Source organism: Tinamus guttatus, unplaced genomic scaffold (genome assembly GCF_059628265.1).
Source record: "Tinamus guttatus ecotype Peru unplaced genomic scaffold, ASM5962826v1 Tinamus_guttatus_pri_ptg000211l, whole genome shotgun sequence".
In the NCBI taxonomy this organism is placed as follows: domain Eukaryota; kingdom Metazoa; phylum Chordata; class Aves; order Tinamiformes; family Tinamidae; genus Tinamus; species Tinamus guttatus.
The window spans coordinates 5,729,455-6,012,033 of record NW_028288745.1 but is presented as its reverse complement, the minus strand read 5'-3'; the positions used below and the strand labels follow the sequence as shown (position 1 = coordinate 6,012,033).

The window sequence follows — 282,579 nt, the reverse complement described above, 5'->3', positions numbered from 1 at the left end:
TAATGCACCACTAGCTGTGGGTTTTTATTTAATCCGCTTTGCTTTAAGATGATAACGGTTGTTACTTTTCAATGCCTGTCTGTCAGCACCCTGGCATTGCAATATTCCTCCGCAGCTTTGCGAGCGGGTTTCATTTATTTTAAAATACCATTTCACACACTGCTGACTTTTAACAGTGTTCCATGTGAGTTTGGGAGATTGAATAGTGACAGAAACAACACTTTTTATGAGAATACAGAATATTAAAAATGGGGCACAATATACAGATGGCAGTTTTCACTACAGCTTGTTTTTTTTCCCCCCAACCTGCTTCTGCTACTCAGCTTCCCACTGAATGCATTTGTAGTAACACCATAAATGTCACTTTCGCTGACTGCCTTGTGGCATTTTATTTAAATGGGAATTCGGCTCTTGCTGCTGCCACTGCCGCGAGCTCGTGTTTTGCAGGAGCGCCGCTGCACCCCGTTCTCCTGCACCTGCTGCATTTGTGGCCACTGTGGGCCAGGGGTGCTCAAATGCAACCTCGAGTGGAGTGTGCGCAGGAATGTGCCCATCTCTGCGGGAAATGGGATGGCTGGTGAAAGCCACCCAAGTGTGGTTTCCACTTAGTGAAATATTCTCCTTCTGCTTTGCTTCCCCAAGACTCTCATCTTGCCGGCAAGAAGCAGCTCATAGCAGCTGGAGGCAGATGATATCTGGAGTTAGTAGCCTTTGGTTTAATTCCTGCACCTCTTTTGGCTGCTTTCAGCCTAAAATCTGGCTGTTTGCTTTAGCCTAGCTGCCAGGTCTGAAGGAGGAGGGCTGTGTTCCCTGCAAGTTTCCTGGTGCAAACAACACTAAGGGCTTCCTGCACATGGGCCACAGCCACACAGCACATCCCTCTGTGTGGCTGGTGCTCCAATATTCTGTGTCCTGGAGGCTAAGGGTCACTTGCCTGACCAGAAATGTTTCTGTTCTCCCCCTTTTCAGCTGACCACCTGAGCCTTTTGAGCCATGATTTGGTCGATGCAGGTGGCCCTGCTTAGTAACACCTGATTTGGTCAGTGCAGGTGGCCCTGCTTAGTAAGACCTTACCCAGTGATGGGCAGCATCCTATCAGCACACAGCTTCTCAGATGTGGGGAGGAAAAGCTGGTGTAATTGTGTCCTTGTAGGACTTGTTTGTGTTCCCACTACTCTCAGCTTTATTAATTGTCTACCCTTTATTGTCTATCCTTTCCAAGTGCTGTTGAAGGATCAGATACACCTTGTTACCTCTTCATGCTGGCTTCAGTTATGTGCCTCTCAACAGGACAGTATCTGACCATTGCACTCTCGGAGTGTCCATCCAGTGCTCACTGAGCTGCAGTGGTCTCCTCTACGTGCCTGCAGAGCTTGGAGGGGACCTTCTTGCATCCTGTCGCTGAGGTGAGTGAGGAGAAAAGCACTGAAATAACTTGGTTATGATCAGAAAGAATAGACGGGAAGCATAACAAGAGAACTCATCTGTCTAGAGGGGTGAGTCCTGGGTGGTCCCCATCATCTTTGATGGTTCAAGACACTAAAATACTTTGGAAGGCATCTAGCTGCCCTGTTCTCCCCGTTCTTGGAATATGCTTGAAAAGGTCTAGGTACGCAGCTGGGCTGAACAAGTTTGCTGAGATTGTCCAAGATGTGAGAAATGGGTACCTGGGATCTCAGTTTGGCACCTCGGCAGAGCAGAGATGCTGTCAGTGAAGTTTGGGGATTAGTCCAATTGAACCTAATTGAAACCTTATGTTCCTGATTATTTTTGTTTAAACAAAAATCACTGGTTCGTTCTACAGAGGAGCTAAGTGGGCCCTTTTTCTCTAGATGACAGAATTTTGCTTTTTAAAGGATCCTTTGAGACTGGAAAAGATGCAATGAAAGGTGAGGAGAGGGAGAGAAGGACAGAAAAATCATTTTATTTGAAAATGAAAATGTTTAATGTAGGAAATAAGGTATTTTCAAAAAAAAAAAATTTGTGCTTATTGAAAACTTTGAGAATTGCAGGGAAGCATTTTGTTCTTCCTACCCATATACCCTGTAGAGGTTTTGGAAATCACCAAATACTTTATAAAGACCTTTTGGTGATTTGAAAAATAATACCTGCAAAATTATTATTTTTACCTCTGTAAAAATCCTTTTGTTTTAACCTGTGAGCTGGAGGTTCATTGCAGAGATGCAGGGATCTGCAGGAATATTATATAAAATATAATGACCTGAAGCAATATTGTTCTCTCCTCCCAGTAATATTTTCGCTGTTACAGATTCTGTTATTGCAGGACTAAGTGCACCTACATATCTTGAACCTTTCTAGTAGGCTGGAAATTTGTCCTTTTCTTTTCCGTTGGGACCAAGCTGCTATTTCTGGCTTGTAGGCTGCAATGGCATCAGACTCGCGAGTGGTGATATTTTAATGTACTAAAAGCTGTTTTCCAGAGCGGGCTGAATCTTCTCCCCTCTCGGCCCCGAGGGAGCGTGTAGCAGGGGGTGGGAGGAGCAGAATGAGCCATTACTGTGCACGCTGACTCTTTAAAGAAACCAAGAGCTGTTTGAAAATGCTCCTGCATGTGCAATGTTCCAGGCAATCCTGGGAGATGGATGAGCAGGGAGAGTGCAGGTGAGGCAGGCAGAAGCACATGAGAAAATGTGGCTTTCCTGCCTCTGTCCTACCAGGAATAATTTTCACATAAATAGCACCTACCTGTTATTTAACACTTGAATCATCAAAGTGTCTATCGTATTGGGGTTCTTTTGTCAGAGATGCTCTAGAAATGCAAAATTGCACGACCATAGAAAAGTGGGGATGGTTTATGGCTTCTGTTTTAGGGCAAGGACATGGAGCAAGTGACTTGTTTAGAGCCCTCACAGTGCTATCATCTATTTACTGTCTGTCATGACTCTTTCCTGCTGTAAAAAGTTTATCATATATTTCAGCATGTAGGAGCTTAGTGCACACAAATCTGATCTATGATCTAGCCGACAAGAGCTAACTTAGGAAAGAGCAAAACTAAACTTTCCTGCTGGGATCTAATTCAAATCCCTCAGCTACACTTTTGTGCATGTTGGCACTGTACAAGGCAATAACAGTGCTCAATAATAGTTTGCATGATCCATCTGGAGAAAAAAAAATAAAAAAGATGTACCTTTAACCTGTTCCCTTCTGGGAGCCCAATGAGGCAAGGTGGGTAACAGCCTTCCTTATAACACTGCCAGCTCTGGATGATGTGACCCTCCTCTGGTGTTTCCTAAGAAGTTTGCTTTCCTGTCTCTTGGAGGCAACGTTTCCATGGTGCAAGTGGTGGCCAGTGTCAATTCAGCAGTTCTCAGCCTTGCCTAGCTTAGCTGTGCCCAGGCAGGTCGCTGAACTCCAATATACCATGTGCTGAGAATGGTGTGTGATCCTCACAGCTCAGCAAAGCATCTCCTTGATAAGAGCAAGCAGAATGGAAATATCAGTGGGCTAATTAATCTGAGATAATGAAAGGAAGTTCCTTAATTTTCCCCTCCTGCTACACATCTCATTTGTCCGCTGTGGGCCAGGGCAGTGACGCTTCACATGAAACAAATGGGGAAATACGCTGGCTAAGAGGATGTTGATAAGGCTGGGTGACCTGGGTGACTTGGTGGTGTGGGAGCACGGGTCACCTCCGTGTCTCAGCCATGCTCCTAAGGAATGTGCATCTTCCCAGTGACGGGCAGCATGCTTCGTGCAGTATGCAAGCCTTCCTCTTAGATCCCAGGGAGACATCCATGGAGCCCTGAGAAAGCGGTGAGGAACACTGGATTTCCTAGGACTGAGCGGAGGTGACGCTAAGGCATCTCTCCCTGTTTGAGGTCTTTCCCTTGGCGTCTTCAGCTAACCTATGGTAAGAAGCAGCCATGGTTATAGTGGCTTCCCTGTGTTTTGCAGGTGACTAGGTTGTATATCCTGCTTTGTTTGCTTGTCGTGTGAGGGCCATGTTTCATCTCTGAGGAAGTGTGTTCTCCTTGTAGCAGCTGTGGCAAACTGTGAAGGGATTTTCTCCCTTTGCCTTATTTCTTCAGCTGGAGACAGTTTTTAGTGCAGAGTTACTGATATTTGAGTGGACACATCAGGATTTCTGAAAGAGGCTCTTGCCATAATTTCTTGCCATGACTGCTGGGTTTGTGGGTGTAGGAGAACCTGGCCAAGTTTCATTAGGCAATTGTGGCACCTACTCAACCAGACCCGTGTGCTTCTCGTAGCACGTTGCCTGCCCGGTGCTGCTGCCTGTCCATCCCAGTCCCTCTGACACTGGGAGAGGAAGGTCCTGTGTGTTGGTACTTTCCATAAATATGGCCCAAGACTGTTAGGAGCTCCCAAGTTGGCTAGTGACAGTTTCTGTCCGGGTGACAACAGCAGGGATGGGCAGCAACCTGTGTGCCCATCACAGCTGCCCTGCGCTGGCATGCAGCAGCCCTGCGGGGCCCCGGCTCCTTGGGAGGACGGTGTTGGGGCCTTGCTCTGCTGTTTCCCTTCGCTCTCCCAGCAGAGGATTTGTTCAAATGCTATGAATGTCAATCCATCATTGCTTCCAAGGCTTTGGGTTTGTTTCTCCACTAGGTGGGAGGAAGGACCCATTTTAAAAATAAAAGCTTTGCATTTTTAGCCTTATTTTATTGTTGTTTTCTTTGCAGCATCTGAGCTGACAGCTAGCTATACCTGTGCTTGTGTTTATCGTCTCCTGGGCAGGTGAGCATGGTGGCTTTTCTATTGCACCACCTAACCAAGACTTTTTTTATTTTGTTCAGAAATATCCCATGTATGCAGCTGATCTGCTGTGTGCTACTTGTTATGGGAGAGTTGCCTGCTCCGCAAGTTCGTTCATATGCTATTTCTGAGAGAAAGCTTCATCCAAAGATCTCCTCAGTCACCATCAGAGTATGGGAGGCCTCAGAAGGAAGCTGAGCAGGTCCCAACTGCTTTTGGGTTGACAAAAATCTGCTTTATTGCCCCTGATCTACTGTGTGGCATAGATGTGAAGGCTTCTCAATGTAGGTAAACTCTGCTCCTGTTAAAGATAATGATGAAATTCTTGTCTGAGGTGATGCAGAGTTAGGATCTCAGGGCAATAGCCTCGAATACAACTGGCCTCCAGGGATTTAGGCGGTGAGGTAACAACTGGGGATCGGTAGAGCGGTGCGTGGAAGAAAGTCCCCCTCCCATGTGCCATAACCAACTTCACACTGTCTGCCACACTAGACTGTGTGAACAACAACAACGGGGCAGAAAAGGGCAGTCGAAGGCCCCTGAGCAGGTCTGGGACATGCATGCGGGAGTAAGAGTGTGTGTGTGTGCAGTGCTAATCACCCTTGGGAGTTTATAGCACTCCTCTCATTGCAATACTATTATTATAGATAGTGATAGAGGGACACAGCAACTTTCCTGGCAGTTACTGTTTCAGAGGCTATTAAGCTTGCAGATGAACCTGTCTTTGTCCACATTAGCACCTAATCTTTCACATGGCAATATCTTTACAGCCTCACCCATATGGAGTTTGAGTCAAAATCAGATTCACTTTCTGTTAAAACCACAGATTTGAAGAATTACACTGAATCAGAGGGGGGGAATTTTTGGTAAGAGGAAGGAGACATGGATTCAAAACGTCAGCATTAAATCTTTGTTACAGAATCTTAAGAAGGATAATATCTTGCTACATTGAAAAAATCCACAAATATTTTATGTGAAACCAAGCAATATGCAATGTTGAATATGCTGGAATCTGTTTAGGTGTAACCTTTTAAGTTTGTTGGCCTTGCTCCACCCTTCTTCTGGTATTTTAATATATATTTTAAGACACTACCTGCATTATATTTCTAATCCTGCATTTGAAAATATTGGCTAGGACAGTTTTAGTTACCTTTGTATTATCTCTTGCTTGAGATCTGAGTATTAATATGATTTGGAGGATGAAATACAGGTTTGCCTATTTTCCATGCTGCTTACTGTAGAGCTAGGAAATTACTAACTTGACACCTTCCGTTTGTCTCTATGTTTTCAGTTATGTGTGATGTTCCCTGCCAGACTGAGGTGAGTTATAGATGCGAACTGTTGGGGTTTTAATCTCTGGTGCTGCATGCCCTAAGCAGAGTTTTCAGAGGACTCCAATTCTGCTCTTCTGATGGGAGTTTTGCTGCTGAAGTGGGGTTGTGCCAGAGAAATACATCCCCCCGGCATTCCCCCACCCCAAACAGCCTACTGGAAATCATAGCAGTGCTGCTGGGTGGAAATGGCTGTGTGTTTGCAGCATCCACATGCAAAATCATGGGGATGCAGAGCAGGGATGGCATGAGGGCGGCATTTATTTTTCTGATTGCGTATTTGTTGTTTACTGTAATTTCTATTAGTACGAAGAACTTCAAAAAGAAAGCACCCTGCTACACTGGTTAATTTCTTACATACTTCTAACTCTATGAAAAGACAATATGCAAAACGCTGTGGGAAGATACCCTAATATTTCCCAGTTATGCTGTATCTGTCTTTCCCTGTGGTGACCCTCTGACCAAATAATATCCTCAGCCACTTAGATATGCTCGTTATAACCATTAGGTTAAGTACAGAGCACAAAATGTATAAAATATGTCTTAAGTTTCTAATCACAGTGGACAGTTCAGATGGGTATTCTCTTTATAATTACCAGCAATTCAGTTTCTTGGATGAGATAGTTAATTCATTCTTTACTGTCTGTTGCTTCAGCAAAGCCTCTCATTTTCCCTTTACTTTTTATGAAAACCTCGTTTCTTCTCTATTTTAGTACTTTTTTTTGTAGGGAAAATGTGAAGAAAGTTACACCATGTGTGCTTTTTGGTAGAGAGTTTGATCTAAAAACTACTTTTCCACTCTGATGAAAAAACACAGTGAAAAATCCTGAACAAATGCAAACAAATTTTGCAGCTCTAATTGATTTCTAAGTCATGGCCCTAAGTCCTAGCGTAAGAAGGGCCATTCCTTCTTGGTCATATAGAAGGATGAAATATAAGTAAAATTTCATGTGAGCATTTATTTGCCTATTGGTTTCAAAGACTTCATAGTGAGCAAGTCTGGGAGCTCATAATCATATAATTCCTTAGTACAATTGTGATTCTCATCAGATCACTTTAGGAGATTTTTCTTTAACTTCTGAAGTATTCTAAGGCAAGGAAATTATGAGGGTTTATCAGCATTGACCTCAGCAGCTGACCTTTCTCTTTTTGGAAGTGCTGGGAAACTCTTATTTCATGGATTTGGCCTGGAGACTGGGTGACTGAGGTGGGGGCTGAGGCATTTGTGTGTATGGAGTAATTACAAGGCAAGCTGCTTCCCACTGAAATCTGAAATGCAAAATGATAGTGGTGGATTAGATGTGGGGCATGGTGTGTTGGCTGTCTAAGAAACACCCTGTAGGCAGAGAAAGCTGCATTTGGAGGACCTGGATGTGCTGATCTGGAGAACTGAAGGCAGGTCTGGTCATGCTGTCTACGCAATGTGATCCCTGGTTTAATCTCTGAATGCCACCCTTATAATTGCGAGTTGCCAGAAATCCCCCAGATATCGTGTTGTGGGGAGGCACGTTCAGCTGTGGAGCGCCCGCCCGCTCGCGAAGGCTGCGCTGGGGCGCCCGTTTGCCGCGGCTGCGGGGCAGGAAATGCCGCGGCTGAACCTTAACCCGTCGGGGCCGGTGGAGCTCCGTTTCCTTTCGAGTCCAACTGAGGCTGCTCACGGTTATTCCGAGCTGTGGGTTTCAGCTTTGAGAAACATATTCCTTGTGGGTCACTAATTACAGCGAGGAGGGAAGGCAGGAATTTCTCTCCTGGGATGTTGAAAGGTCATGCGGAAAACAGGGCTTAAATATATTTATTTGTTTCCTTGGCCAGGCAGTCGTCTGGCATGTGAGCGCTCCTGTGCTCCTTCATGCTCCTTGATGGCAGTAGGCATATATTTACAGGTGACCAGATCTCCAGGCTGCTTACACCTGGGGGGCTTGCACTTGCTCCCTTCATGTGAATCTATCCCTTGGCCCGTCTGTTTTTGTGCTAACTTTCTGGAAAGCGCCAGGTACAGCTTTGCGTTCTTGCAAATACAGAAGCAGCAGTGAAAATACCTCAAAAGAATCCTCAAAAATATTAATCCCCACCCTCAAAAGGATTTAGTTGGTTAAGAATCTAAGCCTTGCTGCCTGTGAAGCATTGAGTCCTCGTTGGGTGCAGAGGAGCCTGAGGCTCCCTCGTGCTGCTGGAGAAGGGTCCCTGAGCAGCCGGAGGCAGATTGAAGCCTTGAGAGCAGCGAGTACTTGCACGAGATGGATCCTCCGGCTCCGACCGCCTCCCGTGCGGTCTGTGCAGCCTCTTTGGGAACTCTGCTTTGCATGTGTAAGCCTGGGGTGGAGAGGCTGGTTTGCAGTCGTTCTTAGCCCCACGGGGAGCTATGCACACTTAGACTAGCTGTGCTTACGGCACGTTATTCCTTAGCTCGGCACTTACACAGCACTGCTAAGCACCTGCTAATGCTCTGGAGTATTTTTAACCATGCATATCTTGATTAAATACAAACTGAGTCAAATATGCAAGGAAAAAGTGGCTGTAGTTGCACAAAATCCATGTGCACATAGTTAGGTGTGGGTGACCACACGTGAGTTTTGTATCCACGTAAGCTCCCAGTGGAAGTATCACGTTTGCTGCCTGTGATTGTCATTACTGGAATCTGACAGGGAAAATGCTGCTTCTGTACTTAAATTTTCTTGCTGCTTTACAGAGATTAAACCCAAGCAAGGGATGTGGATCCTGATTCCAAGCAAATCCGTGTGATTTACTTGGGCCATGTGGGCAAGAGCAGAGCCCCTTGCAAACACTTGGAGAGCAGCTTCGCAGACACCAGAGCTCTATGCATGTTAAGTGCTGAGGAAATGCCCCTGCTGCACTTGAGTGCCCTTTGGGATCTGCCCGTCGCTCCTGCAAGTCAGTACCTGGTGTGAAAATCCTGCTGGCTTCACTGCGCGGCCATTGGTACCCAAAAGACTGATGACCCCAGTGTCCAAGGGAAAGGGGGTGATTCACTGGAAATGCCTGGATTCTGGCTTCAGCTTGCCCCTGGGATATGCTAGGATGAGATGTATTGGTGAGGCTGGGCCGGGCTGTTCTTTCCTGGGAAAAGCATGTCTGAGTTGCACGTGAAGGCCAAGGCAAGAGAAGAGCGTAGCTCTAAGTAAATTGTCAGCAGCCTTTCCGTGTGTCCTCCCCTCGCTCCCGCTTTCTCCTCACCGACATATCAGTGATGTTTATTAAGAGATGACAAGTCTATCAGGCCTCATAAGCAGCCTTTCACAAGGAGGAGATCTTATATCCAGAGAGCATCATCAATCTTGTCTCTGCTCTGCTCTTCTGAGCAGCTGATAGCGAGCAAGGCTCCATCCTCTTCCCCCTCCTTCCCACCCCTTCCCCTCTCCTCCTCTCCTCCAGCCCTCTGCAGCACAGCAGGAGGCTGCGCAAGACGCGTTTCATTTGCATGAAGTCTCTCTGGTAAAGAGAAGCAAGAAGCAGGGAGAAACCTGGCTTCTCTCAATATATAGCAGCACTCTGGGGATGCATCCCGTGCTGCTGGAGCAGGGATGCACAGAGGGACGTGCACCCCGTGCTGTGCCCCAGCAGCAGAGCTGAAGGCCGGTTAACTCAGGGGATCGGCCCTGAGCGTTCAGGGGATAGGCATAGACACTAGAAAATCCTTCTGCCTGGTGGAGGCTGGTGCCTTCCCAGTGTCCAGCTGGGATGGAGCCTCCTCAGTGTAGGAGTGAGGCTGTGGTCCCATTGTACCCATCGCTGCTCAAGGGAGGCCCTCCCGGGCTCTTTAGCCCAGCCCTGCAACTCGGCACTGTGAGAGCGACTGCTATGGGCATGAGCTATGTCCACGTGGAAAGGGTGCAGGCCAGAGCAGGTGTGGACTGTCCTTTAATTTGCAAGAGGAATAGTCAAACTCAAGAAATACCTGTCAAGGGTGCAGAAATTCTACTTCAGAGCAGGAATCAGCACATTAGCTTCTACTTTGCAAAATTAATTATAGAAATATCTCTTTGGCATAGCGTCAGTATTTGGTGTTTAAGGTGAGTATTGAAAAGGCAACTTCTTGTCCCTGAGCAAGTTGCATTTTTAGGAATACGTTTTGTGTCCAGATTCAGTCTAGAAAAGGATTAAGGAAAGCAACCCAGGTCCTCTTCATAATCATCCTTCCATGGCTCTGCTCTGCTGGCAGTATTTAGGCCTCTGGGGAGAAGATGACGATTTGCTTTTGGGAACTTGGTAGCTAGCTTACAGTTTTATGCTCTTTATTCCTTAGTGTTTCCAAGAGTTTTGAGGTGGTGTTTATGGCAGTGAGAGAGGGAGCTGAATGATTTGTGGGTGAGCAGGTTTCATCCCCTGGCAGCTCTGTGTAAAGTGAGTCCTTTTTGCCTCCAGCTACACACGAATCCCCCGTTGCAGGAGATAAGCTGAAATCGCAAGGCAGCAGAGTTGCATTTGACAAAGGTGATTTTACAATACTCAGTCTTGTGAGCATGGGAATAGAAGCTTTGACACATCATGGTTAAAAAATCCTAGTAAAACTTGACTATCTGGTTTGCTTTTCTCTTTAAACTGAGAACTGTAGACAGTGTCCCAGATCTAATCAGGATGCACCTCACCAAGTTCTGCATAGACAGGCAATTTCTGTTTGAAGCTGTATCAGAGAAGCTGGCAATTTCTAAGAGTTCCCATTAAAACTTTACGATGAGAAAATGAACACAAACTTCACGGAATATTCAAAGCATAAAAACTAACCCTGTGTGAAATATCCCACCAATCCCTCGGAAAGGACACACGCTTCCAGAGGAGGAGGCAGGAGTTTATGTTCCTTTTTAAGACTCTCCCATAGCATAGCCTTGACTAGGATGTCACCACAAGCCACCTGATCAATGGATCCTCAGAATGGGTACAGTGGAGAGAAAAACAAGGTTTTCTTGGGAGAGTTTTAGGCCTGATCTTGTTCTTGAACTCAGGGGCAAATCTCCTTTCAGAGTGCATGTGGTGCCAGCCGAAGGGTGCTGGGACATCTCTGACTTGGTGTGGGACCTAAATGCTGGCACTGGGAGCCCAAATTGCCCTGCTGGTGTGGGCTGTGTTGCTCAAATCTCTGAGCGTGGTCAGACTGTGAACACAGATTTCACCAGCCCACCTAAAAATACCTGTCTGTCCTCCTTGCCAGATTTCCAGACTGTCTCTGGGAATGGCCATGAGGTTTTGGGAAGGGTATATGAAGAGGAAGCAAATTTTAATCTTTTGCTCAAAGGTGCAATTTATAAATTGATTTTAGAAAAAGCTGAGATATAGGAACTGGGGGCAGATGAGGAGGAGGCAGAAAATGGATCTTGAATGAAACAAACCTATTAGAAAGGAAATGATTTGCTACATTAGTGAGGTGCAAAGGGATGGGAGAAGGAGTTGAACCAAGAGCTTTCGTCTCAGTCTGGTGTTACTGACAGCTCCAGCACTGAGTGTTTAGTGGAAGGGGAAGGAAATAGTGCAGGAGGTGGCTGTAGGGGAGACTTACTCTCATTCTTATCTCTCTTTCAAAGGTCATTCAAAGCCTGAGGGTATGTGTCCTTTCCAAAATCCTGTAGCATTATGATCCAGTGTCATTAAACTTGCTGCCTATACCATGCCTTCTAATGCGTGTGCTTTTCCTTCTGCTCTCTTTCTTCAGGGCGGCAAACAAAACGTGTCTCTGGCTTTCGGACTTGGATCAGACACATCCTTCCTCTGTGTTGCTCAGTTCTGTGTTCCCTGACTTCAAGGACAGGCCATGCCGCCACTGCAGGCTGAGATTTGCTTGCTGTGTTGGGGAAAACAACCACCACATCTGCATGTTTTGTGTTCTTGAGGGCTGTATTTTCCTAAAAGAAGCTGTTAGCTAGTGGTGGCCATTTCGGAGGTAAATGTGCTTGTTCCCAGCATTTTGGGAAGCGCTGGGCTTCCCACACAGCAGCCTCCCACATCTTGTCACTGAGCAAGGTGTTTGTGTGCTCAGGCTGGTTGCCTCATTGCGTCCTAGCCCAGGCTGCCAGCCTGAAGGGCAATTAGGATGGAGGGAAATGACGTGCCCGAGTTCTCCATCACTGCACCTCCAAGTTTTGGGGTTCAAGTGCCTTCACGTGATTCAAGTCAGTTTGTCCCTTGGAGCACAAGCTTCTGTGCAGGATCTGGTCATCTGTTTATGTGACTGTTCCCCCTCCTTTGCTATTCAAGGCATTTGTCTCTCTGGGCCCAGCCCTTGCTAGGAAGGGGGCGAGGAATAGATGACCTTTCAGTCACTGGTTCTGCAGTTTGTGTCCAGCTGGCCGTTTCTCTGTCAAATGGGCTCAGTGGCTCAGCCCCTCGTGGCAGCCATCCATCACAGGGGTGTTCAGCGCCTCACCATGAAGGCACGGCTGCAAATACAAGCAGCAGCAACTCTGGCTGGAATGAAAATAGGGCCTGAATTACCTTCCTGTCCCCTAGCATGGGCAGATCTGCAGAGGTCACTGTGAGGGGAGGCCATTAGAAGAGCCACACGCAGAAGCCTCTGCTCAGGACTGATGTGTGGATAAAGAAGGGGCTTTAATCACTGGTGCGGCAAGTCCTTCGGTTGCAGACAGCCAAGGTGCTACTTTGCACTCGTGTCTCCCTTGCTGAGATGGGAGGCCTGATGTGTGTAAGGGTTGTCATTTGAAACATGTTGAAGACACCCTGTAATTTTCAGTCCAGTGCAAAACTGGGAAACAGAAAGACAGCACAGCAGGAAACAGGGTGAGAGGGAAAGAAGTGCAATAAGGTTTTTGATCTTGTGGGCTGTACTCTGGACAAACAGGAAGGCTGGGCAGACCCCGAGGGTAGCACTGTAGGGCTGCCTAAGGCAATATGATACGGAGCCTGTCCTTCCAGAAACAGCCCCCTCTAGCCAGCAGGGAGAGGTGGACTTGCACAGGCCGGGAGAAGGATTTCTCTAGCTCGAGCAGCATCAGGCTCATGAGGGTCAGCTCCTGTTCGGAGGAGGGCGTATGACACGCATGTCCTGGGGTGGGAGCTGACCTGCTACTTCCTGTGTTAGACATCCCACTGTGGTAAGCAAGTCAACCTCATCCCTGGCTTTGGCTCCGTCTCTGAAGTTTGAGGGCGGTGTTGGGACTCCAGCTTCGAGCGCTGAGGTGACTGTGGTTCTGCTGAGGGTTGTGGGGCCACACAACCATTAATGAGCTCACAGGAACGCTTCTCTCTCCTCCGAAACATTGTGACTCGCATCCGACCGCAGAGAGGAGCAGCTGCAGCCTCTAGGAGAGCCCGTAATGAGGCCAGGATCTCCAGCACGGGGCCTGCTTCCTGTCAGCTCTTGGAGGAGACCGTGGGTAATTACCTCTCCTGTCTGCTCCTCTCCGCTGCCGGCTTCACTTCAGGTTCAAACGCTCGCTGACAGGGAGAAGGGTTTTTAGATACATAATTTAAAATTCTGATGGCATGCTGTCAGGTCAACATGCTGCAACATGGGAAGAGATTTTACATCATAAGGACTCTGGCATGCACCTTCCTGTTTGAAGGGCATATGGTGGGTACATTTCTGGATTGCTTGTGTTTTCCTGCAGTAGGATTTTAGCTCTGGATCGCTGCTTTTCTCCAGAGGTCTGGTAGCTCCTGTTCTCCCTGGAGACCTCTGTGTAGCAGGTCTCTACTGTGAGTGCCTTGTAATATGACTTGACTGTTAAAAGCCTGGATTTTAGCCATGTCCCTGCTCCATTTTGCACCTTGATGCTACTAGTGGGTAATAGTTGAGGTATTTTGGTTACCTACTGTCTGTGTGTGTGCCCATATACAAAAATGTATATTTAATAGCAAAGAGCTTTTCTTTTTCATCTCCCCATTGTCTGAGACTTTGATAGGTCTCCAGTCTCCAAAAAGCCCAGGGTATGTGGCCCAAGGCAATGGTTCCCTTCCTGACTTGGTGGCATTTGTGTTTTACAGCATGGTAAACTTTGCCTCCTGACACTGGAATAGAGTTTCGCTATTTATTTTTTTCTGTCAGAAACCCGATCTGTTCCTTCTAACTCAGCAGAATAAAAAATCTCTTCCTAAAATTGAGCTAAATTGAGCTAAAACCCTGAGTGCAGGGTTTGTCCTCAGACTGCCAGTGCTCCTGAGGGGCTTACTATAAAAGGACATTTCAGAACATGAAGAGCAAGGGGAGAGAGCAAATGTGTCCCAGTGAACTTAGAAAGCACAGAAACCTGTCTGGAGTTTAGGCTGTTGAGTGTGTACCTGTGCCCTGGCTTAAACAGAGTTAAAGTTGTGCTTTATTTGGTCCCTCTGTCTATCAGCTCTGCTTTCAGAGTTGGGTAACGCACTGTGTGTTCTGCCAAGTGTGGAAGGTGAAGGGCACACAAATGTTCACACAACCGTCCCAGCAAGCAGACCTGGGGCTCTAGGCAGAGGGAAAGATCTGGGCTTAATTTCCTCACCTACCTTTGGTAGAACCAGAGAATTTCTGCTTGGCCAGGATGCTTCTCCGTGTAAACTGCATCTTGGTCCTCAAGTTCAGTTGCTTGGATGATTTGCAGAGTCTTACTGGAAAGCAGGCCTAGTCAAACAATAGGATCTGGCCCTAAAGTGCACTGAGAAATTTTTTCCGCTCTGTGCTCATGGACCAACAGCTTTTCTTTGGCATAAGTTTGTGTTACTTGTCCTTCTGGACCAATTCCCGGCTGTTCCAGTGAGACTTGAGTTAATATGATTCCTGCTGAGCAGATCTTGATAAAGCGATGGCACAGATTGTGTGAGGAAAAGGGAAGAGCCCTGGTGTAATGGGATGCAGGAGTCGCTGAAGCAGGTGAACATTTTAACGAGTGAGAGCAGAGGAGTCTGTGCTCCCATAAGCCAAGTCAAAATGGGAGACAAAGGGAGAAGGTGGGAAAAGGAGATCATCTGCCTTTGAATGCCTAAGCTTCATCTTTATTCTTGTTTTCTTGCCATGCTTAGTGCTTTCCATCTCCCCATGCACGACGCCATGTGCTTGCTGAAGCACCTCTGCCTGCCTGTCTGTGGCTCGAGGCATTCAGATGTGAGTGCAAATGCATGGGATGTGCCTGCCCTGGAAACAGGGTGGAAAGGTGGGAGTTACTCCATCCCATAATTGCTGAAGGCAAAACTGCATCTGACACTGAGATTCCTGCAGCATTTGGGAAAGTGGGAACAGGGGAGGGTCTCTGGACTGACGTGAGGCTTGAAACCTGATAAGGAGGGGTGTCACAGCTGTAAATCAATCGACCAGGGTCCGTGGCTTTGCGTGTTTGTTTGATGTATTCTTTTTTCCTTTTTGTTTTCCTCCAGGACTGTTTCCCTGTCAGCCAGGAGGTGGCTCTGGAGCACGCTGTGGAACTGGGCACAGCTCTGTGCGGTAGCAGAAGCAACAGGGAGAGTCTGTGACCATCACCAGTTAGCTATGGAAAGCAGATGGCCTTTCTTCTAGCTTCCAGACGGGATGCGTGCGTGTCCTCTGACATACATATGCAGAGGCAGCTTGGGTGCATTTCCAAACTCTCCTGACACTGCGCCCTGATGCAATGTTTAGGAAGTGGTGAACACGCTTCTGGTGCTGGCAACCATAAGCTTGGCTCAGATTGTCCTTTGGGAGCTGGAGGCGACTCCAAACACAGCGTCATACCAGATGTAGGCTGTTCTCAAGAGCTCCAGACCTGCAGAGAGCAGAGAAAGTTGTGCGAGGCAGCTGCTTTGAGCCCTGCAAGAAAGGGAGCTGTCTCTGTGCTTGCCACAATCCCCAGGGGCCTGAGGGTAAAGCAAGGACAGCCTTGGTGGAAGGAGCACTAGGAAGAGCATAACTGCTATCTAGAAGATATTAGCAGTTTGGGCTCTGGAGTCTGTGCCAAAATATATGCCCAGGACTAAGTGCCAAGTCTAAGTGACTCACCCTGTATCATCCTTGGGCAGCACCATGCAGAGGACTCTAGGCCTTAGTCCTCCTGTAAGCAGAGAACCGAGGTCCCAGTACGCCTTGGCTCTCCTCATGGTTAATGCTTTGGGTTGCCTTGGAAATAGAATCAGTAATTCCTGTTTTTCCGCTAACAATGTGATATGCGTCCCAGTGGTCTCTGCTTACCTGGACACTTGCCTGGGGATAGCTTGGCTCATAGGATGACTACAAGCACCAGAAATCTAGATGAAGGTCATTAAAATACTTGTAGGTCCAGATGGAAGGAAGAACTGAAAGTGTGGAGCTTGTTCTGAGGGCCTGCCAGACACCCACCCCTGCAAGAAACTTGGACTGAGTTAGCCCTGGAAATGTAACGTGCCCTGCATTTTGCTCATCTGGATGCTGAGAGCTGGAGGGGCCTTTGTTAGCAGAAACCGGAGTTTTCGTTTTGAGGCACAAGAGGGATGTAAACAGCAAGCACACCAGGATTCTTCAAATGATGTCTGAAAGGGGTGTTAGACAAAAAAAAAAAAAAAAAAAAAAAAAAAGGCCCAGAGCTTGTCTGGACCAGAGCAGAAGGGCATTCACTTCAGTTTGCTTCATGGATAACAATCTCAACTCTTCTTGCAAGGCCAGACAGATGATCCAGATAATTTGGTGCTGCTGAAATCAGCTTCCCTTGTTCCATGCAGTGAGAGCTCAGATGAGAAATTGTGTCCCATGAGGAAAAGAAGGGTGCTGAGGAGGACATGGAAGAGACCTCTGAGGAAGCAGAGCAGTCTCAACTGCTGTGTGTTTGCAGCAGAGCTGAGCCTTCAAGGATCTCGAAGCTTCCCCTTCCCAAACCTTTTGATTCCAGTGACCTACAAATGCCAAGGCAATTTTTGGTGCTCCCTTGCACAGCAAACAATTTCCTGTGCTTGTGCTTGGCTGGGCAGGAGAAGATGGGATACTTTGAGGACTTACCCCTGATGCTTGTGCTGTGGCTGTTCTGTCCCTGCGGGCTCCGGCAAACCCGTTCCTCCTGACGTGTGGCATTTGACTCTTGGTTTACTGCAGTCTTGGCTTATGTGTGAGATGCTTTTGGTGCTTTGTGCGGCCAGATTCTGTGCCCTGAAGGCCTTGACTCCCCCAGCAATAGGGCTGGGTGAGGACGGTGCCATGGGGCAGTTGTCTGTGCTGACTGAACAGTTGTTTGCCCAGATGGGGACAAGTTGTGCTCAGCATTGCCGTCAGCTGGTCCAGGGACCCCTGTGGTTGAGCATCAGTGTTCTTGCTAGGAGCAGGGGGAGGCTGCTGCAATTAGCAGCTGATTTGTGTGTGTCCCCTGGTCATAGGAATGGCCAGAAGTCACTGGGTCTGTGTTTAGGTGGCTGTGTCATGGACAAAACACAATGTGATCCCTCAGGCAAGGCATACGGATTCGCCTAGACTTATGCAGGCTGAAGAGACAGCCTTTAGCAAGCAGAGGAGGGCAGACCATGCTCACTTAAACAACACTGCTAAGCAAATATCAAAATGCAGATTCAGTGCTGTTACTGAAGCAACTAGAGCCGTGCACAGCAGTTCAGGGTTTGCTATACTGTGCGCAGAGATCAGCCTGCCCAGGAGAAAGTCTGGCAAAGCTTAGTCTGCTGATCTCCAGGGCCACAGCTGGCAGTGACAGTGCAGGGCAAGCATGGGTCCCCCTGCCAGTGCGTGGCATTAATGGCAGTCTTGTGCTGACGTTGTGGGCTTGGAGATATGTTCCAAATGATTTGCCTGTTGAGCTGCGGTGAAGTCTGTGGTGTGAGCAAGGACTGCAGCTGAACCTCTGCCTTCTCTGCTGGTCACCTGTCTGTAGGCAGCAGTGGCTGTGGGCAGGCCTGGCTGCAAGCTACTGATTGCCTGCTCTCCACATCCTATTTATGGAGGGGAAAGTTGGAGGAAGAGCAAGAGTAAGGATCTTATTTCAACTTTCTAGTCCCTGCTATCTGTAGACCTGAGGCTTGCTACTGCTGTTTAGAGTAGAGAATGAGGGTTGTTTTGCCACTGATGATCATAGTCTTTCAATCTGGAAGAAGACTTCTGAGAGGGCAGGCTTGCCCTAACCCCATGCCCTTGCTTATTAAACAAGATGGATCTAGATTTCTAGCTATTTTGCTTTGCTTTGAGGTCTGTAAGGCCAGATGCCCTGTGCAGTCTGAGACAGCTTGCAGATATTGAGCTGGGAAACCCAGATTTGTGGCTGTATTTCCAAAGGTGCAGTGAAACCTTTTTTTTTCTGGTTGTATGTCGCTTGCCTCTGAGTGAAAGCGAGAGGACCCCTCTTCCCCACGCTCCATGTGAGATGCGGCTGGAATTCAGGCTGGGCAGTGGGATGCAGAGCCCAGGGAGGGCTGGCTGTTGCAGATATGTGAGCTCTGCTAGGGTTAAATGCTTACATGAAATCAATAGAAGTTTTATTGCCATCACATGACTTCAGCTGGAACTCTGCCACTTGTAATAGAAGTTGCATTAGGTCTCCCCCCTCCAACTACAGGACAGATATATTAGTCTAGACAACTGAAAAATAGTGGTATATTGGGAGGCTGCGTTTTCATTATGTAAATGGAGTTCTACAGGAGGATTAATTGATTATTCAGTTACTGTGGATCTTGGCCATCCTGGTGAGATGAGAGAACCTGATGGAAGCTCTCCAGTGATGCTACAGGGTAGTAAAAAGAAGTCCTTGAGCATTTCTTGTCCCCTACAGGCAAGGCACATTGCATGTAGTTGCACATTGCTCTCCCAGACACGGGTTTTGCCTCCCCAGATGATATAAGTGTCTGCAGTATATATGTCTTAATGTTTTGTGACTGGTGACTAACTCCTGATATAGGCAACAAAAATTTGCCTGTAAAAGCCAGAGCCACACAATGCTGTGTGGAGGGTGACTCTTGTCTGTTGACTAGGTCTTGCTCATAACAACTGGAAACTATCACAAAACTTGTGAGAAAATGCATTTCTGCAAGCCCTGGGCATCGAGTGAGATGAATCCACCTCTGGAGATTCACTTCTAGCTGAAATGTGAGTGCAATGTATTGGCTTAGCCTCAGTCTATTGTGTGAATGATACTGCAACAAAGATCAATAGTTTGAGCACAGAAGTTGCGGGGAAAAAGGGACTTCAGTGGGGAAAAGCCTGAAGACAAAGTGCGGAGGTAGACTTGAGGTACTGCTTTGGAGCAGGGATTAACTGCCAACGGAAATGGCTGCTTTGTGAATGCTGCTGTTCTGATCTTCCTCACATTGCATTTGTGCTTGCAACTTTGAGGCAAAGAAAAGACCTTGTTTGCAACAAGAGGTCTTGCTCAAGGGGGAGAGTTTGGGTCCTTCCTTGGCAAGTGAGGGGGTAGCCCTCTCGTACAGACACTGAGGCTCTCCTGTGAGTGGCTGTGTGTTAGTAGGCATGCGTGGAAGACTCAAGCTTAGTGTGCCCAAGGTAACGGCACTAAGCAGAGGCAGAGTCCAGCTGGGGCTGGCTCTGGAGAAGCTCTGCTCCCTGCCAGTGGCCAGGCATGGCATCTCCCTTCTATACGTGAGCAAGCAGCGCTGCCATATCTTTATAACTAGGTATGTCCCTCCTGGCCAGGATATCCCATTGTAACATGGAGAAAATTTTTGGAATTAGAAATACCTGTAGTGCCCTGCACGATGACAGGAAATAGATCTGCACAGTCTGTTGGCTCAGGTTGCTGGAGGAAGAAGTAACAGCTGTAGTGAGATAGATGCATTCACTTTCTGCTGTCCTGTTGCATGGAATATAATTGCTTTATTGTCTGTTCTCCCAAAAACATTTTACTACTTCTGCCCCAGGTCAAGTTTTGTTAAGAACATTTTAAAACACATCTTGGCTGTTGGCCTGAAATTCATCCCCTGTGGAAACTCGAACAAACAATCCCGACATTTGGAGACTGAGTGTGGAAAACTTGTAATGATGGCAAATGGAGATTTAGTTCTTGTCATGCCAGTTAAGTGTGGGTGCTGGAACTCAGAGCAATGTATCGTGTGATTTGGGTGGGGAATAAACTGTTTGGGAGTTGAAAATGTTCTAATGTTGAGGATACAGTTCTTTCAGAAAGAAGGCCAAGGTTTCTCAGCCTTATGCTGACAACAAAGGAAAACTTGCGGTTATTTCCGTGGTTAAAAAAAAATCATTTAGCTATTTCGTTAAAATTAATACACTCTTCCAGAGAAGAAACTTTCTGGAGATCAAAGTAAGGATCACAGGTGATTAGGTTCTCAATTTTCTGTGAGAAGAGAATAATCCATAGTCAACTGCTGTGCTAAAAAGACATCATCATAAAGAACATAAGATGGCTTTTTACATGTTGTGAAGTTAGCAGAGGAGAGAGTTCAACTAATTGCTAGACTGGTAAGTGCTTATATCAAAGTTTTCATTGAAGGTCAAATTTATGTAATTTTTTTCATTTGTATCTGCTGAAGCTTTGTTCAGTACTGACCATCTGAAGGCAGCTCAGAACACGCTCTGTGTTGCTAGCAAACCTTGTGCTTTGCCTTTATTTATCTGAAGTAACCAAACACTGGGGACTTAAGTGCAGTGAAAAACTTTGAAGTCACAAGTTTTGTTTGCAGGACAGAGATACGTTTCCACATCCTGTCTCATGGTTTCCTGAACAAAAAAAAAAAAAAAAAAGTGGTAGCGCTGTATTGGGAAGGGGAGAAACGTAATGTATTCTTCAAAAGTTTATATGTCAGCAAAATGCCTGCAAACCATTCAATAGATTAATCCTGTAGCTAGCCTAAAAGGAATGGATTTCTAGCCATAACTGAGATTGGGAAAAATTGATTTCCATGTTCTTGTTGACTGAATAAGATAAAAACAACTGCCTTGGCAGTCATTACCTGGCTAAGAATTCAGATTTCTGCTGCCTAACTGCAGAGTCTGGTTGAATACTAGGACCAGCCTGGGCAAAGCCTGATACAAAAGGGGCTTTTCAGAACCAAATTTTAAAATTTTCATCTGCTGGAAATAGGACTTGCATCAAGGCACAACTGCTAAAAAATATTGGTGTTTTTCTACAGATATCTGGCTGGATGCTTTGGTCTTTCATCCAGAGCTATGAAAGCACTTTGGTTAACTAAAAAGATGAACATGGGAAAGGATCTCGGGATAATCTCTCTAGAGCAGAGAGCTGCCCTGGCTGCTGCTAGACATGGTGCATGTCTCCATTTCAGCTCTTGAGCAATGCCTCAAACTTCTCTGGGATAGCTGCTCTGATCGTCAGGCCTCAGTGGTCTGTTGTGGTTGGGTTTGAAAGAGTCTGGTCAGTGGTAGAGGTGAAAGCCCTAGAACTTATACCACCCAGTCGACTTCCTCTGAAATTGTTTTCTCTACATCTCTGGATATAAAAGCTTAATTTCAAAACCTTGAAGTGTATTCCTGTCAGCTGCTCTAGCCTGCTCTTGCTCAAGTTCAGCCAGGCTAGATGGGTTGCCTTCTCCTGGTGGGGTGCTCTGTGGAAGAGCTGACCTCTGTGTTTGGTGAAAAGCTCAGAGGAGCTGGGGGCCATGAGGGATGTGGAATCCGTGATGTCGGGATGGCTCTGGCTCAGGGAGACGTAGCTAGGAGTAGCATGACAGGAGGAAACTGCAGTTTTCAGGAGAAGCACCAAATCCCATGGTGTGAGAAATGCCACCTGGGAAATGCTCTGCATCTTCACTTCATTCAAACTGAGTAATGAACAAGGTCTTTTCAGTTACATGTAGCACCCACGATACCTATTTTGCTCATTCAGACTCCAAATGTGAGCAGGAGAAGGACTGTTCAGTTTGGCCTAATCCTTTTTCCACTTCTGTTTTATGTACAGCTGCAGCACTCTATAAATATCAGCCCAGTCTTTGAACACTTGGGACTTAGAGAGATCTTTTAGGCTTCATTATTATACCACTTTGGGAGCCTTCCTTTCCCTCAAGAGCCCTCCCAGCTGGCTCCCCTTGGAGCTTTCTTTTGCAGGGACGTAAGCAATACAAACAGCCTGAGGTCTGGCAAATCCAAGCAAATTCCTCTTACATCTCCAGTCTCATGCTGTGGATTAGGCCCATGTGAAATAGTAAACCCTTGTCCTCCAGTTCCTCAGGCAAACTGGGAATTGTGGCAGTTTTTGACTGACTGCAAACAGATCACTTGATAACTTTCTGTCTTATTGACATAACTCTAAAAATACGCTGCAAAGTGTAAATAACAAATGTGTAGTATCTGCACTGGAGCAAGTAAACACCGCCTGATGTTGTCTGATGTTTCATTGGCAAGGTGTCCTCCGCGATGCTCCAGCAGAATAATTTTCCAAATGAGTGGCTTGCGTGACAGGTGGATGTGGGGAGCGAACGCAGCCGCGCGCGGAGCCGCTGTCGAGGCTGCGAGGGGAGCTGTGCAGGACGCGTGCTGCTCCGTGCTGGAGATGGCAGCACATGGACTGCCACAGATACCCTCCTGCCGGCTCTCAGCAGCACTGCAAGGAGGTGAGAAAGTGCCCAGCGAGCTTGCCTTGGGCTTGCTGACATGAGTGTGTTGCTAAAAGCTTTCTTCTTCCCTATGTGGTGGGGATATATCCGCTTCTGCTGCTGAATGACACGCTGGTTAATAATTCATGCCGGCAGTAGTGACTGGCGGGGGCCAGCGCGAGAACGCCTCGGTGCAGGCCGTGAGCGCGCGCGTCCTGGGCCAGGAGTCCGTCTGCTTGCCCAGGTGCCAGCATCGTGCAGGGAAGTCGGTCCTCCCGGCGAGGTGGTGCTGGTACGCAGCCACATCCTTTCCCGGCATAAACTGGCAGTTATGCCCACTGAGGCTGTGCTCCTCCTCACCCAGAGCATGCTTCCTTTCTCCTGCTTTCTCAGGTGGGCTCTGGTAGCTAGAAACCTAGGCTGATGAAGACTACCTTTTATCATAGTTCAAAACTTGCTGCCGGACTCCTGGGCCAGCCATCCTAGGGATGCTGGGGGGTTTGGTCACCTTGTCACAGAGCTGCCTCTGGAACTGGGTTGGTGGATCCTATGCTGTTGCTATTCTGACATATGGTTGGGTGTAGACACAGCCTGTGACCTGCACAGGGACGCTGTGACATAGGAGAGCAGAGCCAGCCTGGACTTGGCTGGCCGATCTACAGAAGGACCAAGAAGGGCCTGGGTAACTCAGGTAGCAATGTGACTCCAGGGGAGTTGCATCACTGAAGTCCTAGTTTGCATATATATGGATTTTAGAGAAATGCCTGCCTTTGAATGCTGCTGTGACCTTGTGTGGAGGGTGTCACCCCTGTGTTGTGTGTTGTCGCTGGCAGCAGAGTCCACCTTCCTTGGCTTTTTGGATACATCAGAAAGTTTTTGTAGCTCTGAGGGGGACTGAGCACCTTAGGGTTGTACAGTGACAACTGAAGAACCTGTGTTCATGAGTGGTAGACAGAGGAGGTAGGAGTCCTTGGGAAACTACTTTTAGGCAGAGCAGTTGCATAGCCCTCCCACGCAGGATCTGCCTTTCCCCTCTCCTTGGCCTGGTGCATTTCTTTTTTCAAATAAGATGTAAAACTGAGCTGATGGGCTTTTGCAGGCACTAGACCCTGCAGCACTGTTAACAAGCGCAGGGATGTTAACCTTGGATCCTTGCCCAAATTGAAATGGATGTAATCTCTAAATGGCTAATACCGAAATGAAATCCACTTACAAGGGAATGTTTGTTCCTCTCTGTCCTGCAGTGTTGATGTGTTGAGCACAGAGGGGACAGCAAATTGCGGGTGGATAAATTTTGTGTGTCATATGTGGTGGGAAACAAACCAGGCCTGTGTCTTTCTCCTTTCTGAACCAATATTGTTTTGCCTCCAAGAAGCTTTGGCAGAAATGAGCTGAAGTCAAGCAAAAGCCAGAGTAGACCAGATTTTGATTTCATGGCCTGGATTAGTCCTGAGCTGTGCTGTCCATTGGGGGAATACCTTATGCTTTGTACTTCCTGGGATATAATACGGTCCTTGCAATCCCTGAGCCAGGGTTGTGCTGTCATCCCCTGATGGAGGGTGCATCAGGCTAAAGTAAGACTATAGGGCACTTGGCTCAGAGACAATGTTGCTCTATCCAACCCAGCCTGGGGGAAAGTAGCTGGCTTCCTAGGGGCTGTGGTTAAAAGAAACACTGGAAAATATCCAGCAAAACTGGTTTGGTTTGCAAAAACTAGTGATTTACACGCACACAAAGGCATACCTCCTTACGCCACCCTTTCTGGAGAGCTGGGAAGAATTTGAGTCATGGTGTCTACATGAACACCTATCCCTGGTGCATCATCTGTGGTGATGCTGGGGGCTGCAAGAGCAGAAGGGCACAAGCAAAGGCTCTGCACCAGGAGCCCGGGACAGGGAAGTGCCTTGGGCAGCCGATGGGATTTGCTATCTGCTCATGAGCTTGGGACTGCTTGCTTGAGAGGAGCAGGAGATAAGTGGTGGTGGTTTGGAGATGCCCTGGCATGGCTTAATGTCTCTGCTGGAGACGGAGTCTCTGCCTCATGAAACCTTCACGCATGGACCTGTAGCCCTGTGAAAAGGAGCTGAAGGAGGAACAGCACCTGAGGGCGAGAGCAGGATGAGCAGGCAGAGCTCAGGAGGGCGCTGCGCAGTGAGCTGAGGGATGAGCTCTGACCTCTGTACTTGCGCTCAGGCCTCAGTAGGTCAGGAAGGCCACATGCTGAGAGGCCAAGTCAGGACAACAGGTGTTTCTGTGCCACAGTGCAGGAGGCAGAGGCTGGTGAAAACACCCTGTGAAGCCTGTGTGTACGTGTGTGTAGTATGATGGGATAGGCTGGCTCTCCAGAACAGTAACATTGGGCTGAAAGAGCTGCTGGTGTGCTTGAAGCTGGAGCTGAGCTGTAGCAATGCATGATTTTGCTGGGCCTGGCAGTCCAGCCGGGCCAGACCAAGCCTTGGGAAGATGCTTCCAACTGCTTGCTCCGTCTAATGCAAATGTTGCTTTGGAGATGCTGAGAGGGTTCCCCCCCACCCCAGCCCTTAAAAAGAGCATATGTTCTCACTACTAACAAGCAGGTTTGTGAAGAGTCTATTTTTAAGATGATTATAGGGTATCGGTAGCTGTTCCAGTGTCAACTGTCGGTTTTGTTTCCTTGTCGGCAGTAAACTGTTGGCAGGTTTGTGCACCAGAGGTTTACTCCTTCCCAGCAGTAATTGCACAGCACAGAAATTATCACTTGCTCTGTGCCTGCCTCTGCTGGTTTCCCCCTCTGAGCCTGCTGTTTGCAGGCAGCTCCTCCACACTCTTTCTACCCCATAAAGAGCCACATCATGGTGTCTCCTGCTGTCAAAAGGCAAGGCTAGGGTCATGCTCAACAGCATAGGAATGAGAGAAAAATGTGACATTATAACACATGTACTTTGTATTGGTGTGTCCCACCTTATTACACAGAGAAGTAGCCCAGAACTTGGTTTCTCTCTCGTTAAGCCAAGCACAGAGAGCAGTTTTGCAGGCAGCTTTTCCTCTTGTGTGTTATACAAAATCCTACCTATAGCTCTAGCTGGGATCCTCAGGGTGGTGAGCGTGGGTGACCTGGCGGCTGGGTCTCTGGAGAGCTGGTGTCAGCTTGAACATGATATCTGGCAAATTGCTGTGTCTTTCTGCATCTTGCATCCCCGTTTGACTGGCAGGGAGAGCAGCATGGCCAATCTCCACAAGGCGTTTTCCACATGGCCACTGAGAATCTCAAGTCCTCTGTTCCTTTTGTGAAAGAGGATGTGAAGTCCCTCTGTTACAGCAAAGGCTGTGCTTGCTACAGGGCACTGGAGCGTTAACTCATGCCATCTCTTTCAACTTGCTATCACTTTGCTAAACCAGAGGTGACTTATAGAGGAGGAAGCAAATAGGATGCTTTATTGAGAATTAAGGAAATCACAGTGTAAATGGCAGCATCCTTTCTATTTTCCAAGAGTCTAAATAATCCTGTGATCTGTGACCGCACCTCTGCATACAAAGAGGCTCAAGGGAGCACAGTGTAAAGGGTCTGCTAACAGGAGGAGGGCTTGGAAAGGAGTCCCCTTCCTTCCTTACAGGGCAAGTCCGGTAAGGAAGAGACCACTTGGAACAGCCCTGCTCCTTTTCCCTTGACGTGCAGGATGGCTGGCGTCACGACGACGTCTGGGCACAAAGTCTGCTCTCTAGCCTCCAGTGCGAGTCCTTGGTACACCTCTGTGTTCAGACCCGGCCTCCTCTGTCTCCCTCCCTACGCTGAGAGTTTTCAAGTGCCGTCGAACTGATGGAGAGAAGCAGTCATTCCGTTTCCCAGGCTGACACCTCCTGCTGAGCAGCCTTCCCTGCAGGAACGGCAGTCCTCTCGCGTTATTCTGGGGACACGATGCCTCGGTGCTGATGGGACCAGACAGGATCCGTCACTGTGCTGATGTGTCTCTTCCACAAAAAATCCTCAATGACACCAGTGTATGAGAGACAAGGAACAAAGAACAAACAAACAGAAATATCCGTTCCGTTTGCTCCCCTCTGGTCATCTCCGTCATCCACATATGGAGTGGGACTATGGGTTTCATTTGGGAAGGAGGGCTTGGGTTCTCTTCTGCTGGAGGAGGGGATGTGACATGGGTTAGTCCTTCCACAGATGGCCAAGGAGCCCCACTGGCCAACATGCTGCTTCTGCTGGACAGTGTATATGGACCAATCTGTCTTTAACTCACTTAAAAAGTATGGGATCCTCTGACTGCACCACAACTAGTTCCTTGCAGCAGGCCAAAGAGGGAGCAGGTAGGGCCTATGGGCGGCGTTCAACATTTTTTTGCTGGTTATAATATAGGACTGTAGAAGAAGAGAGCTGAGAAGAACCTTTGCCAAAGTCAAGTGAGCCTGTCCCCCTGTCCCAAGGCATAATAAATTCTAAGTAGCTTCTCGTGTAAAATCTTTTTTAGAGACCCTATGGGACAGAGGTTGTTCAACCTCTTCCAAGACTTCCAAAAACCAACCAAACAACAAAAAACATTAGCATGAAAAATGTTGGGTTTTTTTTTCCCCTTTTTTCCCAACATCTGACCTAAATCTTCCTTGCTTCCATTTTAAACTCGTTGCTTATGTTCTCTGTGGTGGACATGGCTGACAAACCATTCCCTTTCTGTTTGCAGAAATCTTTGACCCGCTTGCAGGCTCCTGTGGTGTTTTGCCTTGCTACTATTCTTGGATCAATGAGGAGCACCTAGGTGGCCATGTTCCTGTTAACATGTGTGGATGACTGTGTCACTTCTCTACTCATTCTCACCAAATGGTCCATTTCTTCTTGAAAATAGAACATCAGCCTTCTGATGAAAATCAGCCCTTTACAATGAACACCTGAAATGCTGTTGCTTGAACAAGATGTGTGAAACTTAGCCCTATTGAGGGTCCTGGCAGTAAACCCTCAAGGCACTGTGGCCTATAGCTCTTGAGAACAGCTTGTCTGGTTCGGCCAGGCAAGATTTCCTCCAGATGTGCCTTCTGGTTTTAAAGTGGATGAAGGAGATTTGCCTTCTCTTAAACAGTTGCTACCTTCTAGTTTTGGAAGTGAAGACATTTTAAAGGTGGGTGGATTAATGCTTGTAAAACAGTCTTGGCTGTTCAGCTTCACAGGATTCAAGACTGATGTGTACTTTTTTTTTTTTTTTTAAATCCTAAATCTCATAGGAAAATCCTTTTTATTTTACCTGGAGTCCGTTCTACACCTTGAACAACTCCCATCAGGTAGATGGCTTGAATCTCATTTCAGGTAACTTGTGCCAGTTGAGCTGTGTGTTTTGTGACAGCCTCTCTGTGTGTGGCAGTAACATTTGGAGACATGCCATAATTGTTGTTTCAAGTGGCAGCACTTCTAAGTGTTGTCGTGGTGCCTGTGAGGGGAGAAGACCTACTACAGCTCACTCTGAGTCCTGCTATGACCCACTACTACTCCCTCTAATCCCTCACCCAATAACTTTAACATGTTGATTTAGATACTGTGATTTGAGACTCTGCCGTGTCTGCTTGTTCTGCCAGTGTGGTGCTCTGCACTGTGGCACCTGACTAGAACAGTAACCCAGTGCCATATGCCAGCTGTGCCTACTGCAGGTCATGCTTTGGAAGCAGCTCTGTCCTGTCACCTGATAATGCTGTTCCAATCATGGATAACAGAGTTGAGCCACAACCTAACGATGGGTGTTTTTCTGGAAACAACATGCTATTCTTATTCTTTCATGGCATTTCATGCCAACAACATGCCATTGCTACTTATTCTTTCAGTTTGGCGTTATATCTGCAGGTGCAAAATCTGTAGATGGAAATCAGAACCAAGTTATTTTCTGTGCTGTGTATCTTCAGAAGCCCTACAGTTTCTGTTGTCTCTTTCATTCCGCCATCCCTGGCAATGTTCAAGAAATGTGTAGCTGAGGCACTTAGGGACATGGTTTAGCAGGCATGGTGGTGATGTGTTTACAGCTGGACTTGATGATCTTGAGGATCTTGTCCAACTGTAATGATTCTATGATTCTGGGAAGCCAAGGCAAACCAAAGGGCGTCGCTGCATGAAATTGCAGTGCATCTAACTGAGGTAGAGGGTGCTGCTTAAGAACAGGCCAGTCAGGCTAGCAACATACAAAGTACTTAAGGCTATCTAGACTAAGATTTTTCCAGATAGTCTTCCTGGTCCTGTAGGCCATCTGCAGGTGAGTGATTGTCTGTGGACCTCACAGGCTGTGAAGAGCTGGCTGATCAAAACAAAACATGTGCTTTCAGCAACCTGAGAAAATAAGACCTCTATTAGTTTAAAAAACAAACAAACAAAAAAAAAAAAGAAAAGAAAAAAGAATACTTCAGACTGAGCGGCTGAAGGTCTGGAAAATAGCCATAAAATAACTAACCTGTATCTCTATTTAATTACACAAATGTCTGTCTCGGGGATTGGATGAATAGCTGGGCCTACCAGCTTGCCTTTCACTGGGAGGCAAACCAGGCTGGAAACTAAGGGCACAAGCGTGATGATAGCAAAGCTTGCAATGAAAGCAGTGAGTCTTGTCCCTGGCTGGCCCCAGGTAAGAAAGAAATGTTCACAGGCATCAGGTCCCCTACCTGCCGCACACCGGTGTTGACATTTCAGCTATGTTTCAATAATTGGTGGCTGTTATTAAGTGGTAGCTACTCCACTGGCTTAGATGCATCTCTTTAAATTTAAACAGGATTAGATAAAGTAGAGAGATTATTAAATACCCAAATGAACGTTAAGCAGATGTATTGGAGGCTTAACAACTCTGCAGCAGATTGTTAAATTGCTCTAAATATTTCCTTACTAGTCCGGGGGTATTTAATTAAAACAACCCCTCTAGTCCTCTGCAAAGTGCCTAGCAGGCCTGCAAGCCCTGTGCAGGGCGGGACCCTAATTGGCAGCGTTACCATGAGGCTGAGCTGTGCTTGAGGACAATTAAAAACACAACAGCCCCCCTCTCCACCCCACCCGGGCAAACCACCCCAAGCCCCTCTAATTAGTGTGAGAAATGACGACAAAACAACTCCGAGTGTCTCCAGTGACAGGTGCACAAATAACAAGGCTGATGAAAGATTTTGCAATTAAGATTGTGCTATGAAGATTAATGGGATATTTTCATAAATTGATGTAAGATTGCCTGTAACCCAGTTGTCTCCACATTGCTCTGTCTTCTGCTCACCAACCCTTCTGTATCCTTTTTCAGATTTTTTTTTTCTACCCTTGTTTTTTTTTCCCCTCAGTCTCCATGGGGTTTTGTCCCCAGCACTGCATTCAGGATTCTTGTCTTTCCTGGCATTTTCCCTCTCTTCTCTAGACTGGTGTTGTCTGAACACTGGGTTTTCTGCTCCATTTAAACTTCCTGGCTCTCAGGAAGTTTGTGCGGAATGATTGCACGGCTCCATTCCAGCGCGGGGATTTGCGATTCCTGTCGAGCACAGGGTAGTGAATGACTGCAGATATTTCTGAGGTAGATCAGGCCTGGTGCTGTTTGCACAAGAAGGACCAGGCCATGCCAAAATGTCTTCCTAGCCTGATTTTTGAAGGTGATGATGTTTAAACTATGCAAGGAGCTGCAGCAGTCAATCCTTGCTTCCCTAATTATTTATTTGTGGTTTTGAAGCTGTTGGATTGGTTTCCTTGGCACTGATGCGCCATGATCTCAGAGGGATCAGGTTCCTGCTAGTTGCATGGAAACGTGTGACTGGGTGGCAGAGGGAGACTCTCTAACACCCCAAAGAGGAGGGACATGCACACATGCTCAGACTTCATTACCTCCCAGAGGATCTAGCTGCAGAGCACACATCTAGCACTAGAAACACACATTTGTGAGCATTTTGGAGGCCCGTGGGCCATGCTGCCCACACCACTTTCCCAGCAGTGTCTCCCTTGAATGTGCCAGGAAACCTGTGAACCCAGATCAAATGTGATATGCCACTGTTTGATAGGAAGCACTAGGCTGGCAAAAAGCATGCCAAGAGCAGGGCCAGACAACCTGGCTCTTGGGAGTGGGAGAAGGCAGAGAGATTTGCACCTACCACTCAAACCCCTCAATGCTTCTCAATGCTGTCACTGCTACTTCATTATTCCTAATTGCCTGTTACTCTTGATATCTCCATGCCAAGCTATTACATAGAGAATTTACCTTTTTAATTTAGTGGAAGTAGTGATTGGACACAGCCCCCAGCCCTGCTTTTCCTCCTCTCTTGATTGCTATGATGCAGCAGGTTTGAGGTCTGGCCTTCTAGTTCACCTGGGCTTACTGGCTGCCCTGGCTCTTACTTGCTTTCCTGACCTTGTCCTTGGCTCAGCTGGTGGCTTTTTGCTGTGACATTCCTGTGTGATTTTGGAGGGCTTTATTAGGAGAGTGGGTCACAGGCATTAGATAGGGGTGTTAGTTCTGCCCAGCCAGAGCAGTGTATTCTCTTTCTCGCTGCTTGCTTTTTCTATTGCCATGTGTCTGTGTAATGATGTGCTAGAAGATATGACTGGCTTCTCCCACAGCCATCTCACCAGCTGTGGGCCCTGAGACTGTCCTGAACCCGCAGAGATGTGGATGTAAAATCCCATGTTTAAGGATTTTGGAACGGTTACCCCCAGGACCCTGAAACCAGTACAACCATTCCCACATGATGCTGGTTGTTACCTCTGTTGGAGAGGTCTGTAACGGAGATCGCAGTAAGTTGCTCTTAACCTCCTGATTCAAGAGCTTTTTCTGTGTTTCTCCATATGCCTGCATTCCTGAAGAAGTCGCTGTATGTTCTCTTCTCTGCTATGACTTGTTAACACTCCTTAAATGAGAGTTTGTGCTGTACAAAGAACTTGCTTTAACCATTTTTCCTCTCTGCGCAGAGGGACCTGTACGCTTCAGGCTTTGTCACACTTTTTTTTTTCTTTTGGTCTGTTTAAAAAAAAATGGTCTAGGAAGAGGCTGGAGAATCCTATTTTCTCAAGGAAGAGGCACTAATTGGTGATGACTTAAAAATACCAATTTTCCTGAGCATAGTGACTGTCTGACAGTATTCCACTCATGAAAGCAAATGAGCAAAAATTAGGTCCCTCTGTCTCTTGTCCATGTGCCTTTTTGACCTGTTATCTTATTGTCTTTACTTTTAATTGCTCAGCTGTTGCCCTATTAGTGTCACCACTTGGCACAACGCAGAGGTTGTAGCTGAAATGCTCTGGCTGATGTTATGTGGGGTGTCAGACTGGATAAATATAGTGGTTCTTCCTGTTCTCACAAATCTCCTTTCCCTCCCCCTACTCATCACGGAGAAGCTGAAAGCAGTCAGCAGAAAGTTAGTGCAGCCCGAGACTTAATGGACTTTCTTGCTGGCTCCGCTGTGTTCTGCAAAGCCCCCTCATGTGTCAGCTCCTGACAGCAAGCTCGCTACTCAGCTCTGTAATGAGTCTGGGTCTGTGGGTCAGAGCTTCCCAAACACCTCCTATTCCTGAGCTTTGGGAAAATCCCCCACCACGGAATGCTACCTCCTGGGCAGACACGTGCTGTAGCTGACACGTTGCGCAGTGCTGCCCTGCACTGCAGGTCTAGGAGCTCATCCTCCCAGGGCCTGGGCTTGCTCTCCCTGTAATGCCCTGCTGTGTCTTCCCAGTGTGACAGCTCTTTAAAGTGCTGTCATTGCTGCTAGGTGAATTCCTCAGCTGAGGTTATGATAGAGGTCAGAGTGCTGAGGTGGCTGTGGGGAAATGATGCTCTTTGGTTTAGTATAATGAGGGTCTCCAGGTCTATTATTGTTCCAGCTATGGCTTCTAGGGCTAGGCGTGAAGGGCCTGTGTTATCCTTCCCTCCAGCTTTGAGGCCTCAAACTTGTAGTTCACTTGCAGAGTGAGAATATTCTGCAATCTCCCTGTGGTCATGGTCTACAAATCCATGTGGCTTCCTGCACTGTCTCCTGTGCCTGATACATGTGTCACCAACCATAGTTGCTGCTGAACTGCAGCTCTTTGTCCTCCCTTTGCAGAAGGAGGGTTGCTAATGCTTCTGCAACACATCGCGCAGAAAGCACCATGAGGAAGAAGAGGGCTCAGCATGTGCGTGGACCTCGTGGCCAGCTCTGGACCAGAAGGTGGGAAATGACTCTGTGCCAAAGTGTGTGTTAAGATGCTTTTCTGTGCCCTGCCAGAAGAAGCGCAGACAGTGCCAAGCTGAGCCTGCCAGGGAGCACGTCCTGTTGTCTTAGTCACTCCTAGCTTTGCTGTGACCTCCGTGACTGACTCCCTCTTTGCACTGGAGAACTTACACACAACCACACACCCGTATCTGCTCTGTGCAATGCCAGTGGTATCCAAGTGCAGACATACTGATGCAGCGGATGGCTCCCAGTACTGGCCTGGCCTGAGTGGAAACTGGGGAGCAATGTGGTAGCGTGTTGGCAGCTGTATCCGAGGAGGCTCAGCCATCCTCAATTCCTGCTGCATGTGCAGCCTGAGGGAGATCGAGGTCCTGAGGGCAAAGCAGGATGTGGCCTTGTCATTAAAGGAATGGGGGTAGGAAGCAAATTTGTGTTGCAAGGCAGATTTAATTGTTGGTATTTTATAACCAGAGTGCCTGACTTTTGCAGATGTGGTTTTATTATCCCCTCTCTTCTTAATAGCTATTTTATAAATATTATTATGGAGAAGTCTTGGTGGTAATATTTAAAGGAAAGCTCAGCTTTGTTTTATCTCAAAAGTGCTTGCTTCCAGCTCAGAATAAGGACTGTAATGCTACAGAAAGAAGCTGAGCTGGAACAAAAGGAAATCTATTCATTAACTCAAATCGTAGTAATTTTAGCATGACCCAAAAGGAGCCTGGTGAATCTAACCCTCTATTTTTCCCACATCCTTCCTAGCATGTGCCTTTCTTTATACCTGAGGTTTGAAAGCTGACTCACTTCTAGATTAGGGCAAAATCTGGGGTGGATTTTTTCTTAGAGTCAATGCTTTTTCAAAAATTTCAGTGGAGAGAGAAATGATTGTCGTTATTGATTTTAATGTGTAAAAGTTGAAGTTAAGCAGCCCGCTTTCCAGATTCCTAGTCCTTGGATTTATTTTTAATATGTGCTTAGTGACCGAGAGGTCAAACAAGGCTCCTTTGGACCTAAGGAGCTGCTCTGAGTCAATTTGTCTGGCTTGTGCTAGTGTTCAGAGATGCCCTGTTTGTGGTGAAGGGGATCTGCTACTGCTAAGGCAAATAAGGAGACTGGGCCACTGACCTCCCACAGTTTGACTGGGATTACTAAAGGACTCGAGACCTGTCCACCCGCAACCATGGGGCTAAGCCAGAGTTCAACTTTTCCTGGAGGATTTTTACTGCTATAGCTTGTATTTTATCTAAAAAGGGGGGCTTTCTGTACTGATGCAGCCAGAGTTTGAGAGGAGGAGCAGAAGAAAGCAATGTCTCAGAGGGAGAAGAGAGATTCAGGGATGCAGAGGACCAAAGCAGGGACCCAGCAGACCTCTTTTGATTTTTGTCCTTTTTCTGTGTCTCATTTTTCCAGTCTGTAAAACTTGGGGGAAAAAGGGGGTTGATTACTTACATAGGAGCTACTGGCACGCAGTATTTTGTAAAGGCTCTGAAAAGTCTTGTAGATGGCAGAGCACAATGGGAACACAGACAGCCTCATCACTCAGACAGCAAACTCCTACGTGTGAAAACGTGAGCTGAGAGTTTGACGTATCTGCTACCCAAACGCTAGCAGGTGATGAGCAGATGGGGCTGCCGGGCGCTTGTCTGAGGTCTGCCTGAGCAGAAGGTGGAGGGGAGTGGGGTTCTGAGCACCGGGCTGGGTTTTTTTGTGTTGTCGGTAGCTGACACGTGGTTCTCACCAAACATGTAAAAATAGAAGCCGTTGACTTATTGCAGGGCTGTGGCACAGCACCACTTTATCTGGGTGTACAGATGTCATGCTCTCACAGTTATTTATAGGCAGTAGGCAAACCCTTGAAAGAAAGATGAGAGGTAAAAAATGTGGAAAATGTCATGGCAGTGCCTGCAGGCCTGTGGAAACCTGGAGATGGGCAGGACAGATCCGCCTTGTCTCACTCCTGACCAAGTTCCACCAATTTAAATGTTCTCCAGTGTAGCAGAGGGAAGCTCTAACCTACCTGGGAGATGTGCATTTGGGACTACCATGCCTCCCTGAGTGGCTGGTGGTGGCTCTGCCGTGAACTCGTGTTACCTCATCCGGAGGCAAATGTCAGCCTGGAGGTAACATCTCTGATCTCAGGAGAGAGCTGTTGCCTTGCTGCTTAATGTTTGTTTTCATGGCAGTTGTTACTTTGTCTTAATTCCGTGTTGGCTGGTGTTGGGAATTGACTCTGTGGGGTGGAAAAATGCAGTTTCTTACTAACCTCTGCAACACTCGGTTGATAGCAGGGAGCAGAAACAGGGAGAACGCTTTTAGCTGATCAGACATTCCTTTGCTGAGAGCTGTGTCATCAGCGGGGAAGGTTTGCCTCAAATTCCAGCCTTCACTCTGCCTGGTGTGCTTGTGAGAGACCACACATGGTACCAGCATGAGTCCAGGCACTTCTTCCATCACCTTCAAAGATGGCCCAAATCTTTACTTCCAGAGAAAAAACACTGTAATCTTTGCCATCTGATCCATGTGTGACCTGTCTTGGTCCGCAATGTGGATTTAAGCACAGGGAGGGAGATGGAGGTATGTTAAAGGATTTTAGAAAAAGCTCTGCGAAGGACAGAACCAAGGAACAGCTGAATTGATATGTTGTATTTTGAGAACGGAGATGTGCTCTTCTCAGGGGTAAGCCAGCAGAGCTGTGTGCATCCCAAAGAGGTTTGTCTTGGTGCTGTCTGCAGTCCTTTATCTGACAGCCTCTTGCTGTAGCCCACTGTGCATCCAGTCTTGCATGCTGTGACCTCCCATTCTACTTTCATTCTTGAAATCCTGCCTGTATGTCTGGAAGAGATGTATGGAAAGGAACTGCCTGGAGACATGCAACCCCAAATCCCACCACAGGCTCCTCTCTACTCATGAGGCTTTGAAGCTCCATGTGTGTCTGTGTTTCTGTCTCTTTGTCCTGGTGCAATTTCAGGAGGAGCTGGCTGGAACTGGTGTCCTCTGAGAGAAGCAGAGCCCGGGTGCCATGGGGGCTGTATGGGGTGTGGGTGGCTGGCCTGTTTTGCTGAGGGCGGTGCAGGGCCAGACAGGTGAGTGGATGCTTGTGGAGAGAGCCAGGGTGCGCATGTCCTGCTTCAAGAGAAGGGCAAGTGTAAAGCTTGAGACGTTTACCTAGAAATCTGGAGTGACCCCCTGCTCTGCCTGGGAGGTATCGAGCTCTCCCCTGCCCATCTAAAGCTGGGGATAAAAGGAGCAGAGTCCCCTCCAGCTTTGAGTGGGAGAGCGACCTCTTCCCTTGCCCTTCGGCTGGTGCCCAGCGGGATTGGATGCCCGTGGGTGCTCAGCTGCTGGTGTTAATCTCGCGGGGAGGGAGGACAGCACACCTGATGGCAGCGCAGAATAGGAGGCAAATGATTACAGTTGAACAGGTCGTATGCCACTGTAATCCCGAAAAGAAACATTATGATTCATCATTCCTGATGTAATGTCATCTATTTAATAAAGCCGTATTTCACTCTGTGCTCATTTTTAATGGGGCTATTTAAGTAATGGCGTTGGGTTTTCTCTTCCTCAACCTCCCCCCGCTCCCATACTAAGTAACGTTTGGACGGAGCACTTGAAAAGAGCTATTGGAGCTGAAGACTTTTTTTTATATTTACAATATCTTTCAGGCCGTAGCTGAATGGGGTATTATTTATGTCAAATCACTACTTACCCTGAAATATGGGGAGAAGGAAAGCCAACAGCTGGATATGGTAATGAGTAAATAAACCATGTGTCTCTTTAATGATAGGGACATGAATTTGTGCCGCATGGGGAAAAGGACGGTGATAAGATGTCTTTGACTGGAGCTGACCACAGAGCAAGGGCACCCCCAAATTTATGTTACGGGAGGGCTCCCTTGACAGCTTGCTAGGAAGAACGATAGTGTGATGCTTCGGGGGTGGAACAGAGCCGGGTTCAGGGTTGGATTTGCTGCTTGTTCTCTGTGGGGTGCTGGCCACGTACAGACACAGCAGTGCTCTCTACCTCCTGCTTGATACTACAGCACAAAACTTCCTGTGAAAATCTGGATACTGAAGTTACAGTTTCTGTGGCTTAGATGCTCAAGGCTTTTGAATAAAGCTTGTTTAAGAGGAAAATCCAAAGGGGTCATTTTGGAAGGAGGTGTTGGGGATGGGAGTGTTTGTGTCATGAGGTATATGAAAACTGAACTGCTCTGTGCATTCAGTCTCCTGTCCAAAGGAGAAACTAATATTATTTCCTTTTCTGGCAAGTCAGAGTTTGTGCAAAGTAGGTGTAGGGCTTGGGGTTGCTGTTGGCTTGGGGCTTCAGTACTAATTTAAGTTACATATACTGTCACTTATTTAGAGCTTTAGGGGATTTTTTATTTATTTTGTGGCTTATCATATCTCTATGCTATGTTGTGCCAACATAGGACAGAGGGACTGTCCCTCTCCCAAGCTGCTGACACACTGTGTCTCAGAGCAAACCCGACTATACCCGACTAAGTGGGCCCTTTTCTCTTGAAACTATTCTTATGTCTGTCTCTGCATGCCTGTGAGAGAAAGAGGACCTGCCAAACTGGCTGGATCAGTCTAAAACAGTAGATTCTTCCTGACAGTGGCCAAGAACAGATGCTTTGGGAGTGTATGAGAGCAGGGCATTTATAGAAAGATCCCTCCTGCTATATCTACCTGTCTTTTGGCAGCCCTTGATTTAGGGACTTCTCTAAATAAAGGAGTCTCTTAATGTCAAAAAGAGAGTGGACTTTCTGCACTGGAATTGTTTAACCTTTTGAAATTCATTTGTATGTGTTCCCTGAGCCTCTGGTTTATCCAAAACAAAGTTATTCCTGCCATTGTTCTACTGAGAGAGGACCAAAACTGTTACTTGTTATAGCTTCTCGTAAGATGCTTTGGTTTAAGTTGAAAGGATCATTAAAAAAAATCACCTTGCAATGCACAGACTGTTTTGCTAGGAGCCATATATGAAACCTAAAAATATTTTATTGTATATATGGACATACTATTTTGTCCAGATTGTTTCTACTGACTTCAGAAAGTGAAGTCTTTGGTTTTCAAGAAGGCACAAAATAAAAATAACCCCAAGACCTCCAGTCTCAATAACTCCTGTTATCACACCAGGAGCAAGAAAGGAAACAAATAAGGAAATCCTTTTTTTAAAAAAAAAAAAAAAAAAATCTTAAAATACCTCATTCTCAAAACAATTTCTATTTTTGTCCCACCCAATTGTAATTTATCACAGTGGAATTAGAAGGATGCGGAAGCCAGTTCTCTGGAGGCAGCCAGGAAATGTTGAGTGGCTAAAGGCGGGTCTCGTTTCGGGGAGAGCAGCGTTGTGTGTTAGGGGTGTTATGGGGGTTGCCGTGCTTCCTGCAGACCCTTTCACCTTGCTGTACTGACTGGTCTCCCATGTGGATCCTGATGAAGCTGTATCCTGTTTGGACCACAGGCTTTGGTTCTGTTAGGACCTGAAAGAGGAGGGTCAGTGGATGTCACATGAGGACATTTGGACTCTTGCCTGATCTCTGGATATGAGAGGATGTTGGTGATGAAGTAGTGAGGTATCACATACTGTGGCTGGGGAAATTCGAGTTTGGGTCAGGTCCTAGCTTTGGTATCCCTCCTTCTTCCTTCTTTCCTCTGGCCCTCACCTACAGAGTCGGAGTGACAGCACTCAGCTGCCTTTAAGCAGTTTTTGATGTGAGATGGCATGTTGGTAGAGATGGTAGACATATTGCTGCCAGTTTTCCTATAGAAATCCCAAATGTTCTTTACTCTTGGTACGATGTAGTATAACTTGGTTCCTAACACCTGTGCCCATGTGAAATGCCACTTAGTTCCACCTGTGGTCTTGGTTTGGCCTTGCTGGAGCAAAAGGCTATGGCCTTCATTGCAGTGGGCCTATATAACCAGCTGCTAAATCTGAATACCTTTTGTTTAGCGAGAAGAAATTGTTTCTGTCTGCCTTCTACATCTGTACTGTCACCTGAAGGAGCCCTCACTTTAAGCTTCCAGGATTGTGCACACAGAAAGCAACCCTGGTGGGAACTGGAACCAGAAGGTCTCTCCTAAAACAAATCCCAAACATCACATCTAATGAATGTTGTCAGGAATGTAAGATCTGTGGGTAAATCATAACATTGGCCAAGGGGTCAGCAGAGAAGGATAAACCTGCCACTTACAGATGTTCAAGACAATAAAGAAGGAAACTTGTTACACTGTTTGCAGGGCCTATAAGAAAGGCCCCTTGTTGCCTGGCAAACCCACAAGTGCAGAATTGTTCTGTGCCTGCGACCTCCCGCTCTCCCAGGAGGCAGGGAATGGGTTAAGTCTGGAGGCGAGCTCTCGGCTTGCTCTGTATTATGTCCAGGTGGCGTGACGTGTGAACAGACGAAAGATAAAAATCGCAGCGGATAAAATCACAGAGGAAATGGCTCTGTCTGAGCCCGGATCACGACGCCTTGCGCTGACCCCACAACCTGAGCTCCATCAGTCAAGTTGTCCTTCCCTTGACTTCTCACCCCATGCTCTGCTGCTGCTGCTACTCCATAAAAGAGGAGGGTGGTGGGAGGAGGGGAGAAATGGCTCAGCCTGATGACTAAGGAGGGTCTAAGGACACAGGTCAAGTTCTTTATGCTGGAGTCTGGAACAGCAAGCTGAGTAATCTACCAGGCCTTTATATACAACTATTTTCCCCATAAAAGGACTGAACAAGTAAGCGGCTGTCTGGTGGAGCGAGTGCAGTTGTTGTCTTACCTTGGCTGGAGAACGAGTAGTGGATCACAGCTGGGCTATCTAGGCCTTCAGAGATCTTTGCTGGTTGGTAGTAAGGGCAGTAGCAATGTGAGGGCCTCCAGATCCACAACTTGTCCATCAGGAGGGTCTCTCAGCCCACCAGGACAACACGGGGAGGTGGCTGCTTAGAGGTGTGAGGCAAGAGGCCAAGCTCTTTTCTGTAACTATGCTGTTGTGCCCTTGGTGTCTGATCACCTTTGAGAGGTGAAGTCTTAGAGGGCCTCGCACCTCTTTGCGTGGGCATTTCTGGGAGGAATGAAACCTTCGGTCTCCTCGTTCATCTGAGACAGGTGGCACTTGTGACAGAAACCAAGTGTGTCACTGTCCCTGAGCCAGGCAACCACAGCTGTGGGGAGAGGCGCTCTCCAAGCTGGATTGCACCTTGTTCTCACAGGAGCAATGTTCGCTGCAAGGGGTGGAAAATACTGGAATTTGCTCCATTTGTCTGATCCAAAAGAGCCTAATTTGGGGGAAAGCCTTCTGGGCACGCTGTATAAGACATCTGTTTTACAGAGTTTTTAGGACAGGGCTCAGCTCAGTCTTCCCAGAACTGGGAAGGGCTCAAAAGAGGTTCCCAGTGGTAGCTGGCTGAGTTCCCCTGCCATAATTATCTTTTACAGCCCTGGGATTTGAGTATATTACCAATGACACTGTGCTAGGACAATGAGTGGTGGAAGGGATATTTTTTGGTAATTAGATTCTAAACTGCTCCATGCACTTAAAAACAGTATAAAAATAGACTTTGCCTTTACTTTGATATTAAGATGTAAAGGACTATAGCACTGGTAGCTTGTGACTTGCTGTCATTAAAGGGAACTTGTCTTTTCGATATTGCTTTAACTATTTCTCCATTTCAATTTAGTTTGATTTAAATGGAATTTACACACCAGAATAATCTACCTGGTTTAGAGCTGGCACCCCATGAGCTGCAGGTGATATTTGTTTTCAGAGAAGCCTGTAGAAGTACAGGACCCTAACACTGTCTCCTGCTTAGTAGGCACAGAGCTGCAGCAGTAATGGTCTGGACATCTGCAGATGCAGCTTTTGAGGGGCCTTCGGTCCAATGGAGGAGTGTAACTTAGGTTAGACATCTTCTGAATTAGCCACCCACTGTGTGTGCATATGGGGTCTGTGGGATCAGAAGGAACTAATGCTCTGAAGTCAGCATATACCCCTTGCCAACCTGTCCGAGGGATGGATGCATCTGTGGTGGTTCCTGGGACTTGTGATGGAAGATGAAAGCCCTGTCTTCCCTGGAGCTTTGCTCATCTGAGTCTTGTGAGGGATGTTGGCTACTACCTGTTTTATGCTACCTGCGCTGGTGTATGTGCAGTGATAATGACAGGGCCTGCATCTCCCAAGTAAGGCATAGCCTGGCAATAGAAGGATGCATGTGTCCTTTAAAATGATTTAGAGCTTTTTGAGCATTGCTTCTCTGCTTTTCTTTGCAATGAAGAAGGGCGCAGCACAGTGAGTAGGTCCTGTGGGCATGCAAAGATGGGTCTTGATTAGAGAGCTGTGGTCTTTGACAGCAAAACTAGCAAGAGAGCTCAGAAAATGCAAGCACTGGTTGAGAAGGTAGAGAAACCACTTCTGTGTCCTGACCAAGAAGGAAACAGAAGGGAAAGAGTAATCTAGAGGCACATACTCAAGTAGGAACATGGGGAAGTCCCCAGACACGGACACGAGTGTCTGGGATAAGTTGCTTGTCTGTGAACAAAGCCGCCACCAGCACCCTCCTGAAGTAGAGGACTGGATAGCTGCATGCAGGTCAGACTCTGCAGATTGCCTCCTGCTCAGCAAGCAGACAAGGGAAGCCTGTCCGTGCATGTCTCCGCTCCTCAAGAGCCGAAGAGGCTGGAAAGAGTTGCCATTTCTCCCCAGGGAAGGCGGCTCCACGGCATGACCTCCCACCTGGGGAAATGAGATCAGCAAATGACTCCTAAGTAGCGTGTCCATCACTGTCAAATTGACCATGGATGTCAAGCGTGAATCAGCTGTCCCCGCAGTGCGGCCAGAGCCAGCCCCTTAGCTGGCTGAGTCAAGCTGTGCTGACTCCCTGTGATAGCATTTTAATGTGAGGGATGACAGAGGCCTCCAAGTTAATGTGTGCAAAGAGGTGACAGTTTTGAATGTCAGCCAAAGTGGAAGGCCTGCCTGGAATTTTGTGGGGAATGAAGAGGATGGGCATGCAATTAGCCCAGGCAACAGCGTCTGCCAGCAGCCTCCTGTTGCTGATGGCTTTTGCTCCCGTGAGCCGGCTGCCCAAGTGGGCCTTCCGATTAGACGTTAGAGAATGACCCGGAGAGGCCCGTGTGTCTCCAGATATTGCTGTTCTCCAGAGTTTCTCAACGTCTGCAGGAAGAGCTCGAACCTGGAGTTTGAGGTTGCCCTCTTTGGAGGACCTCTGGGACATGGAAATGCTGATGGGAACACTCTGCTCTCTGGGCCATGCAACAATAGGAGGTGGAGATAAGATCGGAGCCGAGCTGGTGTCTGCCTGCCGTTATTAAGAATAATCAGTGTGTGTATTTAGATGAGGCCTGGCTCTCAGGAACTTGGCTTGCTGCCTAAACAGCCCCATGGAGTCCCACAAGGAAGGCACTCCTGGTGATTAAAATCTGATGGTAAAGAGCATCTGAGTAATTCCTAAACAGCTTATTCATAGAGGGAGCAAAAGCCCCCCTGATGCTCATAGTGCAGATAAGGAAATAGCTGGTACAAATCAGCTCAGTCCAGCTGAGTGTATATTCTGTCTCCCTCCTTTCTGCAAACTTGGACCAGGTTACTCACTTCGCCATGCCTCTATTTCCTCCCATTTCATGGGAGAACAAGACTGGAAAAATTGCTAGGAAAATAAATAGCTCCAGGTCTGCAAAGGGCCCGAAGTCTGCAGGTGGGAGGCATTCCTGAAAGGGAATGAAAGCTATGACAAGATACTGAACATAGCCAAGAGCTAGGCTGAATTTATTAAAGAAAAAATGAGGAAGACATCTATGGTCAGCTTGATAAATCTTCTAACCCTCGAAGCTGCATTTCTGTGTTATTGTTTGCCTGCAATGGGATCGTGACAAACTCCCTGGGCTTAGGAGCTAATTGCTGAGTTCACAGAGTTGCCGAAGTTCTTCCGTGCTGTCCTCTGAACTGGGGCTGGCTGAACTGGTTCTGGACTGGCTCCCCAAAAGCCAGTAATGGGACTCTGCATTGCAGGGTATAAGAACTTCCTTTCACTCTGATAGCATTCAAACACATTTAAAGAGGAATTTTGCTAACTAATAATCTTCAAGAGAGAGGTCTTTAATGTGCAAAAGGATTTTCAGATATCTAGGTTAGGGAACAAGATTCTCTGCCTCTTCTATAAGGGGCATTTTTGTCACTGCTGCGAAAGGAAGGGATGGTTGGTTTAACTCTGCTCTCAGTTCACAACAAAGCCATGGCTTGGGACCTTTCTGTCCTTTTGCAACTCTGAACATGTGTGCTTTACCTCAGATATCTGGGAAGTCCCAGCCTTGGTGCAGGGAGGTATGAGAAAGCTTTGTGAGAGAGATTCCCTCAGTCCCAAGCAATATTTCTGCTGGGAGCTGCTTAAATAAAATCTGTTGTTTTACATATAGATGATGCAGTGTAAGGGATGACAACAGCTATTGTCTGAAGGCTGCTGGGTCATCAGTCAGATTATTATGGCCTTTAATTATGGGTCAATCCCATGAGAAGATGTCTGCTGGCTTTGGGGAGGTCCTCAAGAGTCCAGGAGCCGTACCAGGATCTCTGTGTTGCTAGGATGGCACTATAGGCCTGAGTGAAATGGTGTTGACAGAGTAGGATGGGAATCGTGGCTCCTCAGCTCTCCAGGGATTTACCATTTGCTATGCCTGGGGGCATGTGGAAATGAAGTTGTTGAAGGCTTTGCCCACCCCTTGCTTGAACACACAGTCGCACTTTTGCCATCACCGTGACATTGAGAGCTGCAGGATGGCAATAGGCCACAAAACACTGGGGAGGTTATGCATAACAAGATCAACACTGCTTGTAGAGTTATCTGATTTGCCTTATATGTGTGTGTGTGTTTTTTTTTTTTTTTTTTTTTAAAAAAAAACCTTCCAAAGGAAAACCAAAACCCAACTGTGGACCACTTATTTCTCAGCATCTTGAAGATTTAGGTTAGCATTGCCTGTTTTTCTGACTGTGGAAAGCCGCATGGTAGATTTTAGCTCGATTCTGAAGTTAGGTAGTATTTGTACTGGGAAAAGCTTGCTTAAGATAAGGTGGGGAAAAATATCTAAGATGTATTTCAAATTTCTTATTTTTAATCTAATGCTATCTTTAGAAGGCTGGAGAAATCCTGAGTTTGGTTTAGCTCTTTTTCTTGGCACCACTTTGATCTTTAGGTCTCTCCTGGTCTTGGTTATTTTTTAGTGACCTGGTCTTGGAGGAATGCTGGAATTTTAAAGCTTTTAATCTCATTACATCAAATACCAGTCCTGCCTGTGTTGAGGTGCTAACCTGTGTTGTCCAAAATTATAACTATATTGCTCTTTAGTTTCAAGTGTTGCTTTCTCTGATAGCCAAGAATGTTCCTTGCAAGACTCCATGTAGAGAGAGGATCTGCTATGGTTGGTTAGTATGATAGGACTTGCCTCATATTCTTCTTGCTTGTTTCCAGCACAAGACAAGAGCTTAGAGTGGATTTGATAGTATTTCTTTCATCCTTGAGGAAATCCAGTGGTTTTTGTCATGACAGTTGCAAACAGGAGCAGAGGGTGGTGTAAGTGCTGCTCAGGGTGTTTCTTCTTGAAGGGATGTTTTGGAGGCAGCGCCATATCTTATAAATGTGAAGAAAGCCTTGAGAAAGGGCTACAGAAGGAAGGGAACTAAAAGCTATTTGAAGCAGTGACAAACAGGAGGAATCTACAGGTGAAAAGGAAGGAATACTTCCTTAGAAGGAGAGAATGCCTGTGCACAGGTTAGGCCGATGTTACTGTAGCTGTGTTCCCTCTTCGCTGTCAGAAGTGTCTCTCCCTCCTGTTCCCCTCACAAACATCCCCCTCTGGCCCTCCTGTGCCGGAGGTCTGAGGATGCAGGGGAGTTCAGCTCGTCCTTGCTGGATGTGGTGTTTGGCCTCTTGTCCAGGCCCTGCGTCCAGGCAGCTCTAACCAGTCTCTCAGGTGGCAAGACAGGAGCTGGCCCAATGTGGCCCCTCAAGATCCACCATGAAGGCGCTTTTCACCACCTTGTGATGTTCAATAGAGGGGAGTGTCTCATCAGTCCCTGTTATACAAAATAGGCATTTTCCTTCCCACCAGCTCATTTTGCACCTCATTTTGAGTCCGTATTAGATCCCAGGTCTAATGTTAGGTCAGTACTGGCAAGAGCCACTGTGGGCCAGGCAACCTACATAGATTAAACTCTCCGTTGCTGTCATCCCTGCTTCCTCCACCCAAAGGCAGGAGCTGGGAGTGCTCCTTTTCCTCAAACTCAAGGCTAAGAGCTAATGCAGAGGAAAGATGCGTGCAATCGTTTATCCTTCTCATCGACAGATGGGATCCGACAGCTTTTTCCCTTATGCAGTCACAGACTCCACAGCTTGCATCTTTTCCCCTTTACTGCCAGGAATAACTTTGGGGGGGGGTGGTGGGCTTTAAAAATGGTTCATTAATACTTCTAGAAATGTTATTTTGTGTGTGAATTGCAAGAACTGTTTACAGTATCTTTTTACATGAACCTTGTGAAACAAGAGTAATTTTGTACTGTGCAACTTTCAGAGCCTTTTACTGTTCTGTGGTGAGTTTCTTGTGTTCTTTTTTTTTTTTTTTTTTTCTCCTGTCCTTTTTTTTGGACTGGTTCTGCATTTTAAAGTTATAGCCTCAGGCCTAAGAAACTGAGGGCCTTTTTGGGACAGGTGAATTATGAATCAGCCTTGAACTCCCTTCATAGCACTGATTATTAATGTGTCCATATTGCAGGGGAGCAGTGACTTAACCAGCAGGTTGAGCAGGGAGCAAAGAGGGGACCTGAGGTCTCCAAGTGTTTATGGCAGGGCACTATATTCTTTCTCTGCCAGACGGATGGGAGACAGTGAGTCCCATGGACCTTGGAGAAATTAATGGGGCCCTCTGAAAAAACATCCTGCTTGGAAATGAAATGTTAGCTGTACAGTCGTGTGCTCTGTGTGTCTTCTTTTATTTTTATTGGTCCCCCTCATCCATTAAAGTTGTTGCCTGCCATCATCCCAACTCCCTGTGCTGGGAGAGTTTTTGGGAAGAGCTCTTTCTGGAGCACTGGGGTACCAACCAGTGTATCTTGTTCAGTGGGGACCATAACCTTTTCCAGGCAATTTGCAGGCCTCCTGCAGCACTGTTTGCATTGCCTGGGGCTCGTGAGGAAACTGGACATGTCTGGGTGATCCCAAGGGTTGTGATGAATGAGGAGATGTGGAGATGGCATTTGCTCTGGTCTTTCTACCTTGCAGCCCATGCAATTGCATTGCAATGTATTGCAGCCAGAGCCCATGCTCGTCCTGTATGAACCCTACCTGCCTCTGTTATCTCTGGGTGCTTGCAGGTATTCACACTGGCTATGGTGTTTGCATTTCCATGGACTATGTTTACTGCAAAAAGGTTTTGTTTTGTTGCTTCCGAGCAGGGCTAGCTTTGGAATGACAAGGCTTTGAAGGGACCTTGTGCAGGCGCCTCCCTTTCCATACTCAGCCCTTCCCTGGGCTCTGCCAGCTCCAGGACTGCAGTTGCTGCCCTGGCTTTTAGGCTTCTTTTACTTCCACTGTTATAAAACAAACTATTCAAGGTGTTTGGAAGATGATGAGGATTGAGACTATCACTGAAATGTCTGTTTTGAAATATAATTTTAATCGAATTTGTAGCAAAAGTCATTTCAAGATGAGGAAAAGTGAACTGTTATCTCAGAGAAATATTGCAACGTTTTGATTTTTCAGAATGAGAAGATGTCAATATGAAGAACCTTCAATGTGAAGGAGTCGGTAATGATTCGTAGGGTGTTTTGATATTGCAAAGTCTGTTTATAGATTGTGTGTGTATGTATTAGGGGAGCATTTTTACTTCCTTGCACCAGCAAATGAATAGATAGGACCGTAATTGGAGGAAAATCTTAGAATTTAAATAGATGAATTGGCAAGTTATTTCATCTCTGGATACTTTTGCCTGCCAGCAAAAGAACAATTTTTCACTTGCCCAATTCAGTCTTTGGCCAAGCCAAAAATTGAAGCTGGGTCTTTGGAGTTCTTGTCCAGTGTCCCATGACAAGATCCCTGCCTTTTCTCTTTGTTTGTGGTTTGTGATTAATCGTCTCAGTCTCTTGATATTATTTCTGCTCTGCTCCCCGAGTGCATGATTCGTAACTTTATAAACAGGCCATAGTAAATGCATGTTACATACAAAAATATGGGTATTCATCAAAGTAGCACAGCTGCTCCGGGAACAATAGTGCTAAGGAAGCCCATTCATACTAATTACAGTAGCACAAAGAATTGTGTGGTGAAATTTGCTGGCAGTTCCAAAAAGTGGTTTGGCTTGACCTGAAACATTCTCTTTTAGGGAAGAAGTTTTTGCCTAGTAGAACATTTCAGTTCAAATACAGCATTTTCTTTCAGATTCTATGGATTTGCTTTAAATTTAAATGAAAAATTAGGAAATAGAAATGTTTCATTTTAGGGTAAAGCAGAATGCTGTTTCGTATATGTGTGTGGCTGGATGGTTTGTTTCCGGATTTCAGATTTTGGATTATTTTAGAAGGTGCTTGGCAAAAAGGAGCAAAACTGTTAATAGAAGTAAAATGGTCTTTTGGGAAACTTCCCAAATCTAAGCTCTTTAGTTGTAGAAAGATTGCTCAATTCCTCTGCAATTGCTCAGGAAAAACACCCAGTCAGTGGGTCTGAAGCTTCAAGCTGTCACCACTCTGCTTTTCTTCAAGCCCAATGCACTGTACAGGTAATCTTGGTTAGGCCTGATGACTCCCCTCGTCCTGCTGCCTACTATGGTAAGAGAATGGGGGAAATTCCTCCTCTAAGTGTTGCTAAGCCCAAAGGAAACAAGTTGTACCCTCTGCATACTGGTATTTCTGAGCAATCTTCTGATGGCATTCCAACCATAAAATAATATTTTCCTTTCTGAAAATACCTATTTTGAAAAATGTTTAGAAAGTCTGGAAATGCATAATTAAGGTATCTAGCCAATTCCTGATTTTTGCCTTGTAATTATTGTTTGTTTATTGTCACCCCAAATGACTTCCGCCACCCACTCAAGCTTAACTTTGCCCCGCAAATCTGTCAAAATAGAGACACGTATCAACACTGCAAATTACTATTACAACAGAAGGAACAAACTTCCTTTTTCTCTCAGATGAATCAATTTTCAACATAATTTCACAATCGTGCAGTAGGTTGAATGATTTACTGCTGCACAATCTCTGCCTTCCTTCCTCCTTCATTACCTGCTCAAACCTCCAGGTCCCTCGTTGTGTCATGGGTACCCCTAAGAACTTTTGTCATTTATAGCATAAAACATCATATCAGACAAGACCATTCCCTGAAACTGCCTGGGTGCTGGGACAGTACAAGGAAAGTCTGCCACAGATACCTCAGTTTAAGCAGAGAAGCAGAATGTTTCCTGCCAACAGCCACTTTCCTGTCTTCACCAGGAGCTGCTTTTCTATTAGCCTGTGGGATTCCGTGTGTCAGTGGATGGAGAGTCCAGGAGAAGAGATGCATGAGCTGATGCTTCAAGATTTGCTCCTCTATGTGAGTCAATGGGAAAATATGGTTTTGTATTGTTTCAAACGCTGATTTTATTGAACAGCCATTCCGATGACATTCTTGGTATATCGAAATTATTATGTGCAGACAAGTCCTGTATATCTGTGATGTCAATTATAAAGCCACTTTTACTCTAATTTTTGTACTAATCCTCCTAAGACTTACCAACAGGTGCTAACTCTTCTCCAGCAGCAGCAACAAACCTGAACTTGTCTTCAGGAGACTCTTACAACATAGGAAGATATTTGACAAAATGACCCTTTCAGTTTGCTCTGTTCCTCCTCTTATCTCAAGTTTTCTGTCCTTCTTGCCAGCATCCTGCTGATTCCTTTGGTCTGAGCATCCTGGGACTTGGCAAATGCTTGGAACTGCTTAGGTTTTGGCAAGCACCAGCAGATGTGTGGCTGAAATGTTCCCATGCAAATCTGTGTGGGACTGTCCCTGTAGTGGCCATGTCAAAATCTGGAAAGATGATGCTTGCGCATGCCCTGCACATTGGTCCACGTACGTTTGTTTCCAGTTTCTCGACTGCATGTGCCTACTCACAGCAAGAAGATTTCTTGAGTATAGCAGCTAACTAGCAGAACCTCTTTTTTTTATTTTAAGAAGTATTCCCTTTCACTCCTTTATTGCATAGGGAAGCCATAAAGACTGGGCTAACAGTGGATATCAGGGCTGGGCCACAGAAATTGCTGATGGAGATGCAAACACACAGCAGAAATCTCCAGGATTGATTCCTTGAGGAGCTTTTGCAGAAAAGCCAGAGGCAGTGAGCCAAGATCTCATGGGATGGCTCCCATCTGGGGTGTTATTACAGGTTCCTGTTCATGAAACCCTTGTTCTAACCCACTGGAGTATTTTGCATGCTGCAGGATCTCTTCAGGATGATCTGTACCATGCTCCAGGCAGGGCCTCCCAGAGGACTGGCATGTCACAATAATGTAAGGTCACAGCTTGATTCAGCTGGTAGGTAAGTGGAGACAGGGAAGGATCTATCTGTTCAGCTGGGGCTTTCTGTTGGGATGCCAAACTTGCCCTGGCTCAGATAATACAGGGGAAGGGCCCCCATTTATGGCACTTGAGCTATTTTTTCTCTGGTATTTTCTGCTTTTCCACTGCATCTTTAGGCCTCTGTTGGGCAGCTGCTATACCTGTGACGTGATGCAGTAGGATGGTCGGATGCTCGAGCAGCCTAAGGCCTGCTCTTTGCAATGCAGTCCAGCTCTGGGACACTCAAACCCATGTCCCTTGTCCTTGGCCTGGCGTGGAGCAGGGCCCACATTTTTTTCTGAGACTAAGTAGTAAAATTGTTTCATCTCCTGGGCAATGGCAATTCCTTGGTGACATGTACTCAGAAAAACGTGTTTGCCTTGTTCTGTGGCTGTGCTGTGGGCAGCTCCACTGGCCAGGATGTGATTATTATTATCTTGCACTTCTGCACTGCAGTGTAGTGATGACTGCAATTTATCAGGCTATTCCCTGGTGGACTGGATTTGACCTGAACGCTAGAGTGTCTCAGTGCTTCCAACCCGCTCCAGTCACGTGAAGCTCACGCCAGCCTTCCTGGAAGGCAGTCTGATCTGGCGGGAACTGCCTGACACATCGCCATCAATGCATAATAACCTTTACTTAAAAAAAAAAAAAAAAAAAAAAAAAAAAAAGGGAAGAAGAAAGAAAGAAAAAAGAAAAAAAAGAAAGAAAAGAAAAACAACTTTCTGCACACGATCCCACGGTAGCCCTAGCAATATGGGCATTAACATCCAGAGAGCTTTCTCCTCTGGAAGGGGAGAGTTAATGGGTTTAGATTATTTGTGGTTATCTGGATTTCAGATTGACACCATAAATATTCAAACTCTGAACCTGGCTGGATGCAGCCGCTGTTGACTTTTGTATGACCTAGCTGGAAACTTTAAATCAGCTGTCGACTTGACTTTCAAGGGAATGAAATGCTCCAAATCCACTAGATAGCATCTCCTTGGTGTTTTATTACCTCCTGAGAACCTCACTTTGGTAGGGACCCAAATCCAGCCTCCTTTCAGAAAGAGGAGCTTTGTTAGCCTTGTGAAGTCGTTAAACCTGCCATGTGGGAGTAAGAGTGTCTTACCTTGTGGCAATACACAGGGCTTATTATATAAAATGCACATGATTAATACACAAGTGAAATGAGTCCAGATGCAAGCCTACCATCATGTTATTAACAGGCCGAGGTAGATCTGCATCAATGGTTCCCTCTGTCTGCTAGATCTTCATTTTTTTTTTTTTTTTGAAGTATTCCTTTGTCTCTTGAGGTGTAGCCATTATTGGACTTCTGTGCAGGTACTAGAGATATTTTTCTTGTCATGCATAGTGCAATGCCATTGTGGTCAAGAACACGTGACCAGTTTGCCCAAAGCTGTATAAATCAGAGGTTAAATGCTGTGAGCTCCCCCAAACATGGATAGGGCCAGCAGTGCTGTGCCAGCAGCTGTGGATCCCACGCTGGTGAAAGGGGTTCTTTTGCCCAGTGACCAAGAGCAGAGCAGCACTATGATACCAGCTTCATCACAACAGTCAGCCTGTGTTGAGGGCCACTGTCAGATTAATGGATATCACAGCAGCCACAATGTCAATAAAGGTTGTGGTCTGCTCTGAAGCAAGAGACCCAAATATCATTTAAGTAATTGCATGGTAGCGGTGGGGGAGATAGCAATAACATATCTGGCTACTCAGCATGTACCTCCTACTCTAATGAGCTGAACGCAGCATCCAGGGACGATGCTGTGAAGAAGTCACAGAGTGGAAAGAGTTCAGGGTCAAACATACTGTTGGAGTAGAGCTGGGGACTCCTTGCTGAGGAGAGACCTGCACTGAGAGATCAAGACCTCTGTAACTCCAGGGCAGATTTTGAAGGGCTGCCTGCCTTTCCTCCCCAAGCCTCTTCCTTTAATCCTCTTGGCCTACCTTTCCAAAGAAGTTACTGAATTTGATTACCCAGGTTTGAAGCAGGCATGGTTTTGCAGCAGGACTGAGAACTCCAAGCTGACTGTCACGTGGTATGGAAGAGTCTCAAGTCCTCACAACATGGCTGAGGTGAGCCAAGATAAGAGCTGTTATTGAAAACGCAAGGATTGGCAGATCTGTACTGACAGCTTTTAGACTAATTAGTTTGATGTTCTAGTCCTCCAATGTAGTATTAGGTCCAACGGATTTCTGTTCAAAATTCCCTAGGGAGATCTCTAAAATAACTGTTTAGTGAAGAGTCCTTGCGGGAAGCTAAGTGTGAGAGGTGCTGGCAATAGACTTTTGGCAAATGGTCCCAACAAAGACTTGGAAGGGCTCTCTCTCCAACCTTACGGATTATCCTACATCTTCTCCATTCATTTGTCTGGCAGTGAAACCTAACCACAGGCAGATGCTTGGATCTTCTAGTGGCTGGGGATGCTGCCTCTAGGTCTTCATTTCAACTCTACTTCCTTTGCAGGGCTTTTTCCTTCTGTGGTCTTGAGCTATTCTTAATGCATCAAAATCTCGCTCTGCTGGGGATGAGGCTCAGGGATCTGGAGGTCTCAGCATAGCTGAGCCATCTTTCCAAGTCTCCTGCCTAGACAGGCTCCTGTCTGTCAGCCTGTGGGACAGGCCGTGGACTTTTGTAGAGATGTCATTCTCCAAGCTTCCTCCTGGTTATGAAGATGTCTAGCCTTCTTAATACAAATTCTCATGCCTTATACTTTCAATATCATGTATGAATTGCTATCTGATGCCTAAGATTAATTGAGTATGTAAAACAATAGGTGCTAAGAATTAATACAAGGCTTTGTAATACAAGATGACTTTTATTCTAGTTTGAACACTTCATACAAAGGCTATAAGTACATTAGTTTTATTGATCTATATTCATAGAATTATTTAAATGTACCCTCTGGTGCTGAGTGTCAGGGATTTTCCAATGCTTGCTGCTATGCATTTTTCATTAGAGGCTAGCAAAGGCAGATCCAAACTTTGACTGCCCAGGCAAGATCAATTGCATCTTGACAGCCATGGCCAGACACAACTGTAGTGCGTGCTGATAGCTGACCACTAACCACTGGCTTAAACCATGTATCCCAAAGCGGCGGTTTTATGGGGTCCCTCATCCGGGCTCTCCTGCCCCATGAGCATTTCAGCCCTGCTTTAGCATGCTGACTATCAACATGCTGCCTTTACTGAGGTTTTTCTTCTGCATTTTGTTTTAAAGAATGAAAATGGATCGTTCCTATATATAGATGAAACTCATATATTAAAATCCTGTCTGTACTGTGCATACTAAACCTGGCCTGATCTTTCAAGGTCAGATGTGTGGCAGCTGCCAAGTGTCTGTAGCTGGCTGAATGTTTTTTTGCATCCAAATATGGCAGAATTTTTTTTATACTTTTTTTTTTCAATTTTATCTCAAAATGCTTGTCTCATTTTTTTTTGTTTGTTTTTGTTTTTTTTCTCAGAGAGAAAAGGAAATGTCAGTAACTTTCATTGCTAGTGAAAATTGTTCTTAATTTTTTTTCTCTTAATGGTGCTAGTTTGTAATCAGTGGCTGAAGGAAAGTTGAACCATTTTGGGGGAACTCAGGATGAAAGTAACTAAATTTCTCAGAGAAAAAATGAAATGTGAAGTGTGTTTTAGAGTTGGTAAGTGAGATGGGTGGTTAGATGAACTATGGAGGCAAGGAAGCTTAGGTTTCCCACAGACTTGCCTTGAAGTTGGGTGTGAGCTGAAAGCTCTTACAAGCTCATGTTCCTCCAGCTGGGTCACTTGGTAAACTATGGGGAGTCTCCAGCGTCTCATGAGGTGCTGAGCTTGCACTGCTGCCATTACCTGAGAGAGGACACCAAGAAGGGGTCTGTCCTGTAGCTGACAGTCTAGTGAAGCAAAAACTGTCCGAGTTTTCTGTGCCTCTGCTACATTGAGTTAAAATTAGCTTGCAGGTTCCAAAGTGATGAGAACATACAAGCCTACAGTGTAATTGCGTTAGACTCTTTCCTTGGGAACCAAGCTAAAAAGCAGCAGCATGTTTTACAAAGCTTATTAAGATAATCATTTTGCATCTCATTCAGTGTTCACAGCCCTCTTAACGTTACATAAGGCTTACGTTAGCATTTTTAAAGTTCACGTTTTAACGTGAGCTCTAGAAATGATGTTGGGGACATGCAGCTGATGGGCCTCTATGGAGAGAGCATTTGTGGTGTGTGTGCGCCACGGGTCAGAAACCTCTGCGGTCTGAGGGGTGTTCAGGTCACTCCTGCTGATGCGGATGCATTTGTTGCTGCCTAAAGACTCCTCTAAATTTGGCTTCAGTTATCAGATGGTACCGTTGTCCACCCAGCACTAAGGCTGCCCATTCCCCCGGGAAGGCTATGGCTTCAGCTTTCTCTCTCTCTCTCTCTTTTTTTTTTTTTTTTCCTTCTTTTTTTTGCTTTAGATGGAGGCAGCAGGTAGGAAGCTGGCCCTGGTCACCTCTCTCCTCCTCTCTGTGCTGTGGAGAGCGGAACTGGGGCTCAAGCTGCACCCATCATCTGCACCATGGCCTGCTCTGCTTCTCGGGCTGCTGCAGCCTGGTGTGGGGCTGCTCTCCCAGGATATCCCTCTCCCAGCACTTCCCACTCTGCCCGGAGCTGCAAGATGAGTATTTTGGTAGTGGGTTCGTGAACTTTGCTATGTTTTATAGCCACTAGAGGGGGGTCAGAGACTGCTGGCGTGGGCTACATATGCGCCCAACTGCCCAGGGCTAGCGCAGGGCTACCTGGGCTGGCCCCGGGATGAACGCTGTGCTGGGAAGCATCCAGCTGCCTTGCCCAGAGCAAGTCTGTGACATCTGTCCTGGCCATTGCAGGGAGGCCAGGCTGTGCTGTCTGCATCCATGCTGCTCCCTGCGCACTGGGACACAGGATGGCAGAGAGCCTGGGGTCACCAGGGAGCCCTGGTGGGAACTCCATCTGCCCAGTCTGCGCTTACCAGTTTGGGCCCAGTAGCGCTTTGAAGCTTGAGAGCCAAGTGGTGTCACCCAAGACAGCCATCTCTCTCATGCACCATCCTAAAGCCAGATGAGCCACCTCTGTGCAGCAGTCCCTCCCACTCAGGACTTCTAGGTGGAAGTGTCCCCCTTCACACTGTCCTCCCACATGGGCTAGCAGGGACCATGCCTTTCGGTTCACGCAAGGTGGCTGTAAACTGGTGGTGTGGGAACACTTTCTGTACCTCCAGCCTGAGGCCTGTATGTTGTTGGCCTAGGGAGGAAGAGGCAGCGAGAACTGAGAAATGTCAAGCTGTAGGGATTGCTGGAGCTGCAGCAGCTTCAGCTGGCCAGGAGCAAGTCTGTTTATTGATACTGCAACCAGGCACTTGAGGTGCTGAATTTCCTTTGCTAGCAAAGCACAGAACAATGTTTTGTGCCAAACCGAGCAGAAGTTTTTAAGACAGTTTTCTAGTTCAACATTTTCCTTCATGGAATCTTTTATCTGATTGTCTTTAATGGGGTTAAAGGGCTATGTTTTCCATTCCTAGGTGCTGCGCTCCAAACCCTGAACAACAACATGAGCTGTAACAGTTGCTCCCTTCTCACAGACCCTTGGCGAGCCTCAGTCAACTTGTGAAGAGTGGAAGAGGGGAGAAGAGAGTCTGCAATTGCTCTTGACAGAGCCCAGCACAGCACTGAGTGGGTTTCTTCTTCCTGTGACCAACACATTTCTTCTGCTGTGTTGGTGGTGGATGATCCTGGTGAGGCTGGAGCAGGCTTCAAAAGAAGGTATTAGCTGTCATCAAACCAGTTCCCTAAGGTACTGAGAGCACCCAGACCCTAACAAACCATGGCAATAGCCTACTCTCCATGTCGCTGGGGAAGGGATGGGGGTAGTTGTGTTAATGAATGTGAAGGATTTGCCCTCCCCACCCCTTGACACAGATCCGAGAATGTTATAAGTGAGGGACTGTTGATTATAAATTATACAGCATTTACAGTCAGGAAAACATCTGCTGGATGCTCTTTCCAGTGGACAGGGCCAGCCGAAGGCTCCAGGACACGATGTGTAGGGGTTGCACCAATCACCACCTGTCTGCTCCTATAATCGAGTTGATTTTTTATGATCTTGACATCAGCTTTCAAGACGCATGATCTATGTGTTTATTTAGCTGTCTTTCCTGGCGTCCCTTAGTTTTGAACTCCTGTAAATCCTCCCACTGTTGGATTTCTGCACTTTTCAGAGATTACATTTTCTGACAGTACATTTCTCCTACCCCCTCACTTCAGTGACAGCTTAGGCTAGACTCCAGGGACCAAAGTGTTCAAACCTGGCTCCTTAAAACGGAGGTCTGACATAGAGGGGGCCTAACTTTCAGGTGGCCAAGCAACTGCAGATAGTGGCACTGTAAGTGAGAGAATGGGTCCCAAACATGCTGCTTGGTGTTGAAGCTCTCTTCCAGAATCAGGAATCTGCCTTGAGGGATCTGGGGCTGTTCTTCGAGATATGGAGGTTGGACCATGAGGGGGTTTTCCTTTCGTGACCATGCAGGACTGTTTCAGATTGAAGATGATGAAGTGATTTGTCCTGGCACAGCTGGGTCTAGAGGATGCACTCAGCTGTTTGTGTACAAAGGTTTTTCTTTTGCCCAAATTTCCTGGTTTCTGCTCCGTCTCTGAGAGGAACAAATTCACTTCCTTCTAGGATCCTGTTTCCACACCAGGAAGGTGAGTGGAGTGAGTGTGAGCAGCACAGCACCTTCATGTTAGAAAGCCCAAATTCTTGATGCTGGGGAACATGATCTTTGCTTCTCTGTTCTTTCACTTTGTAGGGGCCCCTGCCCACTGACACACTCTGCTCAAGGAGTTAACTCTTGCAAGGGTTTCCCAAGGAATGCAAGTCACACAGAATCACAAAATCGCAGAATGGTCGAGATTGGAAGGGACCTCTAGAGATCATCTAGTCCAACCCCACACACAAGCAAGGACAGCTAGAGCACGTGGCACAGGGTGGCATCCAGGCAGGTTTGAAAGATGTGCAGAGAAGGAGGCTCCACAACCTCTCTGGGCAACCTGTTCCAGGGCTCAGTCGCTTGCTTCCTAGAAAGTTCACATTATAAAAATCCTCATTTTTCACCAAACCACATTATTTTCTTTTGGGGAGGTACAGCTGATGCTGACTTTGACCAGTTCCAAAATGTGTGTAGATGGATGAATCCTTGTGTGCTTCCTGGAAAAAGTATGCCACAGTCTTTGCTGTTTGTGCCTGGTTCTTGCTGCTTCTGCTACCTATCTTGGTCCCTTCTTTCTCTTAGTCAATGTGCAGGGAGAATGCCAGGATTATGAGCCATTCTATATTTGTCTAATAAACTGCCCAGGCCCCTTGATTCCTGCCTCTCTCCAAACTTCCCAGACACCAGTGCCCCATATTTACAGGAGTCACTTTTTCCTCCCTTGATCCTCTTCTGAGGCTTTGACACTGTGATTTGGGGTCCCTGATACAAATTCACTTTTGAACTCCTCACATTTGTGCTTAGCCCAAGTCTGTTGCATTCCCATGCATCCCAACAGCTTCCATTTTCCAGCGTCCAGATAAAATAGATTTAGAGCACTCTTAAACATGTCTCAGGACATAGCTTTCCAGATGTGCTGTCAATGCCATTCCCACCATTGGGAGCCTGGTGGTACCCACTGCCATTTCACTTATCTCACAGTGCATTGGTCCCCTCTCAGGGGTGCAATTTTAAACCTTCAAGAGCAGAAAGACTTCAAATGAGGGTCCAGTTCTCCACATATTTGTGCTAAAACCTTCCTTTTTTTACTACCTAAGAATCTGGCTGGGGGCCAGATCAGGTAGATGGGTGCCACATGATGACCACATGCATTAACCATCCATGATCACAGGACCTCAAAAGAGGACCCTCTTCCTGTAGCCTTGTGCTGCGACCTGGCTGCAGCCTCGCAGGCCCTTGACCATGTGTCTTGGGCTCTGAGAAACCCTCAGGCATCACGAAGGAGGTGGAGGGTCAGCAGCCTGGTGTCGTCTCAGTGCTCCCTTCTTTTCCCCATCCTTTCCTACGCAAGTCTCTGCTGGGTCTTCACAAGCAGCCTTGTCTAGTTCATTAGGCAAAAGTGATTTAGCACAGTGATTTACTCATCTATGTAATGCTTGCTTTTATGGGCATCTCAAAGCCTTGGTATTCAATGGAAACCTGTCTCCTGCTTGCAGAAGATTGGATACACCTCATCATTGCTGTTCATACTTTTGCCTGCCAGATAATCACAGGAAAAGAGATGAAGAAACATTGACCAGTAGATCTTAGTTTTATGGGTTGGAGTGGAATCCACCTCCATCAATTTGCCAAAGTCAGTTAAAAGAGCCAATGTCCTTATCATTCCCCTTATCTTGTCTGGGAATCATTTGCCAAATAAGCTATCCCTTTATAAGGGTGTTATGTAGAAAAGTGGAATTGCACATCCGTGGGCTCTGTGGTATTTATATAAGCAGTCACATCTAGCTGAAGCTGTCATGGCCTGCCTTCTTGGGGAGGGAGAGCACGATCTACCTCTACAGAGGTGCTTTTTGTGGGATTGTAAATGAAGAGACCTGCCAGCAAACAGGGTTTCAGGGCTGATACACAGGGCTCCTGACTGTGGGTAGTTGCTATCCCCTCCGTGCTGGGCTGCCTCTCTGCTCTGGGTTAGGAGCTCTGTCTCTGTTGCCCGCAGTGCTCAGAGAAGAAGCTGAACTTGGTCTAACCTGCAGGAGAAGCAGGTTAGAACTGTGAAAATAAGAGTTGTTTTTGTCTGTGCATGGGATGAACTTGGTTGTCCTCTTCCTTGTGCTTCTAGAAAGCTTCCCACAGAAAACTTCTTGGATCCTAGATGATGATGGCTGAGGTTCCCAGCTGTGGTGGAAACCTACACAGAAAGCCAGATCAGCCTGGCTTTTGGGTTTAACCTGCATGTGTAACCTGTATATTCCTTCCCCATAGTTTGGGAGGACAGGAAAGAACTTTTCGCCACCACTGGTGGTATCATAGCCACCCTTTCCATCTCAAGGTCTCATCTTTAGAGACAGTACCCCCATTAGAATTACAATCTCTCTCTCTCTCTCTCTCTCTCCTCATTTTTTTCTTTTCTTTTTTAATTGTGTCCCAGAAAATCAAGGCACAGAGAAATGTAACAGTTTGCCCAAGGTCACTTATCAGCTGCTGAGTCTGGAATAAATGTGCCCTGATTTCCTGGCTCTGTGTTGTGAGTGTAAACGGCTCCTTGCTCTGATGACAGTGAGAGCTTTACAGTAAAAGGGGAGGAAAAAAAAAAAACAAGTCATATTTCACCATGCTTCTTGCTCTGTCCCCAAGTGCATCCCAGAGGGTGAGAGTGAAGTCAAGAGGCTGCTGTGAAAGGGTTATAACAGACCTCTGATCACAACCGATTAATGACAGCCCAAGGGAGCAAGAGCCCTTGAGCTGACAGGAAGGAGGTGTATACAGAAAAGCGACAAAGTTTTAAATGCAGCAGCCACAGTCTGACACAGAACAACAGCAGGGGAAAAAAACTGTGCTGAAATCCATGGTGGCAGTGCAGAAAGGGGAGGGGTTTTCACCATCCATTCCCAGCAGTCTGTGTTTGGACCTTCAACCGCCAAAAGTCGCTCTGGTGAGACTTGTTGCTCTCAATCAGCTGGTTGGGGTTCTGTTTTTCATTTGGTCGAAATAAGCAAAAATAGTTGGGAGATGTATCACTGCTCCTTGGGAGAGTAGGGAGCATGGTGTCAAGTCGGGGAAATGGAGGCAGCAGGTTGGAGCTGACCACCATGGCAGGCAACAGGGACAGAGCCAGGAGATGTCTCCAGGTCTTCCCCAGCCATGGTCCTGCGCTGCCTTGTGTCTAGCGTTGTGCTGGGCTCAGCAGAAATCTTCCCTTAACGCAATTAAAGAGCGAGCGGAGACGCCTGGGAGAGGCAGCGGCCGTTTCCGAGCGTGGAAGCGGCCCTGCCGGGGCGCTGAGCCATCCCCGTGCGCGAAGCGCGGCCTCCGCGTGAGGAGTGCGGGGCAGTCGGGTGCTCTGCGCTGAGGGCAAGTTGGCTGTTGGTATGGGCAGAGGCAGACTTGGCTCGCAGCATTGCACCCTACAAGCGGCCTCTGAGGTGGATGAGGAAACCTGTGCTCCTCCTGGTAACGGGTCCGAGCCCACTTGTTAGGCTTGGTCAGTATTTTGTTGTTGAAAGTGATTCTCTGTCAAAAATATGTTGTTTTTTTCTTTTTTTGTCTTCTGTCAGAACAGAATTTTTCTCAGAACATGTCAATTTTCCAGCCAAATTTTTCACTTTTGTTGCCTTTTTTTTTTCCCTCAAAAAATAGCAACACTTGAAGCAACATGATTGTCAGCTACTGAAATCTGAATCTGAGGGCTCAAACCAACAAGGTCTTGAAGTGTATTTTATGTAACAGCAATAAAAAAAGTTTGGAGCAGAAGAAGGTTTTCAAGGGCTGATTGTCAGCAGGGAAAAATTAAGACACTTTTCTCTTTTGAAGTCTTTTTGGAAGTCAGAAAACTTCTTGGAGGCTTTTCTAGTTGGTAGCTGTGGGTCTGTGCATGGTTGAGCAGGATGTTCACTTGCAGACCAGGATGACCACGGCCCAGCGCTGCTGGCATCTAGAGATCCTGCTGCTTCTGGTCTTTGGGGCACAGTGGCTCTTCCTCTCTTAGCTTGATTTCTAATGTTCTTATTCACCATTAAGTGTGAGAGCTCCTCTATATCGTGGAAAGCAGCTAGTCTGGAGAACCCGCTTTCTGCTAGGAAAGCTTTCAGCACAGTCTGTGCTCCATCCCACAGGGCTTGGAGCACTCAGCATGACCAGGGATCCTGAGATGTTGCTGGTCGGGTCTGAGGCTCAGCCTCCGTTATAAACATCTCTCAGTGTCTCTGGTAACCTTATGGTTTTAAGCATTGATATCTTGACTCGCTGACTGGGAGCCATGAATGGAGATGTAGCTAAGGCCCATGTGAGGGAGGGAATAGCACCAGGGTTCACGGTCTAGAGGGTGTCTCCAGTCCTGGGCAGTGAGGATGCAACAAGGCAGAGCGGGAGCTGGTGGTTGACTGTCTAGGGAGGCCCTACAGCCCCAAATCCCACAAGCAGGTTGGCTCGGCAGGATGTTGGGTGTTGCCAGAGTTAATGCAAGGAGCGTGAGTGTGTGTGTGTTTGTGCGCGCCTCTCGTGTGTGTTTATGCATGCAAAGAAGTGCCTGCTGGGGAAGGAGTGGAAGGCTTGTGATTTATCATTGCTCTGTAATGGGTGCCTTGCTTCTAGTGAAAGAGGTCAACCTCCCTGAGAGATACCAAACCCCCTCCTTATTAACGTCCTGTTACAGCTAATGGCTTGGGGTAGGGCAAGCAGGTCTTACAAGGAAGAGCAGCACTACTTGGAAGGGAAGCCAAAGAATTTACAGCAATATTTACACAGAGGCTCTCCCCAGAGATAAGGAGGTACATGGTTGGCTCAGCAGATAAGCAGAGCAGTGGGACAAGGCAAAGAAGGCACTGTTATTCGTGCATCCTGAAGTTTGACAGGAGCAATCCAGAGCTGTGTGGCATGGGAGACACAGATGTGTCGGGACCATGTGTAGCAGACCCAGAGTCCAGGGAAGAAATTCTGCTGGGGTGCAGAAGGTTAGTGCCTCAGAGTGAGGAACGGGCCTAGCAGAACACCCATGTGCTCCTAGGCCTGATGCTCAAGGGTGAAGATGAGGATTAATACAAACTAATGGGCACAATTGCTGGTCCTGGCAAAGGTGTGAAATGGGGATTTGCTCCAGATTTGGCAGGTCCTCTAGCAACCATCTCTGCCGTGTGTGCCAGGCACTTTGCAGTTGCAGGTGAAGTCATGGTTAAGTTGCAGCGCTAGACTCGCTTGTTCGTACACCTTCCCAGCTAGCTGTTAGGTGTGCAGGGCCCCTGCTCTCGATCATCCCTAATCGTATCTATTTCCTATGGAGGCTTTAAGATCCCACAAATCGTTCTCTACCTCCTCCATCCATTTCCTGCCAGACAGACCAATACCTCATGTCTACCTGCCTCATCCAGCAAAACTTCCTGATCCAAAACCTGCTGTAGGCAGCAGGTTTTGAAGCTGACTGCACCACGCTTTGGATCTAGCCATGCCTGTGATAGAGGAGCCAAATAATCCCCCGCTCAGCAATTCATAATGAGACAGCCCAATCTGCTCTGTACCCCTTCCATGCACAAACCAGAAACCTCACTGCGCTTCTTGTCTCATTCTCAACTTCTCTTTATGTCCCTGCACAACCCACGGCTGCCACCTCATGTGAGCACCTCATCCTGAGTTAGACCACATCTCCACTTCAGCGACCTCCCAGCCTCTAATAGCACTCGGCCACCGATCTCCGAGCACACCATCCATCATTTGACTAGCACATTATTTATTTACCATGGGGGAGAGAAGGGAGTTGGGTTGTCTGGAGAATGTATTAAATTTTCATTTGTTCTCATTGATTCCTGAAAGGAAATTGCTGAGTTATGCCATCAGGGTGGACTAGTTATGCTATGGAGAATATGTACTATAAAGGATGGCTGGGTAGGAGTATGGAGACAGAGTTAAGGTTATTTTTAATATGCAAAGTAAAATTACTGTGGCCGTTTAGCTATGCAACCATGTGAAATACGTCTGAGCAGTTTTGTCTGCTTTCTCTAGTGTCTCCCATAGCTCCTTGCCCACGTAAGTGCAAGACACTTGCTGTTTCTTCTCCCCGTATGCAACATGTACGATGTTGCCTCCTCTTCCTCGGCGTGGGATAAGTACCTATTGCTCACAGGTTTCTCTACCAGCTCCCAAGTGCAGTGTGTGACATATGGGCATGGTTGCCATGCCTCATTCCACACAGACTGCAGTTCCATTTGGGTGTTGTTGCAAGTCAGTATTTCTTTTCCATTCGTGTCTCCTTCTCTTCCATGAATTACAGCTGTGGTAGTTAGCACATTATTTTTTGCCAATTTTGCTTATTTGTTTATACATACTGATGTTATAAGCCCCACAGAAATACTGACTTTTGCAAAGGATTCTTTGCCATCCAAAAGCTACTTGTCTTCCTTTGCTTTCTGGAGCTGCCATCCCAGCCAAAACGGACTCTTACAGCTGAAGTTTTCCTTGCTTTGAAGCCCAGCAAAGACTGATTCAAAGTCTTGGCTAATGGCTGGCTTATTTTACCTAACTTGGTTAGGAATATAGTCTAAAATAAAGCTGTAAGTGTGGTTTAAACTCTGATCAAACACAAGGGTTGGAATAACCTGCTTTGAGAGCATGTCTTTGGAGGAAATGGTGCAACATGTTCCTGTGAACAAGACAAGGAAGCCATTGCCCCTGCGGAAAGTTCTAGTTGCTGGGGCAGATGCTGTTCTCTGGATTAGAATGGATTCTGGTGGCTCAAGATCTTTGAGCTGTGTAGCCAGGAAAGGTCTCTGCATATTCCCTGAACCTCCTGCCTATGCCTCTGCCCCCTTCTAGCTGCTGCCCACTGCCTCCTGGCATAGCGAAGCCCTGAATTCAGGGAACAGTGGGGCAAGAGTGGAATGTTTTTACTGGGGTTTAATTTGTGTAGTCTGGAGGATAAGCAGGGGGTCTTTGAGTTTCTCTGGGAGTTGAAAGAAAGGACAGAGCAAACTGGCACTGCTCCCAGTCCCAAAATGTTTTTACTAATTGCATGCAACCTTCCTTACAAGAGACAGAGACTGCAAATACCACAGGCAGTTTAATTACCACTGCTGGTTTCACATTGATCTTATTTATGCTGCTCCCAGGGCTGTGTGTGTGTGCAGGGAATGTGCACAGGGTAGGAACAGGTTGTCTAAGGAAGTGGCTGTCAATGTGGTGGGACGGAGTGGCATCTTTCCCTGGAGCTGCCTGCTCTCGTCCTGGGTGGGCAGCTGGGCTCCGGATACCCCAGTGGTGCTGGTGCAGGGCACAAGCAGGAGTGGGAAAGGGGCGAAGTGCAGGTGAACCTGGTGCAGGGCCTGTGTGCCAGGGTGCGTTTGGCCACCAGTTTAATTTACGGGCCAGTTCCTGTAGCCTGCCTGGCTCGGCCATCGCTGTGTTAGCGGTTTAGCTCTACGGCCCTGCAGCGATCGCTTCCCCTTTGCTAACCTTCCCCTCCTTGCAAGCAGTGAGTTTCTTCCCCATCCCAAAGGGGGGGAGAAAGTAGCATGGGAGGAATCCGACACGAGCAGGCTGATGGCTGCCGTCCCAGTGCAGCCTCAGCAAATGGGGCTCGTGATGGATGAATGTGCAGGGCAAGAAGTAATAAAATGGGCCCCAGTCATGTAATCTTCCATTAAAATGAAATGCATACCAGAAATGAGGCATTTCTGCAGCTTGTACCATCTCCCACGGAAGATCATGAATAAAAGAGGCAAGTGTACTGTTGACAGATGCCGGCATGCATAAAGGACAGTTCCTATAAAGGCAAAGCCCCGGCTAACAGATGGACTAAAGATGTGAGATGCAGGAAGATTTACCAGTCTAAATAATTCAAGGGAATGTCGTATGGGGAGGCAGTGCTCTGAGAAGGGAGCCAGCAGAAGGTACAGATGGAAAGGCAGGCCAGGCCTTTCCCACAAACCCATTAAGAACGTCGCTTGTCTGAGTGACAGTATGTTGCGCGAGGCACCAGCAGAGATGGGTGGATTTGCCTCCAGCGCTCCTTCTGCAAGGTCAGGAGAAGAGTTAATTTCAAAGGTTGCAACTTTTCGAGGGCATGCTTTGTCTGTTGTGAGGCTGGTTTCCCAGACCTTCCTCCTCTCCCCTGCTCTTCCTCACCAGCCCTCCTCTTGCCTTTGAGGAAAACGAGAGCATGGAATTGCTACAGAAGCGATGAGTGGAGGGTGGGGATAGTAAAGCCTCAGGGCTCCCTTTGCCTTCCCTGCCCTGCTCAGGCCAGCCATGGGTGGTCCGTGGGGCCCTTGGAAAGGTTGATCATTCCTCCTCCTAGGCTAGTTTTGATGCGAGGCTCGAGTCCCACATGGCAGGCCCTTTGAATTCCACCCAACTGCGGGAGGGTCTGCAGTGGCACTGAGCAGAGGTGAGCAAGGGAAAGTCCGGTGAGACTTGGGCAGATGGCAGTGTTTGTGCGGGCAGAGAGATGCCTTTGTGCCCAGGTGCTCTGCAGAGGAGAGAGGCATACGAAGGACTGCACAAAGAGGAGCAGTCAGGATGGCACACAGGAGGGAACTGCCTCAGCTACTGTCACAGGCTGGATTGATGTTCAGGAGTGAAACAGCACCCAAAGAGTGCCCTGCGAGCATCCCAATGGCTCTATGTATGAGATACAACACCTCAAGACCAGACCCTGATAAACCTGGGCTCCCTTTGGAGCTCTCCTTGGCCTTGCAGGAGTGCCTTGGGTGAGCATCAGCACTGGTGGAAGGCACCGTGCCTGAGTACAGTCCTGTGCTTGAGTGCAGTCCTCTGGGGGCCCTTTTTGGAGCCTTGGCACTTTTTGCCTTTCCAGAGAGGGGCTGTAGCTCTCATCAGTGCTGGGTGGCTGGGCTGGAGCAGAGTGTGTCTGCGGATGTGGCCCGGTGCTGTCCCACCTTAGTGGTTCATGCACACAGGGACATTTGCTGTGCAGGAACGTTGCACCTCAAGCTTTTACAGCTGGCAAGTGGGATGCATTTTACTCCACCATGAAGCACCGCTGGAGCTTAGTGTGTTATTTATGGCCTCAGCAGGCTCCAAGATGCCAAGAGGTCCCAGCTGTGGTGAGGTGAATGTAGCCCTGATGCCAGGGCAAACACTGACACCTGGGATGCTCTTGCTTTGCCCTAAGGGAGTTTTGCACCCACCACATTGCAGGGGCCAGCATCTCTTGGAGCAAGCAAGGTCTGACAAGTGCTTCATACCCACTGCTTATGGACGTGACCCAAATTTGGTTTTTGAAGAGCTGGTTCTTTCATTTCAGAGATTCTCTGCCTGTCTGGGACCCTTGCGCATCAGGGCTCCCTGAAGTTCTTGTAAGGCATTTGGAGAGGAAGGCTGGTGCCTAAATGGGCACTGGTCACCTGGCAGTTCTGGCCTGTCTAGCACTATGATTCCTCAGGCTAACCTCAGATGTTGGTGCTTGGAGGACTGAATCCTGTCCTAAGCTTACCCATGTGCAGACCTTGCCACGTTTCCTGTGTCAAGCATGAAGTCTAAGTTTGCATTTCCTTCTCTCTCTCCCCTTCCTTCCTCTCAGCCCCCAGAGACCTGTCTCTCATCTACACAGAGCAGTGGCACCTCCTGTCCCCTGTCCAGGGTCCCCACACATTGGGGTTGCTGATGACCCATGCTTGAGTTCCTCCTGTGTGATCCTGCATGCTGGTGGTAGCAGAAAGTTGAGGGCTTGACCTCAAGCGCTCTGAACACGGCTGCCATGGCCCTGCCCTGCTCGGAGCTCCGTCCACGGGCTCAGACACTCGTGGGGCATTGGCTGGCTTTGTGGCAGCTTGATTAGCAGAGGTGGCTGCACTGAGCCGCCTTGACAGAGATCCTACAGCGCCTTGTTGCGTGGGAGCTGGAGAAATTGTGCAAAACCCCCAACTTACCAAGTTTAAGCCTGAGAAGAACTGTCTGAGCTGTTGAAGCATGTTGGGGTGGTCTTGGCAGTGCAAGGCATGGGGGCTGAGCTGACATATGAAACTGAGGCAGATTTTTGCGGCTCCAGGGATGGGATCTCAGCTTCAGCTCTCTTGGGACAGAGTGGCAGTGGTTGAGCGCAGAACTGGTCATCACCTCTGGAGATGCCCAGTTCCCACTCAGTCCCCGAGTTGGCTCAGTGAATGCGAAGCATTTGGGCAGAAGGAAGATAAAGGGCAAGATGCAGAGGGTTAGATATAAGTCAGCGGCAGCTGCTTGGCAGAGATTGTGCGCGCGCTCCACTCGGAGAGGACGCCTTCCCCGGGCTCGTCAGCCGTCTGCAGCATGGCGATTAATCATTGGTGTCAGAATCCCTAATCCTATTCAATGGAAAACAAACAGCACGGCATCCAGCCCTGTGCTGAGCCCAAGCAATTAGCATGTTTACATGGGCTGGGAAGGCTCCACAAAGAGTGGCCAACGGGGGCCACGGGAAATGAACCCTTGTCAGCCCTTGATGTTCCAAGTGCTCCAGGATCCCTGGGCTCTGACCCAGGCCCAGGCTTAGAAATTCAGCTTGCGCACATTGAATGCAGCTACCAAAAACAATTTTTATTGTTTAGGGCTCAGAGCTGTGAGTGTGGGCAACTGTCAAAGTGGGCGACTGTGTCTGATCCCCTCTGGGGAAATGGAGGTGTGGGGAGGGTAAGGGATTTGTTCTTGCTTCAGCATAGAGTCAGTGGCAGAAATAGCTAATCCTTGCAGCCAGCCCCTCATGGTCTTTTCTCCTGTCCCTCTCCCGCTCATACTCCGCTCATACTGGTGGAGCTATGTCTCCCTGCTTGACGTTAGCTTTGTGTTTTGTGTTTCTCCCTCAAAGTTGTGCTTTGGATATCTGCTAAGCAGTGCTAGACTCAGCTCCTTCTGAAGGGAGGTCTCTGAACCACGTTGAGTCTCAGCCCCCTTGACCAGATCTTAATGAGATTAGAGTTGGGTCGTATGGATAGGTGCAGGACTAAATAGATGCATGTTATAGGGCAAACCACTGGGCTGTCCCAGCCTATCTCAAACATTTCTCAAAAGGAGACTAATGCAATGCTTCGTCAGAAGCTACCTTGGTGATTCCCTAAGGAAAAGGAGCTCAAAACTTGCCTGTGACCACTGCCTCCAGTATACACAGGTGAACCTGCTTTAATCTTGCAAGCTCAACACATTGGCAAGACCTGCCCAGGTGAGGTGAGTTGTCTCTGTGATAGAGGCCTTGTGCTGCTGCAGGGCAAAAGGGACTGCAGAGCCTGAGCAGGTTTGCAGGGACTCCTGAGCCATGGCCCGTGTGGGGTGGCCCTGCTTGGATACCTTCTACCTGGTGTAATGGCTCCTGCTCTGGCCATCCTTTTTCCTAGAGGTTCAAGCTGATCATGGCCACCACCATGTAGTCTTCTTTTCTGCCTGATACAGGATATGGGGCTTCTCTGGAAAATCTGCATCTGCAGTATCTCCCCATGCCAGTATCTCCACAAAGGGCCGGATGAGCTACCAGCACCCAGGACGCTCTGCAGTGCACGATGAGGAATCCTCTGCACACACATCCCCGCGCAGCGGCGATGGCTGGGGCATGCCAAGAGCTGCTGTTCCTGCCCTCCAGCACCGCTAAGGGTAAGGGGCTGGCTGGGAGCTGGGAGGGCTGTTTGGGTTGTGCTCTGCGTTTGGCCTGCACTGCAGGAAACCACAGTGCAGAGACACGTGCAAGAGGAGTTTGCTTAGCTCTGCAGGCAATTCCTTAGAGTAACAGATAAAAGCAGCAAACAAGGAGTGAGACATAAGCTCTGTTTTTGTAAGACCTACCAGAGGCTGAGTGACGGTTTAGGGATGTTGGCAGAGGGAGGAGCGGAGTTTGGTTTGGTTTGACTCTTAAGCCTCAAGTGGCCTGTGCCACCTCTGGGTTTGGGAGGGTGGTAGTGAGACAGTCCTCACAGGTGCTTGATTTCTCTCAAAATGAAGGTGCACTCCTAGGTATGCAGTTTCCCCACTTCTTTTCTATAGATGTAACTGATTTTGGGGGGAGGTGGTGAGGAAAAAAAAAAATTGATTCAAATAAAAATGTGTTTGTATGAGAAAAAAATTATTTCCTTCCATGAGAAAACACATAGTTTGAGGCAAATTTATGGCTTTGGTCTGGTCATTAATATCTGGTTGTCAAAAAGTATTGGTTTGAACAAAAATATGTTGTAATAAAAATGCATTGTTTTGAAGAAATTTATTGTCCCCATGAAAACCTATTCAATTCAGAAAGATATGTTGATTTCAATGAAAATCTATTTGTTTTAAGAGACATAGCAAAAGAAGTCTGCACTCAGCTGAGTGTCAGGGGTTCTCGCTGTACAAATCCCTCAGCAATCCTGTGGTAATTAGGACGGGGAAACCTGGAAAATCAACAACCAGCTGGCAAAGGAAGTCCCATAGATGCTACCTAGGGAAGAAAGGAAGCGGGTGACCTGCAGAGGAAGCATGGAGGGTCATAGGAGCCAGCGCTCTGGATCAAAGGAGGGATGAAGCGTTAGCTGGAGGAGCAGGAGCAGCTCCAGACACATGTTGCTACATGGTTATCATGCCTGGTGCCCAAGTTTCCGACATGTGGATGAGCTGGCCCCGCTCGTGTGTGTTGCCGCTTTATCCCTGTCCCGGGGCCTCCCTGGGTGACCGCAGCCTGTGCTCAACGCCGCCCTTGTGCCCTTTAAAATGGGACCCTCTCTGGGAATGGGAGTAGGGCTGTGTCTGTACACAGGGTGAAGGCTCCTTGCAGGCTTCCTGCCTGGAAAATGCTCAGGGCTCCTCTGAGGCTAAAACAAAGCAAGTGCTTTAATTTTTATTTTGATGAGAAACTGGAAGAATTCCTGGGAAAGGAATATTTTTCCCAAAGAGAGGTTTCTCTCCTTCAAAATGCCCTTTCCCACTGGGAAGCTTTTCCCTGTTGCCCCAGCAGATTTTGTTCCTCTGTAAACAGGGACAGAGGGCAGGGTCAGCAGAGCCTCTGCACCTGACACTGAGCCCCAGGCAAAAGGGCCGCCGTCATGCAGAGCCCTTGCCCAGCTCCCACAGCTTGGCCATCCGTGCAGGACAGACAATTTTGTGATGTTTGGTCTCTGAATGCCCAGGAGGGCCTTCGTAAAGGCTTGGGGAACCAACGTGTTGGCCCTGCTTGGGGCAGAGCACATGCTGGCTGCTCTTGCCTGCACTAAATGGTCACCTTTCCCAGCAGGAGACCCTCTTCCCTCATCTTTACCCTGGAGGAACATGCTCCTTGAGGTAAGAGGGCCTTTCCTTACAAATTAGTTAGGTCCTTAAAAGTACAGTCAGGCTCTCTCTTTATCCTGCAGAGCTTACATTTATTTACCTGATGCACATCCCCTGAGAGGGATGCATGTGTGAATCCAGCTCCAACTACTGTGTAGGGCTGGAAGGTGGAAATCTTGCAATGGATCTTAAGATTTGCTTTGTGGTAGGCTGAGCCTGTACTCTTTATGTCTCTCAGCTCAAGCCAAACGGTATGAGCAGGGGGCAGAGTAACTAAAGCTTTCCCAAACCGCAGTATGAGATGAATGTGTTCATGCTGCTACTCGAGTTATCTCTGTTTTGATGTTGCTGTATGGCAGGTTGAGAAAAGGGCGCCTTGCATGAGGCAAGTGCGGATACAGAGGATGAGTCTCTGTCCTAGAAGGTTTATCATTCAAGTAGGACAGGAAAAAGGGGAGGGGAAGGCAAGGCAGATGCACAGAGGACTGAGCTGAAGCAATCAGCAAGGCATTTACTGGGCAAGGACTACAAATGGGCATTTGGATTGCCACGAAAGCAACCCATCATCAGCGTTTCTCTTCTCTCAGGCTGGCAATCCTTTCTCTGAAGGGCTCTCCTTGCATTTATTATAAGGGTAAAAAAGCAGACAAGCACACTCACGTGGAAGAAATAGAGCAGTAGCGTGCGGGTGTGTGTTTTACAGTGTGGCCGTGAGCAGCCAGAGCCCGCGCGGGTGCACTAGGCACTGCTGTGCACCATGCAGTAATGTTTTTGTGCTGTTTGTGTGGGCCTGTACAGTGCCTCCTGGAAGGTCAGGAGGGCAGGTGAGACAGGGACTAGACCGGGGAAAAAGGCAGGTGAGAGGCTTGAGTTGGGGTGGCCCCTCAACCCAGCGCCTTGGGCAACGTGCTCACGTCTGGTGCGGGATCCCAGCCTGGCCCTCACCAGCCTTTCAGCTGAGGAGACTTTTCAGCCTGGCTTTCCTTCTTTCAGCCCTGCTCTGGTATTAGTCCAAGCTGGTGAGATGAGAGGGAGGAGGGTATGAGCTTTGCTGTTCTGCCTAAGCCTCTTTCCCTGCCAGCAGGGACCAGATGAAATTCGTCCTGAGCTTGAAAGCAGTAATGCTGCCTTAGCTGGGATTATGAGACGAGCCATTGCGGTATCACCTGAAATCCACCTTCCTGTGCCTCCTGTTTAAAACAATCAGCACATGTTTGCAGTGGGCTTTTTCTTTCATTATGCTCTATCCCTGCTATTTAATCAGCCTCTTCTTTTCTCTGTTTGTACAAGGCATCACTAACCCATATTAGAGGGGGAAGGGAAGGTACAAGATAAAAAGGAGAGGAAAAAAAAAAAAAACACTACTCAAGAAATGTCATTCCTGCAGTATTATCCCCTCCTTGCCAACGCACACGCAGGTTCTGGTGTCAATGGAAAGGTTGCCTCTGATTAATATTAATAAAGAATTAGAGCTGTGTTTGTCATGATCAGCTCATTTGGTATTGCTGTGTGTGGCAGGTGAAAGCTGAAGAGGGAAGGAAAGAAGTCTCCATGTTGTTCATTAATCATTTCATCAGGAAGGAGGGCAAAGCAGAGCCCTGCCTTAGCAAGGGCTGCAGGCAGCGATGGTGCCCTGTTTATTCAGATGTTCCTACTTCTGTCTCCAACCTGCTGCCCGCTCTGCTGGGGTGTCCAGCATTAAGGAGCTGTTCTAGGATCCGGGGCACTTGGATCCCCACATGACCCCCAAATATGGGCTTGGTTTTGAATAGGCCAAAATGGTGACATGTGAAAGGCAGACATAGATTCAGTGCTTACAGGTCAGTTAAAAATATGATGCTGAATCCTAGGAGAGCATCTGTGGTTCTCCTTCCATTCAAGAAGTTTCAGAAAGATGAGACTGTTGTTTGGAAATCTAGGTTTACTTCCCCCTTTTTTCTTTTTTTTCCTTCTCAAAATAACCCTTATTCCTCAAACTGAGATGAGGAACTCCTGAGGAGAGGGAGTTCTATTTACTGTATAGGTCAGCAGCAGCCAGGAGTTGCTAGATACTTGCAAGACACTGTCCTAAGTGCAAACTGCTGGAGTAAGCCCCGTGAAAGCATGTTCCATCTCTCAGATAAGCACCGTGGGGACAGGACTGAACTTAAATTAGGTATTCAGTCCAAGAGGGGCTCCTTGACAGCTCTTGCTGTAGGAGACTTCCAAAAGATGATTCCTCCCATCAAATGTGCCCTCTGTTGTCTGGAACAAGCCCGTAGGTGACCATGCTTAAACAGTTGTTAGATGGCTCAAGTTTGGTACGTTGTGTGGTCAGGAGCCCAGACATGAATGTTGCAAGAGCTCATGTTATCCGTTTATGCAGGTTTCCATAATAAAAGCAAGTGACTCTGAGGACAGCCCGTTGCTTTGGGGTAACAATGCACAAGTCAACCTCATCTGACAGTAGTGTAAAGCATTCCCCTTAGGCCTAATATAGGCAACTTATCTAGACTTCTAGTAGTGTGTGTGTGTGTATATTATATATGTATATATATGGAATGCCCATAAACCTGGGTCAGTTGAACGCATCTGTATGTGGCCAAAACTGCCTGTGCTTTTTCTCCTCCTCGTATTTTCTGGGCACAAAAACGGAGAGAGAGAGATATGCACACATATATATGGGAAAAGCTCCTTGCATTACAAATTTACAGCTCAACCTTTTTTTTTTTTTGGATACTATTTATTATTCAAATGTGGGGAGAGTTGAGCCAAGTGGTACATTGCTGTCATTAATTATTCTCTGGGATTAAGGAATCAGTTAAAACCATATCTCCCTTAATCCTGTTTTATTAATTTTGTATTCTTGGCAAAAAAAAAGAGGAGAAACAACAACCCCTCACCCTCTTTATAAAGGGATCATGCAGCTTTCTGTTGGGACCCTGAGAACAGGAGGTCTCTGGTGATCACTGGATGCTCTCCCTTTTAATTTGATAAAATAAATTAGTACAGGATTAGAGCCTTTCTGCATGGGCCTGCAGCGTAGCTCTGCGGTGGTTGCCACCTTAAGGGAGGCATTAAGCATCATTTTGGTTGCATGGAGGTGAAATATGAGCGTGTCTGTCCCTTTGTTCCTTTTAAAGAAGGAGCTTCCATCTGTGTAACGGAATAATTCTTGGCCTGTTCCCCATAGGGCCACCATTAATTTTTGTCATCAACAAGTTTGTGTTGGATGAGGTGAATGCTGCCTGTTGGGATGTGTGCATGAGCCCATCAGCTGGTTTCATATAGCAACCAGTGGTGATAACAGTAATTATTCTCTTCCTTTTTGGATAATGCCAAGAAATGAGCTGTTTTTTCTGAAAACCACAGAGACCTGATTCCTGAGACTGAAGATTTGGTTTGGGAGATGGCAGAGAGAGAACGGGAAAACAGCAGTGGAGATTTTGCAAGCTTTGTCTCATCTGCCAAGCTGAGATGCTGCAGCTGAGGGTGTCATCAAGACTTCTCTGATTCTTCTGGCCAGGTCGCAAGGCAGCTGCCCGTGGCTGCAGTGCAGCCTTAGCAGCCTCCAAGCTGCTTCGTGCCTGTGGCTGCCAGGTAGGAGAGAAAGGCCAGTGTTTGTGTGTCACCATATACCACATCCCTGTGTCACAAGGCTGCCATCCTGGTGTTGGACTTGGAGGAGCAAGGTGGAACCAGCTGCAGAAGGGGTTGAGGCTCACGAGGCACAGAATTTCTCTCTTTTGACCCAAGCCTGGGTCTTGTCTTGAGGGTGCAGGCACATAGGACAGCCTCTGCGTGTCTTAAACTGTCTAAGCATGTCAGAGAGCTGGACTGTGAGTGTTGAGCTCAGCTTCCCAAGGCTTGCCCTGAGCAGCGTGATTCACAAGCAGCTGGTCCCCTAGACAGATGAAATTTCGTGGCTGGCTTTTGGGAAATTCTTCCTATCAAGGCATTTAAATTGGAATGGGTAAAACAGTTCACGGAACTTTGCAGTGAAAAATACAGGCCTGGTGAATAGTGTGCAATAAAGAAGAGGTCATGATCCCTGCATGCCCAATGTGTTCTGGTCCTGATCTTGCCCTGGAGCTGAAGAAGGGCTGGACTCTGGGGATGCATTATTGCTTACCTTTAATCTGTGATTAAGGAAGACCTTTAAAGCACAGTTGTGCCTGAAGTATTGCTAGGTGTTTTCTCCTTGGAGAAGGTGACTTGTTTACTAATAATGATAGTGAGTTAGAAATTGGTCTGCAATGAGATCACCCAGGCAGGGCTGCAATGGTGAGAGGTTTGTTCTATGGCAGGGGAGCAGGTCTTCTGTCAGCCTCCTGCTTTCTTGGGAAGGGCTGTGTGGATTGACAGGTATTGGCAAATAAATGTCCCAGTCTCTTCTGTCAGCATCTGGGTCGCTTTTAAAAGTTGTCCTGTCTTTTGAGAGAGTCTTTGTCTGACTCGCAAGGTCTCTTTTGGTCTCCCTTGACCTCATCTGAACACCTTTGCTGCAGAACTGAGGGTCACTTAGCCTTGTGAATCCAATTCCTGCTGCACCATGAATACCCATGGAAAAATACCATAGTGATAATACAAGGAATATTGGAAAATATGAGCTGCTGAGTTTCCAGCTGGTGGTCAGAACATGGAGAAGAAGAATGTCTTCACAGCTTTGTCACCTTTTCGCTTCTTCCTAATGTGGCAGACTGAAAAAGAAAGGGAAAAAGATGTTTTTTACTGGGGAAATATTTTTTGCCATTTTTTCTTTTCTTTGTTTAAGCATATAAACACATGCAACTGTGAAAAGGGAGGGGGTACAGCTAAAACTGAGGTTGTTTTCAAGGGTTTTGTTAGGAAAATCCATGCAATTTTGCTCATTGGATGAGCATAGATCTTTTTGCAAGAGAGAAATTCGATCTTATTAGCACAACAGAGCTGTCATTGGATGTTGTGCAGACCCTACAATAATACAAATAGCTGCAAAACATCTTCAGGACTGTGTTCATCAAAGACCCCAAATTAAGTCATTCTTATTTCCTCTGTCTTTTCTATACCACCCAGGGATTTCTTTTCTCCTGCAACATATCTGTTTTGCTCCCTTGTTTGTGCAAATTCACTAGATAACAGGGAAGTTGATTCTTTATAAAAAATATGTGTTTCCTTTGTAGGAAAAGTATAAAGTAAATGGCCTCATTTGTTTTAATCAGCCTAGGAACAGCTTCATAACTCGTTGTCTTAGAAATAGCCAGTTCTTGCTTGTTCTTCTGTTAGCAGAGTAGGTGATGAGTGAAATGATACCCCATTCCCAATCGTCAGGCATCCCCTTTCGATACAGCTGGTGCAAATCTAGTCTCCTACAGGTAGTATGATACAAATAAGATCCAGGCAGGATTTCATGGTTTGGTGACTCCATGCGCCTCATGGAAAATCACTGGGGTCCAGAAAGGTACCATTTGTTGTCTTCTGTACTAGGCTGTCCCTGGACAAGTCCTGTGTTATCTTGGCCTTAGGGTCTCAAAACCAGACAGGTGGTGCGGTGAGGTGCATGGAGCTGCTATGAGTTGAGCAGTGCTCTGGTCCAAGGGAAATCTGGAGGAATCTTCCTACAGATTCCAATGGAAAGCTGAATTAGGCTCTATCCTACCCTTTAAATGCTCAGCTGGGATATAACTCGCAAAGATGAGCTTTTCGCTGATGGTTGGGCAAGAAAATCTCATCTGTGCTGATGCCTGGTAGGCTTTTCCTGGTGGATTGAAAGGGCCTTCCCTATTCTCAGGGACACAATGACCTCCTGTAGCTTGGCTGGGTTGGCCTCTCCTTCGGAGGACAGTGAGCCAACGAAGAGTGTGAATGCTATTGGGACTGGCTTCGGCAGCTATTGCTTTGGAAACAGCTGAGGAAAAGCCAAAAAGACATTAATAAAGATTTTACTCAGCCTTCTGCTGGTGCCCCAGCAGTGGCTTGATCTTATTCCCGATCTTTTGGGTGACAGAGCTATTTTAAGTTAATTTGCATTGTGAGAAGCGTTGCTGATGCTCTGATGAAGGAGACCTCGCACAGCCGTGCACAGGGCAAGCCAAAAAAACAAAGGCGTGTATTTCAGATTTGAGGTAGGAATTATATACACTTAGAGTCATGAACTCTGGGTAATAATTGAAAGGTCAGATTGATGAGAGCAGCCTCCGAGATACGATTTCTATGACAGCTTGATGGATGCCCCACTATCAAGGTGTGCTTTTAATCATAATCTCATTACTCTACTTCTTATGGTTCGACTCACCTAAACTCATGGGAGGAATCGGGGGCCACCTCTAAAATGTGAATCGGCTTTTATTTGGAGGAAGAACAGTTGAATGGTTGGGAGAACAAAAAGGAAAGAAAGAGCCAAAAAAAAAAAAAAAAAAAAGAGAGACTTCCTTGCCTGAGATATGAGTCAAGAGCAGTCATGAGCATAACACTCTCACTGCTCTAAAGCCATCCTTTGAATAGCTCTTTGCTGGTTAGAAATGGGACAAATACAGGTGATCTGAAGCAAGGAAAGGACAGTTTGATCCTCTAATAGTGTGTATTGTTGCTGAGCATCTTACTGCATTGCTGTCTCGAGAGTCTGGGAATGGGGACCTCTGAAGAGCTCTCCCCAGGCATGAGTCTGGGGAGATATTCAGTGCTAGCTCTTCATAAGCTCTGATTTCATCATCCAAAACTCATGCTGAGGTTTCCCAGTCATCAGCAACCATAAAATACTTATTCATCAAGGGAGAGCAGCAGCTTTGTTTTCCTGCTAGTGTGGGGTTGGAGAAGATGGGAGCATGTTTTGAGTGCGAGGATGGTAAAAGAGAGGAGAGAAGGTGAAGTTTTATCTGTTCCCCACTGGGACCTCATGGCAGGTAGTGAGGGAGACGCCACCTCTTCTCTCTGAAGTACATGCTGAGTCCTCTGTGCTCCACCACCTCCGACAACCCAACTCTGATGTGGCCATGTGGGACTTGCATCATGCGCCATGTTGCCCTTCACCTTCTCCAGTGATGTGCATGGCTGTTTCAGCACCTCAGTATGCTCCAAAAAAGCATCCTCCTGGTCTCACCTGTGAGAACATGGGACATCTGGGCAGGGTCTTGATGGCGATCCAAGGTGAGGCCTTGTCTGCAGGAGGCCACAGCATTCCCCACTGCCTGCCATGGGCCCCACGGCCTCTCAGCCAGTTCTGCAGTTCATCCTTGCCTCCATTGAACCTCCTGGAAGAGTTAGTATGGAAATTTCAACCTATTTTTAAGGGTTATTTTCACTCAAGTGAAATCTATCAAAGAAGGAGGGTTATTTTTACAGCGCGCAGCAACTGCCGGTTGCCATGGCAGCGGGCTGGGTGAAATGCAATAAAGCATCCCTCTGTTATCGTAAACACAAAGGGAACCACTGGCACCGCAAAGAAAGGCAATTGTTCCGGGGGGGAGGAAGACAAATACCACGGCATGCTCGCCAAGCTCCAGCCCCCAGCTGGGCTCGGGAAGCCACATCCGGGGAGGCTTCACAGGCTCTGTTGTGTCCACGTGGGATCCAGGGGGCAGAGAGGAGCGTGCCTCTCTGAGCTCTTTGCATGTATTGAGGGTACTAGTATGTCAGGCTAAGCTGAACTATTCCCTCTTATTTGCAAAAACTTACAAGAAGTTTAGAAAATGTGTCTCTTAAAGAAAAAGTTGGGCAGGGGTGTATAAAATCCTATATATCTTTGGTTTGACTTACAGGGCAAGAAGTCCCCCTTAGGTACAGGATGTCTTTAAGTTCTTGCAAACTGTGCAATGACTTTTTCTTCTTCTTCAGGTGCTGTGGTCTTGTCAAGCACAGACAGGAGCAGCTCCTTGAGAGGTGGAGCACCTGGGCTGGAGCAGGTGAAGCACCTGCACTTTTTCCTTGCATGTTGTAGCTGGCTCTGCACAGGAGCCCTTGGGCATGAGCCATCTCCCAGCTGCACTGGGGACACAACTGGAAAATGCACCAGCCTCTTGAGGTATGCTCTCTATCCCTGACCTCCGAGCTGATGTCTTTAGTGCAGCCGTTGTGGGTATGTGAGCCACGTGGCTACCTCCCATTGCTCTTCCTTGTGGATATGTAGGTAGCATGAAGGTGGGATGTCTTGTGTTCACAAGGACTTGTGGGGCACAGGGAGGCCAGGCATGGCTGCCTCTCTGTGCTGAAGCTCTTCCTAACTACCATGTGGGTATTTTCAGCTTCATCTCTGGCCTAGGTGATGATAATGTGGATGGAAAACAATCAGGCAGAGGACTTGGCTACCTTGCCATACAGAAATCTTTTCTAGCAATTGAGTTTTCTAGGAAGTTCTGGGCATTCAGAGCACTTTTGATTAAAAGTGTCTTGAACTGGGTACCAAAAAATAGAGCATCCACACTGCCTTGCCATTTACCCTAGAGATACCACTGAGGTATTGGAATTATTGCTTAGCCCTGTCATTGAACAAATCCAGTGGTTTTTAATTTCAAGAAGGTCTTCCAGGGCAAAAAAAATAAAATCCCAGGAGGCATGAGCTTGGTAGGTTAAAGCAAGTGGAAATGAAAAAGAGAAAGTCTTTTCATCCTTTCCATGAAGAAGCTGAATTATTCCTAGCCTACTGTTGCAAAATAAGCAATTTGAATATAGCATCTCCCAAACCAGCCTATGATCATCCCCTACCCCGATAGCATTGCAAGACCAGATCCTCAAAGATACAAAAGCAGGGCGAGTGTCCTCTTGGCGTTGAATGCCAGGGGGTCAGGTGGGTGTGTGATTCCCCATATCAACCAAAAATCATCTCCTGTCTTAAGATGAAAATCTCTCTCTGTGGCTGACCAAACTAAGATTTTTGCTGTATGGCTCCAGGGCAGTGGTTTTTAGAGAGCAACTGGAGTATTTTTGTCCTGCTTCCCGTTGTGAGACATAGAGGGAAAAGAAACAAAAGCAAAAAATGCTGTGCAGCAGCATGTGTATAAATAGATCCCTGAGAGGGTGAGACCAGCAGGAGGGATGAGATCAAGATGATTTCTATTTCCAAAAGAACAGTTGTGAAACCATTTACCTCCATAGTCTAGCACTGTAGTGTTAGGTCACTGCTCCCAGTACCCCATGCTCATTTATCTCAGAAAAAAAAGTGTAAAGCCCCTGCTACTTGCCATGTGAAGAGGGTTTGCTCCATTTATTTTTAAAGGTTAATTTTATTTATTTTTAATAGTACAGAAAAAAAATATGATAACGCTCAAGTAGAGATGCAGCTTATCTAAAAAGGGTTTTTCGTAAGTGGTTTTATACTGGATTAGTAAAAAGTCAATAACCAGCATATGTGGCAACCTTGCAGTCTCTTTAAGGAAGGGCTTGAAATAGTGGTGCCTTAGGGTCCCTGATCCTGTGGGCATGTGTGGCCTCTCTCCTGAGAATCTCCTCCCTGCCTGGTCAGGGCTGCACATCCTTGGAATCCCTCTCTGGTTATCCAGGCTGGAGAGACTCAGCTGCAACAGCTCCACTCTTAGCTCCTGAGCTAAAGGTTGGCAGCTTTTCCGTGTTCAGCTTTGTTTCTTCTGGCACCTGCTGGTGCCTTCCAGCCTGGCCACTGCCACTTCATCCTATGCTGTGCCACCTCCCACCTGAAATACCACGTTAGACCTACGTGGCAATCTGCATGACTGAGTTGCCAAATCTCCAGGGATATTGAGTCAAACTCTTGCTGGGGGTGTGGGAGTGGGCATTTTGAGCAAGACCTTCTCTAAAACGAAGTCAAAGAGCCCTCTCTTAAGCAGCTGGGGTCCTAGCTCTCCTGCTGCATTGTGCCAGCAGAGTGCTCCATGATCTTTTTGAGATTAAGCTTAATTCACAACTCTTTAACCTAAGGTTCCCGTTCATAAGTGTTTCATTATTAAGGGGTGAGTACCTGGCAGCTTCATTCTTTAATAGCATATATAGCATGTTACACTTTACAATACATTAGCAATAAATGCTTAATGGAAGAGGCTATATCAAGCTGTTAGATAGAAAGCCTATTATAAAATGTGGGCTCCCACTAAAACAATGCGTGCGTCTGTTTAACACCTGATGTTAACTCAGAAAGTGTGTTAGAAAGCGCAGCTCTTTAGAAGAGAGAAAATAAGGAGCACTTTATGTATTAAAGTGTCACCAAAATTTCCTCGCTTGTTTAAAGCAATCTTGCGAAAATGTTGTCTAAAAGGTAGCTGGCTGAGATGGGAAGTCTGGAATAATCCCCAGAGAGCAGGGGCTGGTGGGTCCTGGGGGTAGGGAGAGCGATGTGCAGCAAGGCTAGATCATGCCCACCCAGGCCAGCATGAAGGTGAGCTGCTTTTAAGATAGACGGAGACTCATAGAAATACTCCTTGGAAGGGATCCCTGGAGGTCTCTAGTCCAACCTCTCCTTCAAAGTGAACTGCTAGATTAGGTTGGCCATTGCCTTGTCCAGATGGGTATTAAAAACTCCCAGGGATCTGGAGTTCACAGCCACTCAGGGCAAACTGTTCCAGCTGCATCAGCTGCCTGGTGTGAAACATGCCCACCTGAACCTCCAGGCCCCTGTGAAGAGATTCTCTTTGTTGAACTGCCCTGGAGGATAAGGCCCAAAGCTTTCTAATCATTTCTGCACAAACTCAAGCTGTCATTTGTGGAAGTTGGATGCATCTGGCCCTGGCTGAGCTACATGCTCAACAGCCCAATCCACCAGTGAAGTTCAGCCCTTCCTATGCACGGTGTGGATGCCCTGAGCCCAGCTCCATTGACGCTGGGAACCTGAGCCGCTGGTAGGAGAGCATAGGTTTGCGCATTTGGGGGCATGTAAACCACCTCATAATTTCTCAGTTCAGGTTCCACCCTGCAAAACCTGGGATGACTTTGGTACTAGTATAATTGAGCAGGGCTCCTTTGATTGCCAAGGAAGATCTGCTGTTCCCCATCATGACTGTTCAGTCCTGACCCTTCTGTCTTATTCCAGTGCTTCAGCAGTTAAATGGAAAATGGTGTTTCAGAAGACTAGAATTAAGTTATTAAAGCATCTGGACACTTTTAAGAGGATTGCTGAGCGTCGTAGTACTCAAGATTGACTTGAGAATTTGGGGGTGGATTTGCAGCTGGAAGAAATTCCTCATGTACTGTATACCTGCCCCCTGTGTATATGTTAGCATACTTGGCACAGATGTCTCTTTGTTTCTGTACAGGAAACTAATTGCCTTTCTTGTTTCAGTCTGAAGTTTTCTTGTGTCATTCTGTAAATAATGAGAGGCATTTCTCCAAGTTTGCCAGCCGCCTTTGTCTCTCCTGACGGCACTTCAGCTGCTTGCCCTGCCCTAGGAAGATCATCCCCTCGCTGGAAACCTGGTGTCATCTCTGCAAGGTCTGCTCCAGCCTTGAAGCCTGTCAGCTGGGAAGCATGCTGCATGGCAGCAGGGAAATGAAAGTGGGAAGGAGAAGATTTTATGTGAGTGCAATACTCTTTGCCTTTCAGGTCCCACACCTCTCCCACTTCTTATGTGATTTCCGATGCTGGATGCTCAGGCATCCTGAGCCTGTTCAACCCAGCAGAGTCCCGTGGAGGATTTGGCCTGGACTTTTATTACCTGTCCTTCTCTCTCATCCCCCGCTTTCTTTTGGGCAAGAGAATCAAGGATGTGGGGAGGGGGGATGCGGTTACCTTGGCCCTGTCACACATGTTGCAGGGGGGACGGTGCCGCCTGCGATGAGCTGGTGTCATTAGCACGCGCCTCAGAGGTTGCTGTCAGTCAGGATTTACCGGGCGCCTCCCCGAGATGTGACAGGAGGTGACACAGCCGCGGCCACGCTCGCTGTCGAGGCAGCCATCCGCCGGAGCCGTGCTGCCCCTCATCCAGCGGCGCGGATCCTGCCCCGCGCCGCATCCCGCCGACCGGCCGAGGGGAGGGCTGCCGCCTCGTCCCCTTCCTCGCGCTGCGGGGAGACTCGCTGAGCGTCGAGGGCATCCGAGCCTCTCGCACGGCCTCCCGTTGCTCCCACGTGTCCCCGCTCGCTCTGCCTGTTGCTTCGGAGCAGGGAAGCGGCAGCGATGTCCCTGCCTTGGCGTCCAACGCTTCTGCATCTGACACGTCAGTTTGCTCTGACACCAGCCCACGCGTAGGATCATAGTCTGGAGCTGCTGCCATAAGACTGTGTTTCCTGCTGGAGTTGGTGGCAGGATGGCCTTTAATTTGGGAAGGGATGCTTGTGTCCCTGCCAAGTGTGTTTGGAGTAAGGACTAAGTTATTGCCAAGAGCTTATGTTTGATATAGGTGACAGCAGCAGAAGCAATACTGCAGCTCTGGGTGCTCTTGAATGCACACTGCTGGTGTAGCCCACCTCTCTCGTCTTTTCCTCAGTGCCTCTTGTTCCTTTGTTAGTTTCCTCTAATTCTGCCACTCTCTAAGGCCCGTTGTGTAAAGCCCCTGTCGGTGTTGAGGCTGCCCGGGGAGGTGGGGGACATTGTCTCCTCTACTGGCTGCACTTGGACTCTTTTCATCTTTCCACCTCTTCTCCTGGGAGACCACACATGATCCCTGTCTCGTGTTCATGTGGGCTGCTGCTGCTTGCTCCAGATCAGCTGCTTGCATGGTGTCAGGAGTGATGTGTCCCATTGACAGCATATCTGCTATTACTAGATGTTTTGCTTGTCATACTGCTGTATTTTCAGTAACTGCAACTTCACCTTGGGTGATATATCCAAACCCTTGCAACTGGGGACCTAAACAGCTATTGTAGCTTTGAACCTGAGTATCAAGAAAAAGCGTCAAGGTTTGGTCAGCTTTTTTCCTGTTTCTTGCTCTGTTTGTCCATATTTTTGTCTTGTTGCCACACTTCTCTGTAGCCAACACTGCAAGCTGAAGCTACCTTAGTCCTGGCACGTGGGATTGTCAGTGGCTCAAGATCAGTGTGAAGCCTCATGCGCTTTATCCGCGGAGCCCAGCAGAGCCTGAGCTGCTGTGTTGCTGCTTGGCAGGGATGTTTTCCCCATCGTTTTCCCACCAGCAGAAACCCATTCTCCTGTGAGGCCTCCTAGCATCTGGAGTGCTCCCCATGCTCAGGCTGCTTCCATGAGGCAGCTCCATGAGCGAGAGCAGACGACAAATGGTGCATTTAAAAGTGCAAATCTTAGAGCTTTTGGGGTCCCAGGAGTCTACCAAAACCCTGCTGATGCATCTGCTCTGCTGAAAAAAATTTGGCTCCTGCCATCACAGCAGACATTTCCCACCTCCCTGAGCAAGTGGAAGTGCTACCTTTGCAAACCGGGTTGCCTCTCCTTGGGACTGAGGCTGTCATGGCTCAGCTCTGCTCCTCGTGCCCGGCTCTCCGCCTGCAGGAATCGGGCGCCTTTGGAGCTGAGCGGTTTCCCTGCCGCTGTTCTTCTGCCCTCCTGGCAGCCTCCTCCTCACTAGCAGTAGCAAGAGCAGAGGCGGGGGAGAGCAGGGCACATCCCTGCAGCCTGGCAGGGGAGAGCAGGGCACATCCCTGCAGCCTGGCAGGGGAGAGCAGGGCACATCGCTGCAGCCTGGCAAGCCAGCGTGGCTCCCCGGCTAGCTGAGGCACCAGGATTCCCACTCGCCCTAGAGTCCCTCCTTGTCCTTACCCTCTCCATGGCACAGACTCACACAATCAGTCCCTCATCGCCCTCTCGCTATCACCTATTGCTTCATTATCTTTTACCATATTCCCTGTTGAATGCTGTTATTTAGCTGACACAAAATAACCCGGGAAAGCAGCATTAGATCTTTGGCTGTGTTCGGTCTTTACTGCTGTAAGCTGATACCCACAAAAGCCTGGGCACCTCCATAGAAAGTGTAGCGTTGCCTTGGTATTTTGTGGCATCGCCTGGTTTCTGATGGAGTTTAAACCCTTAAAGCGTAGTGCTGAGGCCTAACCTTATTGTTTGCATTCCCAGTCTTCTGCAGGAGCCCTTCTCCTGCATGCCTGGTCTGTACGAGCCCTGACCTGAGCTTGCCAAAAAGGACAACACCACCATGACCTGCAAGGAGGTCTGAGGCAGCGCTGAGACATCTACTGGTATGATAATTTATTACAAAAAAGCTACATTGAATAGGAAAGCTGACACACCTATGGCCTTTGAGGCCTTAGAAGGGATTCATCCTACTCTTGACTTCAGTAGTCAAGGTGTCAAGAGCAACGTGCAACAGTCTGAGGTCCAGTGTTGCCTTTCTGCTGCTGGGCTGCTCCCATGTGTAAGGTGATGATGTCTGCAGGTAGCAGCTGGTCTGCAGTTTGTTCTCAGGCTGCACCTGTGAGGAGAATCTGCCTGGAGATCAGCCTTTGCATTGCAGGGTGCTAGGAGGCACTTGTCCATCTGCCAGTAAATGTAATCCCTTAACGAGATCCAAATGTAGGAATGGCCAGTCTGGATAAACTGGCCCACAGACAAAAAAACAAAAAAACAAAAAACAAACAAACAAACAAAAAAAACAAAAAAAAAACTAATCGTGGAAAGCTAGGAAATTAATAAACAGCTTTAGCAGCAACTGAGTTGTTAGCTGCAGCCCTTTCTTTGCCCAAGCAAAGCAGAAGAAAGCAGAAGTGGTTTCAGTAACCACAGGTCACTCAGGAGTGGAGCTTAGAGACAAAACAGACAGGGAAAGATCAGGTAAAACTTGAAACCATGCAGCCTTTGCAACATTAATGCTTGAACTTTTCTGGTTTTGTGTTTCTGCAGGTGGGGGCAGAAATCCTGGCAGTGCAGGTGTCTGCATTTCCCTGGCCTGGGGCTATGGACTGCTACAAGCAGGGAAGGAGGATGTCCTGGTGCTAACCTTGTTCTGTGCCTCTGCACCATGGGCAGTTGAGTCCCTGCACAGTGCTCCTGCCTTAGTGCACCTGCAAAACATCATCAGCCTGTGCTCCTATTCAACTGAGATCTGCCAGGTACCAGCTAATGCACATTGCTCTTGGAGGTTTGCTTCTCACTAGCTTTCCTAAAATCTTTCTAGCAAGTCAGGGTTTGCGGACATAGAAATGAGGAGGTGGAGCTGATGATTCCCTTTGCACAGGCTTGTAGAAGTAGGGACATCATCTTGGTGAAGTCTTCAAAAATCCTCAGAAATGACTTCCTTGAGAATATCCTTTCTACTTCAGTCTATGAGTATTTGTGGTTTTCCAAGCATTTTTGGCCACATTAATGATTACAGTGAAACGAGATTCCTACTGGCAGCACAAATCACTTTTTCAAGATGACACCAGCACTTACAGTCTTATTACCATCATTAACAAGATTATTATTATGACATTGTCATGCTTCCCCCCCTTTTAAAGAAGCAATTGAAATCCAAGTAGTCCAGCTTAAAAATATCACATTCTCATTTTTTTCTAATCAAAAAGAAAAGAGGTCATGCCAGCCCTTCTGGGTATGAGAAGAGTGTCTTTTTACAGAGGTGCTCATGTTGTGTTGCAGGTGTGTCAGGCATGCTTCATAGGCCTGCATTTTCCTGGTTGCACATCTGCTGAATTCAAACATAGCTCTAAGAGCAGCAGCAATCTCCAGTTCAGCCTCCCTTCCCCAGCCTGGGAGCTTCAGTTGCCTGAGGAGCTGCACGCGGGTTGCCTGGGGGAGGTCTGATGCTCCTCAAGCCAGTGGTCCTGGTGCCAGATGGGGCCAGGTGCATGTCACCCTGCTTGCCTAGGGGACGGGGGACGTGGCTTGCTGAGGGGACTTGGTGTGTGGCCCATCTCCTGCCTTGACTTGCGCCGTATCCCTTTCCCTGGCCAAGTATGGAGTCAGGGTCTGCAGCTGTGGGTAGCAGCACGTCTAAATTACCATCACTCTCTGGAAAGGCAACACTCAGATGTTGTCAAATTATCACCCTAAGTGACTTGGCCAAAGGATCTGAAGGTGGTCCAAGGAATTGAACCCAATGCCTAATGTAAAATCCCAACCAAAAGAGCATCTCTCCTTTTTACCCTAGCTTTGGAGTGCCAACAGGCCCATCCGTCTAACAGGCGACACTTTTGGCTACCCTGAAATTAGATGCCATCCAGTAAACAGGGAATTGACAGGGCGTTTTTCACAGCTGGGCCTGTCCTCGCCAGCCTGAAGGTAGCTGGATGATAGGATACACAGGAGAGGACACATTGTTCCTCTTCTTGGCCGTTACGGCTTTACAAATGACTATTCCAAGCTTAGTTCCAAAATGGTGTCATGGCTTTCGCTGCTGTCATCAATTGCCATCAACACTGCATTTAGCTGACATAATTACTTATTGTTACAATCAGTGCCCATTAGGTTAAAGCTAAATTACAGTCTCAGTCCTTGGGAACTGCCTATTACATCCATATGAATACGCAAAGTTCATCACTCATGATTAACGTTGCTACAGTGAATACAAAAGGAATTAGTGAGGACCTGTCACTTATTGTAAAGTGCTGCCAGATTATGGTATCAGAAATGATGTGTCAACTGTTAAAACTTAATAATCCATGCTGGAGTGCTGTATCTGATTATAACACTGATCAAAGGAGAGGCCTGATTGGCAGTTAGAAACCTAGGCTGGGTGATTATGAGACCAATAACCTACATGGGTCAGGAGTCGTTGACCAAACCAAGAGCTCTGTGGCCTGGGAGCCGAGGAGAGGACGGGCACACATGCCAAAGGCAACCCCAGGAGCAGCAAGGGGCTGGTGGGTGGCCCAGGGGCGCGTGCCTGGGAGTGCTGTGGTCGGAGAGGCCAGTCCCTGGCCTGGAGGGACACGTGAGCCAGGAGGGTGGACGTGGCTTCCGAGGCCTTGGTTGGGCAGGAGGGAGACAGGCGAGAGCCCGGGCTGGGCAGCAGAGCCCCCCAGGACTCAGGGAGCTCCTGGTTTGACTCTAGCGCTGCAGTGTTTCTTTCTCTTGTTAACTTTCAGTTTGGGCACAGAAATTGCATCTTACTCACCTGCGGCAGTACAATGGACTTGGTGCTCTGTCTTTTTCAGTCTCAAGTCAAAGAGGTTAATTCAAACTAGATTAAGTTAGTACAGATTATTTTTATAAACCTTCTTCCTCTGTGTGCACACTACAAGTGAACATAAAGACCTGTTACTGAACACTGCTGATTAAGTCCTCTGGGGAAGAGGATTTCAGCCAGCTTGGAGCGCATGAGTTGGGTAGGTGCTGGATAGCTGTACATCTGCTCTAGCCCATGTTAACTCGCAGACACAAACTGTGGCTGAGCCGAGGGGCAGTGTGGGCACATACCTCTGTGAGCTGCAAGCCAAGAATCTCTACGTGTTCAGTTCCTCCCCGACCTGTGTTTTGGCTGGTGAGTTTTGGTTGTAGAAGTTTGCTAATGATCATGACCAGGTTTTCGACAGAATTCTTGCTGTATCATACTGGCATATTTGCACTAGTTTAAGCTTCCTGACAGTTTCGCTTCTCAAGCAGATGTGAATCTTTGGTCAAAGATTTCTGGATTCCCTGTGCAGTTTCTGACAAGCGTATTGCTTTCTGTAGCTGATAGGATTGTCATGCACTAATAGATGGGACAGATTTTGTTTTCCTTTTGATACTGGATACCCCTTGCTACTGGATAGTCCATGTTATGTGGACAGCGTACAGTAGAGGTCTGAACCTCTGTTGGCAGCTGGATTAACCGATGTGCAAGAGCTGCAGGTTGCCCTTGTGCCTCTGTTGGGTTTAAATCTGCGATCTCTGGTATGGGGAAGGACTTGTTACTGTGTAGCTCCTATATCTTTGCAGGACCTTTTAGAAGTGAGCTGTAAAACCTGCTATTTTACAGGTCGTTTCTGGAGAGAAAGCACAAGCCTGTTGGCAGGGCAGTGTTTCACCTTGGAGCTTCTCTAGGAAGCCAAGTTACCTCGTTCACCTTTTATTTACTCTCTAATTTATCAGTAGACTCAAGCACCATCTTTGGTCTCTGAGAAGGGTTCATCTTTATTCACTTCAGCAGATATCTCCCTAACACCCTCTCTGCTGAAACCTGATGCAACATAATCACTTAGTCTCACCAGTGCTTCTCTAGAGAAAGAAATAGCAGGTCCATTGGGTTCCAGGGGAAGCTAAACAATTTTGTAGGGATAACAATATAATTTATCATGAATCGCCACAAATCTACCCTGAGTAACAGAGTAACTTGCTGTTGGTTTTCAGGCTAATTGTTCAGTTCTGTCCTTTTAGGCCCTGACTGCTCAGAAGTAGCAGTACCGAAATATTCTTAACTGAAATACTTCGCTGTTCTCTAAAAATCCCTGGCCCCAGAGGGGACAGGGGTAAATTCATTGGCTAGCAATTGCAATGTCCTTCCTTAAGACATCTCTGCCATGATATCTGATAGAAAATAAGCTTGGCTGCTAGTGAGTGGTGCCAATACTTATCATAGCCGTACACTCGTAGGGCTGGAGAAGCCATCAAGGGGTGTACTGGTCCGTTCGATTTTCTTTACCCAGAGTCTGCACATCCCCTGTAAAGCCATGGGGGTTCACAAATAAGAAGAGACCATGATAGTCGTATTGGTGCTGCCAGCTGGGTGTTTGACATGCTTGCAAATCCTGCAGGCCGTGTGTGCCCCAGGCTGCCTCTCACTGCCTTGCTGTGCCCACCACCAGCAACTTTTTCCTGCAAGTTAATTTGAGATTTCCCGGCGGTAGTTTGAGCTGTGACTTTTTATGCCTTCTGCTGCTGGCAGGGAGGAAAGCCTGTGGCGTGTTTGAAGGCTGTCTCATGTCTCCCTCGCTCTTTCATAGTTGCCCAGATCTCCAGACAGCCTCAGCTCTCTCCTCCACACTGCACCTCGTCTGATGCTCACTGTCCATGCGCTCCAGCCAGCGCGGGGCAGAGGACAGATTATTCCTGAGCCTTAGCTGCTGTCGGCTCACCCACCTCTGGGCACTGTTGGCCTTTTCTGTACTCAACTGAATCACCTTTGGCCCGTGGTTCAGTGCAGCTGTTGCTGCTCTTATCCCACATCCTATCTTTTATGCTCTGGCCACGGCTCATACTGTGGAGCCTGTGGCCTGCCAAGGGAGGAAATTTTACCCTCTCTCTCTTGAATAGCACCTTAGGTTTTGGTGACAATGTCTTCACTTCTGTTCCCTACTCTGCCTCCTGCTAGGTACAATATGCATCGTGCAGATTGTCTTCTACAATGTAGCAGTTTAGAAGGCCTTATAGCAGTACTACGGACCAAAAAAATAGTCTGCAAAACTGAAGGGTTCAGACAAACTTTACATAGTTTTTCCACAGGATGTTTCACTTTCACTGACTCTAGTTTAATATTCTTTGGCTGTCTAACTGATGACTGGCAAAGTTGTTCTTTTTTTCTTTTTTTCCTTCCTTTTCCACCACAACTCTAACAAAGCCAAAAACATTTGTTAGAACCAAAACATCTCTTAAAGCATCTTTGGTGTAGACCTGTAAACAAGACTTTCCAAGTCCAGCTGTATTCTAGTTCTGCTGATATATTCAGTCTCTGGGAAAAGTAATGAAACATTTACTTGAGCCAAACAAAACACTTTCAAGGGCCCAAAATGCAACACGTCGTTTCTGTTGCGAGTTACTTTAAACCTCTTTATAATTTTAACCGTGAAATGAAAGGTATAACTGACCAGTCACTGCAAATGGAAATGTTTCTTTCTAAAACATTCAATGAAATGTTTCATTTTTCTTGAGTGTTTCCTGTTTGCTGGCAGGTTTGGAAGTGAGCAATTCATTGAGATGAAGTTGTGCGAAGTTGGCTTCTGCTGAATTTGCATTTTTTTTCCAGAGGAGAGAGATTTAGAGTGAAAAATGATGCCGTGTCTCATCATTGGGAGCTTCTTCCCCCCTGCCAGTCCCTCACGTTGCATGAGGAAGCGCAGGTCTGCCATGCCTCAGCTCCTCCATGCAGCCAAGCGCTCAGGTGGCAGCTCCCCTTGTCCTCGCTCTGGACACAGGTTTATAGCTCCAGCTCCTCTTCCCAGTGCATCATCAACATGTTGTTTCCAGGGTCATAAATTTGCACTGTGATGAGACACAACCAGATGTTACAATACGTGAAGTGACTGGCGAAGCAGGCTGCCTGGCTCAGCCCTCACCTCACGAGCCAGCCGCCCGCTAATGAGAAGCAGGTCTCTCGCGTCAAGCTGGGCCAGGACAGACGGAGAACGTCCCCAGGAACAACTGCAGAGCTGCCATCTTGACCCTGTTCCCACTCTCGGTGCCCAGGGAGCATCCCAGGGGCTGGATTCGGTCACTTTGGTGGCTATCAGCTTCTGGCGACCATCTGGAAAGCTAGTTTGGCCTGGTGCAGGAGGTATGCCCAAGGCTGCAGCCCCTCCTGGTAGCCTGGAAGCCAGTTGCTCACCGTGTGATGCTCTCTTGTAAAAACTATTCTGAGATGCATGTTTTGGATGGTATGTGTGGCTGAAGAGGCTATTTTTAATGGAGCTTTCCATGGAAAAGTGAGGTTTTGGCTAAACTTGCTGAACTTGTACCCTGTGCTGGGAGTTAGTGTTGACTTTGGCTGGCCACAACAGACAGGTGGCTCTAGCCCACGTGTCCCAATAGGCCTCAGGTGCCTAAGTCCCCTGGGTCCTACCTCCGTTCTCTGCGCTGCTCCCATGGGCCTTGCTGGTGTAGGTAGCTAGGTTGTGAGGATGATGCAGGAGAGCTGCTCGGTCGATGCCGCGTGGTGACAGTGGACCCTGCTGGAAAGACTCCGAGAGGGAAGGGAGCTCAAGCTGGGGAAGGCCGTGGTGAAAATCAGGTCAAATGCAGCTCATGGGGAACATGTCCCTCATGGGGGTGCTGGGGCCTCCAGACAGCTGCAGATTCCAGCCGATGTGCTCCAGACAAGCTCCTGCTGCATCCTGAGACCACATATCCCATGGCACGTGCTCACTGGGTGATTTTTTTAGAGCACACACTAAGCGTAAAGGGATATTGACCCTCGGTGTGGTCACTGTGGGCACTGCTGTGCTATGATTATTTCCTTGCCTTGGTCTCTTCCTTCCACTGCTGTCTTGGAAATCCCTGGGCCTCCCTGCTCTCCTTAGGTAAAACTGATCCCTGCACAGGGCTGGCATGGCTTGGTCAGCTCTACTGTGGCATCAGGTCAGTCTACGCTGGTTCTAGACTGAAAGATTATCCAACCTGGGGTCTGCTTCTATTCTCCTTTGCTCTTTTCCTGTCCAGGTGGGCTCTGGTGGAACCTCCCCACAGATCTGCATACGCTCTCCCATCACTGGGGGATATACCGAGTGAGCACCCAGTTTAAGGCCCTGGGCGTAGCTGGAGTCCTGCCACCGTTTTCTCAGGGTCTCAGAAGGACAGGGCCCTTAGTGTGTGCATCCGTGTAGCTCAGGCCATGCCCACCCAAAGGCCTGGAGAAAAGAGGTGTTGATTGTGGGTCAGACAATGAGTCAAAACCCTGTTCCAGGTGAGATACATGTAATGTGAAAGACAACGGTGTCTGTTTCCTCTCTCCTTTTAGCCTGAAGCTAAACACATTGACAGAGAAAAAGTATTTGAACTGAAGGAGCATGTTGATACCAGATCTGAGGGCTACATATTGGCTAGGACATCTGGAGGAGCATTTCTTGCCCAGAGGTTTGGGAATATCCGCCAAACCGGAAAAGGAGGAGATGGAGTTTGGTAAGTTCTTGAGGGAGAAAAATACTGTGTTTCCCACAGGTGCAAGCATCCCTTCCAGCACAGGGTCCCATAGATGGAAATCTAGCCATCCCAAAGAACTTGGCCACGGACCCTAAGTGGTTTTTCCAAGAGCACACAGGAGATGTGGCATCAAGCGGTTCTTGGGCACCTTCTCACTGCTCCTTTCCAGTGACTTCAGAGGGAGAAGGAGCACTTGTGCTCTGCTTGGGCTCCCTGCAACGACATCCCATGTCCTGCCCATGTGCTGCAGAGCCCTTGGCCCACTTGCCCTCTGGCCATGGGGCTTCTCCCCACTGTTTGGGAGAGCTGCTCCCCTTCCTGGTGGAAGTCCAGGTGAAATGGGACCACCTGCCAGCTGTGCTTGTCTGGTGCCCACGGCGACTTTCCCATGCAGCTCCTTGGGCTCTACCTCGCGGCCCCAGACATGTCAGGGGGAGCCGGGGCTGCACCATTACAGGGGGTGAGGAGACCTCTGCGTCCTCACTGCGCTGCCAAGCGTCCGCTCCATCGTGCACTGGCACGTTGGAGGGAGTTTGGGTTAAAAGGGGTTAACAGCGCTCTGCTGTAACACATGATTGGTCTTTATGAGGTTGAAACTCTTGTCTGTTTGAGGCCTACAGATGATGCTAAAGAGCACAATAATGACAGCAATTCAAAGCAATCTAATTATGCAAACGGGAGGCTAAACAATTTCATCATCCTTAAATTAGATTGTCCTAATGAGATAAAGACACCAATTAATCCTGAATTAATTTCAATAGCCTATTTCAGGCAAACACTTTAATATGCAAATGTAAATGAGAAACAAAGCCTACTGTAGAATGCCAGAGTTCAGAACCTCTCTCTGCACAGCTGCAGCGGGTGTAAATAGTGTCTAATGAGTTTGCATGGAAAGACACAACCAGTTGAAAATTTTAGACTTCATAAAGCACAGCCGGTGCCTCAGGTACATTGCGGAGCAGGGGAAGAGGGAGGAATCAATCCGCTGACGCCAGGAAGCCGATCAGCCGCTCTCCGCAGACACGCGCAGGATGGGCCCAGCCGACTCCGCTGCGGGATGAAGAGCTTTAACAAGATGCTGCTCCACAAAGCCAAACGGTTCATGCTGAGTACCTGGCCAGTCGCCTTTCTAGGACACAGAGATGATTTTAATTAGCTGTTGCATAATTGTTTTAAATTAGCCATTTTCTTCTGTGCTGAAAAAAAAAAAAATCCACTCCCAGTTTTTTCTCCTAGGCGCTTGGCCGGGGAAAGGGCAGAGTCTGAGATTTAGGTTACAAGTAAAACAAGTAGCCTTCCTAGTTTCTCCCGTTTTGTTCCTGCTCTATAACAAAGTGCCCCAAGCATTTGCTTTGAGCCATCTTGGAAATGAGCCCTGGTTCCAAGGGTCTGGCTGGGGTCTGGCTTCAGACTTGCACCTTTGTTGAATTATGGATACTGGTCGCGGGCCTTGCAAAGGCAGCTGAGGGAAAAGATGGCACTGATGGTCAGGCTCAGGTGCAAGTTACTCCTGCTACTATGTCTCCTTTCATCAGGTCCCAGGAATATGCCCCAGAGGAAGACACTGACAAAAAAGGCAGGAACAGCCCCTCCACAGAGTGAACATCTTGTGGATCATTTATCCCTTTCCTCTTGTTAACTCTGTCCTGGGCTTCTCTTAGGGGGTGAAATAAGTCCAGAGAAGGTTTATGCCCTTCCGGAAATATTTCTTAGTTTTGACAATCTTAGGTATTCTTCCCCTTATCAATGTCTGTTTAGTCTTTTAATTTTTCCGAAGTTTCCTCTTCAGAGCTATGCTGTGGCACACTATTGGGGCAGACTGGGAGCAGGCTCTCATTTTGAACTGTCTTCAGTGGAGACATGGCCTCTCTTGGCCTGCTGCATTCCTCATCAACCTTTCCGTCTTCCAGGTGAGCCACCAACACAGTTGGAAAATGAACACATTTCTTCTCATCTTCACCCATTGACTTTTATGAAATGCACGAAGCTGGAGGATGTGATGGTGCTTCCAGGGCTGCCAGTCCTGGGAGGCACCCAGGGCGGCAAATCTGTCATGCTGAGGCTGTCTCCATGAGCGGAGTGCGAGGCTAAGGTAAGTCTAGAGGTGTTGTGGAAGTTTGGGGACATAGCAGAGCATAAGGGATTGACCTCCACCAAGAGGACACTTGGTTTCCTCCCTCCCTGTGCTCTGAAGGAAATTAGCTCTTTGTTTTGACCCAGAGCTGTTTTCACACTGAGCTGTTTCAGGGAGCAACAAGAAGTGTGAATTCCCAGCCAATGGCAAAGTCCTGCACTCTTCATATCGCTTCTTGCAGGGGCTTTGTGGCACTAAAAGCGTTGCTGCTGTTTATTGCTTTTCTTTCTGTTTTGCTTAGGAGGGGATTGTGAATCACCATCAGGAATTTAGGCACTTCCAGTGGGAAATCTTGGGTAACCATCTTTTGTGCAACAAGGCATTTAATCCTTGCTGGGTGGACCACTAACATCCTTTTCCATTTCTCTGGCCTTAATGGGCATAGTGGTTTATTGACAGATGAATTGAGACAGTGAAAGGGCTGATGGCCCAGAGCTCACAGCATGCCAGCAGATCTGGAGATCTTCTATCACACATGTTTGTCCTTGGAAAAAAGACAATTGACTCAGTAAATCGCTTTATCTCTGGCATGCTGGGTACAAACACCGCCTTTTCTGCCGGAGCCCTGGAGATTTTTCAAAAGCATTCAAGCTCTCCCTGGGCTCTGCTCTCCCTGCCCTCAGCGGGCAGTGCTGACTCTAACTCCTCTGGAGGTGCCAAGCTGGGGACAAGCATCTGGGGTGTAGCTTGCAGCCAACTTCAGGCCAGACCAGCAAATCTCTCTGATCAAACCCTGACCTGGCACGCTGGCCTGGCAGCAGGTCCGGGCCCCGGGGCCAGCACAGGGATTCAAAGACTCTCAGAGAGGGGTCGCTGATCCCTCCTCATGGCACCGCACTGCGGGTAAGGGGGCCTGGGCGACCAGCGGTACCTGCGCTTGAGCGAAGGAGGCAGCACGGGGCAAGCCCGGGGTGGCCAAGTCTTCAGTGCTCACGAGCTGCGTCCAAAGGAGGATGCCAGATCACTTCCTGCAACTGCAGTTTCCTCTTAGTTAATCTGCTCCCTACCTGGTCACCCCACGGGATGAATTGGGTCTGAATAGGGGGTGAGCGCATGATCACATTTTTGCCAAATTATCTAGCTCATAAAATATGGTGTGCGACTGGCTTCCTGCCAGTGGTGGGAAGGCAAAACAATACCTGATTCAGCAGAAACATCTCCCTGGCCCCTTTGGAGTTCTTGTGGAGCAGGAGAAAGAGTTTATATGTGTTCAGTGCCTTGCATTGTTTTCAGACTTGAACTTGGTGCCATAAAAATGGGATTTACTGTCTGGGGGAAGCATGGCCAGAAGAGCACAGCCCCTCATGCCAGTGCAGTTCAAAACTAGACATGGGGAGGAGGCCAAATGCAAGTCCTCCCAACTTCAGAGCCAGGCATGAGCTTAGTTGCTTGGATCCATCTTTTGTTTAAAGCTGGGGATCCCTGGAGAAGCTAAGCATGCTTCTGAGATCCGTAAATGGGGACTCTAAGTCATGTTCTATTTAAAGGGCTCTAACAGTCAGTCAGGGGACTTGTAAAAATGTTACCACAGGGTCTCCTATTTATTCTCGTGCACTCCGTACTCTACTCGCACATTACAAGATGGTATTTTTTTTAGCTGCCAGTGCTTGGTGTCTGACGAATGCAGCTGTTTTCTTTCCCCCTCTGAAATCATGACATTTATAATCAGCACTTAGTGGAAAGCCATGAGTGCTCTGCGCTGGTATTTGGGGAGGCAGGGTGGGCTGGCGGGCAGGGCCGCGGCATCTGCATCCTCCCTCCTCTCGCTGCGAATTCGGACTCGGCCCACAGGGCTGCTACTGGGTCTTGATCCCTGAGGATGTCCTGATAGCAGTGAGGAAGTCTGACCAGAGCATCCTCAAAATCCTCCCGGAAAGGCCACGGAGGAAGAACGTGCCCAGCTAGCCTGGGAGCTGCTGCAAGCATTGGGGCAGGGGCAGAGGAAGGCAGCGAGGATGCGCAAGGTGGGCTTGGGGAAGCAGCGCGGCAGCAGGTTGGTTACTGATGAGCCGTCCAAGGCGCATCGGAGAATCTGCATAAAATATTCCTTGTGGAGCTCGGTAGCCAGTTCCAGCCCAGATAACAGTCTGACAGGCGCCGAGGAAAGATGCCTTTAACCTTCACAAAACAGAGAGGACAGGAGAGAAATGAGCCAGGCAGTGGTGTCATGAAAATTACAGCCTCAGCGATTTGGATGCATTTCATTCTGCAGCATAGTTTTGTGCAGCGAAGGGAAAATGAACAAAATGTGGGGAGGAAGCTGCCTGGAGGTCTGGGGCATGTATTTCTGTTGGAGCAATGGAAGTAGCCCATGGTCACTGCAGAGAACTTTGCACAAGTTTGTTCCTGGTGAGACTGGAGAGCTGGTTGAGAGCAATCTTGTGGGCTGCTCACTAGTGTGAGACGTAACCATTTTGTGACACAATCTCTGTTGTGGAGGTGCAGAAGGGGCCAAGTGTCGGCTCATGTGCTTATGGTTCAACTTCTGCCTGGAGATGTCCATCAAACCTGGTCTACAAAGGGACTGCCTGGCTCCTGGCAGCCCTCCTGAGTGCGTTTGTCACTTGAGATGGTTACAGGACCTCCGGGGGCCTCCATGGGTGGGAGAGTTGCCTGTTTGCATGGAGATGTAGTGCAAGGAGGCTGAAGGGACCGGGGGAGCAGTACCACATCTCACCTTCTCATCGCACCCCACACTGTCCTCCATCCTGGGTCCCTGTTGCTCCACCTTGTAGTCGTCTTCAGCATCTGACTGTTTTCTACCCATCCCCAATGTGACCATTTTCTTACTGGGAGACAAACTTTGAAATCCCATGTGGCTTTTTGAAGGCTGCTTTTTTTCTTTTTGTGTAGCTGTGGAGAGCAATGCTGAGCTGGAGAGAGGAGAGCAAAATATTTTATAGCCAAATTGACTGTGTTTGGATGATAATGGCTGGGGATGTGAGGGGATGGTCTTTCCTAATCTGGATTTGGTGGAATGGGGAACTGATGACAGTATATGGGAATCCTCAGTTTCTTAAAATTTTTAGCGCGAACAAAAAGTTTCCTTGAAGCAAAAGCCTTTGCTGGGTTCATCATGTCAAGGTAACTTGGCAGCCAGTATGGGAGATGCCCTTAATGTGCTCCCAAAGGCGAAGGGCTGTTTCAGCCCTCACGTTTTGTTTTGGTTGCCAAACCATGTATTTGATCCATATCACAGAGGAAAAAAAAAAAATCTGTTGGTGGTACCCTTTACAACTCTCACAGTGTCATCGTGAACTATTTGGCAGGGAAAATGGGAATATTTCTAATCACGACTTTTAAGCTGGGCTTTTTCTGAAGGGCCTTGAAAAGAGCATGTCTGATTGTGCCCAGGTGAGTACTTCCCACCAATGCTGGTGGAAGTCAGTGCTTCAGAGACCATCTTGTGGCACTTGGAGCCACCAAAAAAAGAAATAGATAAATAAAAAGAGGCAAGAATCAGCTCTTCAGCTGGAATGGAAATAAAGCTGGTGAAAGGACAAATGTTTTCTCTTTTGCCTTGAGGTTAGAAAACAACAGGAAATCGTTGCTTGAAGAAAAGGCACATGGCCAGCAGCATGACTTGTGCAGTCCTTGCTGCCTTGAAGTAAGTCTGGAAACAGAGTGTTGTGGTGGATAAAATTTCATGGACTTTCCATGGTTTCTCACTGCTGCTTTTCTCTTGCCTGCCTTGCAGCACAGGCTGCATTTTTGCCATATTTGCACTAACTTGAAAGACTGTGTTGATGCAGTTGATACCATGAGCCTTCATGAAGCAAGCAGTGGTTTGTCTTGCCAGTTCTTATGCAGTTGTGCCACTTTCTGCAGGTGTTAAGTGCTTGGGGAAAAGATCTATGTGGCAGGAAGGAGAGCTGAAGCCGCTGTTTTCTTCTGGGCAGTGTCCTGGCCTGTAGGGCTGTGCCCAAATGAACCTAGCAGTGGGGATTGTCATGCCCACCCTTGACTCCCACAGGCCACAGAGACATTTCCAAGTGATCTGCAGTTCTCAAATCCGGGCATACGGCAGCAGCAGAGTGAGGAGCTGTTCTTCAACTCCATCCTGCACAACAGGTAATTGGGCACTGAAATCACTGCATGGTACTCTGTGCCATAATCATTCCAATGAAGCGTTTTCCCACTTTTTACTTAGAATTTTCCCCCACTTGGTTGTTCCTTGTCCTGAGCTAGTTGCCTGCCCACCACTGCAGTTTACAGATGAGGAATGTATTTGGCACCAATAGTGCCTTCCTAGTTCAGCTGTTCCAGTCCCTGCTCTGGTCTCTTTAGACAACTGATAAATGGTAAAAAGGTTGGAGGCAGAGCAAGTCCTCGTCTCATTTTCCTCTTGATACCGTTCACGATGCTGGCACCCAGGTACTGCCAAATGGCATTTGGCAAGTCTCAGGCATCCAACCCCACAAAGTCTTTGCAAAGTAAATGATCCCCCAACTGCTGACCCCACAGCCTGCAAAACTAACTTTGCCTTTCTAGCTTATTAATAAGCATCTTTCCTGAGTAACCAAGATGTATTGAGTTGGGACTCCCCAAGTGCGAGCAGCCAGAGATAGCTTTGACTTTTCCTTTTTTTAATTTACCTTGTGGGGCTGTGGGAAATGAGCAATCCTTCTGGCTGTCAATATTGCCAGCAGTGGTACCATCGCCATGACAAGAAAGGGGAGGGCAGGTGGGGGGCTGGAGAAATGAGGCACCCCGGGACTGGCATCTCAGCCTCACACCCAACTAGAGCTGACATGTCTGTCGTGACAGGACTAGAGTCAACAGGATTCTTTCAAATCTCAGAAAATAAGCCTTTTGCTTCAGTTCTTTCCCCTTCCCAACTTTCCCAAACAGATTCCTTCTTTTCTTTATTTTTTCTGAGCATTTATCTTTGCTTTCCATGCCTTATGTGCTCAGCTACTTTGCAGAGACATTTCTTTTTGCATCTTGCAAAAAGTTGCAGAGGAGACCCAGGTTCTGGTAACCAGAGCAGCATTCACAAAATGTCCAAAGTAGTGGGGAGCTGAGTGCTGGCAGACAGAGCAATGGGTCCTTGTGCAGCACCAGGTCCTCTCTCCTTGGCCCAAGAGCCTGAGGGATGACCAGAGCACGCTCAGCATCCCGAGCAGCAGTGCTGGAGCTGTGCTGGTGGGAGCCTCCACTGGGCTGAGCCTATCACAACTTGGGACAGGAGCAAAGGCCTGGAGCGGCATGGCCGTTAGACCCTGTTGGGAGGACTTTCGTGGTCATGGAACACAACTATGAGTGGGACATCGTGGAGGACAGGGGTCTTGCCATGGGCCGCTGCTCAGTTGGTAGAGACTGCATTTAGGAGGTGCTGCCCAGGTCCTTGTTGCTTCAGTGTGTGGTGCTGTGGCTCATGGTTCATCCCATGTTTTCCAAGAGAGCGAGCTTCTCCTTGCCTGTGTTAAACTGATGGACTTATTACTTGAACGTGGGCTAGGGGCTGGTGCAAAGACACCTAGAGCCTACCCTGGGACAGGGCAGATGGGGACAAAACCAATGGAGAGAGGGGAGGGAACTCCTCGAGGTGGTGCCACAGGCTGTTCATGGATTTGGGAAGCAGAGCAAGGGGAGACCTCCTGGCACTAAACAGCCTGCAAGGCAAAGCCAGGGCGCTCCCTTCTCCTTCCCAGGGCCATTTGTCTTCCATCCATTCCATTTATCTCTGGCAAAAAGCTTCAGACCCCAACGATCTCAAATGATCTAAAAAAGACAGTGATAAGTACCTTCCCCCGTCATTACGGCTCCGTTTTATCGCGGCGGTGATAGCAATAATGGCGGTTGTAACCCCCATCAAGTCCACTTAACGTGGTTCATTTTCCAAAGTCACTCAATGCCTCCTGACAGTCAGACTGGGCGCTATGGAAAGATCATTTAACCCCAGTGATCTGAGGGGGCCGTCGAGCGGGAGCAGAAGCCCCACACGGCCGGAGAGGAGCCAGAACAGGGTGGGCTGGGAAAGACCATTGATTTTATGACAAGGGGTAGAGCCGCTGTCAGAGCGGGGCGGCGTGGAGCAGGTCACGGCGACGTCTCAATTAGCGGCTGGTGGGAAGAATTCAGGCGAGGCTGGAGAGTGGCGGTCATGTCGCCTATTATTGTTATTATATATGTATTTCTTTAAACAGTGAAAAATGAACCCCAAATTAGAGTCCCCGTTAACAATTAACACAATTAAAGGAGACATGCTATAATTTCTGCAGAAGGGCGCTGAGGTGGCGGCCTGAGGTAATGGCGGCGGCTCTGTGGCTGAGGCAAGGAGGGGCTGGACGGAGGGGCGGCCGCCCTGCTGTTGGCCTGCACGTCGCTGCTCCAGCAGTGCCTTGCTACTGAAAGCAAGGCAGTCTCCTCCACCTCCGATTCCTTTGATACTGCTTCAAGCCTCACTTGGATTTCAGGCAGGGGCAAAAGGTGCTGGGGTCTCAGGGGATCTCGCATGCAGCAGCATGAGGCACCTCGTCCTGTCGATGATGACATCCAGGCCTGAACGCTGCTGGGAAATGAAACTGATATCCAGGCGTCCCTTGGGATGGCTGGCAAGGTCCCACTGCCCTTCGGGACAGCTGGGGACACCCCAGCCCCCTGGCTGGGCAGCTTGTTTGCTGCGGGAAGTGCCCGACACCGCTTTGAAAGTGAAGTAGCTTGTGCCTGGCAAGTGAGCAGGGCACGTTCCTGCTTTCAGGTTAGCTTATCTGAATAATTACATGAGTGAAGCTATCCCAGAGTGTCTTGGAATATGCAGAAATATATTCCATCTGTGTACTCCATGGCATCAAAGCCAGAGAGCTTTCTGAAGAGAGGTCGGTTTCTCTAATATTTAAATGTGGGGGGAGAAGGAATCACTAAGAATTAGAATCATGCCCTGCCAGAATGACCCATTTGATTTTCACACCACAAGCGTGAATTTGGGGATTTAAGATTGCTTTGTTTTGGATCCCAGTTTACATAAGACAATGCAAACCTTGAAAGCATTCAGCTGGAAGCAGAGCTGTCAGTGCTGTGGCAAAGCAGCGCTTTGATCAACGGGGAGGCAGATTTTTGAGTTTTTCTGTGCTGAGAATCTAGAACTTGCTGCGGAGGTTTCGTTCAAATTTGGAATGGAGTCAGGAGAGCTGCTAATTTTGCAGCCCCCGTGCTGCCAGTTTGCTCTCCCTAGTTTGCAGAAGGATGAATAAAGGAGCCAGGCACTGGGCAGGGGCTGCTGGGCTACCTTGGGTTGCTTCTTTGGGACCGGTGGAGAAGTGGTGGCTCTGCTGTCAGCGGCTGGGCTGAAGGATAAGTTCATAGGTCAGCATCTGTACAGATGGGCCTGCAAATGGGATAAGGCTGAAAACCAGGAGCTATTTGCCGTTTTACACAGTGAGATCTTTTCATGGAGGGTGGATTTTGCCACCTCCTGGTGTGAACTCGGGATGCTGCAGCGCCAAGGCGAGGGCACGCGCCTGCAATGAGGCTTATGACCGGGGCCAAGGTGTGGAGCGCGATTTCAAAGGGGACTTGCGATGCTTTTGCTAGAGCAGCTTGTTCCCAGTGGAAGGCAGTTACTGGCAATTTACAACATGTTCGAGGAAGTCCCCCGGAAGAGGGTTTAAGAGTCGTTGAGTCAACATGAAACTATATATCAGTTAATGAAGTTTAATAGCACCGAATAAGAACTGCACTGTGGCTCTGGGATCCCCTTGCAAATGCAGTTATGGTCTAAAAAGAGAGGCTGGAAAAGCAGTCCCTTGCTTCTGTCCATATGTTGCTCCCTCCGTGCTTTGCAACTCAGATGCCTTTAATCGCAAATCAGTCCCACAGAGGTGATAATGGGAGCTGGCTGGCATCAGTGCTGCTCCTGCATCAGCAGCACCAAGATGAGTCCTGGGCATTTCAGAAGTGTGAGTCAGGCCTTTCCCAAATTAGCTCCAAAAACAGCTTTTCAACCGCAAGACCTAGGGTAAAGTTCTGTTCTCTGCTGTTTAATTTCTGTGAAGGTCTTTGAACTGTGAAGGAAAGGAATTTCGCTAAAATCACGTTGTCCCCCAATATACGCGCTTGGAAGTGAAGATCCCTTCATTTTTCTGGATGTGGATTTTTTTTTAAGGAGGATTCAGGGAATGACATATCCTTTTCCTCACCTGGTGTGCTGAGAACCATACTCCATAGCCCCATCAGGTGCCACTGTGGGCTGAAGTGATCCCAAAGGGATGGGAGTTGCTGGGATTGCCTGGACGAGCAGAGGTGAGACAGTTTCCCAATTGTTTTTAATTTTTATTAAAAGAAAGGGAGGGTGGACCCTGAAGCAATTTGCAGGGCATGGTCCATCTCACCAGCCCTGACCCGGTGGTGGCCACTGTGGTGGAGCAGTGTGTGACAGCTCCTCTCCTGCGGCTCTTCCAGGAGGCCAGGCCCTGTGCTTGCTTCCCGCTCCGCTGAGAGGCTATTTACTGTAACGGAGGAGGCGAACATCAAGCGTCGGGTTTGGAAAAATCTTGACCCAGTTTTCTCCCGAGCACTCCAAGGCAATGCGCTTAATGAGTGCTGTGCCTCTGCCAAGTTTCCCGTTGCCACTCTGCCAGTTTTAGCATCCGACTGGTTCAAGAAAGTGCTGGGAGGATCTGTGTGTCCCGGCAAGCACGGCGCCTCTCTCAGCCTGGCCTTGACTTGGGGAGGACCGAGCTGTTTGTACAGAAATGCAGCCAAAAATACCACCGTTAGGTGGTTTTTCAGGGAAGGGGGGAGTAATGGCAAATATTCCCTGTGGCTCTGGTGAGGAAACCTCTGTGACTTGAGTGTGTGCAGGTGCAGTGTTGTTTCCACGAGCCTGCAGACCAGCCCCGGCTCTGGTGCTTCCATGAGCTCCAGTATCCTCGAAGTTGAGATATTTAGAATAAATAGCGCCTGACCCTTTTCCTCTCCTCCTCCTTCTCCCTCTTTCCCATTGCCAGCTTCCAGTAACCCAGGTCCAGTAATTTGGTCATAATAAAATGTGACTGCTGGGGCTATTTTTACGGAGCTGGCATTCATTTGCATGCTGGCTCTGTGTGGGGCCCCAGGCAATCTTTTTTTCCCCCCCCTTTTTCTCTCCCCCCTTCCCCACTGCCACTTCCTCCTCCCCCGCTGGCATTGCTCTGATCAGAAGTGACAACAGAAGCACAGCCGTATTTCCTGGAGATTTACGGAGCCGGATGATGAAAGCTCGGAGCAGCAGCCACAATGGAAGAGGGGGCTCGGAGGGAAGAGGCAGGGAAGGGGGGAGAAGTTCCTAAACTGATCTTTTCCAAATGTCATCTCATGTCCTGGGGGCTCTGGAGCAAGCCCGCTGCTCCAGAGCTGCTTGTGGAAATGCCAGGAGGCAGTTGAGGCGGAGACATGCCCGAGGAGGAGGCTGGATCGGTCCCGGCTCTCCGCCGCTCCCATCGGGTTTCGTCAAAACCAGCCGAGCGGGGGTGCTGCACACTCATGGCTGTGATGGCACCAGGCACACTCATGGCCATGATGGCACTGCTCTGCTGTGCTTGCAGCTGGGACAGGCTCGGCCCTGGTGTTCAGGGACACTTAGTCACCTCTGTCCTCGCTCTCCACCCACTTTCTCTCTCTCCTTCTCTCTGTTTCTCTCTTCAACACCACTGTCAAGCAACTTGATCACCTGCCAGCCCGTATTGATTTTTGCTTCCCAATCTCCAGGCTGGATGGAAGGAAAAGATTAAAAACAGTTTGTCAGTTTGAAGTTGAATAAGAATTCAGCACAAGGGACATGGGCTCATGGTGGGGGGGAGAAGGGGTCAAGACCAAAGACATTGCTGCAGGGGAGATTCAGCCTTCCGCACCATCTGCTTTGGGGGTGCCCCTCAATAGCCCCATTGAGCACGTCGCTGTAGACCCTGCAGAGCAGCCAGGAGGCTGCTTCATCCCTTGCCCTTGGCTTCCCACGTGTGCTGCACTGGTAAGTCCTGATGTGCCCAGCGTCCCACCAGCCTCCTCGGCCGCCAGCATCTCCGACAGCAGTGCCCAGCCCCAGCGCTCCCAATTCCACGTGTCCCAGCTGCCTGCTGCCATTAGTATTCATGTGATGGGTCTCCTGCTGTCCTTGTCAAGACTGAGTGGGCAGACTAAGGGAATTTGCCCTTCAAAAAATGAGAACCATTTGAGTCAGGGAAACTCCTCCTTCGTGCATGCAGTTTCTTGCCAGCCCAAGGGATGACAAATGGTTTACAATGATCCCCATGCAGCAAAGAAGGACTGTTTGGTTGAGATTTGGCAGCTTGTGCAGGGTGCAAGGCAGAGTACAAGCTCTACATTTGGTCTGTGAGCATGGCATTGGCCGCACTGACTTGGGGCTGTGCAAGGAGGATGGCCAGCCTTGCCCGGGTTGTGCATCCCGCAAGACGGGGCCTTGCAGGTTGGTTCCTCCGTGCACTGAGGCACTGGCACAGGGGGACCAGCCACCAAATCCCCCAACAGAGCCCTGGTGGGGGGATCTTAGTGGGTTGGAGAGGACAGCAGCTGAGACATAGCTCGGTCCCTGTCTGACATCCGCAGAGTTGCAGGGCTGTGCTGCTGCTGGAGGTGAATTGTTTTGTGACATTGCTGCTACTTCCCTGCTGCCTCCCTGTTCCTGTAAGGGAGGACAACAGAGCTGGAGGTTAAGGACTCTTCTTCCTTGCTCTTGTCATGTTTGGCAAGTATCCAGTAAGAATCCACAAAGATATATTTGCCTACATAAAAAGTAGGGTGGATTAACTTCCATTTATATCTGCAGGTGTATTTCCTTATCTAAATAATAGATGGTTATGTCCTCAGCCGGTGTAAGCTGGCAGAGTTCCTCCAAGGTCAGCAGAGCTGCACTGGCTTATATCCAGAAAGGAGATGACCTGGTTTTTCCAAGAAATACCAATGCAGTAGGTGAATATGTGGCTGTATGTGGGTATGGATGGAAAGTGAGGTAAGGACCCTGTTTACAGAGAATTTGGGAATCCTGGGTTGCGGTCACTGCGTCTCCTCTTGGGGCATTATTCCCAGGACAAGTCATCTCAACTCCAAATGGCATCTGTGCTGCTAGTGGAGGGTGTCTGGAGGGGGGGACATAATTAACAACCTGCTGGTAGAGCACCATAGCTTCCCAGATAAGGGGGAGAGACTGAGGGCTCTTCAGCCGGTCCACAGTGGTGTTGGTACCTGGTCAGCTGCTAGATGCACTGCCCTCTGCTCCTGGATTGCAGAGGGGAGACAGGACGGAGCCTCTCCTGATAGCATTGCCTTGAATAGGTGCAAGGGACTGGGGACTTGTTTTTTTGGTACTCTGCTTTGCTCTCTAGCAAAGTGGAGGAAGTCCTTGAGGAGCATGGGACAGTGGTGCTGAGGACGAGCTGACCCCTGTTCCGGTCTTCCTACAGTCTCTAGATTTAGGTTCCCGTCTTCCTTGGGCACTAGGTGCCCGGAGGAGCTGGTTTGCTGCTGGCGGGCGCTGAGCTGGTTGCTCTGCTGAGGGCAGTGCTGGTGCTGTCAGAGGAGCGGCAGGCAGGGCAGCGCTGTCCTCTTCGCAGGCGTGCACGCTTTCTCTTCCCATCTCAGGGCTTTCAGAAGGACATGAGCATTCTCATTCCTCGCTGAGCAAACGAGACAAGAAAGGTGCCAGCTGATGCTGGTGAGCGGTCAGACTTGACTGCAGACTCCAGGGCATCAGCAGCTTCAGCTCCAAGCGCTTATTTTCCCTCTGTGGGTGAATGTCCAGGGCCTCGTGCAGCAAGGCTCTCGGCCTCGGCTGCAGTGCCGTCCTCCTGCTGAGCGGCTGCAAGCTGAGGTTCCCCGGTCTCAGCAATGTGCTTGACCAGAGGCAGAGCTCAGGGGTGTGTGCGCTGCCTCTGCTGCTGCTGTGAGGCCAGAAAGGCTGATTTACCTTCTCAGAGTGGAAGGTCTTCCTCCCCTGGCCCCAGACCTTCCCAATGAGGGCCTGCTGCAGAAGCGGAGCTGGCTCTGCTCTCTTCGGGCACCAGCCGATGCTCTCGGTGTGGCTGTCCAGGTCCCACGTGAGCATGTTAACTAATATACGCTGACAGGTGGAGGGATCAGGGATCCTGCATCTGAGGAGCTCCTCGGCATCGTTAATTTGCTAATAGCATTCCAGGGAAGAGGACAGTAAAGATGGGGACTCCTAATGGAGGCTTCCCACTGGCCTCAGCCAACCTGCACCCCTTCACGTGCCACCCAGAGAGCCAGGGTGAGTCAGTCACATGCCAGGAACTGCTGGGTGCTGCTGGCTGGGGTTGGGATGAGCTTGGAAAGCCAGGGAGCAGGGAGCCTTGCTGCTGAGCGCGGCTCTGCTTGGCGCCGTGCACGTGCTCGAGGCTGCTGGTGCTGGGGAGGAGAGTGACACAGTGCAGCGCTGCGTCGGGCAGGGACGGCCGTGCAGGGCACCGCAGCCCGCGGTGCGGGGAGCGAGGGGGAAAGGCAGCCGCGGAGCAGCCAACCTGCCCTCTGCGGAGGCAGGAGCCTGCGCCGCCCGCACGTGCTGCCGCCTCCTCTGCAGGATAAGAGCAAGGTGCTCTCGGAGGGCAGTGGGGGGGAAACGACAGAACAAGTGAAGCACAAGAGGCTCACATGGAAAGGTCACGGTGAGTTTTAAGTAGAAATGTCATTGTTATTCTGTCAAAAAAATAACAGAGCCAAAGCACGCGTGGCAGAGAGGTGGCTGCTCCCCCAGAGGAGGGCAAACTCGGCAGAGCCCACAGCCTGCTGCCATTGGGTTTGCCCTCCAGCTTGGGGAAGGGGTCATGCCCCTCCAGCCATCACTTCTCTGGCTTTGCTTTCTGTCTTTCTCTCCTCTTTCTTTTTTTTTTTTTCTTTCACCCGGTGCCTCTGCAGCTCTCCCTTTCCAGCACTGTCCTCTACAGTGAATTCCCAGGGGGGCTCAGACTGCAGGCTCTCTGTGGAGGAGATATGGACCCAGCTAGAAACTGTGCTTGGCCATGAGAGTCCTGTTTTCCCCCTGTTTAAAACACAGCCACATCACCACTTTCTTCCATGTGTGTTGCCCATCCTGCAACAACGTCCCTTTATTCACCTGCTGACTATGGCCTTGGAGAGCAGTGAGACCTGGTGGAGCTTGGTTCCAGTGGACCATGACCTGCTCTCCTATCTGCTAGGAGGTGCCTCGCCATGCTCTATCCAGAGCAGGTAGCATTACTAAGAGGTCGGGGCTGTTATTTAACTGAGCAAATTTAAAGATCTGTAGCTTTTGAGCTGCCTGCCTCTTGTCTCCCACAGAAGGTCATGGCTTTGCTGCCTGGTGATCGATGACTTGAAGGCCCTGTGGGTTGTGTATCCTGAGCAAGCACAGGTGGCACCAACCAACAGTGAGCAATGAAGCTTGAGCAACAAGCCCTTGGCCCTGAGCAGGGGCAGGTAAGTACAACAGAGAGCCATTGGGAGCCAACAGAGCCATTGGGAGCCCTCATCTTGCAGCGATGGGAGCTTATCCCTTTGCCTCTCCCTTGCTGGCTGAAGGCAAACCTAAGCACAGGCCCAGGCCTACCCTACTCCCCTTGGTTGTCCTACCACCTCCTGGCACAGGATGGGTTAGAGGCCTGTGGATCAGCCACCCAGCAAGGCTACGTTGCCTGCACCAGCTCTGGAGCCTGCCTGTGATTTTCTGCAAGCCTTAATTACAGAATTTCCATATCATCAATTCACTGCGAGTCAGCACTTGACAGGGAAGGCTGTGGCTACTGTCCTTGCTGCTGCCATCAGAGAGTACCCACTCTGTCCAGGGGACAGCTCTCAAAACGTTATTTTTATCTCTGTCTCGTAAAGCCTGTTCTGTATAAATATATTTTAATTAATTAATAAATGGGATGTAATGAGTTCTGGCAGGGTGACATTTGAGCATAAAGCGAGGCTTAAACAGATCCTGACATGTGTTAGCTGGGAAAACACAACATACCCGCACGTGCAGCACACACACACTCACACACACACGGCTTCGCTGCCTGGGACTGTTACGTAACGCAGAGGGGGACGGGTTGTGGGGAGCGGAGCGGGGAGGTCGATGCGGGAAGGCGGAGGTGAGCCGCACACAGCGAGCTTGAGCGGCGCGAAGGAGGAACCACGTAGTCAGTCCCCTGGGCTGCCTCCATCTTGAGACAAAAGGAGCATTGAATAGATCGCTTTCTTTCACAGAAATTGATGAAACGTCCCCAAAGACTGGGGATTGCTGGAAACGTGTTATCTAAGCCAACCTGCAGCATCAGCTCCAGAAGGTCTGTGGTGAACCTGCAGATCTGCTGTAGGTTGGAGCAGGGCAAATTGAATTCTGGCATGAGAGTTTTGACAGTTAATGATCAGTCACCAGCTCAAACATAGTCCAAAACAGACAAAAAATAAAGCTCTCTTGTGCTATATTTGCCTGGATGGGAAAATACTGTAATGTATGATGCTGTTTGTTTCTCTAAGATTATTTGTAAAATAATACGTGTAAAATATTTTTTTACCTCTTTACAAACCAGTCCTGGGGTGTCCAGAACAGCAGTGAGGACAGTAGTGAGCCCACCTTTCTGGCTGAGGTAGCTGCTAAATTAACCCAATGACATTTCTTGGGGTGACCCGCGGCGCTGCAGAGGTCTGGTGCTGTTGGGTGGCTTCCAGGCCGTTGGTGGCTCTGGTCCTTGCTCTCCCGCAAATGGGACCAGGCAGGGGTGTGCTGGGGCTGCCTCCCAGCTCTTGTGCCATGGGTACCTTCCTGCAGGGCCAAGGGGATGGAGATGGCATCACAGAGGTAAGCACCACTCAAGTACCTCACAAGAGGTCCTGTCCTCACAGGAAGGGTGTGCAAAAACTGGAACCCAGTGAGGCATGCTGGAATAGCAACAATCTTCACTGATTTCCTTTCTGTATCTTTGTGCATCTCAAGAGCTGCTGCTTGCGCGCAAAAGCAGTAGCAGACCTGCTGCTGTGTAGCTGAGACCTTGGTTCTCATCTAGGTTTGGACTCTGTTTCCCAAAGCCCGTCATTACTGGCGCTTTAGAGTTGCAGTACAGCCCACTAGAGGAAGAACAGCATCTGAGGGTGAACACTTTCCTATCGTACCTCTTAAATATGAATCTTTCCCCTTTCTGAGTCTTGTAATGTCAGTTTAGGAGTGTTCTGCCCTCTCTCAAGAATTAGTCACCAACGTGTGTTAATACCAATAACTTGTGTACTTAGTGAAAAAGTTGCACCTACATAGTTTAGACTGTGTGTGTGACAATATATGTCAATATACGGATGACTCAATCAATAACTTGGAAGTTGTTGCCCAAAGACTTGCAAGGCTGATAGCCTTCCTCTACTCTACAAACAGCTTTGTCTGCAAATGTGTGTCAGGCCACCCTCTCCATGCAGGTGTCCTTGTTTACTGCCCGTGGCTCCAGCTTGCCTTTCCTTCCTCTTCCTTCCCTTCCTGGGCTGCTGGGAGACCCCGAGGCATCCACTGAGCTCTCTGCCTTAGGTTTACCAGTGACAGGGTCACTCCTTCATCCCATGTCATCTCAGCATCACACCTGGCTCCTGACCTGCCTTCAGGACATTTGGAGACAATGAGGGAAGAAGGGACAGGGGCAGGATACTGACCTCCTGTAATTGCATACACATGTATCTTTTTTGCTTTTAAGATTTGGTCAAACAGGAGGAAAGTGCTGTTTGCTGTTCGGCTTTCTTTATGAGCTTTGGCTGCTGAAGACATCTTGTGGAAGCAGATTTCCAGTGAGTAGTGTATGAAGCAGATTTGAGTCTGGTCCCTACATGGGAGGGGGTGGGTGGGCAGACTGGGGATTTGAGCTTTTCCCTCTATGAAATGGGTCAATATTCCTTGCCTGTCCCTTGAGTAGCTAATAATATAGCGGTTGCCTCTTCTTCGCCCAGCAGGGTTATTGTCATCCTTGCTAAAGTTTGACATTTTACACTTTAACTAAGCACAGCCTTAGGCAAGAAGCTGCTAAGAGACAGATTTCCTTATTAAAAGAAGATGTCACCAAAAGAGCAAGTCAACAAATATGCCACTGCCCAGAAACAGCCATGAGACAGGGAGAAAACAGGGAGCAAGAGAGAAGGGAGGGCAGAGCTGCAGTGAGCGGACATGCGTGGAGGGCCACCCTGGAGAGCAGGTTTGGGGACACGAGGCGCTGCCGGGCCGCCCTACCAGGAGCTCCCAGGGTCCTGGCACTGCCCTGTGCTGCTGCAGGAGATCAGGTGGTGGAGCCTGACCTGGGGCCGTGCATCATCCTGGGGTTATTTGCAGCGTGTCCTGGGCTCACCTTCACATTATTCACGTACCCGTGCCAGAGCAGGTGCCCTATGTGGAGCCCCTATTACAGGGTGGCTTTGGGGAGCTCGTGCAGTATGAACCGTCCTGCCTGTCGTCTGTTCATTACAGGGTAAGAGCATGGGGTTGTGCATGTGGAGGATTTTTTGAGTCTGAAAACATTTTCCAGGATTTTTCTCAGTATTGCAATCGCAAAATGCCAGACGCACAGAAAGCTGCAGGCAACTGCTCTTTTTTTTTTCTTTTTCTCTTTTTTTTTTTAAATCTGAGCACGCCTGATAACATGCCTTTTCCCTGCACTGCTGACAATGTTTTTTTTTGCTCCCCTTGATGGAGTTTAAGTATAATACACTTAATAGCAGGTAGTGATGTCACTGCTCTTTGGTATAGCAAATCTCTGGCGTGAGATAATCTTAGTTAATGATCAGCATAAACCAGATAGAGGTCAGTATTTTAGCGTCGCTATAAATTCTGCGTTCACTGTGATAGAGCTGGAAGGCGGCGATCCCATTAACCTTTCCCGTGTATGGATAGGGGCTCCGCCGCCCGCCGCGGCCGGCCCCGCCGCCCTCCTTGCCGCGCTCGCGCCCGCCGCTCGCCGCGCTTCTCCCCTCCCCTCCCCGGGGAGCGCTCGTCTCCGCCGGAGCGACTGTCCCCGTCTCCAGCCGCAGCCTAACGCAGGGTGACACCGTGTAACGGAAGAGCAGCACTTGCCGGGCCCAGGAGGAGACAGAAAGCTCCTGGCAGCTTTTGCCCCCGCAGGTCCGGTGTTGGAAAGGGCAGCGTGATGCACATGCGAGCCAGGCACGGGGGGTAGCCCTGTGTGTGCCAAAACCGCCGGGACGGCTCTGGGTTGCGGGCCAGATCTTTAGCCCCCGTGGATTTCAGCGAGGCGACGCTGATTCGCACCAGCCGCGAATCAGCCCCAATAGAGCAGTTGCTCATGATCTAATAATGTAGAGATATAGGCAGGGTGGAGGGAAAAAAAATAAGATAAAAAAGTCAATGAAGCATTATGGTTAAGAATCAAATTGCATAAAAGTCAGGAAATAAAACACTTAAAGCTCCTACAGGAACATTAAATCGGCAAAGACTCTACTTACGTAGCATCAGCCCTGACTGTTTTCCCTCGATGTCTGTGCTGCTCCTTTCACATCTGTGTGATGGGCAGTGCCTGGGGGTGAGCTCTGCTGCTTTCTCCACTGGTGTAAGGCTGGAGCAGGTCCGGGTGTGCTCCGCGGAGCCGGGAGCAAAGGCTGGCCTCCAGCCTCGCTGCGGAAGCGCTGGCTTTCCCATTACTTGTCAAGTCCCTGCTGCGTGTTCTTCACGTGTCAGAGCAGTTGTGTTGCAGCCATGATAATTTAAGGACAGAGAAGGCTTGTCAGTAGTGGTTTTACCCACACACCTTATTTCTATTTACAAGGCAGCTTTTCCTACTCAGAAGCTGTCTGGAGCTCACGGTTGTATTTTGTAGACTGTTTGCGAGTGTGGCATGTGTGGCTTCCCTGAAGGGCAGAGCAAGGGTTGCTTGGTTTTACAAATCATCTTGCCAAATTTCAGCTTGCTGGGGCAAGTCTTCTTGGGGCAGTTATTTTCCTCTGCTGGGTTTTTAACCCCTGAATGCCTGTTGCACTCTCAAAAGCACCTTCAGTAGCACAGTGGCCCTGGGACTGCAAAGAAGGGCTCATTAGAGGACTTCTGAGCAGGAGCATTTGGGAAGAGAAGGGAATCCTCGAGCCTCAGGGAACAAACTATTTTCTGGCTAATGAAGGTCAGTAAAAAGCACCCCTTGGAGATAAGTGGCCTGGTGGTTTGGCTATGCTGATAATATCCCAGTTTTCCCAGACTTTTCCCAGCTATTGAGGAGCAGGGCCCTTGGTAGTGCTAGCAACTTTTGGCGCAAGATTTGCCATGCAGGCTGGCAGGCTCAAAATCATTTGGGGTGTGGGGTTATGCCTAGCAAGTTTTGAGGATAAGAAGAAGAAAAAAATGGGCAGAAATATGCAAAAAGCTGTCAGTACTTCTGTGAGAAAGTGTGGTAGCTGCAGGGCCTGGGGCTCTGACATTTCACAGAGCTTCTGACCTCAAGGAAGGTCCTTTCCTTCTTTGAAGGAGGAAGGGTCCTTGAAGATCCTCCAAGCTGTGGTCCAAAAAGGCTAACACGTGCCTTCTCCAAATCATTTTGGCACCTAGCTTTAAAAGGAAAGGCATCTTGGAGCAGTCTGCACCCCTTGAACATGCTTAACCCACCAGGCAGCACTGCCGAGTCCAGACGGTCAGAAAACTTCAAGATCTTCAGCTGTCAGGACAGAAAGGCAGTAAATCAACATGGGTGATGGTGGACGGTGCACAGAGGCTCCCGATCTCTGTGCACTTCAAACTGCCCCTTCCCCAAGGCCCTTGATTAGTTGCCTTGGTCGTAGCGTAGCACTAACGCGACCGATGTTAGAAATCAGTGTGTTGCTAGAACCCTTTTTCCTGTCTTTCAACTGAATGGATAGAGAGGGCAGAAATAAAGGCTCCCTCGGGTTCTGGTTCATATGTCGCCATGAAGTGCATTAATGAATCACGGCTCCCAGAGCACATTTGTGGCTTGTTACCAGCAGATAATCCTGCACTGTGACCCAATTGCTACTTGACTGCCCAAGAGCAAACCTCCTTTCTCCATGGCCCCAAGGAGCAAGGATGGTCTCTGGGTGTCTTTGGAGCTGAAACGGATGCATTCATTAAGGAGGGATTTTTTTTTTCCTGGCTAGTGCTTAGGGTTTTGTCTTTTTTTTTTTTTTTTAATGGAGAAAGCTTGGGAAAATAGCTTGAATTCCCCTTGCTACCACCTATCGCTGTCAATAGAAGCAGTCATTAGAGAAATGCAAGAAGCTAGCTTAAACTATCCCTAAAGGGCAAGAGAAGTGGAACAGAAGTGGGAGGAAGACTAGGATACCAGGAGGAGTGATGATGCAGGGACAGAGCCGTGGAGAGCCTAAATTTTCTACCAGACCGGAGGTAGTCTTGTAAGTGATTGTTAGGGAGGAGTGACAAGTGGTCAGTGCTGAGATTTCATGCTCTCCACCATGCAGCAGACACCCTGCTTTACTTATGGGTCTGCTGGATAGGCCTTCTGTTTCCACAACCCTTGTTGCAGTGTCGGCAAGTAGTGACCCACCATGAAATGCTGGAGAATGTCTTCTGCATTGCATGACTCTGTAATACAGCTTTGCTGGATGTCTTGTGCCTTTGATCTACCACAGAAAAGTTCCCTGTAAATAGAAATGTTTTCCGTTGCTTCAGGCCTCCAGGGTGCACAGACATGTTGGCAGAGAGTTGGCAGAACTGGAGTCTGGGAAGGCAGAAGGGACTCCTGGAAGGGAGAGGGGAAGGAGAAAGCTGGCAGCAGTGCTGGTGAGGAGAAACCACAGGGCAGACCAGCTGCAGAGATGCCATGGGGACATCGGCAATTGCAGCCCAGCTCTGCTTGTCTCACTTGAGTAGTCTTGAGGATATCTTGGTTGGGAAGCAAAGCTTGGTTGGGAAGCAAAAATGAAAAGTAAAAGAGCATGACCTATAACTAGCAGGATAAACAGGGGGAAAGGTGGATGCCCCTCATTGCAGGGGAGAGAAAAATGATGGAAAATGTTGTCCTTCTTCCTTGGGAACAGCCCTGGGATGTTCTGCCCACGCTTTCTGGGTCTGGATCTGTTGCTCACCCAAGACTGTTATCTGTTATTCTTCTACTGAGCTGTCATTGAGCATGTTCTTGAGGGCCAATATGCTCCCCATCTGCTTGCAGATGAGCTAGAGGAGGAGCTGCCGTGTGTTGCACTGAGAGGTTGGTGGGCTTTGGCCCAGACGACTGCTCTTCGCCTCCAGCAAGCCAGCAGATAATCCTGGGCACCCTTTAGTACTTTTCCTCTTCCCCTCTCTCCAAAAAATAGCCACAGAAACAGTAGAAGGAATGAAAAGAGTGAGGGGAAAAAAAAAAAAAAAAGCCAAAGCATATCTTTTCCTCTACTTAGATGTTTTTATCTAGTTCCTTGTTTTGCGAGAAGGGATGATGTTATCTGCAACCCTAACGGGAGATCTGGGTTCACCTCCCACATCTAGGGCTTGTTCTCGGACTCAGAGCAAGGCACTTTGGCGCTTTTTCTCCCAGTTCTCCACCTGAGGAAAGGGGCTGAGGTCGCTTTATTTCAGCGACCATGTGAGCTGGGCAGGGACAGCCCATGGACGGGGTCGGAGGCGTCCGAGCCGCGGTGCCCCCGGCTGCGCACGGAGGCTCCTCAGGCCCCACGACCTTTCCCTGGCAGCGCGCGGCAGGCCGGAGCAGGAGGGTAAGCACTCTCCCAGCCTCCGGGGAGGCAGTGTGTCTAACGAGACTTTCACTCCACTAAAAACAGAGGAACCCTGAGGAGATGAGAGCGGGTGATGTCAAGATCCAGTAGTTGGCAGATAAATTAATAATTTTTTTTTCTAAGAAGTGTCTTTATGAGCATTTTCTCCATGCGTAACAGCTCCATGGAAATGACTGTGCAGGTCGGAAAGTCATTAGGAGTCAGCAAATACAAGAGCCACTTATTTATTGGGAGGTTTATCTCTGCATTAAATTTCCACTGAAGAGGGTTTCATTAGGCCCGCAAGACTGGTATAAACAGGGAACTGGAAAGGTGTCTTTCACAGCTCCTCAGCTAATTTCTTGCTCTGTTTTTTTTTTTTTTTTCCTGTTATTCACACAGGGGGGCTGCCAAATGCATTGTGAGAGAAGCCTGTATTCAAGTCAGATTTTTTTTTTTATTTCCTGCATTTGAGCAGGCCAGAATTTATATTGCTCAGGTCTCCTTAAATTAGTCCGAGAGGATTTCATTTTACAGGCCTGCTTGACTGGGATCCTTTTGGCACGATGGGCTCAGCTTTGTATACAACTGAGATTCATATTTTATGTGTGTATAAAAATCCCAGCCATGAATCTAGCGGCTTAAAACTTCACCTTCATTCTTTACAGCTCAATTCAAAGCACTCTGCACATTTCCAGCCACTTGGTCTTGCAGGCAGCTGAGTTAAAGGAAAATGGCAGGAGATGGGGGAGATGGCTCAGGACTTCGCTCTCCTTGTTCGCCAAAGGTTGTTTGAAAGCCTGTGACTACCGAGGTTCCTGGTTCCGAATAGAGCCCTCTGCAACTGGGGGCTCTATTCCAAATTTTACGTGAGACCTAGAAGTTATTTTGGGGAATTAGGGTTGCAGTGGTAGACTGTGACTCTTGAAAGCTGTGCTTCATCTGTTTCCCTGCCCTGGGTTCCTCATGTTGCCTATGGGCAAATCCCACAAGTGAGTAAAAAGCAGGTTAAAATATCGTTGGGAAGAGGAGAGTCCTTTTCAGAAAGGGCTGCTGGGCCTTTTCCGCTTCCAGCGCTGTTGCCTGCTGCTGTAGACTCTGGTCTTGTGTCATCGGTGTGTAGGCTGGCCCTGTGCTCGTCTAGAGGACACTTGGGGACTTTTGCCTCCTTATATGCACCCTGGTCCCCTCCAAAATGCCATGACTGCTATGGAGGAGTTACTTCTGCCTTCCTTTGTCCCATTAGGGAATGCCTGGAGAACATCTGGAGCTGTTGTTCTCCACTGATGCTTGTAGCAAATCTGGTTGCCTGTAACCCATCAAGTTAGTCCCAGCAGGACTTGTTGTTTTGGGGACAACAGGACTGTCACTGTGCTGTGACCAGCTAATACCCCCTTCCACAATCCAAAGCCCTTGAGAAAACGGTGCCAAAGCTAACACAACAGCTGGACTGTTGCCAGTCGCATCTGGTGTCGCGTGGGTCTGTTTCCTGCATTCCCGTTCTTGGATCCATGCCAATGGTGTCTCTGGCTTTTCCTTGCCCCAGCGCAGTGGTGCTGCTGGACCAGGCTGGCCGTACTAGCTTGCTTCTGGGCTTTCATGGCACAGCCAACTGAATGGGAAGCACCAATATGTTTGTGGGAGAGACACCAAAAGTGCTTGTGTGCAATCAGCAAGGATCTAGGAGGGCCAGCTGTGACAGTGATCCTGTGACCCCCAAACCTGCCCCCCTGTTTTGGATAATAGAAGGCTATGGGACTGCACCATGGCTTGTGCTGCCTGGGCAAGCAGAGGTGTTGTCTGGTCGTCGGTGCTTTTCTTAGATATTTTTCTCTGGCCTGGAACTGGCAGCCGAGTTCAGTGGAATTTAAAATTGAATAAGATAAGAATACAAATATTAAAACACTGGCTTTTACTTCAGACTCCTTGGGAATGCCAGGGCTGCATCTAGTTTGGCTAGCTCTGCCTGTAATCCAGGTTCTTCTTCCACGGTTAGCACAGCGTGATTTGGCACATATGACCCCATGAGCTTTAACAGATTCATCCCGGTTCTGAGGTAACCACGAAGGAAACGTGGACAAGAGTGGAACAGTGACGGGCAGTGAGCGTGGGCTTGGCACAGCTGGTGCAGCGTGGCCCTCCGTCGTCGGCGTGGCGCCAGCGGCAGCCGCCCAGCAAGGCCGCAGGCTGCTCCCTCGCGGCAGCCCCTCGCGGAGGCGTCGCGCCGCACACGGCAGGAGCTGCAGGTGACTCACGGTCCTGCTCTGGTTGTGGATCACACCCAGCACCGCGCGCTCCCGCCCCAGCTCATGTTTGGCTTTCCAGTGGTTGGGTTTTATCGAGCAGTTCTTTATTGGATTTATCATGCCAGTTGTTAAAGCTTCCAGCTGCTTAAATTTACTTTCTTGTTTTCTCATTTTCTCATCTGTCTTTTCTGTGTTCTTTACAACAAAATCCACACGGCCCTCTATATCATTAACTCCACGGGCGAGTTAATCAAATTTACTGTCAGGCACAGCTATAGCTGTTGGAATGTTTCTAATTTCTTTGGGGGGGAATATTGGACTCACAAAGAATCAGCCAGTACCTCCATTTCTGTCTGTTTTCTTGATAACAGGCCCTGGAGTCCCTGCGATTCCCAAATGAGGTAGGATGCTCCACTTGCCACCTCCTCACCTGTCTCTGCTGCAGCTTGGAGCCACAGTGTTGGTGGCAGCTCCATCCAGGACAAGGGCAGCTGCCCCCTTGAGATGGGACCCATGCTGTAGCTGTGACTGGGTTCTTGAGTGAGTCACATCAGGTCCCTGTGCTGTGACTTTGTCTTCTCTTTGGGCTGAGCGTTGTGTGATGCTCTGCTCCAGGTGATGCTCCCTCCCAGAGCTCTTAGCTTGCTTGGGGCTCTTGGGGATGATCCAGTCGACCTTTCAAACTAAAGACTAACTCTTATGTAGTGCAGGGACTGCGCTTACCAAGCGCAGGGACGTCCTTCAGTGGTTGGAAAGATCAAGGGCCATCATGGGCCATCACCTCAAGCTAGCACTTGTCATGCTCAGGTTGCTTTGGGAGTATCATAGGAAAATCTCCATGGTGTCTTGTCTTTGTGCACACACTGTAGTGTAGAAGTTTCAGGTGCTCCAGCCACATTATAAGTCACAGTAGGATCCAAAGGTGCAGCAGAGATGTGCGTCATGAACTCTGGAATACTGTATGATTGCTTGCCATATTCCTGCCCTTAGCCTACAAATTCCCATTCTGGAGCAAGTGCTAGTTTGGATGGTGCCCTGGCACCACGGCAAGACGTGACACTGCTTTTGGTAGTGTGGCTGTGCAGGCACAGTGCTTATGCTGCTGTTACAAACAAGGCTTACAAACGCTTTCCTGGAAGGCCAGGAAAAGAAAGGTTGCAGTTAATCCCCATTTGCGAGTCCTCTCCACCTTGGGAGCAGCATCCAGGGACTGTGATGGGCCAGGGCCGGGGCAGTTTGAGCTGAGCCTAGTTGCAGGCGCCCGGCAGTGGCCGGTGCCCCCGCGCTGAAGGTGCGAGCCGGCCCGCGCGCGCGTGCCAGCCGTGACGCGCAGGGCTCCGCTGCCAAATCCCTGCGTGCAGGTGCGCGAGGGAGGTCCCGGGGAAGGGAGGAGCAGAGGCAGCGGATGAAAGCAGGTGAGAGCATGAAAGGAAAGGAGAAGGAGGGGGAGCAAGCGAGAGAGGGCAAGGGGAGGAGGGAAGGGGAGAGAAGTAAACAGGGATGAAATTGCAGGTAAAAATAAAGCCGAAGAAGCCCAGGTGGAATTCATGCAAAGTCTCCTCATCAACACTGCGACTCCCTCCTGTCACAGGAACTGTCATCCGGGCTCGGCTCGTAATGAAAGGGAAAATATTTTATTCAGATTTATTAATTTGAAAATGAAGCCCGCCTGTCGAGAGGGGGACAGTTCTTCTCAATCTGTCATCGTTGAACCACACGCTCCTGACACCGGGATTCATTTGTCTTGTCGGCTCTGACAGTCGGATTCTCCCAGAGCTGTTCCTGGTGGATCGCCCTGGGATTTTAAACCGGATGAAACACATTCCGACAAGGAACAGCCTCTTTATTAATGCAAATTACACGAGGAGGAAAGAGCGCGAGGGAGGGAGAAAGGGAGGGAGGGTGACGCCAGCAGACGCTCTGGTTCCTCTCCCTGTATCAGTCATTTGTTATTTACATTTATACGCATTTTTCAGGTTTAATAAAAGGAGAACGGGATTTTCAGTGACATTTATGGACAGTTTGTTTTTTTAAAAAAAAAGAAAAAAAAGAAATGATGCCATCACTGCAAGTATATTCAAAAAGAAAAAAAAAAAAAAGTATGTTTGTATACATCCGAGGAAGCCCCCATGTCCCCTACACAGAGCAGGCTTTGGCCAGGCAGACGTGAGGAGCAGAGCGAGGGCAGGCGGGGGACAGGAGTCCCGTGGGGACGGTGCTGGCGAGCAGCGAGGCGGTGGGGCAGGCGGGACGCAGGGCAGCGCAGGGCGTTTTGTGCCCAGCTCCTGCGGAGATGGAAGGGGAGATGGGACCTGTCCAGTGCCGCTGCGTGGGGAGTGTGGCTCCTAGGACTTCGCGTGGCTTCGTGGCGCAGCTGCGAGCACCTGTCCCTGCAAAATTCTGCCGTCCTTCCTTCCTTCCCAGAGAATAGGTGTTTTGAGCCAAGAACTGCAGCCTGAACACTGGAATGTTGTGCCCCTGTGCCCGGTTCTCGGGGCAGCGCGGCCGGAGGAGGCTGCGGCTGGGGGAGGGCTGCGGGGCGCAGGCAGTTTCGCAGGAGAGGGCTAGCGAGGGCTGCGCTTTCCTTGCCGGCCGTGGTTGCCCCTGCGGAGCGGGAGGCTGGCTCTGGAACGAGGGGCTGCTTGTCAGCCCCCCAAGGTCCCCTTAGCTCCTCGATGCTGTGTAAAACAAATGCCAGAGCCAGGCGTACGGAGAGAGCCTGAACGTATGTGTCTAATGATGTCTCCGCAGTCTATAGAATGAATATTTAATAGCGCTTGTCAGCAAGATCTTATAGAGGGATTTCTTTCCTAAAATGCTCATTAACTCTTGTGATTTCCACAGCAGCTTTGGCTTTAATGCGGGTGTTGCTGGTTGCCCTGTGCTGGGTTGCCCCACGGTGGGGGTCACCTCCCTGGGGGCCACTGCTGCCCTTGATCCCCGACGGCACCAGCAAGGACAGGGACGTGGCAGTGGATGTGTCATGGGGCTGATGGGCCCTCATCCCAAAGGAGAATTGAATTTCATGCTGGAAGTTGGTGGGGAGTTCCTTGTGGTTGTTATCAGGTGTTTGTAGTGTATGAGAAGACCCTACCTACCTTTTTTCCCCTTTTTTCTCTTTTCTTTTTTGTTATCACCACCATTCCCAGCCACTTCGGCTTGTCCCCAGTGGCAGGTGGGATTCCTCTGTCTGGGTGTCATCAAGTCTTTGAGGTCAATGTCCTTCAGCATAGTAAGGGTCGGACACCCCCGCGCTGAAACTCCCACACCTGCCAAAAGCTCTTTCGGAAAGATGTTTGGGCTTGACTTGAAGGCTGCAAGTGATAGAGAATCTACCATGTCATTAGGCAAATCGTTCCTCCCTTTAATTAGCTTCACTTTTAATGTGCTTGGAGCGATGAGAACAGTCATTCACTTTAGGAACAGGGACACGCAGCAAGGGTCTGGAGCGGTGTCGAAGAGGAGGATGGAAAGTCGTGGAAAAGAGCTCAATCAGAGCAGAGGCATTTCTCAGCCAACCTTTAATTTGTGACAAGCAGAACAATAGAAAGAAACTAGAAGAGAACAAAAGAGAAGGAAGGGAAAAAAAGCGTTTCAGAGAGACCGTTGTTCTTTATGAATTTGGGTTGAGTTTTGTGGATACTGTTTTATGATAGAAAGCTAAAAGATGGCAAAATGCCATTTGGTGGTATCCTTGAAGTACACTTTTCAATCTTTGATTTCTAAAAAGCAGTATTTGAAATTTGGTCTAAGACCCTAAAAAAGGGGCTTGAGTGAAATGAGCCAGGTTGAAGGGAGTGCTTGACTTCAGATTTTTTTTATATTATTCTATTGAAAAAAAAAAAAACGATCTGGAGACCACAATCCAGTTTCCCACTGCTTTCCCGGTGGCCTGGGTGTGATTGCCATGAGCCCTGGGACAGAGGGAGCTTGGCCAACAGTGGTGACACATCTGGAGCCCAGCGCATGCTGCAGTAGTGGCCTTGGAGCACCTTGAGAAACTACCTGGAGAGCTGGCCCAAACCCCCAGCAGTCCTGGTGTGCCTCTAGTTTCAAAGATCTTCCCGCCAGGTCTACAGGGACTATGTGAAAAATCACTTCTGTCCTTGAATTCCTATTTCCTTGCAAACCCTGTGGCTGGGGCTCAGCCCTGGTGTAATAGACATCTGCCTGTAGTAATCTCAACACCCCTCCCCAAACCTACTTATAAAATAATGTACCTTGCACCAATTTTATCTGCGACATTGCATTAAAAAAAAAATCCATTAAAAGAAATAAAAGCAGGTGCAGCTTGGTGCTGCAAACACTCCTTCACTTTCATTCTCTCCTGTTCGTTCTCTCTCTATCCTTCACTCCCAGTGTTTGCTAGTTTGTATGATTAATTTTATCAATTTTCCTGACCTGCTTTGCCACTGAAATAAATATGACAGCTGCAGTGCTGCCTCAATTCGTTCTCTTGCCAAGTGAGCTGCTGAGATGTGTTTTCTTGTTGATCGCAGACTTTGGTAAATATCAAGTAAATAGACTGAAGAGGATTCATTTCAGCAGCTTGGGTTGTCAGGACTTCAGACCAAGAGCACATCCTTCAATGGGGAGACAAAGAAAGAAGGAGGGCTCCCGTCCCTCCCCAAAAAAGCAATCAGGAGATTCCTCTGATGCACCAAGCGCTGTCAGCTCAGCCACTAATTAGTGACACCATCGGATGTCTTGGTGGAGACTTCTAAGTCTGGGTCACAAAAAAATGAGCCCCACAGCCAAGCCAGCACACAGCGCTGTCCATGAGGCACCAGGCAGAATTTAGGCATGTTGTGCTCTGCACTCCCGCACAAGGGACTTTGGAGGTTTTCAAAGATTGGTTTTAACTCACAAGGACACCAAGGAGATAGCTGGGCATCTTCTTGTGTCTTTTTAGTCTTTTGGATGCAACCATTTGACTTTTTTCACAGTTTTTTTTTGTTTCCAACAGCTATATGAGCTATAGGTTTATTTCCATAAAGAAAAGCTATTTGTCAATTTACAGCGGAGCTTCGTATCTTAAAAGACTCCGTGCATGAGTGGGAGATGGTGTCTCAAGTTCTTCCACTCTACCCAAAAGTAAACATAGCTGATGTTCATGTTCCAGTTAACTGGCACACAGTAATTACCAGTGTGAGCCCGTGGCTGGGCGCTCTGTGCACTCCTGGTCTTAGCAAAGTTGTCTGCGTTCAGGCCTTCAGCTGGCACGTGAAAGCAAAACGGGATAGGAAAAAATAGAAACTTCTAGCCTGTAAAACTGAAAAGAGAATTTGTAAATGTGACCCAGATAAACATGACGCAGGATGGCTTTCTTGAGTCAGCACAGAGCCTAAAATATCGTCTCATGCAACCTCCTCCACTTCAGTGTGTTTGAGAAGCCCCAAAATGCCACGTCAAGGGCTGGGTGGCTGCTTCCTTGCTGACAGTCCCTGCAGATGCATCCGGCTGCCAGGTGACCCACAGCTTCAGATCCCACGTGCCCTCCAGAACTGCCACGCGCTCCCGTTCCTGCAAAATGCTCCGAAGTGGTTGCACATCCCTGAGTCAAAGCTCAGCAGTTTCAAAATGGGAGCGGTGGGGGAGAAACTATAAAATACATACAAGTGAATATAAAGTTGAAGACATAGGGCTCCCCTGCTGTCCCTGCTCCAATTTCATGTAGATTGACTGTGCACCCGTGCACCTTTTAGAATTATTGTGTTATTATGATTATTAAGACAATATTTTTCATTAACGACTTGCTGCTGGAGGCTGTGGTTGCCTGGGACTTTTCATCAGAGTGTTGTTGCAGCTGGCAGCAGGGTCCCACTAGGGCTATGCAGAGACTCCTCTCTTCTCATGCTTGAAGTCTGGTAGCCTAAACTGACCAGGTGATGCCTTCTTTACCCTGTGCAGGGAAACTTAAACATCCATAAGCCCATTCAAGCCATGAAACTTGGGTCTATGACCTTAGGATAAGCTGGCAGCCCTCTGCTTGGGTCAGACTCCACCAGTCATGGAAGAATCAGAGACTGCCAGGACAGCCAATATACAGTATCTAGAGACAGTCAGGGGGACTTGACTGACTCCTGCTGGCCGCGGAGCCTCAGGAGAACTTAGGAACCAGTGGGAAGTGAGAAGCACGTGGCTAAGGCAGCCTTCCTTGGATAGGTTTATAATTACATGAGGGTGGGCAGAGTGCTGTGGTCATACTGCTGTAACTCCTTGCATGGACATGCACTGCGGCAGAAAGGTTAAACAAGAGGGCAGCTGCACGCCTGGCTTTGGACAACCACTGTGCAAGGCTCTCCTTGGAGAAGTCACTTGGCGTAGGTGTGTTTTGTGGGGAGGAGAGACTGCCTGTTGCTATTTGGAGTGGTTGGACTTTGGTGGCCACCTTGATTTGTGAGTTGCGTGACTGTTTTTGCTGACTGTGCTTTTATTCCCACAAGCTTGGTGTTGCCAAGTGCATGGCCACGCAGCCAAGGATGCATCCCAGGTCTGCCCACGGGAGCTGGCGGTGGAGCTCACACTGCTCACCGCTGCACCAGAGGTCTCTGGCCAGGCCCCAGCTCAGTGCACCTTCTCCCTGGCAAAGCCATGGGTCACCCTGTGCCCATCCCACCGCAGAGCCAACGTGCTGCTGGTACTGGAGCAGGCTGCGGCCTCGGGCAAGCAGGTATGAGACCCTGAGCGCCTGGGGAGCAAAAATGACCCCCAGGGAAAGGAAAAGGAGCAGCGCTTGCCTCCTGCCTGCCAAGATGGTCACAAGTCTGGTGGTGTTGACTGGGCGTATTTTTTACAGAGGCAGCTCACCTTGGTCTAGGAAAGAGCGCACGCGGCAGCAGATTGCCATCAATTCAGATACCCCCCTCCCCTCTTTTCAAGGACTTCTGAGAGCAAAAGGCTTGTGGCTACAGAGATTTACACCCCCTCGGCAAGGGTTAACCTCATCTCGCAGCCACTATTGTCTCAGGACAACTTGTCAGTCTATGAGAACGTGCCGTAATGGATTTGAAGTGGATTGCTCAGCCCACGGAGAGGGTGATGCTGTATTTATTGAATAGACATTAAAAAGAACATTTCTCAATTTCTCAGCACTGAACTCGAGGTCAATGGATCTTTTTGGCACTGACATGCTGAGTCAACTCCTAGCTAAAGCTTTTAGAAGGACCAGGGTTAGATGGAAGGATTAGACTCTGTCTTTAACGTTTCCCTGGCAAAATGGTTGGGTCCTAAATCATTTATGTTGCTTTGCGGTGCTTTGCTTGGCCTCTCCCTGTTACCTTGGGGAAAAAGGAAAAAAAAGAAACAACAACCTTCCCTTATTTTGTAATTGAAATGACACAGGTTGATTATTTGTGCTGTACTGGGCCATGATGAGGTTGATAAAAAGTGAGTTGGGCTCCCAAAATCTCTGGACTGTTGGGTCTGGGCACAGTTGCAGAGAGGGTTGCAAAGCCTATTCCTATGAGAGAAAAAATAAATAAATAAAAAGGCTTTGCAAAGAGGTGAGGCATCCCTGCACCAGCCACAGATGCCCATTGAGAGCATGCGGCTCACTGCATGCTAGCGAATTCCTCCTGCCCCAGTGCTCGTCATCACCCTCATCATGCTGAGCAGCGCGCTGGTGACACCAGTCCTCATGGAGGCTGCTGCCTTGGTGGTCACTCGGGAGCTCACTAGTGTGTAGGAGCCTGGATTTGACCCCGTCCCTGTCTGTTACGCAGGCTCCAGGCCACATCATTGAGCATCGGTGGGAGTCTTGCCCGTATGGTGGGTACCGGGTAGGAGCTGGGTCTGTTCAGCACACAGGGGCTGGAGTCATTTGTTGGGAGGCCAGGATGTTTATTCTGCTGCGCCAGGGCAGGTCTGGAGGAATCCACCGAACGCGATAGACATCTTCCTAGATAAGGCTGGATTCTGACCTCCTTGTTATCACACTAATTGCATTCATTTCCCAGTGATTTTGTTGAGGCAATGAGCATTATGCTAAGGGCAGCCCTGGGCCTTGCTGGAGCTGCTGAAGTTTTATTCCCTGCAGAGGCCGGCCCTGGCTGCACATACAGAGGGGTGTCCAGGGGGGCTGCAGGCACATCTGGGCATGCTTGTCCAGCCTTCCCATGGCAGAAAGCCTGCGGAAAGGGGGATTTTGCACAGGATAAGGAGGCTGGAAGCAGTGGGCGATGCTTGTGCTGTGTATTCCTTGTCAATCAAGCTCTCTTCATCAGTGAGTGGCCTGGCTCCAGCATCGATCCCTTTCCCTCCTGGGGAGAACCAGGAGGAGCACGGAGAGTGGTGAAGGAGAGCGCAGGTTCTCCTCCAGCACGGGAGGAACATTGGGCCCCTGTTGCCCACCCCGGGTGCCCTTCCCCTGCCAGCAGCCAGCCTCGTGCTCCCCGGGAGCTCGCAGGTGGCCCCAGCGCCGCAGGCGCTGCCACCAGCGTGGCACACTTTGCCCCGGCCCCTTCTCACGCCAAACCCCCACGGTAGCCAACATTTACCTGGGAAAGGCCTACGTTTTGGGGCCTTCTGGTAGCAGTGTAACAAATAAAATGCAATCCTCCTGTATCATAAAGTCCAATAAAAATGAAACTGAACATCCACTTTGCAGACAGCAAGTATACTGTAAATTTATGAGATCATATCTCGTGGAGGACAGGGTAGTTAAGGGGGGAAGGAAGGGGCTGGCAAAAATGGGAGAGAGCGGCCAAGGGGTAGTAAATATGTTTTCAATAATGAAGAGGCCCGATTACCCTCTTTGCAATAAAAATGTGCGCAAGGCAGAGGCTGCCGTAAAAATTACTCCTGAGCAGCCGGGTGTATTTGCACCTTGTCATCTTGTCAGCTCCACGCAAACCCGCCAGGCCGGCGTGGGCTGCTCCGTGGCGCGCTGGCCCAGGTGGCCAGGCTGCCCTTGTGCAGCGGCCACTCCGGTTACTGCCCCCTCTTCCCCTCACCCTGGTCCCATCCTCTGTCCTCTGCTGCCCTGCCAAAATGCCCGTAACCATGGCAACCAGCGTGGCGGCAGAGCGCAGGGATGCGGGGACGGAGCGGGGCGCTGGGCCCGGGGGGCCGAGCGAGGGCACGCGGCACCGCAGGCGGCTCTTGGCTTTCTGCAGAGCAGCCCTGGACGCGGCCTGGCGCCCCAGGCCCATCCTTAGGTGGCATTTCTCCGTTTTGGAGGGGAAAGCTGTGTGTGCCGTGTGGTGTCCAGGGCATGTCTACAGCACACGGTGCTCTTGGGTCTTGTGTATTTAAAGCAAGAAGTGTTTTATTGCATGTCAGCACCAAACAGAACAAGGCCCGAGGCCTCACTTCTATGAAAGTGCTTTATCAAAAGGTGTGGATTTAAACTGATTTAAATGAGGGGATGTAAACAGCAGAAGAGCAGCTGCAAGTCGTTTGAGCATCAGTTTGAGCTATCCTCAAATAAACCAGCGTTGGGCCCAGAAGAAAGCAATTACACAGGGGCTTAACTAAGCTGATTTAACAAAGCTGCAGTAATTAAACCTCATACACTTAAGGCTGGGGATTCAGTTCTGAGTGCTATCAAGAGCCTCTCTTTAAAGGTAAATCTTCCTGGTATAAGCACTGGTTTTTAGATCAGTGTCATTAGATGATGATTCTCCTTTTCCTGTCTCTTGGCTTAGGTATCCTTGTCCCTGCAGGGACTGGCGAAGCTAGCAAGGATTTTATTTTCTTTATTTATTTATCTATTTATTTATTTTTCAGAGCAAATCTAGAACAGCATAAAACCCCCTGGTCTGGGTGCTTTCTGCCTTAGGGTGTGGACCCTAATCCACGTTAACAGAGGAATCAGTGGGTACTTTATTGCTACGAGCAGTCTCCCAAGTTGATCTAGCAGCCTTGACAGTGCACAACCTCGATGCAGAGCCTGCTGAAACTCAGGGAGCAATTTTTTGTGCCTTCAGGGGCTGCCGAGGCAGGGGGTAAGCTGGGTGCAGCCCTGTTCAGCGTGGAGGCAGCCAGGGATGGGTGCTCCCCTGCCGAGACAGACCGTTCTCCAGACCACTGCCTCTGAGTCATCATTGCAAGAATCATGGATCTTAAGATTGAAAGAAAGAAGTGTAACTTGACCTCTTCTACTCAAAACAAGGGGAAGGGTGGCCTAAGAAAGAGCAGAGGAGGCTGTTGCATCAGATAGTTAAATGTAAGATGAATGGGAGGGGAATGGGGAATCTGGGGCTTTGGCTTCTAACAAAGTAACAGAATTCAACTAGCGCAATAAGTCATATTCTAAAGCATTAAAGGGATATAGCTGCAACGGGGAAGTTAGACACAGGTAAGATTCCCTTCTGCCCCTGGGAAGCTGAATTCAGGGAGAAGATGCTAAAGACAGCCAGGCAAAAGTTATTTGCAAGTACAGTTCAACTACAGTGGGCTTTGACAAAGATAGAAAGGGAGTGTGGATCTAAGACCTGAGAAAGAAGGCTAGAGGAAAGGAAGAAGTAGGTCAGGTCATTAAAATCAAGTAAAAAAGTACAGCACGTGCATGCAGAGACAAGATCAGAAAAGCCAAGGTGCATGGGGAGATGCAATTAGCAAGGGATGTCAAGTGTAACAAGAGATGGCTCTAGAAGCACGCGCCAGCAGTAGCACCACAACTGCCAAAGTGGTGGTTTGGCGCTTTGGGAGCAGCAAAGGAAGCGGCACGCCATGTCAAGGAAGTGCTTGGTGCCTTCGGCATCTTTGTCTTCCCTTAAGAAGGTCGGTTGGGATCCTGGTTAATGGTGGTGACAAAGGATGAGACTCAGCAGTGGAAGACAGAGTTCACATGTGACTTAGGTGCATTATTTTCCACATGCAGGTCCTGGAAAGACACTGGCACTATTAGTCAAGCCTCTGGATACCGGGGAGAAAACAAGCGAATGAGAACAGCATATACGGGTAACTCCAAACAAATTGTGTCCATGGGGTAGGATCTCCTTCTGCTATGGTGCAGCAGGCCTTGGAGTGGGAAGGGAAACACCGGAGGCTGCAGGCCCTGAGCTGACTGAAGAGTTAGAGGGGTAGGAGACAGTGGTCTAGATGCCAGTGGCTTTGAAAACAACAAGAAATCCAAACTTAAAGAGTATTTTTCAGTGGCTTGCTGTGACACTCAAAGGCTGTGTTGAGTAAGCATCCACCATCCAGGAATCTCCCTGCTATACCAGGGTTTTTTTTTTTTTTTTCCCCCCTATATTCTTATTAATGACCCAGGGTTGGAAAGGAGAACTAAGATTATATTTCCAGAGACCACCTACCTAGGAGAGACAGGTAGTAGTTTGGAGACAATTGGAATCCAAAATAACCCAAATAAAGTGGAGGTGGTCTTGGAGAAAAAGCTTTGCCTGGGGCAAGTGTTTGCCAGAAGGTGCTGCTGTCATCTAGATGGGCAGAATGAGATGGTAGTGGACTTAAGAAGGGATAATTCCTAGAGGGAGGCTGGCTAAAAGAGAAAGGCATTAAGGGAAAGGCATGTGAGAACAGATGTGATAGGTCTGCTCAGTGAGCAAACAGGATATAGAGGGTGAATCAGATATTCCCATTTGCGCATTCTTCATTTGACAAATGTTGGCCACTACAACTTGCACAAAAGGTGAAATGTCTTCTGCTTGTACAAGGAAATATTCTTAATATTCCGTACACAATGTTCTTGAACTATGAAAACTTGCTGCAAGGTCACATAGAAATATGGAAGGTTATGTTTCTTTTAAGATTGCAAAAACTTGAGGGGAAAGAAAAATCTGGCTCTTACACATCCTCTTTCATGGTCATGTAAAACAGGAGCAAGTCCACTGAAGCTGATGGAAATGTTGCTATATAAATTCAGGTTTGGTAAAAGGAGTGAGCGTCCCTTTGGAGAAATCCCAACAGCAAGCTTGTGGAGGCTAGGGGATGTATCCTCAATTGGTAAGTCATTCAAAAACTGCACATGGTAAGTTTCTGCTTTCCTCTGGAGTTCATACAGGCTTCACAAAACATCCCCACTAGGTGCTGGGCATGGTGTCTGTGTGCTTGTTTTGGCCCCACTGGAGGAAAAAATAAAATCTTATGAAAATACCTGTTTGGTGCAATACTGAGGCTGGTTAACTTTTGGAGGTGCAACCTCTGGGATGATAATTTGAAGAGAGAAAAAAAAAATCCTCCTGACCCTTCTGAAGCATGCTGAGCTATGGAGGATATCTGTGCCAAATGTGTTCGCGCAAATGCAGTTTTCGGAGGGAAGGAGGGGTTTGGTTAGTAACTGACCCCTTTACCTGGCTCCACCCCTCCTGTCGCTCACATGGATGCAGCAGGGCTGCAGCTTCTGGTTGCAGCGGGAGCTTGGGGTGTTTGCATGGGCCTGTGTGTGGGGGCCCTCCCTTCTCGTGGTGCACCAGGCCTGGAGAGGCCTTGGCCACTGCTGGGGCTTCTGGTGTATTCTGGTGGACTGAAGGAGACTCCGGCCCCTGCCGGAGAGCAGGGGGCTGTGTGGCCGAGCCCAGAGAAGCCATTTTCACCAGGACCCAATTATGCCTGTTGCTGGGAGAACATTTAGTTCCCAAGCTCAATAAATCAAGTGCAGCTGGGGGGTGGAGCTGTGTCTTATCTCGCGCCGTGTGCAGAAGTTTGAACAGCAGAACAAATGATTTGATCGTGTTTTTATGGTGCTTCTCCCCCTCCCTCCTATCAGGGAACTATAAAACAGAGCTAATCTGCACTTCTCCCCCATTTTAATGGCGCTTCCCGGCCACCTGAATGCTCTCGCCTTGTGGAGAAAATGCCCTCCACGCTCGGGGCGCGGGGAGGCGGCGCGCGCACCGGCTGCCTGCGCAGCTGCCTGCCGTCCCCGCCGCTGCCTTCCCCGAGGTAATAATTTACTCGGATGCTAATTGGGCCATCCGCAGAGTGAATTAAAAGGACGTTCTCCGCCGGCTCGGGAGCTGTGGGAATCCTGTGGCTGTGCCCAAAGGGTAATGAGGAATTGCGTGGAAAACTAACCCTCCCCCTGTTTGCGGGGAAGTTAAATGGCAAGTGCTGAGGAAAAGTGGCCGTCGTGTTTCATGTTTCAGGCCTGGAGTGGGAGCCCAAGGCTCTGAGAAGCTCTTTGTTGGAGGCAGAAACAGGAACAGTGTCAGGCTGCAGAATCTTACTTTCATTAAGAAGATTGGTTATTTCTTTTCCTTTCTTTTTTCTTTTTTTTTCCTCTCCTCTTCATTATAGCAAAATTAAACAACTGTTTGCAACTGGCTCAGTTCAACCCACAAAAAAGCCAACTGCAGATGTTCAGTGCTGGGGAAAGGCTTTATCCCCATGTTCCTCTTATTTCCCCATTTTCTTAAAAAAGCCATTACCTACTGCTGGTTTAAGCCAGGGCTTCTGATTTTGCTGTGAGGGAGTGAGTGTGGGGGGAGACCTTTAAAATCCAGTATTTTCATGTTGCTTGGAGTGCTTTTTTTTTTTTTAAGGCTCCACACTTTTTGATTAAAAAGACATCAAGGGGCCCTGGCTGTCAGGGGAAGCTCCCTCTACGGGTGATGGTGAGGTAGCGTTGCTGTGGCTTGGCATGAGCATCCCACACTTCTGCACTGTGAAACTAGAGGGAAACTCCTAAATGAACTTTTTTCCCTTCCCTCCCCCTGAAAGGAATGGAAAATGGAAAGGAATGGAAAAGCAGTCACAGGAGTCTCCATTTCAGCAGCTGCAGATGCAGTGTGATCACCTTGGTGTAGCAGGTGAGCGTGCCCAGCGTGGCCTGGGATGTGGTCCGCACAAATGCGGAGCACAAGGACAGCCTGTGTCACGCAGAGTTCTCCCCTCATTGCTGCTTTTGACCAGCTGTTTTCTTCTCTTGAAACCAAAGCTGGCTCTGGGATGGTCTTCACGGTCAGTGCGTCCTCCTGACCAGTTGCATCTGAATGGAAATCTGCATTTTTTTTTAAGGCTAAAAGCAGCAAGCTGACCCATCTGACAGCTTAAGCTGACCTTTAATAATAATAATAAGGTTTCTGTGCTGTAACACTTGGAAAAGGTTGAGTTTTGGTGCTTCCCAGGAAAAAAACCTAAAGCTGTTTGCATGTTTTCCTCTTCCACTTCCACGATGTCAGCTCTGTCCCGCTGGCTGACAAGCTCTGGAAAGGGCTCCTGTTGCTTGGATCCACTGGTGACTGCTGCCATGTGCTTGTTTTGACTCTTTAGACAAAATTTAACAAATGCACCTGGAAGATTCAGACTTTCCTGCTTCCAGTGCTAAGGTAAGCTCTCTGCAGGGGTAGTTATTTGCTAGGTGATAAGGGAAAATGTTAAATATTGATCTCATTGGTATGCTTTTTGCTTGAAGTTGATATGAAAAGTTGAAATTTTACAACAGCTGAACAGAATAGGTCTAAAATGTTGGAGAGAGATTTTGGTTCTGAAATACTGGCTTATCCTTAGAGCAGGTTCAGTGTGAAGGAGGGAAGGTTTTTCTTGCAGCTCTGGAACTTTGCTGTGAAAATTCTCTGCTTTCCTGTCCCAGAGGGAAGGTGGCCTCTTGAGTCTCAACTCTGCATCTGCAAAACCCCGCAATGAGTTGAAGTAAAAGACTTGGTGAGGTGTGTTTGTTTTGTGTTGTTGCTGTTTGTTTGTTTTTTCCTTTTTGGATTTGATCCCTTAAAGAAGTTACAGGTTTATAGGCTTGTCTGTACTAGAGAGAAAAGTTGATCAGGAGAATATACCAACTGTTTTCCTTCTCTGAGGCAGGTTTCCTCTACATAAGTCAGCAACACTGTGGACTGAATTGATGCTCGCTGGGATAGGGCATGTCATTGAGTAGAGGCTGCTTGGGAGGCTCAAATATGTAACCGACAGCTCAATTTTTCCAAGTTAGTGAGATGTTGGACAAATAACACCAAAAAGTAGAAGGAATAGTTAGATCCCAATTCACTCCCAATTCCCCTGCCTGGCTAGAGTGAAAGGTGGCTTCTTCCCTTGATATTTCACCCTAGTGCTTCAGGGTCGGTTAGAGAGTTGAGCGACCTGAGGAAATAGTGAACTGAGTGACCCAAGTGATTACGGAGCGTGGTGGCCCTGGGTGCAAGTCTCTGCTGTCCTGGCTCCTGCGTTCCTGCCCCAGAGAGAAAGTGATGGGAGGAACGGGCTGGCATGAGGTGCCTGAGCTTGAAAATGTCCCTGACAGCTTTGCAAAGCTGAGTTATGTGGAGAAGTCACGTTAATGTACAGTCAGCAAGAAAGGAGAAATATCGTCGTAGGGAGATCTGTATTTTTCTCCATTGAGTAAAATATTGTGTAATTTTATCTAGTTACTATAAAACAGCTTATACTCCCTGTTTATAAAAGAAAGGGAGGGGGAAAAGAGAAACATATTTCAGTTCCTCTACTGACAGGTTATGGAGGAAAAATAGGTGTTTCTTCTGCATTTAATATTTCAAATCAAGTAGACCCCAAAGAAAAAGGAGCAATTAGCTACAAGTACCAACAACATGTTCCTTGCATCTTTCTTTGTGGATTCAGCTACCACGAATCAATTTCAGGTAGTCAGTTGTGTTACATCTTTTAGTAATAACTTCCCAGATTAAATAAGAGCAATGCAATCGCCATGTTCATCTTTCAAACTGTGAACCTTTGAGACAGGACATGTTAAGTTGTCCATGTGTGGAGCTGCATTTTTTTTCTTAATTCTGTGCAAGACTTGATCTTCCTCTCCAGGTGATGACAGATAACCTGAGCATCTTCCACCTCACATCTCCTGCATCTCCTTGCCATCGTGGCTTGGGCTCTTGCTGTCTAAATAACCCAGCCTGTAAAACAAGAGGAGTTATTCGAATCCTAACTAGGACACAGGGCTCCTCGCTCGCTGCCTCTCTAAATAGCCAGCACCCCAGCTGACAAGCATCCTGTGACTAACTCTTCTAGACTGGATTTCTCCAAGGGAGGACCAGCGCTTAATTCGGCTGACTCTGCGCTCTGCGGGAGTCCTCATCCATGCCAGCTTGAGTCCTAGCAAAAACCCATCATCATTAGTCCTAGAAAGGAACAGCTCGAGTATTCTCCACCCCCCATTTACAGAGGCTGGATGTACTGCGTGTTCCCACAGACCAAATTTCCCCTGGTAGGCTCAATTACAGCAATCGGCCTTCACGCTCTTTTCAGTGGTGTTTTTGCCACTGACTTTCTTGGGCCAGCGTGTTGTGCTTGGGAAAGCAGCTTTCCTGTGGGTGCTGGTGTGAGGATGCTGCTGCTTGTTCAGCTGTGTGTGCCCTGGGGTCAGCCCGTGACTCAGCTGCTGCAGGGGGCAATTTGGGCTCTCTGTGGGCACAGGGGCACGTGCATGGGTGTGATCTGAGACCTGGCAGTAGCGTCAGCCCTAGGTGTCCACCACAGCCAGCTCCCTTGCTGACTGCCTGGGAGGCCTTGGGCACTTGCTTTCCCCCTTGCCTATTTAAGTCCCTCTGGAGCAGGGGTTGTCTTTGCTGGTTGATGTTGAGGACCAGTGCAAATGCACTAGTTTGGCTGCTTCAAGCTGGGCTGCGAATGTCCCACTCTTAGTGCGTCTTGAATCCTCCGAGATGGGTGAGTGTGGTGGACAGCAGGTGTCTTTGGGCTGAGTGTGCAAACAGGCTGGGGGACCTGCTCAAGGGATGGCTGCAACCTCCGCTCCAGACATATCCGCATTGCCCTGGATGCTTCCTTTGACAGTGTGATTGCAGCAAAATGCCAAGCGTATGCCCCGATTCGGCAGGGTCTCAGCTCCAGCTTGCAGCAGCCCTGCTCTGCTGCAAGCCAAGGCTGTGGCCGGCAAGGATCAGGCCAGTGTGCATTTCTCTTTGCTCACACATTGGCAGCCTCTCAATGAATAAGCCACTAGAAAACAAATCTGGAGCAGCCCTCGGCTGCGGTGGCCAGACCTCGTCTGTTAACTGGGCTGAAGAGTACCAGCTGCTCTGCTTCTGCCCTGGGGAAGAGAGGCCCTTCTGCTGCAGTCTGGGGACTAGAAATGAGCCTGAACCAGCCCGCTTCAGACCGTGGAGGGCTTTGGACTCCAGCTTTGGATCCAAATCCAAATTTCATGGCTGTACACGCTGTCTGCTCTGGGCCTGAACCAATGTCTCAGTTCCAAATACCACCCTGCTCGGAGAAGACGAGGAACGTTGTGGCGCCAAACTTGTTTCCGTCCGTGGGGAGACCTGGCTGTATACGGTGCAGCTCGGAGGTGCTCTCACGTGGGTGTCCCTGGGTGCCTTGCTGCAGGATAAGGTCTTGGGAAAGGACATGCTGTCTTAGATCCTTTGGGGCATTAACCATGACCCATCCCTGGAAAGGGCCAGACCCCTGAAAACATCTTGCTCTCTGTTTTCTGGTGGTGTCTGTGCAGTACCAGTGTAATGCTGCTACGTAAACCGTGGCTGTGGTCAAGGCAGGCTGACTTCTGCTGCTTAAAAAGAAAGAGATCTTGATCGTAACAGGGAAAGCCTTGGTAGAAATAATTTATTTTCCAATTTTATCAAAATCTCACCAGGTTTGCCTCTTCAAAAAGTGTCCTGCCTTGCTAGAGGTCAAAAATACCACGGAGAAAGCTATACTTGTGCCACCAGGAACTCTCTCTACGCTTCTCTATGGGGAAGCTTTGGGCTCAATGTTTGCAGTGACTTTGTCATGGGTTGTGGCTTTCTTGCCCTTTTCTGCAGTGGCTGCAGTGGTCCCCAGCCTTCACTGGCTAGTGGGCAGTGATGAGCAGCAGGAAATCGTGGCTGTATTGCAACATCCCCGTCTTTCCCTCGCAGCCTGAGGACTTGGTAGCCCCTGGACAGAGTGGGAGCAGTGAGCCCTGGATGAATGTGCTGCTGATGTAGTGCAGAATCTTGGGATTGTGACAGGGGATGAATTGACCAGGAGCCCGAGGGATCCCCAGTGCCACGTGACCCCAGCAGAACCATGGAAGATGACTCTGTCCCATGAGGGAGGTGGCCCCATCAGAGGAGTCCTGCCCCTACCAGAGGGGCTGAGCTGCCCGATTTGTGCTGCATGCAGCAAGCCTGTGAAACTGTCCACATCCAGCTGCTGTTGGGTGAGGCTTTTGAGCCCACAACTTGGGCTCTCTGGAAGGGGAGGAAAAGTCTGCTTGGGACTCTGTGTTTCTAGGCAGGTTGTAGCTGGGCACAACCGTGGCCACAGGTGGACTGACATCTGATGGGCTGTCACCTAAGACCTCCTCAGAGCCGCTGTGGCTCTCTGCAAAACAAGAGCAGCAGGATAAATGCCCTGTACCCTGGCTCAGGGCTGTAAGTGACTAAGAGCTTGAGATGCCCAAGAGGTGTCAATGTGGGTTTATTCTGCCCATAGCACTGTCCCGGTGCGCCAGCAGTGAGGAGAACAGACAAGCACAAGGCTAGTAGCATCCTTGAAAAGTAGGAGCCCGTGTTCCCTGGATAAATCAGTGCTCAGCTCTAACCCTGTTGCTGTCTCCTACCTCTTCTCGCTTCCTAGGATTCCCCTCCTGAAGCCGCCTCAACCTGCTGTGGCACCTTCTGTCAAATGCTTCACACGTTTGTCACCAAAATGTTTTGGCAGCAGCAGCATCTCTAGGTTTTGACATAATCCCGACAGGAGACTTTCTCAATTATTACTAATGGAACATTATGCTCCTCTTTGGGAACTCCTGCATGAATAAAAAGGGTCATTAATGACATCTGCGCCGAGCCCGGAAATTATTAGTCAATGCTGATACAGTTTTATTTTATTATTTTTTTTAATTTTTACATATATATTTTAGCTCTTGGTAATTTCCCACCTTGCCTCCCACCCCCTTCTCCAAAGTCTTCTGTGCAAGCTGGAGCTGAGCTGGGTTATTGTCAGCGTTCTCACTCTTGTGCAGGTAAATGCTACTCCCCTCCTACCTTTCCTTCCCTTTTATTCCCTCCTGACTTCTTTAAATACCGCAGCTCCTGTTTTGGTCCCAAAGGATCCTGTCGCACCTTTTCCTGTGCTTCATTGTATTGCTGTTGAAACTCAAATTCTTCTTAGACTTGGAGACGCTGCTCTTGCCATGGTCCTGCCAAGGCAGTGCTGGAAGGGAAGCTATAGGTGTCCTGCCCATGACCATGAGTGTGGCATGTCCCCCGGTGCAGGAGCTGGTGACACAAGGGAAGCAGCAGCATTGGCTTCATTTGGGGCCTTGGTGTTTCAATAAACTGTATTTTCTTTTTGTTCTTCTGCAGATACTCAGTTCCATCAGCTCAATACTCCTAAAAATGGCCTGAAGTAGGTTCCCCTCTGTCCCAAAAAAATGATGTAGTGATCGGAGAAACTGCTATTTTCCAAGACACTGGCCCCAGGCAGTGAGCCCTTATCCTGCTGGGAAAGGGAATACTTCGGACTGGGAGTGCAAGGGACTGACCGTGAGCGCTTCTCCGGCAGTCTCCGAGACCGGATGCCTCCCCTTCCCTCCTCAGAAGGGCTGGATGCCATGGAAAAGTCTTTCTCTAAAGAGAGAAGGTTCAGAGGAAGGGAAGGATTTACTTTCAGGCCAGCTCTCCTCCTTCCTGGCAAATGTTTCCTATCAAATGAGTCATTTTCTGATCTGGCTGCCCTTTGATTTCCCAACCCAGCTTCCACTAGTTAGGAACACTGGAACCCCTGGATTTGAAGCCTCATTGCACCAGGTTTCCTACAGAGACATGACAAAAAGAATTTCTCTCCTGAACCATACCCAAGGAGTCTGGAAGTCATGGCCTCTGAGGAGGTGACTCTTGCAGGATTCCTCATGGAAGGAGCAGGCTGGAAGCTGCATCTACCCATGGGCTGGGCAATTTCCCTGTGTCTTCATTGCAGTACAAAAACCTTGGCATAAGCTGCCAATGGCAGTAGCATGTGTGGTAGAACAAAACCAGTGCCAGCAGATGTGACTTTTTTTTTTTTTTTTTTTTTTTTTTAAGAAGGAAGGGAGAGGACTGAGTTGTGTTAGGCTTTCTGAGGTTCTTTCAGGGCCTGTGAAACAGCACTAAGCTTATTTTTATCTTCTGGACAGTCAATTGGCTGCAGAGGAAGTGAAAATGGTGCGAGTATGACCTGTCTGGAAACTGTCTGATTAAACAAAGCTTCAGTGGAGCTTGGTTCTTGGGTACCAAAGATGATGGTGACCAGCATCTTGGCTGCGTCGTCACCAACAGGCAGAGCACTGAACCCCACCATCCACGTGAACAGCAGCATGGAGGCTGCTGTGTTAGCAGGAAAATCCAGCAGCCAGGATCTTGGTTTTATAACTTGCCTCAAAGGTGGTGCCTTCAGCCGCAGAGGGACCCTGGCCCAGTGGCACCCCAGCTCTGAACATCCCACCTCCACGGTGAGTGTCTCTAACGCTGTTACGTCCAAGAACCTGCCCCAGGACACAGTGGTGTTGGGCTGGCTCAGGAAGGCACCCACAAGACAAAAGCCCCCCCTGGCACCCGGAGGGGACATGTGAATGTCCCCTCCATGTGATACCAGGAGCCCAGACTTGTCGCTGAGTCCCTGTGTGTCCCTGGGGAAGGCTGAGCAGGGATCGCCAGCCCTGTTTTGAACCTGGCACTTGGGGGTAAAAGGTCCATGCAGTAACTCTAAAAAGAAAACTGCAACAAGAAATAGACTCCTTTAAAAAAAAGTCCCTTGGAGAAAAGATATTTCAACCCCTTTTTGATTTATGAGCTACTATAGGATATTGAGACATTATTTACAATCGATATATGCTCCTGCAAGACTCCCGCTGGAGCCATAGCCCGTGCCTGTTAGAGTGGAGACTGGTCAGCGTGCTCCAGTGGAAGTGCCAGCCATGTCCTCCTGGAACAGGCTATAAAGCCGGACGCAGCTGTATATCTTTCAGAAAATGGACCTGGTTACACATGTCTTTGGGCAGCTGACACGGGGATATAGTTTAGGGCTAAGACAGCAGTTCAGTAGCAGAAATCAGCATTCCTCAACCTTGCCAATAACAAAATCTCTTGCGCAACGTACTGAGATCTGTGGCCTTAAAGGTGTAAAATGGAGTTGTTCAGTTGACTTATAATGGAACTGGGCCAATTTTGAAGCAAGGGTTGGATTTTATTCTGGGATTTTTATCTTTAAAGGGGGATTTGCAAACACTTTAAGGGGGGGAAAAATTCATTCAGCGTAAAATTGTGTCCTGGCCAAATTCCAGTTTGGGTAATTACATTCTCTTTCTTTAGTGGCTGCAGGACAAAGGGCCATTCATCACGCTCTAAACTGCTGCAAAGAGCTCCCGTGTTCCACCAAGAAGTGGCTGCATTTGAATCGAAGCGAGAAAGTTTTTTCCCTGTGAGCTAGGCTGCTCCGAAGAGTAATGGAGCTTGCTGCTATTTTAGGATCCTTTTGGGTGAGATGTAGGGGCAAGAACATTGTCATGTGCCAGTCGGTCTCCAGCAAATTTGGGCAAGCAGTACATTCAGCAAAATAGATTCCTTCCAGCCTCTCGTGGCTTTTCTTTCACCTCAAGGACATGCTTTGCTTTGCAAAATGCCATTGGAGCTCAGAGGATCTTGCTAGAGCAGAGGGAGCCAGATTCTCCTTGCTGCAAATTTTCCATTTTGGCAAAACCTACAGGCAAGTGAGGGGGTTGCGTACTGCTGAGCAGGACTTAAGGACTTTGGGCTTCATGCCCCAAAGGGCAGGAGCACTCTGCTTTCCTCCGCCCAGGCCTCCAGCCCTGGATCTCCCCTGGGCAGCCAGGGAAGAAACATTTGCACCCTTTCCTGCCCTTCCTAACTCAGGGAAGGGGTGCACCTATCTAGTGCACCACAGTGTTTAGGAAAAGTAATCAAGCCATAAAGCAATAGAGCATCCCTTATCTACCTGATGTCACTCTTTGCAACAACTCTCTGTCTTTTAAAGCAGAGCAAGGCCTCCTAAGTCCCGGTAATTGCAGCCTCAAGGATCAGTACAGGCTGTATGAGGAGAGAACAGAGACATGGGGTGAGGGGACAGGCTGGCAGGAGCGTGTCTGCTTGCCACCCATGAGCTGACCTGTTGGGGAGCATCTTTGGCCTATGTGCCTGGAGAGTGCCCCTTTAAAGCAATTTGTAGACTGTTATCCTTTATCATTAACCTAATTAGTGTAATTGCCGCCATTTATGTAATGAGTATAAATACTGGAGGAATCCCATAATTAGAAGATGTAATTAGGTAATTAATAGATGACATGGTAACAAAAATCCAGGGGAAATTTTGCAAGGTGGACACTGTGTGTGTGTTTGTGTCTGTGTGGACACGACTATTCACACGTGTTGGTCCTGCCAAGTTTGTGGCAGATGTGCTCTAGAGTTGGGTCAGTTATGCTTGATCTTCTTTATATTACACTAGCAACATAAAGGGACCTTCAGGTGACAAGGAAGGCCTGTGAGATGTGTATAATCTTGCAGAGGGGCTGTGGAGAGCCCTGCCTCGCGTTGCGTACAGGGGATAGCAGAGGTATCGCTCTTGCTTTGCCGTATAGGCGCTCTGTGCCTTCAGATCCTGCAAGGAGCTGAATATGCCAGAGCTCTGAGACCTTCCCAGGCCTGACCTGGAAGGTGGCTTGAAGTTGTGTTTCTGTGATGCTTCTTTAGGTGTCCTGATAGCCTGAAAGTCAGTCGTAGACATGTATCCTGCCTGACAGCAGGAAAGAAGAGGATGCCCGGGTTTGTGCTCAGCTGCATTATGGAGTCTTGTTTTAGATCTCTTATTTGTCTGGCTTAGAAAAGTGGTGCTGGTTGAAGGGATCATCAGGCTGAGATTTACGGACATTTTTCCCCAAATGAGGCTCCGAACATGCAAGGAGGATGTTGACTTTGAAATGTCAGTGCACCAGCCAGGTCATCTGTGACCTTTCAGCTGCCAGATTGCACTCGTCTAAACCAAGGCCCATCTAATTCTTCAAAAAGTAAATAAATAAAGAAAGAAATAAATAAAAATCCCACAGAAGATGAGTTTGCTGCTGCTCCTCGCAGAGTGGCGGGGCGCCGGGATCGGGGCAGGCGGGAGGTCTCGTGGCCTGGGCCTGCCCCGTGGCACCGAGAGGTGCTGGGGCAGGTTGTGCCTCCGCGAGCTCCGCGTGACGTGAGCGCTGCCGCGCGCCGAGCGGGGAGCTTGGCCTGAAGGGAGCCGGGGGGCTCTGGTGGGGCTGCTAGGAAGGGGAATAACTGCCCCGTGTCTTGGCTGTGTGATTTCTCCTTTGGAGAGAGCCCTGGGCTCTCTACACGCTCTCTCCATGATGATTAATCAACACTGGCTTATTGTAAAAAGGCATCAACCTTGTGGCTTTTACTCTTGGCCTCTTCTCCTCCCTTTTGACATGTGTCCTCTGCAGGGCTTGAGCCCTCTTGGGCTCTTCAGAGGCTCATGGCAGCCGGCGAGAAGTCACCCCAGGGCCTTCAGCACTAAAAACACCGGCCTGTGCGCGAGGCCGGAGGGGAGTTTGCGCAGGCACCGGGTGGTCAAAGGCTGCAGAGTCCCCAGGACCAGCAGCTAGAGGGAGATATGCCCTCACACTCAGGGCCACTCGTGTCTTTGCCATTGGTTTCCTTCGCAACACCCCAGAAGCTTCCCCGTGCTTAGGGTCCCTGTAACGACCTGCCTTAATGCGGGCTTCATTGCGTGGCATAAGTCATTCCTGGGATCAAAGGCTTCTCAAATGGCTCCTGCTGGATTTTTTGCCAAACAATTTCTTAGTCCATGTCTACATGGGAAGTTGTACCAGGAAGGCGCTGTCTAGACATTTTAATTCCAGTATGAAAAGGACCTTTTTCCCTTTAGCTTAAATTCTCTTGCAAGCAGCATTCACAAATGCAAGGCTTGTTTTAGCGGTAAAGAGCATCCCTGTAGCAGCATGTTTGGATCTGTTTGAATTTCCAGCCTGGACTGCATCAAAACCTGCTTTGCCCTGAGGCCGGGGTTTCTGCTCGTGCTGTGGCCCTGTCTCATGGTGTCAGAAGTGGGTTGGGGTTGGGCAGCTGCTGGGCCGGGGCTGGTGCTTGGGTACCAGAAGGAAGCGAAGGGAGATACTTCTGCATCGGGAGATGCTTTTGCCTCCTCTGCCTGATGCTGCTGTTTCTCTGCATCGGGAGCCCTCGGGAGACCCCTTCTCAGGAAGGTGCTGCCTCCCTTGGGACTGTCCCTCTGTCGGCCTGCACAGCTGGACCCTGTTGGCCCGGGGCATGGGCAGAGCTCCCCTGCAGGGCGTTTCTGCAGTTCTTCTCCTTCACCCTGCTCTGCCTCTCTCTCTTTCTTGATTCGTGGTGCCAGCCTTGTTCTAACCACCACAATGGGATGTTTCCCATGGGAGCACTGTTCAGAAAAGCCTTCTCCAGCTGAACCTCTTGTGATTCATCTAGGAAGTTGGTCTGGGAATTTATCCACTGGAATCTAAATTTGCTAGAACCATGTTGCATCTTGGTTCATTTTCCATGCAATAACTTCAGAGTCCTAAATTATCAGATCTTCAAATTTTGTTGAATTTTCTTCTTGACATTGCCTTCCAGGCTTGCAGAGCTGGGAAGAGGTGCTGTTTTCTTACCCTACAATCAAGGAGCAGGACTCCCCAAAACTGTTTGAGTGCTTGCTGATGAGGAGTAGCTGCCTTCCTCCCTTCTGGAGCACCCACGCAGGCAAGGATCATTGCCATATCTACAGGCTCATTCCTTGCCTTTGTGCTCACCAAGCACTGGAACCACAGGCAAAACATGGATTTTTTTTTTTAATTATTTTTTGGTGCTGGGTCCAAACGTCTGCCATCAGTGTAGGGTAGCTGTGCTTTGTCCCTTGCTTTTTTATGGTGAAAATGCATTTTGCGTGTACTTCTGTATCCTCTGCCTGAGTCTTGCCAAGTTTCATCTCCTTTCTGCATTTCTTGATTTCCGGGTGTATCTTCCTTTGCTGATGTCTCCCTCATCCCATCTATTTTGCTTTTACAATCTTGATGCTTAGGGTGAAAAATCCTTTTTGCTTGCGTGGTTCCAGGCTTGAATCATTTCACCTGCTTCTTGCATTCTATCTAGAGAAAAAAAAAAATCTCCCTTGTTCAAGCATTTATGTTCTCCAGTGATGTTGGGCATGTTAATAATGTCTTAGTTCTGGTCTGATTTTGTGTATGTTTCCACTGAGTTCAGGTTTCTCTATCCAGGGTGGACCTGAAGTTATTTTCTGGAGTAGCTGGCTGTTTGCCCGAGCTGGTGTCAGAGGTGGGTTCCCAAGAGCGGGCGAAGGACTGGGCACCATGAGGGCCTCATCCCGTTGGGCTCTTCCCACGGTCCCCGGGTAGCGGCGCTTGGTGTCCCACAGGGAGCAGAGCTGGGGCTGCGAGGTGGTGGGTGCCTCTGCTCCAAGGAGGGCAGCCCCGGAGGAGGAAGAGGGTGGGAAGCTTTCCCTGGGAGTTGCTCGTTACCTTCCTCTCTAAGTTTTGTCCTGATTCAAAGAAAAATGTATTTGAGGAAGTCATGTGGCTTGTGCTAGACAAGAGCATCACAACGTCGGATGATTTTTTTTCCTCCTAACTATCTCCATCTGCATATTTATTGTAAGTCAGATTGCCTGGAGTGCGTTGCTCACCCATTACCCTGTGCTACCTTGCGGTAACCTCTGCAAGAAAGTGTTTAGATAATGAAACTGCATGAACTAGTCATTAATATCTTATAGGTCAGAGTTAAGGATGTTGCATTGTGATGAAATATGTATTTCTTCCTATTTCTTAGGAAAATGGGCTTGCGAGACAGAGTAAGATTTATGATGTTCTTAATTAGTTATTTCCTAGCTTTCAAAATGTTTGGGTTTCAGAGATGATATGATAGATAATTAACTTGTTGTCACAGAGCGGCTTTTCAAGTGAAATGCTGGCTTTCAAAATATTATTTATCCCGACGTATGCGACCGTATACACGCCGCGATCCGCGCACACGTCTAGGCATGGGCGGGCGCGCGGGCGCTCCGCTCCGCGGCGTTCCCACGGGAGAGCCGCGCGGGCCTCTGCCCGGCCGCGCCGGTGCCCTGCGAAGGGGAGCGCGGCCGCCGGCGGCTGCTATTCTTGCCGTGTGTTTGTCCTTACTCTCCTGCTGGAAAGGAGACCTATAAAGGGGAAGGGAGTTGGCATTCTGCCCTACCTTTTTTTTTTTTTTTTCTCTCTACTGGTTTATGATTTAACCCCAGAGTTTCTTTTCACTTGTTTCTTTTATTAACCAGGGGTTTTGGTTACAATCAGCAGGCGCTAAATGCCTGTGTTGGCTTTATGTGCTGTGGGACTAGCCGTGCTCTCCTCCAGGCGGCCCAGCATTGAGGAGGCAGCTTTATGGGATATTGTTTTTTCTCTATTTTGTCCTAATAGCAGGAGGGGACAGAAGCCCAAGTCTGCCAAGGTCTTCTGGTAACAGCCTTTGGAAAGTCCTCCAGACCAGGCATCGTCATGACCTCCTGCTAGTAAGACGATGCTGCTGAAAGGTGGACTTTTGTGTCCTTTTTTCTCTACAACAGTAAGCCTAAACAAAGCAACTGCATCCCTCAGTGCTACATCCCTTGGGAGCACTGGAAGAGGTTAGAGGGAAACTCCAGGGAAGGCAAAGGGCAACTGTCCACTGAGTCCAATGGTCTTTGGAGGTGGTCCCTGAACCTGGGGCCATCCTGATGTCTTGCTGCTGCTGGCAGCAGGACCACTGCAGAGGGGCAAGAGGGGGCACCTGGAAGTTGAAATGATTTTTTTTTTTTAACCTTCAATTTTCATCAAAGCTTTATAAATAACAGACAAAGCCCCTGAGGAAAAACCTCCCAACCAGCTGCCTATTACAAGTACTCCAGGAAATGGGAGGCAGGGGGAGGAGGGAAGGAAGGCTAAACTGAGCGGACTTTATTTTTAACAAGGGCTATTTCAATCTGTTTTAACCTGTGTGTGGAGGGAGGGGGAGGAAAAAGCCCAGGTCATGAGAAACTCTTGCCAGTGCTGCAAGCCTCTGTGGAGCGGAGCTGCGAGGCTGCTCGGGCAGCGCGGCCCCTGCCCAGGAGGTGACGGCGGTGACGCTGCCGAGGCCCTGGCACCGATGAGGAGCTCGGGGACACGGGCGGAGTGACGTGTTCAAGGTATCCCAAGATTTGCCTGGCAAAGCGGAGAGATAAGCGTTGGTCCCTCTAATCCCTGGCCTGAAAGTGCAAGATCTTTCATCATCTGTGCACTAGCAAAAAAAAGTTTAAATCAAATAAAAACGAGGAAGAAAAGTCCATGGTGTGAAGTTTTGGAGGATGCTCTGGAAATGAAATGCACATCAGTGAGAGCCCTAATGTAGCCTTGCAGGCCTGGGTAAATGCTTTCAGCCTCGCTGTACGTTCACCCCTGGTCCTGCTTCTTCAGTTTGATCCTGTTGAGCTGCTTCAAAGCCAAATGCAGAGTGAGTGACCTTGCCCTTCGTGGTGTTGCTGGTGCCCCGAAGAGGCTGGAAATTTTCCAGAGAAGCTGGAGCAGGCAGCAGGGAGCCATCGCTTTTCTGCAGGGCTCTCGTGTGTTCCTGGCTGTTGTGCTTGGTCCCTGGTGCAGCGTGGCAAAGTTTAAGTTTAAAAAACAAACAAAGACATAGAAGGCAACCCCCTGTTTTTATTTTGCTTTGAAAAAATTCCATGACAACATTTTTCCTCCCAACTGGCCCTTGCTAAAGCTCGCTGTTTGCGGTACCTGAACTTGAGGCATTTAAAATGACTTGGCAGCGTCCCTCTAATGTTCCCCTGGCACTCTTCTAAGAGCGAGGGTGTTAACCTTGGTGTCCTGGCCACAGTCCAGGGTAAGTAATTACATTCGGCCTCTGCAAATTAGCCCCGTGATCCTCGCTGGGAACCGCAGCCGTCCCTTCCTACAGGGCTGTGGGGCAGCGTGGGGTGCCCGCGCGCTCCCTCCCGGCTCCGCTGCCCTGCGGTGTGGGGTGGCGTGAGGGGGGACACGAGGAGCCATGTGCGTTTGCTCACCCGAACGCCCGGTGCTCACATTGCTTTGGGTTTTCCTGAAATGGCATGAAGAGGATTGCTGAAATCTCCATGAGGCTGATATCAGCTGAGGTGCACGATTGGGAAAAGTGAGGAGTATAGATGGTAGAGCAGACACGGTTAGAAGGTCTGAGCAGGAGGTGGTGGCAGGACGTGGTAGCCCATTCCAGGCTATCTTGTTCCTGTCTCTGTCAGGGTGCTGGTTTGATCTTTAATTTCTGAAGCGCAGTGGGAGATACTATTGCATTGACACACAGTCGGTAGGGTAAAACTGTCCTGAGAAGCAGTGGGATAAGTGATAGCACTCGGTGCTCTAGGAGGACAAATATTCGGTTGCTCTTTTGGTGGCCTTTGCCCTCGTTCTCACCTGAGCTTTTTTTCTTGTAAGCTTTTTCTTTATGTTTCTGCCCAGCACAGGAACTCGGACAGTGGCCACCAAAGCTGCCCGCTGCGTGATGTGAGAGCAGAGACCCCCTCGTTTTCCCGCTGCGGATTGGCGTGGCTTGCTGGAGAGCAATGGGGCAGCCCCCCGGGGTGCAGGAGGGCCGTTCCACCCTGCAGGACTTGCCTCCTAAGCGGGAGTTTTTCCTCCCTGACTCGGGAGCCCTTCCCTGCTGGGCCGAGCGGGCCCGGCTCCCCACTGCGCAGGGGCTCCGGGGATTTTCCAGCCGCCGAGCGCTTCCGCCTTTGCATCGCCAGTCTGTGTGTGGGAAAGGATTTCAAGAAACAATTGACCAAATGAAACCTCTGTAATGCTTCTAAATACTCAAACACATTAGCCATGCCTGCCCAGCTCAGAGATAAATTAGAGCTATTATCACTAGAGCACAGACAAACAAACGGAGGGCTCTCTCCAAACAAGCCGTTCACTCAAGAGACAGGATTTACAAGGGTCAGGGAAGCAGCATGAGCTGCAGGCACCTGCTTTCTTCTGAAACCTCTTTAAATTGGCCATATTGACTGGGGCAGAGGGAAGGGAGCGAATGCAGCTCTGCCTGTTGGAGCTGGTGAGTCATTTCCACGCTGGAGTACGATGCTGTGACGTGCTTGCTGGCATTTTGCTCTGCTTGTCCATGGTCAAAGCTGGAAATTGGCCTGTTTCCTTTCCTTCTGCATGTGGGGGCTGGAGTGTATCTAGGATGCCAAGGATATTTTTATTATTATTATTTTGTCTCCGTTTTCAAGGAGGGGTGAGGGAGCTAGTGGCACAGTGGTGTTAGGAGAGGCCAGCTCAAATCAGCATTGTGGCCATGAGCAAAACTGCCTGAAAAAGCAACCAGAGCAAGCATTTTGAGTTTGGTTTTGCATGGCAGCTTAGAGGAAGGAAGGAGCAGAGCCAGAGACTAAAAAGAAGAAAGAAGACCTTGTTATTCTGCTCGGGCTGCTCTGGCTGCTGGTGCTTGGGTGCAAGCGTGGGCAGCGATGGGAGGGCAAGGAGCCCCTGGGCCAAGGCCTGAGCGGGGCTGGGGCTGGGCATGGCCCTGGTAGCACATCTGGAGAAGGGCCACGGTCAGAGCAGGGCGTCTGGGCTCGGCCAGCGGGTCCTGGTGCCACACGGGGACTCTGCGGTGGCACAAACTCACCCTGCTCACCACACAGCGGGTGTCCCGCACGGCCCCAGGCACTGCCACCTTGGTGGCAGGGATGGAGGGTGTTATTCTCCTGCAAGAGATGCCCTTGAACCTTCTGGCTTGGTCCTGACCCAGAATGTCGCTTTTCGAAAGGTGTCTGGGCTCCATGCCTGACCTCTGAGCGAAGATGAATTTGCCGTTTTCCCTTGTTAACTCTACCTGGAGATTAACTACCCTCACTGTATAAAATGTTTTTTATTTCTCATTCAAGGTTCCCTCATTCAGTGTTGTCAACCCTCACTATTTATTTGGGCTTTCACTGCTTATTGTGCCTTTTACCTGGGAGCCCAGTGAATGTGCCAGTCTCAGCCATTTTCGCTCTGGTCTGGGTCAAGTCACGGGGAGGATTTGCTTTGGCGGCTGAGCAGAAGGAGCCCTTGGCCTCTTGCGGGGCTGAGGGACAAGCAGAGTAAAAGCCGTGCTGTTACAAGTGTGTTTTTCAAAGCTTCTCACTGTCTCGAGCACGTGAGGTTCACCCACACCACCCCAACAAGGGCTTTTATTTAACAGGCTGGAAGTCACGCCACTACAGGCACCTTTTCCACTTTACCAGAGCAGATGTGATGGGCACCTTTTCTGCTTCAGAAGGAGTCCGAAGGGCGCAGGCCGCCTCACCATCAGCAGGGCCCGTGGGGCGAGCACCAGAGTTTGTTTTCCATCACGCTCGATGGTTTCCCTAGGGGGTCGGAGGCCTGGTGGGTTGTGCTGACCTCCGCAGGCCGAGCCAACGTGCCTGGGAGCCCCTGGCCTGGGCTGTGTTTGCCTTGTGCCACCGCTGTCGTTCCGGACGTGTCTCCTGGCGGCGCGGCAGGACAGAGTCCTGCTGTGTCTGCGCGCGAGCTCACGAGCCTCTTCAGAGGCAAATTATAAACCCCAAGTTTCTAATGAAACAACAAAATCCATTGTCTTAAAATATTGAAATTGTTTCCCCTTTATTCCTTTCTCAATGTCTTTATATTTCTAACAAAAAGCTATCTGTGAAGTTGGACCTAAAGCAAGGCTAGCTTTGGTGAATGAACCCCAGCTGGTTTTCTGGTGATTAAAAACTTCGGCAAACTCTGCTAATTGCAGCCTGCCTCCCTAAGTCTCTTCAGCCCTTTCAGTGAGGCCTCATGGCGTTCATCATTCCCAGGCTCCACGTTGTGAGGACTGTTGCCCACCACATCTGCTTCTAAAAGGACTTGTGAGGTTTCCTTAATGGGAGCATATTTCTAAGTCCTGTGGCTGTTGCGGATGCGTGCGCATGCGCCCGCTCCTTTCCCTTCCACAAAGGAATCAACCAGGTGGTCATGCCCTGAGATCCTTAGGTATTTATACTTAAAAAAATATGCAGCTATAGTGGTTGATTTCTTTGGGGCTGGGAGAAGAGGAGGGAAGGTTCTGTGTGTGCAGGCATGTGTTGAACATGCACAAGTTCTCCTGGATCCTTCAGCAGGAGATCCTGGATCGCATGTTTATGTAAGTCCAGGCCATTGGCCTGGTCTACTTCGCCCCACTACCAAAGCTGTTCATCTGGTGTCACTGAGAAGCACTTTCTGAGGCAAGAGAAGCAGCGTGCTATTTTATTTTCAAGGCTACAGCACATTTTCTGTGCAGTATGGCACCCTGTCTTCTTCATGTGTTTAGTTTGTGCCTACCTCCATTCTTCACCGGTGCAGCGCCCCGCACAGCAATATCCCAGTCTTGTCTGGGGAGCTGAAACAGTGTAAATTTCCCTCATCTGTGGCTTCTTTGGGTTTGAACCTGAGCACTGTATTCGACTGTAGTCGTGTGTCCAAACGAGGGGAGCTAATGAGCTGAAACCGTGGAGATGTATGGACACAGGCTGCAGCTTTGTCCCTCGGTGATGCACTTCTCAAAGGATTAGGAGAAGCTTCCCTGGCAAACTGGGAAGGAGTCCAGCCTGGGCGAGGTGGTGTGATAGGAAGTGACAGGGCTGGAAATTTGATTTCTGACTCTTTGGGTGTGTGTTTCTTGTGAAAGAAGAAGAGGGAGAGGGAGCCAGGAGTAGTTTGAATCCTGCAATCATTAAAACCAATTCCCCTTTTTCCTGCCTCTGCCCACCTCCTGATATGTGTGTGAAACAATCTTTACAGCTACACAGCCATCAGATGGTATCGACCCAGCGGTGGAAATTGCTATTGACTGCTGCTGGTGCTGCTCTCTGCACTTCCGTGGCTTTTAAAGCGACACTCTGCAGGTGCTTGGGCTTTGCACAGGGCACAGCTTGGCAAGCCGTGCCTCCAGCGGGCCGGGAAGAGCCGGTGTGGCTTGTGTGCGCCCCAGCTCACTGCTGCCCAGCGGAGGGGAGGGTGTTGGAGCAGGCAGGTGTACGGGCACCAGAAACACCTAATAGGAAGATTTAGAAATTTGTTTTTGTATTTTGTCTGCCATGAAATCTCTTGTATGCCACTACAGATCCTCTGCAATTGCCGCATCAGAACAAGAGCAGCCTGCTACCCTTGTGAGGGTGAAAGCCATGTTCCCAGATGGACTGTGGGACTAGGTGTGTTGGATCCTCATTTTCAGGGACACCTCTAACACTGCATTATCAATTCCTGCTCATCTCTATTGGGTTCCAGAGAAAAAAAAGCAGGACGCAAGGCAAATATTGATATTCTCCTTTTTAATGTAAGTGCTTTGTGCAGACTAAAGAACTCCTTTCATCATGAAGCATGAGAACAGGGCTCTGGCTTAACTGTAAAAATGCATGTTTGGTTTCCTCCGAGGCAATTTATTTGATGGTGTTTGGGTATTCCAGCACTTGGGTTTGGTGCTAAGCAAAGGGGGGATGATAAAAGAGCTCTGCAAGACCTGGGGTTAGATGTGAGATGGGGTTAGCAGGGCTTGGCAGACCGAGATCATTTAAGATATCAAATACTGCCCTGGACACTGGGGGCAGTTTTCCTCTGAGCAGAAGGCATAGGTCAAGCTTGCATGAGCACAGGTTCCCTTGCTGCCTTTGTGTCTGCTGCCAACCTCTGGGATGGTGATTTCAGTTGGTGGCGGAAGGCAACAGTTTAAAAACAAACAAACAAATAAAACAACACTGCACTCTCATCCCTTCAAAACCAAAAGCCTGCAGCTTGCTTTGCCTCACCTCCCTTTCTCCTCTGCTTTGGAAGATCTGTATTTCCAGGATGTAGCTCTCCTTCTGTCCCATCCCCACCCAGCTGCTTGGAGCCCGTCACTGCCTTTGCGAGGGGACAGTTGGGACCTGGAAGGGCACTTCCCCTCCCTACTCCTCCTTGGGTTCTGGCAGCGTCTTTCTCTCTGTCCTAATTCTTGTATTGTTCCAGAAATAGACTATTCAAGTGGGGAAAGAGCAATTAGCTGGAGGAAGGGGCCGAGCAGCCTGGAACGCAGGAGGAGTTTCAGCTGTTTTATTCGAGGCCAGGGAAATGCAGGCCTAGTGGGGTCTTCCCAGGCTGGGCCTTGAAATTCAGGCTTCACTGAAACACCCACCTGGGGCCTCTAAAATCAGAAAGCCAGATCTTCACTGTGGGTAAATTGGTACTGCTTCGAAGGAGGTTTTATTGATTTGCGTCCTTTGGGGATCGTCTCCAGCCTGAGACCGGGGGAAAGGCAGCGCATTAAGGCCGTCAGTAGCCTTCTGAGTTTTATGCGCCCTCCTTTCATTTTCCTTCTCGCTACGACCATGGTTCCTTCATTCTGTCTCTAACCAGTCGCAAGTTTTTTCAGGCCTTCTCCCACAGGGCCGTATCCCTTGGGCACCTTGACATTTATCCTCGTTAGGCGGAGGGTGGGAAGGTGGAAGCTGTGCTGGGCTGTGGCCTGCCCTGCAGGACAGCTGCTGGATCTGAACACTTGCTGTTTTGCAGGCTCTCCTCTCCTTCGGCGATAGCCGCAGCCCGTCCTTTCTGGCCTTTCCTCTCAAAGAGAACATGCTCCTTCCTAGAGAAGGTAACTGGATCCCCCCGCCCCTTCCAGCTCCTCAGAGCCACGGCTGCTGGACACTGCTGGAATACAGAGGTACCCTTGCTGAACAAGCAGCCTTGGGTAGGTTCTCTTTGTTCTGGGCTTAACTTTCCTAAATCTTGGCTTTGACGCCTCTGTATAACCTGGGAGTTGCAGGGAAGGAGAGTTTCTTGAAAAGTTGCTTGGAAAGACACAAGTAAGGTCAGGTTAGTATTGTCATTTGGGCTGACTGAACAAGAATGCAAACAATGAGGAGGACTAAATAGTAATTGAAGAGAACATCCCGGTTTTATGTGGTTGTCTATTTGAAACTGGTGCTTTTCCAGGTGGTCCAAAATATAGGGACGTTACTGGGGAAGACAGTGCTGAGAGCAATAGACAGGATGTCCTGGAGTGAAACCTATCTGTCCTACAACCTTCAGTGTCTGCTGGGGGATGTGTTTCCTGGCCTGTGAAGAACCAATATGGGATGCAATCATATATCAGTGATTATATCGATCACTGTCGCAGGTCTGTACAGTCAAGGACAGCGGTGCCTTTGGAAAGGAAGTGTTGTTACTGCTCCGGGAGTCTGGGGAGGGCGTTGAATGAGATGGGAAGTGTCTCAGTTTTAGGGGATGCTAGGGCCACGCTCAAACCAATTAGTCGAATGGAGCTGAGTAAAGTACAGGCGGGCCCAGACTGATAATAAGCAAAGTGCTGAAATGTGGGAAGTTGGGGAAGAAGCCAAATGAAAATGAAATGAAAGGCTATAGTCCAACTCTGGTAGTATGTAGAAAGGATGGGATAGCTGACAAGAGGAAACCCTGCAGGAACACCGGGTCAAAGCCCCAGCTAGAGAGATTGGAGGAATCTGTATGCAGACACGCCAAGGGGGTAAATTTTATCGGAAAGAGAGTCAGCAAGTTTGAGCTGTTGGCTTGCTTTCAGTAGAGACCAGCATTTGTTTCTCTGACCTCTTTTTGCTGGAAGCTGTGCTTTGTGGTGATGGCCAGCTTGAGGGATGCATGGGATGGTAGGGCTGTAGCTCAAGAGTAGCAACAGTCTCCTTGGTGTGAGGTCTGTGCTTAGGAGAACACTTCCCTTCAACTTCAGTCTTCATATCTGGGGTGGGCAGAAGGGCTTTGCTCTATCCATTGATTAAGAGGAGTCTATCCTGGACATTAGAAGTTGTTTTCTGGGTAGCCCTATCCCCTCTTCTGTGCAGATAAAATCTAAAGCCCAATTTTGAGCCTCTTTATTGCAGCCCTCCTGAGCCTTGGACTCAGCTGTGGAAAGCTCCTGAATGAGAAACCACCTTCTGCCTGCACATGAATTCCATAAGGACCACTTGGAGGGAGCCGCTGTGGGAGAAAACAGCCCCAAATCATGAGTGTCCACCTGAGGCAGGAAAAAAAAAAAAAAGTCATTCTAGGTACCTATATCTCACATGGGGCAGCAGGGGCTTCTTTCAGAGACACGATGTGCAAGGCAGCCACTGCATGAGCACATCTAGGTGCTGATTTCTGTGCTGGCTGGTGCTTCACAGAAGTAAGGCCTTTCCTTTCCTTATGCCTCCGCTCCCCCTCAGAACAAGAACCTAGGGACACCTTCTTTGTAAAGCATCTGGAAACAGGCTTTTTGCTAAAGAGAGCCCATACAGACAGTGGTGACGGGAAGGTCTCATTTGCCCTGACTTGTGAGAACTCGTGGAGAAGCTGTGGAGTGTGGTCATGTGCTTGTCCCTCTAATGTGGCTTTCCCCTGTAAAGAGTGCTGTGCAGAGTGGGAGACATACTGAATAAGAGTGGATTTAATGGCTATTTTGTTACCCTCTAAGGAACAGCCATATGTTAGTTGAAAGAGAGAGAAAGACTTTTTTTGTTCTTGGGTCCAGAATGGTCCTGCTTTTATTGTAGGACTCTGCTTCTGTTGATACTTCCTCTGATAGCTTTTACCTGACTTGTTTTGAAGAGCCATGGTGAAATTTTTCAGTCTTCAAAACCAGTGTATCTCTGCTGAAATTCAAGTCTCGGGTCTGGCAATATGTCCAAAATGATTTTGTAAGTGGCTTGCTACAATGTAAAAGATGCAGAAATCAGATATTCTTTAAGGGTCACCACTTTTTTTATTTCTGCGAGGGTAGAGAATTTACTTTAAACAATGGTGTTTTCAATTATAGACTTTTTTTTGTGGGGGAAAAAAGTGCAGGAGCCTTTAAGAAAGAACATGTGATCATGATTAAAAGATGTATTGTGCTGTATCAGGAGGTAGCATTTAAACTGAGAAAAGACTGGATATTGACTATAACTCATTGTAATTACACCATCTATTTCAAATATGTAAATATGTTTGGTAGCACTTACATGTTTATGTCAGCTATTGGGAAAAGCCGTTTTCCTTTTTGGTAAACTTCTGATGATAAGAATTTTGCTACTTGCATTTGAATAAGCAACAACCATCACGTTTAGACACAAGAAGCTGATCCTCTGTCTTATGATTCTAGCACTTTATCCCTATTAAGGTTGTTTTGAATAATATTTGTGAGAACGGTGCCAAAATATGCATCTCTTAACCAAATACACCCTTTACCCTACCAAGGCAGTAGAGGACTGAACATGAGACTGGAAATTTGTTTGAGGCTCTCCCACTGAGGGGCTAAACGTGCACTAGCAAATCACTTCTCGTGCTTCTTTCCTCCTCCATTAATGGGAATAATGATATTTAGCTCCTTCTGAAAGGGCTTTGAGATCTTCAGATTAGAGCACCCAGGTACTTTGCTAAGGTCTAACACACAAACCCTGCAAAAACTTGAACACTGATTTAACCTGACAACACGAGTGAAGTCATGTCTTTCCTAAAATTGATGAGAAAAATCTTTAAGCTTCCAGGGATTGGGGTCCTCTGCCAGGGGAAATTATTCTGAGCCTATTTCCCTTCCCTTCAACGCTTTCTTTTGGCTGGTGATAAAAGAGAGTAAGAAAGAAGGCTAATAACTAAATTGACAAATAAACATTCGGTTCAAAAAAGCTACACAACATTTCCAGGAATATTTAAGAATCTCCCTGAAAACCAATTAGGAATTTTAACTCTGCTGCATTTCCACCCAAGAGAGACCATCCATACGGAGCTTGTTGCGTTGTTACGGCAGCGCTGGCTGGGAAACAGGAAGGGTGATCTTTTTTTTTTTTTTCCCATGGAATATATAAAGAGAAAAACGCAGCACGTGAAGGCAGATGAGCTCTCTGTTCTGGAAGGGAGGAGGGTATCGCCGTGGAGGAGGTTGGGGTGCATTCCCTCATGATAGGGACGAGAGGGTCTGTGGTGGGATGCGCCACCCCGCAGGCAGGGATGCTCTCTCGCAGCGGTGCCTGGTCCTCGCACAAGACACCTATATATATTGCACAAGGCACCTATTATATATTGCAGGATGCAATCTAGGCACCCTCCGTCTCCAGGTCTTCAAATTCTGGATAGCAGAGCAAGACATTCTGCAGGACGCAGACCCCGCTCACTGAGAAGCACATGAGCAGCGAGGTGCAGGCCAGGGGGCTGACCCCATCCTGGTGTGACACGAGCGCTGAGGGAGCAGTCAGTGCACTTGGGGTGACTGCCACAAGCCCCCGAGAAGATGCTCTGCTCGTGGGTGTTCAGAGAAACAGGCTGTCTTTGGCCTTCGTTTTAGAGGGCTTCCCTTTGCCACAGTCACGGTGCATTAACAACAGCTTGATTTACATTTAATAAATAATAGGAATAATGCTAACGAGCCAAGATTTTAAACAAGGGGCTCCTGTAAACATTTTCTTTGGGAATCTGTGATAAACCAAAGATAGCATTAGATGTACTTACAGAGAGCGGGAAAGACAGGCTTGGAATCCGTCCATCTGCTTCACCATTGAAACAAAACCACTTTATAACAACCACAGAGGAAAGGAAGCGATGCAGCTTGGCGTATACACTTATACTACGTGTGGTGGAAATGTTTATTCTTTATTTCAGAAAGATTTAGTGGGTGTAGAGATAATAGAGCAGAGTGCTTGCTTGTATCGTGGGGAAGGAGGGATGGCAGTATTTGGGTTTTAAGGGAGTCCAGTGTCGGCTCCCATGGGGAATATTTTCGGTAATACCTATTGCAATCTCAGGCGCTTGGGAGGCAGGAGGAGGCAGAGGAAACGTGGCTTTCAGGAGAGGTGTTGTAAAGGCCCCAGGATTAGTTATACCTGACAAGAAGGATTTCACAGACTCCAGCAGATGGCAAAGCCATTGCTGCCCTGCCCAGCTGCTCCCGCAAAGGTCCTGTGCTGGAAAGCTTCCCTGGTGGCAGGACCCGCAGCCTCCTGGGTCGTTTTTCCTTCCCCATGGCAAGGAAAACCCACGCACCCACACGTAGCTCATCTCTAGCACGTACCCCCTTGCGTGCACCATACCCACTGCCACGTGCTGACCTCCAGCATCTTCCTGCTCCCATCTTCTCGCAGCACCTGGATGGTCTGCGGCATCTCAGTGTGGGAAAGGGGGAAAGACTCGTCCACGGGGGTCAGCCAGACACCCTGTCCCGAGGGTTCTGCTGTCCCTGCGGCAGCTTGGAGCTGCTCAGGATCAGATAGGAGAGATCCTGTTCTGACCTCTGGAGATGGGACCGTTCCTGCCAGATTTTTACACAATGCAGGTCTAGAGTTGGGGCATGAGCAAGCGTGTGAATAGATGACCAAGTGTCTGAAAATCTGGAGCTTTGGAGAGGAGTCCCTTGGCTGGTGCGTTTTTCTTAGATTAAGTTCCATATTCAGTGAAGCCATGTAGATAATGGATTTTTTTCCCTTTTCTGGCCCTTTTAAAAAAGTAAAAATATATAGATATATTTTGGGTGAGAAAACATAAAACTTTGAAAAAAATGGCAAATTGAGGAAAAAAAAGAATGTGTTGAGTGAAACATTTCACAGTGACAAAAATCAAAACATCTCACTTTGGCTTCAACCACTTTAAAACGTTTTAATGGTTTGCAAGAAAATTTCAAAATGAGAAGTCATATTTTGCCTAAAACACTGGAAAGTGTTTCATTAAAAAAAGAGAAGAGTGGAAACAAAGCTACTTTTTTTTTCCTCCTTTCTAATGAACTGGGTGGATCTTTTCCCACTCTCTGCTGTAGCCAGGAACAGGGCATGGCCTGTCTTCACTTGTGTTATAACGGACCTCAAACTTAGCAGCCTTCAGATCCATGAAAGGGACAACGTGAAGAAATCATCCTCCAGGTAAGAAATTCTTTTAATTTGAGATCTGAATAGCATTTGCCGAGGCCTTAGGACCTCTACTAACTTCTCCTGCCCAGAGGGCAGGCCGGCTGGGCTGGCTACAAAACAGGCTTGGAACTGTTGCCGGTTGCGTGGGTCTTCCTGGTGCTCAAGGGCAAGGGACGCACAGAGCAACGGGCTTGCTGCCGGGGGACATGGACTTTCCTGGCCTTCCTCCTTCGCCCAGACAGCCCTCGTGCCAAACATCTGCTCCTCCACCATCGCAGGGAACAAGATGCCTGTGCGCGGCGTGGGGAAACACCCGACACCACCATCTTCTCAGGTAGCCAAGCCCCTTCCTTTCTGGGACTGCTCTTGCTTGTCAACCTCATCCCTCCCCATCTTTCCTTGGAAGGTCTTGCAGGAACTCAGTGGCATGTGAGCACTTCCAAACAAACCCTGTCTCTTTCCACCGAGATGGGCAAATCACAACCCAGTGTCATCTTGCAGCAGGACAGCAAAGGGATCCACCACAACACAGCGCCCCAGCTGCCCCTCCATTGAGGGCAGCCCCCATCGCTCCCCACAGGACGGGGCAATGGGCCTGTGCTGTGCGGGAGTGTTCCGGCTCCCTGCAAAGGCCCCGCTCCTGGATGGGGAGGACGAGAGGGAGCGGGCACAGCGGGGAGACGCAGATGCCTGAGGCGCGTGGAAGGTGCCCGGCGGCGCCGTGGGGCTGATGGTGCTCGGGGCCGTGGGGCTGGTGGCGCTCGGGGCGGCGCCGTGGGGCTGATGGTGCTCGGGGCCGTGGGGCTGGTGGCGCTCGGGGCGGCGCCGTGGGGCTGATGGTGCTCGGGGCCGTGGGGCTGATGGTGCTCGGGGCCGTGAGGCTGATGGCCCTTGGGGACGGCGGTGCTGTGGGGCTGATGGTGCTCGGGGCCGTGGGGCTGGTGACGCTCGGGGCAGCGCCGTGGGGCTGATGGTGCTCGGGGCCGTGGGGCTGATGGTGCTCGGGGCCGTGAGGCTGATGGCCCTTGGGGACGGCGGTGCCGTGGGGCTGATGGTGCTCGGGGCCGTGGGGCTGGTGACGCTCGGGGCAGCGCCGTGGGGCTGATGGTGCTCGGGGCCGTGGGGCTGATGGTGCTCGGGGCCGTGGGGCTGGTGGCGCTCGGGGCGGCGCCGTGGGGCTGATGGTGCTCGGGGCCGTGGGGCTGATGGTGCTCGGGGCCGTGGGGCTGGTGGTGCTCGGCGCCGTGGGGCTGATGGTGCTCGGGGCCGTGAGGCTGATGGCCCTTGGGGACGGCGGTGCCGTGGGGCTGGTGGCGCCCGGCGATGGCGGCGCCGCGCTGAGGGGCCGCCCCGGGCCGGGGCAGCCGCGGGGGCGGCGGCGGCTCCGCGGGCGCTTTAAGGCGCGGGCGGGGCGCGGCCCCGGCCCACCTCTGAACCCGGAGATTGACGGGCGCGCGGGGGCGGGCGCGGGCGCGGCCTTCCCGCCGCCGCGCCAATGGCGCCGGGGGGGCGGGCAGCAGCGCGGCCGCGGCCTCCTCCCCTGCGCGCTCCCCCTTCCTGCCGCGCGGGCTCCGCGGAGCCGCTCGCGGGGGTCCGGCGCGGAACAAAAGCGGCGGCGGGCGCCGGGGCGGGGGGCGGCGGCGGCGGCGGGGCCCGAGCGCGCAGGCCCGCGGCGGGGGCGGCCTCGCGCGGGGGCGCCGAGCGGAGCCGAGGCGAAAGTTTGGGGCCCTCCCCCGGCGCGGCCGAGCCCCGGCCCCGGCGCTGCCATCGCGGCGGCCGCTCCGCTCCGCTCCGCCCCGCGGCCCGGCGGCGGCAGCGGCCCCTGCGCCGCCCTCGCCCGCTCCCGCCCCGGCGCTGCCGGGCTGCGCCGCTTTCGGAGTCGCCGCCGTTTCCCCTCCCTTCCCCGGAACCCCCTCCCTCCCCCTCCTCCTCCCTCCATCCCTCCTTCCCTCCTCCTCCTCCTCCTCCAGCAGCCAAAGGGATTTTTCCCCCCTTTCTTTTCTCTCTCTCGCTCGCTTTTTTTTTTTTCGTTTTTCCCTCCTCCTTTTTTTTTTTTTTTTTTTTCCCTCCTCTTCCTCCCCGCCGCGGAGCTGGAAGCCAGCGTGAAGGATAAATAATAAAGAGAGAGAGAGGGAGAGAGGAGGAAAAAAAAAAAAAAAGAAAAAGGGAGAGAGCGCGAGCGAAGCAGAGGAGGAAGAGGCAGGGAGGGGGGAAGGAAAGAAGAAGAAGAAAGCGAGCAAGAAGCGCGCGAGCGCGCGCGGCGCCGAGCCCCGCCGAGGCCGGCAGGCAGCGGCGATGGACGAGCAGCCGCGGCTCATGCACACGCACGGCGGCGTGGCCATGCCGGGCCACCCGGGCCTGTCCCAGCACATGCAGGACGGCCCCGGCGGGGCGGAGGGGGAGGCCGGCAGGAAGCAGGACATCGGGGACATCTTACAGCAGATCATGACCATCACGGACCAGAGTTTGGACGAGGCGCAGGCCAGGTGAGCGCGGCGGGGCGGCGCGGGCGGCTCCGCTCCGCTCCGCGCCGCAGCGGGGGCAGGTGCCGCGGCCGGGAAGTTTCCCGGGGCCGCCGGGGCCGCCGCCGCCTTTTGTGCGACCCGCGCTCTTTGTTCCGCGGGGAGCCGCGGGACGGGCGCCGGGGCCGGCACCGCCAAACGGCGCTGCCCTTCGTTCGCTTTTTATTTCCTTTTTTTTCCTCTTTTCTCTTTTTAAAATCTTTTTTTTTCTTTTCCCGTCTTCTTTTTTTTTTTTTTCTTCTTTTCCCCCGCTTCTTCCTCGTTTCGCACCCCCAACTTCGGGGCAGTTGCCTGCGCCGGGGAGCGCTGCCCCTTGGAGCCCGCTCTGCCTGGCTGTGCGCTGGGAACGCGGCTGGACTTGGCATCCCGCCTCCCCCCAAAATGCCTCCAGTGCTGGGCCGTTTAGGACGCACTTTCTTATTTTATTTTGTTTCCTCGTGCGGGGGCCTCTGCTATTATTTTCAAGGCCCTATTACTTATTTTTTTTTCTCTTTTTTTTTTTTTTAATGCTTGGGGGACGTACGAAGAAGCTTTGAAAGAAAAATGCGGGGGTATTTAAAAAAGGCAGAGAAGGCTGCAAAAGCCAGTTACTGAACCCGCATTAGCTTCTTGGAGCTCAGCGCTCACACACACCTCCCAAGGAGCTAGCAAAAGTTGGGGGGGTGGAATCCAAAAAAGGAGAGCATAGATTTCTTTTTTTTTAGTTAAAAAAGAAAAAAAAATGCACCACAGACCCTTTAGGCCAGTTCAGGGGTTTGTCTCCCCACCGCCAGCCTACGCGATGTCTTGCAGGGCCGAGGTGGTCTCGGCAGAAGGGAAGGCTGCGCTTTCTCCCCGGTCAGCCCCAGGGAAGCCGGGGCTCTTTTCTCCTGCAAATGCCAGGGATTTTCCGTGCCCCTGCACGGGTAATTCGGTGCAGTTAATCAAATCAATAAAACCGAGCCAGGGCAGACCTAGAAGGTTTTATGATGTTGCTTTGCCAGACTAGTTCAGCTGCTTCCTTTTAATACTTTTTTTTTTTTTAAGCTACTAAATGCAGTGTTTATTGGTGATGTTTGGCTTTGCATTTCTTGCATCCATCCCTCTGTTGCATGGTTGTTTTTTCAGCTTTTTTTTTTTTTTTTTTTTTTTTTTTTTGCGGGTGTTTTAAGTTCTGGAGAGGTGCAAAGCGCCAGTAGGGATGGTAAGAGGCTGCCTGCAGCCCAGGTGTGCGATTTGTTTATACCCGAATGCCTGGGCGCGCTGCTAACGGGCCGCTGCGCCTCGGCAAGGGTGTCTGTATACATACGTACATATATATATATACACACACACACCTTTGAGAGGCTTTGGCATACATATAAATCTCTTTAACATGTTGTGGGTGGTGGGGTAAGGAGTGTGAATGTTTGCCAGATGTTCACATCGTCTTCGCGTGTAATTTCGGTTGGTAAACAGAATTCCCGTAACTGGCGCCTGATAGGAACAGCCCTGCGGTGCAACTAGAGCCCCTGCAAAAATGCTCGTGTGGCTCCAAAAATGAGATGCTGCTTTGCCTCAGCGGGCACATGGAGGGTTTCAAGGCAGCTGGATCAAAACCCTCCCCTTTCCCCCCACCCCTGCAGCTCCCTGCTCCCTCCAAACCTGCCAAAGGACGGCCAGCTCCTCCATAAGGATCTCTGCCGAAAGCGGAGCCGCTGGATGGGACTGTCCCCATGAGCGCTCGACTGTGTGTGTGGCTTTTTTTTGTTGGTTTTTTTTTTTTTCTTTCCTCCCAACATGCTGGTTGTCCCCATTGCAAAGAACTAAATTTTCCCACCCGTGGATAAGGCGGGTGCCCACGTGGGGAATTGCCCTTCTCCGTCCGTACAAGCGTGTGCCCCTGGCTGCGCCTTGCCCTGCTCCGAGCTGGGCACTGAGATCCCCCGGTTGATGGCTCTAATCAGGGGTGTTTCCAACACTGTGAGAAGGGAAAAGGTCTTTTTTTATTTTTTGAGAATTTTTTATTCTTTACCTTTCCTCCCCCTTTTGCAGGGTGAGCTGAAGGAAGCACACGGTTGAATTTCAGAGCAGAGGTGGGAGTCGGAAGGATCCCTCTCCCCGGGGAGAACGGCAGCCAAAGCAGCTCGGCTTCCCGCGGCCCCGGGCTGGGGCTCCGTGCGGAGCCCGGCTCGGAGCCCGGCGCTTTGCGAGCCTCGTGGTGGCCGACATCCCAGCGCTTCCCGAATTGTCCTCGTGCGTCTCCCCCTCTGCGCTAGGCAGGCGGCGGCCCTGCTGCTCACAGGACCCCCCCGGGCCCCATCCGCTTCGGGTTCGGAAACTTCTTCCCGGCTGCTGGGATATCCTCCCCTCACCCTCCCCTCCTTCTTTTTTCTCTCCAGGAAACACGCTTTGAACTGCCATAGGATGAAGCCAGCCCTTTTCAATGTCTTGTGTGAAATCAAAGAGAAAACAGGTAGGAAATCCAAGCTCTCCGTTCTGGATTATTTTTCTTTCTTCTGCTCTCTAAAGGTCTTTATCGTGCCACAAAAGTTCGTGCCTCCCCCCTGCAGCCCCTCCGTGCCTGTAGTGTTATTTAAGTGTTGGGGGGGGAAACAGTTACCCAGTGTTTAATGCCTCTGGTATTGGACTTGCATAATGTGGTTTGTGTCCGCAAGGGAAAACATCGTGGTTTAATTTCTATTGTATAACTTCTTTTTATTTGTTGCTTTTTGGGGGGAGGAAAAGAAAAAAAGCCAAAAAAAAAAAATACCCTGACATTTCTCTCTTGCTTTACTTTAGTTCCTTCTTTAAAACTTGGAACTCTTAGTTTTTCCTTTAAAAAAAAAAAAGGCAGAATTAAAAAGGCAACAAAATTAACTTGTTTGGTTTTGTTGCTTTTACTAGTTACGTAAATCTGCAGGTCTCTCTTTTTTCTTTTTTGCTTAAGAAAGGGTTAAAATGCTTATGTCTGCCAATCATCCCGGCTAGCTCACCTAAGTGCAAGTTGTCGGCTGGCTTTAGTGAAAGCAATATATTAGATTGTTAGTTACTTTAGGGGGCTGTTGTTTTATGACATGGGGTGTTCTCGGGCTTCTAAAGAAGCTAATGACATGAGAGCGTTGGTTCTGCTGTTTCCCACTTTCCAGACCTCCTACCATGTACTAACACACTTATAACACATCCCAGGGGGGCATTTAAATTTTAAAAGCAACAATTAAAAAATAGCAGTCATCAATCAAGGGTGATCTTAAACAACAGATGCTCGGGGAAGGACATTTAGCAACATGCACCACTTATTTATTTATTTGTTGGAATCTCTTTTGGAAAAAAAAAACAGGGAGAATGGGGGGAAATTTGGGAAGCAGGGGGGAGGAGAGGTTTTGTGTCTGCTGTTGCCTTCCCGAGCCGATCGGAGGCGATCGGCAGGTCCTCTGTGCAGATGCAGCTGCCTTGTTTGAGCAGGCTGCGAGGTACTTGGCTTTCCCCCCCTTCCCCTTTTACAACAAGGACTGTAACAGTCAATAATTCATATCTAAACCGTATAAGCAAGGGCATGACATGAATGAAAGTGACAATAAATATGATTGCGCACCCAGTTGATATACATTGATAGTTACACATAAAGGGGAACAGCTTTCGGAAACCTGAATCTGGGTCTTTATTTTTTATTTTTTTTCCTTAAATATATATAAAACTACGCGGTGTGAGCAGCTGATTGAAAATGCAATTACTTGACTCTTGCAATATATATAAAATGACTAAGGGGGCCTTTGCTAAATGCTGTTTGTGCAGCCGGTAGCCTAGACAAAGCGCCTACCGATGGCACCCGGCGCTCGGGAGCGCTTGGGGCTGCGCTGCTGGCTCTGACCTGACTGAGAAGTCCTTCGTGAGGCGCTTCCCATCGTGTAACGTGACGGGCTCTGTGCGGGAGCCTGCGGAGAGTTCATGGGATGTGATGGAAGGGAGGCTGCATAGGGAGAAATTCTACGGGTGGTTTTAAAGTCTTAAAAAAAAAAAAAAAAAAAAAAAAAAAGGGGGGGGGGCAATACAAAAAAGAGAGGGGGAAATGGACCATTCCGTTCTCTTCCCTTCTCCCTCTTCCTTCTTTTATTTTATGCTAGCCAAGGAAACTGTCCATCTTCCCCTTTCATCTCCCTCTTCCCGGGGCGTTTGTGATGCAGTGTACATTCCTTCCCGGCCTGGCTCTGCCATGGAGCCCGTCACAAAGTTACGGGATGGGGCGTCAGCCGGCTTGGAGATGCTGATGGAGGAGCTATGTGTCCTCCTGGCCGGAGATGCTTCGGGATTGTGGGGAGCCGGGGAGCGCGGGGAGGCCCCCACAGTGGCTGGGTGTGCAGATTCCCATCTCCTGGGTAAAAGTTGGAGAGATGGTGACTTGAGGTGTGAAAGTAAAGGATACCAAGGTGTGGATTTGGGGCTGCCTTATTTATTTATTTATTTTTAATAATAATAATATTTGTCTGGCCTGGGTTGTTTGGGTTCAAGGCTGCCGCAAACAGCTCTCTGACCAAGTTCAGTGGAGAGGGCTTTCGGAGCGCTGTTTATGATATGTTTACAGTGAATTGTTTTGCTTTGCAAATTCAAGGCCCTCCTCCCTCTCCTTTCCCCTCTATCTGTGTGCCCAAAAGTCGCGCTCCATAAGCAAGCAAAGGGCCAAATGGTGTTTCTTTTTATTTTCAAGCGGTGCTTTGTGAGTCCGAGCCTAGGAAGAAGGTGGCCCTGGTGTATTTATTTATATATATATATTTTTTTTTTCTGGGGATGAGGTGTTGCTTTCTCTGCTGGGTGTGCTCCTTGCAGGTGGTCTCGGGAGGGTCTGCCTGGGGGTGCCGTGGTGAAAGTTGAGGGAACTTCTCCCCGCTTTTCCCTGGGATTCCGGTGTTTTTGGGTGCGCCGCGGGGCGCGCGTCGTGCGTGCTCCGACACCCTGGCCGCTCGCTTGTGGTCGCGGGGGCAGTTTGGAAGTGCCCGCGCGCGTCCCCCCTCCTCCTGCGCAGCGCTGCGACGCGCGGAAATGTGCGCGCAGTTACCCGCGGCCTGATTTAAGTGACTCCAGAGCCTTATGGAGACTTTACCACCGTCTCCTGCAACATTATGGCTAATATTTCATAGCGTTCACGTTGCCAGAGCAAACCCAAAGTGTCCATAAAGTTGTTAGAAAGAGAGGTCGTCTTTACTGGCCAAAAGAGTTCCCCTTTGCATGCAGGCTCTTCAATTATTATAAAGGATTTATAGGTGCTTCATTTTAAAGCTCTGGATTTGGGAGTCTGTCGGTTGCCTTTTTGTCTGCAGCTTGGAGGCCGTCTCTTCTGGGGCGATGTGTGCTTAAAAATAATAAAAGTTGAGAGATTTGATCCAAGCGGGAGCACATCGGGGGGGGGAAAAATTGCCGCTTAAATATACATCTAAGTTGTCTGCGTTGGTTTGGTGCGTTCTCCACTTGCTGTCGGCCGCTTTGTTGCGAGCGGAGGGGCAGGACTGCCTTCAAATGGCTGGCTGGCTTTTTGGAATAATAATTATGGAAATCGGCGGCATTGTTGTCCTGAATACAATTGATTCCTCTGCTGATGGCTTTGGAAATTGGGTGTCTGATTTATGTATATACACATATTGAAGAAAAAAAAAGTTTGATAGTGGGGGTAGTGGCTCTTTTTATCCTTTTTTCCCTTTTTTTTCCTTCTTTCTTTCTTGCTCCCTTTTTCTGTGTGTCTTTTTTTTTTCTTTTTTTTTCCTCCTCTGTTCTCTGCCTGAGCGGAATAGCTAAGCAGCGGCATCGGGCACGGCGTCGGCAGGCGCGGGGTCCTTGGATGGCAAACTGGAAAATATCTGCTGTCAAAACGCAGCAGCGTCTCTCGCTGCGAGCCCTTCCCGAGCCCCGGCTCCGCGCAGGATGTGTGACCGGTTAATCTGATTCCTCCTCCTTAAGAGGCTCTCGGTGCTGTTTCACTTTCGAGGAGAGCGAGGGCTCTCTGACGAATTCTCTACTTCTTTAAAAAGCCCCCCTCTCTCCTTTTTTTTTTTTTTTTTCCTTTTTTTTTCCTTTTATTTCAAATGCCCTGATTCTTTTTTTTTTGTTTTTTTTGTTTTTTTTTTTTTTTTCCTTAGCCCCCCCCCCCCCACCTTCCAAGCAATTTGGGTTTGGAAGAAAAATGTGCATACCACCAATGGGATAAAATTCACTAAGTGGAATATTTATAGACAGCAGTGATTAGCTGTGCAATTGTTGTTGAATAATGGGTTTGTGTTTTATTTATTTTATTTTTTTTAAATCTTAGAACATAATGGCTATATATGGTGCCTCTTAGCTACCTTTCCTTGTGCATTATCTCCACCAAACTTAACTCAAATCAGATCTTTGGAGGAGGTAGGGTTTTTTTCTTCCCCCCCCCCCCCCTTCTATTTTCTCCCTTAACACCCCTTTGTTCTCTGCAGCTCTGTGTTCAATTAACACCCCCATGGCAGAACTGTAGTCGTCTTTTTTTTTTTTTTTTTTTTTTTTTTTTTAATGTCTGTTACTGTATTTCACTTCTGACACCTCTCTTATTATTCTTGCCTGCCACTTCTTTTTAATATAGCAATTACGCTGGGGGGGGTTCGTTCTTTCCTCCTCCCTCCCTTCTCCCCTGTTCCCGCCGCCACCGAGAGGCAGCGGGGGGCAGAGGGGCAGCCGGGCTGGATGCAGAGCAGGGTGTTTGCGGGGGCTGTGGGAGCGGGGCCCCTCGTGCTGCTCCCGGCCCAGCTCGTGAAGTTTTTTCCCCGCAGGACAGGCTAGGGCACAGCTCCTTTTCCTTCTCTTTCCTGGTATCCTTTAAAACCCCTGCTCTCCCCCCTTGGGTTTCTTTTTTATTCCGCCTTTCCGCCGAGGTGTGCGAAGGTGCTGAGGAGAGAAACGCCCCCGTGTGCATTTCGATGCAGTGCTGCACCCAGGGCTTAATTCTGCGTTTGCAGAAGCTCCTAATGAGCGAACGAACCGGTAACGAACCCGGTCGCGCCGCAGCCTGGGGCCGGGGCGGCCGCGCTGTGCCCAGCTGTGCGCGGGGTCCCTCCGCTGTCCCCTGCCCTCGGTGGCAGAGGAGGTGTCGAGCTGCCCTCCTGGCCCGGCTCGGGGTCCCTCGCGTGGCTGCGCTCGCAGGGACAGCGGAAAATCCCCGCGGGCCGAGCGTGGGAGCCTCTCTGCAGCCGCCGTTAAATCGCTTCCAGATACCTGGCGTCTTCCCGGGGAGCTTTCCTTTCCCTGTATTATTTTTTAACTTTTTATTTTATATTTTCTCCCTCTCTCCTGACAGCGTGTGGTTGCAGCTCTTTGAACAGAGCAGCTTAAGGAGTTTAATCAAAACTGGCCTCACCAAGTGTGCGAGGAGCAGGCCCCGCGCTGCAGCTCGTGGCGAGGCCGGGCCTGCCTCACACACGGTACCCGCTCCGGCGGCAGAGCCGACCCCTCCGCTCCCTTCCTCCCTGCTTCGGGTTTCGGGGTATCTGATGGTGCCGGTTCGGCCGGGCGCACCCTGGCTCTGTGCGCTGGCGTGTGCCCCGGCTTGTGCCTCGTCCCTCGGGACGGCCTTGGAGAGCAGAGCTCTCCCGCGCGGCCGCCGCCGCGGGCTTCGTCCCTGCGCGCAGGCCCCGTGTCCGAGGGCAGCCCTCGCGAGCAGAAAGCGGGAGAAACTCTGAGACGGTTTCATCATGTTGGCGCTTCCTCCTCGCAAGGAAATTACTGCATGCAGCAATTCTGGAGGGGAGCAGGGTGCTGTTTTAAATGTAAATGGTTTTATTTGCAGCGAGCTCCGCTAGACTGCGCCGCTGCTGACGCTCCTGCTAAACCGGAGCTTCGGAGGGGGGGAATGGAGAAACCCGGGATGCCTTCCCGGTTCCTGCTTCCATGCAGGAGCTCCATGCTCTCTCAACAAAGCTCTACATTAGGGTTTCACGACCTGCAAATGTACTGTAAAGCATTATACTTGTTTTATTATAGGGCTTTTCCTTTTCAGCCTTCTCCTTAGGAGTCCGGGCTCTTCGGAATGCAGGAAGACATCAAGGGCGATGTTTGCAACCAGTGCAAAATATGGCTCTTCCCCTAGAGCCCAGTGGGAACAGGGGGGGGTGTATATCTATATATCTATAATATATATATATATATGAATAGCAGTAATATATATGTGTGTGTGTGTATATATAAAAATATATGTGTATATTTTTTTCTTAATCTGTTTTGGTCTTCTACAACCTTGCGTTCCCAAGGTGGTTTTTGGTGCTGCACGTGCTCGGTCTCCGCCGTGGCGGTGGCGGCAGGTGACACGTGCAGCCCCCCTGCTATAGGGGCTATAGGGTGCACAGACCCCGCTGCCGAGACGTGTGGGATCCCTGCGCTCCGGGCGGGAGAGGCGGCGCTGCCCGGTGCAGCGGGGTTGTCCTGCGCGTAGCGACCGGCGTGGCCGGGGGCTCGGGGTTTTGAAGGAGCTAATGTGATTTGCAGCAGTGGGACTGGTTAATAATCTATACAGCTTCTGTATACTCGGGGGCTGCTTTTATTCCCAGCCAGGTGTTTGTAGACCAAATCAATATGGACCTATTTGCATGGGGCTGTCCATAATCTAATAAAGGCAGGAGGCCCTTCCCAGACCCAGGCCTCAGTTTTCCCCAGACGTATCTGCAGGAGCTCCCGCCGGCGGCGGGTGAAGCCCCTCATGAGCCTTGTCTGGCCTCCCGACACGGCCCGTCCGCGCGAGGTGCCGGTGTCATCGCCCTTCTTGGAGCCTGGCTCGCAGGAACCTGTGCCTTGTGGGCCAGTTAGGTGATTGTGGGTAACCAGGCGAGTGCCAAAACTGTCACAAACAGGCTCCAGCGTCAGAGAGAGCGGAGGTTTTTTCAGTACAATCCCTCCTTTGCCTGTGTTGCAGTTAGGAAGGGGGAGCCTTTGAAGCCCAAAAGGGTGGTTTGAAGGGCCGAGCAGGCGGCTTGTGCCGAATCCCGCGCTATATCCCCGGGTACTGCAGTCAGCAATCTGCTGCCTTAAATAATACAAGGTGGCGGGCGGTATAGGGATAAATTACAGCAAGCCATGGCCCGAGGAGGCTGTAGGCTGGATACATTAATGCGTGGCAGTGCGGGGCTGGGAGCAGGGCCGGGAAGGAGTCCGGGCGCTGAGATGTGTGGGGCGGAGGAGACACCGAGTCGCTTTCCCTTGGTGCCGTGGGTTGGTTTGGGCTGGAAGCAGCTCACGCTGGTGTCGGTTAAAAAAGGTGCTGAAGAATTAATCTTCTGGTCTTGTGCTCCTGAACATTGCCCCTGGATTTGTGTTTTTTGTGGTTTTTTCTTTTTTTTTTTTTTTTTTTTTTTTTCCTTTTTTCTTCAAGCCGGCACAACGGGATCCCGAGCCAGGCATCCTGCAGGGATTGCAGCCTCCGGAGGGGATGTGCCCGTTTCCACGCTGGGCCTTGGTCCCTGCCCTTCTCAGGCTGCATGAACGGGCCTGCGCGTTTCCTGCTCGCCCTACAAACCCGGCGCGGCCCAGGCCGTTGCTGCCCAGCTCTCGGGGCAGCCCTGCTGCGGAGGGGTTCTGTGCTCCCCGCGTGCTGGCAGCTTTGAGGAGCTCTCTCGAGGCCAGCGGGCCCGTGCAGATGGGGTCCTGCAGCTTCCCGGGGCGCCCCTCAGCTCTTGAGCAGGTTTTGAAATCTGGGTCGGTCTCTTTCCTCCCTGTTGTCGCCTCGTTTACCCCACTTGCTCTCCCGTCTGCAGTCGCTAATCTCTCTTGTCCAGCCCTTGGGAGCTTTCCAGGGCTGGTGAACAGAGTGAGGGAAGAATCCAGGCAATCCGTTTGCTGGGGAAAAAATATCCTCTGAATACAGATTTTTGCTTTGCCTGTTCCTTTTCTTTTACAGGAGTAGGCTTACCCAGAATATCTTTAAGCAGATATCCCTAAGCAGTAGGGCTGCCCCTGCCCCCTCTTTAAAAACAATATATCCTAATAAATCGAAAGTTCCTGCTCAGCAATGCTGTGAGGAACCACAGTGACTTTATAATGATCACAGTGCCGTTTCCGTTCAGCATCGATGCAGAATAAACCCAGCTGGGTTTGCGTGGGGACCCGGCTGCCTTCACCGCTCTTGGCCGCGCTTGGTGTCTTGTCCGAGCCCAAACTCGGACTCTCAGCTCATGGCTTCTACGTCCCCTTTCTGAGTGGTTTCACACACGGCGTTTTGCCTGGCTACAGCATTAGCAGAGGGAAATCGAGTTTCTTTCCTGGTTGGATAGCATTTTCAAATTCCACAGTGATGTCGATTAGCAAAATTAGCAGTGGCAGGTTAACCGGCAAAAATACCGTCCCTGTTGCTCGGTGTTCGCTGTTCTTCGCCGGGTTCCTGACTTCAGCAGGCCCAATACTGTGTGTGTTTATGTGGGGCTGGGTTTTTGTTTCTCTTTTTTTTCCCCTCTTAATTCAGTGTGACCATTTCCTTTTGACATTTGATATCCACAAGGCTGGAGCCAAAGCGAAAGCGAATCTGCCTGGCCGTCTCCGGAATGTGCCTTTCTAATTTCGACATTGATGTTTCACAACCTGAGCTGCCTGTGGGTGTAGGGTTGCTTGTTTACACACATCCCTCTCCTCTCGTGCGCAGAGATTCTGTGGTGAGACGTCAAGAGCGATGCAAGACCTAGAGCCTCGCTGGGGCTGCCTCTGCTCTCTGGGGTTGAGCTGTGAGGGCAGCTTTTGGCTTGAGTAGCATCTAGCTGTCAAAAGTTGCAAGTGTGTTAACACAGTCCTTAAAAGAAGAGGAAGAAAAAAGTAAATGGTACATATGAAAATCTCTAGGCAAAAGGTTCAGTGTCCATGGGTTAAAAGAACCGAGTTGGGAGATACTACAGGAATCGATTCTGTCTTCCTAGCACTGGGGACCCGACACCGCCAGCACTTTTGGTTTGAAGCTTTTGGGATTTCTACTTAATGGCGGTGGGAAATGCACCGCCATCCCGGAGGTGGCGTTTTGAAGGGTTTGAACACCCTTTCCTTTGCAAAAGGCCACGTTTTGCTTCTGATCTGAATTTGTTGAGCTTTGTCTTCCGGCTGCTGTGTCCCGCCGCGTTGCTGCTCCCAGCAAAGTTGTGCGTGTTGTGAGGGAGCAGGTGGCAGGAATGGTGTTTTCCGTGAATGTGTTATTCCCCCAGAAAGTCCTGGCTGTTAGATCTGGTCAGCAGCTGTGAAGTGTTGATCAGCATCGGTGGTGGGAAGAGGAGTTACAGCATTGTGTGTTAATGGAGGAAAAACCCGAGGAGCGAGGCCATGATTTACGCGTTCGCTTATGTGAAATGAAGCGGTCTGAAGCGCTTTGCTCAGCAAGCTCTTGGCGGGCGGCTTCTTCCCTCGCCCTTAGTGCAGGATTTTCCGAAGTGGCTGTTTTTCAACTTGGTGACATGGCTGCGGGCGCTCCCCCTGCACACGCCGGTAAGGAGACGCGGAGCCTCCGCGTTGCTCCGGGCCGTTGCCTGTGCAATTCTGTCCCCAGGTGGCTCAAAAGGTCACCTCGCGCGATAGCAAATGCTTCTTTTTTCTTTTCTTTTCTTTCTTTTTTTTTTTTTTTTTTTTTTTTTTTGGTGCTCTCCTCCAAATAGTCAAATAAACATCCTTCCCGTGTTAGGAGAGCTTTTGGTGGAAGCATCCCAAGAAGGATTAGCAGCAGGCGCGTCTGGGCCTGGGCTGCTCCTCTCCCGAAGGTCTCCAGCTGCTATTTGCACTTGCTGGGGTCTGACCGCAGTTGGCATTTCCCGAGTTGGGTGGAATTTACTTTCTGCCTGGCAAGGGCATTCGGTAACATTTGCTCACCTGGGCTCCTTAAGCTTTGCAGGGGCTGGGGGATGTGGCAGAGAAGGTCATGGGGTAAAACTGATCATTTGTCTCTGCTCTCCTTATTGGCAGGAGGCGGGTAGTTAAATACTTTGTGTTGTGCCTGGGCATTAAGCAGAATAAGGGAGGAAGATGTTTTATGTTGCCTAAAGGTACCCGTGCAAGCATCCAGGTGCTACGTGGTTTGATGTTGGCCCCTGCTGTGCAGGGCTCAGACCCTGCTTGGTTTCCTCTGCGTTGGGATGGCTCAGATGGACACCTGGGCTTGGGTGGTGGCTGCTTGGAAGGTGCTTTCTGATGCAGGAAGGGGTCCCGTGTTTCCGTCTGGATCGTCCCGCAGTGCGTGTTTGGGAAGGGCGCCTCCAGCCCGAGGGGCTGTCCTCGCTGGAAGCAGCGGTTCTGCCCCGAGCGAGGGGAGCAGGAGCCTCAGGTGCCACCTTGTCTCAGCCCAGCTCCGCTGCCCCTGGCCGGGGGGGCCCTGGCAGGCGCTCTGCTCTTTCTGGCCTATGCGTCAGGTTGATATTTTTGCTGGTGGGAGAACGAGCTTGTTTTTTTCTTTTTCTGCAGTGTTTGACTAGGCCTTGGGAAGGTCCTGTGGCGGAGGGAGCGTAGCCAGCCCGCGTGGGCACTTTCGGGGCCGGGAGCGGTAGCCGGCGATCAGGGCAGAAGGCAGGTGCTGGAAGGGCTGTGGCACTGTGAGTTTGGAGACTTGGTGCCCACCAGTTAGAAAGGGTCGGTGTGGGGAGTGCTGGCTCCAGGGGCTTGGGAAGTGAGTCCTGAACTGCCTCGTGTTGGAAGGGGAGATACGGATCTGGAATGAGCTGCCACGGGCCTCTTGGAGATACCACGGCAAAGTGCTAATGGAAAGCAGGCCCGGGCTCCCTCCTGCTCGCCGTGCGGCTGGGCCGGGAGCCGTTCCCTGCTCCGTGGAGCCCGCTCCGCCCGGAATAGCGCGTGGCTGCAGGCAAGGGCGTTGGACAGACCTGCTTTATTGTATGTAGGCTGTGATTGAGAAAGGAACTGCACAATTAGGAGAGGTCCCTGTGGTTTGTGTTTGAAAGGAGCTCTATTAGAATAATTTTTAAGCTCCTGTTTAATGAGAAGCCTGTTGGCTGATTAAAATGGAAACCGCTTGCGTGGGCTCCGAGAGTCGCCAGCGCACGCGGCCGCTCTGCCCTTACTCTCGGGCACTTCTTCGTGTCCCGCTCACTTTCTCTTTTGCTTTTTCTGCTCTGTGCTCCAGGGCTGCAGAAATCCTGTTCAGCCTTTCCCCTTGACCAGGAATCTTTCCTCTGTGTGAGGATGGATCCTGTCTGATACACGTCCCTCTTCCCACTTTTCAGCTGCTGCTGTCATCCTTTTCTCTCATCCCGAAAAAACGGGACCAGGCAGGAGCCACAAAGCACTACGGTAACTACGGACCTATGGTAAAGCTGAGGTGCCAGGTCTTGGTTTTGTGTCCCAGAGGCCTCATGTCTTTGAGGCACTGCCTCGCCTGGACGGGACCGCGGCGCGGGCAGGAGGGATCCGTGTTGGTAACGTGGCTCCGGGGAGAGCCTGGCCCCGCTGCCCTCCATCGCACAGCGCTTTGGAAAGCAGAACCTCTCCTGGGTTCAGTGGGGAGCATGGAGGAGACCTAAATGAAGAACAAATGAGAACCATATAAAGACAAATGGGAATCAGATTTAGGAAGCAGACGAGACAATCCTTGGGAAGGGGAAGGGGCAGGGGGACTGTTTGCTTTAATGAGTCTCTTTGGATTTCAAGCAATAACATAGCAGGGTTTTTTTAACCCTCTTTTCCCCCTCTTTCCCAGTCCCCCTTCTTTTCTTCCGTTCCTTTTATTTGCTGTTTTCATAACATCTCTTGATCCGACGGCGACAGCATCTCTTTGGGCTCCCACTCTCTGCGATGGGGTTACGGGCCGATCCAGCTGACCTGTTGTCCGGTGTCCCCTTCTTCTGTCCCATTATCCCCGTCTGGAGCTTATTCTCCCTGACCAGAGCCGTCTTGAGCCAGGCCCTTGGCAGCGCTGCTGCCACCAGCCAGAGGAGCTTTTCAGCTGCCTTGGGGTGAGCAGCAGACCAGGCTTTTCCAGCCCCAGTGATGTTTTCTCTGTGGAGCTGATCTGTCCTGGCACGCTCTGCTGTATAATTTAGAGGCAGCCTCTTGGGACAGGCTGTGCATGGGGGAGATCAAAGTCTCCTCTGTCAGAGGTCCGGGCAGTGCCCCCGAGATGCTTGTGTTACCCGCCGTGTTCCCAGCCTCCAGGGCCGCGCAGCGTCTCGGCCCGTTCCCCTTTCCAGAAACGTGCCCTTCTTCCCATTCCTGCACGTAGCACTGGACGCACTGGAGTGGAACCTTTGACCCCTCCTGCAGACCTCCAGGAGCCTTGGTGCTCCCTGCCCCTGTGAGAAGCATCCTCAGCAGCAGAGGTGAGAGGGGCGCTGGAAGCGGCGGTGCTGGAAGGTGCCTGCGCTGGGCCCGGTGGCCGCTTTGCCGGGGCTCCGTGCGGGAGGAGGTTTGTGGTGGCCCTGCTGCCGTCGCTGCCAGCCCGGGAGGGACCGAGCTCGTTGCTATCCGCAGGGATGCGGCAGGGCTCTCCAGCTGGGGAGTGCTGGGGCTGCGCTCCGAGGAACGCAGAGGAAAGCAGGCATGTTTTGCAATAGCTTTTCCCGGTCCTCGAGGATGTCAAAGGGGGGAGCTGCACCCATGGCAGCGCAGGGACGGCTTCCTCCCCCGCTCAGCGCGGGGCTGCGGTGGCAGAAGCGCTTACAAACCTCCACGATGGGTATTCGGGTGGGATGCCTGAGGCTCTTTGCCTGTGCTCGCTGTGGACTCTCGTCTCCCCTGGGTGAGCTTCACTTTAACCATGCCCTGGCAGAGCATGGGTTTGCCCCACATTTTATTTATTTTTCTTTATTATTATTATTAGGAAATTCCCATTTGGTTGGTTTAAAAAGCCAGCCCTTGTGGCTGGCCCCTGGCCCGCCGCTAACAGATTTGTTTGAGAAAAGGCTGCGCTGGCATCCTGCTTTATTGAACATGCCTCCTGGGAAGGCGGCTTGAATATCCTTCTGTCTCCGCGGAGCAGGGAGCTCTCGGGACTGCTTGCCGCCATGGGGATGGGGAATGTTCTCCTCTCCTCTCCCTTTCCCTCCCACCCCTTTCCCTTGTTCAAGCCTCCCTTTTTTGTCTTTGGGAGGAGAGAGCGAGCCATGCGCGGTGCGTTCCACTCCATGCGGCTTTTCTCTTTCCCCACGGAGTTCATCCAAAGTTCGTATCCAGAGGATGAACAAAGTCGCTCAGACCTTTTCCTGACTCCTCACCCTTTGTCCTCGTCACTTAGTGACAGACAGGAATCAAATGCCACGGGCGGGCAGACGGGACGGGACCTGTGTGAAAATCCTCCCTGCAGAGGAGCGGATGGGTCCCCCCAGCCCCAGGCGGCACTGGCTTTAAAGGGCAGCGAGGATCCTTAGGGAATGCGGATCAGGCAGAAGGCTCTCGTCCCTTGGGAAGGAAAGAGCCTGATCTAGGCACAACGTGTGCTCAGGTACAGCCGGTTGGAGGATCAGGGCATAAATCTTTTGGCTTCCCATGCTCCGAGATGATGGTTCCCCCTTCCATTTGTCAAGGGCAAAGCAATCATTCTTTTTCCACGTGGTGATTTCTAGAAGTGTCCTGGTGTTGCAGATGTTGCTGTTTATCCCTGATGCAGACAAGTAGCTGCAGTCTCCTGTAACGTGCTCCCTGTTCAGCTCTTTGGGGAGAGTTTAGGGATGTTCTTCAAGGTAGGGCTGGGGGCTCCGAGGCCGCCCCAGGGGGAAGGAAGATGTTGCAAATGTCCCTGGCAGAGACAAACTCCATGCCCTGCTGTGAAAGACATTGACATGAGAATTGGTAGGGAGAGGAGGCAATGCTGGCCGAAATGGAATCAGTTCGGAGAGCTTTTGTGCTCCCTGAATCCTGGGAAGCGCCCAGGATGCGGTGCCGTGGATACGGTGAGAATCTCTGCTCCGGAGACGCAGCCTCCTGCACCAGAGGATGAACCAAGTCGTGTAGCAGGTTGCGGGCTGAACCCCGGCGGGACCCGCTCGCTCTAAGGCCCGTCGGGCCGGGTCCCCGGCCCTGCCTGCTGCCAGCTCCCGCTCCTGGTGCGGCCACCGCGGACGCAGCTTACGGGGTCACCTCGGAGGCAGCAGGAAGGGGCTGGGGAGCGCCGGGTTGTGCCCTGTTTTGTTAGCAGATTTTGCAGCGCTCGCTGCTCTGGCCCCCGGCCAGCTCTTGTGACTCACAGGAATCTTCTCGTGAGTCTCTCCCGCCCTCCATTACCTGCCGGAGCGGCGGCCCCGGCGCAGGCTGCGCGTTGGCCCCGCGCTGGCGGGGAGCGCGCCCGGCGCGCACAGAGCCCCTCTGCAGGGCACGCTGCCCTGGGGACCGGCGCTCCTGGCGCTGCTGCCATCTGCAGCCCGGCTCTCTTCAGGGGCATGTGCGCGGGTTACGAGGCCAAGTGGAGACTGTGCTTGTTGTGAGGAACAAGTTTAGTGGCTTCTCTGGTGAACCTGGTGGGTAAACACGAGGTGACTGGAGTCACAAGTCAGCTCCCAGCTCCATGTGTTGATGCTGCAAGCGCTGAAGTCCTCTTGGAGCAAAGGCAGGTGTGAGACATGCTTGGAAATCCCTATGTTCCAAACTGGGAAGTCTCCTTGTGGTCTTGGCTTGCCATTTGTGCCTTGAATTTTTTGCACGCGGCTTTCCCTCCTCACCCCCGAAGGGAAGCATCTGGGGTGTGTTCCCATCCGCACCTCGTGGCCCTGCGAGGTGCTTGGTTTGGCAAGCGCCGCTGGTGCGTCAGGCTGGGCTGCACCCAGGGGAAGGCGCCGAGGGAAGGGCTCCACGGTCCCTGCCAGCCCGGAGTGCTGGGTGCCTCCTGCCAGCGCTCCGTGGGGCAGGATCCCGCTCTCTGCGGCGCTGGAACGACGCGTGGGAGCTGATGCCTGCTGGGGTGTGCGTGGAGTCGGGGCGTCCTGCTGGCTGTGCCACCGCTTCCTGCCTTGGCAAACACGTGTCTGCTGCTTTCCTCCTGCTCCCAGGCTCCTCCTGCTCTTTGCGGCTCCTCCAGACCGGGATCTGTCCCTGCTTATGGGATCTTGGAGCAGGAGAGAGATGTAGCACTGTGCTTATAGCAGGAGCATTGGTCAGAAGCAGTTCAATATTGTGGACCCTCAGGGAACTTGGAGGAATGTTTTTTGCTGCACGACTCCATGCGTAATGCAAATTTGACTCTTGTGGGTGCCAGTAATTGATGAGATCTGGGTGTTCTGGTGGCTCTTCCTGATCCGGGTCCACTGAGCTGAGTGACATTGTGCCAATGATTGACATTGTGCATTAAATAATTTGCAAGTATCTTGTAGAAGACCCTGATGTGGAAGGGCAGGGGCCGTTGCTTGCCTTCCTGTCGCTGCCCTTGGGCAGGAAGCGTTGAGCAAGCGCAGGGGGATGCCCTGCGCCGGGATGGGGGCACAGATTTAAGTAACCTATAGCCCGAGGTTCCCGTTTGCAGCCTGTTGTAGGGGGAAAGGAGTGGGGGAAAGAGCTGTGCTGAGACTGGACTCCAAAGCAACTTAGGCACTGATGTTTTACTGCCTTTTCAGTGGAGACAGAGCCCTGGGGCTCTTAAAAATTAACCCCTTGTTTGCAGGTGCCAGCTCCCCTGTCGGGAGCCGGGTGCAGGAGGGATTTGGGGTGCTGGGGAGCGTGGCTGCGGCTCGGCCGCGTTCCCTGCCGGCCCCGTGGAGCGCGCCGGCGGCTCCTTGGCGAGCCGGCCTTTCCCGCGGCGGCGCTGCCAAGCCGGCCCCGGGGACGGGCTCTCCTCCTGCCTCCTCCGTGTCTGGCTCTTTGTGAGCCAGCGCGGGCCCGTGCCAGCAGCCCTCGGGTTTTCGGCGCAGCAAACGTCTCCGAAGTGTCGGTGTGTAGCCCTCGGGTCCCGGCCCCCCTCCCCGCCTCTGCCCCAACATTTATCAACAACCTCCCTTCCCTCCAAGTCGCCGGATTCTTTCGCTGTGCCGTCATCCTCCGGCCAGAAGCCACCCCGGCCCCGCGCTCCCTTCCTCCACAGCGAGCCCAGAATTGCTGGGCAAACATTTCGCCTGTTGTTATTACAGTATTCCCATCTGCATACTTAGTCATAAACCACCGCCCCCCCCTCTTTAATTCCAGCCTTTTCTGGGGCGGGGTTAAGAGTTCAAACCCATCATTTTTCTTTTGGGGCTGGAGGCTTTACAAAAGCTGCCTGCAGCGAGATTGTTCGGGAGGGCGCCGGGCCGCGCGCGGGGGACGCGGAGGGGCCGTGCGCGGGGCCGCGGCGTCGCGGGGAGCCCCTCGCGCACACGGGAGCAGCTCCGCGCCGGCCCTTGGCCTCGCGCCGTCCCGGGATGCACCGGGCTGGCCCTGGCTCCGAGGGGAGGTGCCGAGCGGGGTCCTGGGCTCCCGCTTGCCGGGTTCCTGGGATGCATTGGCACTGGAACCCGGCGGGAAGCGTTTCTGGATGGGGACAGGAGGGGAGCAGCCCTCACGACTGCGGAGGCCCTCGGTTCAAAAGGTGGTGCCAAGGGGAGGCCGCATCACCGATGCTGCTGGTGTTTTAAAGTTGAAACATGCATTGCTTTCTCCTTTCCTCCCAGCTCGCGGTGTTCCTGCTTTATGCCGATGCCTTCTGCCAGCTGGGAGCGAGGAGGGTCTTGCCGCGGCACTGCTGCCGATGTGGCTCTGCCATCCTCGACTCGCCTCCTGCTCTGCAGTTGTGCTCAGGGCCAGAGAAGCCCTGCAATCCGTGTGCCCTTGGAAAACGCGGGATGGGGTCGTCACGAGCCCATCTGCGCCCTGTCCGAGAGCTGCCTGCCTGAGAGCTGCATGGGGACGATGGTGGCGCGAGGGCCACCAGCAGCGCCCGCCACCCGCGGGCTGGCGGGACCTCCCCTTTACCGGGCGCCGGGGGCTCCTCTGCCGGCCCCAGGAGCCCGCAGGGTTCCTGCCGTCCGCGTGGGGACAGGGAACGCGGCCAGGGAGCTCCGTGAGGGACCCTCGTCCTGGACGTGCTGGGGGGCCGCTCCGCTCGTGCAGCCCGCGGTGTGGATCAGCTGCCGCTTCTGGGCTTGAGAGGTACTGCCAGCTGCTGTGTTTCTTTTGGCAAAAAGGAGGGCCTTTTCTCCCCCTTTTCCCCCCCAGATTAAAAGGTCTTGAGGAGGAAAATAAATAGTAATGTGTATTTGGGTTGACAGAAATGTTCGAATTTGTGCAGCTCAATTTCCCAACATGCTTCTGCAAAGGCGACTATCTTTTGGCTTGCTTTTGGGAAACAAGAAAAAGATGGAAATGTCTCTGATTTGCATTTTTTGAAATTAAGCTCTTGCATATTTTAGTATTTTTCTGAAGTTTGACTTCAGTGTTATATTACAAAAAAATCTTGGTCCTAAGTACAGCCTTATACTTACAAGAAAGCAATTTAAAGTTCAGGGAATGGTTATTTGAAAGTTATGAACATGAATTTGCTTTTGCAGGGCTTCGGAATATTTTGATTTTGCTCTTTTTTTCTGGCAATTTATTTAAAAGATTGGTGAAAATGGAAAAGCTCAATTCAATAAGAGCTCAGCGAACCCACAACCTGCTAAAGGGAGACCAAGGCTCCAGAGCTGCACATTCAAAGGCAGGAAATGCCAAAGTGAAGTTTTTATGAACAACCTCCACTTTTCCTCTCTGTGCATATCCTGCCATTCAATCTTTAATTGTATGATCGCGCAGTATTACCCAATTTGGACTACACGATAGCTTATCATAAGCGGTTCTTTCCCCAGTTTTCTTAGATGCACTGATTGAGCACTTTGTGGCACTGTGGATGCTGAACAGCCGAAGGAAAATAATCTTACCAGCTTGCTAAGATTATTGCAAAACACATCTTGCTCTGTGTTTTAGCAGAGCACATAGAGCTTTTCTTAAAAGTCTGCTGGCATACCTACGTGTATATGTATATAGGAACCATCATCTTGCAGCTGCATGGGTGGAGTTGTGGGGTTACCCCAGGCAGGATTAGTGCTTTGAATTTGCATCTGAATCAGCTTTCCACCTGATCCCCTGAATCACCCAGAGAGCTGCCCTTCTAGGTGAAGACTTTTATTTTTTTTTTAAACATGGGAGCTCCATGGCTGTTAGGTAGAGGGAAAGGAGCTTGTCACATGAGAAATTTGTCACATAAAAAAAAAAAAAGAAAAATGAATATTAATGTAAGCTTTAAAAAAACAATAGCTTTTACAGCTGTTCTTCTGTATCTTAGTGTGGTAGAAAGAAGCGCATGGGCAGCGGCGTCGTGGCTCTGAGTTTTCAATTCCCAATGAAACTCAAGCTGTCATCCCTCTGGCCTGAAGACTTTGGTCTTGGCCTGCAGCTAGCGTGATAAAGAGCCTTTGCATGTCAGCAATGCACTTTTTTGTTTGCAAACGCAAGGGTGGAAGGGGAAAGGCCCTGCCGTGAGCACAAGGCCCTGGGGATCCTTTCCGAGCCGCCTTGGCGCTGGGAGCAGCAGGGTGGGAAGGAGCCGGGCGGGAGGCTGGAGCCGGGGCGGCTCTCCAGGCGCGAGCGTGCCCGGGTGCGCGCGGCGAGCGCGGGGCCGGGCCTGCCCTCCGCGAGCCCCGGCTTGTAGGCAGCGGCGGGCCGAGGATGGGCCGCGCGGAGCGGCGCGCATCTTTGGGACGTCCCTCTCCTGGCTTACCGGGAGCTGGAGGAGTTGGGGCCATCCACCAGCTTCACTTGTGGTGTTTTGTTAGTTATTATTATTATTATTTTTAGAGCTACTGGTTGATGTTGCGAGCAGTTTTGCTGTTCAGCTGATCGGCTTTGCTGATCTTGGCCGTAACGTCGAGAGCCGCTCGTTCTGCCACGGCGTGGAGCTTTGGAAAGGAGTTTTCCCCTCTGCTGATCAAAGGCAGGAGGTGCTTTGCCAGGCTCTGCTGGATGCTTGGGAATGCCCAGCTGGAGCCTTTGCAGGGCACACGCAGTTTCTCTCTCAGACCTGTTTTGCAGGAAGCTTGCATGGCAGAGCCGGCTGGCTGAGCTCCGCGGCGTGGGGCAGGGAGCAGGCTCAGCCGTCGCCGGTGACCGGGAGGTGTAGGTTTGGTTTCTGGGCATGGTGCTTCGCGTGATGCTGGTCAGGTCGGCTTGCTTCCTTGTTTTGCTGCTCTACAGCAGGAGTGTTGTGTGGCATTTGCAGATCTTGCGGCTCTTTCGTCAGTTAAAGCATCTTGGGTTGTTGAAGAGAGTGGAGAGGAGAAGAGAACCTGCCCGTGGTCCTCTTCTTTGTAGCTTGTGTCATGCATAAAGAGGGGTTTTGGTGCCAGATGTTGAGTAATTGCAGTCATCTTTTGTGCTGAGTGGCAAGGCTGTGGCTTGCACCATCTCCTAATGCCTGTGCAGAGCTGGGGAACATGTGCCTGAAGAGGGATGAGAGCTACATGGCCCGGTGAAGCAGTCAGGCCATTTCATTAAATCAGGGAGAGCTTTGGCTCTTGTCTGTGCATGTGATTTCCCCTGTTCTCCTGCCATGAAGGCCCTGCTTGACAGGCCCAGGGGCTGGGAACATGGAATATGCACATTCCTTCTCTTCCTGCCTTTATCTTTTTTTTATTTACTTTTTTTTTTTTTTCTTAAGAGAGCCTCTGAGATTTCTCCTCTCCTGAGCTCACCTGAGCCTCTCACCTTTCTGCTGCCTGATGTGTTAATTATGGCTTATGAAACGGTGTGTGCCAGTAAATCTTGGGAGAGGTCGCCCCTGTCTCTCTAAGCCACATGCATCGCATTCCAGCTCCAGGAATGTCCGGGATAGGGAATGCTCTATCCCTGCTCCGACTCCCTCCTTCCCACCCCATGATCCAAGGGCATGTTTTCATCTCTCCTGCTTTACACTCTCTCCCTCTCTTCTTTACGTGTTGCTGGTGTAATGGTTGGCTGTTTGTCCGCTAATGATTATAAATTAGCGGCCGAGTGTATAAAAAGTTAATGAAGTTCTGTTAGTGGAACCATTACGAGTTCCCAGGCTGGCACGTACAGGTCGGCTGAGCCGGTAAGAAAAGCCAGACACCAAGTCCAGCGTTTCAGGGTATCAGGTTTCAGCTTGCTCACTCTTTCCTGCTGTGGGTTTGTTATTTTTTTCTTTCTGGATGGAGCTGGGAACGGCAAAAAGGTGGCAGGTGATATTTTCTCTGCTACTGAGTGAAAAAAAAATCACCAAAATGATCTTGTTTCTCTCCCCTTTCACTTATTTCCAGCCTGCTCATTCCATCTTACCAAGGCGCGTGCCCTGGACTGGTCCCCTCTCCCCTGCCTCCATCCTGGCTATTCCAGGCTGGGTCTCCCATGTATGCGGACTCCCTGTGGCCCTCGGTTCTGCCCTGTACTAGCTCTGCCTCTGCATTTGGGCTTCTTGGATAGAAATCAAACGTTTTGGATCCCTTCTGCTGCTCTGCGACCCTTGGGTGTCAGGCTGTATCGCTGAGAGAACAGCTTCCATCACAGCACCCGTGAGCTAAGTTTAGGAAGGGATGTTGGAAGAGAGTGTGCTGATGAGAGATCCTGCAGGTTAAAAAGCTTCCCACTATAAGCCTCCCACCCCCTTAATTTTTTTGTTACTCAGAACTTGGCAGGACTTAAACTGTGTGGCCGGGAATTTCCCCAGGTGGAGGTAGATTTGGTAGTGTTTGCTACAAGGAACTGATGGTTGCAGAAAAGTGAGATGACTAAAAGAAGATTTTACTTTTTGTTCTTGCTTTGTGCAAGAGAGAGGTTTTGGAGGTGCCTTGGAGACTTCCCGACACCCCTCTCCCCTGGAAGCCCTGTGGGGATCTGGCAGTGGAATTGTCTCGTGTCACCATTGCAAATTCAGTGGAATCCGGAGCGGTCGCCCATGTGTTCAGCTGGTCTCTGTAGAGCCACAGTGCAGCATTTTAGCAGCTAGACCCCTGAGAGCTCCTGCCACCCCAGGTGTGCTCCCATCCAAGCGTTCAGAGGCGGCTCTTCCCCTTCACTTGTTCCTTGGTGATGCCTTTGGGAACAGCCAGCCTCCTGCACGTCCCCATCGCTGATCAGCGTCTGCAGCTCGGCTGGGAAAAGGACATGAGGAAAGCCCTGACCATGTTCCTGGGAGACATGGCAAGTTGTGCTGGAACAGAGAGATCTTGGGACGTGTCTGCTGGAGCCTCGTGTGGGGTGACCCACGACAGGTCAGTTGGTGCTGAGCTGCCAGCTCAGTGCCTTGGCAAAGGGGCCATCTTTTCCCCTGTTTTTTCCAAGCTTAAGGGTGCTCCCGTAAGTCTCCTGGCCCCATTTCAGACTGAGTGATTGCTTTTAGCATCCCTTATTTTCCCCCCGATGCTTTCACTTGGGGTCGGAGCTGAGCTTCACTCTGCAAAGGCCCTGCTTACCTGCGCCTGGGCTGTTCAGGAGCTGGTGGCTCCATCCCAGGACTGGCTCCATCCCAGTAGAAATCATGCTCTGTTGAGTAATGTGTTTGCATGGTTACTCAAAAGGATGGCAGGAAGAGTGTGAGTGTTGCTGGACTTGAGATGTGTTTCGGGGTGGGCTCGAGTTGTGAGCCAACTCGACTGTCTGGTCAGAGGATGAAGGGGGGTGGCGAGGCTGTGGGCTCCACACAGGCTGCCTGAAGCCAGCAGGAGCTTCCCCTTTGATTTGGGCTTTGTGGTAGCCCTGGCTTTGGGAAAGGTGAAGCGAGGCCTGGAGGAGCAGCCCTGCGTGCAGCTGCAGGCGCGGGGATTAGTGCTGGGAGGCGTGGGTGAGAACCGGAGCTGAGAGCGGGCTTGCTGGGAAGCCTGGTGGCATCTGGCATGTGGCAGGGATTACGGGCGAGTGTCCTGCTCTCCTCCTGCCTCCCTGGTGCCAGCGGTGCCCCGCGGATGGCCCCGTGTGCCTCAGGCGCTCGCGGCCTCCTTTTGCTCTCCACCATCCATGCCAGCCCTTGCGCGTGGAGAGGCAGGAGGAGATGTGGGGTCTGTCCAACCCTCCCTACGTACGGGAGGTGGTGGAAGGGCCAGGGCTCGTGGCGCCTTGGCCCTGGCGGTGCAGGAGGAGGGGGCGAAGCGTTGAAGCGGCGGATCTCGCGTTCTGGGCGCGTGCTGCGCGCTGGCAACCCAGCGAGGAGACGACAGGCGGGAGCTGATGTTCTCTGCAGGCAGCCTGGAGACGACCCTGCTCACGGGCTGGGCTGGGCCTTGGCCCTTCACCCCCCGGCCCTTCTCCACGAACCTCGTGCTCTCTCCCCGCAGCTAATTTTCGGCCTGGCGCAGGCATTCCAGGAATTTGTAAGGAATTATCGGGCGGGTGGCGACGGGAACGGGAGGAGGGGAAGAGCGGGAAGACTCCTGCAATATGAACCATCTGGTCTCGGTCTCTCGGAGCGGCAGTGTCTGGGATAAAGGAACTGATCGAAAGCAGACATTGTTTGAGACAATAAAACCGTATTACACGTTAATGAGAAAATACATGGGAGAGCCGAAGGCCTGGGGCGAGCTGGGTGTTCTCCTCCATTTCCTCTCGACCCTGGTGCTTTGCCCGGGGGGTGGTGCCGGGAGCTCCTTTTTCCCCGCCACTCCTGCCGCCCGGGGTCAGGACGGATCCTGGAGCTCCGTGGAGCCAACTGGGCTTTGGCGCTGCCCGGCGTGCTGGCCTTTCCAGCAGGGCCGACCTTTGCTGCGGGGAGGGAGCGGTGAATAAACTCCTATTATTAGCAGAACCTTCCTGTCTTGCCCCCCTCCTGTCCCTGCCTGTTTTTAAGCCAGGGAGAGGCAGGGATTTCAAAGGTGGGGATGGAGAAGAAAGGGAAGGGGGAGAGAGGCTGGCGGCTGCCGCCTCCCGTCTAACATTTTCCGCGCTCTTTCCTCACCTCGGGCAGGAGTCGGAGCTGACAGTCCGCAACAATGGCCCCTTTTCTTCTCCGCGCTCGTGTTTTCATAGTGTTGGGTTACATCCCCCTCGCTCTGGGGGAGGGACGGGGGCATTTATGGAGCCTGACACCGGCTCCATGATGTAATGTTATTTTTCAGTGCCGAAATGAGGCAATTTTTCACTCAAGGTCAGCAGAATTTATGTCGAGGCCTGCCGGAGGGAGAGGAGGCTGGGGCGGGGGTACGGGATGGGGTCTCCAACCAGTCCCTACAAGCCCCTGGCACCCCTCCGGCTCTGCCACAAATCATGATTCCCGAGCAGAGGTAACACACGTGTAACCCCAGAGCCTTCCCTGCCCCCCTGCCTTCACCTCATGCTTGAACTTAAATATTTTAATTAAAATAGATTTGGTCGGGAGCGGGGAGCCAGGGAAGCCCATTGCAGCCCCTGCCTTCGGTACCTCGGCCCTCAACATCTGTTTCCCATTGAAAGCTCTTTGGAAAGGAGACCTCACCCCTCCTCCCACCCTGAGCCTCCGTCCCTTTGGGGACCCGTGCACAGGCCTGTCTTTCCAATGGTCTGTCCTCCCTCTCGGCCTCCCCCACTCAGCCTAGCTAAAGTTTTGTTGAAATAAAAATAAACACACGAAGGTGATTGCAGCGAGGGCGGGCAGCAGGAAGCCTCGCTTCTTGCCACATGCAAGAGGCTCTACTGGAGTTCTCCCCCACCAGCACCATGCAGCCGGGGACGAGGTCTCTGCACTCATCAAGCAAGGAGTGGGCTCTTAAAAACAAGTGGCATTGCTTTGTGGGGATGTGCAAGAGTAGGGACTTGCTACTGTTGCTGTGTGTGTGTGTGTGAAAACCTCCTGGCACCCTGTAAAAGGTGGATCTGCCTCCCTCTGACTTGGGAGAAAAGACAGGCGCGTGTCCCCGCTGTGAGTGTTCCTGCATGTTGAACCCCGTGCCTGTCCCTGGGCACGGTTGGCCTCCTGGAAGTGGTAGGAAATGGGCCATGCCCCGAAGACCAGTGGCCGGGTGCTCTGAGGAGAAGGGGGCTGTATCCCGCTGTTCCCACATCTCCCGCTCGCACGCTGCCACCAGCAAGGTGGTCACTCCACAGCCCTTCCTCATGCGCACTGTCTAGCGTGGATGGTCTGAGGGGCAGGCAGCTCTGGCCTGCCCTGAGCTGCCGTGGCCTCTGTGGAAGGCTCCTTGGAAGCAGCTTTGCGCGGGGATGGGGGTTCAGTGTGGTTTGCTGTGCTGCAGGAGCATTGCGGGGGTCTTCCAGCACCGTGTCAATGTGTGAAAGCTGCCAGTGTTCTGGGGGGCAGCCCTTTGCATCTGCTGTCTGATTCAGAGCCTCCCTGATACCGTTTGAAAGCCTGAGTGAGGACAAATAATAGCAAATGTGTGTCAGCAGGAGAAGTTCCTTGATGCTCCTTCCAGACTTGCGTGTTCTCTTGTGATGAACCTTAAGGCTGCTTTCCTAAGGAAAAATGGTAGAACTAAAGTCTGAGCCTTTCAATTTCTCCCCAGTTCTCCAGGTTTCAAAGAAATTTCTACAAAACAGGACGGCACTTTCTTGTTCTCCCAAGGAGGAGCGTGGCAGTGTGACACATGGGAGCCCTGGGGTGTGCAGAGGGGGGATCGTGCTGGCAGCCCCGCGGAGGGCAGGCTGTGCCGCCGCTGTCCTGGAACCAGGCTCTGCTGGCTTTACCCTGTGCCCACAGCACGGTGACATCTGGCAGACTCGCATGGTTCGAGGAAGGAGAAGACCCACCGAGGCTATTTCAGTGTGCCAGTAAAGATAACAGGTCCCTAAACACTCCTGTAAGCCCTCCTGGCACGTTGTAGTTGTGCTAGGGTGCAAAATAAGGCCCACAGGGCAGTGTGAAACATCAGATCTTGATGGGTGAAGAGAATGGACTAGAAACTTCTGAACTCAAAAGTTGGGTCAAATCCCAGCAAAAACTGCAGTAGGGTTCCCTGCAGCTGTTGGCTCTCTGCTTGCAGGACTCGTCTCTGTCCTGGTCGCACAGTAGATGCCCTGGATGATCGTGGTCTCTGTGGTGAAATTGTTTTCCAGGTGATCAAAAAGAAACAGCTTCAGGATTTGAATGGGTTTGTTGCTCTTGAGGTTATTTATTTAGTTGAAATTGAATAGTTTCGTTGGTTAAGCCATGCTGGGGGGAGCTGCTTCTTTGCTTGTGCAGAGGTGACAGGCTGTGCGTCTTGAACCCTGGCCCTTCAGAGAGAAGCCAGTTTAAAGCATCTCTTTGAGCAATGTTTTTGTAGCGAAGCCTTCTATGTCTCACCTATGTAATATGGCAAAGTCCGGGGGAATGTGCCTCCCGCTTCCCTTGATCTGTTTTTTGTGTGCGTTTGTTTTGTTTTTAACTAAACCATGTGTCTTTGCAGTGTGGAGTCCCTTCCTCGTCCCTCTAACTCGCCTCCCAGCAGCCAAGCGTTTAGAAGCCAGCTCTCCGTGCGTGAGCTCCGGAGCTCCGTCCGCAGGAGCCGTGGGCCTGGCGGGAGCGGTGTCTCCGCGGCCAGGGTAGAGGGCCCGCGGGCTCCGGCGGGTGGGTGGCGCAGCGGGGCAGGCGGCCGCCGTTCCGGAGGGTCCCTGCGCCGCGCGCCTGCCTGTGCAGCTGCAGGGACGTCCAGGCGGAAGGGTCGGTGCCGCCCGCTCCTGCGCGGAGCGGGGAGAGGAGCCGGGGCCGTGGGAGGAGGGAGCGCGGCGGGAGGGAGGAGAGAGGGTTGCAAAACTACCGGAAAGTCAATCCGTAGCACGTGAGGGCTGGTTCTTGCTGCGCTGAAGGGTTTGAAACGAGGTTGTTTCTCTTCCCTTTCCTGCAACTTTTTCCTGACCTCTCTCAATTCTTCAAATCTGAAAGCATTATCTAATGTTAGTGGCTTTTTCTTTCCTTTTTTTTTTTTTTCTTTTTTTTGGCGGTTGTTGCTTTTGGCTTGAAAGGCAGGAACCAAACAAAAGCAGTATGTGCTGTGCTGACTGTGGTAACCCCCCTCTCCCCAAAACAATGGATGTCTTCCAGTGTCCGTATTTCAATGAGATGTTATGGTTGGGGCAGCAGGGAAGGAAGGGAGATGGCTTTAATGTGAACGAATACATCTGCTCGCTTAGCAAGACCTCGCGTCCTTCTCTGGCTGCCCGAGGGCCCTGGGGCGTTGCTGACCTCCTTGCAGAATGCCTGGGTGAGGGGGGTACGTAGCTGGGAGGTGGTGTAAGAAGGGAGACTTGGCTAAAATGATGATACGTTCAGCTAGTTTTGATTCCCTTGGTCCCCTCGGGGTCTCCGGACCCCTTGGCACAGGTGAGGCCCCCGGCACGGCTGCACGGCTGGGACCGCAGAAGGGAGGCCCGGGACTCGTCCGGGGTCTCTCCCGAATGGGAGTGTAGAGGATTGCACCCCTTCGCCTGGGCTGCGGTTCCCGTAGGCTGCCAACCGGTCCCCCTGTCTCCTGCCCCGTATTTTATCTTGCTGGTGATAGTTTCCTGGCTGTGATGCTCCTCTGGTATTGGGACCAGCTGCTGCAGGAAAGCGCGCGCATGTGCGGCCACAAAGGTTCTGCCTGTGAATGAGTAAAAGCTCGGAAAGTCTAGCGCCACATTTATCTCATAGGAGAGGAATTTTTTTGGTGAAGACTCGCAAAAGCATTAATCTTCTCTGTGTTATTTTGCTGGTGTTTTGTCGCCCACAGAGATGTGTCCTACCTCTGTTTTGGGCCCGTGGGGGGCTTCTCTTCAGATGTGCGTGCAGAAAGCCCCTGGGCTGCCTTGGCTGTGCGTGTTCTGCTTTGTGTTTTTTACTTTTAACAAAATGCTGTGTGTTGCTTCACATCTCCGAGCTGCCGCGGCGGTGGTGGCGGCTCTGCGGCTGAAGAAGAAGCTCCTGGTTGTTTCCTTCTCCTCGCAGCCTCCTCCCCATCTTTGCATTAACATCTGGACAAAGATAAATGCAGCGTGGGCTGTTTTCGCTCACTCCGGCTTCTTCATGGCATTAATAAAAAGCCCGTTTCTAGTTGGGAGGATGTGGCCTGAACTGGGGTTCGCTCCCCAGCTCTCCCCCGACGGCAGCGTGGAGAACAAACTCTGCAAACTTGGCGCAGGCAGGGGGAGCGTAAGTGAAAGCTAATTGGAAGCAGCCCTAACTTGCACTCGGCTGGAGCTATTTACAATATCTTTCATGCAGTGACTTATTGAGTTATTCACTCAAAGGAAAAAAAAAAAAACCTGCTTATTTATAGCAACAGTGGTAACCACTGATACATGAGCTGGCTTGGACATGGAAGCATCTGTCCTGGTCAAACCTTTGGCTATTAATTCATACCCTTCACCCCGCAGCCCGGGATGCTTGGAAACACGAAGGTGTCTCTGGCAAATGCTGCTGTTCGGGGAGCTGCGTTTGGGGGGCGCTGGCCTCTCTGGTGTTCACCGAGGGCCTGCGTCCTTGCACCATCCTGGCCTGTTGTTTCTAACCCCTCGATCTGACGCTGTTTAATGCCTGGTGGGCGGTGGTTTTTCATCGTCAGTTTAACTGGGTTTATTGCTCGATTTTTGCTTAGGCTGAGCTGGCTGGATGAGGGTTTTTTCTGGCATTGCACCGGGCCGTTTTTGTCTTGGGGCTGGGAGGGGGAGTGCTCAGCTTTGGTTCTGAGGGAGGGAAGAACATGTGCAAGCCTTGCTCTGGATACTGCGTCCGGGACATCTCTGTGTGGGACAGGGCTTTGCCAAGTAGGTTGTCCTGAGGACAGGCAAATGGGAAGAGTTCAGCTTGGGGCTGCAGTTTGTCCTGGAGGCCCTTAGCCAAGCGCTGTCACTGCACTCACCAAGTTATTTTATGTGCTGGTTGGTGCATGGGAATCTCTCAGCCAACACCTTGCTTGAAATCAGCTTGCCTGGGTGCTGTACGTGGCCTCGATGTTCAGAGCAGGGCTGGAGGATCCCAGCGGGGCAGTCGTATGGTCCTCATCTGCAGTGTGTGCTCAGCATCATGCCATGGTCTGGCATGCTGGTTGCTCTGCTTGCCCCAAGGGGCATGATGAGGTCCGGGTGGCCCTGGGGGGTTAAGAGGGGAGGCTGAGGGTGGCTGCAGAGGACAGTCATTTGCACGTGAAGGGTGTCCTGGGTCTGCGCTGGGGTTCAGAGCTGGAGTCCTGACCACGACTTCCATTTTATCCCAACCCTGGTGATGGTGGTTTGAGATTTGTCATCCTGGTTCGTCCCTGCCCTGTATCGCACCCAGAAGAGTTGCGGCCGGGGGAAACGTGCTGCACGCGGGAAGCCTCTGCCTGCCTGGAGACGTGGATTGTACCTTCCACGTCACCCTGCTTCTCCAGCACTGGGCTTCTGCCCCTGCCTCTCACCAATTTTGTTATTATTTTAAGCTTAGTGCTGATGCTTTTGATGTTCCCAGCCTCCTATCTCTGCACAACTCCTGCAGTACCAGCCCCGTGCTTTTCATTAGTGCGTTAACAAACTCGAGTCGTGCCTAACGAGGACGCCTCATACGTTATGCTAATGATCAAGAGACATGTTAATGATATTTTAGAAGCCTAATTAGTGGAATATATAACTATATGCAATTTGGTAATGGACTGTGACAAGGAGTTGTTAAAAGGGGGCTTGACAAATCCGGTTGTATGTGGCCTCAGACAAACAGTTGCTGAGCACAGATGAGCAGAAACAGGGTCTCGGTGTGTGCTTGTGCTTGCGCCTGTGGTGTGGTCATGCTAAGGGGTGTGTTTTTGGCACATGCGCTCATCAGCCTGGCTGATACAAGCTGTTTTTTGGCTCTAAATTTCCTATTTTGCTTCTTGAACTGACGTGACCAAAGCTTCAATTTATGGGCGCAGTAATTTTCTCTCTCCATCTGTCGATATCTGCACGCATATGTATAAAATACAGGCAGTCTGTGGTGGGGAGGCTGCTCTGCATATGGCCAGTACTGTGCCAGAGGTGAGACCCTCCTCCGCCTGGGAGGGAGGGAGGGAGTTAGGACAGGCCCAAGGCTCTCGCATGCCGAATGCGTCCCAGGAGCAGCCCGCTCCATCGCGGCCATCCGGCACGTCCGCGCTCCGGCACGCGCGGCCTCTGCCTCGGCTGCTCACGTGGGCTCCACGGTACCAGCCTCTCCTCCCTGAGTAGCAAAGGGAGCAACCTGGCCACAGATACCTCCACGCGGGCAACTGCAGCTGTTCCTCAGAATTTTTTTTTCGTCATTTGACCAGGGCAGATGTGCTTTGCACAAGACTTGAAACTTGGGTGCTTGGTTTGAAGCCAGGGCTGAGCGTTTGGAAACTTGACCTCCTCTCTTGGCCAGGGCAGAGAATAGCAGGGCCCTGGACAAGTGGCCTCGATGTGGGTCTGAGGACGTGCCAGCTGCAGGATGTGGTGCGGTGGCCGGGCTGTTGGTGGCTGGAGTGCCTGGCCTGCCTGGGGGACACTGGCAGAAGATAAATCTCTCATCTATCTGCATCCCAGCCGCTGCTCTGAGTAGTCCGAGCAGAGACCTGCTCACAGCAGTGAGGCTGCGGGGGGTTATCCTGCCTGCTTCAGACTCCCTGGGGTTGACCACTGCTTCTTGGTGCATCTGGCATCCCTTTGGCAGAAGGAAAGTTGTCTTCTGTAGCCGGCAGGAGAGGAGAAGCCGACTCTCCTGCCTGTGTCCTGCTGCATCGTTGCTGTGCGGCCCGGGGCGACTGAACATAAGACTGGAGACAAATGGTTAAAGATATTAATTATTGTTGCCGGTGAAGCTGTACCAATTATTAGATCGTGTTTCTTGATAGCAAGACTATTTTTTGTCCTTTTTTTTAATGATTTCTCAGTTTTCCCAGCTGTATCCTGAGAGCTGCCCTGTTTCATTACTTTGTGCTTCTTCATAGGCATGACTTACGCACCTGCCCTAAAATCAAGACTTTAATGACCTTAAACTCACATTTAAGCTCTCGTCATCATATATAAACAAACGACACATCTTTATGGGAAGGTGACACTTGGGTTGAAGGGACAAGGAAAGATGGGGATAGCCTTTCCTTGGCTTTCCTGTGTCTTGAGAAAGCTTTTCTGGTTTTGTTTTAATCTGGTGTGGGTATGGCCTGCAGAGCATCTGGACCTCAGCCCCCAGGTGCGTTGTGCTCCTGGGGCTCCGGGGGAGAGGCAGCTCTGTGGCTGCCTCCTTGGCATCTCCTGCAGAGCTGCTGAGGGGTCTTGCTGCTGCTCCCCGCTGCTGATGAGGCCAGTGATCCCCTAATGACACCTGTGTCTCCCTGGGACCCTTTTTTTGGGGCGAGGGGGGAAGGCTTCAATGTGGTCTCTGATGGGGAGCGAGCCCCAAGAGCAGCTCCTTGCCATTGGATCTGCCTGAAATACTCCAGTCGGGGGGAATTTGCAACTGCTTTGAGGTTTGTATAATGTCTTTCCTATTGATTTCTTTTACTCCTACCCTTAAATATATATATTTTTAAAGTCGAAAATCTTTTACTTGCTTTTTTTTTTTTTTCTTTGTATCCCTTGCTAATAACTAAATTATAATGATGCTCCCAGCGGGATTTAAAAAATACTCCCCCCTCTCCTTTCAGTGGCTGCATTCTGCACAGCAGCCCTTTGTGTGGCAGGTAGGCAGGGGCTGCTCCGGGCCGGCCGCGCTCGCCCGCCGGCCGCGCGTTTCAAACAGCTGTTCCTGCCCACAGGCTCCTCCTGGGGCTAAACCCTCCGGCCTCGAGCTGCTGTGAGGGAAAACGGGTTTTTTATTGTTATTGTTCCCCCACCCCCCCAAAATTCAAAAATAGTGTCCAAGCTCCTGCCTGTTCGATGCTGGGTCTAAGAGAAAGCCCTGACCTCCCCTTGCCCCAGCCTCCCCACCGTTAGACAGGTGCAATAAAGCAGGGGAATCTTTACCCTCCGTGATTTTATTCCATGGATCAAAGATCAAAGCAGAAGAATACACAGTGGCCATAAAATTAACTGCTTTTTCAATTTTACAATGCTTTCAGTGATAAAGAATCGTATAAATTTAATATTAATTAAATACTTAGCTTTTAACCTCCTCCTGCATCTACTTTTGGCTGCTTGTTGGGGAAAAATTAATTGGGCATCTTAAATCTTGCGCTACTAAATGCTTTGACAGGGGGTTTCAAAAGCACTTAGAACTTGAGCAAAATGTATTTGCACCATTCGTCCTTCCACTCACCTAATTGAAAAATCCTTGAGTGGAAGGGGAGGGGGCTGGGAATTGGAAAAAAAAGTACTGTTTTATAGGTTTGTTTCTTAAAGTATAAAAAGAGAAAAAGGGGGGGGAGAAGGCATAACTTATAGCTGCTCTTATGGTCTCTGCTTTAATTCAATCCGCCGTCACACTTAACACCTCGCAAAATGGAAGCGATTGATCTTCTATTACACATGGCCTATCGATCCGGAGCTGCATTGCTAGCCATGCATTACTGGTTACTTTTGTGGTTTTATCATGTCGTGCATTTCTCTATTTATTTTTTTTCCCCCTAATGCTGCTCAGAAAAATTGTGTTGTGCCTTCTTTGTGTGTGGAAGATATAAACATGAGTGTGTGTCTCTCCCTGCCTAGCAGCATGGTAATGTATATTATTAGCTTCCCGACCATTGAAATGCAGCTGCCTTTGGGGTAGAACCCAGCAAGTGGCTTTTTAGTGGCAAACAGCAACACTTCATAAATGTGTGAGGAAGGAATTGCAAAATACTACCATCGCGATCCAAACCGGAAAGCTTCAGTGGGAGGAAAGCACTTGGAAATCAGCAATGTTGCAAAAGACTTAAGGAGCACCGTGGAGAGCAAATGAGATGTGTTATTTGCAGAGTGGTTTGGCAAAAAAAGAGTGTAGCAGTGGGCTTTCTGGGCTGCAGAGGCCACACTTGATAGAGCAGGAGAGATCTTAGTTCCTTCTCCTAACTGGGTATGGCAGGTGTCTCTGGACATCTTATTAATGGAATAGTGCCTGTAAAATAAAGGGGACCTAAGGAGCTCCAGAGCATGGTGTTGAATATAGGGAGTTACCAAGAGAAATTCTGCCTTGGTGGTAGAACTTCATTATTTCCACATCTGACTGAGAGATCCAGTAGCAGATGTTGTCCGAATCGGTATTGCAGTGTTAGGACTTGGTATGAAACACCTCGATTGGGAATTACGGAGGCTCAAGGAAATACCTGAACGAGCAGCTCCGGGGTGGTGACTTGGAGCATGTCTTCATGCTCACTGAACAAATGACACTTTATCTGTTTGTGCTGTTTCGTGAGGATCCGTGGCGTCTTCTGCAAAAGAGCGGCAGGAATGGGAGGTGTTTTTGCAGGTGCGCGTCCTGCAGTCCTGGCCGTGCTTTAAGGAGAACGGATCTGGAGTAGTGTTGCAGTAAGGGTTGCTTCACTGAGAGCCCCGCACATCAGAGGCACCCCTGAAGCAGTTTTATGGGTGGCTGGACATTTTCAGGGCTTTTTTTTCTTCCAGAAAGCAGTTCTTTCTTGCTAGATTCAGGGAACGTGTTGCCACATTGCTGCTCTCTGGGTGAGCTGATGAGGGATACGGGTGTCAGGTGGTGAGTAATTATTTAATGCATAACACAGAGCTGTCCTCCGGATAGGAACTGAGGGGTGAAATTCAGGACAGGTACAAATTGAAAACCCAGTCTGGAAGCAGGGCCCAAATAATTGCGGGGAATTATATTGCAGGGGGCAGAAGCGATAAGCCGTGGGAGGTGAAGGGATTTTGCAGCATCCTATGTGTTTGGTGTGATCATGTGTGTCTCCTCCATCGCAAGCTCCCAGTTACTTGCCGATCCATGTGAAACTGGGGGAGTTAGGGGGAAGCAGAATACCATGGTGCACATCATCGTGGACAAAAACCAGGAGACTGTTTTTACTCTGTTCTTCATTCTTTTCTTTTCTCCAAGGTTTCTGGGCTGGTTCAGCGCTAATATTTTTAAGGGGGTTCCCATGCTTGATGCCATCTCTGAGAAGGATACTGAGAATCATCTAGTCCAGTAGACCTGTTTAAGGACTGGTCACATCAGGGGCCCTTGTCACAGGGTTCCCAAAGGCGACCAGGTGCTGTGCTGATGCATCCTCCAGACACCGTAACGTTCAGATGCAGCCCTGGCCCAATGAGGCCTCTCCTCCACTGTTTTGTGCTGCTGGAAAAACACCCAGGTCCCGGGGCCTCTGCAGGCGAGGAGCGTCCCGATTTCTCACTCCCAGGCACTGCTACTTTTCCCGTGCTGACCCCAAATCCCTCAATTCAGCCCTGGGAAAATGAGCTGTGACATCCGTGCGTGCTTTGCCTGCCAGGGTCTCACTCTATCCTTGTGAACCAAGGGGCTGCCACTCAGACTTAGTGTGTTGATTGATCGATTTATTCTTAAATAAATCTCTTTGGGGTGGATGGGAGGCGTTAGTGAAGGGCTGAGCAGCACAGATTCCACATGGGCTCTCGCTCTTGGTGCTTGGGGGCCACAAAGAGCATTCCTCTGACCTAGCTTCAGGCATCTAGATGAACCCCAACCTCTGCACGTTCAGGATTTGGGACTTGGCCCTCGTTTGCAGACCTGTTGCTAGTGTGTTTAAAAAAACTGTTGCATGTCTGGATGTGTTTTGAACAGGACTAAGTGGAGAACGTAGCAAAGTCATCTTTGAGGCTCCCTACTGAGTATCCCATGTCTCCAGTGCCACAAATGCTGCTTGCTTGCATCTTCCTCCTAGGTACTAGAGATGCTGGGCTAGGGACTGGCAACTGCTTAAAAGGCTTAGGTTATGCCTGGTTTTCTCTAGGCAGCAATGGAAGTGACTTGATGTGGTTTATCCCATAGGCTCTGTGAGAGGAGTCCATGAGAAACAGCGTTGCACCATTGAGAGTTTCTGAAGTAGCTCTTGGTGCCTGAGCGGGTAGGATAATGCGAATGGGCAAACGCTACCCAGCGCCTCTACCCATGTCCCCAGCCATAGCTGACCAGTGACTCCAGGTGCCCTGGAGCCCCTCCGTGCTTTGGGCTCTGCCCCAGGCCCGCCCCTGCCGGGTTCCATTTTCTTGGCATTGCCGGCAGGAGCAGAAGGGCTGGGGCTGCCCCCAAGGTGTGGGTCAGGACCTGCCGCTGCAGGGGAAACAGAGGGCTCTGGCACAGCTGGCATGTGGGCCTTGCACGTGCAGAGAAGGCGCTGTGGTTTTGCAGAGATCTCAAGTGATGCCCTGACTTAAACCAGGGTAAACCGTTGCCCTGTTGGTAGGGGAGCCTGACCGATTTATGTTGATTCTCCATTAGGATCTTAATTTGCAAATGGAGGTTTTGTTCGCTGCATGCCTGCCCCGTATATGTGCCTGTGCTAATTGTGGTACTGCATAACTAAAACTTGGGGAAATGCTTTCATACTTTAACGGAACTTTAAAAAATTTAGGCTGGTTACAAAAGGAATCAGGAAACGTGTCAGCTCCGGTGCGTGAAGCAAGGCGGCCTGTGGCTGAGGCGGGTTGGACGAGGTGGGGATGGCAGCGATTGCCATGCTGCTGGCCGAAGAGGAAGCCAACGGCGAGGACCGTGCCCTGCTCAGGGCAGCTGTGTAGGAACAGGAGACCCCGCAGCAGAAGGAAGGCAGAGGATCGGTGCTGTCGCATCGCACGGGTGTGTGCTGGCCACGCGGGACCCTCTCGGTGAGTGTGCGGGGGACGTGCAGCGGCGCCAGGCCTGTCACCCGCGTGCCACGCGCGGCCTCGCAGGGGCCTGCTCCGGAGCCGCCGCTCCCTCTGCGCTCGTGGGACGAGCCTGGGCACCAGAGGGTTGGAGATGCTGCTGCGGATGGAAGGGAGCTGTTTCTGCAAGCCTCTGCCTGGGCTCTTTGTCCTCGTAGCTTGTGATCTCCCAGTTGGCTCCGTCACGGCTTCGACCACTGAGCCTGGCTCAGCGTATCCCCGACCCCTTCTTGGGGGCTACTATAATTAATCCTCATTTGCTGAGTGTCTCCCTGATTTATTCAGGCTTTAAGTGGTGCTGGGAAGCGAAGGCCTGGCGGTGGCTGCAGCTTGTCCTGGCGGGAGGAAAGCGGCCTCCTTGAATTTGGGTCAGTCGCTCACCGGCGGCTCCGCGCGGAGGCCCTGGCTCCGTGTTCATAGCTCTGCGGAGCGGCGGGTGGCCCGGTGGCCTTCAGAAAGGCTCCCTGGCCTGGCGAAACGTGCAGGAGTCCTCGTTACCTGCTCCAGCCATGGAAAATTAACTCGGAGCTTACAGTTTGCTCCAGGGAACTTTTCAGTCTCTTGCCTCTAATTCAAAGCATTTTTCCCTAGCTTCTCCCTTTATCCCATTTCCATAAAAGCAAGTGAAAAGAAAAAGAAAGAAGGCAGCAGGGAGAGGCTAGAGAGGCTGTGGATGGGCTGATGTGCCAGCAAGGGCAATAGATCTCCTCGTAAAGCAGTTGATCCCACCGCGAGCAGGAGCTGAACATACTTGAGCCGGGGTTGGCAGGCCTGCCTGGGTGCAACGTAGGTGTCAGAGAGCAAAAACCTGGTTTAGTGTTTTGGGCTGAAACCCTTCTCTGGACTGTTTGAAAAAGAGGTGGGAAGTGAGTTTGATGTGTCTCGTAGTTAACGCTCTGGTTTTTGGGATCGTAACTGAGCCCTGTTTATTTTTACCCTCCTTCCCGCAGCAGCGGATGGCGGCGGCTGCTCGAGCCCTTCTCCGGCCCCTCTGGCTAAGCAGGAAGCTCCATGCTGCGGCCGGCCGGGAAGGAGCCCCGCGACCCCGCTCGGACGGAGCGCGCGGGGCAGCGGTGCCTGCCCCTGCCCGGCCTCCCTCCCGCCCTCGGAAGGAGGGAAAGAAAAGGAGGAACCACTACGTGAAAAAAAAAATGTTAATTTATTAATCACGGAATATATAGCAGTTCATCTGAAATGCTGTTGCTATGCCAACACCCTGGGAGTTTATTTTCTTAATCCAGGAGCGAAGCGTTTGGTCCCCCGCTCTCCTGCTGAGCTATTTGAATATGTTGCTGCCGCTGCCGTATCTGTTTTAAAAGGGGGAAGGAGGGGAAAAAAGGGGGGGGAAATAAAGTAGGCTAAACCACCAAAGCAGTCAGATGCAAAGCAGTAAGAAGCCTTTCTCAGTACGACTTAGTAAAAATGACACAAATTAATATACTCTACTTAAACCAGACCAAGATTAATGCTTCTCTTTCAGAGCAGCTTAGTCCAACTGTCACTCGACAAGCGTTGGTCGGACAAAATCAACACTAATCAACATTTATTCCTCTCTTGCCCTTGGGTCTGAGGAGCGTAGAGCGGGCTGTGCCATTCTCCGGCTCGTCTCGCCACGCTTTTCACCCTCCATCCAGCTTCGCCATATATCACCCTTCCTCTCTGTGCTTCTGCTTGTACGGATCCACACGCTCAGCTATCAGGCTACATTAGAGGCATGATAGATTTTCTGTTTTAATTTACATCTATTATATTACAACATAACAGATCTTGATTCAGCGGCGACCAGTGTCTCCTCTAGCCAGACTCTTTGGGAGGATTTCTGCATTAACTTATTAAGGCTGGTTAGGAGGCGGCTTCAAGCGGGCTCTCGCCTCTGCCGTCTCGCTCCCCGTCACCAGCGCGTGCCGCGCCGGGGCGTCCCAGCCAGCTCAGCTCCCGCTCACGAGTTGGCCGCAGGGCTCGCACACGAGGCCCTCGGGAGGCTGCGTCCAGCCGTGGTGTGGACAGGCCCTTCAACGCTGCCTGGTGCTACTGCTGCTAGTCGACACCAGGCTGGACTTGGCCAAAGCCCGGAGAGAGCTGGCCCGCCTTCAGAGGCTCCCCTGTGCCCTGCACCGCGTCAGGGGAGAGGGGAAGAAACGGCCGGTTTGTTGTCTCCTTGTTGCACGCTGACAGGCCCTTGTGGCGGAGGTGACCTGTCCAAGAGTTGCTGTGGAGAGGAGTGCGGACCTTGGCGCCAGTGGCTCCTTTGAACTCAGGAGGTCAAGGACCCAGGGTGCTGAAATCACGAGTGCCTGACACACACACAGGGTGGAGGTGGTTGGTTAAATTCATGGTTCCTTTCTTATGACTGAGGTTCCAGCTCCTCATGGTAGAGATCCATTGGGATACACCTGATCTAACTGTGTGGTTAGGAGGTTTCTTAAGATCTTTCCAGACCCTGCCCTGGCTGACCTTGCCTTTGAGGTCTGTCTTGTTTGGTTGTCCAGAGAGTCTGTGGGGAACAGAAAAAGGGATAGGAGGGGAAGAAACTGGAGAAGATTGTGCTTGTTCTCTCTCTAATTAGTGGAAAACCAGCAAAGGTCATGATGCTGTTGAACCCATTTTGGCATAGTTTGAGGAGCTCTTCCTGTTCGTGTAACCTTGAGCTAATAAAATGGATGAGAGGAGGATTCCTTCCTCCACCTTCCAATTTCTGCATTTTGTGTTTAACTTTTTTTTTTTTTTTTTTTTTTTTTTTTTTGTGGCTAATTTACCAGGTAGGACGTTAGGACACTCGCTTGGGGCTTAGATGATGTGTCTAAGTGTGTTTTTTTTTTTTTCTCCTTTTTTCCCCTCCAGTGACACAGATGCACTGCATAATTTTGAAAGGGACACACACAGCTTCTAAGCAGACTCTGCTACAGGTTTTGGGTGCAAGTGCAGATCTCGCTGTGAAGGTGGTAGACTTGCCTTTACAGTGAACCTAACCAAGAACAGGTTAGAAGAAGGTAGTCACAGACATGCTGGTGCTCTTGTTCTGGTGTTGGTGAAGGTGTTGGTTTACCCTGTCTTCCCAGCTTGCTGATTTGGGGTGTGAGGTGCCAGCTTGGTGTTCCCACTGGATCTCCCAGCACAAGGTGGGTGCCGATGCAGTTGGATTCTGTTCTAGTGTTCTGAATGGTGTCCATCAAGCTGAGGTTGTCCTGTATTTGGACTTAGGTGTTAGGCAGAGCCCAAAGTCTAGTGATGACCCCTATGGGACACTATGCCTTTCCCCAGAGGCTGGGGGGAAACTGTGATTTCTGAGCTGCTGCTGCCAAGCGTGTCTGCCTGGCACACTGGTTTTGATGGTGAGTGTCCCAGCACAGGATCCGGTTAAGAAAACTGAGGTTGTTCTCTCAGATCAAAGGAGAGCTTTGGTGTTTGTGCCTGTGACCTGCTTCTGCTGTAGGTGCTTTTTGTCCACGTTGCTAAATCTAGTTTAAAAAGTCGTAATTTCTCCCAGTTATGGAAGAGGAAGGGCCTCTTCCAGCCCAGGCTCTTCCTTGGGCGAAGCCAGAGGCTGGGGCTCGGGGCGTGGGGGTGTCTCTGCCTCCCCCTGTGCCGGTGCGAGGGGAGGTGTGAGCAACGCGGGCGCCTAACGGGACTGCGGCAGCGTCGGCGCGCGGCCTCTTTGGGGCTGGGGCATGCGCCGGCCTCCCGCTTAACTCTCTTATTACTCAGCACTGGAGTAAATGGCGCTTGGCATGGTGGTGGGAGGAGAGCCTTGGACTGTGCTGCTGGGCTGGTTACAGACAGTGTGGAGGGGGGAGCCGTGGCCGCTTCGACGACTCCCGAATTCTCCCGGCTTCCTCTCGCGCTGGAGCGGCCGCGGGGTCGCCGCGTGCTCGCGGGCGGCTCTGCTCGCGGGCTCGCCAGCCCGCATGGGCACCCATGGCTGGGGCCTTGGCAGCTCCGGAGGGAGATTTTTGGGAAAGAGACACTGCGTAGGGGAATTAATGCTGTTTGTACAGCCCTTGGACAGTGGAAAGAGCTATAGAAGGGCTGTAATTAATAGAGGCTGGTTAATTTAATGCTCTGCCTGGACATCATCTTTGCTGATATATATGTAAGGCAAAGTACCTCCATTAGCTCTAGGGAAAATTGTCCATCCTTCCCTCCCTCCCCAAAGTAGCCAGATTTATTTCTGTTAATTGCCTCCAGGAACTAAAGTAGAAATGCCTCTGAATCCTGCAAGGGGGCTTGTCTGCGAGATAGCGAAGCTTTGCCCTGGATCTGTTCTTTTCATAGATGCCTGACTGCAAAAAGAAAAAAAAAACAAAAAAACACCCCAAACGCAAACAAACCAACCCCCTTGTTTTCGAAACAGATGTCGGCAGTGAGTGAGAGCTGTGCCACCTGAGGAGATGCAGAGGCGACCTGTGTGCAGTGAACACGAGGGGAGCTCTCGTGTGCTCCTCGGGGCTTGGGATTGCTGGGGCATCCTTGCAAGGCTCCAAGGTTCACATGCTTCGTGTTTTCCCACCCGAGTGTCAAGTCCCGAGCCAGCTGTGCTGCTTTGAACTGGTGCTGTTGCAGTGCTGGTGCCGAGGGCTGTGCTTTTGAGCGGGGTATTTATCCTGGAGAAAGGCTTGCTTATGTTGCCCCCCCCCCAGCAAAGTGTTTTGGTTTTGTTTCAGGATCCAGGGGAAGCTGCGGGTATTTAAAGCCATACTCTCCTTTACCTCACGGCCGCGTGAAGGGCACGAGCCATTTTGACAAGTTGGAGACATCCCCGTTTTGCCTTTCTGTTTGTAAATCCTTTAGTTTTATTAACTCATTTTTGTACCCCGTACCCAAAGTGCTGGTCAGTGCAGCTGTGCTTGCCTTTTCTCCTGATGCAAAGCACATGCCGGGCTCCAAAATCCATATATAGTTCCCTCAGAGAGGCTCTCCGAGGCGCTGGCTCGGCGCAGCCACGGCTGGTTTCTGTCCAGGTTTGGATGTGCGTGGCTTGCTGGGAAGCTGGGCTTTTCCCTGCGCCTGAATATGGTGTTGGGGACTGCCCAAGGCTGAAGGCGTTGGCCTTATATGCATAGGAGCAGGCAGTTTCTGTATAAATGTTTTTATTAGGGCTATAAACAGCGGTGCTGTGGAGCGCGAGCCCGGCCGTGCTCGCCCTGCGCGGGGCGCGTTGGGCTGGAGCCCGCAAGGCCCCAGCGAGCGGAGCAGGCCCCGCAGCGGCCGAGGGAGCGGGACCCGCAGCGGCTTCCCCAGGAAAGAGCAAAGGAGAGATCCCGCAGGAGGAGGCGGGGAGCCGGTGGGAGCCGCGGCAGAGCTGGCCACCGCAGGCGAGCGGCCTTCCCCGCTCCCGCCGGCTTCGCTTGGAGCTGGCCTGGAGGAGAGGGAGGAGCTGGGGCGGTGGTGGCAGCCATTGCGCCCTCGCGCTTCAGCCCTGCTGCGTCTCCTGAGCCTCTTGCCCTGCCTCAGTTTCCCCTGCCGCAGGGCTGGTGAGCGGTTGCTCGCAGGCCGTCTCTCTTTGCAAAGTGCCCTGGAGCCTGCGGGCTGGAAAGCCCCTCAGGAGGCCTCAGCCAACGCGTGCGCTGGGCCTGTGGGCCCAGGCAGCCTGGTAGCCGCGGCCGTTTCCTTCCTCCGCGGGGCTCCTGGTGCAGCAGGGCTCCCGGCAGGAGGCAGCGCAGCCGGGCTGTGCTGAACGGGGACCACACAAAACGGCAGCTGGCCCCGGGCCCAGAGATATTCTTGTAACTTAATAGCGCCCTGCAGAGAGAAGCACTGCTGTTTAGGGGGTGCTGGTTTTTAAAAGGTATTTAGGAACTCGGCACTGTGCAGAGGTCTCTTGCAGGATGCTTAGAAGTGCTTGCTGCCTACCTTTGATTGCATGTCCTTATGGATTCCCAAGTTACGGGTGCTGAATTCTCCAAAACGGCACTGGCGTAGGGCCACAGAGATAACAGGTGCCCTGCTCCCCTTGGGGCCTCTCCTCCAGGGCCTTGAATAAGGCAGCTTGGAAAGGTCTCCACAATCTGGGCCAAAGGGACTTGGAAGTTTGCGCTGGCACTGACGCCCCGAGTCACACAGGGCAGGTCTGCTGATGTTATCCAAGGTGCTCATGAGACCCTCTTACCAGGAAGGATGCTATGTCTGCCCTTGGAAAAGTCTGGTGGTCTTAAGATGGTCTGTTAGAAATGGCGCAAAAGGCCACGTATTTCTCCATTTCGATAAAACAGGCAGGAGGACAAGCCTTACTTTGCAGAGAAGCTCCATGGAGAGAGGCTGATGGAGAAGGGGACGGCTCTCAGGAGAGATGGGAGGAACCATTTGTGGCCCAGCTCGTTGAGGCGGACACGGGCAGCACTGCGGCCGGCTGTGAGCACAGGGACATCCGTCCATGCCCTGCCCAACTGGCTCCTGCAGAGGTGTCAGGAGGTGACAGCTTGCAGTCGCTTTTGGCCTGGGCTGGACTTGAACTTGTGACCTGGAGACAAAAGCCCTTGCCCTCCCTTGCCAGTTCCAACGTCCTTTGCCACGAGTTGTCCAGGGTTTCACACTTGCATCCAGCCCAGCGCACAATGGATGGGGGTGGTTTATTGTGGTGGCCTCCCATTTGCATCCCCTCCTGGTTCGCACCTTACCCGCCATCTGGCCTCACCAAAAGCTCTCCTGCTGCCTCCCCGGCTTCCCCCTGCTCGCTGCTCCTCGTGGAGGCACAGAGGAAGGCTGGAGTTAGCAGAAGCTGTTGGAGCTCCCTAACCAACGCTGGGCTTTGCCTTCAGCAGCCCTCCGCAGTACACAGGTAATGTCCCCAGCTCCTCGCAGAGGATGTTGGCGGAGCGGCTCGGGCCTGGGAGATGTTTCTGCACGCTTCCCCTCCCTCCCCACCTGGGAAGGGAGCCGTAGAGCTGGAGAGAGGGAGAAGATGGGTCTGCGCAAATGCACGTTACATCTGCTGTTAATTTTGTGATTGGAAATGAAGTAACAAAGGGAGGTGGTGCAGCGCGAGGATGGTTTAACCTTGATAAAACAGTGATTTCACCAAGGATGATGTTCTCCCATCTATCTTCATCCATCAAGGCGCCGCTGAAATATGCTGATGAAGCCTGTGGATAGGAGTACAGTGCAGTTAAATGGGGCGTTGCAAACGCTCCCGGTCCCCCCGTGACAAGGTGGCGTTACTTGCTGTCCAAATTTAGTAGAGAACAGTGTGAACGCTGCCTTTTGCTCTGGGGGCTGGGGCAGAATGCAAGCAGGGAGGTATCTCCTCCACCGAGGTGGTAGTGGCGTCGCAGCGTGATCCCTTTGCCCTCTCCCCTTTGCAGTGCTCCTGAGAGTCGCAAGGGCAGAAGCTTTGGGCTAGCACTAAATACATTTGCCTGGGCTGTGCAAATGCCCCCCCGCTCCCATCGGAGGGAGACACTTGCTTGTGAAGGTTTTGCCAGGTTTTGCAGGTAAGTTGACGCTTCTCTTGACTTCAGTTGAATACAGCTGGAGGGTCTGGTCTCCGAAGCCAGGAGGAAATCCCAGGGCTTTGCTGTTTGCTTGGCTACCATGTGTTTTGCCCGTATGTGCTGTGTTGGAGTAGCAGTAATTAAGCTTTATTTATCTGGGGTTTCCCAGCTCGCAGGGTGGGAAGTGGCTGCGCGTGGGTGTGAGCGCCGCGTGTGAACTTCTCCTCAAGTTTGGGGATTAGCAGCACGGGCCCGAGCGCTGCAGTCTTTTTTGGTCAGGTATCTAAAGCGGGTTTATTGGCTGCATGAGGAGATCTGAGTGTAAATGTAGATAGGTCAATGGTAAACCGAGCCCTGTAACCCAAGCTGCTGTTTCAGCCGGCTCCACTGCGACCAGCAGCATTTTGCTGAGGTTATGGCTGTTGCACAAGGCTCCAGCATTTCCAGGCCTGACTTTCAGCAGTTGCATCCCCAGGTTCTGAGGAGCACCAGGGTCTCCTCACCCCAGGAGGGCGCGAGGCAGGGCTGGCAGGGAGGGTTGCTCCGTTCCTGCTGTGTCAGGAGAGCAGTGAGGAAAGGGGCAGCGAGGAGCCCTGTCCTCTCTGCCCCAGGGTCTCTGCGATACTGTCCCCTTTGCTGTGCAGGGCTGAGGGAAGTCCTGTAGCTGGATGCTGTCTCTGCAGTCCCTGCGGACACAGGGACGTGTCTCTCCCTCGGGCTGTGCCAGCGCTGCGTTACCCGTCTCCGTCACGTCCGCCTGATGTCCTGAGGCAGGCCATGGTGCACGTGGGTCTTGCCACCCACGTGTGTGCTACAGTACGAGACGGGGCGTCTCCACTGTCCCCCAGTGCGTGCGAGTGTGGTGGAGCTGTTACGGGACAGGAAGGGTGCGTGATGGGGTCTGAGGATGAGTGGCACTCGGTAACATGGGGCATCCCTGACACCCAGAGAACCGAGGACTCGGCTTTTGCTCAGAGAGCCTCCATCTCTAGCCAGCTATTCCTGTTGCAGTGTGTTTTCCGAGGCCATCCTTCCAAGAGCTGACCATGTTCACCTGCAGGCCTCCTTCAACACTGTGCTTACAGCAAAGTTAAGTTATCTGAAAAGACTCTGTGGTCACCAGGGCTCTGACCCAGCTCCAGAGCTCCTTTCCATAAATAACTCAGACAAGCAGATGCCTCCTTACAGGCACGACATACGTTGAGGGCTGGGTAGCTCTCTGTGGACCAGGACAGGGCAGCTCTGGAACGACATGTCCATGCAGTGGAGCGAAAGGCTGCGTAACCTGCAGTGGGGAGGCAGGCAGGACTGGCCAGAGCGTGAGCAGCAGCAGGTGCAGGACACCCGCCGAAGGCCTGCGGGGCTCTGGGGAGAGAGCAATGGCAGAGTGTGGAGCTCCGAGCACGCAGAATGTCCTCGGCACAGCCCTGCCTTCGGACGGAGAGCGCAGGGTCTCTCGTCTGGTGGGGCACCACTAGAAAGGCTGGCAAGTTTAAGAGCAGAAGGCCAAGGAGGCTGAAGATGGGCATGCCCCTTTGCTTCAGGCACCCGCCAGCTCCCCACAGTGACGTGATTTCCCATGCCCAGAGCTCCCTCTGTATTTGGTCTCCTAGGTATTCTGCTGCCGCTGCTCCATGCCAGCCCTGGGCCACACCTGGGGCTTTCAGCTGCCGCTGGAGATGATGCTCTGCTGCCCTGACCTCACCCTCAGCCTGGTTACCGTAGCACAAAGCTCAGCCCACGGGGCTTCTCCGCCCTACCTGCAGCCTCCCTGTTCGGTGACAGTCGAACGTTGTGATGCCTCCTTCTTCCTCAGCTCTCCCTTGGGAGCCGGGTGGCAGAGGGGCAGGGTGGTTCAGGCCACGGGCTAGTCAGCTTGTAATGCAGCCCATTCTTCTCCTTCTCAGCTCTTGTGTTCCCGGTTTCCCATTGCTGCTTCTACTCCTGATGCATTTGGGAGCATTTTGAAAAAAAAAAAAAAAAGTTGACAAAAGAAATGAATTATGCATAAGGAATTAATTTCCTTGATGAATAGGGACTTACAAACTCAATTGCCATTCGCTTTCAAGGGATGCTTGGGGGAAGTAGGGAGAGGGAATAAAAGCAGAAGATGGAACGGAGGGTGAGTGGTTGAGTCTGGAAGTGTTCCTGGCCTTTGAGTGGACTTCTGGAAAAAGCCCTGGGTCATTTAAACCATATGATGGATCCCATGTTTCCATCATTGTGTGGGGTTCTTTGCTGGTGTGAAGATTGCAGTGGTAAAGATCCAGCAAATCCATCAATGTGCCTGACCATAAGTCCCATCCTTTGCTTGGAGGAAGAGGGAGAAAGGGCCAGATGAAGGTTTCGCTTCTGTTTTTATATGTGGGGAAACTGAGGGGGCTGTTTGACTTGTTCAGGTCAGGTACAGGTCAGGAGCAGCATTGCTGGCTCTTGGGCTCCAGAAGTTTGTGTCTCTTTCACCCATGTGTCCTTGATGCAGAAAGCGGCTGTGTGAGCATGCTGGAAAAGCCTTCTGGAAACTTTGCCCAGCTGCAAAAGAATGCCTACAAACCTCAGGCAGAAAACTCCAGCTCCTGAACAGAAATACCTGGCAACCCAGGTATCTGCCTCGCAGTTGATCTCTTGTGCTCTGCTCTTGGGTGGGACAGGTCTTTGGAGGGAAGGAAAAGTCTGCTTTTGCTGGCAGTTGCTCTTGGGATGGGAAATATTTCCCCTGTGAAGCACCATGGCAGTTAAAGGAAGCTGTGTTCTGGCTGTCGCAGAGGATGGGGAATTTGAGAAGTGGTGAGCGGAGCGAGGCGCGCGGTGGAGCTGTGCTTCACCCTCGAGTCAGCACGAGACCCAGCAGAACGAATGCTTCCAAGGTCAGTGGCCCTGTCCTCCCCAAGATCTGGTTTCTGACCGTCTGTGTGGCTGTTCTGATGCGCTGCAAATAGCGCCTGCTTCCCCACCCAACCTGCTGTCAGCCGGGTGGTTTGGAGCAGGGAGATGTGTGCTCCTGAGGGCTGTATCTCAGGGGAGAACTGTTTTCTCCTATTTGTCTCCCAGAGTCATCTTTCCTGTCTGTAGCTCCTGACCTGGCCTAAGCAGGCACCTCTCCTCCACAGTTCTCATCCCCTGGTCTCTGATTTGATGCGGGCCCTTCAGGGTCTTAGGTTAGTTTCAAAGATCTTGAGGGGATGCAGGCTATCTGAGGCACAAGTTACTCATGTGAAGAAGTTACAGCCTGCTCCATCATGGGATGCTCCATGGGCAGAGTTTTAAAACCTGTTATAATTCCATGATTTTCAGCTCTGCAGTTGTCCTGCCTTACGCAGTCTGTTGACTGCTCTTCAGATGTTGCCATCTTAGAAGCACCAATGTATCTGAGTACTCTTGTCGAGGGACAAGGATTTGAAAGTGAGCAAAATAAGGCATAGCCAGAGACTGGTGGGCTGGTGACTGTTTGCAAAAGTTGTGCCTGTGATTGCTCGCGGGTGCAGTGATGCTGCAGGAACCCCACGTGTCAGGAGCAGTATTTGTGCCTGCATACGTGCCCGTGTGCTGTCAACCCTGTGCTACCCTGGCGTGGCCACCCTGCATTCCCGGTTCCCCGCTCGCTCCATGAGCACGGTACCTGCCTCACCTTGCCGTCCCCCTCCCTGTCTGCAATTGGGACATACAGCAGAGAGAGACTGTGGATGGTGCAAAAATAGCGACCCTGGAGAGCCAAACGGCAGAGCAGGCGCTCCCGCCTGGCCCACAGGAAGGAGGCCCGAGTCGGCTGCGAGAGCCCGCCAGGGGAAAGGGCGCGCTGGAGGACGGGCAGCTGAGCGGCTGTTACTCTCCCTCTTCTCTCCCGTGCCGTGGCTTTCCTGAGCGCACAGGGCAAAGGGGATCGGCGCAAAAGGGGGCTTTGGAAGCTGTCGCTTTGCATTGTGCGGATGGGGAAAGGTCTCTCTACCTGCCTTATTTTGTCCCTTTTGCTTAGGCTGTCAGCGCTGACAGTGCTCATGTTTATTTCATCCGGCGTGGCGGCTGTCTCGTTTCCCTATCCTCCGATGTCATTAGCGTGCCGAGAGCGGGCCCGGCAGTGCTCAGCCTAATGAATTCCGCTGTGGCTCTTCCTCTCCCCACCTCGTTACCAAAGCTCAAGGTGTCAAATTAAAGCCGGGCCAGAGCAAGGGGAGTGAGGAGGAGGAGTGAGGAGGAGGAGGGGAGGTGGCCACCCACCCCACTCACTGTCACAGGGTGGGGGGACCGTCCAAGGCAGATTCCCAGGGTTGGTCAGATTCTAGGGTTTTCCCAGTGATTTTTCTTTTTAAGGCATTCTCTTTGTCGTGGGGGTTTCTCGGGATGCCTGGACATGCTGCAGTACCAATGGGTAGTGAGGCTGTCCTTGCCCCATGGTGTTATTCCTTACCTTGGTCCTCCTCTGGTGGATGTCCCCATCCCTTCCCCCTCACCCCTAACCCAACCTCCGTCTTGGCTCTCATGGATTTGAAATAGTTTTCTAACGTAATTATCTCCTCGTGGATAGTGTTTTTCATTACGTCGGCTGCTTCAGCTGTGGTGAGCATATTAATGTGGGATTAGTACCATGGCGGCTCGCGCTGGCGGCGGCGGGGAGACAGGAGCAGCCCCCGAGGCAGCGCGTGGCCCTCCGCTCTCCCGCCGGCTGCCTCGGGCTCTTCACGTGGAGCCGTCACCTGAGGATGGGGACTGGTGAGCGGCTTCGCCATCTCGGAGACCCTTTCTGGCAAAGCCTGGAGAATTTGGCTTGAGAAGCGCCAGCCTGTTGTGAAGCAGCCCCTGGTCCCACTGTCTCCTCCAGCAGGGACTGATGAACGAGCTGTCCTGCGGCACAGACTTTTTCTTCTTGGGTGAAGGATTTTGCGGTTCTCTCTTTGGTCTGTGTCTCCTTGCTGGAGATGTAAGGCCTCCTTCAGCCTTGCTAAGCTTCTCTGTAGCAGGGTGGCCTCGTCCCTTCTCCCTTTTGTCCTGGGAGGCATCAGTGCAGCTTGGGAAGGCCAGGGCAGCATTGCCTGTGTATGGGACCTGCTCCCTATCCCCTGCCCGGAGAGCAGAGCGCAATCCTAGAGTTCAAACCAGGCCTCTCCCTGCTCGAGGCTTGTGGCAAATCCAGGGTGAAAGGAAGAAGATGGGGAGGAAGGAGGAACTTTTCTCTACTTTCCTTCATGTAGCTGGTCATGAGAGCTGGTGCAGGACATCAGAGTGGACACGCTCGGATTTATTGGCTGGCAGGTGAGGCCAGCGGGGCTGTGTGGAGCTGTGATCAGGGACGTGCTCTCTTGTGCTGTCCCTCGGGTACCGGCCTTGAGGAGCCATTGACTCTACTGACTCCTTGAGATACTGTCACTTCTGGCAGTGCCTTTTAACCCCATGTGGGCGGCCAGGGCACAGCTGGGTGCGACAGGAGGTGAGGAGCAATTTCACGTGCAATTGGAACTGCAAAGGGAGGGTGGAGGGAGGCGTGATTTAATCACCTCAACTGGCTGCAGGCCAAGACCACCAAGGTTAAAACACCTCTCTGTTGCAAGAGATGCCAGGGGAGTACTAATTGTCATAATTCGTCAGCTGTTTGGCACCTCGTGAGGTGCTGTCCGGGCAGTGTCCGGGTGCTAGGGGTTGGGTTCAGGCTTGGGGAGGATTTGAACAGCCTTGAGGCTTTTCTAGAAAGAAGGTTAAATCCACTGGCCTGAGTGACTCCAGGGGCCTTGGATCTGACTCTGGGGGAAGGGTGGGAGGACGTCAAAAGTTGTCTGCTGGAAGGTGAGGAAGAGACGTCTGGCAGGATTTGGTCTCTGGATTCTTGGGCCGCCTCCTTGGCAGGTCGACTCGCAGATGGAACAGTGTTTCAAACCCAGTTCAAGCGCCCAACATGGTGCAGCCACATGTGGCTCTTGAAAAGGGCTCAGGGCCAAAGGTGCTGCAGAGGTAGGATGGCCCTCTTCTGTCGCAGCGCGTGGCTTCCTAGCTAAGACATTTGGCATGGCCCCACTGAGCATCCCAGGCATCGCAGTGTGGACTACCATGGCATGGAGGATCTCAAAGAGGAGTTGAGTGATGTGAGAACCTGTTAAAGCAATGCACTGTCACAAAGCAGAAATGTGTTCCCTGCACTAGTCTGGATAAAGGTGAGAGAGAAGGAAATGCAAATTTCCTCTCTTCATTCGACCCTCTTGTTTTCATACGACTCTGCCTTGCAGAAAGAAAGAGCAATTCCCTGTGCAGCAAAAGGGTGAGTACAGCCTAAAATGGGCTTAGTCTGTTGCGTGGAGGTACTGCCGCTCTTCCCAACCGTTAGAGCCAAGACCCCTAGTTTTAAGGTGCTCGTATCGTGTTTTTTCAGGTTGCTGGAAGTAGCGTGCTTCTGTTGTCCCTGAAGACCTAGGGAGTCCATGGTTTGGGTGCCCAAACAGCTCCTGTTGCACGGAAGGCCTCTGGGCTGTCTGTGAACGGGCACCTCGAGATGTTTCAGGGTGGCTGTGCCAGGTCAGCTGGAGGTGCAGCCAGCCGGGATGCGCTCGGCAGTGCCAGGGCAAGGAGCACAGGCCGCAGTCGGCAGGGAGGTCGCCCTGCCCGAGCAGCCGGCGGGGCAGGCAGAGCCGAGCAGTGCTCAGGGGCCTGGGCTCCTGGAGCGCCGCACGCGTCCGCCTGCTCCGTTGGGTTGCTTCCCTTTCGCGTTGGCTTACAGGAGGGAGGCCTGTGTTTGATAACTCTTAGCGAGGAGTTTGCTGTTGCCCCTGCGATTCCTGTTAATACTGGAAGATTATAGGGAGATTCTCCTCATTATCCCTGTGGCACTCAGCAACCCCGCTACCTGTCCTGGCAAACGCATGGGCAAGGCAGGAAGGAAAAGTGGGGGCAGCAGTTTAAAGCAGCTTATGTGGAAGGGAACAAGTCACCTGTATCCACTCCTCGGTTTCCTTGCCTCTGCAGAGGCTGCTGTGCGTTTGCTTCCACTCTGGAAGCGCCGTGGCGACAAATTCCTTCAAGCACTTTGAAGTCCTCTGAAGAAAAGTGCTGGAGAAGGACAGAGGCTTATTAATTGTTGTTGAGAATATCTGTCAATCCAACATAAGGAGTTGCTTGCTGAATTTCTACCGTCTACTTCTGTCGAGAAGATGATAGTGACAGTATTAAGACAATCAGAACAGGGCTGTCATTCTTAGAAAATCAGTCCTGCTGGTTAAAAACCCTCCTGGTTCTTAGGAGCTGTATATCAAAGTCGTGATGGAGAATAAATCCCTGCCCTGGTGCTTTTCTGTCGCGGCTCGGCCAACCAGCAGGACCTGGTGGAGCCACGAACACGTAGACATTATCTCTTTTGTGATGGTCTTCCTCTTCCAGGAGCCTTCAGCACTTCTGCCTTCTGCTTTCTGAGAGCAAAGGATGGATGAGCTGCTGGCCAGGATGGGGGTTCTTCATCTTCTGTGGGGACACCAACCCATGTTTGACTCATAACTTCCTATAATGCTGCAGGCTGGTTAGAAAAATAATGTGCAGCTGTCATCATGTGTGCAAAACTCATGGTTTTTAGGGGTGATGTGTTCATGTGTGACAACCACCTCGCTTCAGTTACCTGGAAGATTTGCATTTCGGCAGTCCGGGGAGGTTTCTGTGCAGTTATTCTGCACGGCAAGCAGCCCGCCGCAGTCCTTTTCGATGCGGTGTGCCTGGGCTCCCGAGCAGTCTCGCTCTCCAGCATGTGCACCCCTGTGCCCTGCTGATGCGGAGCTGCTGGGTCCCTGCCGGCCCAGATGGTCTGCGGGCCGGATTTCCTCGGCTGGTCAGCTATCAGCAGAGCGCACGGTGACGGCTTGTATGTCCTACAGCAACTCCATCTGGCAGAGCGGAGCAGCACCCCAGCTGTCTCGGTGCTGACATCGCCCGCCGAGCCGCTCTGCAGGGCTGTGTCTTTGGGACTCGCTCTGTGCGTCGTCACTATTCCTCTGGCAAAGCAATCAGCAGGAGTGGGCTCCCCAGCCTGGCCTGCTATGAGCCAGCATGAAGATCTCCTTATTTTGCAGGTGGAAAAGGTTCTGACACAAGAGCTGTACAGGTCCCCAACCTTCTGCCTTCCCGAATAGGTCCAATATTGGGACTTGTAGTGCTTCTTAGTAATGCCCCTTGTCCCTTCCCAGCCAGCGTTGGCAGCGCTGCACCGCTTTGGAGGGCGTGTGAGCCTTCAGCTGGCACAGCTGGCTGGTGCTGTTGGTCCCCAATGCTGAGTGACATTCCGTGGTCTAATCCAATGGCTGCCACCTCTGGCCAGCATTTGGGGTGTGCCACTGCCCTCCTGTGACCTCCATGCAGGTCTGTGTACCCTGCCTGGACTAGCGGGAAAAGCTTTTCCCTCCACCTTCTCCAGCTCCCAGCACCTGAGGTGGGACGCTAGGGAAATAGAAGGTGACCTGAAGAGCCTAACCCCTGCTGTGCTGCGAGCACCTCACCATCCTGCTAATTGGCCGTGTGCTAGAGAAGTGATTAACCTCTCAGCTATCTTGTGTTTTGCCTTGCTTCATGAGTATCTCGGGGTTCGTTGCTCTGCACACAGCTCTGCTGAAGGGGCGGTCGAGGTAGGAATTGCTAAAGCAGAGTTTGCTACTGAATATGACCATGTCCTGGCTTGTGATGCTAACCAAAAGAGCCTTTCGCTTGTAATTTGAGGAAGGTGCTGTGGACCCCGTCCTAGAGGACTGTGTACTTGGTAGTAATGGAAGAGAAAGTCACTGCGGGGACCGAAATCTCCTTTCGTGGAGCCAGCTCATTGCTTCCTCTGTGCTTTCACCCTGCGAAGGGCTGCAGCGGTGACTCGTCATGTAGGGTCTGACCTCTTGTCATCTTGGTAATTTTGCTTTGCTGAATGTAAGGGAGACCAGGGTGAATCTGATACGGCAAACAGAGCATCGCTGATGGTGTGTCTCATAGTTGGGAAGCAGATCTCCATGAGGTCTTGTTGGGGACAGCATAAAAGACCACTGCTCCAGGCAGGCTCTGTGGTGTCCTTCTGCAGCGGCCTGGTCCCACCGGGACCCCCCAGGCTCACCTGGCTGCAACCCGAGCTAGCCAGGAAAGCAGCCGCCTCCTCCCCAGCTCCAGCCACCCCTGCCTTGACACTTAACATCTTCCTAGCGGATGGATTTGGCAGTGCCAGGATGGGCTTCCTTGCCAGTGTGGCAACAGCCACAGCTCCCAGCTTGTTAGACTGAAAGAATGTGCCGTTTTAATTAATGATATGTAAATATCCTTGAATGGGCCGCATTTGCATATTAAGAGAGATTTGCGGAATCTGCGGAGTAATATATTTTAATTAAGGATTAATTAAAAATAATGGGAATTTCATTTCGCCTGGCAGAATCCGTTTAGATCTTAGCACACGGCTGCTCGGGAGCGCGGGGCGAACGCGCCGCGGCGGCGGCTCGCAGCTGCAGCCGGGGCGCCCGAACGGCCGGCGAGGGGCAGGGTGGCCGGTCCCCCGCGTGGTGCAGCCCGGCCGCGAGTCTTTCCGGGCTGCTTTTTGATATTCTTTATGGCAAAATAAGCAAATGGCTCTGAGACACGGAACACTAGTTGTGTTGGCAATTATGTTAATAGCATGCTATTAGGCTATGATTCTATATGAGCAATTGGGGAGAAGAAATGCCTTACCAAGAGCGCGCGGTACAACAGACGTCTGTCTTATTGATATAGCTCCGGAGGAGCTTTCTGCGTAATTACACTCGGCCACTTTTCGGAGGCGAGGGACGGGCTGCGGCCATGGCGCGGAGGGGAGAGCAGGCCCTTGCGCAGGCCCGGCTCTGCGTCCCGCTGCCGTGGCTTGTGGTCCATACGTGATGGGTCACACCAACGGGGAAGCCTGGTGGCTTCTTTGGGAAGCAGGGGCAAGCAGGTGGCCGGGTGGGTGGGAGAGGAGAGGAGGGGAGCAGGGCTGGGTGCCGTGGCCGCACCGCGCTCCCCCGGCCCACCCGTGGCTGGCTGTGGCGCGCCACATGCAAATGGCGAGGGTGCCATTTGTGGGAAGTGTCCGCTAATAAATAACCCCGGAGCCTTCTCCCTATCAGGCAGCGACATCCTGCACTTCTCCCGGCTGCCGCGCCAAGCCCAAGACGTTTAATGATGTGGTGCTCCTCACCGGCGGCGTGCGCTGCCCATGCTAAACATCTCCCGCCTCACAAAATGGTGGCAAGAGCGCCCGGGCCGCCGCCGCCCCCCTCGCCGGCCCAAAGGGCGGCTCGGCGCCCTCCCCGCGCCGGCGCCTCGCGCCGCCCCGGCCGCCGCTCCAGCTCGCCGCAGGATTTCATTAGCCGAACGAAGTGAAAAAAAAGAAAAAAAAAAGAATCAATTTCAGATGTTCCCTGTGTTTGTGGTAATGGTCTCCCTAACCGTTCTGATTAGCCCAGTGAAATGGAATTTTTCTTTTAAATTACAGCGCCTTGACATTAAATATAGGCAAACTTTGTGTGTGCAGGGTGGGGGGGGAGGAGGAGGGGACAGGCTTTTTACATTCATCCTTGTCCTTTTCCCTCCCTCTCCATCCTTTGGGATTATCTTTCCATCGTCCCCCCCGCCCCCGCCAACTGAAATCTCCTATGACTTCTTTCTGCCACCTGGAAGACTCATTTTTTTTTCCTCAGCTTTTGCAACGTTCCTCAAGGTTTGGGGGTGGTGGGTGGTGCAGGTGGGTTTGGTTTGGTTTTGTGTTTTATCCCCCCTGCAGTGTTTTAAGGGCCAGTCTGGCTTGGAGGACGGGCACCGCAGTGATGCTCTCCTCCTCTTCCTCCTCTTCCTCCCAGCTCTGCGGTTTTGCTTTGTTTGTGCTGGGCTATCCCTTTCCGATTTGCGGTTTCCTTTCGGTATTTTGACCGGAGAGAAATCTGCATGGAAATCGATAGGCGGGAGCCCGCGGGCACCCGAGCAGGTTGGCTTTGCTCCGCCAGCGCCCCCCCTTCTCCCGCCTGCTCCAGCCTCCCTGCCCTCCGCTGCTGCCGGAGCGGGCTGTGCCCAGCCGGATTCCCAGCGCGCTAGGGAAGCTCTCCGGCATGCGCCCGCCTTGTCCGTATGCCCCGTCCCTTCCCTTTCCTCCCTAGACCCCTTTCCCTTTCCGAAGGATGAATTTGTTAGGCTCGGAGGACCCCGCAGTGGGCTTTTTCCATTATTAATATATGTATTTTTCTTTTTATTTATTTTTCATGCGTTCTTCCCCTACCTTCCTTTATTCTTTCCCTCTCTAGGAGGGTGCGTGCGAGCGCGGCTGTGCTCGCTCTAGGTGTGTGTGTGTGTGTGTGTGCGCCTGTTCGGCCGGGAGAGAGCCCTCGGTTGGTACTTTTCCTTTTGATAAGCTGTCATCCCCCGGCCCCGCGCGGGGATTTGATCAGAGCGCTCTCTCGACCCCGTGGAAGACATTAAACACCCTCCCAGACCCTTTTCTCTCTCTCCATCTCTGAACCTTTCACTCTCCTTTAATGAGAATTTCTCCTAATTATTTCAGTGGCTGCAGCACAGGGACCGCAGTGTAGTTAGATCTTGATACCGGGACGTGACTGTTATGCTGATAAAGGCAAAAGATCAATAATTTAGGCCCCAGCGTTAATGGCAGAGCTGAGAGCTTAAGTGTCTGTATTCAGCTTTAGTCCTGAAGGTTCCTGGAGTATTAATGATTTCAGGAGGAATTTCTCCCCTTTTCTTGTGCTGCCATTGCCTTTTTTTTTTTTTTTTTTCCCTGAGTCCTGTATCTTTTAAAAGCCCTCTTTGCTTGTGTTTTATTTTATTTTTTGTGCTTTCTTCTTGGTTTCCCCAGTGCAGTGCTTTGCAGGCAGCCTGCCTCGCTTTAGTGTTGCCCCTGAATTGCCCTTATAAAATTTATCTGCCCTAGGCTGCTGTGTGGCAGGAAGCAAATGTGTGTGTATGGTTGGCGGGGGGAAACGTGGGGAGGGGGAGAAAGGATTGAAGGGAGAACATGGAGGGATTAAAAGCATCTTCTCCTGCCTCGCTCCAGAGACAGGGCAGCCAGCGCTGCATCCGGGTTGTCACTTAGGTTCTGGTGCGTTTTTGCAGAGACAAGGTGTCTTTATGGTGACTTTGGAGGGGTCACGCAATGGGAGGCGCGAGGAAAACCCTCCAAAGGGGCAGGTGGAGTTTGCCTGAACCCCCAGGGCTTCACGTGCCATCTGCCCCGTGGGAACGCGGTACTTCTGAGAGGGAACGGAAAAATCTGAGCTCTTCTCTCTCCCCAGCCCTGGGCCAGGTTTGCCTTTTCCAGCAAGCTGCTGCCGCCACATTTTTTCCCCACCCCAGTCTGTAGCTGTTCCTTGGCCTTTTGGGCTATTTGGGAAGTGTTTTGAGGCCCAGGGTAGAAAGGAGGATGGTAGAGGGTGGGAAATGTTAACCAGGTTTCAAGTGAGTCATAAGTACTTCCCTCCTTGTTTTTTTATATTCCTTTTTTCTTTTTTTTCTTTTTAGCCTGTTAGTACTTGAGGATTCAGGAAATACTGAGTTGATTTGAAAGAAGATGACAAATGATGAAGGGAAATTGGGGGATAAAGACTGTTATTTAGCCACTAGGAGCCATGGCTGGAAAACACCATTATATGCATTAGCTGGTTAATGGGAATTTTGCCTGGGTTATCTCCATCCTGGTTGTGGGGGAGAGGGCGGGGATGTGCAGATTCTGTTGCATTGCCGGCTGCTTCGCGTCCCTTGGTGGCAAGGGGAGGCGGAGGGGTTTGTTCAGAGCTGCACCGTGGGTGCGCAGCACCCCGCTCCTTGCACGTGGGGTACCGGCTCCTCCGCCTGGGCTCGGTGCACGGGCTCCTTCCAGAGGCTCTTCCACGTGCCGGGCCCTGGCGGCTCAGCCCAGCTCAACCGAGCAGCGCTTATCCCTCGCAGCATCGGGAAGCCCAGCCGTATCCCGCCGAAGCGGAACTTGGCAGTGCCGCAAACACCAGCGAGCTCTTTGTTCCCAGCGGGAAAGGCGACGTGGCTTCTGGTTCTTCCTTGCTCTTTGCTGGTGGCTGAAGAGCCCTCTTGGCATCGAGGGCAGTGAGCTACCTGTGTCTTGGCCGGTGTCGGGCAGGCAGAGGAGACTGCAGCTTAGTAAACAGGCCTGTAGCTCCCCGGTCCAGCTGGCTTCTCCTGGCGGCCTCGGCTTGGCAGGGCTAGCCAGGATATAAATTGGTTTTAACTTATTGTAGTCACTGAAGTATACAAATATAGCTGAGGACATGCAGGGAAAACATCTGGCCAGTGCAAAAGTGCTTGTTGGCTTTTATGCGACGACCTTATGTGAGGTTGGCAGTGGAGAAACTTAAAAGTGGCGTTTTTTCAAAGAGGGAAAATGCTGCCCAGTTCCAGTCTGTTTTCCAAAATACACACTTGTTTATGTATATATGTGTGTGTGTGTGTATATATATATATATATATATATGATATAATGTGTATAAAACCTTATTTATAGGAGTGCAAATGTGTGATGCTACAAGTCTAAACTGGTGGCCTGGTAGATGCGGGTTCTCTGGTAGAGATGTGCTCCAGGGGGTGAAGAAACCCCAACATCACATTTCTTTCTGCAAGGTGCAGTCGGTGTGACCTGGTCCCCAAATCCTGCCTCTTCTGCTATAGGATAGAAAAGGAGAGCGACTTTGCTGGAAGTGTGGTAGGGGAAACCAGGGGAGTGTAGGGCCAGTCTGTGCTGCAGCGGGATGGGATGTGATGGTGCCTCCTGACCCAAATGTTTCTCATGCTGTCACTCACTCTCTTCAGGATCTTGTGGTCCAGGTAGCAGGGAGACCTTTAACCCATAGGAGCATGGACTTGCACCTTCCCCAAAGGTACTCAGGTTCCTGGTGTTGCAGGTGGTCTTCTCTTATGCAGGCCAGAAGCTCGAGCTCCACCTCCAAGGTGATCTGCCTTTTTGTTCTTGCTTTTCCTAGTAGTCTTAATTATTCTCACGGGCAAGAAATAAGACTAACGTTTTGACCTGATTGCTTTCCTTACCAGGTTGCACGTCAACACCTAGGTGTCCAGGTGCCAAAATTGGTTGACTTCACTAGGATCTTCCTTATCCAGGACTGCCTGAGGCTCTTGATAGATTTGCTAGGGTTGGTTAGTAGGTAGATTTCTGGATGTGCTGGCCTTAGGCAGTGTGTGTGTTGAATACATGCAGAGCTTGTCTCAGCAGGCTTGGGAGGAGAGAGGACTTTAAGGACAAATACAAGTTGCTGTAGGTTTTTCTAGCTGCCAAAACGCTGGTAGTGAACTAGGGAAGGATTCCCCCAGCTCTGCCGATGTTTGTTGTGGGTAGCCCAGGGGAGCAGGTATTTGTATCTGAAATGTTAATAGAGAGACTGAATTGAATCGTGCGTACTGTCGGGGGAGCGGTAAAAGCCATTTACAAAAGAAGCCAAGAGAAGATCAGTGGAAACACACACAAACCCTAAAAATCCCAATGTGACGCCTGAATAATCGCCTATTTGTCTGGGGAAAGAGATTAATCCAGCCAAGGTTCAGTTTAACAGGATTATTGAATGTGGAGGGGGCAGAGGAAGGGAAGGCTCTGGGATTCTCCATACCGCTTCAGACCATGGATCTTTGTGCTCCAGTAGCCCGGTCAGCGCTGGAAGGCTTCAGGAGGCAGGATAACTTCGCTAGGTGTCAGCAGGTTAATTGTAGTGGGACGTTTGGCTTTCATCTCATGGTCCTGGATGAGGGTCCCATGGATGTGAACCCTGCGTCCGTGGACTGGGCGTTTCTAGAGAGGCAGGGATATGTGTGGATGTCTTGGGAAGTTGTTACTCAAGGGTCTTGTGTCTCAGACTACGATGAGCCCGCGGCAGGCTAGGCCCAGGCGGGTGTTTTTTCTTTAATCCGTAATCCCAAAGTCTGACTGTAACTCCAAGGAAGTGGTGAGCCAAAAAGGCCTGACCCTTTGGTGCCCCTTGCAATGATGTGAGGAAACTATTCTTTGGAAAAGCCAGAGATTTAGGGGGGATTTTGGGGAGGGGACATAAGCCCTTAATCAGCCTCTATTGAAGAGCAAGGAAGAGACATCCCAAGGGGTGGATTAGCCATGGAGCGCCATGGGACAGGCCCTTCTCTTGAAGCAATTGATGTTGATTCCGGCTGGATGCAAAGCCCTTTCATTGGGATCACGCCCCAGGAAGTGGGGGCTTCCGACCGTTGCTGCCCTTTGGTGCCTTCTTGCCTTTCTGCCTGGGGCCGAGCAGCTCCCTTACTTTAAACCATATTCTGGCCATTGACACGTTTTGTTTGCAGAGCCAGTTTCTCACCCCAGGAGCGAGCAGACGTGTGGAGGACGAGGGAGACCCTCTGCAAAGCCGCCCGCACCGCTTGCTTCGTGTGGAGGCAGGCAGGGAGCGTGCGTCTGCGCGTGTTTGTGCGTGTGCTGTATAACACAAAGCAACCAGGACTTGCGGCCTCAGGGAGCTGCTGCTGGCCTCCCAGGTATTGCTGCTTCCTTTGAGTCTCCCGTAAGGATGTGGCCTTTTCTGAGATCATCTCCTGTAGGACTGCGGGGCAGTAAGTGAGCTCGCGCACGCCGAGCTGGCGCGTGTCTGGAGAGTCTCGCGCAGGAATAATCCTGTGCTTGAAAACCCCTGCTCTGCCCGTCCTGGTGTGTGGCGCCTCCCTTGCTGTGTTCCTCTGCCTTCCGGTAGGACCCTTTTTTGGGGTAAGCGTGGAGGAAATCCATGGCCTGTGTTCTGGGGGTGGCGAGTATGTGCAGGGAGCAGAGGGATAAACAAACCAGCATCCACATAAACAATGTCACTGTTTTATGCAGGCATCATTTTCCTATTACGCTGTTTCCGTGTGTCTGATCCACAGATTATATGCAAAGTATCTTTCAGCAAGCAGTGTTGCTGTTTGTGCACGGTTAAGAGGAATACAAGTGATTTCTGCCTCTCGAAGCGCTCTTTCCTGCCTGACTGTGCTGCCTCCTCTGCCCAGCAAGGCCCTCAGTTCTTCTCCAGGGCTTCCTGCTCCTCATATCCTCACCCCGAGGTTCCTTCCTCTCCCTGCCCCAGCTCTCCTTGCTCAAACCTCTGTGCAGCTACTGCAGCCAAGTCCAGTGAGAAAAGATGCTGCCAGAGAAGTGCCAGAACATGCTGACTGACCGCTCCATTCCTAGGGAATGCTGTGTGCAGGGATAGGTATTATCTTATGTGCATCTCTGAAAACGTCACTGAAAGGTGCAGTTTCCCCCAAACACTTGAAGCTGGCCGTGGGCTGCCGGTGTTGCCCTAGAGCAGCGGCTGTACGTCCCGTCGGAGAGCTGAGGTGAGCCTGGAAGCGCTTGGTTTGCAAGGAGGCCACGTGCAGGGTGTCCTGGTGAGGACGCGGGGCGCCCGGCTCCCGACCGGAGGCGGCGGGCGCGGAGCGGCGGCGGGGGGAAGGCCGGCGCCCTGGGTGTGCTGAGGCAGCGATGAGTGATTGGGGCTCAACAAGGTGTTTAAACACCAGAATTGAAATTAATGTCCCCTCCTCGCTGCTGAGGCTGCCAATATATTATGGCAAGCACCTTCCCAAAGTGAAATGAATGTTTGTTTATCCTCATGAAAAATACATCAAAATGTGTTGTGGGGGGGGGAGGCCCTTAATGAGGGAGAGCGTTGGGTTTCCATTAATTCCTGGGCGGAAGCGGACGCCAGTCCCTGCCTCTCTGCTTCCCTTTGCTCTCAGGCTTTTATTTCTGAAGACTAACCTGTCCACAGCTGTGTATCCAAAAGCATTAATATGGCTTTAATGAAAACTCCGGTTGATCTGTCCAAAGATATTGATGAGTGGTCCTCAATCGTATTAATCTTCTCATTGCGGGAGGAAATGAAGGCAGTGAGCGAGCGGGGTCTGCCGGGTGCAGGGGAAGGAGAGCCCGGAAAAGGCCGCTCCGGCCGCCCGGGAGCCCCAGCGGAGCGAGGCAGGGCAGTGGAGCGTCGTCACTCCACTTTGGGGACATTATATATATATATATATATACACACACCATAGATCTATTTATATACACAAACATACTTGCGTTTTTTGTTTTTTGTTTTTTTTTTTGGCTTGGGGTTTATTTTTCGGTTTTGATGGCTTTTTGAGCTGGAGAGCGAAACCACCCCCTTTTTTTTGGCTGGACCATGCAGTGCAATTCCAGGCCGGTATTTAACATTGGAATCATTAAGTTTCTGCCAATAAATCCATTACCGTTAATTATATTGAAGGGACTAACGATCCGTCGACAATATTCTGCCATTGATTTCCATTCGCGTCGAAGCGGCTCGCCTCGCCTCCAATCCGTTGCGGGGCATGCGTGTGTGTGGGGGTTTTCTTTTCCTGCCTTTTTTCCCCCTCTCTTCCCTTAAAGCTTTTGCAGTATCACGGTGTTCTTGCTCTCTCTGGCGATCCAGTCCTCCCCGAGTGCAGTCTTTCTTGATAGGAACAAGCTACATTTCTTTATGGCTTATGGCAAACTGCCTTGATTACTTCTACTGTTGTACCCATTATGTGAATTAAATATGTATTCAGTTGCATGCTGCTTGCGTTGTTATTGCAGGGTGACATATGGTAGTGACTCAATTAGAATGAAACTAGCATTAGATAACCCTTCTGATTACAGGCATCCCAACCCGTTCCTTCGGCTGGCGGCGGCTGGGAAACATCCCGAAAGTTGCGCAGGGCTTTTCCGCCTCGCGCGGGCGCCGGCGGCTCGCGGCGGCGGGTGGCTTTGTCGCTGCTGCCCTCTGGTGCGCGCGCCGGCCGGGTCCCCAAGGAGCCCCCGGCGGCCCCGTGCGCGCCCGCTCCCGAGCGGCTGCCGCGGTGGAGCGGGGGCTGCAGGGGAACGCTGCGTTTGCTGAAATTGGGGGATTTTCTGTTTCCTCGGCTTCGTTTTCCCAGGAAACGTGCCCAGATCTTGTGCTGCTTGCGCTGAGGAACTGCGAGATGCGCAGGCCCTCGTCTGCCTCTGCTCCCCTTGTTTCCAGCCATCCCAGGACCCTGCTCCATGCCGAGATCAGAAGCGCTGCAGATCTTGCGATTGAGTTTCCAGTCCTGAATTTGCAGGGAGAAACAGGAGGCTTGGCTATTCCACCCCACATCCAGCCTTTCCGGGTTTATCTGCGAGCTGTTCCAACTACCCCAAATTTGGAGAACCTGTTGGAGATTGGGTTGAAAAGGTCATGAAAACTCCTGTGCGAGACCTTGTTCCTCGGGTTGAGTCAGTTTTTTACCCCAGCGTGAGGGATTGTGCCCAAAAGTCAGCAATCTCTGAATTCACTGGGGAAACAACACCAGGTTTGAAATCAGCCTCTGACAGTTTGATGATTTTGCGTATCAGAAACCTGCTTTGTTGCTAGAAACAAAAAGCTGATGAATCCTTTGCAAACGCCTCCCTCGGAGGGCGGCTCCGGGCGCGCGTGTGCTGCGAGGGGCAACGTGTGGCCCAGGGCTCCGTCTGCTCTGTGTTGGGCCCAGAGAGTCTTTTTAAGCGAATAATGACTGCGATCAAAGCGCAAATAACACACTTGCCAGTGACAAGGCTTAGCTAAATACAAATTTTATCTGTGTATGTATATAGCTATTGAGGGGATATGTGTGAGTGGAAAATAATACGGCTTCACACACACAGAAAAAGAAAGCATTTGTGATTTTTTTTTTTTTCTTCACAGAAAACCTCTGAGTTTGGTTTGTGGCTTTTATTTCTTAGTGATTCTTCATCTTTCTCTTGCATGTTCCACTCGCGTATCCATCCCTTCTCCCCTTCCGGTTGGTAGCCCAAGTCCCGCAGAGGGGCCAGCCTTGGTCCTCTTACCAAGGTGAGGCCCTTCCTTGCAAGGAGTTGGAGCATTTTGCAAATTGTCCAGATGTGGAGCTTTCCAGATTGCTGCAGTGAGTTTTTCCTTCTAGACCAGCATTCCCAGGATGAGCCATGAGGGGTATCACAGGGCTCTCCGGAGCAGGATCCATCCCTTTGCTGCTTGCGTTGCTATCACTTGTGTTGCATTTGGCTGGGAAACCATCGGCTCCTACAAATGACTGGCAGCAGCGGTGTCAGGCCATGGCAGGTGTGTAAACAAAGGAGGGAATGGGTTTCTTTTTCTTTTTTTTCCCTTTTTTTTCCCCATCTGCTTTTGAAGGAGTTGTTTTAAGTAGACGCGTGAATTTTTCCGTGTTTGTGCTTATCCCTGTGCATTTCCCATGGCCTCTGCAGGCGTTTGTGCCTCTCTGCAGCGCGCGGGCGCATGTGCGCCGACCTCGCGGAGCCGCTCGAGAAGCAGCGCGCCGGCTCTGCGGGGCTGTCAAGGGTGGGCTCGCGCTCTGATTGATTGGAAAAGTTCTCGTGCGCGCATGGTTTTTATTTCCGACGGAAAACACCTGAGCAGGTCTCAGGGCTCGCAGAGCCTGCTTAACTCGTGGAGCACGAAGGCAACCTTGCAGGCAACGGCTTGCCGTGACGTGTCAGCATTGCCCGGCAAGGGGAAGCCCAAAATACTGAGAAAAATGGATTTTTCCCTGTGAGGTGTGCCCTGTCTCTTTTAGGAAGTTGTTGTTGTCATTATTAGTGAGAATACTCATTTTGGTGCATTCCTGTGCCTTGGCGGGGTGCTGGGCTCAGCCCGTGGTCTCCGCTGACGTGTTGGCCCATGGCGGGATGCTCGGAGCGCAGCCGCAGGCTCCGGCGCTCGTGTGCGCCCGGCCCCGCTTGGGGCCTTGGCTGCACTTGCTCCTCGCTGTGCCCTGCTCAAAGGAGAATCCGGCCCCGGTGTTTGTTCCTAGGGAGAGAGGTCTGGGACTTGCTGTGAGGGAGGGAAAGGAGATGGCAAGCGCCAGCGGTGGGGCCTTTCGGAGGGGACCGAGCGCTGGTAGCACTGCCCGCTTCCAGGGGCCTCCTTGCTCCGCAGCGGGGACGCGGGGCCGTGCTCGAGGCACCCCGATGCCGTCTCCCATCTTGCGCTCGCTGCCAGCAGGAGAGCAGGGACCGTCTCGTCCCTCCTTTTCTTGTGTCTGCAGTAAGGCACCGTGTCCATGGGGGTGGGATGACAGAGCAGGGTCAGCGGGGACAGCAGGGGCGGGGGGCTGCCGGCTCCGGCTTTGTCTGCATGAGAAGCGCCGGGTGAATCTCTGTAGCTTGTTGGGATGCGGAGGAAATTCCCTCTTTTCCTCCCTTTTCCACCTTACACATGTTCACTTCCCCTCCTTCTCCCCCCCCTGCCCCTTTATTCTTCCTTTCCCTTTGTAAAAAAAAAAATAAATAAAATAAACCCCCAGCAGAAAGCAAGCTGTGATACTGTCGGGCCTGGCGTTGATGTTATTTATTTTCCTCAGTTGCTGCTCTGGAAGCCTGGAGTTGACAGAGCGGTTTTGTAGAATAGAAACATTATAGACTGTTACTGTCAGAGTGTTAAATGTGATGGATAGAGAAATACAGGAGAGGGAGGGGACTCGGTGCTAGCCATGTCTGCGAGCGAGGGTGCTCATGGGAGAATAAACCATCCGCATATAAGAAATGAATGAGGTAATGTGGCGGGAGCTAATGGACTCCTGCAAGACGCCGGAACAGGGCTGCGCGTCCGCGGGCTGCCTTAACCCTCGCGGTGCCGCGCTCGCCTGGCGCGGCCCGGGGAGGGGAGCGTCGCTGCCCCCCAGAGCGGCACTGAAGCCCCCGGCGCGTGGGTGGCTGTAGATGTAGCCCAGGGAGGTGAGCGGCCCGGCACGGGCACCTGCGTGCCCAGAACCGGTGGCTTCGGTCCTGGCTCTGTGGAGGCCACGCTCACGATCCTTGGGAGGTGCGAAGGTTGGGTGGCCCAGGGGTTGGGGCCTGGCGTCGCGGAGGCTTTGGGCTTCACCCAGGACACACGTGGCCTGCAGTGGTCGCTTGTTCCCCTTGTCCCTGGTTCACCTTAGGGGCCCTCCCAGTCATCACGTGGGTCTCAACTTCGGAGGCTAGGTAACGCTTGGTGCTCACTTGGGTCTCTTCTCATTGCAAAGCCTCTCCGTAGCTGCCATTGCTTTCTCGGCTGTCACCTGAGCTGTCTGCTCCTCAGCGTTGGGCACGGATCCGAGACCGTGGACCCTTGGCTCCCCGTGGGCGGCCGGAGCAGCTCCGGCAGGGCCAGGAGCTGCTGGTCTGCGCAGCCCGAGCCTCCCGTAACGCTCCGCTGTGCGGCCACGCCACGCTTGTCACAGGCAGCGCGCCTGAGTAATGGCATTAGGCCCTTGTGCATTTTAGCCTCCCTGACTTCTACCTGCCCTTCCTATCTCCAGCGCATCCGCAGCTTGGCTTGCGCTCCTTCAAGAAGTTTCTCAGCCTTCTTGAATTTTCACTAACCCATTTTATTCTTGTTCTCTTCCACTTAACCGTCGTGCATTTCCTCCCCCTGGCAAAAAAGAACATATCAAACAGCAGCAGACCTTTCACCAAGTCTTCAAAGTCTGTGACCTGGTCGAAAAAGCTGTTTATTTTTATTCGCTTCTCTCTCTTAACCGGTCTTTGCTCCTCATGTTTACTTGGAGAATAGTTAAATTTGTCATTTTATGAATTGCTAGTGCAGCTTGTGGGAATCTGAGTCATGCCAGCTCTACTTGGTGTCTTTCTGTTTTTGGGTGCTCAACACTCCTATTAGATCAGCGAGGTCGCTTTCCTCCTTTCTTGCAGGGATGTGTTAGTTAATCTGTGCTGCACTGTGTCCATCTTGAGCTTTATTCTATCTATTTATCATTTTAGCTGGTACTGAAGTGAGACTCGCAAGTCCCTGGATCTGTGGCTCATCTCACTCCATTTTTTAAAAATAGGGTATGACACTTGGTGTCCTCTAGTGTAATGAGAGATTGAGCTGCTAATGAAAATATGCAATCATTTTATTTCTGAGTCCCTGCAGGACTCTTAGACAGGTATTATCTGGTCCTGGTGACTCCTCATTTTTCATTTTCCAAACGTGTCCTAACATCACTTCTTCTGACATCTCAATCTCTGGTTGAGCCTCCGCTTTGCCACCTGGAAGATCTGCCTGACTTGGGCATTGCTCCTGCTCCATGGCACGGGGCAGACGGCGTGGAGAGACGTCCTCACAAACCCCTTCGTGTTGGGTGTCCTTCCTGAATGCCACCAGCACTGGGCGAGGAGGAGAGAAGAAAAAAGGAGGAATAACCCGTTGTTTGTTAATCTCTTTTTGCTTCCTTCCCGAGAAGGAAGGCTGCCCTCCAAATCCACCCCGTTGGGTAAAATGCCTCCATCGCAGCATGTCACAGGTAATTTATTCTTGGTTGCTGTAATCTGAAGAAAAACAGATAGAAGGTCCTCTAGTCACGCGCGTGCACACAAAAAAAGTTAAGTATTCTTGCTTTCGCTGACAGTACAAAGGTGTCATATACGAGAAGGATTGACACAGACCAAAGGGTCTTGTGGGAAATATGATAATAACTATAAAGAAGACAGATTATTCCCCAGTTGCCAACATTCAAACCTTTTTACAGTCAGTTCAAACATATAAAACTTTATTGCTGTAGCAGAAAGGGGAACAATTTCTGGTTGCACAGCTTTCCCAGGGCTGGGTTTATACTGTCTGTGTTATTGCTCTATAGTGGCATTTTAAAGTTTATTGAACAAGACTTTTACAATTGAAGGAAGTATATAAAACTGTAAATTTATTAGATTTTTCAGGATAAGTGCCCTTTCTAGTTGTGCTCAAGAATTCGGAGCTACGAGAAACTGCTAGTTACAAGACTTATTAATATTAAAGACTGAGAGAGCGCACATTTTATACCTTAACTGATCTAAAAAATAATATTATGATATTACTGAAAATCTGAGCTGTCACAGAGCAGGGCATATAGAGCGTTGGTATAGCTTGTGTATGTATGAATATTCTATAGACTGTGTGCAGATACATATATATGCGCCTGGATATGCCTTGTGAGGGTGTATACACCTGTACTTGTGAGGATGGCTACACACGATACATAAATAAGTGTGCATGTGGCATCATTCATAAATCTGTGCGTTCCTATACGTTATTTTTATAGGCATTGATTTCCTATATTATCCTGTGCTTTCTAATATGGAGACCTTGTGCACGTATGAGGCTTTTGGATGATGCGGAAACGCAATTAATTGGGTGTCTGTGAGAGCTACACCGTGGTTCTTTGCATGTGGCATCCGTATGCAGCTCTGTGTACAAGCATCTCCAGCGTGTTAATTATGCAACTGATACCACGTAGAGATTTCGCGTGCTATTTTGTGCCTAAACAGAGCGCCTACGTAAGTGCCGAAATGATGACGCGCTCCAAAGCCCTGGGTGTCTGCCCTGCTCCGTTCTCTTTGCTTTAAGGCTGCCGTTAGGTAACACAGTAAATTTGAAGGGACTGGGCTCTCTGGTCTGCAAATCTGCTCAGTGCTGCTTAGGCAGCAAAAAGAGAGCGGAGCGCTACTGGAGACGGCCCTTGGAGAGATGCCCCCGCACACAGCCCGAGTGGGAAAGCGGCTCTTGATGGGTCGCTCTTGGAAGTTTTCGTCACCGGCTGCAGGCTGGTTGCACTAAAGACGTGTCCTGCGTTAAAGGAGCGGTGGGCACACGTGCTCTGCTGCCCCATGCGTGGGGAAGGGCACGAGCGGGGTCCCTGCCGTGGCTGGCGCGTTTCGGGCTGGGCGCTGCTGCCACCTTTGCCCAGTGGGATGTCTTTGCGGCAGCCGCCGTCTCCGTCCTCTGGTTGCTTTCCATCCTGTTACTGTGTTAGTCTTTTTAATTAGGATTTCTATTAGATTTAGTGAGGTTTTAGCTGGGGAGAAATAATCTCCCTGTAATTGCGGTGTGTGCGTGCACACTTGGAGGAGGAGGAAGCCCGTGCATGAGAAATGATAGTAGCTGGCGATAGCCGATGCGTCCTGCACCCTGGGATGTCTCTGCATCTCCGCGCGCATAAAATGGGCCCTTGTTTAGAAGTGGATGATGAGAGCGAGCGGTGGGAATCTCCAGCCGGCCAAATTGTCTCTTCAAGAGCCTTTCTCCTCTGCCAACACGAGGCTGGGGTCAGCGAGGGAGAGTGGTGAGGAGTAAATCCCCATGGTAGAGAATAAACCCGCACATTAGGAGGGGAGAGCTCTGCTCCAGCACTTGGCTCTGTCAGTCCAGCACGGGCCGAGTGAGGAGATTTCTTCTGTTTGGGCATCTGTGATGGCAACTTGAAAGGGCCACGGGTCCTTTGGAGGCTGGAAGGGAGTAAGCAGGAGCAACATGAAACGGCAGCGCATGTAAGGAAGTCGATAAGCCCTGAATCTTTTATGAGACCTTGGATATTCCGATCACAGCTCCACTGACACCGAGATTGGAATACAGATTACGCGAGAAAGCGTCCGTGACTCCAAGCCCGTTCTGGGCCCTCCGCAGGTTTTTAGCTGAGGTATTGTGGATGGTCCAGGGGGGGATTCCCTTTCCCTCCCATCGGGAAGGTGTGTTGAGGTCTCCTGGAGCCCAGGGCTGGTTGGAGAGGAAGGTGGAGGAAGGTGGGAGCCACGTTAGGCAGCTCGTGCCTGGGTGCTGCTGAGGGCCAGCGAGGCCGAGCGAGTTGGAGGGAAAGGCAAGCGCGCAGGTGCCCGTAATGCCACTGAATTCATGCGGGGCTGTGGGAGAGGAGGAGAGCAGGAGAAAATAAAGAGCATGGGGGGGAAAAAAAAGGGAAAGGAGAGACCCCTGCGCCCAGATGAATTTATGCCTAAGCTCTTGTCTCGGGAATGCAAATGTGTTTAAGACTCTCTGAGCTAAATCACCTCTTTTAGGAAGAGGGAGGGGGGAAAAGGGGAGGAAAAAAGAAGTATGACAGAGAGGACACCAGGAGAATGTGAAATGAGGGTTTGCCACCCCTCCTCCTCCTCCTCTGCGTGCTGGCAGGGAGGTGGCCAGCACCGGCATGGGGCTGTGGTGTGTTGAGAGGGGTCCCCGGGACGCTGCCCAGGGACCTGGCTGAACCAGGGGACATCACGGCTGTCCCCACGGCATCGCTGGGGCACTGGGAGCCCGGGGAGGAGGAGGATGAGGGGAAACAGGAGGAATAAAAGGGGCCAGGCGGGCGGGAGGGGGCTCCGGAGGATGCGCTGGACCCGCTGCCAACTGGGCAGTTGTGGCGGTGCTGGGGAGGCTGCCGCTAACCACTCGTTACCATTAAAATGAAGTGTCCGTCAGCGGCTATCTTCGCTGTGTGGCCCATATGTTTCTGAGCTGATACTGTCCGGATTATTCTGTTTGGGCGAATGATAACGGCTGTTTATAACCTTGGCAAAGACTGAGGCCTAATCAGGCTGGAGCACATTTTCACTGACTGTCTGATAACGGGCTGTTAGCTGCCTTATCGCTGGGGAGAGATAGGCCAAAATAAGCAGATCTGTGAGCGCAGGAGCCCAACCGAGAGGCACAGGCTCTGGCCTGGCCTTTATTTTTAGCTGCTTTTTCTTTTTCTTTTTTTTTCTTTTTTTCTTTTTTTTTTCTTTTTTTTGCCCACATTATAACTGAGCGCTGCAAAGAGCTGTGCAGGAGCTGCAGGTCGGGGGAGCGTGAGCAGTTTCGCACATATCCCATTGGCCTTAAATGCGGAGGTCACCGCAGAGCTGCCGAGTCCTGCACCAGGGAGCAATGATCCCCCTGAAGACCCTGTTGCCCAGTGAGGGTGGCCAGGGCTCTACTTTGTAATTTGAATGGGGATTGGACTATTCCAATTTGGATTTAGCACCATCCTCCTCCTCTGGCACAGCCAGAGTCTCTCTTCGTCCCACCTGGGTCTCCTCTCTCGAACCTTCCAGTGGAAACGGTCCAGATCGCTGGCTCTGCTCTCCTCTCCCTCCTTCCTTCCTTCCTTTGCTCAGGCTCCGTACTCTGCCTCGAAGTCTCAGGCAGGTGTTCAAATAAATAATGCAGCTAAAAATACCTTTTGGCAGCAGCTGGGAGTTCTTGTGCCGGAGCGCTGGGAATAGAGCATCCCCGCTCCACGGGCAGGTGCGTCCGCGAGCTCCAGAAAGTTAGAACAAACACTGCAGGCACCAGGGTCTCACACACCTTCTGGGCCCATCGCCGGCTCGCAGACAAACCGAGACATTTCTCCCGACCGCCCCGCTTTCCAGAGGCGTCACCTCCGCCGAGCGCCTTCGCGGCTGGCTCCTGTTAGGAGGACGCTGCCGAGGGGAGCCACCAGCTGCATCCTAGCTTGTGGACGAATGTCAAGCTGTCCCCGCGCGCGGGCCGTATCGGCAGGCATCAGAAAACAGGAGTTGGCACTTGAGTAGTGTCTTGAGCCGCTTCCCTTTGGAGAGTGCCGCCCAGGAAGGATGCTGTGCTCTGCTCCAGGGCCTGCGGGAGTGCCTTTGGAAGGGGATTTGGAGCCAGAACAGGGGAGGCAATACTACCTGGTTTGTTAGAAGTGGCTGTTGTAAAATCAATCCCCTCTGAAAAAAACCCGCCCTCTGTTGCCTGTCCCTTCCCAGGGAATTGCTGCAGCATTTCCTCCTCCCTTCCCTAGCTTAGCAAGGCCGCACTCGGAAAGGCCCTGGCCCTGGCGGGTGTAGCAGGACCCTTCTCTGCCTGCGCTTGTCTCCTGGCCCTGCTTGGAGAGCTGCTGAGAACTCCCCTGGCAGCAAGCGGCAGGACGACAGCTTTAATTACGGCAGCAGGAACATGGCCGGGGGCAGAGCATCTTTCATTTGGCCACAAACAAAACTGACCTTGGTTTTTCCTCCTGCCCAGCCTATCACAGATTGTTCGCTCCAGGTCAGTGTTGCGCCCGTGCCCGTGCGCAGAGGAGAAAGGTTACACGGCTGCTCCTTTCCTGTGCCTGTTCGTTTTGGGACGCCCTGGGAGGCAGGCCGTGCCTTTCGCGGGTTGTCTGCATGTGCCTCTGCTCCGAGAGCTCTTTTGGCTGTTGACTAGTGTCCCGCCAGGCTGCTCAGCACATGCCCTATCCCCCTGTTTGGAGATGCTAAAGGGCAGATTTTAAACGGGAGCTGTATTTTCCCCAGCGCTGCCTTTAGGAGACAGCCGGGGGGCTGGTGGGTGAATTCGGGTCACTTCACTGTCCTGCTGTGCTTTGGCTGCATTTCGGCTTGAGGGCCCAAAAGGAGAAAATTTAATAGTGTACTACAAAATGAAATTCCAGGCAGTGGCGAAAATGCTACCTAGGAATTGCTGGCTGCTTTTGCACACTTCGGGGGGTCTATTTGGCTCTCCTGGGCCCATTTCAAAGAGTGGAGGTGCAATTGTGGTGCAAAATCAACTGAAGGCTGGGCAGCTTTCGAGTGGAAACGTGGAAAGCTGGTGTGTGGTCCAGTGCACGCGCCCCCAAGCCCATCCATGGTTATTTATCTCACTCCCAAGGGGTTGGGGGGTTTTCTGCGGCTCAAGAGCCTGCTGGCGGCCCATGAAATGCAGTCAGAGTGATGCGGATGCCACAAGCCAGGGCAAACTGACTCTTCCCATCTCGTCCTGCACGGAACAAACAGAGCTCAAGGTAAAGTGCTGGAATTTCGCGATGACCTTTTCTTAAAGCATTATAATCAAGTTGAACGTTTCCAGTTGTCCCACTAATGTTTGCCCCATGGGGGAAGGCGTCCTGCTTTGAGGAGGATGTTTATGGCGACTAGCACACGTGCCCCGGGACCTAATTGTGCTGGATGCCAAATGCCTGCCGTGGGCAGGGGGAGGAAGGGGGCAGAGGTCCGGGGCTGCTTCGTGCCTCGCGCTGTAATGCAGCCAGGGGAGCAACTGCCGCTGAACGCTGCGCATCTGCTACAGCCTTTGCTCAGGGCTCTTCCACACACATATCATAAAACATACGCAGCATGGTGTGTCGCTGAGCACCCGCAAGGCCTCTGAAGTGTGATGTTGAGGCGTTCCTGTTGGCTCGGGCTGTGGCGTTAGTGTCTTCTGCCCGGGGATGGCTGGGAGTTGACTTGAGGGAGCCCAAGGATGGAGCCAGAGGGACTTGACCTGAGGATATGCTGAGGCTTTTGGTCCCAGAGAGCCTTCAAAATCCAGCCTGGACACAGAGGAAGCCTTGCTGGGGAGGAGAGATGAGCTGTGTTTACCCTGCTGATCTCTCTGGTGAGATCCCTCAGGTCTGCTTAGGCTGGTGTCTGTTATGCCTCGTCTGGGGACATGGTGTTCAGCTGTCAGCTATGGGGTCATCTGATCTCATGTCAAGCGAGAAAGGACCCATCCTGTCACCTTAACCCTGTGGTCACAGGGTGAGCAGGGTTTCCACATCTCTCCGCTAGGACTGGAGAAGGTGGTGCTGTCTTCCTCATGAGGAAAGGGAACGGGCTCTACTGCATATCTGCGCTGCATCTGGAAGCCACACAAGAGAAGGGGACCCAAAGACCTTTAGGACTGCCTGTCCAGGCATGGTTATGCGTCTCGTTTAGGAGCAGGAGGGTGACCACCTTGTCCTGGGGAGGGAAGATACTTTTGCATAGCTTTCCCCACCCAGCGAGAGCTTTGGCACATGTCTGGCGGCTTTGGGCAAGTTTTCTTGGCCTCCATCAGATTTTTCAAAAGATAATTAAGGGAAGGGAAAATGGAGGTAACTCTGTGTCTGAAGTGTGTCGTAGTTATGAGGAGACATGTTATACGGGAGGTGAGAGGAATTGAAGGGGCTTTGGTGGTACCGGAGGCAAGAAGGTGTTTGCAGGACGTGGTGAGAGAGGCACTACCCGAGGTCAGCGTAGCCAGGCCGGAGGTGCCCCAGTCTGCTTAGCGTCTGCTTGCCAAACTCCAACGGCCGCCCTCATGCGTTGGGCAAGGCCCTCCTCCCCGTTATGCCTGGGTGAGCTTGCGGGCCATGGGCTCAGCGATGCTCCTTGGACCTCAGCGGGTGTGCGCAGCCCGGAGCATCGCTCTCTGCCCTGCTGCCCTGGTTTGTGGCTCTCGCTTTTCCACCGCGCTCCCTTTCCGCCTCTCCAAGCGCGAATGCACAGTGGCAAAATGAGAAAGGACAGGGGTTAAAAACAGCTGCTGCAGTAATGATCGTCTCTCCCTGCCCATCCCCACGCATGGGAAACGCTCTCTGCTCGGTCGGACGAGGCGTTCTGGGGCGTGTGGGGCCGCAGCAGCCCGGCGAGGCGCTACCCGCCCGCCGCCATGAGGCTCTACCTGCCGCCGCGAGGTGCTACCCGCGCGCCGCCATGAGGCACTACCTGCCGCCATGAGGCAGTACCCGCGCGCCGCCATGAGGCTCTACCTGCCGCCGCGAGGTGCTACCTGCGCGCCGCCGTGAGGCACTACCTGCTGCCATGAGGCACTACCTGCCGCCATGAGGCAGTACCCGCGCGCCGCCGCCACGGCTCTGCTGGCCTCGCTGACATTTAGCTCGCCGTGGCTTGCAGCCATGCATGTTTATGAGGAGCGCGCAGGAAGGCGGCGAGGGGCTGGCCGCAGCCTCCTGACCCCAGAGACACAGAGCCGTGGTGCGGCACAGCCGGGGCTGTAGTCGGCTCCGTTTTTTTGTTGTTGTTGTTGTTTGTGTTGTTGTTTTTTGAGATTTCTCATTGAAATGTTCCAGCAACGGCCATTCAGTGCTGTTGCCTTCTCCCCGTTCCCTCCGTGCTGGCGGTGGACGGGAAGGCCCAAGGATGACCGAGCTGGCAGATGCTTCCCAAAGGCTGGTGCTCACGGGGTGAGCGATAGTGGCCATGTCAGCCCTTGCTGGGTGGCCTCAGGCCTTGTTTACTGCTGGCTCCTCGAGCTCTGTTTGAGGACAGGACTGTGGTTTTTTTTTTTTTTTTAGAGGGGGGCGTTTATAGTGATGTTCACTGTTTTTTTTTGTTTGTTTGTTCTTTCTCCTTTGGGGTCCGTGTGCTTTCTTTTCTCCTCTCAAAATGACTAAACCTTGAGGTTAGGAATGAAAAGAATGAAGTGGGAGTTGTGATTCCCTGCTGACTTTCATCCCAAAGCGGGCCACCAAGCAGGAGACAAGGAGGCAGCTCAGGGACATGAGACCAAAGCCCAAAGGGTCAGGGACAGTGCAGAGAGCTAGACCAAGCTCCCGAGATCCCCGTGTATAGCTGAGCCCTTTTGGCTGACTCAAGTCCAGCTCTCGAGCGTGCGTGCCCACTTCTAGGCTCGCCTTTATTCCCAGGCATCCAGTATTTGCTGATCAAGCAGTCTGCGAGGCAAGGGAGAGGAAGAGCTCCCAACCCTGCCCAGCATCCTGAGCCCATCTCAGCGTGACACTGGCCTCTCCCTCCTTCGCCTCCCCCTGGGCCGGGCAGGTTTCCCGTGCGCAAAATGGCTCCCTCGACGCTCCCCCCGCTGCGCCGTCCTCCCCCCTCCCCAAAACTTTTTGCTCTCGGGTTCACCGCAGAGCTGTCCTCCGCTGCAGTTGTTCCTGGCTGTCAGAGGTTATATATATCTGCTCTGTTCATGCTCATCCTCTGTAACCATTTTCTGCTACAGAATCTTCTGGCTGCTCGTTGAAGCCTTAATCCGTAATGCAGCGATCAATGGGTGTGCGCCTTTACCACTCGGATGCTCATTTTTTAATCCCCACTGCCTCCTTCAATGTCATCCCTTCCCATTTTTCTTTATAGAATTTCAGGTCTACTGTACCTGCTGATTACTTAGCGGAGACCACTGGACATCTCCCTTAATTAATTCCATCGATTTCTCAAATCCCACAAGGTTTGGGGTCCTTAGATTTCTGAGGCAGCTAAATGGAATGTCTAAATTCCGACATTTTCCCTCTATAAATTGTTTTGCCGGGGAGGCGCTGGGAGGCAGCGCTCTGGCTTTAGTTATTGGGAGGTGATATTAGCCCAAGAACCTTGCCCGTCCTTGCTGCGGGTGGGAGGCGGGTGCCAAGAGGGCATTCACGGGGGACCGCGTTAACCCCTGGCGTGGGGCCGAGGCGGGCGCTGGCGTCCCAGAGAAGCCGGCACGTGCCGCGAGGACTCCGCTTCTGTGCGCCCGTGAGCTGCCGTTGCCCATCGAGGTGGGATGCGCGCAAGGAAGCGGGATGCGCGCGAGGAAGCGGGATGCAAGCAGCCGCCGCCGGGCGCCGAGCCGAGGCTGTGCAAACGCAATAAAGCTCTGCAAAGGGATCTATTTACGGGCCGGGCCTGGAGAGCGGCAGAGCCCTCGCCGTGCGAGGCAGGGGAAGACTCTGTTGCTATGCACAGAGAGCTTAATTTTATTATTACTCTCTGCTATTTAATGTCTGTCTCTGAGGCAGCTGGTGATGTTTTAATGAAGCTGGAATTGTATAGTCTGTAGCGCTGGATAATCGTAAGCTGCCGAGTCAGAATCAAATTAATAATTCATGAAATTAAAGTGTGTAATTAATTCGAACTGTGCAGATGAGGAGGGACCCGAGTCCTCAAGCCTGGAAGGAGCACATGTGTGTCTATAAAACATGCGTGCGCATGTCTGTCTGCAAAGATGGGCACATCTGCGCTGTGTCTCTGGCAAGTCCATGTAGATCTGCAACCTCCTTCCTCCTGAGCCACCAGGTGTTGGGGCCTTTTGGCCTTCCTGATCTGTAAGGGTTAGTTTAGTTTTGGTTTTTTGGGGGGCCGGAATTTGCCCATATATATGTGTGTGAGTGTGTGTGTATGTATGTGTATATATATATATTTTTCCCCAAGCTAAAGCTTCCACACAAGGGCTTGCTCCAAAAACAGTGATTATTGATGGATCAGGTTGTAGACATTTTTTTTTTCCTGACTTCACCTGATATGAAACAACTGGAAAGGAAGCATATGCTGGTTCGCCCTTGTAAGAATTTCTGCAGCCTGAACTGCGGAGGAGCTGTAGCGATTGGCCCAGACACATGGGAGGAACATTTGCTGTGGTGACTTTTCACTAACTTGTAGTTAGAGAAGGCACGTGTTCCTGACCACATAAGTAAAAACTGAGGGGCCTCAAGCTGTTCCTCAGGCAGGTAGGAGATGTTATGAAGGATGCCGACGTGTCAGCTGTAAGTGGAGAGTGAATTTAATCTATTCCTGCGCAACATGGAAGGTTTAGAACTTTTAGCTTTGGGTCTGGTTGGACCAAGTAACATCATTGGTCCATCTTGCAGAAGGCACTGAACCAGTCTTCATATTTCTACAAGGGTTTGCCACCATCTAGAGGAGAAACAGGCAGATGAGCAGAGGAAGTTACACAGCTTCACCCCTTCTGTCATCCCTTTCCGGAGGGAATGGGCTGTGCCACATCCTGACCCGGTGCCGAGCGGCTGGAGGGTGTCTTGGGTTCCCTTTAACTCTCTCCGGGCATGGGAGGGAGCATCCTTGGGTGTCTAGAGATCAGGCTCTGGAGCCCGATGTCCTCCTGGCAACTGAGAAGTCAGGATCAATGAAGAAGAAATATTCTGAAAATGAGTTGTGGGACTTTCAATACACAGAAAAGCACAGACTGAAGTGTCTGATTCAGCCCAAAATGACTGTCTTACTATGACTTTTGAGTAGCCCACGTGCTGAAAATTTGGCTAGTCGTTCAACTTGTGTTTCTCATTTAGCTTCTGCTTAAAGTTGTTGGTTCGTCTCTTCAGACGAACAGATATGGCTTCAGCTGCCACAGCAGTGTCTTCTGATAACTGATAGCATATCACAGTAAGGTATGGACAGTCTATCTCTTCAGCAAGTTTTTCAAGTCAAGAACTTGGGAGGGGAAGATTAGAAAAGATCCTTAATCTCCAGCAAACTTTTCATCTTTGTCCTTGGCTGTTCGGTTTCTCATTGTACCTTTCTGCCGTACGGGCTACCCTTCACCATCCATTAGGGACCAGCGGGTGCTGTTCCCCAAGCCACCAGAGACTCATCTGTCTGACCAGAGTGTTCACCGCTGGGTTAGAAAATACCTCCAAAGAAATGTATTGCAGTCCTAAAGATGGACAGGGGTTAGGTTGAAAATGAGCATTGGAAACAAGCCCATGAGAAGGAGAGATGGAGTAACAGGAGCTCGGTCCTTTCTTCTTGTTTTTTTTTTTTTTTTTTTTCTATGGACTAAGGATATTTTGCAGCTTTGAAGGACAGAGATTTAGGATTTATGGGCATCTTTCTGCCTGTTTGGAACAGGCTTTGCCTACCTGGTTGCAACTTTCCAATTTATTTTCATGGAAAGCAAAATGTTGGCATTGTAAATGTGGCTGTTGTATATCTTGAAGATATTTGTGAAGGAATCTCTTATTCATGTGTGCTTTTTTTTTTTTTTTTTTTCGACAAAACTCTGACTGTAGCAGGATAATATGATTTGTTATAAATGCCAAATCTGTGAAATATCTTGGTTAGAAGCTGATAGAACGTCTATTTAAAAGCAATTGACAGGAAGCAAAATTGCACCGTAGGGACAGTGAGTTTATTTTTGGGGTGTGGGTCAGGGGAAGAAAGAAAAATACTTGCAGAAGTTGAAGTTGCCTGCAAAACCCATTCCCCTTTTTGGAACATCTGGAATAATGTGCATTTGTAGCCTTCTCAAGCTAGCACGCATGCAGGTAAGCGTGCTTTCCAGCGACCTGCCCAGTGTGAGGATGTGGGAGGTTTTGTGGAGGGTTTGTCACTTGAGTCTACTTAATTTTTGCTGCTCCATTTAGCTGTGGGTGGCCTTTGGGGCTGTGGCGTTCCCTCCGCCTTAGAGCGCGGCTGCACATCAGCAAAGCTCCGTGAGGTAGCGCGGTGCCGGGTAAATACGGAGTGGTCTTAATAACAGCCCTGGCCCTCGGCTACCGCGCCGTCCCTCGGAGCGGCGCTCATGTATTACAGTGATTACGGAGTGGCTACGGCGCTGCACGCGGGAGCGGGGCTGGTGGCCGTCACCTCTCGCGGCCGAGCGGGCGGCTCCGTGTGCCCCGGCCGAAAGGGTTACTGCAAAACACGAACCGCAACGCCGTGCAAATGAGCTGCTTGCAACAGGTAGCCTTAATCAGATGCTGTCAGATGAATTCAGCATCTCTCCGATTGTCGCCTGCGCTAGCCTCCCGTTCGGAAGCCCTCATCTGCTCCAGATGTGGTTTAATTTACTGCGACTTGGCTAATTACTGTAATTAAGGATTAATTACTGTTAATTACTTTCACATAAACTCAACGCCAGTCAAAGAGCGGAGCCTTATGAAGGCTGCCACCGTGGCGAACGCGCGCGCCGCAGCCTGGGGGGGCCCGGCGGCTCCTCGCGGCACCGCGGCGGCCGCTCCGGCCCAGGCCCTGCCCCGGCCAGTCCCCTTGGCCTCCCCTCCTGCCCAGGGCCGGCGGGCAGTCGTGGCAGGGCTCCAGATGGCATCCGCCGCACCAGCCGCTGTTATTATCGTTAATAATTAGAGGGAATGGGGATTTGCTGTGCAAACCCTGGCTACGGAGGGGACGCGCGTGGCATCTCCAGACGGCTTGTGAGGAAAGCCGCGAATTAGCCAGCGTTCTCGCAGTACGTCCTCCCGCTCCTTGCTGCACCCGGTGCTCTGCTCCTTCCATCCCTTCCCTCTCCCCTGCTCAGGGAGCTTGCTGCAGACAGCGAGTGTGTAAGAGAGACACAAACTGGTTTGCTTCCCTTTTTCCTTTGTATCTAAGGGAAGAGGAGTCACGAAGACCTGCAGCGGGTGTGGGAAGGAGCGTTGAAAATAACGATGATGCACTAGAGGATGCAATATTCCCCATGAACGGCCACGTGGTGAAGGGGCCTGCTGGCAGTGCAGGGCCCGTGCTCCCTTAGACTTGTTAGCCTCTGTATCCTGTGGAGTTTATTAGTTTTAAGAATCCTGGGGCTTTTTGCACTGTAGCCACCCTCACGTGTGTGTGGATGCAGAGAGGAAGAGGATGGAGTGCGACGCCCCGCACCTTGCAGGAGCGGGCGCAGGAAGCAATCGGAGATCATGACAGGCAGAACAGCCCTTTCCCTGCGGTGGGTGATTCGCATTCGCACACCACAGATGTGCAGGGCCACCGAGGGCACGCTGGGGCGTCCTGTGCCTCGCTGCCGCGCGCACGAGCATGCCCGCGAGCGGGGATGGCGGGGCGCTGGCGAGACGTGGCTGCCGGCTACGCGGGTGCTCGCGTAATATGAAGGCAGGATGCAGAGAGAAAAATAGGAATGATTAGATCGGTATTGTTCTATTAGATCTCTGCCTGCTTGCTCTTGTGTCCCAGCATTTGAAGATGAAACATATTCATTTAGCTCCCAGGATGAATGGTTTTAATAAGGGGAGCAAGATGAGGTGGGGTAGTCCTGATGACTTCGGAGACCCATCAAGTCTCCCCCTAAGGCCATTTCGGTGATGACATGGGCTGTGCGGCCATTAACACTGCCATCAGGACAAGTTTTCTGTGTCCCTGCGTATCCTTCAGCGGGCGAGAGCGTGTTTGGGAGCCCGGGAGGAGATGTGTATCAGCAGTAATCAGATTGAGCCTGCGGGAAGGGGAGGGCCGAGGGCGAAGCGCGGGCTCTCCGGGCAGGATTACGGAGCGGAGCCCGGGAAGAGGGCCGGGAGCCGGGGTGGTTCCCGGGCATGGCAGTGGGCTCGGGGCCTTGGCCAGCAGGTTGCCAGCCGGCATCTGCCAGGTCGCCGTGTCCCGCCACCCCACGCCGGCGGGCAGCCGAGACCGCACTGGCCTCATTAGCGGTTTCAGAGAGCTTCAGTGGCCCCTGCCTGCCTCGGCCTCCCCACAGCCGCTTCATTACGAGCCGCCTCGGGGCCTGCCTTGGCCTGCTTAGGCCTCCAATCACGCTAATTACCGTCATCAGCAGCGGCTACGGGCGCGGGAGAAGGGGCGGCCGGTCTGCGCACGGCCTGGCCCTGCCGCTGCCATGGGGGAGCGCGAGCCGCCCGCGCCGCCTGTCAGCTCCGCTCGCCCCGGCTGTCAGGCCAGGGACGCGGAGGGGCTCATTGCTTTAATTGACACCTTCCCTGCGTCGGCTGCACCCGGCCGGACGGCCGAGCCTCCTCCTTCCCGTCACCCTCCCTCTTCTTGTCCCTCCTCCACGACATGGCTGCGGGAAATGGGGAGTCCAACCCGGACCTAGCACCGGGAGAAACGCTCGTACGGGACCGGGGAGCTCCGAGGGCGAGAGCGCGTTTCAGAAGCACGGTGAGAGGTTTTGCATGTGCGTCCCTGAACACCGATCCCATGTCCCGTGGATATTCTTGCCTGTGCCCTTTACCCAGGCCCTACAGAAGGGTTCCTGTTGTGCAGCCTTTGCTGGTTTCTGCCCATGGTTTCTGCCTGGCATGGTGTGCACCTGTGAATAGCCCTGCATTGTATCCTGTCAGTCCTGAGCTGAGGCCCTCTCGGTTGCCCATTCCCGCCAGAGCCCCATGGACTGGGGCCTCGCTTAGCACCCGCGTTCGACAGTTCATCCTTGCCTTGGGTATCGGTCACACAAGGCGTCGTGAGGATCCTGGATATTCCTGCACGGAACCACCTCTCCCACACACACCCCACTGGCTGTGCCTGGGGGAGCTGTGGCGTACAGATAAAATCGTGTGTCCTCTCTCCTGCCTTCGTCTGCGTCCTCCTCATAGGAGGGTCGCTCACCACTGGGACTGGGCCCTGCTGTTCCCAACGCCATCCAGCCACCTGCCCGCGTGCAGCCTCTCTGTCCCGCCACGCAGGCGACCCCTTAAAAATGCAGCGGCCAAAATGCAATTTGGATTTCTTTCTTTCTTTTTGTTAGTTTTTGTGGCAAGGTATCCTGAGGGGTCATGGTGGTCATGTTTCCTGAGCTGCGTCCCCTCCCGACGTTCAACACGGACATCAGGACGGGGAGAGATGTCCCGTGGCCTCCGCCGCCTTTCCTGTGTGTTTATTTTGAAGTTGCGTCCTTTGATGTCTGACTCTATGGCTTGTTTTGTGCCAAGAGGCTTGGAGAGGCCTGTGCCATCAGCCCAGAAAACGCTGCTTTCATGTGGGCTGGGGGCCCCTGGCAGAGAATAGACTTCCACGAGCTTTGTTCCGCCGCCGGGAAGCGCCGTTTCAGCAGAGCTCTTTTCCCTTCCCAAAAGGGCTCAGCTACACACAGGGATCTCAGGAGCTCGGTCTAGTTCTCTGCGTTGTTCCCTGTAGGATGAGCTGGAAAACACTCTTTTTCTTTCAGAATCCCAGGGACTTGGCTTGGAATAATTTGTGCGCTGAGGTCATATTGTGACAGGTTTGTCCCCACCCTGAGAACAACGGGAGAAAACTTCCGAGACTGAAATACAATTTATTTTTGTTTGTTTGTTTATTTTATTTTTTCTAACCTGGTCTCCACTGACCAAGCCTTAGGAAAAACAAAACAAAACAAAAACCCAAATGATGAGGTAATTATTTTTCCCCAGAACGGGGCCGGTGCCGTGATCTCGCTGCCGGGTTCATGGGCAGAGCGAGGCAGTGCCATGGCCCCCCTGTTCCTCCCCTGTACCGTGTGGTTAGAGGCCCTGTGGCTGGCTTCCCGCAGAAGCGGCAGCTGTGCCGCATGCCCAGGCGGATGCCCTCCTCCTGCTGCTTCCCATTCATCCCGCTCGGGTTTTGCGGGATGAATGGGAGCAGGCGGAGCCCCTGGGTGCGGGCCGGGGGCCGGGCACGTATATACCCGCACGTGCGGTACGTCGGGAATTGCATACATTAATGAGCATGCGAGAGAGCGGGGAGAATGGATCATTTATGGTTACGATCCGGCGACTGTCAAAATAGCGGGTTATTTTGACGGCTGCTTTGTCTTTGCTCTCGAAGCAACACGGCGATAGTTTCTTAGCAACAAAACTGTGTTCCCAAACACCACCAGTGCAAAACAGCCCCCCAGAACAACGGCCTTGGGTTAGGGGGGACCAGGCTTGAACGCAGCATGGTTGGAAACAGCTCACCCGGAGCAGCGGTGCTGAGCGGGCACCGCGCACACACGTTCAGAGCTCCCTTCCCGTTTGCTGATGGGCAAACTGAGGCACTCGAGGGCGAGGTGGTGGCCTTGGCCATGGGAGAGCTGTGCCCAGAAGCTGGTGCCTGCGTGGGACACAATCACGCGGCACCTGCGGGCTCGCGTGCCCGCTGGGTGCCTCGCTCGCGTGCTCTCCCGCAGCTTGTCTCAGATGGGTCCCAGAAGGAAGATGGGAGGGAGCTGCCTGCAAATGATTTGGCAAAGGTTTTCCTGTGCAATTTGGAGCGTCTCTCCTTTGAAGCCAGCGCTGGGGCTTGTGCCTGCGCTGACGTTCGCGTCCATGAGAGCAAGCGCTTCCTGCAGCCAAGTATCTGCCAGGCTGTGTCGGGAGAACTTTTATCATTTCTGTCACAGACATCACAACTCGCTTGTCTTACCATACATCTTCCTAAATGTGACAGAATATTCAGCTGTTATTAATTGAATACTCTCTAATTTAACTGCTTAGCGCGAGCGAGAGCGACTGGTTTGTTTCAAGGCGCGGAGCCGGCGCGGGGCTCTGCGGGGCTCGCGGTGCCACCGGGCTCTTTGCATGGCAGGTCCTGCAGAGGGCAGGTGCCTCCGGCATCGCATGGAGGGTCCTGACGTGGGTGCCCGTGGGCTGCTGCGTGGGAGAAGCTTGGGCAGCGCACGAGCCACCGCGAGCTTGGAGCGGCCCCGCTGCTGCCGGCGGGCTCTGCCGGCGGCCGTTTTCTGGGCCGAGTTTGCGTCATTCTGGGGCAGATTGGAGCGAATCCGCAACCAGCCGCGCTGAGAGCGGCTGGGTCTGCTCCGGGTGAGCAGAGCCTGCTCGAGACCAGTCTGCCCCAGCACCAGCTGTGAAAAGTGAGCGGCCCTGTGAGCAGCCCGCGGCGGGGAGGAGATGGCCCACGCGCAGGTGGGCCACCCTTGCAGGGCATCACGGTGGCCGTGTCCCTTGCAGGACACGGGAGGCAGCCCTGGCGCCTCATACACCTGCGTGGTTGGGTGGGCCGGCAAACGTCCTCTTGGACCTGCTGTCACCCGCATGGATCTGCTGCCCAGGGGTGAGAGCAGAGCTGCTGGCCAGCGGAAAGGGCTGCTGTCGGGCGCAAAAAACGGGGACGGGGGGTCGGCTCTCTGCCCCCGCGCGCACCCGCCTCTCCCTGTCGCTCTCCGCGAAAGTTCAAACCTAGAGTCAAGTTTATTGTTTCTATCTCGTTTATTTTAAGTATAGTTTTACACTTTATTATATGCTGTGACATCTTAAATGGAGCCTGTCACTCCATCTTGACTACTGCTAGGGGCTACAGCCACTTACTGTGTCAGGCTTTTCGGCAGCCCTGATTAACGATATCAAAAGGAATGGATCCCAGCGCAGGCACACGCACGGAAATCCGGGGGGATTTACATATGGAAATTGTGCCTGGCATCGACACGATCCGGGTAAGGCTTTTATTCCACCCTCCCACCCCTTGGGTGCAAATACGCCTCGCCGGGCATCCCTTGGTGGAGGACACGTGAGTGTGGCTAAGGTTTACGCAAACATGCCCGTATATATAGTATACCATATATGTAGTTTATATATATATATATTTACTTAGTATCTTCAGCTAGCGGCAAAAAGCACTTGCCCCTTTTTTTTCCCCAGGTTTTTTTTCTTCTCCCAGGACAATATATCAATTAAGATAGCTAAATGGAATAATATATTTTTTCTTGTGAGCCTCTTGGCATCTGCTGCAAAATTACCCATGCAATTGCTTTTTTTTTTTTTTTTCCTCCTGAAAGTAACATTTTGTTAGGTTAATTCATGCACTGGAAAAACAAACTTTCTGTTCTTCCAGTCCAATCTCCGCTTACAAGTCAGGTTTTTGTAACCCTGTCATTAAAATGCGAGGTAGCCTACAGTAATTTGAATATTTCATTCTGCCGGCTGCTAATGCACTCTGCATTACAGATGGTACTTGCTCCATCCTTCTGGACTGGGTTCAATTATAAATGAAAGTAGGGAGCTGAGATTTGTCTTTTTGTCTCTGCTTAGTTGGAATAACACAATAAAGCTTGATGGGTAGGAATTCCTCAAGCTGCCTCCTCTTTGCTCCTCTCCACTTGCCTTTCGAGTCTGGCCGGGCGGATTTGAGCTTCTCCAAAGTGCTGCGTTGGGTTCCGCTGCGTCTCCACGTGGCTTTACCTGGCTCTGCGTCCCCCTCTTGCCTCCCGGGTGGGCACAGGCTGTGGCGGAGCTGCTCGTCACCGGGAGGAGGCTGCTTGGTGCGGGCTCTGGCCCATCTCATCGCGCTGTTTCCCGTGCATCCCCAGCTGGGCCACGAGAGAGCTCCTGGCTGGAGAGATGCAGGGAAGCCCTGTTCCAGCCCAGGGTGGCTGGCGGCTGCCATCTCTTTGCAAAGTCCCCAGAGAAGCAAAGAAAACATTTACCTCTGCTTTGTGATTAACAAAAGGGGGGTAGCGGCTCGAGAGTCCAGCTGTGCAGAGGCTCGATTACATACAGATGCCTTAGGAGCTCCTCGCCTCGCCTGCGGACGCTGAAAGCAATATTGCCGAGGGAGCTGGAGGAGGTGAGGGCAGGGCTTTCAATTTGGTTTTACATTTACAAGGACCAGATGGCCCGCTGGAGATGATCTTTGATCTGGGATGCAGCCGGAGTTTGTCGAGAACTCGGGCTCCCTTTTTTCTCAATCCCCCGCCCGTTCGAGCGTGGGCCTCCTGCGCAGAGGGCTGGGAGAGGGGGGTGGTTTATCTGGCGCCGCTTACCTGTGCGGGCTCCCTTTGGTGCGAGAAGCACCGAGCTGCCTTGTCCCGAGTCACCAAGCCTCTTGCTCGGGCTGTTCAGTCTCCCGCCATCCCACTCCTTGCTTTTTCCTGTAAGAAAAGGGGCACCAGAATTCCTCGTCCCACGTGGCTGTCATAAGCTATCTCAGTCTCAAGCTGTCGGCTCTTTTTGAAGCTGACCTCTGTCTTTCTTGCATGTACCCAGTAAAAGGAGCTGTGGTTTTTGCTGGGGACTCTGGCCCTGCCTGTGGGAGAGGCAGGAACATAGGGGCTCCTGTTACTGCCCCGCAGCACAGAAATCAGCGTCAGCAAGAAGAACTTGCAGTGCGTGTAGTTAAACACATGCAGGCGCCTTCATGGGAGATGTCATTAATTGACCCTTTTTTTTTTTTTTAACTTATTTCCCCGCCGTTTTCACTCACGTCTAGCACCCTTGCAGGAGCGTGGGGGTGGATGGCCCCTCTCTCCCTTCCTCTGCTTCCTTCCATCAAAGGCCACTTGGGGGTTTCTTTCTCGCCCCACATGTTTTGAATGGAGTTGAAGTGAGCGCAGCCGATCCTATTTCACAAGCGCTCGGACTGTTCCAGCGCTCTCCCTCCTGTCCAAACAGATCATTTACAGAAGGGGCCTCTATTTAAAAAAAAAAAAAGGGGGGAGCTGAACATTCAGAGCTGTTTTTGTGCCTTAAAAGCTGCCGACCGCCTGTTGCCTTGCAAAGGCGCAGGCCCTGCGGACGGGGCAGTGCTTGACGCCGGGATCGGCAGGTCGACAAGGGGGTGCGTGCGGAGCTGGGCATCACCCGCAGTGAGATCGCTTGTTTGGCTGCGATCGTGGTCCCCCCCAGGCTGGGTTGTTCGAGCCTCAGGCCAAAGGCCTCACAGTTGTCTCATTCAGGGCTCCCGGGTAGAGGTGGCAAAAGCAGCAAGTCCGCGTTGCCCGGGGCTCTTCTGCTGCCTTGCTGGACAGGGCTGCGATGGCTCCTTCCTGAGGGCAGGTGTGTTGCGCAGGGCAGCGGGGATGCTGGAGCTCAGGCACGCTGCTCCGCATCCAGAAGATGGGTCCGTACCTTGTTATGTTGGCACCAGAGACCGTCTTCTCTTCCACGGGGCTGTAAATGCAGACCTGCTCATTCAGGCTGTGGTTTTATGGCCATGTGTCTTAGCCATGCTACGGATGGACCATGTAGGCTTGGGCAAGCTGGATGTCTCTGATGCTGCGGATGGAGCATGCTTGGAAACCAGACAAAAGGCAGGGAGAAGCATAGGCAGGCTTTGGTCTGAGCTATGCACAGCATTTGAGAGTGAAACTTTCCACGTGTGCACTAGGAAGGTCTGCAAGCAGCTAGAGGAACATCTAGTCCTGGAGAGCTGTGGTGCTTCCAACACGTGCTGGCTCTGGCTCAGGCACACTTTCTGTCTTGGCTCCTTGGTTTTTGAACCACGGTTCTGCCCTGCCTGCCTTTATGAGAGAGAAAGGGAGGAAAACACTGGAGTGTTTCCTGCTGTCGCTTGACTCTGAGACCTGAAGCTTTAGGAAATCTCTCCTGCATTGCACAAAATCCTAAATCTAGTCTGTGGCAACACTGTCAACTTTGTGCTTGGTGAGTCAGAGTGACTTGGGAGTCAGAGTGCTCTCAGTCATGAGATGGACGGTGGGTCAGCCTGAGGTGTGAAGAGGACATTGCCACCAAGCGCTGATAAGCACCAAGCCAAGAGTTCTTGGTTGGAGTGTCCAGGAGCATCTTTTTGAAGGATAGCTGGTAAAGAAAATACAAAAGGCAGCTCTTAGTCCTGGGCTCTTGCCAGCCTTTTCACCTTTGCTGCCCCGGCGGCTTTGTGCGCTGGGCAGCCGCCCGCCAGCGCCTGCGGCCGGGGGGGATGACCTTCCCGAAGGGGAGCTGCTCCCAAGGCAGCTTCCTGGGGGGAGCCTCCCTTTGTCCGCCTGGGCTTCAGGGCTTGGCCTGGGGCGGGCCAAGCGGGACCCTTGTCCGCAGAGGGGCTCGGGAGGCCCTGGGTTCTCATTAGCAGATGCAGCTCATTCAAAGGTTTCTTTTCAGTGAGAAGGATTCATATGCAAAGCGCCGAGCTGGAGTGGGAAGCAGCTCCCAGCCTGACTAGTGTGCAGGGGATATATATATATATATTTTTTTTTTTTTTTCCCATGATTGGACCTGTCCTAAGAGCAAAATCTTGTATTTTGTCTGCTGATTTGCAGGGTTTGGGGGCAGGCAGTCCTACAAGATTTTGGGGTGCAAATGCCCCCCCTCGCCAAGAGGCAGGGGAATTGGGTGCCCGCAGGCCATCGGCTGCGTTACGTCTTGCGCGGAGATCCGACGCAGCAGGAGAGCAGCGCGGGCTCTCGTCCCGCTCTGCTTCTCCCCTGCCCTTGCTGGGCAGAGGAGCCACAGTCAGGGCCCTTGCTCAGCCGTGCACTTCCAAGGGAAGAGCCACGATAAGATGTAGGAGAGCAGCCAGGGCTGACCGCGGCGTGGAGTTCAGCTCCAGGTGCTAAAGGTTGTTCCTGAGTACTGTTAATGGGGACTGAAGTTGACTTGCTTCATTATAGGGAGCCATGAGGGTTGGGGGCCATGGCAGAGGAGCAGAGCTGCACAGTATGGCACTCCTTGGCTTTGGTTGGCGCTTCTTGAAATGATTATAGGCATTTTTGACTTGTTTTCTGTGGCTAAAGCTGCTTCTGCTTGGTGATCTGCCTGTAGCCCGAGCAGTTCAGGGAGCCACTGGATTACATTACCGCTTCCAAATTTTCCCCTTTTACTACGTGGTTGTGTAGGGGAGTTTTGCCACTGATGCTGATGGGAGTTAAACACCGGCCTCCAGCTAAGCATCTGTGAGTAGACAGGGTCAAAGCCGTAAAAAGAAGAATAAAAAGGTATTTAAACGTAATGCACAGTGTTCTGTTAGACCACTACAGAGCAATAATTGGGAATATGAAAAGGGGGCTGTAAGTTTCAGTGCCTGCCTAAGTTACTAGCCACAAACAAGACGTGAGCAAGAGAGAAGGGCTCATGTGCGTTCGTTCTGCCTTCAGGGAGCCACGTTTCCCGAGGAATCTGGTTTTTGGTAATCACCACAATATTATGCCCATTTTTTTTTTCTTTTTTAATGGAAAAGGCTATTTTAGGTCACTTTTTCTTTTTTTTCCCCCCATCCAAATGTGTTAGTAATAATTTTCCAGACCTTTAGAGCATTGTGCTGCCAGATCTTTGCTCACTATGGCAACTGGTTTGGCATTTGGGGAGGGTGAGGAGAGGACTTGTGCAGACGCCTTTCCGACACGCTAAACTACATTTCTCTCCCCTGCCGCTTACTCGGCACGTGCAAGCTGAAGCGATGAAGAGCCTCTGCTGGGAGCTGAGTGACTTTTTGGCATATGATAAATTCCCCTCTCTCGTCCCCCCTCTCCCACAAAATTGCAGTGTGAGCGTAATTCAAACTTTTTGTGAATTCGGGTTGAGTTGAGCAAATAATCTGGGCATCTTTCAGCCCAGAAAGATGAGAAATATACCCAGTTGTTTTGAAATTGACCCAGATTTCAAGTCAGCAAGAACCTCTCCACCTCAGAAAGCCTCTGTCACAAGATTGATTAAGTAAGTGCTTTCTTTCCAACGGCCCTGACGCACATGCCGGTGTCAGGAGAGGAGGTGGCTTTGTGAGTGCCCAGGGTGGCTTTGCAGCGTCCGTGGGTACCAGTGTCTTTCTTTTTGTTGTTGCGGTGATTTGTTGGTTTGTTTTATTGCTTTAGACTGTGGAAATTGGTGACAGAAACGGCCCATCGGTTTCACAATGTTCCTCCTTTCTCTGGGAAATAAATAAATAAGTAGATGCACAAAAAAAAAAAAAAAAAAAAAGAAAAGCCACTTTGCCAGCTGAAATTTTCCATGCCTCATCTCACGGCAGCCTGTTTTGGAAAATCTGAGAAAAATCTGTTCATCCATTTGTAAATTTTGGAAAGGTTGGAGAAAGGAGGGGAACTTTTATGTCAATTTTAAGAAAAAAAATCACTTCACCTTCTTCCCTCCTCCTAGAAGGATTACGTGCCTGTGTTTGGAAAGTCCAGCCTCCGTCAGTTCTGCAAATAGGTATCTGTGTGTTGACTTTCTCAGTGGCTTCTCTTAAACACTGTGCGTACGTCCAGCTTGGGTTTAAAGTTTTGTGACTGCTTAACACTGAATGTTCCAGCTTGCTTGATGAGAGCCTTGATCTCCACTGAACGTGGGCACCATGTGCTTTGCCTAGAAGACATTTACGTTGATGTCTGTCGCTTGGATGTCTCAACTGGTGGTTGAATGAAGGCAGATGGAGCTGCTTGAGCATCCTACAGAGTGTTCTGGGAACTTAGTTATTCCCTGTCAACATAGGGTCCCTAAGGTGGCTTTGTGTTTAAAGTGGAAGTCCAAGTCAACAGTTGAAACAAGAACATGGAACTCAGCTTTGATGATTGCTGGTCAGAAGACTTTGGTGGTGTAAGGGACGCCCTGTGCAAGAAGGGATATTCCTGTTTCCCCCGCTTCTGTCCTGCCATCTCATCACGTGTGGATAGGGCTGTGCCTGGGTAGGGCTCGTTCAGGATTTTGCTGGGATTTCACATGGGCTGGGACTTGGTCGAGTTGGAGCAGTGTAATGCTTAGCCAGTTAGCCAAGCCCTGGACAAGATTTGCACGTACGCTTGGAGCCTGTGGGTGATATAGTGTGGGTGCATTAGCTTAATTTAGATTTATGTAGCTCTGGGGACACACAAGCCGGGAAATGTGATGCTTCCCTTTGTGTGGGGGCTTTGCTGTGATACTGGGATGCAGAAGAACTGAAGCTGCAAATATATTGAAACAGAGGAGGAGGAAAAACAGGAGTTTAAGTAGGTGCCTGGTAATGTAGTTGGCTTGGGGGTATTTCTGCAAAAGCAGAGTTTGGGAAGAGTGAACTCGGGTCCGTGCTGTGAATGGAGGCAGCATCGTGTCGCTGTCCCGACACGGCTACGAGCGCGCGCCTGAGCACAGGGACTATTTTTATGTAAGGTTTAGTGCTGTTGATGGTAAATGTTCACAAATGTGGAATTGGGCCCCAGCAAATATTGAGATCAGCTTAAAATGATGAGGCGACTCACAGGTTTGGTTAGCAGGGATGCTTGTCAGCGTTCCGGCTGCCCCTGTATTTGCCAGCTGTTGTCTTAGACCTGGAGATCTGAAAGAATATCCTTAATGAATAGCAGGGAAGTATGTGATTCCTGAAACTTCCAAAGCCAAGTCAAAATTGCGAACCACGGTAAAATTGCAAAACGGGGGATAATGTTTAACTCTGAGTAGCATTTCAGAGTCGAGCTGCGTGGCTACGTGGGCCTGCGGGACGTAGCCAGGAGTGTCTGCGTGTGCAGGGAGGAACCGGTGCGCGTCCGTGGTGTCTGACGCTTACAGGCTGTCCCAGCCCTTGGGAAGGGCTTTTTCTTCCCTTGATGCACAGCGGAGGCCCGAGTGCTTCGGAGGGGAGGGCCGAGGAGGCCTCCGGCCGCGCTGGTGCCGAGCGCTGCGCCGGAGCGGCCGGTGGGCGCTGCAGCCGCCGCGTTGCTGCCCGGGGCGCCTGCCTCGGCCCCGGGACGGTGACGCAGAGCAGCTCCCAGCCCCGCGGCCGGCGGAGGCATCTCTCGCTCCTCGTGCAGCGCCGTTGTTGCGTGGCTCCCCCCCGCAATACATCTTCGGCACAGTGGAGGCAGGAAAGAAAACCCTTCTGAAAATCACAACCTAATTACTCCCATCTGCTCCGTCACTGCTTCCCATTTCTGCCTGCCAGGATGCTTGTCTCCGATGCTAAGTAGCACATTATTTTCGATAAGTTGCAATCATTTACTTGAAATCTCCTTCTCCTTTAAAACGTCCCCCTGGAAAGGCAATTCAGCAAGTTGGGAATGGGCAGGATCAGAGAGAAGAAAATCCAAATACAGGCAGCTGCTGGGCCCAGACAGGTCTGGTCCGGTGTTGTTGAGCGTGTTGTCTTCCTCCAACATGCCCCTGTTGCATCCCTTGGCATCTGCTGGCTTGGGCTCCTCCAGTTTCTTCTGCTCACCCTTCTCTTGGCCATGTATGAAGAGGGATGACTGCACGTGCATGCGGGCGTGTGAGACGGGCCGAGGCAGGAGGATACAAAGACTGTAGCAAAACTGTCCGCCTCCTGCTATGAGCAGGTATGTGCTATTGCAGGAGCCTAACCAGCAGAGTTGTACAGTTGCCTCCCTCGTGTTTTGCTAGCTGTAGGCTCTGACCTCATTAGGATCAGAAGCTCCTGCCCTTTGAAGAAATGAGGTGGAGCTGGGAGATTGGAGCCTCCTTTTGTGGTCTCGGCTGCCTGTCTCCCTTGGCCGCAGGGAGCACTGCTGAGGCATTCTCGGTCCTGCGCTGCTGCCGTCCTCCCTGACGGCGTTCACTTGCCTTCGTGATGTTCTTCGGCCAGTGTTGGCTTGGGTCTGAAAGGCTGGTGGGATTTGGTAAGACTGGAGAGCAGAGAGTTGTCAAGCTGAGGCCTTCAGTGGCAGAGAAAAGAGGTGCCTGCATGCTCGGCTGCTGCGCTAAGCCCGCTCTGCGGCTGCCTTTGGAAAGGTGCTCCCAGGAAGATGGGGTAAATGCGGGACTGGGAAGTTGGGGCTGTGGAGCAGGAGGAGGCCTGGTGCTGACTTCAGTGGATATCTGAGGTGTCTTCAAAGCCCCAAGCCATCCCTGGGACGCAGTCCATTTTGAAGGCACGCACCCAGCACAGTGTCTAGTGGAGGGGTGTCATTCTCCTGCCCTGAGACCCTCTGCCGAGGCTGGGATTTGGGCATGCTGGCTGCCCAACGCTTGGGAACAGTGTTGTGGTGTGGGATCACCAAGGTGCTTGGGGGACCTGCTGCCCATCTCATGTGCACCTGGGGGTTGGCTCCAGAACCTGGCAGAACCCCAGGCCATGGGACATAACCTGGGGCCTTGGCACAACCCCCATCCCGTGTCCCTGCGTCACAGGGCAGGCGAAGAGCCCAAGGAGTCATTTTCGGCTTTGCCCCCTTGCCTGATTTTCAAGGCCAGCGGTGCCACTGCGTCCCTGTGTCCCTGCACCGCTGCCAGGCAGCAGAGCAGCCCCGCCACCAGCCCTCGGATGATTTCCTCCTGCTTGCGATGCCCATAATTTCTTGTTTGAGAGAGAGAAAGAGTGAGCGAGCTCGGGAGCCATTTCCCGGGCTGCGCGTGCTAGAAATGCCCAAGCAGAAAATCCGGGCACGACCCAGTGAACTAAGCTCCGCCGCGAGCGCAGCGCCGGGCGAGGGAGTTAGCGGCGCGCGGCTGCACGCCGCCTGCCCCTTCGCTGCCGCGCGCCGCCAGGACCAGGGCAAGGTGCCGTGTGGCGTTTCACAGCACCAGCAGCGCTTTGCGCGGGGTCGGTGCCCGCAGCAGCAAACTCCTTGGGGGACAACGGGCCGGGCTCCGGGACAGGCCCCTGGGCCTGCTCTGCCTTGCGCCCCAGCTCCCTGGGGCAGCGGGAGCAGAGCCCCGGCGCGGGGCGCTCCGGCTGCCGCTGCCGGTGCCGCCGCCGGTCACCCCGATGGTGTTCCCGGGGGTACCTGGCGCGCCGTGGGGCCCGGCCCCGCTCCGCAGCAGAGCGCTTCCCTCAGGAGCGCCTTGCGGCAGTGCAGATGGGGACAAGGTGTGTGGTTCTGCTTTGGTTCAAAAATACATGTATATATGTATTTTAAAATATATATATATACACACACACATATATATGTAGGTGTGTGTGTGTATATATATAAATTGAGTGTGTGTGTATAGATATATATGGATCTATGAAACTGTCTCCTGAGCCAGGCGCACGCTCGCAGCGAGCAGCGAGCACCCTCTAGCGGCTTGGGGCTCCGCAGGCACCGGGAGAGCCGCCGCAGACACCGGGTCTTGCTTCCCTCTGCTTCTCCCTTTCCCCTGACTCTTACTTGCTCTTTTTTGTTTTGTTTTTTTTTTCCTCCCCTTCCCTTTTTCTCCTCTTTAATCAGAAGCAGAGTGCGGGAACCGCACATGCCTGGGAGCAGGCTCTCAGCTCCAGGTTTCTGCTGGAAAAGCACCGCCCGCTCCTGGACCGCAGGACCGCGGGAGCCCAGTGAGTGGGAAACGCGGTTCTGCTCAATTTGTTTTAGTGTAATTTCATGTGAAAAGTGAGAGCCCCAGGAAAGCCGGGGCCTTTCGCCAGTGCCGGCGCCCTCCCACGCCGCAATCCCCGGGCCGGCATCGCGGCCGCCTGCCCGGCTGAGCCGGCTCGCCGCGGCCACAGGAAAGGTCAGAGGCTGCTCTTCCCTGCCGGGGACACAGCTCTCCAGGGCTGCCCTGTCCCAGCTGCCTCCCTCTTTGGGGGCTGCCTGAAAGCGTTCCCAGCCGAGCAGGAGATGGGCCAAGAGGGAGACGAGGAGGGTCGGAGGGGTCCGGCGGCCTCGGATGCTCAGCGCCGGCTGCCATGGCTCACGGCAGCGCCGGCGAGATGAAACGCTGCTCTGAAATAATCATTTTGTCTCCTCCTCGCCCGAGCGCAGCCTCCCAGGGATAAATAGGCAGCATCAGTTCTGCTTAGACACATTGGCCTTTTCATTTATTTCCTTAATAGCGTTATTCTCGCCGGCCACGGAGCCGCGTCATCGCTGCGCGGAGCCGGCCCTGTCGTGCGCTGCTGCATTTTGTCCCCGCTCCGGAGCTGCATGTGCCGAGGAGGGATCCGTTGTGCAGTGCATCCGGCACCAAAGCCTCTGTGTGTCCATATGCGTGTATAGATATATATATATATATAATAAATATATTATTTAATACATATTAATATGTAGGTGTGCCTGCTCACAGCAGACGCCATGGGAGCTGGGCCGGGCGTGCGCTCCCGCTTGCGCCGTGGTAAAGCAGGAGCGCTTGTACGGCACTTTCCATCACGGGGAGCTCTCCCGACACGAGCTGCTTAATCACTCGTGCTGCCTGTCAGGCCAGCGCATCCCGGGGTGTTTCCTCTAAAAATATTTCCCTTCTGAAATCCCCTGTGCACTTCTTTTGGCACCTTTGCTTTTCCTTTTTTTTGGTTATTTAGCCACGTTGCTTTCCGTTTTTATTTAAGTTTTGGACATGCTTTTATTTAAGGTTTTACAGGAGGAGCGCACGGGTTTATTCCGTCTTCGTAGCCAGTGTCTCTTTCCTCTGCATCTTGTCATCCATTCCCGTTTTGTGTTTTTTTAAGGCTTCCTGGACCCCAGGTTGGCACTGTGCCCCGTCGCTATTTATATAAATTATTATCCCCAGCATGAAATTATTATTGGCCCGTTCTTTTGGCACATTAACTGTTTTGGGTCTTTTTACTTTCTTTTTCTTTTCTGTTTTTCCTTTTTATATCCTGACCTTCTAAGCTTTGTTTGCAGTCAGTGTTTTGAACACAAAAATACCAATTAAGGAGATGCCTGAAATAGTGATTTCAGGGGAGACTGAGGCTTAGAAAAGCTGTTTCTGTTAGGCAAACCTTTACTTGAAGTGATTTTATATTAATATCTGTATCTTTCTCAAACTTGCTTCAGAGTGAAGGAAAACATACCTGTGGTTCAGTAGGGATTTTTTTGTGTGTGTATGTTTTGCTGCTCTGTTATTGCTTCTCAATGGCAACAGATTTGAGATAGATAAACGTATATTTTTAAAACAGTGAAAATAATTTGATGTTTGTGCTGCAAATTAGAGGGTCAGAAGAAGAAAAAAAAAAAAAAAAGGACAAATGGGGCAAGTCTTATTTAAAGGTTTATCTAAATCCACGGGCCATCCTCGCCCAGCTCGGCAGAGGTGCGCGCAAGCACCTGTATGTGGCACGCATGTTTTGCAAAGCATTTTGAGCTCCTTTGCCGGGGGAAATGGGAAAACGGGAATCATTCCTCTCAGGAATTGCCTTTTTCTGCTCCCTTGTCGAAGGTTTTGTTTTCCCCACTCCCCCACGTTATGGGGGCTTTGCCAGCCCTTGCCGCGCCGCTCACGGCCCCTCTCGCCTCTTGTGTCTCTCCGTGCAGTGCTGAGCATCCGGGGAGCCCAGGAAGAGGAGCCCACGGACCCGCAGCTGATGCGGCTAGACAACATGCTGCTGGCCGAGGGGGTGGCCGGCCCCGAGAAGGGGGGCGGCTCGGCCGCCGCCGCCGCTGCCGCCGCCGCCTCCGGCGGGGCCGGCTCCGACAACTCCGTGGAGCACTCGGACTACAGAGCCAAGCTCTCCCAGATCCGGCAGATCTACCACACGGAGCTGGAGAAGTACGAGCAGGTAACAGGCTCCTTCGCGCCGGGCCCGCCGCCGGAGCAGCCCCGGGGGAGCCCAGCCTGGGACGCTGCTGACATCCGTGTCTAAGAACACGTGAGCAAGCGGGAGCGCTGGCTCTGCAAGGAAGGCACCAGGCTTTCAGCGTCAGGACTGGGTTGCTATTCCGATCTGTGCCGTGCCAACCCGCTCAGCATTTATTGCCCCTTTTATTTGCATTGCTCCTTGCCTCACGTTTGGCCCGAAGTCGGCCCCTGCGCAAGGGGACGTCTTTGTGAGCCGCTTGCTTTGCGACAGGCGGGTCTTCAGGGCAAGCGGATGCGGTGCTTGAAGCAGAGTCTTCCTTGAATATTTCTTCTGCCTGAAAAGTCAATTTTCCAGAAGGAAAAGAAAAAAATTTAAAAGTGCAGCTTTTTTTTTCTCCTGTGGAAAATAGTTATTAAAAAAAAAAAAAAAGAATTTGAGTCATGAACGCAGCTATTAGTAATACTGACAGTTGTATGAGAAGCTTTGCAGACCAAACTCCAAAATTGGTGTCTTTCACATGTATTTGGACCCAGATGTGTTCTGCAGACCTCTCTCCTCTACCTCGAGACTCGCCATCATGAGGAATGTGGTTTCAGCCCTGTGGTTTTTGCTTCACAGAGCGTGAGCAAGAACGTATCCCTCCTCTTGGAGGAATCAGCTCCATCCTTTGCTAATGCACCTGGGGCTGTGACCCAAGGGTGGCCGTGGGGTCCTGGTGCTGGGTAGTTTTGCCTGGATTACTCTGTACCAGCAGAGACTCTGGGTATGTCTCTGGGTATCTACTTGCCCGGCTAAGGCTGCTGGGCAGGATCTTCCAGTAGGAATCCGGAGAATGTCCTTTATCACAGAAAGGTCTCGTTGTTGTTTTGTTTTTCCCCTTTTCCTTCTGCCTCATTTTTTCCCCCTCAGAAAAGACCCACAGCTGAGAGAAGTGTTTCCCACCAGCCCCTTTGGGTGTGATAGGGCCACCTCTTGCCTGCTCTAATCCCACAGCTCAGCCAGAGCTTTACCCCTGGCTTGGTTGTTCTCACAACCCGCGTAGGTTGTCACTTTCACTGCAAAGATGCTTTGCAAATGGACGTGTCAGACCACATTTTTACAGCTGTGGCAAGGCAGAGCTGGCGCTGTCACCTGCCCCCCTGCAGTGCTTCTGCAAAGCCAGGGTTCAGATGTGGTTTCTGACCCATGTGCCCTGTTTCTTGTCCTGTTGGCAGGGCTTTCGGAGCCGGCTACCGTGGCTGGCTGCAGGGATTGCAGCGCCCGGCTTCACACGGTGTCTGGCCGTTGCTGTGACAGCACGGCTCCCTCCTGCAATTTTGCCTTTAATGCTCTTATTTCACGCGAAGAGGAGACAAGCTGAAATTGCTCAGGCGTCTGGGAGCAAAGAGTCGCCCGGCTTTGAGCTCTAGTAAGCGCCGCTCAGCCGGCGTCCTCTGCCTGGGGGAGATCAGAGCTGTCAATTGAAGCTGATGATGGGCAATTTGTGGGGCTCTGCTGGCCTAGTGACATCTCCCTGTTGGGTCTGAGCTGTAGAGGTGTGTGTAGGGACTTGTCACCTCCTGGACAGGTCCCCAGCAGGCTCTGGGGACAATGAACCGAGCGGGAGAAGCTGCTGGGAAGCTTGGAAGTGTGCTACATGAAAGGCACAAAGTCACGTCTCCGTCATCAGTTTGCAGAGTCGTTGGCGGTGCTTGCTAGCAATGTGATGTTCTGGGGAGCCTTCTCCAGCCTGCAGGCGGTTTTCCCTTTTCATCCTGTCCGAGGACAGGCAGTTGGGCTGGGAAAGTTGCCTTTTATCCAGAGTCAGAATCCCTCCTTTGCCCTCTGCCTGCCCTGCCCTGGCAGAGCAGCAAGGAGGCAGCAGGAGCAGCGGGACAGAGCTGTGCCAGCAGAAAGCTAATTTGGGTTATTACCTGCTTGCCCTTTCCTGTCAGGGCTCCTGCCTCATTGGGGCGTTAATTATTGTCGTTATTTACTTCTTAACAGATGTGTTAAAAGCCCTGAGGTGGCCTCTGTCTCTGGGCTCAGCAGGCAGCCGGTGCTGGGGTCTGCCTGGGGCAGTGGGAGGAAGGATGAAGGATTAGAAGGTTCATGGTTCTCCTCAAATACATCCCGAACTCCTCCAGAAAAGCAGCACGAAGACTGGGATTTCTGCATGCTTCACATGGGTCCTAGGGTTTCATTTAGGCTGGCTCCATCCATGACTCCTAAAAGCAAGGAAATTGTCGGCTTCTTTCCCTCAGTGTGTTTGGGAGTCTTTTGTGCCCTCTGCCTTGCAGGCAAGATAAATTTATCTCTCTCCAGAGAGCCACCACATCGTTGTGTGGGGTCTGCCCTGGCAAACCCTGGCCTCACAACTCGGCCATGGTCCCTCCTCGGCTATGTTGCTTCTGTACTGTCCTTGACGTCGTCGAATGACCTTCCGATCCTGGGGTTTCTTTTGCTTTTCTTGCCATCCCAGGCATGCAATGAATTCACCACCCACGTGATGAACCTGCTGCGTGAACAGAGCCGGACCCGGCCGATCTCGCCGAAGGAGATCGAGCGAATGGTGAGCATCATCCACCGCAAGTTCAGCTCCATCCAGATGCAGCTGAAGCAAAGCACGTGTGAAGCCGTCATGATCTTGCGCTCCCGATTTCTGGACGCGCGGTAAGTGCTGTCCTTCAAACTCCCCTGCCCACCTACCGTCTCTGCCATACCGAGTCACAGCAGAAGGTTTCCATGTTCTCTTTTGGAAAGATGAGATGGGTCTGGGGTGTTGGGTTTTGTAGATGAAGAGGCCCAGCCTAGCAGGGGAGGTGCGAACAGCAGTACAAGACACTCAGAACTTGTGTCTCCGGGAGGATCCCAGCTGTAGCCTGGGAATTGCATATTGATTTTGCTGTGGTGAAAGAAAATTCTGGGACCTATCACAACAAATCTCTGCGGTCAAGATGTGCACGTCAGTTGGGGATGAAAGCTAATCCTCCAGCCCATCCTGTTCCCTCTAGTTTCCTGTACTTTTCCTTCCATTTTCTTTGTCCCAATTTTTCATCATGCTGCAGAATTGTTTTCACTTCCCAAGCCAGTTACATACTGGAAGTCAGAAGGCTTGGGCTGTGGCTTGGAATGAGGAGGAGAGGCAGCTATGATTTGGGGGCACTTGGGAGGAGGTAACAGATGGCTGGTGTCTAGCTGTAAATGGAACAAACCTCACCAGGTTTACATCCGTCACAGCTTTTTTCACCCAGACCTTTGTAGAGTAGTACTGACATCTTCAGCCAGGACAACCAGACTTCCCAGGTGTAGGGGCTAGTTGCCAGTTTTAACATTTCTGTGAGCTGGAAAATGCAGCGATAATTTGAGAAAGCCGCTTATTTGCTCTGGAAGGTGCTGAGAACAGAGTTGCTGACAAGGTCCAGATGAGAGGTTTCCTAACCGTGAGTCTATTGCACAGCATGCTCCCAGGAGCAGGGAAGGGAGCGAGGGAAGTGAGGAAGGTCAGACAGTATCAAAATTGCATTTCTGTGTCTGGATCCCTGGCACTGATTCCCTTTTCTTTTTGTTCTGTTTTTTGATCTTTCTTTCATGCCAAGGCGGAAGAGACGAAACTTCAACAAACAGGCTACGGAAATCCTGAATGAGTATTTCTATTCCCATCTCAGCAACCCATACCCCAGTGAGGAAGCCAAAGAAGAGCTAGCCAAGAAATGCGGCATCACAGTCTCACAGGTAAGAGCCCAGGCGTGCAGCGAAGAGGGCTGCCGCTAGCAGGTAACGTGGGCATTTGGAAGGACAGCCCAGCCCTCAGTGAAGTGAGTTTTTTCCTAGTGCTGACTATTTAATTACTAAATGAGTGCGTGGTTTAGAGCAAGGTAGTTTAATAGAACAGAAGACAGACGTGCAGGATGGAGCTATGGCTAAGAAGAATTTTGGAGAGGTCTCGGAAGGGCTTAATGAACAATGGCTGGGCATAGAGCCAAGGTGTTAGCTGCATAGGAACGATGTGCTGGGACGCAGAGCGACGCAGATGCAAGTTTCTGGGTTTGCTGAGGCTAGGTGGGAGTATGGGACACACGAGTCCACACAAGTCAAGAGCTGCCCGCCAAGGCTGATGGGGGTTCAGCAGGTGCTTCGCTTCACAGGTTTTAAGATGAAGATTAATCAGAATGGGCATGTGTTCTGACTTCCTTCCCAGTGGAGCTCTGAGCAATTCACCCAGCAGCTCCAGCATTTGAAGCCAGAATATCTATTGCAGAGAGGTCACCAGGTGGGAAGATAGCAAAGCAGCGCATTGGCATTATTGAGGAAGCTGGAAGGAGAGATGGAATGGAGCCTCAGGCTAACAGGATATTGCTCCTGGTGCAATATTCTCTCCATGGCCTGGGTTGGGTCCTGATTTGAGTCATTACCTCCCAACATCACCTGGAGTTGCAGCAGGTTGTATTTCTTTTATCCTGCCCTGCAGCAGGGAGGGCTGGGTATGTGCAGGTAGTGTATGAAGTCTCTTCTATTTAGAAGCTACAGAGCATGCTAGGAGACCCAGAGATAGGAAACATCATAGGAATTAAACCTTCCAGGTGTCAGCTATCAACACCCAAACCAAAAAATATTCCCTGAGGTGAGGAAAAAAATGGTGAACTCATAATGAACATCCAGCTTTATCTTCTGTGTCTTAGCTCTCGAGCTGCCGTTTTGGAAGGGGGAGTACTGATGTGCTGCTTTGACAGTGTCACCAGAAAGCCATGGGACAGTGTCCTTGGAGTCAGGACAAAGAGGTTATTCTGTGAATCCCAGCTCAAGTTTGCACTCCAAGCAACCCCAGAAGGAGTTGGAGTACTCCCAGAAGAGTCCAGCATGTCCAGACATCTGACCATCCAGCCTACTCAACCTCCTGTTGAGCTTCTAAATCAATTGTCAGTAGCAGCTGGAAGTTGTTGTTATTCTTAGAATTCCCCAAATCTCTATGTACAATGATGTCGATGAAGAAGCTGAAAGCTTTAGACTCTAGACTGAGTCCTTCCTACGTCTTCTATAAACTGGTTTGTTGTGATTAAGTGTCCATGAGTGAATAGGGTATTGTCAGCAGGATTCCGAGTGAGATTTTGGTAAAGAGTTTATGGTAGTTCAGAAGGTGCCTTGACATTTTCTCTAGAAAAGCAGCTCTGGCAGGATACCGCTGCTGGGTAGCACAGACTTGAGAGTTTCCTAGCACTGTGCTGAGCCTCTGACATGGGAAATTTGGGGTGTTTATCGAGTCGTCTGATGGGTTCTCCAAGTCACAGTATTTTTAAGTGTTTGCAGCGCTGATCCCAGGATACCATCTTTGCAGTCCACAGAGATCACCTGCTTGACCTGTTTTGGGGACTTTCAGAGGACTGTGCATTGCCCTGCTGCAGACCCAGGAAAGCACCAAGTTTGACATGAGCCAAGCTACACTGCTTCACTTGAACTTCAGATCTGGCCTGTCCTTTTCAGTTGTTTCTTTAATTTTATAATAAATTGACCAGTCTCATCAAGCACACTTTGAGGTGCTTGAAGGCACCAGGCACTTAGAGGTGTCTGGAAAATCACATTGGAAACATCTCCCATAGTCTCTGTTTGCCTTTGTCATTTCCCAGCGGACTCTTTGAGGAGTGGGGACACAAGATCTGAGCTGACAACCTGAGCTTGAGCATAGCTGGGAAGCATGAAACAGAAACCAGAAAGGAAGGAAAGGGAAGTCATTTCAGCTATCTTAAATACCCATTTGCCAAATGACACAGTTGTCCACTGGGGCCAAAGTTAGGTCTTCTGATGTGCCTAGTGCTGCCTTTCCAATCCTTCTCTAAATGTGTTCTGTACTCCCAGTTTATGTAATGACTCATGCTAAACCAGTACAAAGCAAATTTCAGTTGAATTGAGAGCATTCAATTCTAGACCTTTGCACTGATTTATCTCAGAGTCTAAAAGCAGAGCTTGAGCGATATCAAGGCAAGTCTGTGTGTCAGCCATGCCTGATTATCTCATGCAGCAACTGCGTCCTGATCGGTTAATTTTTGGGGGATTTTCTCTGAGAGCCACACGCGTTTCTCTACAGGGAAGGATTGGGACATCTGGGAGAGGAGCAGGCGGAAATGCTGTCCTTGTCAGAGAGAACCTGAGGAGGAGACAAGTAAAGAGTACTAAAATAATACACATAAATTTTTAAATTTTGCAATTTCATGGCTGTTTTGCTTTCTTCCTTTTTTTTTTTTTTTTGTTTAATCATCTGATATTTGTGGGTGTTCTGCTGCACGGGTAGCAGTTGCTGTAAGAGAGTCCCGTTAGTGGAAATCACATCTGTAGCAGGACCAGATGAATCCGCCCAGACTTGGCTTTCCCAAGTGGGTCTGACAGTCATTCCCAGTAAGACGCGAGCAGGTGGAAGGTGCCCCTCTCTGTATGTTCACATTTCTTGTGATAACAGGGAGGAAGGGTAAAAATAATGTGCACTGCTTAACCTGAATTAATGTACTTTCCTCATCCAACCACAGCTTTACAGGGCTGAAACTTTAACATCTTTGTCTTTTCTTAAACTCACTCTAGGTATCAAACTGGTTTGGAAATAAGAGAATCCGGTACAAGAAGAACATAGGTAAATTTCAAGAGGAAGCCAATATTTATGCTGCCAAAACGGCTGTCACGGCTACCAATGTGTCAGCCCATGGAAGCCAGGCTAACTCACCCTCAACTCCCAATTCAGCTGGTTAGTTTTTGTTTTTTTTTATTTTGGGTTGTTACTTGTTCGTTTTTTTTGTTCATTTTTTCCTCCTCCCTCTAAACTCTCTCTCTCTCTCTCTCTCTCATATTTTCTCCCTTTGATTTTCTGATTTTTGATTTGGTTGGCTCACTTTTGTGGTCTTTTTAAAAAAGTGGGTTTCTAAATTTGGGGTTGCTTTGGGAGGGGAATATTTCCTTTTTTTTTTTTTTCTTGGTTCCCCATTCCGTTCTGTTTTGTTGTTGCTGTTGTTCAAAAGAGATGTGATCAGACCGTGTGACTGATGGTGACGTGCTGGGGGTTATATGGATGGATGGTAAACACAAAATCTGGGAAATTTCTAGCTAAAAAAAAGATGCTTGAGTGATTGCTTGCTTGTTTTGGGGGAAGGGAAGAAGAGTGTGCAAAAAAAAAAAAAGAGGGGAAAACCCCCCAACAAATTCTTGCATATGTGTTCTGTTTTGCCAGGGGCTGAAGGCATGAGTGACTCTAATCAGTAGAACCCAACACTTGTGGAGTGTCCCAGCTCATGCCATTTTGGGGGTTGTTTTGAGGGTTGCTTTTCCTTCTACTGTAGTTACCTCTGCCTGATTACCTGACAGTGTCTGGATCCCTGCAAGAGTGTGTGTGAATTTTACTTTCGGTTGAAGAATTTCAATTGAATTTCATTGGTGTCCATATGCAAAAAGACTGAAATGCGTGGGTTGCTTTGTCCCCTTCGCCCCTCTCCTCCCCGTGTGACATGGTTTCCATTCTGTGTGCTCAGAGGGCTAAAGGCACAGAGCACTTTGGCCAGGCCTCGTTCCTGCTCTAGACACTGCTCCGTGGTTCGCCCACAGCCAGGCGAGCCGGATCCCAACGCTCCCAGCCTGGTGGGAATGCCTTGTTCTGGTTGTGCTCGGCTCACAGGAGAGATGGGGAAACTGGGACCTCATTAAAAGAAAGAAGAAAAAAAAAGTTAACTTAATGGGTGCCCTGTGCCTAAAATTATCCGTACTACAAGTTTCTGTGTGTCTGTTTTCTTTTTAGGGGTGGGAGGAAGAAGGGGAATGTGTCATACATGTGTCTTTGAGCTTGGTGTCTGTTCACGCTACCCTTTCTCCAGGGCATGAAGCTGTTATCAGGCTATAAAAAGGAAGGACACGACGGAGCAGTGAAGGGAGAGATGGGTGGGAAGAGAAGGCAGATGTTGAACAGACCATTGGTGGTACATCATGCAAACACTGGTAGTTACCATGACAGGCCTATATAGTGAGGGCAGCTTTGCCTGTGACAGTACCAGAAGACTCCCATGCCAGAAAACACCCCTGGATCTAGAGGATCTGGGAGGAAGGTGGAGAAAGCAGAGCCAAGGGTCAAGCAAATGGAAAAGCACCAGTGCGGGTTTCTGGCTGGTTTCCCAAATCAGTCCTCCACGGGAGGGGAAAGACCATCTGTTATCCAGGAGCTCAGGTGGTAAACGGTGGTTGATCTCTATGCTGGAGAGCTCATCCACACCTCCCAGTGATGCACGTGACAGTTTGCACAGAAGCATTTTGCAGTTTTATTGAGTTGGCCAGTGTAGAGAAGCCCCTGCACACAACTGCTTACCTTCAAGGGGCCTTACCTGCTAGGAGACGCTTAGCCCACCTGGAGCAGGAGGTGTTGCAGCTTTTGCTTCAAGGTCAGAAGCGTTGCTGGAAGGCATCCCTGGTGCCTCTGCAAGTGCAGGGTCAGCTGCAATGGGCTCTGGTTTGGGTGAGGTGCTCAGGAGGTTCAGGAGGAGTTTTGCAAGGATAGATGGTTTGCAAAACTTTGATTCTTTTCTTTATCTTTTTTTTTTCCTTTTCTTTCCATTGTTTTAACTGCTAAAGATTTTGATGCATTTATTAAAATGTCATCCTTTGCAAGCAGCTCTCTCAAAATACTTAATCAGATGGAGTGTGTTGATGTTAAACCCCTCCTCCCATGTAGAAAAGCCTGGAGGGGAGACTGCAGAGTTGCGTGTTGTCTAAGACACCCTCCTGCACGTGGTGGTGTCCTGCAGTCCGCGCCAACATGAGGCACATCACAGATTTCGTTCCTTTTCCTCTTTCTTCGATTGGAGTCAAGCCCAATGCCATGGAATAGCAAGGGAAAAGCTTCAAATGACTTATATGTGTCTATGTATAGTGGAATAGGCATTTCCCCAGTGCCTGGCCAGTTAAATAGTGCTCTAGTGCAAGTGTCTTTCTGCGACTTCCCCACAGGCAATAATGTGGCTGTTTTGAAGATAAATTGGCCGGTACCTTGCAGTAAATGACTAAGATAATCCCTGGATAACACTCCACTTTCTAAGAAAGGACAAACAGTCTTGTTATTAAAGTGTGAGACTTGAGCTCCCAGGTCTTCTATCTGGCTCACTTGTCTGTACTCCAGAAACACTGACCCGTGTGGGAAAGAAGCACAATAATGTGAGAGGGGCTCTCTGGCCATGAAGATCCTTGTTCTGCGAGAAACGACGTGTGCTCCAATCTGGACCATCAATTCCTGTCAATCTACTCTTTACGCCGCAGTCACGGGATGGGAGAGCAGGCAGTGGGGACACCCCTCTTCAGGACGGGTTTGGATCAGCTTGTGATGCTGGTGGGATTGGAAGTTCTCGTTTTCTTCTCCTAAGAAGGCAGCTGGAATGGTCTCAAGATTTTATCTCCAATGGTGATAGGCCAGGTTGAGATCTCCTCAGTTGAGCCATGTACATGTAACACCTCCACCAAGCATCCCTGTGCTGTGTTGTACTGGGCAAGAGCATGTGTGAAGTTGTGTGACCTTCCCTGCTTCAGGTCATCCTGGTGAACGGATACAGCTGTGCATGCCAGGTGGGAAATACTCATCCACTAAAGATGTGGAACGTTGTGTTCAGACCGGTGAGGATCCAGTCCTCAGATGTGCTGAATAACCCTGGGGAGGGACTGTGTTTGGAAGGAACATGGAAATGGATGAGGAGGTGAAGAACTAACATGAATGGTGGTACTCCTGTCACAGAGCAAGCACTTTTCCCGAACATTGTCTGAGAACTTTGGTGAGGAAGGAAGCGGAAGAGAGGCTCGATTTGCTGGGAATTTTGAGGGCTTTCTATTTAAATAAAGGCATTTGGGAAGAGAATGGGCAGAAGACAGGTCATGAGAAAGAAGCAACAGCAATGTAATCCCTGGAGGACTGTGATGCTGGAAGAGGATGTGGAACTGTGTGTGATGGGACCTGGGACAGGAGCTAAATTCATTTCTGCTGTGACTACGCAGGCCCATCTGTTCTCTGCATTGGTGCCCATGTTACTGGAGATCAGTGAATGGCTACAGTCAGTCAAAGAGATTGGCCACACATTGACAAGGGCAAAGACTGCATCTGTGTAGCCATCTGGCACGTTCTAAAGTAGGGTCCCCCATCCTCAGTCACCCAGGCCTGAATGTCAAACACCTTTTCATCCCGAATATGCACAGCTGGGCTTTATCAGCCAGATGTTCAGATAAGCTGAGATGTCTGGCTCATTTGGGCTAACAACTCCCCAAACTCACTTTGATTGCTTGGACAATCTCAGCACAAAAAACACATGGTAAATGAAAGTTATTTAACTTGGACGGACCCTTTTGCCAACCAGAGTCCTCAAGGACCACAAGCAGGTGATGATATCCAGTGAAATCTTCTGTGCAGAGCAGCCAAAATTGTCCTGGGCTGTTATTTTTCCTTTTTTTCTACTCATCTTTTTGTTTCATAAAAGCCTTCTTGCAAAGCCGTTGATGGAGACATACATGCTTCTGGAAACATACTTCTTCTGACACTGGCCTGATTGTTGCTGTGCTCTGTGTCCTCTCTTTTCCTGTGTCCTCTCTTCCTCCACTTTTTGTGACACCTGTAGTTCAGAGTGCACCAGAGTGCAGGGTTGGAGAGGACCCTGCAAGAGCTTCAGTGGAGAGATGATCCTGATCATGGTTGAGTAATACATGGCAAGTGGAAAAGGAACGAAAAGTTCCCTGCTGGGCCTGCTCAGAATATTTTTATTTGTTTTTTAAACCTGATGTCAAACTTACTGGCTTTGTCCAGATGAGGAGCTGCATGATCTATCAGGTTCTTCCAACGTCTTTGGCCATGGTGGAGCGCAAGGAAAAGTTACCTCCTGTATGAGAGGTGGGGTTGAATTCTGTGCTCTTGATGTGTGAGTGTCAATGGCGGTGACTTCAGGTCTTGTGTACGTGACGGGAAGTTGACTTCAGTGCGGAAAGTTGACTTCAGCCTGACCATCGGAGGGTGGAATGAAGCAGCACATAAAGATGAAGGTTTCGGGGGTGAACACCATTCCAGAAACTGGCAAATGAGCGCCCTGAAGAACTGCAGATGTTGCAAACATACCAGCAATCAAGCCCGTGAGGAATTTTTAATTGGAGGCAAGCTTCCAGGGAGGTTTGCTCATCATGAGTGTTAGGGATTGAAGGGATCCCTTTGTGGGCATTGTGTAAATGTAGACTTTCACCCAAAACCAAGATCCGAGTGCCATAGCGTGTTTTATTTTATTTTATTTTGTTTACTGGAATTGCTGTTGGCTCGATGGAAATGCAGCACCAAGGAATGATTGTGATAGGCCTTAGCTTTGATAGGAGATGCAGAGGCTGAAGATGAACCACTGTTCCACACTGCTCCAAGCTGCAGTGACTGTTGTTTTCCCTGGTGTCCTTTGTTCCAGCTATGGCATCAGGGGATTTACATGTCAAGAGCAGAGCCCTTTTGTCCAGAGTTTACAAGCTCACAGATGATCATTATATCTCAGTTCTTGAGGATTCTGAGATTAATTTATGACCATTGAAAAGCTCTGGTGTGTTTAAAATGGAGCTTTTTAGAGACACAGATTAGATTTATGATGGAGCTTCTTCCAGTGGATTTGACTTGTATTCCCTGTTTTCTCCCCACCTGAGGATGCTAGCATCTTATTTCTGAGGGCTCTTCTCATTCCTGCCTCCTCTCCCAAGCACCCCAGTGCATCAGCCCCTCTTAGCTGCTTCTCTGAGACTTTGGGCCATCATAATTTTCACACATGGCTAGTACATACAGAGCAGACTGCTGAAACAGCAGAGCAGGCAGCATAAAGGGCTCTCTGCAATTATGGCTGTGATACAAATGCATCCATACGTGCAGGCCATTGGTATGCGCATATTTATCTTTGCATCCACATCAGCAGCAAGACATATTTACCGTTTAGATATGCACATATATTGTAAAAATACTGTGTGCCAATAGCAGTGTATATCTTGCAAGTGACATCTCCAGCGCTCCTCATGATTTCCAAGACACCGGCGCTTTTCAGAACTAGTCTTTGTAGCTGTTTATTTTTGTTTCCTCACTCCCATTCTCAATTTTACAGGCAAGTTTGTTAAGTTTCAATAAAATATCGGTTAAGTTTATGTTGGTTTTATTTTTATTCTAATTTTATTTTGGTAGGGGAAGATAGAAGATGTTGCTCTGCTGGGGATAGGGTAATAACAGTATCTTGCTAGTTGCTCAGGGATGTCAGATTCTCCTACTTGCTCTGCCACTGACTACTAGTGTCATCTCAAAGGTTTTTGCTCACCTTGGAAGAACAGGACAATATGTTCTGCTTCTTGTGAGGGTCACCTGAAAAGTCATTGTTTTTTAACTGCTGTGGGAGTGCAAAACCATCTTACTGGCCTTTGCTTTTATCCCAGTGTTTCAAGTGATGGTTTAGAAAACCTGGTAAGAAGCGTCTTGGTATACATGACAAGTGCCCATCTTCATGGTTGCAGCTGAGCAGTGCCAGGGTGGCATAACCTGAGAGGTTGGGAGGTGACAGGTGCCCTTTGGCAGCTGGCCGAAGGAGGTGGTGGTTACAGCTGCCTCCCGACTAGTCCTGGTTGTTTTATGCCCGTTGGTTGATGGTTCTCTGCGCAGGGCTGGCAGTGAACACAAACAGTGGAGCCATTCCGGGCTCTGCCCCTTCCAGGCATGAGTGGGAGGGCTTTGCTCAGGATAGGTCTTTCTCTTGACTATCCTGAACATTGTATCTAGCAGTGACTTTTTCTGCCTGCCTTTAATTCCAAGACTTGCTAGCATGTGGTAGAAGAGCCCTTTGCAAAGAGAGCAGTAGACAGCTTAGTGAACATGAATCCTCTAGTGCAGACCTCCCCTCTGCTCCCTGACCTTTCTTGTAGGTGGTTTCCATCAGAGAAGCCTTCCTGCTTGATTCCAGGGAAGAGCTGGAGTCTGTGCAGAGGGTTCCTTCCCTCCAGCGCAGGCCAGGAGAGGGGTGCTCAGAGCGTACGCATGAGCCATAGTTGGGCAATTCCACCAGGACTGTGGTTGCCAGTCTTCCAAGCTGGAAACGGCAGTGGAGAAGACAAGAGTGTATTTGGGGTTGGATCTGAAAGTGTAGCTGACCTGGGCCCCTGAAGTCTCTCCTTTCCAAGGCTAACGTCATGTTTATAACCAAACCTTGCACGTTGAGCTGTCTCACACTTAACGCGCTGATCTGCACGATAAGTTCTGAATAATCCCATAAAACCTTTTTATTTATTTTTAACCCCCTTCCCTCCCACCCACCTTCCAGTTACATGATGGGTTTGTTTCTCCTGTTCAGCAGTTGTTAGGCACTCAGATATCTCAGAGCTGGAAGCAGAAAAACTTGTTTCTGCGAAGGCAGGAAGATTTTTTTTTTAATTTATCATTTGATTGTTCTTTTTTTCTTAACCCACCCAGTTGTCTTCACTGATACCATTTTTTTTTTTAGTTTAACATTGGCGACTGGTGCATGCGGTGGGGAATTTGCTTACATAGCTTGTTCTTCTTGGGCAGCTGGCCCAGTAGGAAAAAATGACAGCCTTGCTTTCTCTCATAGCCCATCACGATGAAAGACGCTTGCCAAAGTGATTGGTAATGGAAGGCTACGCAGGTGCCTTCACATTTTTGTGCACCTTCACTCTTGGCATGCTGCAGTTCCCACCAGTGATGGATTTGCTGTGGAGTGACAGTGACATCGCTACTATTGCAGTGTCCTGAAGGCAAAACTCCACACTCCGCTCCCTCAGTGGGAGCTTTGGCCTTGCAATTGGATGGTACTTGGATGTGTTCACCTTGCAGAGGGCAGTGCAGCATAGATACAACCAGACTGATCGACGGATCTGAGGTTTCCAGCAGCCACAGTAGCATGCGTCTGGTTAGCCTTGCTGCAAAGGCTTCTGCTTTTGATAGCAAGGCTTGTTTGAGTAATTCAGTTGTCCTGTGCAATCTGCTGGGTGGACACCTCCAAAAATCAAAATTTTCAAAGCTGCCTGAAGGATTTTGACGCCCAGAAATGAAGAAAAAAGGCTGTCCAAGTCTTCCAGGCTGAGTTTTGTTTCTCTTGGTCCAGAGCATGAAGAATTCTTCCTCCACCTGAGGAGCCGTTCAGACACATTCTTGACGTTGAAATGTAACAACATGTGGCTTTGAATAACCTTAAGAGTGCATCCTTTTTTTTGCTTGCTCTGTTCTTCATACTACTAACCTGACTGTGTGTTTTGTTTTTGTGGTTGCTTTGCATGTTGTTCCTTCCTCTTGGCTGAGAGTCATGGGGTGGATCTTTTTCCTTTCTGTGATTCAGGTGCCTCACTCTTTCCTTTCCAGGTTCTTCCAGTTCTTTTAACATGTCAAACTCTGGAGATTTGTTCATGAGCGTGCAGTCTCTCAATGGGGATTCTTACCAAGGGGCCCAGGTTGGAGCCAACGTGCAGTCACAGGTAGGGACCCATCCGATGTACTGCCAGCGAATGCATTAGTGTTGGAGGAGCCTCTGATTGTATTGGCACTTCTCCCTCCCCTCCGAAAAGAGCAAATCTCAACCAGCACAAACGAACCAACCAACACTTAAAAAAGACAAAGCAAAGCAAAAAAGCAACCGACCAAATGAAAAAAAAGCAAGAGCAACAACCACCAAAGATCAAAACGATCAAAAAAGAAACCAAAACCAAACACCCAAACAAACCAACAAACCATGGTCTTGAGGAAACTTGCCCACACTTTGTGAATGCATTTGGCTCTGGCTTGATAGTCGTATTAGGAGGAGAGGATGTTTAGGAGAACAGGCATGTACTCAAAAGAAAACAGTTGAGGTTTAGGTTCTACTTGCTTTATTCTTGCAAGGGAAAGGGCCAGATGTTTGGACTGGTGTCTCGTTTTACAAGGCTTCCATTCATTCCTTTGATGCCGAACCAGTTGTCTGCTGAAAGTGCTGAAATACGCAGCAGCTAGATTTTTTCTTTTTTTTTTTTTTTTCCTTTTTTTGTAATTAAAAGCCACCCACTCATCATCTCCCCATTTCCCTAAAGCTCAGGCATTCTCACCACCCATTTAGAGACCAGCAAGACAGAGCAAGGCAACTTTGGGCACTATTACTGAAATGTCAGCCCATGCTTTGGGCAAAAATAAAGAATTAAAAAAAAAAGTCACTCTGATCTCCCACTTCCCATCTGATATCCAGATGTGCCGTGAGTCTGCTCTCTGGCATGCAAAACTTTGTATCAGGTTGGGAAATGACAGTCACTCTGACACCTTCATGTTGGGCAAAGAGAGCTTCCTAAAGCCAAGGTTGCTCCCCTCACAAATCTGGACGCAGGAGAGCGTGCCGTCCATGGGCGATGGGATGTCCTCACCTCGCGTACCGCTCACGGGGCCAGGATGGGTAGCGGAGGGAGAGGAAGGGGGCACATGGAGGAGAGATGGTGATACGTTTGTGGTGGTAGGTATATTGTCTCTCCGGGCCCCCTGAAACCAAGCGGGGAGCTGCACTCACCCAACTCAGAGGGTTTCCCTCCATGGCCATGACCTCCTGGCACTCGGGACCAAAGGGTGGCAAGGGGTAGGGTAGCTAAATGGGTCATCAGGTGCAACGGTCAGGTGGCTGCAGCGCCCTGCTCCAGCAAGCCCCACCTGCACGCCTGCCACACTGTGTGCCCTAGACTTGAGACCAACAGCAAAGTGTGACAGGGCCACCGGGGCAGGCTGGCAGGAGGCGAGGGAGGCAGGAACAGCTCTCGCCCTCAGATGTCATTCCAAAACCAATCGCGGTCTTTTTTTTTTTTCCCTTCTTTAAATAAGTACCTTTATTACTATTACTGTTTACTCCCTTGTTTTTATCATGCCAAAGATGAACGGAAGCAGCTTTGCCCGCTAACCTTTCTTCCACTCTAATTTGTGTCTTTGTTGTCGTTGGTTTGTTTAGGTGGATACCCTTCGCCATGTTATCAGCCAGACAGGAGGATACAGTGACGGACTCGCAGCAAGTCAGATGTATAGTCCGCAGGGCATCAGTGTAAGAAAAAAAAAATAGGCTTGGGTTCTTGTTTTATTTTTTTTTCCTTCTCCTTCCATTTTTGTTCTCTCACTACCAATTATTTCAAAGCCATAGGGCTCAGAATGCCACTTAGTAGGACTTGTCTTTGCTTTTACGGTCACCTAGTTTATTGCTTCTGTATCGGTCACGCCAACGGCAGAGTCTTGCCCACAAAAAAAGTGGCGACTGGGCAGGCTTTGTGCAGGCAGCTGGCGTCTAGGCCTGTCAGAGCGGATCAGCGTTCGCGTGGCACCTGCGGCCACACGCGTTCCGCTGAGAGGAGCTGCTAAACAGGTGACACCTAGTGCGGCGGCGGTGGGGAATGTCACCATGAACGCCCAGGCAAGGAGGCCATGGCGGCAGCCCGAGCGGCCGTCTAAAAATAACCCATCCCCAGCCAAGAGCCCGAGTTGGGCCAGGGAAGAGGGGAGGATGTTGGCAGTGCAGTGGCCATGGGGTTGGTCATAGGGACGGTCACAAAGGAAGTGCCAAGGAAAGCGCCACCCAAAGCAAGCTCACCCAACAGGAATGGGAGAGGGTGGGAGGGGGAGGGAAGGCTTCAAAACATCTTCTACTTGTTCCTGGGTGCGCTGGCGGGTTCTGACTAGCATGAAAATTCATAGCGACAAGCTGTGTCGTACAGGGCAAAATCGATCAGACACACACAAGGAGAACCGAGTGTAGATTTGGGACAGCAATCCAACTTCATTTCTCAGATCAATCGTCCGCCATCTCAGCGGCGGTGACAGCAAGCTGGGAGAAGGGGGCAGCCTGCAAAAGGAGGCTGTGCGTGCAGAGCGGGTTCTGCGGTGGCTGGCTGGGGCGGCTCGCGGAGAAGGGGGTGGTTGACCGTGGCTCCCTGCCAGTGTGGTCGCTGCGGTCCCTTTCGAGGAGGGGTACGGACCGAGGTGGGATTCTCTTGGGACAGGCAGGAAGGCAGCATTTGTTGTGCTTTGCCACTTGTGTAGCTCGTGGGAAGGGCTGGAAGAGGAGTCTTGATGGGGAGCTCAGCCCTAGCCCTCAAGTCACCCCCGGCAGCACCATGGGTGTCTTCTCCAAGCAATCCACCTCTGGAAGCGCAGCGAAGGGAGCCCCCGGCTCTGCCAGCCAGCATCTGTGGCTTCTTGTCAGTTTGAAAGGAAGGTGCTGAGAGGAGACATGACGCAAGAGGAGGCACTCAAAGAGCTGCCTCACACCCTGCAGGCCTTCCCTCCCTCCACGGTTGTGTCGGGGAAGGGAGAACACAGCCTCAGCTGCCTAGGCCAGTTCGCCCAGGTGGGATGGCAGCTCCACGTGCAGGAGCGTTGACCTGTCGCGTCTCCCTCAGAGACCCTTCGCCCTTACTGGCCCAGGAGGCCACCTGGGCTTTGCTGAGGGCAGGACCTGGCCTGTAAATCCTTTGGGCTGTTGGTGTGGTGGAGACCGCAGCACCGCGTCGGGGAGGAGAAGGTGGGAGAGGCGGTCGGCAGGGCTGGGTGCTTTCCTGCCCTCTCGCTTGGGTGCGCAGAGATGGAGCTGGGGCTTAGCGGGAAGCTCGACGTCACGAGGCAGAGCCAGGGAGGATTTGTGAAGTAATGTAATTGAACATGTGCAGATAATTATGTCTCATTACATAAGCCCATTGCAAAAACGGTGCTTGAAAATGCCACATGAAAGAGCCTATCGTTCCGCATTAATTTCTCTGTGCGCTGAATTTATTCCCTTTCTGGCTTTTTAATACTTGAAGAGTAAATGAATCGGAGGCTGATCATGATAAGAGATGATACTTTTGTATATATTAAAATACCCCCAAGGAAAGAGGCTGAGCTGATTATGGTTGCAGTTGGCTTGGAAAATAACAGTAGGCTGGGTTAAGCCAAAATTTGGGGGGAGGGTTGCTGCTGGGGATTGTGAAGCAGGGAGGGGAACGATGGGAGAGCGGAAAAGAAAGAGGTAGTACAAGCTTGGAAGCCAAATAAGATGAGAACAACTGTTCTGGTGCTTCTGGCCATCGGCAGTGGTGGTAATGGGAGAGCTCGTGTTGGCGTGGACATCACTGGAGCTGTCAAGCTGACAGAGGCTCTGTGGTCCACCCTGCACTTCCCAGGTGGGGCTCTGGGATGTGTGGGATTTTATGGCTGCTTGGGTTGATTCTGTAAGGCAGCAGAAGCCGAAAGGAGCCAGGAGCAGGGAATGCCCTGCAGGGACGGGCCGTGTGGTGAGTGGACAAGATGCCCACTCGGGTTTTGGGGATGACTCCTCAGTTCCACGGGGTGCAGTTCCCCAGACAGCACTGCTGTGACTCTGGCAGGCACCTAGGGCAAGGCAGAGAGCAGGGAAGTCTATTCAGAGATGAGCAGGATGTTGAGGAAGCAACTTCTGGGTTGTGTGTCTCTTTCTCCCCAAATGTTTTGCTTCCCACATATGCCTGGCAGCATGTCTCTGTGGCTTTTATGGTCACTTCATGTCTCCCCAACTAGATCTCAAAGTGCTTGATGAACCACAGCCACATGGTTTGTCCGTCCCTGAACTGTGGCTGCCTTCTGGGTGGCTCCTCAGCAAAGTCCAAGCAACTGCTTTATCCAGGCATGAGAAAGAAGAACCCTGAAGCCTCGTCAGAGATGCGGGCAGGTTTTTCCTAAATCTTTCAGTGCTGAGAAAGGGTTGCAGGAGAAGGCTGCTAGTGACACAGAAAACTGTGCAAACCCTGCATGACTCGAGGATCCCTGTGAGCCGCTGGGAGGAGATGAACCGAAACCTAGTCAAGAGCCCTGTCACAAAGATCTCTGCGCAGGGCTGAGGTTAAGTCATCCCCAGAGCCCGTCAGGTCTGGGAAGTCAGAAGCAGGTTCCCCAGCTCCACCGTTACAGACCTTGGCAAGGGAGACAACGCATAGGCTTTGCGTTCCTTGATGGAGGATGAATTTTTAAATGCATGTAAGCCATGACAGCCGAGGACAAAAATATACCCAAAGCCTGGTTTCCTGTGTGTCTGTGCTGCGAGTGTGTCTGCCCATCGCAGCGGCTCGACGGCTGACAGACTGCCCCGCGCTGCTCCAGTCGGCTCTGCGGGGCTGGAAGGGCTGCAGTCAGTTCTGCATCGTTACCAGAATAATCAGCTATGTCCCAGCCAGCACATCCCTGTGACCTGCGATGATGTCTGAGGCAGAGAGAAAACAGCTGGCTCCTCATCCCAGCCGGAGACGCGGTGGGAAGCGCTCTGCACAGGGAAAGGGGAGGACTCTGCGGCCTCACGTGTTCACTCAAGGAGCGATGGAGGTGCCCTGCCTGCCTTGGATGGCCCTAGGAGGAAGGAAGGACCCTGTGCCTGATTGTACTGTTCTTGCAAGCTTTGAGGCTGGGGTTTGTTTTTGCACTGAATGATGCCTTTTCAGGTGGGTCTGCATGTATACGTGTCCCTGGGTCCTCGTAGCTGAGATTCGCAAAGGATTTAGAAGTCCTTATCGTGATGACATCCAATAAAAGTGAGACTCTTAGTCCCATAACCTGTTGGATAGCCCCAGCTCAAAGTATTGTCCTTCCTGCACTACTCTGCAAGCCTTAATTTGCTAAATATTTTAAGTTCTTAAATCCCTGTTGAACCCATCTGGGGACAAGTGCTGACCACTGAGTGAGTGAATCTCGGTGAATCTTTGTAGGACAGGGCTCCCCTGATCTGCCAATGCACTTGTGTTATGAAGTGCAATTGCTCCGCTGGCTTTACCTACGAGCACACTTGTAAGTCAGAATAAAGTTGCTACAAATGTATAGGTCAGCCAGCTAATCAACTAAGGAGTCATAATCATCTTAGCAAAACCTCTTTCAGCACACCCTCTCCTTCTCTCCCTTGTTCTTCCCATCTCTAACCTTCTAGCAGAGAAAATTGGACAGGCCAATTTATATATCGTTTAAAAGACTAATGTGGGAGGCTATTTTTAACGTTCATCAGTGTGCAAATTTTTGATTTACAAATGCTGTTCCGTGTTGCTGGGTGTATTTACGCAGCAGTATTTGTCATTAAGATATTGGTAGTGAGTAGCAGGGTGTGCGAGATCGATTTTTGCATCCACTCTTGTCAGCTGAAAGCAGGATCATCACAGTGCACGTCAGTGGCCCTGATACCTGTAGGATGCTTGTGATGAGAACCCTTTCTCCAAGAACTGGTGCCTTGCAAGAAAGCATCTATAGCTCTGCCCATCCACAAGCTGCAATTCACAACTGAAAACTGGTCTACCGGGGGCTTCTGGTCTGTGAGCCACACAAATTTGATGGCTTGTGGAAGATGTCTTTGCCGAAGACTGCCGGAAAAGAGCTGCCACCATGACTCTGGGAAAGTGACTTTGGATATTCCTACATGGTCCCAGGTGCCTGCTGACATATGCTTGCCTGTGTGCCCCATTTTGCCCCCTTTGACTCCTTGACCCAGAGGCAGCAGCCCAGGGGTAGCAGAGGCTCCAAGACTTGCTGCATGTCAGAGCAGCCACCTCTGAGCTCTGCGGTGCCTCAGCCTCCTGAGGCAGGGGACTAGGACTGGCAAGAGAGATGTGCATCCAGCACCCATCACATGTGGCTTCGTTTCCTCAGGCTGGCCAGAGATGACTGGGTTCCCCCTTAATAAGAGCTTGAGTGCTTATTCTAGGAGAGACTAGCAGGCTCTCAAAAAATTGCAGATGTGAAATCTCTTTGAGGCTACTCCTGTTCCATCAGGTTCTCCGTTTCCCTTGTATCTAATGCGTTTGGTGGCTGGCCCAACATCTGCCTGCCCGGTGAATGGTGGGACAGGATTTGGCTACAGAAAGTAGGATGTTTGGACAGTCTCTGTGCAAAGCAGAAAGCTCATCAAAAATGAGGCAGAAACTCAGCTACCGACCCCTGAGCTGACAGGCAGCCAGACTTGCTGGAGGTGACAAAAATGCTGCGAAACCTGCAGCAATAAAAGGAACGGGCACTAAAAGCGGTTACTTTGGCAATCCGTCAGTGTGGCTCCATAGCTTGGACAGCCAGCAAGGCCATCCCCATGGTGTTTGAGAAGGTGTTTTGTCTTTGGCTTCTGTCCCTCTTGAAGCAATCACAGCTACGTGCAAGGGCTCCCCAGAGCCTCTCTGCAAGGAGCAACAGTCACTGCTGATTCCTCGGAAGCCTCCCTTGTCCTGGAGGGAGGTGCTTATCACAGCAGATCCCCAAATGTTCAGTATGGTCAGATATCAACTGATCTCCTTATTCAGGGCAAAGAGGCAGAGCTGACTGACTGGACAGGTTGGCCATATGACCTTATTGAATGTCACAACTTCATTGTGGGTAGTCCCGATGCTACCACCCACAGTATACCCAACAGGCTCCCAAACTTTGTTCAGGCTCCAGGGAACTCTGCTGGCTACAACGGGGTTGGACCCTGGAAACAGAGGGGCGAGCATGGATGGTGGCTACATGTCTTCAAGAGGGTGCAGGACCCAGGCTCCGTGTGGAGAGCTTGTCCAGACCGTGTAGCAATGGATGGCCCACGATGCTCGGGTTATGGTCAGCGCTGGGGCCTCTTTCCCATTGCTCCATCTGCAGCCAAGGAGCCTTGGAGCCTTACTGGGCTGGCAGAGCAGAGCTGTGGAGTAGAGGGAAGTGTCTTTGGGCACTACCAAGCCCCATGGTAGGCTGGATCAGCATCTTCCCCAAATCCTCTTGTCTTCCCACTGAATCCTGCGACAGAGGAGATCATGAGGACACAAGAAACAAGCTCCTTCCATGTAAGAGCGGAAGGTGATTCCCAATCTGGAGTACAGTGTAGCTTTCCCGTATTTTGGAGGGAGGGAGGGCAGAAAGGGGAGAACGGGGAGAGATGCTGAATATCAAGGGACCGCCGTCACGGTCTCCAAGACGTTCTCCCTCTTGCTCCTTTCAGCCGTGGCTGGCAGGCGAAAGCCGCTCTAAAAATAGTCGGGCACAATAGGGACCGAGCCCTGCTCCGAAGGGCCCCCCTCCGCCTCCTCCCCCCCTTTCTGCTCGCTGTAATGACCCTGCAAACACTAAATGGCATCTGAGTGCATTAAGCAGCAAACGCTCCGGTGACATAGCAATTACGGCTCTGAAATAGATTTGGTGCGTCACGGAAGATAAGGGTTTTGAAAGTTTCTGTTGTGATTATAGCTTGTAACTCCAACAAATAACAGGCTTCGTAATAAGAGGCTGCCAGCGCCGCTATTGTGGTGCTCTCTCACTGATGGCACGTAAATTGCTATTAATGTCCTAAGTGTACTTGAATATGCCAGTCTCTGGGCGGCGGAGTTGGCTCTGTGTCTCTCTTTACACGGCCTGTCATTGTCGGGCTGATAATCTGCAGTAATTGCTGCCTCTTGCGACGGTCCAAGATGTGTAAGGGCGGATGTTGGCTCTCGCGGGGATGCGCGGGGCCGTGCGCGTGGGTGCTAGCGTGGAGGGTGGCGGGGGCTGCCGCCAGCTGCCACGTGCAGTGGGGGATCTCCTGGGTGTCCAAGGCCGTTGCTTTCCCACCTGTGCCCAAGGCGGGCACAAGTCCAGCAGACTTTGGTGCACGAGATCCGGTAGCAACTTCAGAGCACGGCTCCTGTCTTTGCATGGCCTAAATACCTCTGCTGCCCTGGGCTGAGGTGGTGGCAGGAGGGGCTGCACGCGGAAGGGTGCCCAAGCTGGTGGTGAGTGTGACACTGCCTTTTGCCCTGTCTACATCTCATGTGCCCGGGTGCAGGCTGGTTTTCCCCACTCCAGCTTGTGTTTTGGGGCAGCTCTGTGGTAGCTGCTCCCAGCTCAGCTGCCTCTTGGTAGCCCTTTGCCGCGGACAGTCAGGGAAGCGATGATCACTGTGATGTCTTGGAGAATTAGGGGCTCGCTCCTCTTCCTCGCCCTGGGGCAGCGCAACTTTTCCTCCCCTAAGCCCCAGGGCGCTTTGGGGAGGCACCATGTCCCCAGCCTGTCCTTGCGAGCGGTGCATGGGCCGCCTGCCGCCGCGCCGCGCTGACGCCAGCAGCTCCGCAGCCGCCGCGTGCTCCCGGCGCGCCGGCACTGTCACGGGCGGCCGGTGATGGATGCCCCGCGTCAGCGGAGCGCTGCGGAGGGAGGCGCCGGCGGAGGCAGCCGGTGCCGGCCGAGCAGCCCAGGCATGTCTAAAGCGGGACGGCGGCTGTTACCGACTCGAGCGCAGGCAGGAGCCGGGAAGGATTCATTAGCCCAGCACTGAATCAATGTCAGAGCGAGCCGAGGAGGCTGGCTACGACATCTGCTCCTCTCTGAAGGGGATGGCAGCTTCGAGAGGAAGCGGCAGCAGCCGGGAGGGAGCAGCCTCTGCCCGCTTGGCTGCCATGGGGCCCCGCTGAGCATCCCAGCTCTTAGGAGGCCCAGGAATTGGGGCCATGCGTGTGGGAAGGCATCGTGCCCCTGGAATGGGCAGCCCGCAGTCCCTCCCTGCTGTTGCTCTGCCAGAGGAACTGTGCCCTGAAACCCACCGAGGGATGGAATCTGGGGGTCCTGTGTGGGGGTAAGGAAACACTGAGGTTGAGCTGGCCCTACGGTCACAGGAAGGGGCTGGAGGGGGGCCGGTGGTGGTGGCGGGGGCATGTGGCAGTGGCTCATCCAGCTGTGTCTCGCGCTCCCTTCCTGCAGGCTAATGGAGGTTGGCAAGACGCTACTACCCCGTCGTCGGTGACCTCCCCCACAGAAGGCCCTGGCAGCGTTCACTCTGATACCTCCAACTGATCTCCCGGCAAATTGCATCCCTGGCTGAGCCCGGCCCCCGGCGGGGGCAGGAGAGGAGGGGGCCTCTCCGAACACCGCAGCAGTCAGACTGGAGGTGAACCCAATCAGCACACACGCGAAGACTCCTTCTCTTCTCTTCTCTTCGTCGGGATGCTTTTTTTCAGCCAATCTGGACACTTCTTTATACTCTCTTCCCTTTCTTTTCTGGGTAGAAGCCACTCTTCCCCTTCCCCACCTCGCTCCACCTCGCCGCCACCACAACACCACCCCTGCCCCATCCCTGCCCCTTCCCACCGAAGGCTGTTTCGACAGGTAGAAGGATTGTAAGGAGGAAGAGCAAAAATTGCTGCCGCAAAAAAAAAAAAAGAAAGAAAAATAAAGAAAAATAAAACAACAACAACAACAAAAAAACACAAACCAAAAGCAGTGCACGGCCTCGTGCTGGGTTTCTCATCGAGGAGCCAAAAACGTACCTCAGTCGAGTCTCACTCCCCTCCTCCGCGGGCAGCCCAGCCGCTTCGCCCCGTGTCTTGCACGCTACCTCGCAGCAGGGAGACGCCACCCAGCCAGAGGGCAGCTGCCGCTTCCTGCTCCGCGCGGCGCCGGGCCTGGCGGGCGCCCGCCTCACCTCGCCTCACCGCAGCCTCGGCGAGTCCTCCCCGGGCCGTGCCGGTTGCAGGGCAGGTGAACGCACCTGCGCTTGCACGTAGCCGAACAAGGCCGGCTTCCGCCACTGTTGCTCCTGTTGGCTCTGCCAAAGGTACCGGGCCATTTCCAAGCCGTGCTTGCACCCGCTGGTGTTCTCCGTTGCGATACTGCTAGGGACGGGCAGCAGAGGAGAGAGGAAACAGAGCAGGAGGAGGCATGTGAGACATTATCAGCCCCGATAAGGAAAGCGTCGAGCGCGTCCACAGTGTTTTACATGATCAAGCATTAAGTCATGATGGATGGGACCTGTGCAGGAGGCCGTCAGTGGATTTTTTTTCTATCGAAGAAAGCATCACCTGGTGTTGGCTTGTATTTCTGCCTGCAGGGCCACCCGCTGTAGAGCTGAGCAAGCGTCAGGGGCATAGCGGGCTGTGGAAAAGAAGGACACAGGTTTCCAAAGTGCCAATAGGGTCCAAAGCGGTTGGGAGTCTCCTCTGGCCATTGCATTCCCCAAGCCATGCTGGAGAGACAGTGGTGCCTGGCAGGTGCATGGAGGAGAGACTGTGGCAGCACTGCCCTTATTAGCTCCTAGGGTTGGAGGTTACTTCAGGGAAGCCAAAGTTAGATCCCAGAGGCTGGACGCAGGCTATGTGCAGGATGAAGGGATTAGGTGCTTTTGGTGACTGTTAATACAGCCGGTTTGCTTGAGGGGGAGCTCTGCAAGATGAGTGGATGTCCCTCGGGAATTTTTTTCAGGTTAGGCTGGTGGTGTCAGTCCTTGGAGATCCTGTGGAATGTGGCTTCCAAAGGCATGGGAGAACTTGAGCGATCCCCTGGCCAGCCACAGGTCTGCTTTTTTGGGGTGACTGGTGATAAGTAGGGTTTCTTCCTCATGGAACGTCCTTTAGACAGATGATGCGGCCTCTCATTTAAGACCAGGATAACAAATTTGCCACATGTGGTTGGCCAGTGGGTGATAGGGCAGGAGGACACTGGCGTGCAGTAGTTTTGGCTGCAAGTTCTTCCAGTAGGCCAAGTCAACCCTCTGCACATCCAGCGTAGCAGTTTGCAGGATCAGGGCCTGGGTTTTGTATGTGTAATGGGCTTGGCACCTTGTGACTAACTCTAATACCTCTTCACCTCTTCATCTTGTGCTCTCCCATGTGCATAGCTCATTCTCCTTCTCCACTCCACCTGTGATGGCCTCTGCGTCTCCAGCCATCTTGAGATCATTCTAGCAGTGTGGGGAACCTCCCTTCCAATGGAAAATATAATGGAGATTGGCCCACAACCCAGCGCCAAGTGTTTTCGGTCCTGAAAAGGTGCCTGGCTTTCCATGGGGAAGAACCCCAGAGCACTGTCCAGCACTTGCTTTCAAATTTGGGAATTTCCCCTCCATTGAGAGGAATCGATTCATCTCCGAGCTGGTGGGGATCAGAGCAGGACGTGGAGCACATTTGAAAGGCTGGATTTAGAAAATGGCAAAAAGGTCCCGCTTTTTGTTCATTTGTTACATTGCTGGTGTTGAGGGACCTTGTGTTCTTCCCCGAGAAGGCCAAGATAGGGCAGCTGGAGAGAGCGAGGCCTCGTCCGTCCACCAGCTGGTCCTTAGTGGGCACCAGTGGGTAGTCAAGAGCAAAGAGAGGGTCGTTCCCCCCAAAGGCTGCCCCGCTCCTGCTCTTCCTCCCTCGGCCTCTCTCTCCGCAGTCACCGCTGCTCCCACCGCGGCCTCCTGACCGTGCGCACGGCCCGCGCAGAGCCCCGCGCGCAGGAGGCGGAGGTGAGGCCGCGCGCGCGTCCCGAGCGGCGGCGCCAGCAGGGACGTCCCGGGACCTGCGGGCCTGACGTGGGCCGAGCTGCCTCGCGGCCCTGCCCTGGCTCTGCAGCGGCTCCTCCATGGTACTTTGCAAAATTCCCCTTTCCCTTCCCCGGTTTTTATCCCTCCAGTTTGCATTGTCGTAGCTGGCTGGTCGCTTACCTTTTTTTCTTTGCCTTTTGAATTTTTTTTCCTTTTTTTTCTTCCCTTTTTTCAGTTGTGTTTTTCCTCCCCACTTCCCTCCTCCTTCCCCTGAAGTGTTGTGGTTTTTTTCTTCTTTTTTTTTTCTTTTGTTGTTGTTCTGCCCAGAAAAACCTGAACTTCGATACCAAAAAAAAAAAAAAACAAAATGAAACAAAAAAAACAAAAAACAAACAAAAAACCTGCAGAAACTCAAAAAAAATAAAAATGAAAAAAAAACACAAAAAAACTCAATGATTCTTTCAGCTTTATTAACATTTTCCATTGTTTCTTGCGATTTGTGTCTCGTTCTTTGTAGTATTGATGATAACGAACATTTGATAATGAATGTTCTTGTATATTCAGATAAAGGAGAAAAAAAAAAAACCAAAAACGCAGTCTGAATTTAATAGTGTTTATAATAAAAAAAATAAAAACGACCCTCTTAGCACGCAAAATTGAACAGGGGGAAGGTCCCATCCCTGTTCTTTCTGTGGCAACAAGCGCTTCATTCCTGTATAGTTTATAACATCAAACTACCTACATTCATCTTCTTTTTTTTTTTTGTTTGGTTCGTTGTTTTTCCCAATTTTTTTTATTTTTCTTGCATTTGTGAATTAGTTCAAGAATGCTAGAAAAGTGTAGAGTTGTGCACACTCATTTCTTCTTACACAATGTTTAAAAAAAAAGTGGCAGTAATTCATTTTGTAAAACTTTAAAGAAAAAAATGGTTGGAATAGCGAGCATTAATAGGTACATTCTAACACTTTATGTTTCTTAACGTTGAGACCCAGAAATTTACTTTTTTTATATTTTTATTTTTATTGGCATTATTTGGGGGCAGGGGCGATGATGATGATGATGATGATGGATTTCTTTTCACCTGCCTGAGACACTGGCCTTGCAGCTTCTCTCCCCTCCGCTTTTGAGCCGGGTTCGAAGTGATGTGACAAGTTGGGTTTTTTTTTTTTTTTTTTTTTTTTTTTTGCTTGCCCCTGGAGAACCCTTCAGCTCTGCCCCGCATCCCAGCCCAGCGGTACCTCCGGAACGCCACCCGGCAGGCTGCAAGGAGGAGCCTGGAGACAGCACCCGAGTGGGATCCTTTTATTTTTCCCTTAATGCTTTCCCTCCCTTCCTCCCCTGACTTGAAAAAAAAAAAAAAAAAAAAGAAAAAAAAAAAGAAAAAAGCTGAACTTTTCACATCACTAATCGGTTTAGGATTTAGGGTGTTACTTTCTAAATCCTAAGGCTACCTGGAGTCCTTTTTTTTTCATACACCTCTATTATTATTATTATAATTATTATTATTATTGAAACAGTGTAAATCAGACGTTGCCTGGGGGGTTGGTTTTGTTGGTTTGCTTTTTTGTTCTCCTTGCAAAGCCCTTTCTGTCCCTTGTAAAGCTGACCCAGTTCTCCGGAGTTGCTATTTTTCTCTGCTTCCCCCACTCCCCCCCTGCTTTTTTTTTTTAATTTTTTTCCTCTTCCGAATGGATTCCAAATATTAATAAAAAGGAAAAAAAAGAAAAAAATCCCTTAAAGAAAAAGACTCTCTGTTCTGATCTGTTTTTGAAACTTTAAGCTCTTCTGCTTCTGTAAAGAAAAAAAGAGAGAAAAAAAAAAAGGCCTCTGTCTTTCTGATTCCAATTGAGACTTTTCTGTTCTATGACGATACTAACAAGGTGTAGGTTTTACAGTTTCCTGATTTGTACTGGTAATGCATATTCCAAATAAATAGTTTCTTTTGTTGCAAAAAAAAAAAAAAAACTAAACCAACCCTGGCGTACTTTTTTTGCAAGGAAAAAAAAATAAAAAGCGCTCGTGGGCCCTCTGGGTAGCTTTAGCCACCCCCTCGCACCCCGGAGGTGTCAGGCTGGAGAGCAGCTCCCGCGTCGGTGCAGGGTATGGGGTGGGTTGAGTTGGGTTGGGTTGGGTTGAGGGAGGCACCAGGACACCTCGTGCTCGGCTCTCCCGGGAGCATCGTGTCTGGGGCCCATGCTGAAAACTTGCAGTTAACCCCCTTTTTGACCTTTCCTTTGCAGTTTTTGCAATCAGCTTCTGGGGGTTTTCCCCAGTGATGGAGTGGGGCAGTGCTTCTAGAAATTATCTATGAATTTTTTTTAGATAATCAGCTCCCAATCCTTGAGTTGCAAGGCAAACTAAACAGCTTATGTTAAAAAAAAAAAAAACCCACACACCCCTCCTCTTCCCAAACTTTCCACATCTGTTAAAATTTTCCACAGGGAAGGGCAGGGGGGACGGGCAGGAGGGAGGGAGGCTGCAGGCGGTACCACTAAATTGCAAAGCCAATTTAGCTGGGATGACATGTTTTCTAACTGGCAAGAAATATCACCCCATTAGACTAAGCCAGTTCTGCTAGTCTAACAAGGACCCTGACAGCCAAATCCCACTGTTTTATTTTATAATTGTTTGCATTTTCACCATAGGGGCTTTTATCTCCTCCCTGCCTCGCTTCCGCACCTTTTCCCTTCTCGCCTTGCTTTCCTTTGCTTCTCTGTATACATCCATCCCGTATATAAGTGGGAAAAAAAAAAAAAAAAAAAAAAAAAACCTCTACATTTCCCTATTTTTGGGTAACTGTATTTAGCCCTGGTTTTGTTTTTTGAGGGGCAACTAAAGGATAAACTGAGGCAAACAGCAGTTTACACTCGGAGCTGGCGGCAGGGGCCCATCACCCGTGTGCAGGGGATGGCAAACACGCCCCTGATATTAATAACCCTTCCAAAATAACCGCGTGCTTTGGAGGCATTAAAGTTATAGTACGCAGTAAACCCCATGTCCGTTTGCTGGAGACTTTAATATATCGCAGGAAGTTTCGCCTATAAAAGATGATTGTTATGTTTTTCTCCCGTTCACCGGGAGTATATAACTTACGACCTCCATAAACGTGAGTGGGTCTCGCAAGTCAGTCCATCAGTCTTTGGAGTAATTCGGCTTTGTAGTAAAATGTTTTACTGTGGTTCCCTCCCACCCTGGATGCCGGCAGATCCCCTCCGTCTGGACCGGCGCACGGTCCCCCGGGCCCACACGATGGAGCGGGGTGGGGGAAACACTGCGCCAGCGATTGCTGAGTCAGCTACATCCGATCTCCCCTTGGCCCACTGCTAATTAGACTCCAGCCTCTCATCTTCTTAATAAGCTTCCACTTCATTTGCATGCAGAAAACAAAAATTAAAAAAAAAAAAAAAAAAAAAGGTGGAAGGAAGAGGCTCTTGTTACCTTCAACACAGGCCCCCTTCTACACCAGTACCACAGCCCTATGCCTGAGTGAAGGTGAACTTGCCATCCCGGGCTGCAGACGCACAGGTTATTTCATTACGATTAATTAAGCCGGGACTGAGAGATTTGCACGTTAACCAAACACTGGCTTGCTTGCTGGAGCCTGGCCAGCGCGGGGAGAGGGGGAGCCGGCGATGAGGCGCCGTGTATCCGCTGCCAGCTTCCCAGCGACGAGAGCTCCAGTGGACACGGGCAGCAGGGAAGGACGGGCTTCCAAAGGAAGGTGGTCTTGCAAAACACCCTAGAAGTGTGTTTGGCCCAGGGAGCAAACCAGAAGCCATGGCCAACTCCAATGGCCACGGTGTTCAAGGCAGCCTATCGCTAGTGAGACAGGGCAGGGGGTGGTTTTATTGATGTCTCAAGACCCGTCCTGCTCATGTTAGGAGGAAAAGACATTCAAGGAGCCTCCCTGGCTCATCGTGAAACAAAGTTAATTAAGCTCTTTTGGACACAGTAGTGGAGACAGTCTTATTAGAGACGTTTGGCGCTAATGATATGCACGTACTCCACTCACAGAAAACTGCATTTGAATAAATTGATGCACAGTTCAGCTGTTACCATGTCTTTAACCAGCCCTTCTGCTCTTGCATTATACAAACTTAATTGCCACTGAAATCCAGGCTTGTTTTTTGCTTCTTGACATCAGCCGACAGTCCGCCTTCCCAAATTAATCCAGCCGTGGCCATCGCTCGCCACGGGGAACCGTGCGTGAAGCTGACCTGCTCCGCTGCTACCTCCTCCACAAGGTGAACATGTCAAGGTAGAGGCCAGAAAGCAGCAAGATCTCCTCTAAGCCACGGGCTCTCCTTGATGTGACTCAGCCCTGGTGTGGATGGAGGCACCACAGGGAAGTGGCTCTCAACCCAGCTGGTGTCTACTAGGAAGAGAGGTAGCACAAGGACTAACCAGAGATCGTCACCCTCATAGATATCTGAGCTGTGTGGAGACTGCATTGGTGTCACAGTCTGGCAAGCCAGGGGTGACAAGCCATGGACCCTGCTTGCCTGGCCTTGAGGTAGCAGCCTCTGGGTCTGCTGTCTAAAAAGAGCATTGCTAGGCCGAGCTGGGGC

At 50.7% G+C, this 282,579-nt stretch overlaps 1 protein-coding gene across 2 annotated transcripts; it reads left to right on the top strand.

Moving 5' to 3' along the window:
- The first annotated feature begins 156,716 nt into the window (after nucleotides 1-156,716).
- LOC104574603 (pre-B-cell leukemia transcription factor 1) lies at nucleotides 156,717-275,791 on the top strand. Of its 2 annotated transcripts, XM_088524492.1 has the most exons (9): nucleotides 156,717-156,929; nucleotides 159,326-159,399; nucleotides 251,551-251,795; nucleotides 254,278-254,468; nucleotides 255,395-255,530; nucleotides 258,366-258,525; nucleotides 266,164-266,276; nucleotides 267,758-267,847; nucleotides 275,473-275,791. In XM_088524492.1, exons 1-9 carry the CDS (start codon nucleotides 156,739-156,741, stop codon nucleotides 275,563-275,565), a joined length of 1,293 nt encoding a protein of 430 aa, XP_088380618.1. In that variant the 5' UTR covers nucleotides 156,717-156,738; the 3' UTR covers nucleotides 275,566-275,791. The 2 variants fall into 2 exon arrangements, with proteins under 2 accessions (XP_088380618.1, XP_088380619.1); XM_088524493.1 differs by lacking the exon at nucleotides 266,164-266,276.
- The last annotated feature ends 6,788 nt before the right edge of the window (nucleotides 275,792-282,579 follow it).

What these genes read in the sequence shown, in the direction of transcription:
- LOC104574603 (XM_088524492.1), top strand. Translation starts at nt 156,739, where the DNA reads ATGGACGAGCAGCCGCGGCTCATGCACACGCACGGCGGCGTGGCCATG. An exon ending in TGAAATCAAAGAGAAAACAG is followed by an intron (nt 159,400 to 251,550) that starts GTAGGAAATCCA and finishes CTCTCCGTGCAG; the next exon opens with TGCTGAGCATCCGGGGAGCC. An exon ending in GAGCCAACGTGCAGTCACAG is followed by an intron (nt 266,277 to 267,757) that starts GTAGGGACCCAT and finishes TGGTTTGTTTAG; the next exon opens with GTGGATACCCTTCGCCATGT.